General features: G+C 38.3%; 8 protein-coding genes across 19 annotated transcripts; 4 read left to right on the top strand and 4 right to left on the bottom strand.

Annotated features, from left to right (window-relative positions):
- Positions 1–559: 559 nt before the first annotated feature.
- si:dkey-112m2.1 (transmembrane protein 132C) lies at positions 560–182,960 on the bottom strand. Its single transcript, XM_067375380.1, is given in 11 exon segments — positions 560–1,678; positions 3,180–3,371; positions 5,002–5,269; positions 10,633–10,841; positions 21,540–21,683; positions 35,533–35,719; positions 73,094–73,237; positions 120,133–121,039; positions 172,026–172,104; positions 172,107–172,147; positions 182,858–182,960. Coding segments are annotated over 11 exon segments (3,393 nt in total).
- A 13,796-nt stretch (positions 182,961–196,756) lies between these two features.
- Positions 196,757–208,729, top strand: smpd4 (sphingomyelin phosphodiesterase 4). Of its 3 annotated transcripts, none has more exons than XM_067376912.1 (20): positions 196,757–196,857; positions 197,252–197,320; positions 197,463–197,549; positions 198,076–198,212; positions 198,898–198,973; positions 199,163–199,259; positions 199,387–199,439; positions 199,531–199,682; positions 199,765–199,897; positions 200,186–200,257; positions 202,943–203,032; positions 204,934–205,082; positions 205,274–205,364; positions 205,505–205,608; positions 206,110–206,273; positions 206,372–206,577; positions 206,713–206,943; positions 207,632–207,763; positions 207,851–207,979; positions 208,085–208,729. In XM_067376912.1, the coding sequence occupies exons 2-20, from the start codon at positions 197,282–197,284 to the stop codon at positions 208,406–208,408; spliced, it is 2,466 nt and encodes an 821-aa protein (XP_067233013.1). In that variant the 5' UTR covers positions 196,757–196,857; positions 197,252–197,281; the 3' UTR covers positions 208,409–208,729. The 3 variants fall into 3 exon arrangements, with proteins under 3 accessions (XP_067233013.1, XP_067233014.1, XP_067233015.1); XM_067376913.1 differs by having other exon boundaries at positions 196,757–196,798; XM_067376914.1 differs by lacking the exon at positions 202,943–203,032.
- Positions 208,730–208,912: 183 nt separating this feature from the next.
- si:ch211-222n4.2 (uncharacterized protein LOC101885505 homolog) lies at positions 208,913–212,889 on the top strand. 3 transcript variants are annotated; one of them, XM_067376918.1, is made up of 7 exons: positions 208,913–209,219; positions 211,557–211,604; positions 211,700–211,814; positions 211,902–212,121; positions 212,202–212,302; positions 212,593–212,649; positions 212,753–212,889. In XM_067376918.1, the coding sequence occupies exons 1-7, from the start codon at positions 209,105–209,107 to the stop codon at positions 212,886–212,888; spliced, it is 792 nt and encodes a 263-aa protein (XP_067233019.1). In that variant the 5' UTR covers positions 208,913–209,104; the 3' UTR covers position 212,889. The 3 variants fall into 3 exon arrangements, with proteins under 3 accessions (XP_067233019.1, XP_067233016.1, XP_067233018.1); XM_067376915.1 differs by lacking the exon at positions 208,913–209,219 and adding an exon at positions 209,292–209,659; XM_067376917.1 differs by lacking the exon at positions 208,913–209,219 and having other exon boundaries at positions 209,292–211,604; positions 211,905–212,121.
- A 45-nt stretch (positions 212,890–212,934) lies between these two features.
- Positions 212,935–227,387, bottom strand: med15 (mediator complex subunit 15). 8 transcript variants are annotated; one of them, XM_067376905.1, is made up of 18 exons: positions 227,238–227,387; positions 226,189–226,276; positions 226,025–226,076; positions 225,903–225,926; positions 225,643–225,801; positions 225,298–225,536; positions 221,832–222,332; positions 221,520–221,690; positions 216,997–217,098; positions 216,418–216,536; positions 216,198–216,331; positions 215,793–215,927; positions 215,644–215,707; positions 214,318–214,384; positions 214,053–214,213; positions 213,587–213,753; positions 213,412–213,510; positions 212,935–213,259 (listed from the first exon to the last, which is right to left on the bottom strand). In XM_067376905.1, the coding sequence occupies exons 1-18, from the start codon at positions 227,303–227,305 to the stop codon at positions 213,123–213,125; spliced, it is 2,487 nt and encodes an 828-aa protein (XP_067233006.1). In that variant the 5' UTR covers positions 227,306–227,387; the 3' UTR covers positions 212,935–213,122. The 8 variants fall into 8 exon arrangements, with proteins under 8 accessions (XP_067233006.1, XP_067233008.1, XP_067233010.1 ...); XM_067376907.1 differs by having other exon boundaries at positions 212,936–213,259; positions 225,298–225,539; positions 225,912–225,926; XM_067376909.1 differs by having other exon boundaries at positions 212,936–213,259; positions 221,520–221,687; positions 221,841–222,332; positions 225,298–225,539.
- A 4,491-nt stretch (positions 227,388–231,878) lies between these two features.
- Positions 231,879–239,443, top strand: crkl (v-crk avian sarcoma virus CT10 oncogene homolog-like). Its single transcript, XM_067376507.1, has 3 exons — positions 231,879–232,994; positions 234,234–234,705; positions 236,229–239,443. Exons 1-3 carry the CDS (start codon positions 232,684–232,686, stop codon positions 236,361–236,363), a joined length of 918 nt encoding a protein of 305 aa, XP_067232608.1. The 5' UTR covers positions 231,879–232,683; the 3' UTR covers positions 236,364–239,443.
- Positions 239,444–246,936: 7,493 nt separating this feature from the next.
- pgam2 (phosphoglycerate mutase 2 (muscle)) lies at positions 246,937–249,357 on the bottom strand. The gene is made up of 3 exons (XM_067375595.1): positions 248,835–249,357; positions 247,690–247,870; positions 246,937–247,331 (listed from the first exon to the last, which is right to left on the bottom strand). Exons 1-3 carry the CDS (start codon positions 249,249–249,251, stop codon positions 247,162–247,164), a joined length of 768 nt encoding a protein of 255 aa, XP_067231696.1. The 5' UTR covers positions 249,252–249,357; the 3' UTR covers positions 246,937–247,161.
- Positions 249,358–250,275: 918 nt separating this feature from the next.
- nefla (neurofilament light chain a) lies at positions 250,276–253,279 on the top strand. Its single transcript, XM_067375594.1, has 4 exons — positions 250,276–251,752; positions 251,828–251,952; positions 252,036–252,433; positions 252,515–253,279. Exons 1-4 carry the CDS (start codon positions 250,712–250,714, stop codon positions 253,090–253,092), a joined length of 2,142 nt encoding a protein of 713 aa, XP_067231695.1. The 5' UTR covers positions 250,276–250,711; the 3' UTR covers positions 253,093–253,279.
- A 5,075-nt stretch (positions 253,280–258,354) lies between these two features.
- Positions 258,355–262,723, bottom strand: nefma (neurofilament medium chain a). Its single transcript, XM_067376385.1, has 3 exons — positions 261,627–262,723; positions 260,732–260,856; positions 258,355–260,455 (listed from the first exon to the last, which is right to left on the bottom strand). The coding sequence occupies exons 1-3, from the start codon at positions 262,653–262,655 to the stop codon at positions 259,144–259,146; spliced, it is 2,466 nt and encodes an 821-aa protein (XP_067232486.1). The 5' UTR covers positions 262,656–262,723; the 3' UTR covers positions 258,355–259,143.
- Between the last annotated feature and the right edge of the window lie 11,061 nt (positions 262,724–273,784).

The raw sequence follows: 273,784 nt of genomic DNA on the forward strand, positions 1-273,784 counted from the left end.
GTGTTCTCACTCATCATCAGAGCCAGTCAATGTTCAATTTCTCGTGGAAATGCTTCGCTTTCCAGTGTGCCACTGATATGTTTGAATGTCAGCTCTTAGTGTTTTTGAGATATTCACTCACTAAAAGATACCACCACTAACCCGGCTTCAGTGTGATAAAAGAAAAAAAGAAAAGAAAAAAAAACAAATATATATTTATATATATATATTTCAAAATAGAATGGAATATCCTCTTCTTGGAAAAAAAGAAAATATAGACATCTCAATTGAAACATTTCTCATAATCCAATGTTCTCACATTCTCAGCGGTTTCACAACCATCTCTGTTTTCCTTCTTTCCTGATGATGAACCCTCATGACAGTTGCCATGGAAACAAGACCAGATGAATGGCTTGCCTTTTCATGGTGAGATGTGAGTTTGTCTGAGTGCAGTAGAGTCAGGCCAACCTCCCCCCCCACCAACCCACCCACTCGACCACCACCAACCACCACCTTATCCAGAAGGCATATGGGTGAGCTACGCTTTTGTCTGAAAAATACATAAATAAATTCAAGCCCACTATGCAATGTTCTTAGTAGCATTTTCATTTAACCTTTCCATGTAATTTCGGAGCTCTTTGGAGTCCCCGAGCTCGATGTCTGGGCAAACCCATTTGATGTCGTTCTGACCAATGAGAAGAGGGCTTATGGACGGGCAGCCATTGCTGGGCTTGCTATGGCTGAAAGTGGTGAATTTGACTCGTTTCCGTTTGGTAGTGGGTGAGTTTATGGACTCGCTCTTGTGATCTCTCCCAGTGCACCCCGAGTCAGAGGCCGACCTGTGGACCTGGCCTTGCACACTCTTCTGAGAGGAAAGGCCATTGAGGAGCTGGCTACCCTCTTCCAGGCCCAGCCCGGAGTCCATGGTCCCACCTAGCTCCTCTTGATCAAGACACAAACCCGCTTGGCTTTCCAAAAGCTCCGCGTCATGACCCAACCAAACCCAGTCGTGGGCGTGAGCCATGGTCTCCTGGCCCTCCAATGGGAGCTGCTTGTTGCGATACTTAAGGGCATAGGAGACGCAATTGATTAGGAATACCAGGATGGCCAAGCAGAAGACACCTAACAGGGCGTACATGCCTATTTCCAGATCTGTGAGCCCACGGCGAGTCTGCATTAAGTCATCCTCTGTGTTATGTCCAGGTGGAAGGTCTCCTTGAGCTGGGAATTCAGAGAAATCAACCGGAATATCACCAGCTGAGAGCCTGTCACCGCTTGCTTTCCCTGGAATGGATGTTTTGATGGTGGTAGCACCTCTGTTCATGATTCCAGCCTCCATGTCTGAGATTGAACCTCCGTAGTATGGGGCATTGGGCCTGTATCTCCTGTCGCTCGCACTGTTTCCCGTTTCATCGCCACGGCCGAACTTCACATGGACGTTCGCGTTGCCTGCTGCCAGAAGTGTGCGACGCTTGGTTTTTAGGCACGATTCGGGTCCATACATCTCCAGGCGCACTAACATGCCTTGCCCTTCACCCTTAGCCACCACCACTGGCCACCTCCAGGTGGTGCTTTTTCTCACCAATACCACCTTGTCGTCCAGCGAAGTGGCCGTTAGGACGAAATGTGCAGGGTTATAGAGGTCAAGAGGGGTCATGGAGCCATCGCTGAACTGAAGCCACGCACTGACAAGGGACTCCTGAAAGAGAAACACAACATGAACAAATTATGCTAATTTTCTTGTATCAAGTATGCATAATTTTTTACTCCAATGCAGGACAGTTTGAATGCTTTAAAAGTCCCCAGAACTACATTTCAAAGTGAACAGATGCTCTGATCAGTGGGAGATTCAACAAATCTGCCCGTTTTATGTCTATCAATGTGGAGGAAAGAGGAAATCCCTGCCGATGCAAAGGATTCGAGAAATCAGAAAGGGTTTTAAATGTGAGATGACTCAGAATAAGTGGGCAGCCCCGATCAGCATGATCCACTAACAAACCGCAGCCCCTCATCAATATGCGGCCCGTGTCAAACAACTTTGTCCATAATGACAGTGATTATAGTGATTGGACCTGCTCATGGATAAAACAACCCTACATTTCTGAGAAATGGACATGGAAGTATGCAATATTGTGACCTGAAAACCAGAATGCAATTTGCAATTTAACTACATGGTGTTGAAATTTTGTGAAATGAGAATTCACAGAGGGCAGAGTTAACCAGGATTCAGAAATGGAAACCAATCGATCAGCTAAATGAATGAATGAATAAAATATCAAGAAATAATCAATACATTTATTGTTCAATTAATTGATAATAATAACAATGATAATAACTAATAAATAACAATAAAGAATATTATTATTATTAAAGGGTTAGTTCACCCGAAAATAACATTTCTTTCATTAAGTACTCACCCTCGTGTCGTTCCAAACCCGTAAGACCTTCATTTTATCTTCAGAACACAAATTAACATATATTTGATGAAATACAAGAGGTTTTTTTATCCTCAATAGAATTAAATGACCACATTCAGTGTTAAAATAGTCAACGTAACTACAGTGGTTCAACCTTAATGTTATGAAGCGAAGAGAATACTTTTTGTGCGCTAAAAGGAAACAAAAATAACAAATTTATTCAACAAATTCATCTCTCCTCTGTCATTCTCCTGCACTATTTTCGTTGCAGTGCTTGCAGGTTCTAGGTATCAGTATTGGCCAGCTCATGCTTCAGCACGCATGCTCACATGAACAGGCGTCGGCCAAAACTGAGTCAGCGTTCGGACGTAAACAAGGACGCGCTGAACTGCATTCACTGCATCAGTTGCATACGAGTCTGATATGGTAGAGAAGAAATTGTTGAATACAGTCGTTATTTTCATTTTATTTTTGCATATAAAAAGTATTTTCAGGGCTTTATAAAATTACATTTGAACCACAGTAGTCACGTTGACTGTTTTAATGATGTCTTTATTACCTTTCTGGACCTTGAATGACAGTAATTACGTTGCTTTCTATGGGGATAAAAAAACCTTGGATTCAATCATAATTTGTGTTCCGAAGATGAACGAAGGTCTTACGGGTTTGGAACGACACAAGGGTGAGTACTTAATGAAAGAAATTTCATTTTTGGTTGAACTAACCCTTTAAAATATACTTATATATTTTACTTATTGATTGTAAATAGTTTAATTAAACTACCTGATTAGCATTGTGCATGGTCTCCTGTGTGGTAGCCGTGGCAACGATGGCCCTGTTGCTTCCTGGGCTGAGTTGAAGGTTCAAGGAAAGGCCAGAGACCAGCTGCACACCCAGCTCTGTTATACTGACTTTATCATCCAGAACCCGGATCATCCTCTCAGCCAGAACTGAGTCTGACAATGGGGACAACACCTGGTAAAACACAGACAGAAATGCTTCTGATAACATTGTAAAACAACCAACTCTCTCCTAGTTTCTCATACGAACTTAGCCTGTTCATTTTTTCATGTCACTATGTACAATTTCAAAAATCTAAGTGACAGCTGTCCACCCTCGGCCATATGGCAATATCTGACACACAGGCATGGAAATGACTTCGATATGAAACGTGATGAGAAGACTTCTAATCTGGATCAATTAATAGCAAAGCAGCCACCTCCATATTTCCGCATTCATTATGTTATAATGAAGTGTCAGAAGCCATTTACTTCTGATCTGTAAGTGGGACTTCCACTGTCACCAGCGCACACAGCCCGCACTTGCTTCTAACCATCATTTGCACACTGTGTGGAAGTCCACAGGAAAGCATTTTTCACTCTAAAATACAGCCATGTTAAGGTGGAGAAATGATTCTTATTCTGTTTTTATATCCCACTCTTACTCTAATTTGCCATTTGAATTGAGAGATTTATTAATTAGACATAAAATAAGAATAAGCAAGAGGAGCCTCGGGCCTTACCCAATATTGCGTAAGATGCTGCCCCAGTGCTCCACTTTTTATAAATAGATCTATAAAATAAAAGTTAGTGCTTGCTATGCTACTTCAACAAATCTTTTCTTCCAAATAGTCTACTTTAAAACCAATTCTTGCTCTGTTTTTGAAACCTCTTCTAATTGTAAGTAATTAGTCATTCAATTTAATTTTAATGAACTGCAAAAACAAGAGGGCCCATTTTGAAATGTAATTCTTTCTTTGGTCTAATAGCAAGGTGGAAAACTGGTAATTTGGCCGTGGTTAAGTGGTGGGTTTTTGATTTCAGGCATCTCGATCTATAAAGCAGCACTGGTTTTCAGACTCCACGTATTCCATCCCACCATTACTGGGATTCTTATCTGATTTTAATTTTCAGCAAATGGATCAAATCGAAGCACTCTCCACCTATGGCTCTGGCGTATATCTTTTGCTGTCAGACAGCACTCTAATGGCAATTTCAGCTTGACAAGCAGGTGTATTTATGTGTGAAAGTAAATGTGACATCTGTAAGAAGCAATGTGAGGTTTTCACAGACCAACACTTAATTAGTCTGCCATAAGAAAGGAATATATAGTTTGTGATAGGAGCTGTGAGATGTGCAGATAGACAGCACAGAAGCTGTGACAGATGAGAGTGAGAGATGCTGTCTCTTTCTCGTCTGACAGTGTACACGTGTCACATCACAACTTGGACTGATTCACCTCTCTTCCGCATGGAGAGATTGACAAATGACAGCCTGGCTTTCCAATGAAAACAAGGACGTCGTCAGATTTTATTCATGCAGTATAAACACAAGGGAACTGCGGCTTAGTCAACTGTAACTGTCAGTTTTGTTCCTCCGACATGGGCAGATCTGGTCATGGTGTATTGAGGAAATTGCATAATACGTTATAACAAATGAATCATGGATCAAATTTTAATAATGCTGAAAATCCAAAGATTATTGGATTATTGTAGCAATGCATGCAACCACTTTCACGTACATTTTTTTAGAGTAAGATTTGATTTATGGTACATGGTGGTATAGAGGCTAGATAACACATACTGTATTTTCTTCCTGTTTCTTACCTGAACTTTGGTGGTGCCAATGTTCAGACCGATCAGAACCTGTTCCTCTGACAGCTTGGCCACGCGTTCATCCCCCACCCTTAATGAGTCCCTCACCAGCTCTGTCACGTCCACCTGCCAATCACTGCCCAAGAGGAAGTCTGGCTGACCCTGCCACTCCTCTGGCTCGGCCTCAAAGTGTGTGAGGACACGGACGGTGGTGCTCTGGTACTGCGGACCACAGCTCCGGTCCTTCTTGGCTCCTTCATCCCCGTCATCCTCTCCAAACCTGTAGTAAAGAGAGTAACCAATATTAAGTGTTATAATCGCTTTCTCAACTCTAGTCTATTCTAGTACAATAAACCCATTAAAATGAAAACATTTTACGTGAAAAATGTTCGCATATAAAAAATAAACAGCAAAATCAGTGTGAAAAATTATATAGTTGAAAGCAAATAATAAATTAGAAAATATTCAATAAAAAAATCAACCCACTAAAATTAAGAGTTGAACATGCACTTTCAATCTAAAATTAGGTTGACAGTTGACACTCATTTAAAATCAAGTAAAAAAGACAAAAAAATAAATAAAGTTGACATTTTCTATTCTATTCAATTATAAATCAGTGGGAAATGTACATGGGTGAAAGCAAAGATAAGTTTCAAACATATAACATACTTTATTAAATTGTATAAATAAAAATTAACCTACTATTTGTTTTAAACTTTAGTAAAACTTAATTTATTTAGTTGACATTTAAAAACAAGTAGAAAAGCAAAAAAAAAACAAATCAACTGGAAGAATATATATATATATATATATATATATATATATATATATATATTCTTCCAGTTGATTTCATTTTTTTAGTATATATATATATATATATATATATATATATATATATAATATATGCACTGTATTACATATTCATTTTATTTTTACTTAAACTTTTAGAGATGTCTTCATTATTTAATGCATGTTTAAATAGTCTAAATCTGTCATGAAAAGAAGTTACTACAGTTTATTGTCATTTCATTTAATTGTTTAGATTTGACCAGCAATCTGGAGTAGAAACAATTCTGTTATTAAAAGGTTGATATAAAAACTCCCTTATGTGCAATTTAAGTTTTAACTACTCAGTTTTATCTATTTGAGTGCTGATTATTAAATACGTTTGATTAATTAATTGATTGTTAATTTATTATTTATTTTCGGTTTTCAGCCAGGTGCATCCTGAATTTTCGGTTTCAACCCAGAATTTTCATTTTAATGCATGTCTATGGAAAGTCCCCATAAAACATGGAAACCCATAGTGAGTGTGTGCGTGTGTGTTGAGCAGTGATGTTGAACCTCTTGTAATGGGCAAGTTGCTTCAAAAGGCTGTAAACATGAACCCTGTTCACATTCCATTGATGCATTTCCTCTCCTCACACAAACAGTCCAGACCAGGTGAATGGCGGGGCAGCTCTGACTGTTCCATTATTTTTAATGAGTCAAAACCATCCACAATAAAAAAACAACAGCAGTGGCAGGTTAACATGGTGGCCCTGACCGGTGGGGAGGCCATGCTCCTTTAGACATTTATGCAACGACGCCTGACCAATGGCAGAAACAGTATGACATTTACAGAACACAGGTGTATAAACAGGGCAGACGGCACTCAGCTGAGGAATGTCAGGTCACAAGAGGTCTCAGGAGTAATGAGCTCCAGTCTTACAACAAAAACCGCATGTCTACCACTCTCACAGAGGTAATCAAAATGCTACCTGAGACAGACATGACCTCGAACCAAGGGCATTTATGATACAGCCAGGGTGCAAAATTACCAAGTGCCAAATGTGAGTAAATATGGGCTTTTTGATGAATACAACTCACCAGATGGCCCTTAAAGGGACAGCTCACCCATAAATTAAAATTCTTCAAGATCCATAATGTATTCCCTCATGTCGTTCCAAACCTGCATGACTTGCTTTATTCGGTGGAACAGAAAATAACTTATTAAAAAGTCCAAAACAATACTGGATTCCATTGACATTCATTGTAAAAAAAATACAGAATTTCTTTTTCTTTCTTTTTTTTCAAAATATCATCATCTGTGTTCTACAGAAGAAAAAATCCATATAAGTTTGAAGTAGTCTTGCGTAGCCAGACTTCAGACTGACGACAGAAGGTCTGGATATTGTATTGTTTTGTTCCGCATCATATTTATGGGTGTGAAAATGTAAAGTTGATGTCCCTACGATAACAGACCAGCGTGCTTCTAATAAATTATTCATTCAAGAACGTTGTGCAAGTTTACTGCAACAATGGTGCCGCAAACTGCACATATTTTTGAAAATCCAGTGTTTAGTTGATCCTGATAAGCGCTCAGTGTCACAGTTGTAAACATGACGACTTTCTTCTTCCATGAGAGGGTTTGGCATCACAATGACTTTGTTTCTAGCCGGACCATTAAAGAACGTGACACACACATCTCCCGGAAGTCCTGTAGAATTCAACAAATCAGATGACAACTTCAAAACTCTCAGTGTTTCCAATTTGGTGCCTTATGGATCAGCCAATGGCCGTGACGTCTGAGGCTGAGACAAGGTTTGGAGTAACATGAGGGTGAGCATTTTTGGGTGGACTATCCCTTTAAATACTACAACATACATTATTTAAACTGACATACAAACCACCTAATGAAAACATCTGTGAATCTTCCAATATCTTTAACTTCAATCTAGGATGTCTTGAGTTTATATCATAATAAGCCATCAAATTAATATATTAGGAACAAAATAGTATAATAGTATAACAGATAATAGAGACTTGAATGTGATGCTGCGAGTGACACAATGGTTTGTTTGTCCCTAATATCAGGACAAACCACATTGAGAAACTTCTTTCCTCATTCAAACAGATAGGAGCTGTACTTGCATGTCTATTGCATGTCTATTTTTCATGCATAGGAAAGAGCTGCCTGAGGGAGTTATGAAGATGGCCACCGAGTGAACTTGCCTTAGAGGATTTTGCTAATATCTAAGAAAAAAAGGCTAAATAATTCAACTGTCATAAGAACAAAAATATATATTTTTAATAAAAATAATGTATAATACAGTTTCATAGCCAGTAAGGAATTTTTATGAGTGCTAAAAATTTTATTCTTTAAAGAGGAAGCTCAGAGATGCTTAAATCCCTGGTGGACTGGTACAAGAGGAGGTTTGGTCAGAAAATACATTTGTATCTTTGTATTGAGAACATTGAAAATCGATCAGTGTGCAATTTATGTGCAGATTTAATTCTTATCAACCACACATTACTGATGACTTAACTAAACCACACTTTCTTCAAATGACTTGCAATTTTTCTACTGCTTTCTTTTCTGTCTGTCTCCTGTCATCCTCTTCTCAATTATCATGCATGAGTCAATCTGGCAGGATTGTTTCTGGTGGAAGAGTAATTAAAAATTATCTTGTGGATATCCACAGCGTACGGCAACATTAACCTGCACATCGTCTGGTGCTAGTGCGTAAGAGGCAGGTGTGCCTGAAGACGACCCAGCGGTAATTAAAAAGTCAGCGTCCGCATCCTCCCCTCACCTCCATCATGTGTTCCGGAGGGAGCTCCGCTACTCGTCTGGTGTTACCAAGGAACTCCAGAGCATGAGAACAGCCGAGGGGAGGGTTGATAGAGACAGGGCAGGTGAGCTGGAGCATTATAAGTGCTGTTCAGTACTTAGAGAGTTATTACAGTAAGAAACGGTTGAGTTTTCAAAATACAAAAATATAATTTGCTCCATAATTTGCTTCCTTTATTTTTTAAAAGTATAAAGGGGTCACGTAATATATTTTTGTAACCAACTAATTAAACTAACCAACATTTAGTCATAATTTACGCTCTTAAAAATATGCCAGTAAGAATTTTTTTTTGTGTGTGTGTGCATGGAGCCATAATGCCAATAAAGACACATTAATTGTCCTCTTTCTGAATTAAAAGGGACATTTAAAAATACACTTTAGGATAGAAATGCAGAGCTGCAGGTGCTACACACATTAAAGGATTAGTTCACCCAAAAATGAAAATTATCCCATGATTTGCTCACCCTCAAGCCATCCTAGGTGTATATGACTTTCTTCTTTCAGCCAAACACAATCTGAGTTATAATAAAAAATATCCTGGCTCTTCCAAGCTTTATAATGGGATTGAGTGATACCATAGATTTTGAAGTCCAAAAAAGCACATCCATCCATCATAAAAGCTTTATAATGGGAGTGAATGACCTCTGACCCGACACATGACGTACTGATGAATGAGGATAGAGCGAAACAAAATACCGGTCACAAATTAGAAGTCTAAAATGAGAATTTCAATATAAGAGACGGAAAGCTTGAGTTTGTTGCCCAGCCCTATTTGTGTGAACTACGAGAGGCATCTACTCTCACCTAAGCTTACACTACTCCTACATCCATCATCACTCTTCCGGTCACTCTTTCGCCAGAACTCGACTTGCGTATGGCTGTTACCGGAAGCCAGTGATTATAGTTTATAAAGTTATAAAAATTGATTTTTTCTTACAAAACACACTGCTTTGATTCAGAAGGCCTTTATTAACTCTCTGGAGTCGTATGGATTACTTTTATGATAGATAGATCGACTTTTTTCGGCTTCAAAATCTATGGTATCCCATTAAAAAGCTTGGAAGAGCTGGGATTTTTTTAATATAACTCCGACTGTGTTTGGCTGAAAGAAGAAAGTCATATACACCTAGGATGGCTTGAGGGTGAGTAAATTATGGGATAATTTTTGGGTGAACTAACCCTTTAAGGAACAATGCAGGGTTTTAAAGACTTTTCCACATTTTACTGTCAACTTTACGCTATAGTATAGCTTTAGGATTAGCACAGTATTAGAAATATTAGTATCGACTATCACTGATGTGTAAATGTAGGCAGCCAAACAATCATGTGTTCAAATTATTTCAACTGTTCAATCTGAACTTTCTGGAGAGGGTTTTGAATGCTACAAATTGTAAAATGTGATTCCTTGAAACAAAGGCTGCATTTACATTACATGGTAAAAGAGATCCAATATGGCCGTGTAAACAAGAAAAAAGCACATGGATTCTGATATTCTCAGATCGGTTTTAGGCCTCATTCATATGTGGAAATAAAACTGATATGAACTGGATACGTGCATTTGCATCTGCTATGTAAGCGGACCAATCGGATATTCCCCTGCCAATACGAGTCGTACGCCACAGAAAAAGCAATGATGGTGAAAGATGTCAACTCAGGTGGACACCAACCACAATCACATAAATTTTTTCAATGCCCAGGCTGCAACAAGTAGTCTCCCTTTTTTTCTCCACCTTAAGAGACCAATATTTTGCTGACTTTTAAATATGGTGCCGCAGCTTGTATTATTATTAGTCTTTTGCAAATCACACCTGTTTTTACCTTTTTTTCAGCCTAAGCTTTTCCGGGTCAGTACACCTACCTTGGTTAACCAAGTGTATAGCGTAAATGCAGATATCGAATATGGGTCACTTTTAAAAGATGTAAGCAGGTCGTCAAAAAAAAGAAAAGAAAAAAAGAAAGGATATAGTCAACAAATCGGAATTGGGCATCAGGAACTGCAGTGTAAAGGCGGCCAAAACATGTTGCTAACCTCTGGCTGGCAGCATCTGCAGGAACTTTCCAGCCCCTGATCTGGCTGAGCTCTGGATCAGACATCTCGATCTGCAGGGGGAGTCGAGGCATCCACACGCTCACCTCCAGCTGAGCGCTTAGGTAACTGTAGGTAAAGTTCACCATCATCCTCACTCTCCCACGCGTCTCCTTTCCGTTGACGTACACGTAATCGCACCTTTCGGACACCTAAGAAGCAGGAATACAAATCAGACAGCAGACAAAGCATTCAAGCAACACTGTATTCAAAGCAGCACTAAATTAAAGAAAATTGCAGCTCTGGCCAAGGTATCAGCCTACTTTTCGTTCCAATTTCCTGGCGACCATTTCAAATTTTGAAAGCGCAAAAAATTAGGCCTCTTCTTGTGCTAATCAGCGCAATATGTGAAAAACAGTCTGGCCTTTGTGTTTTGTGTGGCGCTGTTATTCGCTTTCATTCTGCGCTTTAATGAGGAAGATGAGAGCTTGGACAGGCTTTGACTGGCCTGTCCAAGTATTTATTTCTGACTACAGTCAGTAGGGGAGTAGTTGTCTTGATAATGAGAGTGTTTGGATGTCTATATTTCTCAGGCTTTGCGGTTGAAAGGAGCTAAGCAGATGGAGAGATGGAAGAAGACAGAAAAAAAGCTGTGGTCAAGTCTTTCTACAGCAGCGAAGTAATTCATTTGCAGAACATCTATACCGCACTTAGCCAATGCTTATGATAGCTGGCAGAGAAAATCTTATCTCATCCAATCAACCTGAGGGCTTCTTTAATAACAACAGATGTGGAAGTGGACCAATGGCATTGCTTGATTTCTGAGCAGCTGCCCATCAGCTCAGAATCTAAGATGATAAGAGTGTCAGTTGTTTGTGAGATTTCCCTAATGTTGTGCCAGTTTCTAGAGCAGAACTTGTTACATCTCAATACTAGACTGCTATTTTGCATCTGCAATCAGTAGCCAAGCCTTCATCAAGTTCTCATGTGACTGCTCAGACTATCTCAGAGTACCTTTTTTTTTCTTTTACATTACCCGTTTGAAAAGACAAACAGAAAATCTGAAAAGAAATAGGACTTCCTAATTAAATCTTAGACTACTTTTCTATTTGTGACATCAAGTCAATGGTGCATTTATTTGAGCTGTGATTAACTTTAGTTTTCACAAACCATTATACAGTGTGCATCGAACCCTGTGAAATGAATAAGTCATGTTGTGATAATGGCTACAACATAATTATACTGTATATGTAAACTCAAAATCACATTGACTTTCACGACAGAATTGCGGAAAGGTGGATTTAAATAACAAATGCCAAATACAAAAAAATACTTAAATGACAAGGTTATTTAGGATGGTTCCAGTTACACCACTAACGTTTTTCTGTTGTTGACCACACAGGTTTCAAAATGCAGATGTAGAATGATGAATGTGTTTCTTGAGCAGCAAATCAGCATATCAGAATAATTTCTGAAGGATCATGTGACACTGAAGACTGGAGTAGTAGCTACTATAAAGTCAGCTTTGCCATCACAAAAAAAAAAAGTTACATTTTAAAATATATTAAAATAGAACCCAGTTATTTTAAATTGTAATACTATTTCAAAATTAGAGTCACATAAGTCAAATAAATGATTAATCTCGAATTTTTGAATGATAGTGTATAATAATTAGGTTGTGCACAATGATCTTTTACTGTACTGCATTCTTTGCATTTAACTTGGTCAGCAGTGGAGAATCATTTTTCATGTCGTCAAAAGCAAAATGTAAAATATTATATTAAAATGAAAAAGAGTGATTTGAGGGGGCAATTATTATTGTGGACCAATTTAAAGTTTCTCAAATGCACTAATATATTTAATTTGTAAACTTAATTCCTACATCTTCCACTGGTGGAATTTGGAGGTAATTAGATAAACATACGGATCAGCAATTAAAAACCAATATATGACTCAATGGTCCAGTTAACAACACCTGTCATTGTTAGATATAAACCTGCTGTGAGCTACTGTATTATATAAAACAATGGGGACAAAATACAGCATGGTAAAAAGTAAATGACACCTAGGCTTGTAATAATGAACAACTGCAATGAACTTAAACAGTGTTATAATTCCCCACAGCAATTATATCTGTTAAATCTGTCTGGATCTTCCCATATAAATGACATAATGGAACAATTTGCAGTTTTACATTGACAATTGTATACTTTACTTCCTCATTTATAAATTGAAATCTCCCACAACAGAGTCAGAGATCCTTAGAGGTGCTCTGGTGGCCCATGAAGGGTATTGCTTTGAGTGCACAGGCTGACTGAGTGTAGAGAACATGGGTCAGTCTAACTTCACTGCAACATGCCCTGTCTGTAAGCATCATAACTAGCAAGTCTGGCAGGGCATTAATCAGGAATATTAAGACTGCTGAAGAGAGGGACACTTACAGAGGACGTTGAGATCCCCGCAGTGAACTGGGTTGGGTACTTAATGACCCATTCATACAGGCACACAGAGAGACTGGACTTTGCTGCCTGACGCAAACACTGTCCCTTTTTGCCTGTCCATCTCTGACTGAGGTAATTAGGAGAGTGCATCTTGAGCATCTCTAGACGTTCACCGCAGGGTGAACACAATGTTTGAGATTAAATAGCAAAACGTAGAGGTACCCTGTTTTGTTGTCACTCACAGTAACACTTTTCACAGTAAATTTACAGCTAAGCAAACAGAAAATAATCAACTGCTTTAAAATCAAGTCTGATTCAAATGAACTGCTGTTCAATTAAACGTGAGAAAATAAAATATATATTACATATAATTAAATGTAATATATAATATGTTATAAATAATATGTCATATATCAAATTAGTATCAAAATAGTCACAGTCATATTGCTTCAATGTAGTTTGCTCATTTATTTTATGTTTTCAGAAGAATAGCTTGACCGTACTTTCCTACAAATGCAAAATTCATTAACGTCAAAAGTTGATGCTTTTTTGGTTGAATCTTAATTGACTTAAAATTTCCACACACTGTTTTCTCTGAATCTGAGCACAGTTGAGTCAAACCCTTTTTGAATAAATGTGTAGTAGTAAAAATGAAATTTCTGTCATCAAGTACTCACACTCATGTCGTCCCAAACCCGTAAGACCTTTGTTCATTTTCAGAACACAAATTAAGATAATTTTGATAAAATGCAAGGGTTTCTTAACCATTTTGAACTGTTTATTACAATTTATTTAACAATTAATGAGTCAGCGTTTCGACATTAGACACTGAAGCCTGCACTGCGTTCACTACGTCAACTGCGTATAACAACAGTTCAAATTGTTAAATAAACTCATTATTTTTGTTTTGTTTTTGTGCACAAAAAGTATTCCTATCGCTTCGTAATGTTAATGTTGAACCGCTGTAGTCACATACTATTTTCGCGATATCGATACCTTTCTGGACCTCAGAAAGTGCAATAATGTTGCTGCCTATCTGTGGTTTAGAAAACCTCAGATAGATTCTCAAACACTGGGTGAAACACACTTCCCTTAATACACACACATTTGCATGAACACACACAAACAATCATACTGATAGTGTGTCATCTAAAAGAATCTGCTCCAGCTCTACAACTTATGTACATTTCCATAACTATCCTGACTTCTGTCTCTGTCTTTTCCTCTCTCATTACTCTCTCAGTCTGTCCATCTATCTGTATGAGAAGAAGATCGCCTCATTTGCTGGACTGTCTAGACAGCTTGAAATTGAAAGAGATCACCAAAGAAATATTGCACATCAAAAACATTAACAGTTAAAAGTGTTTCCGGGGTTTTATAATCTCATCTGACAAATACAATATCAACAGCTGCTAACTGAAATGCCCTTAAGAAAGAAAAAAGCAAATTCAAACATTAAATTGGTCTGGGAACTATAGTAGAAAAATAGCTACAGATTTTCACAGGCTTTTCAATCTTGAAATTGTTAACCTAGAGTTTTTTTTTAATTTTTTTTATCTTGGGTAAATGTGGTTCTGGTACTACTAATGTAAGCGTTCCACATTTCAATTGCATTATTTGTCATGACACAAGAAAACATACTGAATACTGAACATTTTTGGCCAAGTGGTCACACCAAACTTGTACTCATTATTCTCCACCTATAATTCAAAAAATCACTATGTGGCAGCTATATTAGAGGCCAGATGGAAGGAGCTCTCTTCTCCAACCAAGGAGGATATTGTTAAAATGGTTGAATCTGGTCAATTGGTTTTGGATACTGCTCATGTGCAGGATGTGAATGCTCACAATGTCCACATAATTATTTCAAAGCACAGTAAGACCACTGCCATGCAGAATGTAAAGTGCTGTGGCTGGTCAAGGAAGACTAGTGAGCATTTTGACAGAAGGAAGAAAATCACCTGAATGTGGGACCACCTCAAAACAACTTCTAACGACCTCCAACCTCCATTTCATCTTGAACTGTAAGCCAAAAGCTATAAGAGACTGGATTAAAATTTGTTTACCAGTAAAGAAACCATTTATTAGTTTTATCTGCTGAAAAGAACACCTTGCATTTGACAAAGAAAATAAGGACTGGAGTATGGAGGATTGGAGCCGTGATCCGCAGTCCAACAAGTCAAAATTTAACAATCCAGCACTGAATGGTTTCAGGCATGTTTGTAGGAGACGACTGGAGTGTTTTTAATGCCAAATGCATGCATGGTGCCATTAAGCACAGCAGGGGAAACATAATAGTACTAGGGACACATGTCTTCAGCAGGTGTTAGAAGGATCGGCAAAGTCGCTGGCACTTTGAAAACGGACCAGGAATCCTGCTGAACACAATGTAGCCAAGTATGGAAGATCTGTTTGGAGATCAAATGTGTATTTTCTAACATGATGCAACAAAATTAATACAAATATGCGGTTGCCATTTGCCATCTCCATTCAACAATGCCGAGGTTTTTTAGTTTATGATTGCTAACAACTGCATTGTTTTACACTTTTACACTATTGTATACACTGTATGAATTCTTTTTGCATCACTGAATCATTTTCCTATCAGTGTTAAGCTGCTTTGAAACAATCTGTATTGTATAAAGCGCTATATAAATAAAGGTGACTTGACTTGACGTTTGGCACTACAATTCATGGCATACTTATCAGTGAAAAAAACATGTAGATAAAACATACAAAGGCAAAGTGTCTTCAGATGCTCTGAATCGTGTGTGTGTGTGTGTGTGTGTGTGTGTGTGTGTGTGTGTGTGTGTGTGTGTGTGTGTGTGTGTGTGTGTGTGTGTGTGTGTGTGTGTGTGTGTGTGTGTGTGTGTGTGTGTGTGTGTGTGTGTCATCTTTGGTGGGGAAGGAGGGGGATTCCTCTCCAGAGGTCAGTGTTTCAGTGTGGGGTGTTCATCAGATAATTAAACCCGAAGGGAGTAAACACACACACACACACATTGTCATTTTCTCCCTCATAAAATGCTCTCATATTTGTTCCCAAATGGCAGAATGTGGAAGGCACAAGCTTGTTCTGTATAACATCCCTTTGATTTTTCAACTTGACAACTGAAATTTAGAGCGGTGGAATGTATATTGCTTTACATCAAATCTAATACAGTCGCCTTAATACACTATGTGTGCCCTCCAACAGTTCTTTTGCTATCTTGGTTATTATTATAATAATACTCAAGTGTGTCAGCAAGTTCTTTCATTGTGTGTTATTTTAATGAAAACCATCTAAACTACGGAAGTGCATTACAGTAAATCATGCTGCAGACCACATCACAAGATCTCACTAATAACTAATTATATGTACTATATATATATATATATATATATATATATATATATATATATATATATATATATATATATATATATGTGCTGGTCATATAATTAGAATATCGTGAAAAAGCATTTTTTTATTGTAAATTATTTTTAAAAATTAAACTTTCATATATTCTAGATTCCCTACATGTTAAGTAAAACATTTCATAAGTTTTTTTTTATTTATTTATTTTTATTTTGATGATTAAAGCATACAGCTCATGAAAGTCCAAAATCCAGTATCACAAAATATTAGAATATTTCCTAAGATCAATCAAAAAATGGATTTTCAAAACAGAAAAGTTCAAGTTCTTTAAAGTATGTTCATTTGTACACTCAATACTTGGTCGGCAGCACATATTACAGCAAATGACTTGCTCCTAGCACAAATTACAGCATCAAGGAAGTGTGGCATGGAAGTGATCAGCCTATGGCACTGCTGAGGCACTATTGTGCCTTCAGATCATCTGTATTGTTGGATTGACTGTTTCTCATCTTTCTCTTGAAAATATCCCATAGATTCAGGGGTCAGGCATGTTGGCTGGCCAATAAAACACAGTAATATCATGGTCAGCAAATCACTTGGAAGTGGTTTTTGCACTGTGGGCAGGTGCTAAAGTCCTGCTGGAAAAGGAAATCAGCATCTCCATAAAGCTTGTCAGCAGATGGAAGCATAAAGTGCTCCAAAATCTCCTGGAAGATGGCTGCATTGACTTTGCACTTGATAAAACACAATGGACCAACACCAGCAGATGTCACGGCCCCCCAAATCATTACTAACTACAGAAACTTCCCACTAGACTTCAAGCAGCTTGGATTCTGTGCCTCTTCAGTCTTCCTTCAGACTCTGGGGCCATGATTTCAACATGAAATGCAAAATTTACTTTTATCTGAAAAGAGGACTTTTGACCAATGTTCACTGTCCAGTTCTTTTTCTGTACTTTGTTTCTGTTTCAGAAGTGGCTTGGTAGTCCTTTTCCTGAAGATGCCTTAGTGTGGTGACTCTTGATGCACTGACTCCGGCTTCATTTGACTAATTGTGAAGCTCTCCCAAGTGTCTGAATCGGCTTTAGTTGACAGTATTCTCAAGCTTGCGGTCATCCCTGTTGCTTATGCACCTTTGCCTACCCAATTTCTTCTTCTAGTCAACTTTGCATTTAATATGCTTTGATACATCACTCTGTAAACAGCCACCCCATTCAGTAATGACCTTCTGTGACTTACTCTCTTTGTGGAGGGTGTCAATGATTGTCTCCTGGACCATTGCCAAGTCAGCAGTCTTCCCCATTAGTGTGGTTTCAAAGAACAAGAGATAACCAGAATTTATACTGTAGGGATGGTCATTTAATGAAACTCAAATGTAAATATTCTAATACTTTGAAATACTGGACTTTGGACTTCCATTAGCTGTATGCTCTAATCAAAAAAAAAAAAAAAAAAAAAAAAAACTTTTCAAATGTTTTACTTTACATTTAGGGAATAAAATAATTTACAATTAAAAAAACATATATATATTAGGGGTGCAACGGTTCAAATTGCTCACGGTTCGGTTCATATCACGGTTTTAGGGTCACGGTTTCGGTACGGTTTGGTATGTGCTATGTTTAGGGAAAATAGGACTACTGTCAAATAAAAATAAAGAAAATAAAAACAAACAATCAAACTACAAGCAACATCACAAATAAGTACAATAAAGTATTGTATTCAAATAAAATAAACAGAGCTTTTCAGGTTTTTCAGGTATCTTACAGTAGTTTTCAGGTACAGAAAATGGATAAAGTAATCAAATATAAAATAACACTGCATATTATCTTAACTGTATAAAATAAAGCTTAATCATTATTGAAGTTACAAAAACTATTGTCAAGAGCAGTGAGTGATTTCTTTGTTATTTGTTGTTTGATTTAACATTAAAAACAGGCAGCGGGAATAGTTTTTTTTCCCCTTTAAGACATGCACGATCCAGTTACACATGGGCTGTCTTTCTCAACTAATATACGTTCACTTAAGACATAACCGACTATGTTTGCTAGGATACTCGCCAAGACGGGCATGTTGACATATTTTTTTATGAATTTGTCCGCTGAAGCGCAAGACTTGAAAGAGAACTCAGTATTTGCGCGCTGACTGAAATAATCGTGTGCGCGCTTCGGATGAGCGCACACAAATCTTCTCACATGTCCGAAGGGGATATTTGCTTTTTTATGACCTCAATTAAATAATTAAAACAATCAAAATACTGTATGAGGAAAATATTTTATACAGTGCTCAGCGTAAATGAGTACACCACCTGTGAAAAGTAGAATTTTAAACAATATCTCAATGAACACAAAAACAATTTCCAAAATGTTGACAAGACTAAGTTTAATATAACATCTGTTTAATTTATAACATGAAAGGTTAATAATATAACTTAAATTACACATTTTTCCGTTTTACTCAAATTAGGGTGATGCAACAAAAACTACTACATGTAGTACTTTGTATGGCCTCCATGATTTTTAATGCCCGCACCAAATCTTCTAGGCATGGAATGAACAATTTGGCAACATTTTGCAACATCTATCTTTTTCCATTCTTCAAGAATGACCTCTTTTAGAGACTGGATGCTGGATGGAGAGTGATGCTCAACTTGTCTCTTCAGAATTCCTCATAGGTGTTCGATTGGGTTCAGATCAGGATCCAATGAATCACTTTCACCCTGTTCTTCTTCAGAAATACAACAGTGGCCTTAGATGTGTGTTTAGGATCATTGTAATGTTGGAAAAGTGCATGACGACCAAGGGCATGGAGTGATGGTAGCATCTTCTCTTTCAGTATAGAGCAGTACATCTGTGAATTCATGATGCCATCAATGAAATGCAGCACTCATGCAGCCCCACATAAGGACACTGATACCACCATGTTTTTCTTTGTATTCCTCACCTTTGTGACGCCATACAGTTTTGAAGCCATCAATTCCAAAAACATTTATCTTGGTCTCATCACTCCAGAGTATAGAGTCCCAGTAGTTTTCATCTTTGTCAGCATGGGCTCTGGTAAACTCTAGGCGGACTTTTTTGTGCCTGGGCTTTAGGAGAGGCTTCTTTTGTGGACGGCACTCATGCATGCCATTCCTCTGCAGTTGTAACAAAGGCGGGACTCAGGTAGGGATCCATGTGCAAAGCTTTATTCAAAGTGAACGTTGTCATACAGGCAGGGTCAAACGGGAGCAAACGGGAACAACAAGGAACAGGCAGAATCGTAGTCAGGGTGCAGGCAATGGTCAGGACAGGCAGCAACGGGTCAACAAACAGGAGACAGGCAGGAACGGTAACACAGGACAGGCAGACAGGATAACGCTTGGTAATGCAACACTTGGGAAAACAAGACCTAGCAACAAGGTGGTGTGTGTATGAGTGTTTTATAGTCCATGTAATGTGTTGCAGGTGTGACTGATGATGACTGGCAAAGAGGATGATGGGAACTGTAGTCCGGAACTTGACAGGATTCATGACAGAAGTGTACGCATATTGTGTCAAAGAGGAAATAGTCACCCTAGTTTGGCTTTCTTCTTCAGATAACTGCAGAGAACTTGCATGCCGATTTTCTTCAGCCCTTCTCATCAGAAGTCGCTCCTGTTGAGGTGTTAACTTCCGGGGACGACCTGGACATCTGTGAGATGGTTGCAGTTCCATCTTTTTACAAAGCTTTGCTGATCTTCATGTAGCCTTCACCTTTCTGGTGTAAAGAAATTATTTTCTTTCTCAGATCTTGTGACATTTTCTCTTCCATGTGGTGCCATTGTTGACAGCATGTAATGGGAAGGGGTTTTAACACACTTTAATAGTCTGCCGGACTCCTGTGTAATGAATAATTAGACTCACCTGTGGTTGAATTCTTGTTAAATTAGACATTTGATGTCTAAAATTTAGCTTTGCTCCAGAGATTTTCAGTGGGCTGTACTCGTTTTTGCATCACCCTAATTTGAGTAAAACTGAAAATGTTGTTCTCTAAGTTATATTATTAACCTTCTTTCATGTTATAAGTTAATAAGATGTTATATAAAACTTGTCAACATTTTGGAAAATGGATTGTTTTTGTGTTCATTGTGTTATTGTTTAAAATGTTACTTTTCAAAGGGGGTGTACTCATTTACGCTGAGCACTGTACTTTTACAAATATTTTAAATACAAAAAACAAAACACTTGGTTAGGGTATTTATATGTCAAAATTATTTGGCAAAAAGGTTATTTGGTGAAAGGTTTTATTTTACTATGTAAAAAATTTATAAAAAAAAATCACAACAAAAAACTATACATTGACTACAACATAATCAGTTGTTAATATTTCATTGGTTCTCTCTTGTTTTTGCATGTATTCATAATTTCTTTGTATAAGAGCATGGCCAAAAATTATGTCCACACAATTTGGCATGTTTCATCAAAAACAAAACATCTGACTCCAAGCACAGCTTGGTAATATGATTACAAAATCTTTAACACGTTTTTATATTTAAATGAATGTCAATTTTCCTAGGCTGGACATCATTTTTGCTTACTAGTGTATATAGAGTAATTAGTGAGACCTTGAAATGTGGTGTATAAAAAGTTAGTATGTTTACTAAGGAGACAAAAGTGTAAATGAAAAGCATACAGATATTATATATAAGAAATGTGATGAGCAAGGAAATTATTATAAATGTGTTTTTTTTTTTTGTTTTTGTTTTTTTTTAATTGTGCATATTTACATACATCCAAACAAATTATTCATTTCTAACTGGTTCTAGTAATTAATGAGACCCTGTGATGTGATGTGATGTGATGTGAGATGTGCGGCAAGATTTAATGTAAAGCACTTCTATTGTTTAGATGGTTTTTATCAAAAAGATATTTCCACCACAGAATATTATTAAAGCAAATAATTTGAAATGTGTTGGAAATTACACAGTAATAGAAATGTTCATGTTCAAATGTTCATGAACAAATTACATGAACTAAGGTGAGCGTGAAGTTTTTTACAAGTCCACAGGGTCAAAAGTGCTCATACTGTAGCTGAAGAAACAAACATCCACATGTGTGTGGTTTTTCATGTTAGTGACCTGTGCATGTCCCTGCCTACCTTAACCACGTCCTCATCTGTTGAGCGACATTCCACCGACTCGGTCACATCGGTCACAGTACCTTCGGTTCCAACGGTGACCACTTTCACTGGCATGGCAACAGTCTTCCCGGTGAGCACTGCGGTGTTAAGGATCTCTGTCTCCTGCACACAGAGGGCAGATCAATCAGACTGCGTTAACTCAGGATAATTCACCCGTCATTATTCACACTGTCAGCTACAGCTCTTCAGCGCCAACATCGAGTCGCGCTATTAACCCAGTGAGTCATATCATTCAATTAGAGTCATCAGCTCTGGAGAGTCTCGGAGTGAGATGGAGTGGTCTGTTTAGAGCCAAACAACATATCCTGTTTTTATGAAACTGATCCACTCTTAAATAATATTAACATGAAAAACACACCCACGAAAAAAGTCCACTATCGAGCCACTTCAAAAAGAAAGAAAAAAACATATTTTCACAAATATTCAGAAGAAATATTCAGTGCTTTCAAGTGCTTTCAGGATTTTAGGCTGTTTTATCACCAAACAGGCAATAATATAATTTCTTATTAAAATATATTAAAAAACATACATTTATATTTATTACATGTAATATTTATATATTAATTAAAATAAATTGTTATTTTAGCTAAATGTATTTTTTCACATTTTTTTTATTATATACATATTAAATGAAAAATAAAATAAAAAAATAAATGAATTAGAAAAAAAAAATAGCATTAAAAAAGCTAAAATATTAATAATTTAACATAATAGTATTAATCCAGATCCTGTATGGGCGATAGAAATAGTGATGATTGCCTGATGAAGCACCAGTAATAAAGATTCAAATGATTCTTACAGTAAACATCAGTACCCCTGTGGGAAGTTCCGGAAATATACTTTATATAGAGAACAACATCAGGGCAAAACATTGTAGGCACATCTTATTTTCACAGAAATATCCTGTAATTATGGAGAAATGACTGCTACGGTAACCATTTCTGCGAATCCATTCTCTATGTATAATCTTATCTAAAACACTCCATGTGTTCAATCTACAGTTCAAACAAACCAAAGGAAGGGTAATTAGATCACTTAAGTCTGACTTGTGTTTTTTCTGCTGGCTGGGGCTATAGGTGAGGAGACAGCACACAGCTGCCCTCATCATAAACCATGGGCCACTTTGAGATGGATAAACTAAAATAAAGAAGCCCTCTGCTCTGCCATGGTTGTGTTCTTCATCATAGTGTCTTTTCTTCTCTTGAACGTCACAGCTCTCGCCATTCTTCTTTAGAGAAAACAGATAACATTATTTAATCCTTAACTGTGGATAATGAAATTTCAAGCTTGTTAATAAGACTGAGGTCTTCTGTTCCTTTTTTTTTTCTCCAGGCTGATCCCACTTCAGGCTTCACTTGGCAGCTGATTCTTATTTCAATCATTTTCACTTTAATGCATCACAATTGTGAGGATAAACGAGCCACTTCCTTTCTTTCCCTTTATGCGTTTAAGCCGATCATTATTTTCTATCTAACACAGGCTGCGCTGTCTACTTCTGAAGTAGAATTTGAATACGCCATTTCCCTTGATTTCAAAATTATGTAAATGTGCAATAGGAATGTAGTTGGAGCAGTTTGAGCTTGGTATTCAAACCTTACGCTTAGACATTTTGACAGGGAGTTATCGCCTGTGTTTGATTTGCTGTCAAAACATTAATTTATCAAGACCAGGAAAATGACTCTGATAAATATTCCACAGGATGGAATGGGTGAAGTGTTTACAATTTGCTCTCCCCCATTCACTCGCTCCCCGCTCAGAGGCATTCAAAGAACTCAGCGACAGTGTTCGGCAGACAAGGTGCTTTCAAATGTCTTTCAATGTGTCCATTCACCGGCTGTTAAAACTGAACAATGTAATTTTCAGTCAAGCCTGAAGATTACGGAGTGAATTAAAAACAGAATTCCAGAGTAAAACAGGCAAAGCGGTGGAAAGCCTCTCATTGTGATGCCACAGACTCTGATGGGTGGCTTTACTGTAAAAAAAACAAAGTTGAGGTGAGGTGAGTTAAGTTCAGCGAGGGAGGACAGTTTTAAACCACACAGGTCAAATCCATTGACCCTTGAGAAATACACTGTCTGACTCGCAACTATATCAGGCAAGAATGAGACCAAATTCCAACACCCAAACTCCAGAAACTCGTAACCTTGATGACCAGATGTCTTCAAACTGTGTTGAAAGGGAGAGGAGACGCTGCACCATGGTAAACATGCCCCCGTCCCGATTTTGAGACCTGTAGCAGGCATCAAATTTGAAATGAGCTAATTTTGTGTATAAAATTGTAAAATTTCTCAGTTTAAACATTTGCTATGTTATCTATTTTCTATTGTGAATAAAACATTGGCTCATGTGATTTGAAAGTCTTTAGTTTTTATTTTATTCAAATTTAAAAAATGTCCCAACAATTCAAGGTTATATATATATATATATATATATACACACAGGTGCTGGTCATATAATTAGAATATCATCAAAAAGTTGATTTCACTAATTCCATTCAAACAGTGAAACTTGTATATTATATTCATTCATTACACAGACTGATATATTTCAAATGTTTATTTCTTTTAATTTTGATGATTATAACTGACAACTAAGGAAAATCCCAAATTCAGTATCTCAGAAAATTAGAATATTACTTAAGACCAATATAAAGAAAGGATTTTTAGAAATCTTGGCCAACTGAAAAGTATGAACATGAAAAGTATGAGCATGTACAGCACTCAACACTTAGTTGGGGCTCCTTTTGCCTGAATTACTGCAGCAATGCGGCGTGGCATGGAGTCGATCAGTCTGTGTCACTGCTCAGGTGTTATGAGAGCCCAGGTTGCTCTGATAGTGGCCTTCAGCTCTTCTGCATTGTTGGGTCTGGCATATCGCATCTTTCTCTTCACAATACCCCATAGATTTTCCAAAGGAAATGCAAAATTTACTTTCATCAGAGAAGATAACTTTGGACCACTCAGCAGCAGTCCAGTCCTTTATGTCTTTAGCTCAGGTGAGACGCTTCTGATGCTGTCTGTTGTTCAAGAGTGGCTTGACACAAGGAATGCAACAGCTGAAACCCATGTCTTGTATACGTCTGTGCGTAGTGGTTCTTGAAGCACTGACTTGAAGCACTCTTTGTGAATGGGTTTTGTTTCACAATCCTCTCCAGGGTGCGGTTATCCCTATTGCTTATATACTTTTTTCTACCACATCTTATCCTTCCCTTTGCCTCTCTATTAATGTGCTTGGACACAGAGCTCTGTGAACAGCCATCCTCTTTTGCAATGACCTTTTGTGTCTTGCCCTCCTTGTGCAAGGTGTCAATGGTCTTCTTTTGGACAACTGTCAAGTCAGCAGTCTTCCTCATGATTGTGTAGCCTACAGAACTAGACTGAGAGACCATTTAAAGGCCTTTGCATGTGTTTTTTGAGTTAATTAGCTGATTGTGTGGCACCAGGTGTCTTCAATATTTAACCTTTTCACAATATTCTAATTTTCTGAGATACTGAATTTGGGATTTTCCTTAGTTGTCAGTTATAATCATCAAAATTAAAAGAAATAAACATTTGAAATATATCAGTCTGTGTGTAATGAATGAATATAATATACAAGTTTCACTTTTTGAATTGAATTAGTGAAATAAAACTTTTTGATGATATTCTAATTATATGACCATCACCTGTGTATATATAGGTTTTATAAAATATAAAAAAAAAATCAACAATGTACCTAGAAAGAAATATTTTTAAAAATCTAAATCTGCATGAATGGGCATGATACTTTTGTGCATAATGCAAAGTACAGTCTTCTCATGCTTCTGGCATTGGCTTGAAAATTAAGGAAGATTTACTCTGACAGCAGGACTGATGTGGGTGTCATGAGAACCAGCAGAACTAATATGCCACTAGTTCATGTCCACCTACACTCCCAGTCCTCCCCCCAATCATGATGCTCCAGTTGTTGAAACACACACACCATCCTTCTCCTTCCCCCAACCCCATCTCTAGAGCTCCTATGAGCCGCTGTTCCAGAGAGAGGGCGCTGAATCCAAGCACAATGTGTTATTCATGCAGTCTTGTCATCCGCTGCTGCCTGGCATTCAGTAAACATCACTCCCTGGGCCGCTGACTGATTAGTGTTAGCTATGCGTGGATGCTGGGTTTCATGAACAGGCTGGGTTGACGTACGCTCTCCCAGAGAGCGTCTCTATGGGAGGGCAGTGCCTCTACAACACGCAGTTACCCTTAAATGGCTTCACACTATCTTGAGGAAGAGTAAGAGAAATGAGAAGGAGGTAAATCGATAAAAGGCCATTACACTTTTTGGCGGCATTTGTGGGGTCTAAAGAGGTATTGGAGGTCGGGGAATGGAGGGTTAATATCAGCACAGGTGATTGGTTCAGTTTGTGGTGGACCAACGCCTCCTCACACAGGGTCTAACGCTCAAGGACAGGCAGCGCTGAATGCATCGGCACCCCGTGTGGATCCTCCCAGCTGATGCCACAGCTATGCTATTACAGAGCCATCGATCGATGGCTGTATTTCTTTTCAAGACCGCGGGTCCTCCCAGCTCTTCAGCAGCAATGGCTGAAGCTTTTTTGCCTCTGAGAGTCTTGCTGACAGAGCCTCTGATATAATGGTACAACAGTGCAGACAAACAGGGAGCAAAAAGGAAGATGGCTATTGATTTCAGTAATAGTGCAAAGAGATGAAGCGAACGCTTAGCTGCCGTTGAACACATTATAGCCACTGGGTCAGCCAAGCACCTCTCTGCAGCCGCTAGCATGAAGATAATCACAGTTTTGTGTTACAGTTTCCGTATCAACCAATAATCCAATTCTCTCCACCTCACTGCTTGGTTAAATAAGCGCTCTTTCCAGGAATTACGAGCACTATTATGAACAGAGGATGAACCGGACATGTGCATAATCTGGGTAACTCCTCTACCGTTGCTTAAGAAATAAACATTGCTGTAATAAATCGTGACATTGCATACATATGTACATAGAAACTGCATGATTTAGCCAAGTAGAAATTGTTCCTGGATCAACGTTCTTTGTTGGTCCTGGAACAACATTCTTATCAAATAATCATAGGACAAACACATACCCTAGCCCTAGCTACCCTCAAAACTAAGTAGAAATCATTCATATGAATGCTTTTCAAGCACTAACCTTGGCCCCTAAGATCAAATTCTGATGACAAGATGACAGGAAGCTTGTTCCAGGAACATGTCCTCCTTGAATCATGCCAAGCACATAGGAGCAATATTACATTTCATTCACAATATCTTTCCACTGCACCAACTAGACAACCTCTAATTCTTAGTAACCAATATATTACAAAACATATAATTTTTTAATGACCAATAACAATTATTTTTGTGTGTGTGTTTAAACATATGCAAAACTGATTCTTAATTGCTCAATTTTATTGCTTTTAATTGCATAATATAAATAAGTAAACATTAGACTACAACAATGAAACATAACATGCATTATGAATATACTAATAATAATGTTGAATAATATTAAATATTATAATAGTAATAATGCCATTATGTTTATGCAACTGGTGGTGGAGGGCTTAAATGATAGATATATGCTTTCACTCATGCTGATTGGGTAGATATGTTGATTACTGATTGCTGACAGCTGGACGAAAAGACGTGATGATTAGTCAGATTATTTGAACGTTGCTCCTCCCGAATTTTGATGCATTTTGGTAGATCGGATCACAAGTGGACAGTGCTAAATAATGGTGTAAATGGGGTGTAAAACGTTTAAAGTTTTTAGAGCTTGTCTACTTTTGACCACTTCCAGAGGTATTCTAAAACGCATTCGACTGGATTGCTTTTGTAGAGGAAACGCTCATGTGGTTGAATGTGTTCGAACAGCCGCAAAAGACAGCTTACTCTCCAACTACTGACTTAATGCGTAAACATTATGGCAGTGGTTGGCAATAGGTGGCCCACGATAATATCTGACCCGCACCCGCAGCCAGATTATTTTGATAGCAGCTGGTTCTGAAATAAATCTTTGTCTCGTGGTGCCGTCTAATATTATCACCGTGTCGCAACTTTTTTCATGCCGCAACGCACCCCAACAGCTAAAGCCTCGTTTAAGCCTCGTTTACACTGCACGCGTCTACGGCACATTACGGCTGCGACGCGGCTACCAGAGCTGATCTGTGGCCACTCTAGTCAATGCTCATGTTTACACCAGCCGCGCTGCGGTTTGTTTTAAAAACGTCCCAGAAGCGGCTCGCCGCGCTGCTTCGCTAAAGATAGGAGCCTCGCCTATTTTTTCGGACGCTGTGTCCAAGACGCAGCTCAAGTACAAAATAAAGTAAAAATAATCACCCTGTGTAAAACCCCACTCCTATTTCACATCACTAGGAGGCCAGAAACTGACAAGAGATACAAAGTTGAAAAAACTTATATTTTTTTGTTCTTGTTGTCCATAACTGGCTTTAAGCCCCAGGTATACTTCACTTTGCGCCCGGACGCGTCTTGCGCGTGGTCACGTTCGCGCATCTTTCAAAGTATCCTAAACTATGGATGTGCGAGGAGGACCGAGTTCGACACAAATGCACACAAATTTTTTTCTATACTTTTACCAGACATCGCGTCATCAACTAGACATTCGCTGGGCAGAATCGGAGAAGAAAAACAGTGCCTCCACCATTGCAACATAGTTCAGGAGATACACCAAGAGAACAGGAATCAAAAACGATGGAGAAGGCATGCCATCTAGTGCCATCTAGTGGACTCTTCTGTCCTGCTTGTGCATGCGCTGTTGCACACGCACCGTTGAAATTTACGAAAATTATGTCATGCGGATGGTGCACGAACGCGGATGGCCGAAGAATACCCAGGGCTTAAACGAGGCTTGGTGTCTACTCTGAACTCAACAAGCCGACCATTGCAAAGCACTTGGACTATGTCAAAAACAGAACGGGGAATCCGTTCTCTGTCGGAAATGTGTTGTGTCGCGTGACTCGCGTTGCACCGCGTCACATCCAGTGTAGACAATATAACTGTTTAAAATGGGTTCTATTATCTTTTGATGCGTTTTTGAGTTATTTTTGTCCATTCCACATCTCCCATATATGTGTGTTTTTGAAAGTTGGTGAATGAAAATACTTGCCAGGTCACTACTCCGCTTTATTAATTTATCCAGTGTTTAACCTGGACACCGCCACACAAATGGCTTTCACAGAGTAACAGCTCAATACCACTTACAAAAGACACTGTAACAGTCTGCCACAGGCAATTCTAGTTGTATTTTTCATCAATTAATTTAAATTATCCTTTGACTATGTTCTGGCCCACCATCTAGTGGCGAAAATTTTTTTGGGGCTGATGCCAAACTTAATTGCTGACCCCTGCATTATGGGAAGTGCGCAAGACAGACAGTATTTAAAAATTTTGGATGAAGACCCAAGTTTGTTTTAAAGACGAAAAACGTACCAAGCACATGTTTTCTCACCATTCCTGATTTCTAACACACTCACCGTGTTCAGTTTGGTCTCGCGGCTGTCAGAGCAGAAACAAAACCTGCTGCTACCTATACATTTACCTGCCCGTAGACCCTCCCCTCGAAGAAATCAGGACAGAAGTGGTCGAAAGGAGACAAATGAGACTGATAAAACACCAGATGGAAACGGGTATGTCTCGTCAACTTGTAATCCGATTGACAAAAACGCATATTAATACCAGGTGGAAACAGCCGTATAGGAACTTAGATTAACTCCATCATCACTCTTTTCAATTAACACTTGCTAAAACCTCCACCACCTTTTAATAAATGTAAAAAAACAACACAACTTCGATGCAATTGCCATCTAACATTGCCTCTCTCATTTCCTCCATCTCTGGGAAGTGAAATGTGGAAGTAGATTCCATATGCCCTGCGTTGTGTAGGCCTGTAGGTGAGGGATAATGAATACATAGACAGCTTCAGATGAGTGTGATAAGGCAGCAGTGGTCATGTGCACAGTGGCGGTGGAGAGAGAGGGAGGGAGAGAGTGAGACGCTGGTAGTAATGAGGTAGCGTGTGGTGAGGACCATCGATCCCCATGGCTCATTGGCAGGGCACAGGTTTACCGAGGCCAGCCGCCACACACAAAAACACGATTCTGTCTGCATTTTAATCTCTCAGCAGTCACAAATCAACTCACATTTCTTTAAGACAACTGCACAAATTTTTCTATACCTCACCCTTTTTTCTTTTTTCCTTCTGTACTTGCACGTGTGCAACACGGTCCTGTGCTGCAGGGGGTTCTAGAGAAACATTTGCATCAACAGTAAATAAAGCAATAATACAGAGAAAGCTCAAATACTGCGCTACGGGGAACACTCTGTCAAACTGCAGAGTTTAAATGACTTTTCTCAAAGACTTTCTCATAATAAATTGTTTAGTTCACAGTGTTAAAGGATAAATTCCTTGTTTTGTGCTCAGATAAAAGGTCGGTGGTCTCAGATAAAGATCAGAAATGTCAAAATGCATTCTAAAGATCACAATCATGCTGAAATGAATAACTGAGCTAGTTTTGCTGGTTAAAGGGTTAGTTCACCCAAAAATGAAAATTCTTTCATTAATTACTCACCCTGGTGTCAATCCACATCCACATCCACAAATGAAAATTTAATGAAATCCAAGAGGTTTCTGTCCCTGATCTCTTTAGGAACTTTTTGAAGCGTCAAAGTGCTAGTTGCAAAGGCAGTCAATGGAGGGACAGAAATCAGATTTCATTAAAAATATCTTCATTTGTGTTCTGAAGATGAAAAAAGGTCTTACGGATGTGAAACGACACAAGGGTGAGTAATTAATGACAGAATTTTCATTTTTGGGTGAACTAACACTTTAATGCTTACAGCTACTCTTTAATGCTACAGGTTTCTTTCTCTGTTGTCGTATTTTCTTTTGACAATATGGGGCGGGACATTCAGCATCTAATTTGAAGATATTCAATAGTCTTTAGTTTGCATAACAGCGAAGCACATTACAGTTTACAGTTCTATGGACAAAAATAAATACCAGCCGATTATTTTGGAACCAACTGATGGGAAGAAAGTAAATTATATACAAGCAATCGCACAACCAATGATGCGAAGACACATAGTTGTACCATGATTTGCTATTTGCTACTAAAGGACGAGACATCAATATCTTTTGTCAAATTCTCTGGAAGAGAAAAACTGTACAATTGTACACTAGCATACAAATGGCCTCAAAGCTAGCATATATGAGATAAAAGTCTTTTGCACTGATATAAAAATTCAGATCACATATAAATTGATAACTATTTTCAAGTAATGGCCGATAACCAATAAATGGTCAATATTAAAATTAAGATATCCAATTAAAACTATTTTGTTGAAATACAAACACAACGCTAACAACAATCATTTTAAATGCAAAAATTTAATTTAGGCATCACAACATTATAATGTAAAGAATATTAAGGATATTAATTTTGAGATTTGCTAAACATTAATTATTAGTGTTTTTAAAGCTTAACTTTGAGCGTTAGATGACAACAAATGTAATGTAAAAAACAATATTGGGCATCCTAATATTGAGCAACAAAAGAACCACTAGCACACATTTCAGCATGTAAATTTGATGAGTCTTTCAAAAACGGTGCCTGATATGTGGCCTACAGCCTATGGAAAACACAAAGAAAAAGGAATTACCTTGTCCTGTAGGAGGTTTACAGAGGACACTGTTCAAACAGACTTGAAGGAAGACAAACAGCAGGCCAGGGATGCTCAGAGAACAGAGAAACCCATGAGCTCTGAAGTAAAGCCTGACACACACCGAAACTCAAGACTAAGGCCAAGAAGCTACCAAGAACCAAACAAAACAAATCCTGGACGGAAAAAAAGATTAGAAGAAGGGTTTGAAGTGAGATGCCTCGGACTTGGCAATTTGTTTGATTTTTTTTCCTTTTCTCTGAACAAACTCTCAGAGCACTAAGAGAAGACAGGGTGGCAAGAATGAAAGTGCTTTCAATAGTCAACAGAAAACAAGCTCAGCAGGGACTGAAATTTGCCTTCGAGAGGACTGAATGGCCAATTACAAAGAGCTTAAGTAAACTTGATTCAAAAGTTGTGAGGTATAGAATCAGAGAGGGAGGAAGAAAGACAAACACACGCATTATAAAGGAAGAAAGAGAGCGAGAGCAAGCGCACGCGCTGATGCATCCTAATGAGCCAGAACAGATTTCCTGCATTTTGAGGGTATCATGCACTGCCAAATCCTATTAGGGCATCTCCTCATTCAAAAAGTTGAAAGTGATGTGATTACATTGATCCCCTCCTGCTGTGTAACACAACAATCTGCTCTCCCAGCATTCCGAGAGAGCTCGAGACAAATGCGCTCCGTCAGAGGGCCAGACAACACAAGTGATTGGTGGCTGCTGTCTCGCTGTCTGCGGCCGTGATTGTTGTGTGAAATGCACTGGTGGGCCGAGCGGGCTCGAGCCGGGGGTGTCGAGCTCAGGCTGTAAGGGCATCCGGACTCATTTTCACAATGTTATTACATCATTCTCTGCCTTTGCCACTACTGTATGGCTGGGCTATGTTTACCGTAATGGGCTGAGACAGCACAGCTCTCAAATGCAACGGCTGATGGCGCTTATTTGGCCATCGAGTGGGGAACGGGGCCGCGGCGGCTGTCCTCTCTAATGAGGCCGAAGAGACAGCTGGCAGGCCAGAATTAGCCAGTGTCCGCGAAAGGGGAAAAAGCTAATTCTAATGGAGCATAAGCCTCCGATGGGACAGATTGGAGTCTCTTGCCTTTGTTATCGTATGCCATTGTTCCTGTCACGCCGATCTGTGTAGTTCCTCTACATTAGACAGGTAGAGAGAGGGGGAGAGGATCGCCACGCTTGGGGTGATTAAAGCTGACCGCTGACTCTGCTGCTGGCATAACGAAGTCTTGATTAAGTTTAACAAGGTGTGGTGATGGCAATGTCATTGTTATGGACAAGGGGAAAAGCCGCCGTGGGGTGTGTATGAGAACGCTGCACTGTAAGACGCAATTAAAACGGGTTGCAAAAGAAGGCAGGTTGATATAATTCAAGCTGCTATGCAAAAATGAATCAAAGTTAAAGTCAGGAGAAAGAAAGCTGAAATGCTAGCTAACGAGAGGGTGCATTCAGATTTCATCTGTGTGTGTGATAACAGAAAATAGACCAACCTTTTCACATCAAAATGAAATCATCTTCCTCATACAGCCATATTGAAAAGAAGCCGATGAAGAGCAGACGTGCAGCCAATCTCTAATCAAACATTATTTTTCTCCTTGCCTCAGCCTCTCGCTTTATTTAAAAAGATGAAACTGGCACAAATTTTTTTTAATCATTTGTGGTATAAAGACAGGACGCTAAGCACAAACTCCCTAAAATTTCAACAAAAATGCAGCAATGTATAAATAATATATATACTGCATATCATTGCTTGTGCATTTCAATAGTTCAGTGACTGAAAGTGTACATATCACACAGCAGCAGAGGCTTCGAATTCAGTAGGGACGCTAGGGACATCCAATACCCAGCAACTACGGAAACATTCCTAGCAAAAATTGATCAACTGTCACGATTAAATTGAAATGTGAAAAGGAATGAAAAGCGTCTACATTTAGATCTTCTCAGGTTGCATCAAATCTTTCTTTTTACATGTATTTTGTTCGTTTTCTTAGCAGCAATGAGCATTACAACCAATCACAGATGGGTCTGTTGAGTACATGAATGCAATGACCAAAGGTGTTTAAATTAGTCACTGTTGCAGAAGAAATCAGCTGAAAATGCTAGAGATCATCGTGTGCTCACTGAGATTCTGCACTCATGTTCTTGACTGATCTCACTGTAAACAGGTGCAGATATGATGTACTGTAAGAGATTTACTGTGCAGTGTTGTCAGCTTCACTGATTAAAGCGAGAGTTTTTGCAAGACTGACTAAAGTCATTGACAGTTTCAATGATGGGAAACGGTCTTTGCTCGCTTTCTGTACATAATTTATTCCCAATTTGAGTAGCCTTTTGTTTTTCAGGTTAAATAAGCACTGTTTTTTTAGCTTCTGTTCCTTCTGCAGTGCAAAGATTGCTACTTTGATCATTTTATTGGTAACAGCTGTATCTTATTATTCTGTTTTTTTTTTTAATTGATTAAAGTATTTGACATAAAAGATAATACAGAAACATTGAATATGGTAATTACGATAATTGTCCATATTAAAAAAAAATGGTAATCAATGCATAATTGTTTAGACATTCTACCATGAAGTACAGAAAGATAAGTTGTAATGTTGTTGGTTTACATTACATACATACTAGAATTGTGTACTTGTTACCTAAGGAACACACTAGGTGTGTTTGCATGAAGCATTGTAATCAGTTTAATAGTCCAATCTGAATGAAAATGCTCCATATAAACACCTCAATCGGAATACAAATGCCCAAACCGAATGAAATTGTCATAGTTTGTCATGAGATGGGTGGGATAAACCTTTCTATAAACCGAACAAAATTAAAATTCTGCCATGTAAACGTGTTAAACCGATTACTTTGCGTCTACGTCATCACGTCAAGAGGCCAAGGGTTGTCAAATTGCATAATGGTGGCGTAAAATCAAACTAGAGTAAAAGTGAAACAACACATTTATTAAATACACTGAAGGAACTTAGTGTAACATTACTATGGATCTTCATCCACATACTTCTGCTTTTCGGAGGAGGGAGGGGTAGTATTGAGGTGCTCCCTAGAGATGCACAGCCACCAAAAAGGTCAGATTCCTGCGCCCATCTTTTCCTCAGACCTTCCAGCAGTAATATGCTACAAATTCATGCTGTTGCTTGATTAAGAGCAACACTTCACATAAAAATAGCACGCATACGAAATAATGGAACTCCATGTTGACAGGAATAAAAGGTGGCAAACAGGACATACTAAGCTAATGTGTGCATGTCACAAAGTCATTCCGATTGAAAGCGTCGACACTTGTAAACACCATATCGGGTTAGATAACGTCTCATGTAAACAGCCCACCGAATTTTTCAAATTTTTCGGAATGATTTTAATCGGAATGACAAAAAAGTGTACATGTAAACGTGGCTACTGACATAAAAATCTCCCTTTATGAGTGTATTCTACATGTGGCTACTATATCTATAAATAAAGGCTTTAGACTGACTAAAAGGAGACTGAGACTCCCGTTCTACCTTAGAATGCCAACAGTTCATACTGTGTATATATATATATATATATATATATATATATATATATATATATACAGCTATGGAAAAAATTAAGAGACCACTCCAAGTTCAGAAATCAATGTTAAGTGGTCTATTATTTTTTTCCATAGCTGTATATATATATATATATATATATATATATATATATATATATATATATATATATATATATATATATATATATATATATATATATATATATATATATATATATATATATATATATATATATATATATATATATATATATATAAATAAACTTGCCTACAGTGGATAATAAATTCTGTACATAACACATCTACACATCTGTGCTTCCCCGCTCTTGAAAAGCACCAGCTGTGACTGCCCAGGCACTGTATAGCTTGACATAATCCTTATTATCTTCTAGTTAACCTTATTTGTTTGAGGCCACTCACAGTTTCCTCTAATTTTAAATGAAATACTTTTGGTTTTGACCCAATTGCCCATTTAAAAGCAAACTGTATGCTCAATTAACCAAATTAGGGCTAATTAAAGTGCTAATCATACTGTTGCTTCAGAAGACACATTAACATTTCCTGTGCGATGCATCTTATATTATGCCTGAAAGCAGCAATCATTTATATTATATGCAAACAATAACAATAAAAAGAAGACAAAAGAACAGCATTGCATGATTGGAATTGTTTAGAAAGAAAGACACAAGTTGATCAAGATTAAACTCACCATAGCCAATGGCACGATGCCACCAAGGTCATGTGGTGCCAGACGGATGAGGGTTTGGATCTCATCTGAGAGGGTCCGGGAGATGGGGTACTCAATCTGCCATGTCACTGAGCGACTTCCTAGAGGATCCAACAACCCGTTGACCTCCAGATCCACCTGTAAAACCTTCTGGAAACCGGCCTCCACCCTAACACAGAAAACAGAAACGGTGAAGAGTAATATCAAAATGTTTAAATGCAAGCTAAAAGCATATGCATTTAAAACTCATGGTTGTCTTGTGTTTATTTGTTGTTATGTGATTACTGGCCTGTGTATGCTGCCAACGGATGAAGGGGCAGTCAAGCCACCATTTATCGACCCTTTTGTTTTTGTACACCTGGTGTGTGTAGGGTGTAGGATGCAACGTATGTGGGAGTGAGAGTGTGGTGGTTTACTCTCATTATTTTAGTTCAACAAAAACACATCCCAGCAGCAACCGGGGGAAAAAAGACAGCAAAAAAGCAATTTACTTTTGGTCCGGTGCCACAGCATTTTCAGAAAAGATTTCCAAAGCAGAGCATAACATTGTCTCCACTGATTGCAATGCAAACAAAGCTGAAAAACAATGAATAAAACCAAAGCCATTTGATTTGCCCAGGCCTGGGTTTGATCAGCCTGGCTGCTCCGGCCTCACAGTACTTAGTTAAAACAAAAAGGCATATGAAAAATTCCTAATATCAAAATACAAATGTGGAATATGGAACTGCAATTGAATTCGCACCTGGTAGCATGACAGGAACAAAAAAATAAACTATATTCTTTTTCTCAGAATATTTTTTTTTCCCAGAACCAGAACAGTATGATACGATACAAGGTCCCTCTTCAAATAACTCACAAATCCATGTAAAAATTAAGGTCACCGTGCAATTCTCAATGCTGTCATTTCATTATTTTAGGGGAAAAAAATTATAATTTATGCTCTTTGGTTGACATTACACACAAATTTCAGAAAGAAAGACTTTTTCTCTAACACATTGTTCAGAGTTAACAAGGTTGCAGCTTTCCCCATGGAATTGGGCTACCTTTAAACAGTTCCCATGAGAGGTTTTTTGTCCTGGAGTGTGAAGTTTGACATATCGCACACATTAGATTTGAATGCCAGAATTTCTGACCAACCAACAGCCAATCTTCTGCAAATCAAAACAGGTAAGATGAATGCAACTTTTTATAGAAGCAGACAGGCCAACTGTGGTTATGATTTCAATGTAGTAAATGTATAGAATGTGAATCAAAAGTGACAGTAAAAATGTTTATAATGTTGCAAAAGTTACTTCAAATATATGCTGTTCTTTTGGACTTTTATTCATCAAAGAATCCTGAAAAATCACTGTTTGTACAAAAATATTAAGCAGCACAACCATTTTGAACATTGGTTTTATTAAAAAAAAATGTTCCTTGTGCACCAGCATATCAGCATAATAGAGTGATTTCTGAATGATCATGTGACACTGAAGATAGCTTTGCCATCACAGGAATAAATCACATTTCAAAATACTAAACAGATATTTTTAAATTATAATATTTCACAATATCACATTTTTACTGTATGTATTAAATAAATGGTAATCATAGAAGACTTATTTCAAAAACATAATAAACATATTACTTATTAGTTTTGATTGGTCTTTGCAATTCTGACTTGATGTGTCTGAATATGAGAATATCTCTTTTAGAGGTTATCCTTTTTTCATTAACAAAAAAATATCATAAATACAGTCTCCCTCAGCTGAAGCTTCAAGAAAACAAAACATCTTCCTCCTGTTACCAGCAGTTCTAATAAGATTCATTCCAAAAAGCACTGGATTCTCTGATTTCAATGTCATGGAAACAGAGACGGCAGGATATCTTTAATAAGCAAATCTGGATGATCATATCAGTTTTCACACGTTCTAATCTGTGACTTTACATAATAAAAGCGACCGCACACTGCCAGTTTCTACCAGATCACACATGGTGTAAGTTAATTTGATTTCTAGATTCCTTAAAGAGACATCTGTAAGGAGCAGAAAACTGAACTCAAGACTAGAAAAGGCTTTTGTAAAAGACTTAAAAGTCTTGTTATAAATCCTTAAAGGAATCATCAGGACTTTTTTCTTCTGTAGACCACAAAATGAGCTGTCAGAAAGGATTTTCATGTTGTTTTGCTTACAATGACAGTGTAAATGACAAAAATGCCTCCACATAACTTATATATGCACTATATTCAAAATCTTTTGAAGTCAGGCATTAGCTTTGTGTGAGGAACATAGAAAATATTGCTATTACTGTGATAAATAAATGATACCTATATTCATTCTTGGGAGGACTATTTCTTTTACAACTACAGATAAATATTAATGACTGACCCTCAATAAAGGTCTCAACAACTACAGCAAAAACAAAAGGACTTGCAATGCCATAAATGACGCTTACCAGCAGGCACTTGGTTAAGCACTTGTCATGGTCACACAAAAAGGCTACTTAAAGTAAGTGGCATTTTTTTTTTTGTGCTAATGTGGTGCTGGTAAATGAAGACGGGCAGCTAAAAGGCTTTGATGTCAAAGAGGCATTTTGTGAGAAACACAGCTGACAGCTTTGTTGCACTTAAAAATAAATGTATCCCCTTTGCAAACACTGGTTTCCATGACCTCAATGAATGCTCTGAAGAGCCCTGTTAGCTCAAAAACTGTAATGGGTCATTGTCAGTTTTCTCATTCAACGCCAAGTGAATCAAACCAGCACACGATTAACACTGCCATTACGACTCAAATGTAGGGTCAAGATCTGTCCAGTAGAGGGCGAAGTGCAGTATCTCTTCACCAAGGCGGAAACCTTTCCACATCATCAGAAGCTAATGCTGATTGATTAAAATCTTTTTGTTTGCAGATGGAATCTGGGAATTCCTCTGTATTTTTGCAGCTGATTTTGTGGGATAATTTGCTAAGTGGATTTAAAAATGTTGAGATGTGTTAAACCAAGCATACTGGTAGCAGATGTAGCCCAAATGTTCAAGAAAAAACATAAGGGGCGGGGAATTTTATGAATGACAGGCGTTCCTGCGGAAACTGCAGAACTTACGGTGGAATTTTGAGTGTATGACTTAGTTTAGAGTGCATTCTACCCGTTTATAGACTATACTGACTGAGTTTTCTGCTCTCGAAAGCTTACCTCGTCAATCTTACGCTATGCAGTAGAGGTTATAAGGGCAGCAAATATGAAAATCATCTCAGACATAGAGAGCGAAAAATGAAGCCTGAATATATATTTTCAAACCATAAAGAGTACTTTGTGAAAACAGGAATGTAAAGTGGAACACCTCAGTGACAGTTTCTCTGTGAAGTCTCGACAGGTTCTCAATTGCTCATCGCTAGGATGAATGGATTGTTATGTCAAAACATATTAAAATGCAGAGAAAGCTAGAGGAACTCTATTCGTCGAGATAGACTCACACGTAACCATCAGAGGGAGTAAAATTCTGCCAGAATGTATAGGTCTGATGACAAAGGGCTGGGCTACAGGAGGTGGAGAATTAATATTTAAAGTGGAGTAGGTGAAATCCCAATCTTTCAAAACAAGGTTCTTCAACTGAATTTCCTGAAACAGAAGCTCTTCAAAGAGACCGTGAGCCTCCCTCATTTTACACAACCATGTAAAAATAGCGTGAGAAAGAAAAAGAGAAGGAAAAAAGGGTAGAAAATGGAAATGGCTTTCATTGTGGAGACTCTAGGGTGGATATATTCATGCACAGTGGTGATCTGCTTAGCACTGACAACAATGATACATCAAACGAATAGAATCAATTTGACTACAAAGCCGCTGTGGTTGGCACCTCACGGCTCGGGGAAATAAAAGTCAAAGCCGGGGAAGTAATGGCAGTTGGCGCGTCAGCTTTGAGTAAAGCTGTGGTGGAATTTCATTTCACAGGTTGTAGAAGAGGCTGAGTGAAAGAGCCGCGCCGAAGGCGAGCCCTCGCCCTCCTGCTGGAGGATTTGCCAGCCGCCTCTTCCACTCCTTTCCCTCTCAAAGGCAACGCTGGGTACTCAGGACCCCCAACAGACTAAGCATGAAACTCAATCACAGTGCTGGCATGGGGGCGCTGACCTGCATCATGCTCACTAAAGTAGTTTATGGTCTAAAGACAGAGTTCACATGGTCAGAACAAAAGAGAGATGAATGAGAGAGAAAGGAAAGTATCAGCAAAGACTATAGAAAATAGTTAATATGAATCCTATATTTGTGTGCGGAGGGAAACCGTGGTGCATTTATTAAAGCTGCTAAAGCTGCTTTTAAAGGCAGCTACAAAAAAAAAAAGAAAAAAGTGAATCAGTTGCTAAGGCTTACAAGGTTTGTAGCATCAACTCTTATAAAGATATTCAAGAACTCTGCAATTGCAGGTAATTGAGATCTTTCCAAAAGATAGATCTATACAAAAGTAGTTGCAAGTGTAAAGAAGTGGTTACAAGCAAACAGAAGAGAGTAACATCAGTTGATGTGAGTTGCCGGTATGCAAAAATAATCCCTGCTTTTGGTCATAAAAGAATCATTGTTTTTAAACAAAACTCTTCAATGAACAAATCTATAAAGTAAAAAACAAAAAAGTGAACAGGGCTGTTTCCCAAAAGCATTGTAGGACTAGGTACGGTAGATTGTAGAAACCATTGACACAAATGGTCATAACTTAGGCTTGCAGTGCTTCTGGGAAATGCAACTCATATCTTTTAAATGAATGAATCCTTTAAGTAAACAAACCACTTAAAGGGATAGTTCACCCAAAAATGAAAATTTGATGTTTATCTGCTTACCCCCAGTGCATCCAAGATGTAGAGGACTTTTTTTCTTCAGTCGAACGCAAATTATGATTTTTAACTGCAACCGCTGCCGTCTGTCAGTCAAATAATAGCAGTGATTGGGAACTTGAACAATAAGAGTCGAAAAAAATTCCATAGACAAATCCAAATTAAACCCTGCAGCTCGTGACGGCACATTGATGTCCTAAGACACGAAACGATCGGTTTGTGTGAGAAACCGAACAGTATTTATATAATTATTTACCTCTAATACACCAATACACTAATAATGTTCGGTTTCTCGCACAAACCGATCGTTTCATGTCTTAGGACATTAATGTGTCGTCACGAGCTGCAGGGTTTAACTTTGATTTGTCTAAGCAAGTTTTATTTACTGTTATAGTTGAAGTTCCCATCTACTGCTATTATTTGACTGACAGACGGCAGCGGTTGCAGTTAAAAATCATAATTTTGCGTTCGACTGAAGAAAAAAAGTCACCTACATCTTGGATGCACTGGGGGTAAGCAGATAAACATCAAATTTTCATTTTTGGGTGAACTATCCCTTTAAGTAAAAAGATATTTTAATTGAACAGGTCTTTTAAGTGAACAAATCTTCTAAGTGAACAGGGCTGTGTTTCCCGAAAGCATCCAAAGCCTAGGCACAGTATATCATAGGAAAGAACCATTGACACCGTTGTCTTTACAATCAACTTCAAAACTCTTAAATGAACAAATCTATCAAGTAAAAAACAAAAAAGTGAACAGAGCTTTTGAGAGCGTAAAAGCATTGTAGGCCTAGGTACAGTAGAATGTAGAAACCATTGACACAAATGGTCTTAACTTAGGCTTGCAATGCTTCTGGGAAATGCAGCCCATGTCATTTAAATGAATCAATCTGTTAAGAGAATAAATCTTTTAAGCAAATTAATGTTTAAAATGAACAAATCTTCTTTTTCATCTCTTGTTACGATCATGACTGGGCTGATTTTTTTTACCTGCATTTAAAGACTGATTAGAACATGAAGAAATAGTATTTGAGTGCTTTATTGAAAACATCTTGGGTTACGTATGTAATCCTGGCGAAGTAAACGAGATGCTGCACCAGCAACCGATGCAGCGTTGATTTTTGTATAAAAGGGAATGTGTCATTATGCATGTAACCCTGGTTTCCTTAGAAGGGAATGAGATGCTGCGTCAGTTGAGTTCCCTATGGAAGGGAACCATAATTAAGTGAGAGGGACAAAATGACCCATAGCTCGTTGCTGTATAGGTGTACTGATGTGTGTGTGGAAGCAAGAGCATATAAGTGGGTGCACACTGGGTTTGTCAATAATAGATGACAAGTACCATAGCATTGTCTTTAGGACCTTAAGATGTCATCTTATTGTAATTCAGAAAAGCAATTCTCAACAAACATCACAAGAACAACAGAAAACTCCTCAAGTAGACAAGTGCAGACAGTTCACAAACCTCTACTTTATAGTGTTAAACTATTCTGTAGGAAAGTTAGGACATACAAAATTTATATACTTGCACCACAAAAAAGCTAAAAGTGATGGGAATCTAAGTGTGTAAGTTTCTTTTAGAATAAAAAAACAAATTAAACAAGAATATTGTTGGGTAATTTAAATGTGCAGTGTCTGCAAGTTTTCAAAAAACTCCATTCAGCAACCACTGAGGAGGCTGATAAATGATCTAATCGTGGTATAGACCTTAAAAAAAAGTTGCACAGTAAGATACAAAGTGGTTAAGAGATGAATTTTGGTTTGCTTTTTATTGTACAGAAGGTTCCAACTAGTGATGATCCAACAAATGAACAATGCTGAAATTAAATTAACTGCCATATCTGTCATAACATGACATCATAATCTTTTTCATTGATTTACATAAAATATAGTACAAAATTAAAAAGAAAAAACTAAAAGTGAACTTAGGCATCACATTATAACATGAGAAATGAATATTAATTTTGAGATTTGCTAAAGATTATATTTGAAAGTGTTTTTAAATTACTAGTGTTTTAAAGATCTTTAAGTTATCATTAGAAGATGGCAAAGGTAATCTAAATGTAAAAATCGTCAAAATGACCATGCACAATTAAATATCCAATATCAACCAATAGATTCTCAATAAACCACCTAAATCACCAATAACTTTTCATGTATAGGATCCTTGAAATCAGGGCTGCTTTAAATGTATATAATTTGTAAAAAGTTAGTTGACTCTTAATAAACATTGAAATTATTCATCAACTTTTGTATATGAATGATTTCATTTCTTTCACACTGCAGTTGCACATCCATATTGGTTGTCATAGTACCAACACTAACATGCAGTGGTTCAGTGTAATGGACTACTTGCAATGAGCCTCGTGACGCACATCCGGTTTGATATATTATGGCTCAGTTGTTTCCGGTTGTATCTATTTTCAATGTTGTTATCAATGTTATCATATAGCTAACTAAACGCCTCTTAAAATGAGAGTCCTCGAGATGATTTTAACTTCCAGACATATTCAGAGACAGAAGAAGAGATATTCTGATGATTACTGTGTACAGACCTTTCCAAACTCAATGGAACTTTAAGTTTTAATCCAAAATAAGCCGCGATTCTTTCCCCACAGTATCCAGTACTTCATAATTTGATTAATTATAACTATTATATGAAAGGTTACTGCTGTTTAATCGTCAGCTTGGTTTGTTTGTGCATGTCTTGTATGCTCTTCTGCTCATTTAATTTAATTTAAATGTACATTTAACAGGTATGAAATATGTTGACTAAGAGAAAAACAGCTGCTAATGAGAAGACAAGCACTTGAAGGCGGTAGGTTAGTGGGGAAATATATTTATTTATTATTCAGAATGCACATTTGGAAGTGAAATATATTAATAAACATTTCAGCAGGTTGAAGATAATTAATGTTAATGCAGAGAATATGATTAATTGTTTAAAAAACATTTGGCAGCCCTAAAACGTAGTAATAATCTGCGTTTTCATGAGAAGCTCTCTGTATTTAAGTAAGCTGAACGCTGACCGGAAACGCTCGAGCCGTAATAAGTAGAACATGGAAGTACTTGTGCAAGTACTTGTGCAAGTAGTTGTCCATTAGTTAGCAATGAAAGTTTTGCAGATTTTGAGTTCACAGTATTTAAATGTAAACACAAACTGATTTTCCAGTGAACTTTCTAGACCACTTGCTACGTGCTACTAAAAAAAAAACGTATTCGTACATGGTTTAGTAGTATTCTTTTACATACTAAGTACAGTAAATTAAACTTTAAAATTAAACTACAAAAAATATTTTTGCCTTTTCCTTACACAAATATGAATTTAGTAAAACCTTTCCCTTACACAAATATGAATTTAGTAAACCCAGTTTTTTTTTTATTCACTTTGGTACTATTTTCACAAGTCAGTGTTTCGGAGCGCCAAAATCACATGATTTCAGTAAACGAGGCTTTGTTACATCATAATTGTTTTGAAACTTCAATAGTTCATGTAACTTTGGCAGTTTGATTCATGCTTCGAACTACTGATTTGAAACAAATGATTCATTAAGCTTCGAAGCTTCATGAAGCACTGTTTTGAAATCACCCATCACTATATTGTGGAATAAATTTGCTATTTTGTTATTTCTGGCACACAAAAAGTACTCTTGTCACTTTATAATAGTAAAGTTGAACCACTGTAGTCACATGAACTGTTTTAAATATGTTTTTAGTAGCTTTCTGGGCATTGAAAAAGGGAGTGTTATTGCTGGCAATGCAACATTACTGAGCCATCGGATTTGATCAAAAATATCTTAATTTGTGATCTGAAGATGATCTTACTGGTCACTTATGTCTTAGGGGTGCAGAAAGACATCACATGAAGGTGAGTAATTAATGAATTAATTTTCTTTTTTGGGTGAACTAACCCTTTCATAATTTTTTTTTAAGTTTTAAACTTAAATTCTTTACTTAAATTTAAATAAGTTAAATTCAATTTACGGGATATACTACATCTAAGATTAATGCATTTGATTAGGATAATGATATAACTATTTAAAATATTACATAATGTGATAGATGTTGGTAAATTACTGACCTTTAGTTTTTATTTTCACATGTGAATGGAACACTTTCATGTTTTCTGGACAATATACACAAAATATTTCAATATATACTAAATATCTGGATTTATAATTGCTGTCGTCTTATATCTTTATATTCGATCTTTCTTATGCTAATATTCAGCTGTTTAAATGTACTTAGCATATGGTGAAATTTGCTAAAATGCAGTGTCATTATGTTATCGTGTTTGCAGGGGCTTTAACATAACTCCAACTAATGGCGCCCTTGGTAACTGCGTAGTTGGCCTATGCCTTGAATAGGCCCTGCTTGAAATTATGGATGAGCAGCATCTAATGCAAAATACCACAAACAAGTGGCAGAAAAAAACAGACAACCTCGACTGTCTGTGACCCACAATCTCATGAACCTTGAGGGAGTGATGTAATATTCATTGCACTCTGCAAGTTGATTTGCTAGGTGTTGCTTCCGCAGGAACGCAAGGGGTTTAAGAAGAATGTGAAGCTGTTGGACCGGATGGAAGCTGAGGAAAATGGCTGCCCTTGGGTCAGACATCCAGCTGGGAACATCATTTAAATCCATTAGCCAGATATCATCAGACTTACCCACTCACTTAGTAGCTACGTTATCACCGCAGCAGACATGTAGTGGAATAGGAAGCACAGAGTGAAATGGATGCCCAAGACGGCAGTACTTCACACTGAATTACCTGAAATAAGCCTGGGTAGATGGGCGGCTCACAAAGCCTTCTCACCAAGCAGTATCATGTGTGCCAGGCTCAACTTTGAAGTACAAATAATCATATATGTGCTAGATTTAGCTGGGTTTAGGAGAGTTCTGCTCAAAAAATTGAGATTAATGAATGGTGGCTAAACTACCTAAAGAAATCATGAAACTTTTGGAGAATGGAGTCCGTTAGTGTTTATGTACAGGTACATGAACTACTCTCTACTCCCTTATTGATTAATACAAAAACTGAAGCCATTCAACAAACATATGCTGCCTCATAGGCATAGTAGCATATGTGACCCTGGAAAACACAATAACCGAAAACACTGCCAAATGAGGAATCATTTTCATTATGCTACAGTGATGAATCAGAGCAGTCATTATAGCCACTAATTCATGCTCTGCATAAGCCAATATAATTAAGTGTTCAAAAATGCAATCACATGGGATCCGTGTAAGTGCTAAGCACACATGCACAAAGCATGCTAATGTCTACATACTCGTGAGAGTCACGCTAGCACTCTGGTTCCTACGCAGCACTTTGTTTGATTTAACTTGATTAACTTCCTTGCCATATGTTTCCTATTATTTTTCACCATTAAGGTCCATCGCTCTCCTTCCAGTCATGAAACATGAAATCATTCGGTTCTTTCAGAATGTGGGATGAATCCAAATTATCTGAGTTCTGTTTTCTGACTGATGAACTTCCCATCTCTCATACTCTGTGCGGACAAGATGTCAATCCATAATTGGAAGCTCTCAAGCGTAACATACTCAGACTAATTAAAAGAACCAGAGCTAAATGACAAAACACGCCATACTACGCAGTCTCCGAACAGGTTGTCCTTGATACAACTCATTACAAAGGGTCATGCACACATACAAACACTCAGACTCCTGGATCCTTTGCTGCATATGCACACATTGATATTATTACTTTTGTTGGGTGTTTAGGAACCACTGGCCTGGTCAATGTTTGCAGTCTCAAAAAAAAATTGGTGTTTCATTGTTCCCAATTACATCTCTTTTAAAGGCTATGCAAAAGCATCCATTTAGTGACTACAGTATTTCAATCTAAGGGGGTCAAGGTTTGAGCCGGATGGTAGATGCCGCAACTACATTTTGTGATTTTACTATTTAGAATATAATTTAGAATTTAGCCACATACTTTAATTACATTCAGCAAGGTTACATTAAATTGATAAAAAGTGACAGTAAAGACCTTTTAAAATGTAACAAAAGATTTATATTTCAAATAAATGTTCTTTTGAACATTCATTCAAGAACCATTCAAGATTTTTTCAAAAATATCAAATACATTCAGCTCTGGTGAGCATAAAGAACATTTGTTAAAAACATAATTTTACTGACCGCAAACTTTTGAACAGTACTGTATAACTTAAAAATTCATTTTAATATATTGTTTATTAAATACATTGTTGTTCACACAGAAAAAGGTTAAGTTATTAAACTTATAAAAATGAGAGTTTTGCATTCTGTTGTGTTCAACTGCACTACATCCAGCTGTTTTTGAATGCAAGAATGTATCTTGTATAAATACTTTCCTTACTCATTCTACACTGCCTGATGTCTATAAATGTGGTTTGGCATGTTGCCTGTTAGAAGGTGGTACTTCATGCTTGAATTACTCAAATGGAAAATATCTTATGACAGAATTTAAGTACAGGTCAAGAGTCATGCTTAATTGCATCACCTCCCTAAAAAAAATATTTTCTTTTACATTTATAACATTTAGAAAGTTCATATGTTTGAAACATTTTGAATTAAATATTTTTTTTGTATTATATTTAATATTTAAGTGTACAACCACATACCAATTTGCCTTGTATGTTGAACACTTCCCAAGCAGTGGGTGCGACCTTCCTTGATTCATCAGCTGTTGGGGGAAAAAATGTTGTGTTTTGACCTACTGCATGGAGCAACCCCCCCTCCCTCCCCCTATTAAGATTGGGACTGTTTCTCCCCTGATTAATGTGCTCATGCAAAGTCAAATATAATTTGGGGATGTGTCTTTTTACATATGCAGATTTCTGCAGCACAGCCACAGCGCAACACCGTATTCATAAGTTCATTAGGAATGTGTTCTTGGCAGCACGGCTTGTACAATTTAACCCAAATTGATGGATTGTTCTCCGGGTGTGCTAATAGTGGCCAGAGGCATTGTTATGGAACGCAACACCGGTGCTTACGGGGCTGGAGGGTGTGTTCCTTTTTTCTCCCCTGAGAGGAAACAGACAGTCAATAGAAGATCCAGAATGAGCAACAGCACGACCAGCACAGAGAGAAAGACAATTTAATATATTACAGGGTGCATGTTTTATTACAGGAAATTGCAGGCTGGCGATGAGGAACACACAAGGCCATGTTTATTTTAAGAGCTGCGCAGAATAGAACATCAAAAAACTTTCCCATATTTCAGTGCAAACATCATTACTATAATAGCATACAACATCTTTTTCAAGCCACCCTTAAATCAGAATATGCATGTGTGGAGATATTTGCATAAACACACACCCACGACTTTGTCTTTGAGGCATCGTGTCCTCCCTGTTTTAAGGGAAGAGCCCTGCTCTCATTTACACAAATCCACCAACACTGACATTCAATCAATGACAGGGCTTATGGTACAAGGCCACGGGACAGTAAATTAGGCTTAAATCAAACAGTCCAAAGTGCAATTCAGGCCAAGTCACAACTTCTCCACCCTGCAGATGAAGGAATTTTAATCACCAGTTAGAACATCAGTAAAAAATTTAACTGTCAGAGCAATATCCTGACAAGACATGTTTGATTGGAACGCAGCCATAATCTCAGCAATCAAGAGCACACAATCTCAGTATGAGTGCAGTAACAAAATTCAGGCAAAAAGTCACACGAGAACATGGCTGTGATTGGTTGATTACAGGATAATGCCTGTGTTGGAAACCAATCTGTAAATCTGCATTAAACAAGGGCGTTCTATAATACAGAAAGAATCTGAAACGGTCAAAGCAGATGGCCTAATTACAGCGCTAACAACTCAACCACTCAGAAGTAATCACTTTTAGTCACATCCAAATCTGAAATTGAAATGACTGGAAATGATCAGTAATATTCAATAATTAATTAATAATTATTGGTAATGCTTTAGAATACTGTTCTGTCATTCATGAATAACTATACATACAGGAACAAATGAGTAACGGAATTTTAAAGGGTTAGTTCACTCAAAAATGAAATTTCTGTCATTAATTACTCAACCTTATGTTGTTTCAAACATGTGAGACCTTCGTCAAAATACTCAATGTGGCTACAGTGGTTCAAGCTTAATGTTATGAAGCGACGAGAATGCTTTTTGTGTGCAAAAACAAAACAAAAATAATGACTTTATTCAACAATTCCTCTTCCCTGTCAAGTCACTGAACACAGTGCAGAGCTTCCGACTTTACGTATAGACGCCGGTTCGGTATTGTCCCGTGCTGTTCATGTGAGCAGCACGACGCACGCATGTCATGCTGACGCAGGAGTCAGCCAATACTGAGTCTGTTTTCTGGACTGCGTTCACTGCGTTAACTGTGTAGAAGACTAACGGAAGAGGAAAATTGTTGAAAAGTCGTTATTTTTGTTTTGTTTTTGCGCACAAAAAGTATTCTCATCGTTTCATAATATTGAGGTTGAACCACTGTAGTCACATGAACTGTTTTAACAATGTCTTTACTACTTCTCTGGACCTCAAATGTGGTAATTTCGTTGCTTTCTATCGAGATAAAAAACCTCTCGGATTTCATCAAAAATATCTTAATTTGTGTTCCGAAGATTAGCGAAGGTCTTGCGGGTTTGGAAAAACAAGGGTGAGTAATTAATGAAAGAAATTTCATTTTAGGGTGAAATAAACCTTTAACATGCTGTTAACACTAATAATGAGTCATATATTCCTTCAGAAGGAATTCTACTAATACCTACTTATTTGGAGCAGAATTCTGAAGTGAAAAGCAAGATAACTCTCTAGTAATGACTGAAGTCACTGTAAGCTTTTGAGGTTTTTGTAAGGGTTTGGATAGTAATTCCTTCTGGTGGCTTTTGTAACACTCGAGTCATTACTACTGGGTTACTATGATCTTCACTTTAGAGTACTGTCTCAAATAATTAGTAATTCCTTTAGAAGGATGTTGTAACATTTGAGTCATTACTATCCAGAACCTTGATGACTGATCTTTGCTTTAGAATAAATTCTACATTATGCAATATTCACATTAATTATGAACCTGTATATAGCAGTTCTTAGTAGTCCTCTAGGAGGTATGAAAAAATATTATTTATTGATTATATAGCTAATAGTTTACTACAGTACCTAATTCAACTGAGCGCTATTACTTGCTAATTCATTAATCAGTGTTTCTTGTTAATAGTAGTTACTAGAATGTTCATATTGTGTTACACATTTGTTCCTTTGTAGTTATTCATTAATGACAGAACAGTATTCTGAAGTGTAACCTAATTTATATGTTTATTACTGCATTATCATCGGAGCTGTACATTATTCAAAACTAAATTCATAATGTCTTTTTTAATTAATTTCCATAATTTTTAAAATTTGAACTGAGAACAGGATGCAGAATTACAATTAAAATCTGAATGTAAGGAAGCTGAATAAAAATTATTTAATATTCAAAGAAATTAATAAAGCAGATATTTAACAGAACAATAGAATTATAGACAGAACAATATGACAGGACACAACAAACAGATAGTTCTTCAGTTCTGAATTGGAAGAACACTGTTTATTTTAGTTATTTACATTTATGAAGCAATGTCAATAAAGTATTAAAATGATTTGATGTGACCAAGATAACTTCTGATATAAATATTGTAGTATTTGCTGCATCTCATAGTCCCAAGTGTGAGATAAATTATGTTTCTTAAGCCTTTTAACTCACTGAAAATCTGTGAAAGTGTGTAAACACAGAAATTTAGATAGGGAACATTGCATATACATTTTAGAAGTTCAACACACGTCATTTGTCAAGGCTAGCTCTAATTCATCTGTAGGCGACATATTTTTCATCTCTGAACATTCCTACACACAAAAAACTAATTACCAATATAAATTTACACATTAATTCTCTGTAATCTGGCTTCTGCCCTTGCCTTCTGTAATCATCCTTGCGTTATTTATACCCATACCTACACGCACACTAATGCTGAAATGACAAGCACTCATCCTCGATAAAAAGGGGGATTTGTAAAGCATGGCAACACGCACGCAATCATTGGATGGATTTAAAGCATCGATCACGCGTTATTTAATTTGTGTGAGTGGCGTATGAATCTTAAATGCCTTGTGTGGCCTTGAGCAGTTATGTAATCATAAACGAGCCATAACGGTTGCCGGGCACCGTTGGCTTTGGAATAAATTAAAAATGGGGGTAAAATGTATTTACAGGCTCTGTCATCATTAATGAAAAACAGAAAATGGCCCTCCCACCCCTTAATATAATGGAACGGTCTAAATCGCTTACTATGATTTATATTGGCTCCTCTGCCCAGCCCCAACCTCTACAAACCACAAACGCTACGGGGGATAACGCAGATTTCTACGGTATCCTCTCCCTCTCTCCATAGGGATACTGGCCACATCTGAAATCTCCTTTCCATCCTTGTTCCTAAACCAGCTCTCTCACTCCAGAGCGTGTGCCCCTCTCTAGCTTTATCGGGCAAAGAAACACCAGGGTTGGTAGCAGCTCTGCCAGCCGAGAGCCTGGAGACAGTAAAGAGGGTTGTCAGTGAGGCCGGGCTGGACTCATGTGATAAGACGTAGTGTACAAATCCAGGGTGGCAATTTAATCCGAAACCATCCTGCAGCACTTCATATCAGTAACACCAACTACTGTAGAAGTGCCGCGGTCTCTGTATTCTATCATAAACACAGATACACAGCAAGACTCCATTGGGAGAAAAATAAGAGCCGTCTGTTCTTAAAGGGCATTCAACTTTTGACATACTCAGAGGACTTGGGGCTGCAGGAATTCAATGTCAACAGTGATGATCCTTCTTTAATAAAGAACTTTACCATCATAGTGAAACAATAACAACACACAGTGGCAATTTGGGAAATAAAGTATCATACTGAGATAAAGGAGATAAAGGTTTGAATCTTACCAGCATCTAGTCCAAAAACAATTGGTCAAGGTTTGGCTGGTGATGTTGTAACTGCACCATTTGGCTGCTAAAAGCATCTTTATAACGTATTCATGCTTATAACATATAAATAATAATATTTATATGTAATGAATTACTCCCCAATCTTTTGAACGGTAGTGTATAAAATATATTTGTATGGGAGTTTTGAGTTCTGAAATGTACAGTATGTTTTCATAGCAGCTCCATGACTTCTTTAAAGGGGTCCTTGATTATTATTTCACTTTTTTAACTTTAGTTAGTGTGAAATGTTGCTGTTTGAGCATAAACAATATCTGCAAAGTTACGACACTCAAAGTTCAATGCAAAGGATTATTTCCTTTTACAGAAAATGCTTTTTAAGCACTACAACAAAAGGCTGGTATGGAATTACAACAAGCTAAGGAACCCTAAAGTTCAGTAGCCCCGCCCACTGATTCAAGCACGACAAGTAGTAGTAGGTAAATAACAGACATGACACTAACACTGGATCGAGCAACTAAATAATGAACATGCCTTTGAAGAGTACAAAATGATGTGCAGTGCAAGGTTGTGGAAAAACACATTAGCTGCAGTGGATTTGCAGAGCCTGTAATTAAAAACCACGTTGTGACTTCTATATCAGATCTGACAGCAATGGCGCAATATATTGCTTTGTTATAGATCATTTAATATATACGGATTATGTTTACATGTTTAACCAGAATCACCAGTGACCAGTCATTTGTGATATGTGATGATTCATGTACAGTCAAATGTTTGTCTGAAAATCGTTTACCGTCAGTAAATCAAACCAGTAAACTTCACATTGTTTCTCTTAGTAGGATGAAAATAATCTGTTATTTAAACTGTGATTAAATTCTATATAGAAAGCGATCAAAGAACGCTCCCTTTACAATCGCTGGAACTTTCAATCAAACTGCGCGAGTGTACTGGACTCTCACCAAAACTCCCATTAGAATCTACGAGTCTCTTATTTACACTGTGTTTGCACTGTTAATTATGATGAAAGCATTTGTTAGTATGCAGAAATTTACAATGACTTTTCATGATTAGTAAACTTGAGAACTGTAATAGTAAAAACGTGCTAAAAGTTTTTGAGAGAATTCCACATGTAATACTTGGATATTTCCATATGCAAAGATGTTAGCCAATCACAGCAGTGGGCATTTACACTGAAGTCTCACAGCAGACACACCCCCAGGGTATATGCAGGAATCCTGAAGTTAATTTCAATACCTTTTTAAGACTTTTTGAAGACCTTCTCAAAATATTTTAAGACCTCATCGCACTTCAAGTTCTAATCAGCAACATTCTTTAACTATTAAATTGTACTATGTTACGTAAATAATTATTAGAAATTCAACTATTTGTTGTTCAGATTTACGAAAGCATAAGTACAATAAGAACATACCAGACAGTATTTTTCACCGCAGTATTGAGACACCAGATAACCTCCGCGCGCATCGTTGATGTGCCGCCCCTAGCCACCCTGATGTTGGCCGATGATGGGGCAGAGGTCGCTGTCGTAGCTGTATTGACAAGTTCAGCTGTCGTGTTAGGTAGTGGTGTCACTGTTGGAGCACAGAAACTGGCGATGGATAGCTGCGACTGCTCTCTGCGGCCAACGGTGGCCTTGTGGCTAGCACCGTACATGTGGGACTTGACAGCGTTGATGCCCATCGAGGCTATGCTAATCTTCTTTTTACAATATGTACAGTAAGTCTCAAGGTTGTTTTCAACCAGGCTTCAGCCATTGTTTAAACTCATCCTTCTCCAACCAGGAGTCAGCAAATTTACATTTCCCCATTTCAGAGTCTGTTTCGCAACGTGTGGAGGGCGACACATCAGACATCAACTAACCGCGCATTTCGCAAAATACGTGACGTCACCCGTAGACGGCGCGCACGCCCTGAGCCGATCTCACTGACCGAGCATGCCGTTGTTTTTTAATAGTTATTGAAAATAAATATATTCATGAATACTTTTTGGAGTCAAACTCTTTTGACAAAGATTTAACAAAATTTAATACCTCATGAAATCTTTATTAAGACTTTTTAATACCTTTTAAGGGCCTAAATTTTCCCAAAATGGATTGATCAACTTTTAATACTTTTTAAGACCCTGCGGACACCCTGACCCCTTAAAACAGAGCGTTCAAATCAGAAGGCTAAAATCAGGGTAGGAAAAATGTCTTTTTTTCCCTAAATTATGACCATTTTTGATGTAAAAAAAAATCATACTAACATTATAAATGCACCCCAGGAAACATAAAATAATGCAGTTCATGATCCCTTTAACTCAAGAGATCAATAAAATTGTAATTCAACATCATGTGGCCTCTTTAAAATGCCTCATAATAAGTGACACCTAGTACTGTGCTGAGAAATGTTCAGAACTGTCTCTAAGAGCTAGGAGTTTCCCTGAAAGACTACAACTGTCAAGAATCCTGAAAAACACTGTGTCATCGGGGATGTCAAACTGCACAACATAGAAATGCTGTAAACCATACAAAAATAAATAAATAAATAAATAATTAATTATATAAATTCACTAAACATTCTTTGTTCTGTATCAAAGACAAGCATGACATTGTTGGAGTATCGAAATGTAGTACTGGTGATTTTGATTCATTCATGTGAATCAAATCGTTTGATTCCCTTCACTGATTCAGTTTTTTACATTTTCTATAGGTTAGATCTAAACTAAACTGGCTTCTGACTATATAAAGAGTTTTGCTCAAATAGCTTTCTTCAGATATTATAAACCTCTTGGTTTCAAACCGAAGTGCAGAAGAATGATTTGCAGTCTTAAAAGAAATAAAAATAAACATTAGTTTCCCATAAAAACACTGCTACTTCAGAAACACTTTATACTTGTCCTTATTGCCCTTTATGTGACTGGGGTTTCTGACAGCACAATGAGAGAGTTTGTTACAAACAGATACTAACAGAGCTCAATAGTGCACTGACCTGTGGGGTGATGCTTCTGACAAAGAGCTAGCAACCTAAGTGTGTGTGTGTGTGTGTGTGTGCACGCATGAGGAGAGAGGAACTTCACTAGTGTCCTTGGCACATTAATGAGGTAGAAAGACAGAGGGTGAGAGGCGAGGTCACATCAGGGTCAACTCTGGATTAGCAGTCCGATTAAGTGGTCCAGACACACCACTTTAATGAAATCAACCAGAGAAGAGGCCAGCGGCAACCAGAGGAGCTGCTTTAGAAATCACTGCACAGCCTTATATTTATTCAGAAACTGTTTAGTGTGATTGACTTTGTATGAAGAAGCCTGATTCTTTCATTAAAACACCCTTGCCTTGTGAATGGCTGATGGGCGTGTGTTTGTTCCCGCATAAGTTTTTCCTTTCACTGTCCCTCATCATGAATTCACCGGGTTTGAGATTTCTTATCTAAACAGAGGCAGGCGTCTGACAGATAGATGCTGACAAGCATGTTTCGAATTTAAATCCAACACCTCTGGGGAAAGGGTGTAGTTTGCATTCAAGCCAAACTATGTCTGATGTCTTTAAGGTGTTGAACATCTTCTCGGTGAGTGAATTGCATGGGCAATCAATTGCATTTGGCAGATGCAGGGAGGAAAAGCAAGTTGTATAATGACATAGAAGAAGAAATAGAAGACGAAGAAGAAGATGAAGACAAAGATGATGATGACAACAACAAAGAAGTAGAAAGGGATAATAAATATACCCAAGATGTCAAGAAAGCATCTTTATCTTTTTCTCTTTTTTTCTCTTTTTTTTTTTGAGAGTAAGAATATATGAAGTGAGTGTATACAGTGGCATGAAAAAGTATGTGAACCCCTTGCAGAATCTGTGAAAATGAGAATTATTTTAATAAAATAAGAGGGATAATAAAAAATGCATGTTATCTTTTGTTTAGTACTGTCCTGAGTAGGATATTTTACATAAAAGATGTTTGCATTTAGTTCACAAGACAAAACAATAGCTGAATTTATTAAAATAACCCCATTCAAAAGTATGTGAACCATTGATTCTCAATACTGTGTGTGCTTACCTGATGATCCATGACTGTTTTTATGTTTTGTGATGGTTGTTCATGAGTCTCTTGTTTGTCCTGAGCAGTTAAACTGAGCTCTGTTCTTCAGAAAAATCCTCCAGCTCCTGCAGATTCATCAGTTTTCAAGCATTTTTGCATATTTGAACCCTTTCCAGCAGTCACTGTAGGATTTTGAGATTCATCTTTTCACACTGAGGACAGCTGAGGGACTCAAACTCAACTATTAAAAACGTTTCAAACATTCACTGATGCTCCAGAAGGAAACACGATGCATTAAGAGCCGAGGGGTGAAAAATCCATATATACATATATGGATTGAGTGGTTTTTGATTGGCCAATGTGTTCACACGCTCATCAGATATGCTTTCAGATATGTGCTTTCAAACACTCCCGTGCGTTGATCATTGTAGCCAATCACAGATATATCTGATGAACACAAAGGCCAATCAAATGCATTTACGAATCTGCTCAACAGCACTGAAAGCATCACATTTTTTAAATTTCAGTACTAACTTGGTGTTGCGGTTAGTACTTTTGGCAACACTAATTTATATGAATACTATGGTAATATGTGGGTGCGTGTGTATATAAAGCAACACAACTTGACAAATCAGCATATTATATTGATTTCTGAAGGACAATGTGACACTGAAGACTGAAGTAATGCTTCATTTTAAAATAATACACATTTTAAAAGACTGTTATTTTACAATTGGATTAATATTTCAAGATATTACTGGTATTACTGTCATAGAAAGGCAGCCTTGTTTGCATAAGAGACGTTTTACTTTTACTTTTTAACTGTACTGTATATGAATAATATCATATTTGTCTTAATAAATGCATTTACATGCATGTTCTTAACCCGATTATGCTTAAAGAGGGGGTATCACACACAGTTTCTGCCCATCTCATGTTAATCTTGAGTACCTATAGAGCACTAGTGCAACCTACATATCTCCAAAAAGTCTTTAGTTTAATCATATTTATGAAAAGATACATACGCTGTACAGAATATTTCCCGAAAACAGCTGAGGCGTGTCGTTGTGAGCAGAGATAGAGTGACGAGCTATCACGAGTACGCACGGCTTTTATGTAGAGATCGTCTACAAGCTATCAACGGTCAGCTAAACAAACATATTTAAACACACACAATACACCATCGCATTATCTATGGATAACTTTTGAATCCCTATAATGAATATAGTGTATGAATGATGAATAATGAATTTATTTATTCACTACGTTGGTGTTGTTTACATTATATGCACTTAGGCGCCTACTGCCAACAAAACAGACATTTGAAGAAGTTTTACTCACCACCTGCTGTCCCGACTCATGACCGGGATCATTACTGCTGTGACCTTTACATCTTTCAGTTTCAAACGATCTGTAAATCCAGTGTGGAACTGGGCCTTGTTTATGAAACCATAAGCGCCGATCCTGAGGGCTCGAGCAGCCACGGAAAAACCAATAAAAAAGTCATTGTAACTATCAGTTTCTATGGTTATTTTAATGACAAATATCGAGAGTACATCAATGTAATGCGTGAGAACAAAACTCTCAGCTCCACTTAACGCTTGGTTCTTTGGGAGGTTATCTTTCCGTCACAACCAAAATCACACTTCTTTGGTGACATTGTTAATTTCATGCAGTCCTGTGACCTGTGCAGTGCTGCCGACGACTTCCGTAAAACTGAACGCGTGTTGATAGGCGTGCTTTTGCACTCTTGCTCTGGTCGACATGTGCGTGTGTGCCCTTCCGGGAGAAGTGCCCGTACAAGGAATTCCGCCCCCGTTGATATCACTCAGGCCAATGCTCGAGAACAAAATTCCGAAAGCTGTGACAATTTTGAAGAGAATTTTTGGGACAGAAATACTCCGTCATATGTCCAACTCAAGTTTTGAAACTTTGGCCATGTTTAGCATGAGAATCCAACTGTTTAACAGTGTAAATAAGTCAGAATACATGAAATAGCATTATACTCCCCTTTAATAAGCCGGCAATGCACGTGGTTATGTAAATGTGTTAACCCGTTTTCCTTCATCGGTGTAGGGTCATAAATGACTTAAGCATAAACCGACTGTCACAGCTAGATTTTTGCTCCTTACACCGATTTCATTCAGCATATTGAAAACTCACTCTTTCTTGACCCAAAGAATTATAAAATGTTAGGGGTGTGACGAGATCTCATGGCACGAGATCTCGCGAGACTAATATGTGACAAGATTTCTCGTCGAGGCGAAAAGTAGTCTTGTGATGTTGCCATGACAGAGTGGTTAGGATGATTAGGAAAGAATATGCCACCGCTTCGTTTACTTTACACCTCCACTGTCGTTTTGCTTTGTACTCAAATAAAAAACTTTTAATTCCGTTGGATAACGGTTGCCACCGCTCCATGAAGTGAAGTGAAGTGACATGTGGCCAAGTATGGTGACCCATACCTGGAATTTGTGCTCTGCATTTAACCCATCCAAGTGCACACACACAGCAGTGAACACACACACCGTGAACACACACCCGGAGCAGTGGGCAGCCATTGCTGTGGCGCCCAGGGAGCAGTTGGGGGTATGGTGCCTTGCTCAAGGGTCTCACCTCAGTCGTGGTATTGAGGGCGGGGAGAGCGCTGAATATTCACTCCCTTCACCGACAATCCCTGCTGGACCTGAGACTCGAACCCATGACCTTTGGGTTACAAGTCCGACTCTCTATCCATTAGGCCACGACTGCCCCCATATTTACAGAGTTATGCGCCTTTCACACAGGACGCGGTATGCGCTGCGCTCGCCGCTGGGTTTAGCGCAGCCCTTCAGATACAAAACGATTTGCGCTCCGCTGGCCAGATCACAGTAGGCGGAGTTTTCCAAACTTGTACCTGGAGTTCTATACGTAGTCATTTGATTGTTGTTTCACCTTTCGGTCAGCAGATAAGTATATGTCCTGTGCTAAGAAGTGAGCAATAGCAATAGCCCTGCTTGTAAGAAGAAGAAAGAGAGTAGCATGACAGTGTTTGTCATGTCTCCATGACACAGCTTTTCTCCCGATGTCTCTATATGCCCAGCAAACTTGTATTGTATAGCTCTGGATATTCCAACACAGTAAATAGCTGTTCATCCATTTTGCTTTACGATTGTTTGGATGCCCCGTTGCGCAAGCCATTGAAACAAATGGGTTTTTTATAGCGCAGCGCATACCGCATCCTGTGTGGAAGGGCTTTTAAGCGCGATCGTGAAAGTGAAAGTAAATGCGAGCGCGCATTCAAACGCGATTTTAATTTCAACCCCGCATTTTGAAAGCGGCTCCCTGATGAATGCAAATATCTCTCAATATGAAAGCTATTTTATGCTGGGCAGTGTAGTTGTAACCATCTCTTAGTTCTGTATCAAAGAAAAATTTGGTCTTATTTGCACTTGAGAGTGCGATTATGGTTGCACTTATTGTAAAGTGTTACCATAAAAAAATTTATAACTTATCTCTTAATCTTATTTAGCAAAACAGTAAGGTTTCATTTGTTAACATTAATTAATGCACTGTGAACTATCATGAACTAACAATGAATGACTATTTTTATTAACTAACATAAAGAAAGATTAATAAAAACTGTAGCAAATATATTGTTCATTGATAGTTGATGTTGGTTAATACATTAATGTTAATAAATGAGACCTTATTGTAAAGTGTTACCATTTTTATTTATACTGTTTTTATTTATATGATCAGTTTGTGGAAAGGAGTTCAGTTAGGAGGTCAAAAGTTGTAGAAGCTCATAAATCATGTACAGTCAGGCCTGAAGAGACTGAAATCATACAGAAGAGAAGTCAGTCAGTTGAGTTTGTGGCAAAACCTTTCACAGCATTGAGTATTATTGTTTTTTACTGCATATGATAATTCATACTCAGAAAGTAGAACTGAAATGACATTCATTAAAAGATGATTAGTTAAAACATTTTAAATACACCTGCAGAATATTTTTTCTAGTCATGTATTTCGCCATTGAGGATTTCTTAAAAATAGTGTGTAAAAATCTTGTCTCATCTCGTGAACTCAATCTCGAGTCTCGTCTTGTGAGATACCTGTCTCGTCACACCCCTATAAAATGTGTTCTCATCTCGTGAAGCATAAGTAGTAGTACAGTCAAAATGCTGCATCTCTAACTGCATGAGAGGATAATAGCCGTAAGATTCCCGCTGACATGTTGCAATACACTTCTTTGGTTTTTAATGCTTTATTTAACATCACAACCAACATAACAAATGAAATATTCAGAGTCAGATGCGCAAATTATTACATTTTGATGTCATTATCGGGAAATAACCTAATTTATTAATAAAGTCACATAAACGGCGTTTAATTGCGTTGTCGGGTTATGCATGTGAACCGGGACAACAGGTTATTTCTATGAGCTGATTTTTGTGAGTTACTGGCGTACTGGTGTGCATGTAAGCATGCTCAATGTCAGCTGAGCAATTGTCGCCAAGTTTAACGGTAACTATGACGTATTGCCTTCTACAGCCTTTATAACCCCCCCTCCAAAAAGAAAAAAGAAAAAGAACAAAAAAGAGAAACCATTAAAAGTTGTGCAGGAACAGACATTAAAACACGCTTGACCTGTCAAACATGCTCTGATGTGTAATGAATCCGACAAGGAGAGAGAAAGTGTGAGTGCAGGGAGCGTCAGTCTGTTCACCTGAGACTCCACCTCTCCATCGATCTGGCGGCAGGCTGAGAGAAGAAAGGACAAACTCAAAACAAAAGACAAGATGGCTCAATCTAATCCCCGCTGTGGCGTTCCAATGAAAAGAATAAATAAGTTGATGAAAGAGTATCGTGTTCGTTTTTATGCTGGGAATCACCCTGGCTCTCCGTGCCACTGACGGTATGGGGGATTATAGCTTGCCCCATTGAGCAGAGTCCCAACCCCAGGATTAGACGTCTTGCTGTGCCGCTTCAAGCACCTCGATAAGTGGCGTTCCCACTGCTAAATCAATACCAGCACAAAACAGCAAGCAACACCAACAGACACGGTACTCAAGCCCCAATTACAGCCTCTTTACCCATGGAAACATGAGTCAGCAAACTGAACTTCTTGACCAAAAACAAAGTACATTGGGTTAAGAAACAAAATTTGATAACTTCTTCACTAGCGAAGAGAGCCTCTTATAAAGATATTTTGTTGAGTTTTGCCACGTTGTTCTAGTAGGGTGAGTAGAGCTTGTTAGTTTAGGGATGGAGCAGGGCTGTGGATTCCACATAAGGAATTCACTGGAAGCACATCTGCTCCTTCTAGGAGTAACTGATCCTCTCATTTCACACATCGTTTGAGAGGAATATGAAAAAGAAAAATTTCCTCCACAGTCAAGCTGGGTGAGAGAGACAGAAGATGTGCGAGAAAGAGAGAAAGAGAGAGAGAGAGAGAGAGGGGGCACAGTCTAACCCTTATATCCTGTTTGGAGTCTGAATCTGAAGAAAAAACTGTTTAAACCAGATGGTTTGCTTGTCCTAGCTAATTTAAAGGATTAGTACACTTTCAAATGAAAATAACCCCAAGCTTTACTCACACTCAAACCATCCTAGGTGTATATGACTTTCTTCTTTCTGATGCACACAATCTGATATATTAATAAATATCCTGACATATCCGAGATTTATAATGGCAGTGAGTGATACCACCGAGTATGAACTGAAAAAAAAGTGCCTCCATCCACATCCATCCATCATAAATGTGTACTCCACATGGCTCCAGAGGGTTAATAAAGGCCTTCTGAAGTGAAGCGATGCATTTGTGTAAAAAAATAAATTTAAAAAATCCATATTTAACAAGTTATGAAGTAAAATATCTAGCTTCTGCCAGACCGCCTTCTGTATTCAACTTAGGAAGAAAGTGCAACACCTCTCGCAGTTCAAAAAGCTTACACTACATCCTACGCCTTCCCTATTCAAATTATGGAAAAAGCTTAACTGACGCAACACCAGTTCAGTTTTTTTCATAAGTTGAATACAGAAGGCAGTTTGGCAGAAGTTTCATATTTTACTTCATAACTTGTTAAATATGGAATCTTTTTTACACAAACACATCACTTTGCTTCAGAAGGCCTTTATTAACCACCCAGAGCCATGTGGACAGGGACAGATTAAGGTGGTCAGGGGCCCCTAGGCTGCTCTTTGTGTGAGGCCATTATGCTTTACTGGAAAAATGTATTTAGTGCAAATAAGGTTAACTGGAATACACACACACATTGAGACAGCCAATACTAGAGTTTTTCTTCTACATTCCTTCAACTGGTGGACCACCACAGTAAGAAAATTACCACCACATAGGTAAAATGGGAAATCATAATCATATATAATAAACCAATATTTAATACATGGCCTAATCAGCGCTCAAACGCATGCATAAAAATTGCCACAGCGCACTGGCAAATGCAATTATTATGAATATGTAGTGAAAAAACAGCAAGGAGACTTTCTAAACATTTTAATAATTTATTGATAATGTTTTCTGTTTTCGACTGCAAAGATGAAGACTACGATACTGATTCGTCATATCCGCAGTAGTGGACGCGATATGCATGTTTCATACGGATTACGTAATCTGAGAATATGTATTTTCCATTTGAATTGGTGGCTGATTCCCTGATCAGTGCCCTGACTACTGAACTAGCCCAGCAAGCAATTTTATGTCTAAATAAATATATTTAAACATTTTACAACTTTACAAAAAAAAAATGACAAAAAAAAAGTTAAATAAAAAAGGTTAACAATGTTTTTTTGGTTGGTTTTATTTCCATAGCATTCTTTAACTCAAACACTGCTGCCGCTGGAAAGTTAATCTGCCAAATAAGAAAAGTAAAAAAAAAATACATGAGAAAAACATTGTTGACATCAGGGAGTCATTCTCTTTTGTTTGGATGCACACTAGGGCTGGCCAATATAGTTTTTAGGAATATATGGATATATTTTTCAAAGCAATATAGATTGAGACTATATCATTTAATATAGCCCGATGTCACATTAAAAGAATTTATTGAACCAGTTCTTTAAAAAAAAAAGATAAACATTGTGTATCACCATTCAGCCTAAAAACAGAGATAAGTTGACTGGTCAATGTTTGCACGCACACACATACCTCTAATGACCGAAAACAGTTTTCTCAAAAGCCTCCATCCGCAGCAGACCACCCCCCTTCATATTGCATTTTGACATGAAGGAATTTTAAAATGTAATAAAATATAATACAATTTAAGGTGGTTAACAGTTGCAGACAAAGACTAACATTTAAAAAAATCACTGGTAAAGGAAATCTTTTTTTGAATTTCTGATTTGCGTTGTGACCAAATGAAAGTACATTTCTGATCTTTTGCTATGTTATGAACCATCCAGACCTCTCAGGTCATCTGGGGCAGGTCTGCTTTCTATCCCTAGAGTCAAAACTATGGTGAAGCAGCATACAGTCTTTATGTACCATATTTCTGGAACAAACTCCCAGAAATCTGCAGGTCTGTTGCAACTAGGGCAAGGCAAGGCAAGGCAATTTTATTTGTATAGCACATTTCATACACAATGGTAATTCAAAGTGCTTTACATAAAAAAGAATAATAAAAATAGAACATAAGGAATAGAAATAACAGTAAAAACAGAGAATTTTGCTATCTGGATGGAAGAGCTAGGAAGTCTCAGGGAGTTTTTTGTTGTTGTCGTCCATCAGAGTTGGATCTAAACGGATCTATTCATCAGAGCAGATCAGAATGAATCTTCCTCATCCAACAGGACTGCTACCTGTTAAGGCACTTCAAACTGATAAACATAGTTTCAATCTCCCCTTTTGCCAAGACACCTCAAACTGCACCACACAGCCCTAATCCCCCTTCCGGAGACATCTTACCTATGGAACGCAGTTCAAATTTCCCCTTGGGAAATTTCCCCCTTTGGAAAGTGTCCTGACTGTAATCCAGAGATATCTTAACCATGCACCACAGCTTAAATTTCCCCATGGTTTGTCAAATTTACCAAATTTTAACCTAATCAATTTCTTCCTAATTCTCCCAGCTCTTTCAACCAGACAGCAATAATGCATTAGAAGTCAGAATACCAAGACGATACATAAAAGATATAAAATACATTAAAAATGAAATAAAAACAGGAAAAGGAATTAAAAGAATAAAAAGATAATACGTATACAATAAAGTGCAAACAGTTCGGACATAGCACAGTGCTCAATCAGCAAATGCATAGATAAAAAGATGTGTTTTGAGTCTGGATTTGAATGTGGCTACTGTTGGAGCACACCTGATCTCTTCTGGAAGCTGGTTCCAGCTGCGGCTGGCATAACAGCTAAAAGCAGACTCTCCTTGCTTTGAGTGAACCCTGGGTATTTCTAAATGACCTGATCCTGATGATCTGAGTGATCTGTTAGGTTTATATTCTATGAGCATATCTGCAATGTATTGAGGTCCTAGGCCATTGAGTGATTTATAAACAAGTAACAGTACTTTAAAATCAATTCTAAATGCAACTGGAAGCCAGTGCAAGGACCTGAGGACTGGTGTGATGTGTTCATGTTTTCGGGTTCTGCTCAGAATCCTAGCAGCAGCGTTCTATACGAGCTGCAGCTGTCTTATGGTCTTTTTGGGAAGACCAGTGAGGAGCCCATTACAATAATCCACCCGGCTGGTGATGAAAGCATGAACAAGTTTCTCTAAGTCTTGACTGGAGACAAAGCATCTAATTCTTGCAATATTTTTGACATGATAATACGCTGATTTAGTTATTGCCTTTACATGGCTACTGAAACTCAGGTCTGACTCCAAGTTCACACCAAGATTCCTGACTTGATTTTTAGTTGTTTGACCCTTAGAGTGAAGGTACATATTCACTTTGAAAACTTCATCTTTGTTTCCAAACGCAATGACTTCAGTTTTGTCTTTGTTTAACTGAAGGAAGTTTAGACACATCCAATTTTTTATTTCATCAATGCACTGGCACAGGGAGTCAATGGGGCTGTAGTCGTTAGGTGATAGGGCTAGGTAAATCTGGGTGTCATCTGCATAGCTGTGATATGCAATTTGGTTCTTTCTCATTATAGGGCTGTAGTCAAGTCCACCTTTGTTGAGTCCAAGACAAGTCCAAGTACAGGACTAGTCCAAAGAGGTTCGAGTCCAAGTCAAGTCTAAGTCCAAAGAGGTTCGAGTCCAAATGAGACAGTCAAGACAGAGACAGAAAAAAAAAGTATCCTCTTCAAGACCACGTACATAACTATTGATAATTTATGTGCGAGAGACAGCATATCTTCTATTCTAAGATATTTATTTTGCATTATTATTTGTAATGATCAAAAAGCATGTTCAGAGTAGCAACACTGTAGGATCAAATAAGTCCATTTTATTTACTTCAGGTATAGCAATTTCACTAAGTCACATAAAGCTGAAGTGCAACTTCACATTTTCACTCTTTCAGTGTAACAATCGTATTTTGGGCTATATGGAAAATGTAAAAAAATTACATGTTCCCATTCTTGAACTTATTACTTGTCCTAAAGAATCCATAGTAGGCCTACAAAATAACTAAAACAATAAACCAGTGGGGTTTTTTGCAATGATGATGACTTGCGATAAATAAACGAATAATTAAGTGTGCATATTACCTGCCTGCTTGTTTTTAAATTCACTTCAGCTGTGGTTCCCAAACATTTTACAGTCGCATACCCCCTGAGGTATTTAACATTCTTCTGCATACCCCCTCTCTTCCACTTAGACTGCTGCAGTCACACCTTTTCCATTAAGGGACAATATTTTCCCCCTTAAACTGACTTTGCATTAAAGTGTTTTTTATTTACCTTTATATATACCTTTATAAAATAAATAATATAAATAAATAATAATTAAATTATTAAATATATTTAAATAATAATATTTTAAATTAAAAATGTCCAAAAGAGAAATAAGCAATGATGTTATAAAAGAGTGATACTTTTAAATATTAAACTAAAACCACCAGTAGCCGGTGCCGGTAAGTCACTGTCTTAAGAGCGAGAACAGTGGTTTCGCTTTCGGTAACTTACAGCGCCAGAGATATGAGCAGTGCGTCATCTTAAGGTGTTAGATCCAGTCACTGTTCTCCACCGGAGTGGCTCCAGTCAGTTTTGTGTTTCTTTTCCAAATTCAAATGCTGTGTCATGCGCGAGACGTTGCAAAAGACGTAACATGGGTGTGCAATGGTTAAAGACTCCGGCTAGCGAATGTTTACATGTTGCTGTTGGTTAATGAAGTTTGAATGGATAAACTCGCAGTTCAATTGGTCTCTTGTCATGTCAAAAGTGATGAGACTTCTGTCATGAAACTCTAAACCTTCCACCCCCAGCTCCACCTGAATCTGCTACAGGTAATTCATGTACGTTGTTCTTTTAACCTTCTTTTAACCACTATCGTAATTTCTTTCAGACATTTGCCTCAATGCCGTCTAGCAATAGCAGTGACGTAAATTAAAATTATTGACATGATTTGATCAGCAGCTGATTGGACAGATTTGACCCAAATGTCACATCTAACCAATCACCTGCTTATTTTCTTGTGGGCCAATGAGGGTCTTTTTTTTGTTTGCGCTGAAGTAAAGTAGCGTTCACGCAGCCTCGTAATTCCTGTAGTTACGAGATTCTAGCTTGTAAAAAAGTCTTCATAGAGCTCGTAATTACAGCTTGTAAGCTGGGAGTTTTCTGAAAGCTCCCAGCTGTACCACGTGGCCGCTGTAGATTCATAGGCCTTGATTGTGGTGCCATGGAAATGCATAATTCCCAGTCCAAGCACATGAACAGCTCCGAATATAATGTCATGTGTTGTCATCAAGATTCCAGTAAATACGAGGTGGTTTGAACGCAGCATGAATTTAAAATAATTTTAAAAAATAGTCTGGCCAATCCGGGGCCCCTGCACACGTGGGGCCCCTAGGCTGCAGCCTAGGCAAGCCTGTGCGTTAACCCTCTGGAGTGGTTTGGGGCTTGGAGAAGTTTTGACATGCCCTGACATTTGTGCTTTTATCAGTTGTTCATAAACATATAAATGACAAAAGTGTCATTACACTGTATTCAGCACAAACTAAGCTACAATAATATGTGAGGAACATGTATGTACATGTTTGTATTTTTGAAGGAATAATGTTTATGCGTGGTTATTGAAAAAACAAAAAACTTAAGTCACTGAAATAAGGCCAAAAAAAGTATATTAAATCTGTGTTCACAAGACTTCTGGGTATTGGAGGTTGTAGACTAGTTTTTGCTTCAGAATTATGTGAAAATTGCCTACTCCTTCATATAAAACAATATATTGATTTAGTTTTTGTAAGATACTTTTTGTCAAGAAACACAGTATGCGTGGAGGCGTGATCATCATTAATAATGGGTCATTTACACATGAGAAGACAAAAGAATCACATAATAATGACCTGAAATGACTTGCATATTAATGAGGCCTTTCAGTCAGGTAGGCTGTGAAAAAAAACCCTCTGTAATAATGTCTCAGCTCATCATAAACAGCAATACTGTGAAATATTATTACGATTTAAAATAATGGTATTCTATTATATTCTTTAAAATATAATGTATTTCTGTGATGCAAAGTGTCTGAACAATTATGTTATCTCTGTGGCATTTCATATAGGCTTTTAGCTTAAAAGCATGCACATTTGGAGAAATATTGATGGATTCTTATATATTTATGTCAATTTTCTATACTGAGAAGTAATATTTACTGTGTTTTCAATTCATACTTGCAACTGAAGGGCACTCTGTACACTTTTAGGCCACAAATTCATATAAAGAAGAAAAGGAACTAGGAACTAACGGCATGTCTTCTAGAGATCGCTAACCATGGCTTTAACATCCAAATAACCACTTTTCAAGAAAATAAATACACGATTGAGACGATGTATACATGTATTGCCTCTGAATTTGCCTCTGAATAGCGCTGGCTCCGTGGGCGTGGCCGCATTAGCGGGTAATGAGCTGAATCTCGGACTTCTGACATGGCTCTCTTTTCATACAGATTACATAAACACAGAATGTTTGTTTTCGATTTGATTTGCACTATTTAAAACCTGACATTTCAACGTTTCTTTAGACATAAGTGTCATTTTTTTTGTCATTAGTATTCATAAGTTACAGTTCATTTTCTGAGAACTATCAGATTGGACTTCGTTCAGAGGGAGACGAGAGATCACGCACCATGTTAGTTTTCTTTATTTTACAAAAAGCACAACATTGTGTATTTACTCTGAGTGTACACAAATAAAAGAAGACATTCTATAGTTTCAATTGATATATTACTTATGTCTCTATGACAAGAAATGATGGAGTATTTTAAGTCTGTTTTGCTGCAATGTGAAAAAAATTGTGTAAAACGCACCGGCGCGTTTTCGGACCTCAGGTAGTTAATCCGCGCCTGCATGTGGAGTACACGTTTATGATGGATGGATGTGGATGGAAGCACTTTCTTCAGCTGATACTCATTGGTATCGCTCACTGCCATTATAAAGCTTGGATGCGTCAGGATATTTATTAAAATATCTCTGATTGTGTTTATCAGAAAGAACAAAGTCATATACACCTAGGATTATACACCTAGGATGGCTTCAGGGTGAGTAAAGCTTGGGGTAATTTTCATTTGAAAGTGAACTAATCCTTTAAGCTGGTCTACCTCTCCCAGTCTGGCCAATAGCTAAAAAAAAAAAAAAAAACATACCTTAAGTCTGAAGAAAAGTTACATGATTTATGTTTGGGGTTTCAAAAACCTCTTATCATACATGTAATATGATTTTCTTTTTCTTTTCTTTTTTCTTTTTTTGAAGGAATAAGAATGATTTCTGAAGGATCATGGGACCATGAAGACTTGAGTAGTAGCTGCTGAAAATTTAGAATTGCCATCACAAATATGCATTACATATTTAAATATATTACATTTTTTTCTAATTGTAAAGTGTAATAATTTTCAAAATTTTACTGTATTTTTAATGAAATAATGCAGCCTTGGGGAATATAAGGGGCTTTTCTGTAATAAAACAGTCGGTTAAAAGGCAGGGTAGGTGTTATTTTGGTTGAAACTCTCTTCACATCCTGAAAGCAATCAATAATAGAAGTAGTTTAAATATTAAAAACATGTACATCTTATGTCACGTGGAAGTCTCGGGACCAAAAAAATGTTTGTACAATTATTGCATTCATGTCCTACCAGCATGTAAACAGATATATTTCCAGGAGGTACACGTCCAAGCTCTGTAAGTTAAGTTCATTATTATTTTAATGTTATGTGCTTTGAGACATGAGATAAATTATCACAGTCTCTTATGACGCTTTGCAGAACCTGCGCTGACTGTGTGCATTCATGTGTTTTGGAGGAGGCATGGCTTTGGAGTTGCTCTGAAGGGAGGGATCTAATGCTTTTAAAGCTAGTTTACTATTGCTAGCCTTTCCTAAAAATTGCCTACCCTACCTTTAATTATTGAAGTAAATCTTCAATAATAGCTGCCTACCGGTTATAGATTAAGTTTGAAAAATATACTAAAAAAAGTTATTGATTTCAAAATGACTGATATTATTTAAAAAAACATACAGCATAGGGGTCTCCGGCACCCCAAATGTAAAGACCATGCAAATCCTCAACAGGGTTAAAGCAAGACACAGAGTGTAGACATAAAAGCTCAGATCAGTTGTTTGTCTGCTTTGATTTGGCACTGTACACATTCAAACAGTGCAGCGCTGCTTTCCCTTACAGAGACGTCTTGAGGACTTGAGATATTCTCTGAAGAAACTTACATAATTTCTTTCTTCTGCTTCTTCTTAATCATCTCTAGCTTCAGATGACTATCAGCTTCACATATTTATCTGTGCGACGTTCCAGTATAATTGCTCTCATATGAGTCATCAGAGGCTCTGGTAGTTTGTCATGCCATGTACTGTACCGCAAGCGTGTTCAAATGCAAAATGGCTAATTCTACCATTTGTCCTGTCGTGCTTCAATTAAGCAGCCCAAAATACTGGTTTACCACCGCTCCAATTACCGCCTAAACAGTGACTGATTGCAAATTTGTACAAATTGACTAAATCATAACAAGAACTTTAAATTCTAATTAAATTGTAAAACGGTGGTGTAATTATAACTTTAATTCCTAAAAAACTTTTTTGGTGTCAACCAAAACCTCTTGATGTTCCTCAGCGTTCCTCAAGTTGCTTTGAATAAAAGCATCTGCTAAACAAATAAATGTAAATGAAAAACAGATTTAATAAATTCAAACTATAAATTGTCATTGTTACATTTGTTACACGTAGTTACTATAGTAATAACTACAGTATAAATTAAGCATAATTACATTCAACTAACTCTACATCAAACCTAATCCTAACCCAAACCCTATGGTAACTACACACAGTTAATTAATATTACTCGGTACTTAAATGTATAATTATACTGTAACAAGGACACCTTAAAATATAGTGTAACCAAAAAAACTCTACAGAAATTGGCGAAGACAGGCAGTCCATGACAGACAGATCATTAACACATGGTAATTATGTCGGGCAGGAAATCCATATGTTCACCCTATTATTCATCAGCCTCAAACATGGCTTATGATTCGAAACATGCAAGTAGTAACCTAACGTTAGCCACTAACATGGCCGCTCTCTCTGACATTAACTAGATAACCTAGTGAGCTGACAAGACATTTTATAGTCCCTTTAAATTGGCAGTTTCCTGTCTTGTGTTGGCATATTTTAAACAGCTTGATAAGCTCTTGAAATCATCAATATTTATACAGAATATTTTACTCTATATTACCCAAATAGATTTTTATACCCAACATTTGCCTGAACTATATATTTTTTCACATTGTTAGCTTAGCAAAATGTTAACGTAAACAATTCATTTGTAAGTGGTGTTCCTTCTGTGCTTCAAATGAACATTGCAATTTTGTGTTTTACTGAGTTTCTGCCTATTAAGAGGATTTCAAATCAGTCACATATTAGGTTACATTTTAGTTAGAAATTTGTCTTAAAATGTAGCGGCCTATGTACAGTAGGTAGTAGTTAGATGACAAGGTAGCTCACTTGATTTTATAACAGAGTTCCTGTGTTAACAACTTTTTAGAAGGAATATGATTTCAGGCAGACATTATTATGCAGAAAAATTATAAAATCAACCTTTGTCAGAGTGGAAAAAAAGGTACAATATAGACTCATTAGTGATATAGCAGAGAGCTGGAGAAATCAAAGAAGTATTACTCATTACCAATCTGCCCCCTGTGGACTAAAGCAAGCACATGTTCCTGTACCTTTCTCACCATCATTTCCTGACCTCTAAAGTAAAAGAATAGATGAGAAACATCTATTGGAAAAACATCCTCACCTCCCGTACTTTAAGGAAACCTAATTTACAAAGTTTTATGGACAGATTTGAAAGCCAAGTAGCTTAACTTTTCCCTTAATCTCTTAAGGTGAGATGCTGGTTTTGAAGGGATATTCAGACTGTTTTTTCTGCCAAAAGGTGAGTTTTATTTCAATTTTGGTGAGTGTTTTTCCAGATTTCCAGTGGTCAAAATGATTTTGGTAAGTGCTTTTGAAGCAGTTGTAAACTACAGCTCCCTTGTACACAAATAAATCTTTAAAAACCCCTGTAAACCCAAAATGTAATTTTGCCCAGGACAAAAATTACAATTAGGTAAAGCATGTCAGAATAACAAGAATATCTTCTCAAAACACCCACACATTAGGTGGAATAGGAATTTCAATGAGCGAGCATAATCAAATAACAACGTTATTGGAATATGATTTATATAAAATTCTACAGGCGAGGAAAGAAAATTCTGTTAATGTTCATCATTTCTCTCTTTAGGCTGAAAATGAGTGCATGAAAGCTCAGAGCTCTGTCGATACCGCTTACCACCCCACACTGTGTGGCCATTATATGAACTGACACATTTGAAAGTAATGTATTTGCAGACGTAAATCAGACTTATATAACACAGATATTTAATGTCCCCGTCTCATTCAGGCAGCAAAACAGAGTTTGTTTTTTAATCAGTCGTTGGCATGGGGCGTGTTTGTAAGAATAATTTGCATATGCAAATGCCACCGAAGAGAGGTACTAAAAAAAAAAGAGTTGAGGGACCTATAAGGGCTGAGAGCACAGCTGTCAGTCAATGACTTTTTAATCTCTCTGAGTGGAGAAATGCAGAGTGAGTATAATATAATATTTTTCAGCCAGAAAATGCAATCTAATACTATTTTCAAAAAGACAAAAAAAGGTTGAAAATCTGGACCAAGAATCTGAACATAACCCAAGTTTACATAACAGATAATGAAACAATCTAAATTTAAAGGGTTAGTTCACCCAAAAATTAAAATTCTGTCATCTACCCTCATGTCATTCTACACCTGTAAGACCTTAATTAATCTTCGTAACACAAATGATGATATTTTTGATAAAATCCGATGGCTCAGCCATTTACGAATCTTCGAATCAGAGGTTCGGATTGCGTTATCAACCTGCCAAAGTCACGTGAACTATTGAAATTTTGTAACGAAGCCTCATTTACTGAAATCACATGACTTTGGCGCTCTGAACCACTGATTCGAAACAAACAATTCATAAAGCAGTGTTTTGAAATCGGCCATCACTAGATATTGTTGAAAAGTCATTATTTAGTTTTTATGGTCCACAAAAAGTATTCTCGTCGCTTTATATTAAGGTTGAACCACATGTACTGTTTAAAATATGTCTTTAGTACCTTTCTGGGCATCTGAAAGTGTAAATTATCTTGCTGGCAATGGAGGCCTCACTGAGTCATCGGATTTTATCAAAAATAGCTTAATTTGTGTTCTGAAGATGAATGAAGGTCTTACAGGTGTAGAATGACATGAGGGTGAGTAATAAATGACAGAATTTAAATTTTTGGGTGAACTAACTCTTTAATACCAGTCCTGGAGAAGAATAAATATAAAACTATTCGATTACATATTAATTTACTTTTGCATCTCTATTTTCTACCTCAGTGACAGCAGTAAACCATTTACTCACCCTCACCAACCATAAGACTTTTTTTTTTCATCTTCGCAACACAAATGAAGATATTTTAATGAAACCTGAGAGATTTCTGTCCCTCTATTTAAAGTCCATTTCACCAAAACTTGCATAAAACTGAATATGTAAAAAAGGAAAAAAAACAGAAAGAAAAGAAAATCAAGCCCCTACAATGCTTGTTAGGGAAAAAGTTGCACGTTTGAAATCATTTCAAGTACTATAGTGCTTCTGAGAAGTATAGTCAAGTAACTTCTCAGCACGTCATGATATGGTGCAATAATCTGAGAAAAACATGCTGCAAGTACCAGAGGGCCTCTATATGAAAAGAGCAGAATAGTTTAGAAGAAGAGTCATTAGGCAGAGATGCTCATATTTGATAACTAAAGGCCAAAGGGCTGTATAGTGCAGGTCATAGTATATGTGTATGCATTTGAATCTTTCTTGGCCAAAACTTTACAAAGACAGCAAAACTGTGAGCAAGTGAGAGACAAAAAAACTAAACTTTCTGGTTTCCAGTGTTTTTGCCTGCAGCTTCTATCTTAAACTTTGAACTTCTGGGTCATTCAAGTAACCAGCATCCTTCTGATGATAACGTCTTTGATACCATTCGTCTCTAGATCCAGAATTCTCCTCAGTTAATAAAAGCACTAACAGAACAGACAGACTGAATGGTTACTGACCTTTTTCCAAAGTTGGCTTCCTTTCTACGGCAGTGCAGAGTGACCACTCTGTGTCCCTCACTCCTGACGTCTTGACTAACTGTCCACTGAACCGGGTTGCTGGCCCTCGCCCCCAGAAACGCCACACCATCCTTCAACTTGACCCTGTTGGAAACATCAAAAAGGATCGTACAGTATATGTAATGTATTTTTTAAATAAAAAACAAAACAAAAAAAAAAACAAAAAAAAAACGATGATCTATAAACTCTTAAATGTATGTTTCATTGTGCAAAATACTTAATAGATTTACTTAAAATATATAAAATATAACATATATACATATATAACACACCTTTTGGAAACAAAAAGTCTTTCCTGTTCTTGAACAGATTGCAGTTGTTTGCCTTATGCATTATACAGACAGGGAGAGACTAATCAACAGCTCATCTAACACATTGTAAGGTACGGACGTGCTTGTATAACCTCAAAATCAGTTTGAGAGTCACTGTGTTCTGCTTTCTTCACATATAATCATAACTGTGAGTGCTACAAAAGATCTCTATTTGGAATATTTTAAGTCTATTATGTTATATGAAATATATATTAAGTCTATTAAATTGATTAGCAATGCATAACTACTAAATGGGATTGATAAAAGGATAGTTCACAGAAAAAAATAAAGTCATTATTTACTCACTCTCATGGAACACAAAAAGTGAGATTTTCAATAATTTACTTGTCACTCTTTCGCCTGCAATTACAATGGGAGCTGAAAATTTCAAAGTTCAAAAAAGACACAAAAGCATTATATAAGCATCATAATTGCAGTTCATATGAATTCTGAACTATATTCAAAATCTTCTGAAGTCATTTGATAGCTTTGTTTGAGATCACAATTTCACTGATAATCTTCACCTTCAGTGATCTGCTAATGGGAGTCTCTTGAGAAACTGACCAATCTAAAACATGAACGAATCATTGTGAACCAGATCAGGCAAATTACAGAAAAGATCCAAATTAAAAGGACATTTATTCATGAATTAGATACAGCATTACAGCATAAAGGCTCCCCTAGGTCCATTCATAGCCAACGTAATCTCGTGAGAATATGTGTGTATTTTTACGTGAAGTGTTGTATCTACCACACCTACATTAAAATACGTTTTCATACACACTGAAACATACAATACTGATGCATTGACCGCAATAAAGCATAAAATATTTACGTATTGACAGCACTTAGGCCATGTGTCCACCAAAGCGTTTTTTTCCAGCAGCTAGCGTACTTTTTCAATTGTTTTCAATGGAAATGCCGCGTTTTTTAGACAGCAGAAGCGTAACGAGGCGTTGAACGTCTTTTTGACGCTCAAGCGCTGAGAGCTCGGCGTTTTTTACTGGTCGCCTCGAGTTGAAGAAAGTTCAACTTTGAGTAAAACGCTGCGCTCATCACTGTCACTTTTTAGCCAGCCGTCCAATCAGAGTGGAGGAGGGGCGGGACAAATACTACACCGGCCAACCGTCACAACATTCTTGCTGTACAACGACATTAACAAGCAGAGAACGAAATAAAATGGATGAGAAATTAATATTGCTGCTCTCCGAAAATACATAGCAAAGTAATTTCACATTGTGTTTACATTTTAAGTCTGAAACAAATTACCTGCAAAATCAGTTATAAGTAATCATATCATAGCAACAAAGCGTCTCAACGGAAAAAAACGCTGCGCTGCAGAAGCGCTCACAGACGGGCGTTTTAAGCAGAGCGCCTAGCGTTTTCAGCTGGTTAAAAACGCTCTGGTGGACACACGGCCTTAAACATAAATTATTTACGAATCCAAATGTGAATGTGTTCCCATGTATGAAAATTGTGGCATTAATGTTTTGATTCGATTTGTATTTGATTGTCATAGCAATACTTTTTTGGTCGCATTTATTAAAATGAAGGTCAAAATTACAGTTTACAGCGATCCCAGACGAGAAATAAGGGTCTTAACTAGAGAGACCATCAATTCATTTTCAGACCTCATTTTCTACAAAAAATTTTTTAATTATATACGTTTTAACCATAAATGCTCATCTTGATCTAGCTCTCTTCTTCTTCTCTATTTGAATTCCGGCAGTGTAGAAACTGCTAAGTGTATTAAGTGTATTACACCACAGGTTAAAGTTTGAACTAAATTGTCATATACAATATGCTAGTGCAAGTATATAACAATTAGTTAAAACTTTGACCTGTGGAGGGCAGTAATACACTTAGCAGTTTCTACACTGTCGGAATTCAAATAGAGAAGAAGAAGAGAGCTAGATCAAGATGAGCATTTATGGTTAAAACATATATATATATATATATATATATATATATATATATATATATATATATATATATATATATATATATATATATATATATATATATATATATATATATATATATATATATATATATACATACATATATACATATATATATATATATATATATATATATATATATATATATATATATATATATATATATATATATATATATATATATATGGTGTTTTTTTGTCATTTTGAAAGTTAACAACCCCAGTAATCATTCAATTTTATTATATTAAAGAGAGTGGCAAGGATATTCTTCAGAATATCTTCTTTTGAGTTCCTCAAAAGAAAAATGGTCATACAGGTTTGGAACCACAAATGGGTGAGTTTAAAAAAAAATAGTGAAATATCCCTATTGTTTACAGTCTTAATGAAATGGCACATTGTATTCTTACGAATGTCCCATGTTGTTCTAAACATCCAATACCTGCATTCAGCCAATCAAAGACAGGATGCGGAAGACAGGCTGTAGTGCAATTCAAAAGCAGAAAATAATGGAATTGATGTTATCGCCAAGACCCAGACCAAATGCAATTAGAAACAGTCATGGCAATTGTTTTTATCCTTCCAAATCTGTTTGTTTTGCTCCTTTCTTTCTTTCTTTCTTTCTTTCTTTCTTTCTTTCTTTCTTTCTTTCTTTCTTTCTTTCTTTCTTTCTTTCTTTCTTTCTTTCTTTCTTTCTTTCTTTCTTTCTTTCTTTCTTTTTCTTTCTCCCCCCTTTTTGTCAGCATTTGCATGTAAAATAAAATACATAATGGCATATAAAGCAGAGTGTTGTAATAATATACTAACCTGTACACAATTCAGGACCCCATGTACTATAGAAGCTCCACTGGTGGCAACAAAATCACATGCATAGAAGACTGCTATGAACACAATTAAAGAATAGGTTGAACAAACACGAGAAAAAAAAAAAAACTAATTCCCTCTAGAAAAAAAAAAAAAAACAACATCTTGCATTCCTTTTAAAATTCCTTTCAAAGCACACTTTAAAAGCCAGCTTTTATAAGCTGCAATCATTTTTATCAATCAATTCTTTTTATAAAAGTTTTTCTATATACTGTACCAATCAAGGATCTCTGATAAACACATCTAAATGTGATGTCTTTAGCTTGATATTTAAAGGTCACTCTGTGGCTCCACTGGTAGTGACTACTTTTTAGAAATACACCACGTCTGAAACATTTAAAGGTGCCCTAGAATAAAAAATTAAATTTACCTTGGCATAGTTGAATAACAAGAGTTCAGTACATGAAAAAAAGATATACATTGAGTTTCAAACTCCATTGCTTCCTCCTTCTTGTGTAAATCTCATTTGTTTAAAAGACCCCCGGAAAACAGGCGAATCTCAACATAACACCGACTGTTACGTAAAAATGTCAGATGGAGCGATAATAACTGACATGATTCATGATAACATGATATTTTAAGTGATATTTGTAAATTGTCTTTCTAAATGTTTCATTAGCATGTTGCTAATGCACTGTTAAATGTGGTTAAAGTTAACATCATTTATTACTGTATTCCCGGAGACAAGAGCCGTCTCTATTTTCATTTTTAAACACTTGCAGTCTGTATAATGCATAAACACAACTTCATTCTTTATAAATCTCTCCAACAGTGTGTAATGTTAGTTTTAGCCACGGAGCACTATCAAACTCATTCAGAATCAAATGTAAACATCCAGATAAATACTGTACTCACATGATTCGAAGCATGCATGCAACATGATCAGTGCATAGTGCATGATTCCCCAAAATAGGCAGTTAAAAAATTAATAAAAAATAAAATCTAAGGGGTATTTAGAGCTGAAACTTCACAGACACATTCAGGGGACACCTTAGACTTATATTACATCTTGTGAAAGAACATTCTAGGGCACCTTTAATATGTATATCTGTTTGTAATGTTGAACACTGCAAACATAGCTGAATGCAACCTTGAACACTTTACATAGTAGTGCAAGAGACTGAAGCACGTGTACCTTCTATATTCTCAGTTGCTTTTCATGGATTTCCTGCTGCTAACATATAATTTGAAACAGAATATTTTTAAATGCTCTTGTGACCCTGGATCATTCAGACCGCTTGTACTGTGAAGTGGTTTTATCATTGCAGGTATATTCTGAACATTATGTGGTGTTTGTGTCATATCTACTTGCTTAAATACAGAAATACACATATGCATTTATAAAAGCAATGTATAGTTTTTCAAATTAAAAGGCGCATGTCTTGGGTTAAAGAATAAAATCCTGCTTCTCTGGAAAGTCTTTTATTTGTTGGGAATTCATTAAGATTCACTATGAATTGCACATTAGTTAAAACAGCCTTAATCGTTAAAAGATCACAATCTAGATTTAAACACCCACACAATCTCGTTTCTAAATGACAACAATTCACCTGTGTCTGTTAAACCTTTGACAAGTACAATCACAGCAGACATTCAGATCTACGCTGACGAGAAAGCAGTTGTCATGTATAGGTATGAAACACAACTGCAAACATTCATATTAAATACTATAGTAAAACTTACTACAGAAGTATTGAGCAATGAAGATTCTCAATTTATCCAGAATCATGCAGCTGTAATCAGCAGCTTTTATATTCTTGAATTTGCATTAAATGAATTAGCCTTTTTTGCATGATGAGTTAAAGCCTCATGATTTAATATGCCACTAATGTCAGATTTTATTACTGAAATATAACTTAAACATTCAAAAGTTTAGGGTCAATAAATTTTTTATTTAATTTAATTAATACTTTTATTCAGCAATGATGCATTAAATTAATCAAATGTAACAGTAAAGACATTTATAATGTTACCAAACATTTATATTTCATATAAATGCTGTTCTTTTGAACTTATTCATCAATGAATCCTGACAAATTAGCACATTTTCCACAACAATATTAAACAGTTCAACTGTTTTTAACATTGATACTTATTCCTGTGATGGCAAAGCTGTATTTTCATCATTACTCTAGTCTTTAGTGTCACATGATCCTTCAGAAATCATTCTAATATGCTGATTTGCTGCTCACGAAATATTTCATATTTACAGTTTAAAATATATTATAATAGAAAATAGGCAAAATTAAAATAAAACACATGCAGCCTTGATGAGCCTTTCTCTGTATAAGCTGTACTAGCATGACTGAAAATGGACCAGGTTGGCTGCCGAACGACCTTTCAAAAAGTCCCCTTTCCTTCAAAAGTGAATTCGCCCAATGACTTCATTCATACACTCATCCCGCAGCAGTAAACCAGCGCAGATTGTGTCTGGTTAAACTGAACTGCGGGTGGTTAATGAATAAGATGCAGGTGTTTGTTCTGAAATATAACGCAAAAGAGGCTATTTAGTCAGTTCGCCCCTTTGTGTCCTATCTGATCTGTTCATGTAATTCTTGGCATTTACATAACAAAGATGATTTTGTTCTCAGTTTAATTGTTTTTTGATTGATCAAAATGAAAATCCAATATACTCAACACAGAGACACATTCAAAAAGACACAAATCTCTAATAGTTCATCTAAAAACCTACAAAAAGTGCAGTTGCAAGCAGCATGAGAAGGCGTTGAGGGTTAATTAGGGAATGGAAGATTTAAATGAGATTGGTTTGGCTAATATGATTTCTGGAGAGCAATAAAGGCTGCAAAGCAATTTTAAGAGAGATGTTCTTCCCCTCACATCGGCACATGGGTGCCAGCTCATTAATTCTAAAACAACCTGAGTATCAATTAAAGTAGTATTTACCAATGTGATAGAAGTGTCAGCGCTCGCGAGATGGCTGGAGAGGCAGGGAGCGGAGAGCAAAGGGAGATGGATTGTAATATCAGATAGAGGAGATCTGTCGAAATCCTGACAGTCCGTCAACCCTGTGGCAGTTCTCCAAAATAACATGAGTAAATTCCCCAGATTCTCTGACATTATAAAAGTGAGGGATGCACACGCTCGGACGATTCCGGTATTCGTCACAAATCACATTCCATGACAGTTTTCCGAGCTAGCATTGTGTGTTTCTCCTGTGTACAAACTGCATTCAGCTGGCCTGAACTCTCCCTGCAGATGTTCGTGATCTATATTGACCGGGCTGATTAAATCAACATTGAGTAAGAATTGTTTAAGCGTAATTGTTTTATCTTCCATAATGTCCACTGAGATCAGGGATGGAATATCTGATTGTGGAAAGAGAGATCAGTATGTAAGGGAGAAATGTACAGTCTGTCACTACAACAAAATAATAGCACAAAAGTATCTTTATGAGTGAGTTATTTGAATCATTCAACCAATTTGCTCACAAACGCAGATTCATTCATTAATGAAAAACAGTACAGGTGTTTTCAAACTTCTGTCCTCTTTAAAAGATCCAAACTAAGTGACCAACTTTGAGAGTGAGTCATTGAATAATTCATTCAAACGATTTGTTAAAAAAATGCAGATTCATTCAGGAATTAAACAAGTGAATGTCTTCACTGAATAATTCACTTAATTCACTTATTTTTTTTCCAAAAACACTGAATCATTCAACACATGAAATGCAACTACAGCTCTGATGTGGCTAACCATATTTTTTTCAGTTGTTGGAGCAAAAACAGACAAAGAAACCAGCAAGACTGTGTCTAAAATGCAAATGACTCAATATTAACTTTTTTTTAATGGTTGTATAAATGCAATATAAAATAATTGTGCTGCCTCCTTACTCCAAAAATGGTTGCACTTTACTTTACAGTACATGCACTTACATGTACTTACCTAAGAAAGTACTGGGTAATATAAGATAAGTACATGGGTAAGGGTTAGATTTAGGGGTAGGTTCAGGGTTAGTAACTAGTTATTACCCAGTTATTGCAATTACTATAATAAGTACACAGTATGTACATGGGGAACAGAACTGTAAAATAAAGTGCTACCCCAATAACTACAAAGTAGTTCTACATACAAGAGGGTCTTTTGGGAAGCTCTTTGGGTTTTTCCTTCCTTACATACTTGTTCAATGAAGTGTTGTATATATTGATTCTGATTGCTCTGTTATGGCATTATATGGGCAGATATTAAAGAATTATCACAAATTGCACACAGAATGCACCATGACTTACCAATCAAAATCAAGTATTCCAGAAATGCAGTGTAATAATTTTCTCAGTATATTTTTTTTTCTTCAGTATATCAGGATTGGGTTAATCAGTAAATAGTGAGCTTCTTGGCAAAATGCACTATGTAGGGGTGCACGATATTTTTTTGGACAGATAAATTATCAGGCGATATGGGTGAAAATGACGTCATTTATATTGCTCTGGTAAATAAATGAAATCCGATAACTAGATCCGATTAAGTACTTGCTGGTAAATCAATCAATTAGTCTGATTTATCTGAAATTCATTCGCTTTCCGAGTGCAAGTTACTGCAGCTCTAAAACTGTCGCGCTCATTGCGTCATCGCCTTTGAATATGTCTTTGTCGGTCTGGAAGTTTTACTCTGTGGCAGCGGAGGACAATGCCATTGCTATTCGCAAAGCATGTTCAGCAAGGATTCCGAGAGGAGGAAAAAATGTGTCATGTTTTAACACAAATCTTATATCTCACATGAGGGGTCGTCATTGCAGCGAACCTGTATCAAAAGAATATGAAGCAGCCGCGGCAGCAGCTACTAGCGCTAAGCCTAAAACACGGAGCGTTGATGTCCCCATTCAGCAGGCATTTGAAAATTGTAAAAAGTTTTCCAGAGACAGCAAAAAGGCTAAAGCCATAAATGACAAAGTAATGAAATTTATAGTCCTTGATGACCAACCTTTTCCGTGGTAGAGGCTCCGGGTTTTCGCAGGTTAGTATAAAAACAAAAACATGTGACTAATTACCTTCCTCATCCCTCATATTTATGTTAAACTATGTAATTTCAGAGAAATCTGAACCATGCCCTATGCTCTTTTGTTAAGGATGCACTTATTTTTGTTAAGGATGCACTTTTGTTTTTCATTTTTTTTGAGGTTGACAAATGTCAGTGTATTTTATTTATTATGTATTTGGAAAAAGTCTATATCACTTCCTGCACTAAAGGTTGAATATATGCATTTTCTTGTTATGCATGAAATACTTGAAGATACATTTGTTAAGTGCAGATAAACGTCTCGGTTACATAGGTAACCCTCGTTCCCTGAAGGAGGGAACGGAGACGTACGTCGGACAGACCGACGAATAGGAATCTCGCTAGAGAGGCCAATCTACTTCGAGTGTAACTAAACGAGCCAATGCACATTGGCATGCAATCATATGCATCAGCTGCTCGCCTCGCAGCGCGGGTATATAATGAGCAGCAGGTGCGTTGCATCTTCAGGTTTTCGCTGAGGAGCCGAACCCAGCAGGCGGCAGCATCAGCAGGACAACGCCTGTGGCGACGGGACGTACGTCTCCGTTCCCTCCTTCAGGGAACGAGGGTTACCTATGTAACCGAGACGTTCCCATTCAGTCGGTCACGTTCGACGTACGTCGGACAGACCGACGAATAGGAATCCCTACCAAAGCGCCACAGGGGCTGCCCTCTTCCAGCGCTCTGTCGTGAGCCACCTGAACCCCCTTGCCTAAGGACGGTGGGACCAGGCTCACGCAGAGAGGGTCGATCACTGTTGTTCCCAAAACCCACTCAGTGCGACAATTGGATAACGCTGGGAAGCGTAGCCTTACATGCGATAAGGAACGCTGCGGAAGCCATATCCTTCCCCGAAGGAGTTATATGGATAAGTACATATGGACTAACCTTGTAGGTTGTACAACATATGGAAGAACTGGGGTGACTCCACTCGGTGAGAGATGGGTTCTCCCAGAGGGAAAGACACGGGCTTCGTTTAGGAGCAGCCGTGGAAAAAGCCATATGGGATCCCCGTAGGGTCACACATATGGAACCCAGCCTAAATCCGGTTCTCAAGGATACAACGGAGTATAGGCCTGGCGCCAGACGCTCCGCCACGTCAGCTGCCGAAGGGTAACCGGAGGACTCAACAGGGTCTGCCCGTAGGGACTCTCTGGAGAATAGAATGCGCATGTAGCGCAGCAAGCCGACACTAAGCCGGGGCCTCTCCGTGCCTCTGACCTGAGGCGAGAACACGGGAGGAGACCGGCTCGACACGAAGGCTATAGTATCTAGCGAACGTGTTAGGTGTCGCCCAGCCCGCAGCTCTACAAATGTCTGTTAGCGAGGCGCCACGAGCCAGCGCCCAGGAGGATGCCACACCTCTCGTGGAGTGGGCATGCAACCTGAGCGGGCAGGGCACGCCCTGAGCTTGGTAAGCCAGGGCGATGGCATCCACTATCCAGTGGGCCATCCTCTGCTTGGAGACAGCCTTTCCCTTCTGCTGGCCTCCGTAACAGACGAAGAGCTGGTCTGAGGTCCTAAAGCTTCGAGTTCTGTCTATGTACAGTCGCAAGGCGCGAACTGGACAGAGCAAAGCCAGGGCTGGGTCTGCCTCCTCCGAGGGCAGCGCTTGCAGGCTCACCACCTGATCCCTGAAGGGAGTGGTAGGAACCTTGGGCACATAGCCAGGCCGGGGTCTCAGTACCACGTGGCTGTCACCCGGCCCGAACTCTAGGCACGATTCGTCGACCGAAAATGACTGCAGGTCCCCTACCCTCTTGATGGAGGCCAATGCCACCAGCAGCAAAGTTTTCATAGAGAGAATCTTTAAGTCTGCTGACAGCAAAGGCTCAAAGGGAGCAATCTGGAGTGCTCTGAGCACCAGAGTAAGGTCCCAAGAGGGTATGGAGGGGGGACGAGGAGGATTTAACCGTCTCGCCCCCTAAGGAACCTGACGACCAGGTCGTGCTGACCAACAGATTTGCCATCTATGTGGTCGTGGTAAGCGGAGATAGCAGCAGAATGGACTTTGAGGGTGGAGGGGGACAGCCTACGCTCCAACCCTTGCTGCAAGAAGGAAAGCACGACACCGATCGAGCATCTTCGGGGGTCTTCTCGGCGAGAAGAGCACCACTCGACGAACAGGTTCCACTTCGAGGCGTAAGCACGTCTCGTAGACAGTGCACGTGCCGAAGTGATGGTGTTAAGTACCTCGGGGGTAAGTCACCTAGAACCTCCGCGTCCCGTCCAGGGACCAGACATGGAGTTTCCAGAGGTCTGGACGCGGGTGCCAAAGAGTGCCCCGTCTCTGAGAGAGGAGGTCCTTCCTCAGAGGGATGGGCCAGGGAGGGGCTGTCGCGAGGAGTGAGAGTTCTGGGAACCAGGTCCGGTTGGGCCAGTAAGGCGCAACTAACAAGACCTGCTCCTCGTCCTCCCTGACTTTGCACAGGGTCTGTGCAAGTAGGCTCACTGGGGGAAACGCATATTTGCGCAGGCCCCGGGGCCAGCTGTGAGCCAGTGCGTCTGTCCCGAGTGTTCCCTCGGTCAGAGAGTAAAACAACTGGCAGTGGGAGGTTTCTGGTGAGGCAAACAGGTCTACCTGAGCCTCTCCGAACTCTCTCCAGATCAGCTGAACCACCTGGGGGTGGAGTCGCCACTCTCCGGCAGCGCAGCTCGTGATAGCTCGTCGGCCACACGGTTGAGCACACCGGGGACATGAATGGCGCGAAGCGACCTCAGATGCTTCCGACTCCACAGGAGGAGATGGCGGGCGAGTTGCGACATGCGACGGGAGCGTAGACCACCTTGGCGGTTGATGTACGCAACGGTCGCAGTGTTGTCCGTACGGACCAGTACATGCTTGTCGCGAGGCAGGCCTTAGAGGCGGCTCAGCGCAAGGCGTACTGCCAGCAACTCGAGGCAATTGATGTGCCAATGCAGATGGGGTCCCGTCCAAACCCCTGAGACTGCATGCCCGTTGTATGTGGCACCCCAGCCGGTGGCAGAAGCATCTGTGAAAACCACAGCATGCCGGGACACCTGTTCTAGGGGCACTCCTGCCCGGAGAAACAAAGGGTCCGACCACGGACTGAAGGTTCGGCGGCACTCCTGAGTGATTGGCACCCGGAACGTGCCGCGTTGCCACGCCCATCTCAGGACTCGGCCGTGAAGCCAGTGCTGAAGCGGTCTCATATGAAGCAGCCCGAGCGGTGTTACAGCCGCTGCAGCCGCCATATGCCCCAGGAGCCTCTGAAAAAACTTCAGTGGGACCGCTGTCCTGCCATTGAACGTATTCAGGCAGTTCAACACCGACCGAGCACGTTCCTCTGTGAGGCGTGCTACCCGTTCGACCGAATCCAACTCCATACCGAGAAAAGAGATCCTCTGCACTGGGGCGAGTTTGCTCTTCTCCCAGTTGACCTGAAGCCCCAACTGGCTGAGGTGCCTGAGCACTAAGTCCCTGTGTTCGCACAACTGATCCCGAGACTGTGCTAGAATGAGCCAGTCGTCCAGGTAGTTGAGAATGCGAACACCCTGTTCTCTCATGGGAACAAGGGCTCCCTCCACGACTTTCGTGAAGACGCGGGGAGACAGGGCCAGCCCGAAGGGTAAGACTCTGTACTGATATGCTCGACCTTCGAACGCGAATCTCAGGAATGGCCTGTGTCGCGGAAGAATCGAAACATGAAAGTACGCGTCCTTCAGGTCGATCGCTGCAAACCAATCTCGGGGACGGATGCACTCGAAAATGCGTTTCTGCGTAAGCATTTTGAACGGTAGCTTGTGAAGGCTCCGATTCAAAACTCGCAGGTCCAAGATCGGTCGTAACCCGCCGCTTTTCTTGGGTACAATGAAGTAGGGGCTGTAGAACCCTGACCTCAAATCGGCTGGAGGGACCGGCTCTATCGCGTCCTTCGCCAGTAGGACTGCAATCTCCGCACGCAGAACAGGGGCATTGACATCTTTCACTGAAGTGAAGAGGACGCCCCTGAACTTGGGGGGACGCCGGGCGAACTGAATCGCATAGCCGAGCCTGATGGTCCGGAGGAGCCAGCGAGACGGACTGGGGAGCGCTAGCCAGGCTCCCAGAGACCGCACCAGCGGCACCAAGGGGACCACCGGCGTACCCGCCGCGGGGCAGCGAGGTGGAACGCAGGACGCGGCCCGGGAGGCTCTCTGTGTGAGGCGGCCCGAAGCGGGGTCACAGTGTGCTGTGCAACACTTACCTGCCTCCACGGGTGGACAGAGGGAGCAGTCGAGGATTTGCTTACCTGCTGCTCGCTGCTGTCCGCTGGCGACAGAAGAGGTGGATGAGAGTGGTGAGGTTCTAGCCCTCCCACTGCTCTCCGAGCCCTCTTCGGACCCGGAGATAAAGGAAACTGCTCTTTTCTTGAAAATTTGGGTACCGCTGGCCGTTGAGCCAGCGGCGGAACAAAAGGAAACAACAAAAGATTCTCCACCCGGCCCTCCTCCGGGGGAAGGAGTGGTGCATTCACCACCTCCTGAAGAGCAGTCCCCTCCATCTCCGGGTCGCCCGTCCTAGGGCCGCTTGGACTTGGCCTTGCCACCCTTCTTCTTGGGGGGTGGCTGGACGGGCTGGGCGCCCCGCCCGCGACCGGCTCCACGGCGCCGCTTGGATGGAGGCTGCTGCTGCTGGGGCGCGGGAGCGGGGGCGGCTGCAGGGGCGCCCTCGGCGACGGGTAGTCTGAGGTGCCGCCGGCGGTGGAGGTGCAGCAGCTGACCGCCTCGGCAGGATGTGACTGATGGCCTCAGACTGCCTTTGTACAGCCGAGAACTGTTGGGCAAAGTTCTCGACCGCGTCGCCGAAAAGGCCGGTCTGGGACACGGGGGAATTAAGAAACCTGACCTTGTCGGTATCCCTCATGTCCGCAAGACACAGCCAGAGATGGCGTTCCTGGACCACCATAGTGGACATCGCACGACCCACTGACCGCGCCGTAACCTTCGTCGCTCGAAGCGCGAGGTCCGTCGCGGCACGAAGTTCCTGGAGAACTTGTGGATCATGACCGCCCTCGTGCAGGTCCCTCAGTGCCTTGGCCTGATGGACCTGCAACAACGCCATAGCGTGTAAGGCAGAGGCAGCTTCCCCACAGGCCTGATAAGCCTTGCCGGTAAGATCCGACGAGTACTTACAGGCCCGGGAAGGGAGAGACGGCTCCCCCCGCCAGGTGGAGTTAGGGCACAGTTGCATAGCAACGGCCCGTTCCACAGGGGGTATGCGCGTGTAACCCTTCGCTGCCCCGCCATCAAGGGTGGTGAGGGAGGAGGACCCACCGACACGGTTTCGGGCAGTAAAAGGTGCCGTCCACGTGCCCGTGAGCTCTTCATGCACCTCCGGGAAGAAGGGCACTGGGGTGGGGGGCTGAGAACCAGCCCTGGCCACCCCGAGATACCAGTCATCCAACCTCGAGGGTTCGGGACACGGTGGAGGATTCCACACGAGCCCGACCCTGTTGGCGGCCCGGGAAAGCATAGCCATCATTTCCGGGTCCGTGTCGGGCACAGTTGTCACCCCCGAAGGAGGCAACTGCGCCGACTCATCCTCCCCAGAAGTATCAGGCTCACCCTCCGATGCAGCGATCGACATCCGGTCGTCTGGGGGAGCTCCGAAGGAAACGGATGGTACACACCTCTGGGGTGGTCCACCACGTTCCGAGGGCAGCTCTACTGGCTGCGGAGCGCACGAGGGGGAGGGTTCCTAGGGGGTTGGTTCCCCGAAGGAAGCGCGCTCACCGTTATCCTCAAGTCACCAGCCCCGCCGCTCGCAGCAACCCTCTGAGGAGGATTGGAGCGAGGCGTCGGGACCGGGACTCCACCCCTTTGCAGAAAGTGGAGTCTCGACCGCAACTCCGCGATGGTCATCTTCCCACAATGGGTACATGACTCATCCACAAACGCTGCCTCAGCGTGCCTTAAGCCCAAGCACGCGATACAGCGCTGGTGACCATCCCGAGGCGCCAGGTAACGACCGCATCCAGAAACACACAAGTAGAACGACATCTTTAAAAAGACGCGAACTACTCGTGTTAGCTCTTTCAAGGACTGACTCTTTTAGGTGCTGAAGCACGCAGGGGAATAGCCGCTGCAGCACAGACAGGGAATGTGCAGCCTGTCGTGTGCACTCTCCTTGAAGGCGCTCCTCTTACCAGCTGTAACAACAGCTTTTTAGCGCTCTAGGCGCACCGTTTCACCAGCCGTGAGAACGGCCTTCACGCTGATTACAGCTTTGCTCAATCAAATTAAAGGCAAAAACAAAAACAAAAGGAGAATCGGCCCCGCTGCTGCGCTGTCCGCCTGCACCTCGCAACAAAGAGACGTCTTGAAGAGAGACTCGTTCACCACACTCGCTTTCAGTAGCTGTCTTCATAGAAGGTTTGGCTCCGAAGCGAAAAGCTGAAGATGCAACGCACCTGCTGCTCATTATATACCCGCGCTGCGAGGCGAGCAGCTGATGCATATGATTGCATGCCAATGTGCATTGGCTCGTTTAGTTACACTCGAAGTAGATTGGCCTCTCTAGCGAGATTCCTATTCGTCGGTCTGTCCGACGTACGTCGAACGTGACCGACTGAATGGGAACCATAGTTCTGTCATAGTTCTGTTAAACCCTTTCTGTTACTAAGTATTGTGGTGCCTTACACAAAATATAAAAACATTTGAAGAGTCAGGACTGATGCTATTAAAGTTAGGCAAGAGCTACTAAAATATCAGTTACATCAGTGCATCTTAGATTTTCTATTCTCATGGGAGCAGAAACTGCAGATTATATGGAAATTATAATATAAAAATATGAACTTATTGGTTATCGGTATCTGTATCGGAATCAGCCATGAGAAGGACTTAATTATGGGTTATTGGTATTGGTTAAATTTTTCATATCATGCATCCCTAATGAAAAGTACACATTCATTACAGTAGGAATATGGGTGAAAAGAGAGACGATGCCAAACACTGACACAGATTTAATACCTGTGAGTCTTTTCACCCCCTGAGCTGCATATAAACCCCCTGAGCGTGAGAGGAATCATTTATGATACATTATACAGACACAAACATACGCACACACATTTGTTCCAGGCCAGCACAGATAGCCTGGGGTGACGATTACTCCAACACCATCAAATCGGCATTTAATTGCTATAAAGGGCCATATTAGCAAACATTGTGTTAAGTAGCTCACTAAAGACCTGGAGAGAGAGAGGGAAATAAATGGGGGTGAGGGGAGAGGAAGATGGGATAATTAATCAAATTAAATAGAAATGCTCAAGTGTTATTTGGCAGAAGCTTGCATTGAATGGTATATTGCTTTTTACTTTTTAAAAGCAGGCACTGCACTGTCACTAGGGTTGAGAGCCATTCACAATTGAATTCAAAGAATGGCAATTCAATTCCTGATTTTCAATTCAATTAGAATTGAGGTAACAAGGATATAAAATTATAATTATAATTTAAATTTAAAGCGGTAAATGATTAATGAAATTCAAAGAAATACATAAATAAGTCTTAAGTGTTAAGTGTTTTAAGAACACATTTAATTTTACTGTATGAATTACCCATAAACATGTTAGCATACATAATAATGAGGTATTTTCTGAAACATCAGACTGTATAAATAATCACAGTTCGAAATGGCAACTATAGACATTTTTAATTAGAAAAAATATCCCGCACACCATTACACCAAACCAGCAGCCTGAACTGTTTATACAAGGCAGGATGGATCCACATCAAATTCTGACCCTACTGTCTGAATGTCGCAACAGAAATCAAGACCCATCAGACTAGGCAATGTTTTTCCAATTAATTTCTATTTCTATTTCTATTTTCTATTGTCCAATTTTGGTGAGCCTGTGTGAATTGTAGCCTCAGTTTCCTGTTCTGACAGGAAAGGCACCCGGTGTGGTTTTCTGCTGCTGTAGCCCATCTGTTTCAAGGTTCGACATGTTGTGCTTTCAGAGATGCTCTTCAGCATACCTCGGTTGTAACGAGTAGTTATTTGAGTTACTGTTGCCTTTCTATCAGCTTGAACCAGTCTAACCATTCTCCTCTGACCTTTGGCATAACAAGGCATTTTCACCCACAGAACTGCAGCTCACTGGATATTTTCTCTGTTTCGGATCATACTCTGTAAACCCTAGAACAAGAGTGTGACCATATAATGTGACGCTAGCCAAATTATGAAAAAAAAAACAGATGCTGCATTAATTGCTCTAAATATTTTTAACATGTTAAGCTGAAAAAAAATCAAGTGTGTGTGTGTGTGTTTGTAAAGTGAAAACTATGTAATGCAGGATGTCAAAATGTAAATGCATTTTAATTGCTGTTAATTGTTTTGACAGTATCTTAATTTTGAGAAATATATCTAACCAGTTCACAAAAACATGGTAAATGAATAAATAAATGTGTAAATTAAAAAAAAAAAAAAAAAATCAGGGATAGTTGTGTGGCTTTGTTGAATATCTTTCAATTGCAGTTCACCAAGTTTGTTGTCATTCCAATCATTCCAATTCAAATCCCTGCATATGAATTGAATGTGAACAAATTAAGAATTTTACCCAACTACTGGCTACTAACCTGCTGGAAAACAATCAAATTATTCTAAAAGTTCATCTTTAATGGGTGTGTTTTGCTGAGATGTTAATGACAGAATGTGGAGGACTTATATAACGCACGAGTACATTAACGTGGCATGCAACTGAGAAGAAAATTAAAAAGAGGCCTACGTAAAGACCTTTAGCATGATGTTAGACAGCGGGTGAATGGACTGACTGAGAGGAAAGGAGGGGAAAGAGGTCTCATCTCAAGCTCCTGTCTAAGACTGACAGACAGGTTCTTAAGTGCTTGCCAGTACCAGTGGGGACTGGCTGGTGTCCCAGTGTGCCAGACCAGGCACACTGTACCAGGCTCTCCCCCGCAGCTACATATGTAACATCAGTTTGATTACAGAGGTTCCTGCCACTCAGCTTTGAGCCATTACCTGCCAGTGAGCCGAGCGTACTTTACAAGAAAGACCAATACTCATTCCCAACAGGTGCTGCAGCCTTAGATCTTCCCGAGCTATGATGAGACATCCGCACATGTCAAAGGAAGAATGATATCAGAGGAGTAAAATGTCAATCCTTGCATTTGAAAGAGGTTCAGAGTGGTTTAACTGGCTTTTTCCCTATGATGTGTCTGCGGACGGGGTTCATGTCAGTGTTTACAATCCAATAAGAAGACAACAAGCTAAAGACAGTAAGCTTGTGCTAAAACGAGACAGGAAATGTCAATATTTGGACAGAAAGTTACTACTCGTTCAATGTAGATCAGTGCATTTTTGTATCTTTCGACGTTTCAAAGGCACATAACAAAGACAGTATAAGGGGGGTAGAAATTAGGTTTATTAGCTTGAAAAAAAACTGTTCTGGTGTGATTTGAGCTGGAAAAACAACATTCACGATAGCAGACTTTATTGCTAATTTAAAATATGTTATTGAAACAAACAGTTTTGTCATTCAAGTCTACAGGAGATGTGCTTTTTTTGCCTGTTTCTTACATAGAAAACAGTTGCTCGGGAGCATTACCATTTAAAGAGACTTTAAATTTACATTTCCGTATCCCATATTTCCATATCCCTTTCTTTCTAAATGAATGCATGACCTTGGTGCTGCTAGCGCAACAGAAACACTTTTACACTTTAGATTTATCTGCACTTCAAAAGACACCTAGCGAAAATAGTAAAACTAATTTACAATGACAAAATCATGACATATACATGACAGTAACATAAAAAGCAGTGAATAATGGAAATAAAATTAATTGAGAGAGTAAGAAGGGGAAAAAGTGAATGCTCCATTTTTAAAACTCTCATAGCTATTTGATTAAACAAAGGGTGTCAAATCAGCACCTGGACAATGCTGACCTTTAAGAGAGGTATTTGAAAGAGACACCGTCTCACCAGCCTCACTATGATGGAAGCAAGAGCTGGACTATTTCCCTTAAACTAGACAAAGATATAAATTGGTAGCAAGCACACATCATAGATCAGCAAAGATTAACTGGTTGTTCTGTTGATTAGTGAATGTGATGTACAGTAACCTTCAAATATTTGGTCAGCATTTGCGGTAGCAATTGCAGTGCACTTTTAGAAACCCTCCACCTTCCCCAGCTCCATCTGTATAGATCTGCAGCAGATAATTCATGTATGCTATATTGTACATTAACAGCACGTCTTACTTGCTCACAGCAGCATTTTGTATATGTATTGGCAGTGGCAAGACCAAACATATCAGCATTGTCATATCCATTACCATGCCAAACACTCAGCGAGTTGTCATGACAGGAATACATATATATCTCTATCTATCTATCAATCTATCGATCTATCGATCTATCGATCTATCGATCGATAGATAGATAGATCGATAGATAGATAGATCGATAGATAGATAGATATATGCAGGGTTCGATTTGTAGGGGGTGGGGGGATAAAGATAAATTAGTACAGTATCAGTACGTAATTTTCACGTTTTGTGCAGCTACTGTTAGAATGAGTGTTCGTGCAACAATGCAGCTGCGCGAGCACGGTAGCTCGATATATACATCCGATCATCTAATTGCTTCAATGTGGCAAACCGTAAAACACATACAGTATACCTGACAAAGTTTAGAGAAGACGCAAGGCTCACTGCTCGTGCATGCGCTGTCTCTGTGTGTTGACTTGCCGTTCACCTGTGTGTTGACTGGACGGGGCGGAGTCACGTGGCTACACAAGCAGTAGTATGTTTTTAAGGTGGAAGAATTAACAGGATTAAAAAATCTAATTAACCAACATGGGAAAATTACGTCGGTAAGAGGTTCTGAATTTTGATTTTGATTACTTTTCGATTAATCGTCCAGCCCTATGCACACTATAGCAAAATGGAATTACAGATAGAAGAAATTATGCAAGTCCAGGCAAATGGAAATAAAATGAACAATATCTGACATTTGCCTCTTTGAGATCCAGAAAGTTGGAGGCAATCAGAGCTGTGATAAGTGTACTTGAAGAGATGCAAGGATAAGGAAGCTAATTTAATTAATGAGTCTAGTTCCCCTCTTTTCATTACCACCCTCGTTAAACGTATTGGGGCATGACAACATGGCAAATGGGAAATGAGATTAACGCTGTCAGATTCATAGCCCTCACCAGACTAAGCTAATCTCTATGCGGGCATTTAGCATTTCCTTGTCTTACACTTAAACACAATCTTGCAAGGAACAGACAAATGTAGTCCCTTAGACCCCTACCCCCTTTTCCCTCTCTGTGCTGAAGTAATGAGGCTCTGATTAGCTGGGGTCTCTGTTGGGATAGAGATGAGGCTAATACAGTATCTGGACCTGGAGCTCTGCTTCCACACTTCTGTGTGCTCTGATAGAGACACATGCTGGGCTCAAGCCAAGCACATCCACGTTATCAGCACACGGCCCTCCCTGAATTAGAACTAGAAATACTAATTGAGGCTGACAGACATTGTACAGGTCTAAAACAGGACAGAATGAAGAAATGCAATGGGTTCTCATTCACTAATAATTGCATACAAAAGCGGCTACACTAGAGATTACACTACATCACAGAGTGCTGATTTCAATGGACATAATGTTTCAGAAGGATGCATTCCCACTATTTTCAAACTCCTTATGCGTGCAGAAAAGGTTCTTATGCAAATTTCCACAGAAATTCACAACATGTGTGCATGCACATAAATGACTTCTAACCGTCGTTCTAATATTGAATTCAGATTATTTGAAATGAGGAAGCTCATACCTGCAGATAGTAATTAGCCCAAACCAGTGTGGGAAATTAATTTTGGCCTACCAGCCACAGTGAAGTTGTTCTGCTTGGCTTCCTTTCATACCTCATTTGAAAAAACTAAAACGCAATAAAAATTATCCAAAGGTAATGTATGAGAACATAAAACGAAATGTTGCTTTATTAATAAATTTAAAGAAATTATTACAAATTAGAAAATAGTATTTGTATTTATGCTTAAGAAATATACTCTTTCCATTTATTTCACAATGCAGATGTATTACAACAGGAATATATTACTTTCTTATGGATAATAATAAATCATTGTTATTATTGTTATTATTATTATTTTTTATTATTACTGCTATACCATTCTAATTGTTTGGCTTCCTAAAAATCTGCTTAAAAACTCTCTTAGAGTAAAAGCTTCCTAAAAACAACTAAAAAGAGGTTTCACTCCACTTTAAAGTCCAAGTAAAAGTCAATGTGAATGTTTTACTCTGTTCAATTTGCACCAGATGCACCAGATCAATGCATTTAACTTTAAAACTTTAAAATCCTGTGGGATAAAAATTGATGCATCTCTTGATGGAAATAAATGTGATGTTAGTAAGAGGTACATCGCTTTTTGGTCAAGATCTTGTATTGACAATACAAGATGTGAGCACTCTGTAAAGTCTACTCCAGCACATCCCGAAGACTTTAAATTAATTTAAGGTCTAGACTCAGAGGTGCCAATTCATGCGTGAAAATGATTCTTCATGCTCTCTCCCAAACATTCTTTCACAGTTTGAGGCTGGTGAATCTTGACATTGTCATCCTGGAATATGGCCATGATATGTGTTCCTACATGGTTGTTTAAGAAAAGCTACACACTCCATCAATTAGGGTTAAAAGAACCGTTCCTAAACATATAACTTGCTATAAACATAACAATCACTGCAATAATAATCCAATTATAGACTCGTTTTTGGCCATGCAGTGTATATACTGTATACTTCCATACTTGCGTGCATACATACACACACTCTTTATATTGCCTGCAGGCATGCGTGTATGCATGGTTAGTGAATGAGGCAAGCTTCTCCATTAATCCTTAAGAATGAGGAACAAGGTCCTTTTGAGTATTCAAAGGAGGCTCTTAATTACTGAGCTTAAGCGTATCAAGGGTATGGAGCCTTTGAAGCAGCAAGACGGATGAGTGTACACCTGATCATACTCGTGAAGTTCAGTCCTTATCAGGCATCATCCCCTGCTTTTGTCCTAATGCTGTAATGAATGCAGTGCGATACAGCACCCTAATCCACAGGAAATAAGATTTGACCTCATATCGAATCGGTCTTAGGTACCCGGCTACAACAACAGCAGTTTGATAGCTCACATTGCTGGGATTGCCATCCATTATTTCCCTGATAATGTTGATACAGATCTAGGGAATTGTACCGGCGGTTCATTTTTGCGGCATCCTCTGGTCATCGTTTGCTAGAAAAGTGGAGATGTCTATAGAATGGAGTGATTGAACAACTCCCTGGTGTGACTGCTATTAGCAACTTCCCTGAGAGAGAAGTGCTGTCACCCGCCTCACCAAGCGCATCTGTGTTTACCATCAGACTAACTCAACCCTGCCATGCCTGGGGAGCCAAGCTAATGGAGCCCATTAATGAGTCTGATGCAGCAAAGCACGCCGCTTCTTCTAATCAATGAGAGGAAAGTGCACTAGTGTTTCTCAGATTTGTCACAGAGACAGGGAGGATGAGAGTCTCTCTGAGCGCCGCTGAAGACAGATGGCAGAGCGGGAGTCCCAGAAGTGGATGTACTACACCAGCATGAGTCGAGGATAAAGGTAAAAGTGCGTGATGTGCAAGACACCACCAAGAACTGTGGTCTTATCTGATCATCAAGATAATCGTAATGCTGATTGTTGGCTTTTGAAGATATATGCCAAGGACAACTAATCAATAAAATTCAAACTGATCTTGAATATTTATATTGATTTTATTGATATTGAATATTTATATTATTAATAATACTTATATTTGATATTCAACTTTAAATTTAGGTTGAAAATGAAACATATTTTAATGTAATTGTACATTTTTATAAGAATAGTAACCTACCTACCTAGGGTTAGGGGTTTCACTGTATTATCATTAAGAATTAAAGGATTAGTCCACTTTCAAAATAAAATAAAAAGCTTACGCTGTATGTCCTACGCCTTCCCTATTCTACTTACGGAAAAAACAGATCTGGTGCTGCGTTCATTCCGTAAGAATAGGTAAGGCGTAGGACATACAGTGTAAGCTTTTTGAAGAATACGAAAGTGTGGTTTTGGCGGAAGCACATGCAAGGCGATCATTTGTTTATATAAAGCATATACATTTACAAAATGACCGATCGTTTCGCTAGATAAGACACTTATTCCTCGTCTGGTATCGTTTAAAGCCCTTTGAAGCTGCACTGAAACTGTCATTTTGACCTCCAACCGTTTGGAGGCCATTGAAGTCCACTATAAGGAGAATAATCCTGGAATGTTTTCATCAAAAACCTTCATTTCTTTTCGACTGAAGAAAGAAAGACATGAGCATCTTGGATGACATAGGGGTGAGGAAAAATTATCAGAAAATGTTTTTTTGAAAGTGAACTAATTCTGTAAGTGATTTAACCCATCTTGCTGCTTTTAAACTGTTTTATAAAATTTCTGCACACAATGTATAGTACATACTTTTTTATACTGTTCATTCATGGACATACTGGGTTTTGCAATAAAGAGAATAAAATGTCATTTTTATTCACTTTATCAAGAGTATAACTGATCAACAGTTGCAGTCATCTAAAGATTTATGAAACATCTCAACTTGAAGAGACTTTCCAATCATTCTCATGATGTGAAAAATTTTTTTATATATATATATATATATATATATATATATATATATATCAGTAAAGGACAGCAAGCTGGAGCTTCCTTCCACACTTATTACAAATATCAAACGGAATAACTGAATTTTCACTTTAACCTCATATGAATTATTTCACAACCACGTCTAATTTCCTCTTTAAGCGCTAATGTATTATTCCACTGAATCGTTGCTCTGTGACTGTCCGATTGCCTCACACAGCAAAACGAACGCGGATGCAAGGACATGAGCGCAACTTTGAACCTTGTGCTGATTAAAATCTTCTTTGACAATGACAGTTCAAGTATGTTCGGCTCGGGCAGCTTAATGATTCTTCTCTGATCATAACCTTACCCGCATGGCCCTTATGGAGCAGAATCAGATTAACATAACTATATATAAAACTGCACAATTCGTCAGTGCAGTCTTGGCACACCAGCACTACTGGCAGTCCACAGCCGATAATGAGATACTATAAAATGCCTTGTAAATCCTGCGTCTTGTGTTAAAGCCGGTTACTTAGGAGCATGCAAGATCCATCTTTGCACAGATTGTATGCCCTCTTGCTTATCAGAGATGGGATGAGTCAATTATATGAGCTGTCTTTTACTGTCTAGTACAAGCTGCATCAAATTTGACCATCTTTATACTTGTTTTTAACAGGACAGTTAACGAAAAAAATTATTTCTCATTTATTCATATAAAATATGTCATGCTGTAATATTTCTGTGGTACACAAGAGGAGAAGTTTAAGAATTTTTACAATTTCCTTCCCCCACCAGATCCTAGTGACTACACAATATTAGGGGCTTTCACACCGAATAGTTCTAGGAACTCAGTTATAGGAACTAGCCACTAGAATAGTTTCCCGGGAACTAATTTCTCCTCCGGGCCAAGTTCCTGGTTGCATTTGCACTGGGAATAGGAACTGTGAAGCTGCCAACAGTGGCATCTTTAAGCGAAGCATTTACCAACACTAAAAACCAGTGGATGGAAGATGCCGTGATGGGAGCTGTGTTTGATGTGTGTCGTGGGTTTCGAGATAATGGAGATGGAATGTAAATGCATAATTTACGCAACTGAAAGAGCAAAAATTGGGGCTAAGAGACGAACTCTATGACAACTTTCAGTATCGAGGCGGAGAAAAGAACACAACCCTGCAGACAACAGATAAATGCTGTTATCGCTTTTTTCCATGTCTGTGAAGTAAATACATTTACATGGCTTTTTAAAAATGCTGAGAACTAAAATCATTCCTAGTTCCTGCAGTGTGAACACGGCAAAATCCGGGTACTTCAGCCAACAGTTCTAGGAACTATGAAAAGGTTCCTCCGGTGCGAAAGCCCCTATTATCACACTATATATATATATATATATATATATATATATATATATTACATCATATATATGACGAATATTACCATATGATATATATTAATCATATATCATTATTACTCATCCAATACATACATTTATTTATATTTAAATATATTTTGGATTTATTTTTTATTTGTTAATCAATATTGACCTTTCTGATGAGTGGAAACTGAATTCCAAGTGAGAAATTAAAAAGGAAAAACAATCCAATATGACAGGCTAAAGGAAAGAGAAGTTAACAAGCGTTTAATTTCTCTCTTTTTTTTTCCCCTTCTTCCCTTTTGAAGATATGGAAAAAGCTTGGTAAACCCTCTGACAGTCTCAGCACACAAACACAGATTTCAGGGAGAATGGGAAAAAAACAGCACCCTGTCAAGTGAGCAAAAAATGCTGGAGATGTCAAATGAGAGGAGGATATGACCCATCTACATACTGAAATCACAGTGGGCCTGAAACAGACTGCAACTGACTCCAAGACCAGAGAGAAGGAGAGGCGAAGCAGGTGGCACGGCCTTCACAGCTGACTCATTTCCCTCATCCTCTCTTTACAGTTCATTCTGAACCCAGCCAACGGTTTTACAGAGTGTGGCCTCGGAGATGAGTTTCGATTAACCTTTCAATACAAAAGTAATCTCAGCTACCTATTCAGCCTTTTCAATTGCAATTTTTCTGTCTGTAAAATAATCAACAGTTGAGGGGGGTTGGGGGGGTGAAAATACACAAAATCGTGCCTGGCGATGTGATACCATTGCAGAGACACTTGGGCTGAATGTAGAGTGGATGGAGCAGGGTGCACACAGCACTAAAGATGAGGACTACAACGCACCATGCTGTCGGTCACTTATGTTTATGTGTCTGATACAAGCTGCAGTCTTTAACAGGAATATACTGTGTGTGTGTGTGTGTATATATATACACAGTACAGTCCAAAAGTTTGGAACCACTAAGATTTTTAATGTTTTTAAAAGAAGTTTCGTCTGCTCACCAAGGCTACATTTATTTAATTAAAAATACAGTAAAAAACAGTAATATTGTGAAATATTATTACAATTTAAAATAACTGTTTTCTATTTGAATATATTTCACAAAGTAATTTATTCCTGTGTTGGCAAAGCTAAATTTCCAGCATCATTACTCCAGTCTTCAGTGTCACATGATCCTTCAGAAATCATTCTAATATGCTGATCTGCTGCTCAAGAAACATTTAATGTGTACAATTGTACAAAATATTTGTGTACAATATTTTTTTTCAGGATTATTTGATGAATAGAAAGTTCAAAAGAACAGTGTTTATCTGAAATCTAATCTTTTGTAACATTATAAATGTCTTTACTGCCACTACTGATTGATTTAATGCATCCTTGCTGAATTAAAGTATTAATTTCTTTAATTTCTTTTCAAAAAAATAAAAATAAAAATTCTTACTGACCCCAAACTTTTGAACGGTAGTGTATAATGCTACAGAAGCTTTGTATTTCAGATAAATGCTGTTCTTTTGAACTTTCTATTCATCAAGGAATCCTGAAAAAAAAAGTACACAACTGTTTTCAACATTGAAAATAATCATAAATGTTTATTGAGCAGCAAATCATCATATTAGAATGATTTCTGAGGATCATGTGACACTGAAGACACTGAAAATTCAGCTTTGCATCACACGAATAAATTGCTTTGTCAAATATATTTAAATAGTACACAGTTATTATATATATATATATATATATATATATATATATATATATATATATATTAGTGGTGGGCATAGATTAATTTTTTTTAATCTAAATTAATCTCACTGTAATCTTGGAATTAATCTAGATTAATCTAGATTAAAATGGCTCATTTGAATTCTGCCGAAGACAATCAGAATATGTGTTCTACCCAAGTAATGACTAAAAGTAATCTGCCATTTTGTCCAACAAAGCAGTCAGGAGTTAGAAGATAGGCCAATTTCACACTTCTGGGTTTTTGGCTTCTGGGACGATCCACGCAGAGTAAACGTTTTTCCGGGTTACAGCCTCGATCAGAACCAGCTCGGGAATCAAAGTCGTTTTACGAATTAAATATCATGAACATGTTTGAACGTTCTTGGTGAATTATTGGTGAGACTACAGAGCTCTCATTAAGAGTTAAATTTAATAAATAATTTGAAGTGATGGCGGTTAAACTGGTTATATTCTTCGTGTCTGTACATTATCGCTCTCCATGTGCTGTAAAGACGTGCATACTATCCATCCTAAATAGTAGTCTATGCGTAATATTCAGTGCTATTTAGGGTGGATAGTATGCACATTGCGGTGTATAGAGTGTTTTTTAGCGACGTGCTGGGGAAACGATCAGCTAAAAGCTCCTTTATCACGCAAGCCTGATCCTCTGATTCATGAAACAGGACCGCTCGCACCCTGTATTTCTGGATATAAACACTTAAGTCTCTCACTCATTTTATTGTCGTCATCATCTTGAAGTGTGTATTATGCGCAGTATTATTGTGCTGTTGCAACATTAATGCAAAGACTGATAGTTGTACAGTGTGGTGTTGGAAATTAATTATGTCTTATTTTAATCGATCAGGATTAGTTATAACATATGCTTGAATGTGGGATGTGATGCCATATGAGATTACATGCTATATATTTTTTAAAACATATTAAACTCACAACAATATTATGTATCTCACGATTTTATATCCCCCATTAAAAGTATATATTGGGAGTTATTTTTATTTTTTTTAATGAATAAATTATATAAATAATGTTCGTCATACGTAATACGATCAGGGAAATTGCTGAATGAGCTGCATAGCCTTTAATGTATGTCAGCTCGAAATAAATCCACCTGCCGGTAAATTCGAGCAACAGTCAGCTACAAACCAGTAGAAAATAATTTCTTTGTAGATTAAACAAAAGCGACTTGGAAAACAGACAAAATAGAAAAGGTAAGAAGCGATATTTGAGAAAAGAGCATAGTTGCGTCCCAAATGACGCACTATACACTATGCACTTATACACTATACTAGTGCACTATGCACTCATCCATGTATTGCGTGAATTGCATAAGGCTATTTTGTCACTTAACAATGGAGTCCGATCCTCCCTTCCCCTCCACTACGTAATTAAAGCTGCGACAGTTGAGTGCATTCATCACTGTGTGTGGCGTGACAGCGCCACGGCTTGTCGGACAAAGTAACAGTAACTAAGGGGGACGGGTCTTTGCGAAGGGTAAATTCGGCTAGGTATACAGCCGTGCTAAAATATCAAGGTGAAAGTCATCATAGCTTGCGTAGTATAGACCCAGCTCCCAACCCAACTTTGAGAATAGATTAACGGCGATATTTTTTTTATCGCCCGATAAGAGTCTCACGTTAACGCAGCACGTTAACGCTGATAACGGCCCAACACTAATATATATATATATATATATATATATATATATATATATATATATATATATATATATATATATATATATACACATTTCAGTTAGTGTGCTGTCTTAGTATGCAGTAGACAGCATGATACTTCACTAGGTTTTGAAACAGAACATGTATTATCACAAGAACCTAAACCCAACAGCAGATACCCAACACAGACGTCTGGTCTGACATTTCAAAACCGTCTTGTATTGACCCCATCTCATGCTGTTCTGACAGATACCAACTGCAGCTTTGACAAGTGTGCGGATGAGGGATTGAAATATGCATTCCTACAGGCAAACGTGCTGATATTTTTCTATAGAAAGTTTAGCTGAAGTGATTACCAATTCCTTGTGACTGAAACCGTCTGACGGTCTTATTAATGGTGCATTAGAGCAGTCAGTGCTAGAAGCAGAACCATCATCGAACAGACATTGAATGAGTGACGCTTTCTAAAGAGGTCACAGATATTGTCATGGCAACGTCTGTTTGTTCCAGGTCAAGTATCCTCCATTATGGCAACAGATGTGGATGGACATCACATGTTGGTGCAGATTCCTGTTTAAAAGTTGCAATTAAGTATGACAAAACAAAGATTTGGAAGAGATATAACCGTGAAGTCATTGTCACAACAGAAGCCAAAGAGAGAGTGAATAAAGGCCAGGGCAGCATCTGCTCGGGTAAATATGAAATCATGCTATTACCAAAATGGCATGAAATGCGTGGAAAGGTAATAAAATGTCACTACAGAAGAAATAAAAAGATAATTTCACTGCTTTTTTTTTTTTTATTAATAGATTTTTCCATTACTGTGCAAAATGAATAACAGACTTTTGCTAAGAATTACATTTAGGACCTAGAAATGGGCGCTAAGCCAACCTGCCTCATCTTTGTGTCATTTTTTTAACTTTTTTTCCCTCTTCTCTGAGGAATGAAATGACAGGAAATATAAACAGTTTTAAAATAGAAGGTTTTTTCATGGTCATCCTGTAATTAAACTGGAGTAGTGGAAAGAAGAGAGAGGAACAGGGCCAAATTATTCATCGATAGAAAAAATTAAAGTGAAATAAGATGGCGACAAAGCAAGAGATGAAAAATAACAATTGAAAGCCTTTCATGACACAAACTACTGAACCAGTGCACAGAGGACTCAATGCCAAAATAGTGTCAAAAGCCTGTCTAACCTACCTGTAAGACCCCCATGATGCAATAATTTAGATTCTCTGCAACTTTCATACTGCAGAACATCAGATGGGAGTAAAAATTCAAGGATGATTGAAAATATAAGCATGTGGAGCAGAACATTAAAGGGATAGTTCACCCATTTACTCATCCTCAAGTTGTTCCAAACCTGTATGAATTTCTTTCCTCTGCTGTACATAAAAGAAAATATTTTGAGGAATGTCGGCAACCAAACAGTTGATGGGCCCAATTGATTTCCATATTTTATTTTATTTTTTCCCCTCCATACTATGGATGTCAATGGGACCCTGGGGCTGTTTGTTTACCCGTATTCTTCAAAATATCCTCTTTTGTGTTCATTCATAATTCATACAGATTTGGAACAACTTGAGGGTGAGTAAATTATTACAGAATTTTCATTTTTGGATGATCTTTCCCAAAAATAATCTAAAATGTTGGTGGAAGCACATATCCAACTCTAAAGTCGATATGTGTATTAGTTGGTCTTTTTTGTAGGACAAACAAACTAATATGTTTCCTTGCCAGGGGAATAGAAAATATACAGCCTTTCCATGCTCTTACAGGAGTTTTGGGACAGATGCCCAGTAAATCATTTCAGAAATTAGGTCACAACAAGGCAGGAAGTGGTATGAGGTCTACTCTAATCAGTGCCACTTCAGGCCAATCCTTTCTATATTGGCCACCTTTGTTAAGTAAGTCTTTTCTGACCTGGGTTTGATGCCAAGCCGATCAAAAATTACAACTCATGTATGAGATTCTGGGTTAAGGTGGATCATCCCATAAAGATCCAATATTTAGATGGCTTTTGGAGAGTTGAAGGGGATAATCACAAACCGCTACATGCAGAGATTACAGAATGACCAATGAGATGAACAAACCAGCTAAATAGCCTACAGAAGGTGTATTTGTGTGCATAGCCTTCAGTCTAGAGCAACGGAGTACTCATTTTATGAAAAAAAAATAATAATTGTGACTGCTTCTAAGACGTAACTTTGTGAAAGAGGATTAAATATGGTTTAGTTGTAGAGTGTTTCAGCATTTCAGAGTACAAACAGCAAAGCATTGCAGGAGATTATGGCAAATCTGATTACCATTATTTTACTTGTTCTGCTTATGCAAAAATTTCATTTGGAATAAGTCTTTAACCTTGACTTCTGTCAGTGCTTCAGAGAGCAAAGAAATGTAAAAAATGCATTTCAAAGAAGAGACCATTTTCCAGAGCATCAATGCTGAGAAGATGCAAATGACAAATCAACAGACAGAGATATGCAAATGACGATGATCTAAAGTCATTACCACAACAATTAGTCTCTGCAATCATCAAAATATTTCAATAAGGATGGTTACAACTCATTGACTATTCATTATGTTCTCTAATTAGATCATAAATTGTAAAGATATACGAGTATGAGCCTTTGACAGATATTTCTGGTGAGGAAAACAGTACAGCAGAATTCTTTAAGCATGCATTAATAAAAGTCAAAGTGCAAAAACACCTGAAATAAAAGCTGTTTTCTACGCAATATGTACTCTGAAACTCAGTGCTTTTTATTCATTAATACATAGAAGTCACACTCCACCCAAAGTAACCCGGTGACCCGAACGCACACAACACAAATCTAACAATATGTGAAAATATGTGCCTTGAGGGAAAAAAATGAAGCAGCGATAACAGCAGTAATTCTGCAGAAAATTCATAAAATTAGATGAAAAAGTGCTTTCAGACAACCCAATTTAAGCCATTACTGTTTGCTAACGATAAACTGCTTGGTATTTTAAGATCATTTGTTCAACACCTACGCAATCTGCCATGGGTGAAGAGAGACACTGACAGACACAGTTGTTTCAGTGTTGGGTGATTCTCTTACATATCCTGACAATTGAGCAATGCCAAAAACACTTTAGTATGCCCTGAAAATAAATGCCTTCTAAACTTAACTAAATTGCCTGTAGTGTGTTTACTTCTTTTTATCTTTTTCTCATGCGCTTAAATTACAAGTTCAATTTTCTTCTGCTGACGGCTACAACTTTCTTTTCCCCCTATCTTGGCATACCTGTGAAGCTTAATAAAACCCAAAGCACACTTCATCTTTTAAAGCATAATTTGCTAATAATGTTCCTAAAGCTGTATAAAATTAACATCATTTGTACATGGAGAACAACAGGGATTTCTGGATAAATGTTCCTAAATGGTACAAGGCCAAAATGTCCCTTCTCCTTGATCTGATGAAATAAACACAGCGGTTGGTTGTACATCCTGCTTATGACAGTGGGGAATGATTTTTTGTAAATCCCCGGACACATATATTTGTTATATTCTATTTTATTATTTGTTAATGGCTCAGTGGTGCTGGGAGTAAATCAATTTGAGCTGATCTTTAAAAGCCAACGCATCAGTGAGCACATTAGCCTGATTTGCACTTCATTACGTGCACTGATGGGCAGTGCTGAACAATCACATCAGCAGGTGCAAAGCAGAGTGGAGGGAACCCAAGCAGGTAGAACAGAGTGTGTGTGTGTGTGTGTGTATGTGTGTGTGCTGCACAAATAATTGCCTTTCTAAAAGAAGATGCAAAAGGTCTGCAGAGAGCTATAGTAGGTGTTTCATTGTTCTTTTCACCATTAAAGAGTAAAGGAGTGCTTGAAAACAGAAAAATGCATTTTAAAAAATGTTTGCTTTTCTGAAATGTGTCATCCTTTTGGTGTGCTTGCAATTCTTCGAGGATTGCTTAGGGATTTTCTATCTGGAGTTGCTGTGACGCTTTTAGATTTCTTATTGATTTGCCAGGCAAACTTTTATACAGAAAACAAGATAAAAGTGCATCAGTTTCAACATCTCTATTCCTAGATCATTTCCTCATTCCCTTCCAAGATGGGACATTGCATTACGTTATTATTTTTGCACAGCACCTTACAGGAATGAGGTTAAAATTGTATTTAAAAAAAAAAAAAAAAAAACTCTATTGTTGGAAAAACAAACTGAAATTGACTTTTGGTATTTTAACATCAACTGTTGTATCTAAATCTCAGTCCAGTTAAGATTCAAATGCAATCATCTCAAAAAAATACATTCAAATCAACCAAATTTGTTTTCCAAACCACAGATTATGACACAAGGCAAATTATTTGTTTCTGTCAGCACATAAAATTGTCACTGGTTGTCATTTTTTCACCCATTAAAATTCTGTCATTAATTACTCACCCTCATGTTGTTCCAAACCTGTAAAACCTTCATTTATCTTCAGAACACAAATTAAGATATTTTGATGGAATCTGAGAGGTTTTTTTATCCCCCATTGAAAGTAACGAAATTACCACAGTCAAGGTTCAGAAAAGTAGTAAAAACATCATTAAAATAGTCAACGTCAACATCTTTGGAACGCAAATTAAGATATTTTTGATGAAATCCAAGAGGTATATGACTCGTCCATAGACAATAATATAATCACCATTTTCAAGGTCCAGAAAGGTACTAAAGGTATCGTTAAAATCTCAGTCCAGTTAGGATTCGAATGCAATCATCTCAAAAAAATATATATAAATTAACCGAATTTCTTTTCCAAACCAGAGATTATGACACAAGGCAGAGCAAAAAGATTGGGTTAACATACATTATCAGCCAATATTTAATATTGACAATTTGAATCTTGTGGGGAAAATTATATTAATGCACATTAATAGTTCTCGCAAATGAGGCAGATTATACAAAAATCCTTAAAATAATCTCATTTGGTAAAACCCTGAATAGAATTAGCATTTTCACGCAATGGGTTCCCTTGGGAATTTGTTTTTTTTCTATAGTGGTTTTCCGTTTAGTAAAAGGTCTGGTTAACATGACTTGAAGAGCATTTCTATTTTCTTCTACAAAAAAAATTAAAATAAATTAAAAAATTTACATTTTTACCGATGTGCGCCTTATCTTGTAACTAGTCAGCAACTTGCATTTTTAAAACACACAACGGTTTAAAAACTCACATTTAGGGTACGAATGTATGTAATTTTATGTTGTAGAACAAAATGTGAAAGTCTCTTAAACTGATGTCAACCACAGACCTAATTTTACTCAAACTGAAAAAAAACAGCCATTCCAAAAAACCATTAGAAATTCCAGAGGGACCCCATTGCGAATCAGCCTTCCGGGTTGGCCTACAAATTGACGCCATGACTTAACATCTCTATAGCAAAAACTGCTATATTGTACAGAAACTGTTCCATTTATGTCAAACACAAAAGTTATATTCAGGTAAAGAATTCATGTCTGGAGGTCACAATGGATGAAAGCATAAGTATTAGAACCGCTTTCTAAACAACCTTCAGCTTCTGCAGACAACTCATTCCCACAGTGACCACCTATAAAGTCCTATTATCACATTAGACAAGTGTGTGTGTGTTATGGGTCTGGAAGCAACTTTGCGAACGGTATCAGTGTGGATCTACTAGTGAGTGTTGGAGGACGACATCACCTCTCTGGTGGGTCACAGTTGGCTGATCTCTCTCCCCAGGGGCCGACCTCTCTGCTGAGAAAGGCATTAGACGAAGGGCCGTGGGCAGCTGTGGGTTTTAACAAGGTAGCTGGCTTCATTTAAGCATGTGTTGCTTATTCGCAGCTGAAATGCTCTCAGCACAGCTTATGTTTGACATATTTCCCCCTCTGCTACTGCATATTTACAGAGGCCGTTGAAAACTCCTCAAGGGCATGACAGGCAATGTGGGAGAGTATATTTGTAGCCTTCAGCTTTACTGCAATCCTGAGGTCTCTGCCCAACTTCACGCCCTTGGTATCAAAAAACACATGGGTAAAACAGCTCCTTCAATATATCAAAACCGGAATCACTTATGATACTCACACAGCATTAAAATTGCCCATGGATATACTACTACTTTTACTATTTCTTTAGACTCGCTCTGAAGTGCCTTAATATTAAAGTGCTTTTTCATGAAACATCAAACCGGAACTCCTCTTAGATTCTCATAAACTACTGATCGCTGTTGTTTGTGGGAATATTTCAGTGAAACCACATCTGATGGTCCAAAATCATGAGTCTGTTGTGTAGCTCATATAATGAAGATTCATGGAAGAACATTTAAAAAGGTTCTGTGTATCAGAATAATTCCTCATGTCATTGTGTTCATGATCAGACGTGCGGCTGTATCAGTGTCCTTATTTGCACATATATTTCATTTGAAGAAGACATGATTAAATATATGAGCATACATGTTGCTGGTTCATGTTTAGAGCACTAAAGGATGTGAAATATGTCCATAAAACCTTGAAGCACGCTTACTCAAGTCCTTATATGATCTTCGATCTGTGTTGCAAGCGTTGTTAAACTCATTGAGGCATGCGATCTCATGCATAATACAGCGCAGTGATTGGGAAACAAGAGTTCATTCTCATGAATAAGGGTGTATTCACACTAGGCACGGTTGCCTTGAACCTAGCCCAATCTTGATTGTCCCTCCTCCCAACTCCCCGCTGGCCTGCACTCACATTGCCCTTAACGTTCCAAGCTGGAGCACGCTTACGTCATAAACTATGCAACTTTTTGAATTGAAGAAAATGGGAAGAAATGCGCTTTCGCTAAGATACTGCCTAATATATTTATCATTTATGCTGCACATAAATGATATGTGCAACATAAATGCGGCATTATGCCGATTTTCTCTTGCACATATCAGAGCAAAAGGATGAAAAAAAGCTGCAAAGGCAGCTGACGTTAATGGAGGAATTTGCAGCTTTACTCGCAAACTACAATTCCTGTTCATCAATAAGGTGAAAAACAGACCTGTTATAAACCCAAATACACTCGAATTAATTAAATGAATTTATAAGTGTTCTATCAGAGTAGTAATAAAGATGTTTGCCGTCATAATGATGACAATAGTACACACAAAAGTAGCAGCTGTTCTGTGCTCCAGCGCAGTTAGCGCTCATACTGCATGTGAATCGCGCTCGAGCCCAACCAAACCCTGCCCTGGCCCACCTCTTCCAAGAGGGCCAGGGCTGGCTAAACGAACCGCGCCTGGGCACGGATAGGAGCAGTCACATTGTCAAACGAACCTGGCTTTGGGGGTCAAACACGCTCGGGCACGGTTTAGAGTGCCTAGTGTGAGCAATGTTCCATCTAAGCTGCGCGCGTGCTAACAAAACTCTGAGACATTTACAATCACACACCCACCACAGGTGTAGCTTGCAAACTCAAAATACATCAGTGATATACCTCAGTTTAAATAGATTTTTGTGTGTGGTGGTGGTGTGGGTTTCAGGGATGTTTAGATAACTATAAAAGTGTTAACATTCCTTTTCTTAAAAATATTTAGCTGTCAGTTTAAATGCTTCAGATTGTTTTCACAATATATATATATATATATATATATATATATATATATATATATATATACAGCTATGGAAAAAATTAAGAGACCACTCCAAGTTCAGAAATCAATGTTAAGTGGTCTCTTAATTTTTTCCATAGCTGTATATATATAAAATATATTAAAACAAATGGACGCATTTAAACTGATATAATACTGTATATTAGTTTAAATACTTAAATATTATATTATATTTTATTATATTATAATGTAAGCCTAATAAAAAATTGATCTCACAAGGGGATTGTTTAGGGCTCCTTGCCACGAAAAATCTTAACCTCCTGGTATATATAACCTAGGAAATTCATAAGCAATAAACATGTAATTTTGATGGTTTAACACTGTCTGTTGCTAATAATTGACTGTACAAAAACAGTTTATACAGCAATGTGAAAAAATCTCAAGTAACCTAAAATGTGCTTAATTTAGTGACTGAACTGCTTGTTTTCAAACATATTATTTAATAAATCAAGGGTCAAATAAAATAGAAACGGCACATTAAAGTTAAATGTTACAGTTGCATTTTTTTGTGTGTGTGTGTGTGTGTTTACTTTCATTGTACAGGTCTGATATAAAGGATGCTCAGGTGGCCAAAATGAGCGCTCAACAGAAAAGTTTTGCTCAGCGAGAAAAAAAATTAGAGGGAACATTGAGTGTGAGTACACCCTAAATGCAGAGAAGCGCTCAGAACCGGATGACATAGAATCGTGCCTCTCCATCGCCAGCAGCCAATCACACACTCTGGAGTCATGCTTCTACGTCAGATTCTGTGACGTTGCTTCGAATTTCCTTTTCAACCCGGAAGAATGGAATTGCTCAAAATAATGCAAAAATAACCAGTTCTTTATTACATTTATGAGTGCTCTTTTTTAAGTGATATGCAGACTGTAAATATCTGTTAAAAAAATGACTTTTGAGGTTCCATGACCCCTTAATAGCACCTGTGATTCAAACTTCAAGAGCAAAAATGGCGTTAGAGTTGGCAAGTTCGGATCATTTTCATTACAGTTCAAACTGTCCATTAAAATTAAATTATTCAATTTATTTCTTTAAATAATTTTTTTTTAAAGAAATATATAAATTAAAATGATTATATATATATTTTTCCCATCAAAAAGCTGAAAAAAATGTGATTTGTAGTTATATCACTGAGCCCAATTTGACAAAATTAATATTTTTTAATGTTATTATGGAAGTAAGCTTTAGTATCATACCGGCATGAGGGTGAAAAAGCTTCTCGAATAAGTCACGAATACGTCCGTATCACATAATACTCACACAGCATTAAAATTGCCCATGTATTATGGCTTCTTTTAATATTTTTTGGACTTGCTCTGAAGTGCCTTAATATTGAAGTGTTCTTTCATGAAACATCAAACCAGAGCTCCTCTTACTTTTTCATACACTACTACTCACTATTGTCTGTGGGACTGTTACATCTAATGGTCCAAAACAGTTGAGTCTAATGTGTAGCCCGTAGGTAAAAAGGCATGATGAATCGCACTACACACGCAGGATTAATCTTTCTCATTAACGCCGAGCTGTGAACTGGAGCTACGCATGACCACACAGGAAGCATAGAGGGTCTATGTTTAAACATGTACGGACCTTGTTAAGGATTACATCGGCTGCAGCTCATTTTATGGCCAGGAAACCACCTATATCTCCATGAGAAGTCAGTGAGTCAGACTACTGGGATATGAGAATTTTTAGAGCTTATTACAAGTCCTAATTGGAAAAGCATGGCAAAAAGCCATTTTTGCACTACCGTTCTAACTGATACAGCTTCTCTGATTTTAATATCTGAAATATTACGATAAAGAAATGTACCGTACCATAAGTTACCATATACAAAATCTACATTCAGAGGAGATGCAAACAGTTAACAATTAAAAAGCCAAAAGAGAAAAATCACAACAATTGCAACACTTTTACAAGTCTACAAGACTTTTTTCAAAAACATGAAACATCTTACCTTCCTAACCTCAGCAAGGTCTGAATCCATGTCACGCAAATCACATTCAACACAATTTTTTGGTTCCTGCTAGTAAATAAAGCTGACAGAGCAAGAATCCCAGGAGACATTCAGAAAAAAAAAAAAAAAAAAAAAAACAGGGACAGTGAGAAGCAGAAGTATGTGTTTTGTGCATAAAAAAACTTGTTTTGTTCTTGGCTATTCTTCACAGAGAATTATAAGTTCTGGTGGAGCTCAGCGGTCAGACAATTTTGGGTTTCTCAATCTTTTACAAAAGTCTACAGTTGTTTCAAATGAAGAGGGCTCACTGTAATCTGTTATGGCTTTGTATGTAGGCCTTATGAAAAGTCCATTTTTAACACTTTTACAACCACAGAGATTAAACCATCATATGGTCATCAATGCATGTCGTGTTATCTGATGATTCTGGGATTATTGGACCTGACAAGAGACCCCCCCCCCACGAGCTGATCATGGATTAGCCACCCACTACACACTCTTCCAGAAGCTTCTGAGGGCTTTGCTCCAAATCGCCTGCTTAAAGCGAGAGATAAAGGCCAAGCCTCCTAACCAGGCTCAGTGAAGCTGATGGCCAGAATGAGGTTATTCCCAAGCCTTGAAGCATACACCAATACCCATCTAAGGAAACATCTTTCACTATTAAAGGGGACATAACACACAGTTTGTGCCAAGCTCATGTTAATCTTGAGTAACTATAGAGTAGTACTGCATCCTTCATACCTCTGAAGAGACTTTATTTTTTATCAGATTTATAAAAGACAAATACAGCTGTACCGATTCTTTCCAAAAACAGTCAGAGGCGTGCCGTGGGCGGAACTAAAGAGTCACAAGCACGCAATACATCATCACATTATCCCTGGATAACTTATGATTCACTATTCGGTTGTGTTGTTTACATTATATGCACTCATGTGCCGATTGCAATCAAAACAAAGACATTTGATGCAGTTTTACGCCTATGATTCCGATTCATGACCAGCATCTTTTATCCCTTGGAACCGTGCCATCTTTCAGTTTCAAACGATATGCAAATCCACGTCAAAGTGGGCCTTGTTTATAAAACATTCGTCAATGAAATGCCGGGAACAAACAAACACACTTGTACAACTTCGTTGCTGCCCTGGAAAACAAACTGCATTCACTGTTCCCTTAATGCTGGGTTCTTTGGGAAGCTGAACAAGGTAATCTTTCCCTAACATCGAAACTTATACGTACACTGTATTTGGCACAGAAATACTCCGTCATACATCCAACTTGTTTTTTTGAAACTTTGACCATGTTTAGCATGAAAATCCAAATCTTTAACAGAGTAAATAAGTCAGAATGCATGAAATAGCATTAGACCCCCCCTTTAAAGTCTTCCAGTCGTTCAGCCCATCCAGCAGTGATCAGTGAAGAGTATGGGAGGTAATTAATTTTGTTTCTATGTCTGTAACTCAGTGGTTTCTCTTTTTTGGCACAGGCATGCACCTATAGTACTCCCAAATTTATCATCTACAAATTAGTTTAGAAATCTAACACTAGTACTACCATAAATAAACAAATAAATAAAAACTTAATCAATGTCAAATTAAAATACAAAGAGTGTCATCTACTAAATGGGTTGTTGCACTAGTAGAAATTAAGCAAATTTAAAAACAGAGAAAGTAATTTTAGATCTATGGAACGGGCTGAAACAAGTGTTTATAATTAAACATCCAATATCTGCCAATAAATATTCAATATTGACCCATACGGTCGATATAATTAAGTCACGTTATGGCTAATAACCAATAAATGGCCGTTATTAGAAATGTATACCCTACCATTCAAATGTCTGGAGCCAGTAAGTTTATTTATTTATTTATTTATTTAAATTTTACATTTATTTAAATTTTTAAATGACTGCTTTTATTTAGCAAGGATGCATTAAATGTGTCAGTAAAGACATTAATGTTATTTTCTATTTAATGCAATTATTCTGAACATTGAACTTCCACAAAAATATGAAGCAGCACAACATTTTTCACCTTTGGTAATAATAAGAAATGTCTCGAGCACCAAGTCAGTATATTAGAATGATTTCTAAAGGATCATGTGGCACTGAAGACTGGAGTAGAAATGCTGAAAATTCAGCTTGGCCATCACAGGAATAAATTACATTTTTACATATATTAAAATAGAAAACAATTATTTTAAATTTTAATAATATTTCACAATATTACTGTTTTTACTGTATTTTTGATCAAATGAATGCACCCTTGGTGAACAGCCTTGGTATTGTAAGATAATTCTATCAAAAAATGTTAAAATATAATTTTGTTCAAAAAAAAAAAAATACATGAAATGCATTAAACTAAAATATCAACTTTTTTCTAAATAAAATCAATGTTGTGATTAACTGAATTTAAAATTCAGAATAAAATTTGAAATAAAAGTAAACTTTTTTAAAAGTTTCAGGTGACTTTGGTGTGAAAGACAGAATAAAGTTCAAGTTTAGGCTACCACTACTATGGACAACAATTTCTCTTTCTGGGAATAAGTCAGAAAATAAACAGCTTTACTTAACAGTCAGCCTGCTGTGAACTGCAGGGAGGAAAAGCGAGAAGCGTCTGAGCACAGCGCTGACCATCCACAGCACTCAATGTTAGTCATACTGATCAGGGTTTGGTTTAACGAACTACCACACAACGAGCCCATCAGAGAAAGGCAAAAGCACCCATTCCTCCCAAGATGCCCAGGGTCTGTGCAAAACATGTGATGAGGCGAAGTGAATAATAATTAAGGAAAGAATCATCTAGTGCCTTCAGTCAAATAATGACAGCCATCGTGCTGAAAGCAGGTTGAGAGATTCATGGGTGGGGATGCATTAAAAATCATTACCAAGAAATGTGCGCACTAGGATTATTCGCTGCGGGCAGCCGCTGATTGCTTTGTGGAGGGAGCATGTGCGGCAAGCAAATCAAAATGGAGCTTGAGAGCGAATAAGTTTCCCCTGTGCACAAATCACTAATTACTTATTAATGGCCAGATGAAGAGAGTCGGTGCCTTCAAAGTAAACATGTGCCAGCGACCCTGGAGGGGCAGAAGGAAATTGGGAGGAATTGCTCTGTAAACTGTGATGGCAACTAATCAAGTTCAGAGGCTCCAATACATCGGTGAAAAGGCCAATTCATAGCCCTTTCTCTAAGGGCAAACTGAAAATAAATGCATAGAAAAATCTGTGTGTGTGTGTGTGTGTGTGTGTGTGTGTGTGTGTGCTTTTGTTTATATTACATTGTGGGGACCAAATGTCCCCATGATGTAATATAAACCTGAGTTCACCTACATCGTGGGGACCAGCCAGCGGTCCCCACAATGTAAATGGGTTTATAAATCATATAGAATGAGTTTTTGTGAAAAAGTAAAAGTTTGCACAGTTTCCTGTGAGGGTTAGGTTTAGGGGTAGGGGCAGGGTAGGGGGATAGAATGTACAGTTTGTTCAGTGTAAAATGCATTGAAGTCTATGGAAAGTCCCCACAATTCACAAAAACAAACATGTGTGTGTGTGTGTGTGTGTGTGTGTGTGTGTGTGCTTTTGTTTATATTACATTGTGGGGACCAAATGTCCCCATGATGTAATATAAACCTGAGTTCACCTACATCGTGGGGACCAGCCAGCGGTCCCCACAATGTAAATGGGTTTATAAATCATATAGAATGAGTTTTTGTGAAAAAGTAAAAGTTTGCACAGTTTCCTGTGAGGGTTAGGTTTAGGGGTAGGGGCAGGGTAGGGGGATAGAATGTACAGTTTGTTCAGTGTAAAATGCATTGAAGTCTATGGAAAGTCCCCACAATTCACAAAAACAAACATGTGTGTGTGTGTGTGTGTGTGTGTGAGAGAGAGGCGGGGGCAAACAGTGGATGAAAGAAACACCATTTCAGGAACATCATGAAGAAACATATTTTTGCCCATTTGGGTAAACTGTCTCTTAAAGAAAAAAAGTATTATGTCAAAATTTGATTAAAATGTGCATAAATGTGTTCTTCTGTTCTTCACAGTTACCCAAAGTACAGTGATTGGATTATTAAACAGAGGACAATGGATCTACAGTATTGCTGTACTTGAGTACAACAGTGTGAAAAATGCATTATGGACGGCCTTTCAATCAGCTATTTAAACGTAAATCTTCTGCTTATTCAAAACATCAATAAATAATGTGTCCACATGGCTATTAAAGAATGAAATGCAACAATTACATTCACCGTCATTCATTTATTTTACACCTTCAAATTCATGTTTATGAACCAGTCAAATGACAGAGTCAATCAACTTTTGGTCATTTGTACCCATCAGAATGGTGCAATTGTACTAAAATTGGATGAGGAAAAATATCTCTTCTACAGCAAAATAAGAAATGGTCCATGAGGAACGATTATTCATTTGCATGTATTAGCATATATTCCACTGGGACATGCAGAAACGTGTAAGATTGTTTAGTCAAAATTACAATACAGCAGGGGCTATTTATCTTTTGAGAGGTTGTTAATTTGTTCGTGAGGGAAGCGCGTTTCCATTTGCATTATGAATCAGGTATAAATCCCATCTCAACATGTTACTGCTCTCCAAACCGCTAATGAGGCAAAAAAAAAAGTGCAAGGAAGTGCAAGCTCCAAGTACATTGGCCTGAGAATTAAAACCATGAATTTAAAAGCGTGTTCATCACCAATAAACATTACAATCTTACAATCAGGAGTTCTATTCTCAGGGAAAGATTAAAGATATTGGTTGATTAGAATTTTAAGAGCGGCTGTATTATGTAATCTGAAAACTCTTGTTTAAAAATAATATCTTTAAAAATAGTAGTCCACTTCAGAGCAGTGTTTTTTTTTTTCAGAGCATCTGTTTTCTCTTGAAAAAATAGGAAAAACATAAATGAAAAGGCTTTAATTCCTGGGTGAACTGCTACTGCAAAATGTTTAATTCTATTATTATTAGGATAAATATAATTTTTAAATACTTTTTTTTATTTCTATAACGACAATAATAATATTTTATATATTATTGAATAGTTATCTAAATATACTTATTTCATGTATTTTATTTATAGATTTTCATTTACAATTCACCCATGTATGTAAACCATTTCATCCATACATATGCTGCAAAAAACAGGAAGGTACACTTTAAATATCAATCACTACATAATGTATTCATTTGCAGGCTATACTGGAGAAAGTCCGGCAGTCAGATGTGATTCTCAGGAGCTATTCTGTTTTACCCTGATTGTGTTAGGCAGGGAAAAGCTGATCAGGGAGCATTTTTATCCCTAGGCTGATGATAAGATGGGGAGATCTGGCTCCAACAGCACCAGCGACATGACCGGTTTGAACCTTATTCTGCTGCCCATCGTAACCTCCCCCTCCCTCCAGCACCTACACAACACATCAACAGCCAGGGACCCTAGAGAAACAGCCATATCAGCAGCACTCAGCTGGTCACTATTTAAAAAACAGTTTGGTTGGAACTCGGAGTGAAGCCCAAGCCGAGAACAGAGCAGTGCCTATCTCCAGGGGTTGAGGGGAGTTGGAGCCATCACAAAGACATTTAGGCATCAAGTAGAGGAAAGGCAAAAAAAAAGAAAAAAAAAAAAAACTCTTTTATATAGGATCTTATCACCACCCTGTATGAGCACAGGAGGAACTACAGAGGAATCACCATCAGTGAACCGTTTCCCACAGCACAACATCACCCAAGATATCACAAATGTACTTGCTTTTGAAGACTAAACTTCCTCTTTCTGCATTAATTAAAGTTGGCCTGATAACTTTATTAGAAACTGCAGTTTCTAATGTTGGAGCACCCTTGGAGAACATTTCCGAAAACAACACATCTGCCAGGAGCTTCTTTGTTTCTGTCTACATCAAAGGAAATTAATTTCTGAGGTTTTTATTTCTGCATGCTAAGCTTCATTCATTGATCTAGTAAACACCCACTACTCACGAATGAATTAGGTAGCAGTATTGAGACTGAAACACTTAAGATTCGTTATCACGCATGATGCGATAGCGGCTGGCTGTAAGCTAATGCTAAACGAGATTGACAAATTTTCCAAGGCTGTCAGCGTATAACTCAAAGCATGATTTAGATATCAGGCGTGAGAGAATACAAACAGGGATGAACATTAATTTCTCTCACGGTCATTTATTCACTTGCACAGAATGTCTTTAGTCGCTTCATCAAATCTGCTCGTTCTAATTAGAGCTCAACACTCAATGAATCAATAAAGAATTTCCTAACTTTTTCATACTGGGTTGTGAAAATCTATTCTATTGGGTCATTTATTAAATTACATTTGGACCATCTAGGTGTCAATAAATGTCACAAGTTAAACTTTTACATATTTTTCTCCTAGAAGATGCAGTCAGTGACTTTCAATGAGTGGGATGTAGGTCTGTTCTGTTAAAGGATTACTTCACTTTCAAATGAAAATTACCCCAAGCTTTACTTACCCTTAAGCCATCTTAGGTGTTTATGACTTTCTTCTTACTGATGAACACAAACGGAGTTATATTAATAAATATCCGCATCAAAGCTTTACAATGAATGGGACCAACGAGTTTGAAGCTCAAGGAAGTGCATCCATCATCATAAACATACTTCACATGGCTCCGGGAGGTTAATAAAGTTAAATATTAATATTTATTTATTAATATAACTCCGATTGTGTTCATCGGAAAGAAGAAAGTCATGTACACCTAGGATGGCTTGAGGGTGAATAAATCTTGGGGTAATTTTCATTTTAAAGTGAACTAATCCTTTAAATTTGTGGACATCAGGAGAAAAGAACAATGCTAAATGCAAATAATAAAATTCAGCTACATAACTGGTCAAGAATTTTTAAAAACCATCTTATAGAGAACATAGCTACAAAGAGTACTTTCTAGCCTAAGAAGTGCTTTAGAACTAAGAATAACTAGAAAAATGTAGAATTTTATCTATAGTAGATTTTTAGGAAAGTAGATTATAGAAATTTCCTTAACCTTTAAAAACTATTAATTTGTTTCCAGACCGAGAAGTGGCACTTTTGAAATTACCTGATATTTCCAGGACTTTGGGAACAGACGGGATCACATGCAGTGATAATAAACACGGTTTGTGCCAACCACAATGAATTTTGAGAGCATGAAATCAAAATTTAAGAGCCATACTGAAACTAAAATTTACTCATTCTGCCTCAATTGTTTATAAGCCAAGTGGATTTTGAATACAACAAGTTTTGAAAATAAATAAATAAATAATAATAATTTTGATAATTAAATTCCAGAAAGGCTGCACGATATACATTGGGTACGGAAAGTATTCGGACCCCCTTAAATTTTTCACTCTTTGTTTTATTGCAGCCATTTGCTAAAATCATTTAAGTTAATTTTTTCCCCTCATTAATGTACACACAGCACCCCATATTGACAGAAAAACACAGAATTGTTGACATTATTGCAGATTTATTAAAAAAGAAAAACTGAAATATCACATGGTCCTAAGTATTCAGACCCTTTGCTCAGTATTTAGTAGAAGCACCCTTTTGATCTAATACAGCCATGAGTCTTTTTGGGAAAGATGCAACAAGTTTTTCACACCTGGATTTGGGGATCCTCTGCCATTCCTCCTTGCAGATCCTCTTCAGTTCTGTCAGGTTGGATGGTAAACGTTGGTGGACAGCCATTTTTAGGTCTGTCCAGAGATGCTCAATTGGGTTTAAGTCAGGGCTCTGGCTGGGCCATTCAAGAACAGTCATGGAGTTGTTGTGAAGCCACTCCTTCGTTATTTTAGCTGTGTGCTTAGGGTCACTGTCTTGTTGGAAGGTAAACCTTCGGCCCAGTCTGAGCACTCTGGAGAAGGTTTTTGTCCTGGATATCCCTGTACTTGGCCGCATTCATCTTTCCCTCGATTGCAACCAGTCGTCCTGTCCCTGCAGCTGAAAAACACCCCCACAGCATGATGCTGCCACCACCATGTTTCACTGTTGGGACTGTATTGGACAGGTGATGAGCAGTGCCTGGTTTTCTCCACATATACCGCTTAGAATTAAGGCCAAAAAGTTCTATCTTGGTCTCATCAGACCAGAGAATCTTATTTCTCACCATCTTGGCAAACTCCATGCGGGCTTTCATGTGTCTTGCACTGAGGAGAGGCTTCCATTGGGCCACTCTGCCATAAAGCCCGATTGGTGGAGGGCTGCAGTGATGGTTGACTTTCTACAACTTTCTCCCATCTCCCGACTGCATCTCTGGAGCTCAACCACAGTGATCTTTGGGTTCTTCTTTACCTCTCTCACCAAGGCTCTTCTCCCCTGACTGCTCAGTTTGGCCAGACGGCCAGCTCTAGGAAGGGTTCTGGTCGTCCCAAACGTCTTCCATTTAAGGATTATGGAGGCCACTGTGCTCTTAGAAACCTTAAGTGCAGCAGAATTTTTTTGTAACCTTGGCCAGATCTGTGCCTTGCCACAATTCTGTCTCTGAGCTCTTCAGGCAGTTCCTTTGACCTCATGATTCTCATTTGCTCTGACATGCACTGTGAGCTGTAAGGTCTTATATAGACAGGTGTGTGGCTTTCCTAATCAAGTCCAATCAGTATAATCAAACACAGCTTGACTCAAATGAAGGTGTAGAACCATCTCAAGGATGATCAGAAGAAATGGACAGAACCTGAGTTAAATATATGAGTGTCACAGCAAAGGGTCTGAATACTTAGGACCATATGATATTTCAGTTTTTCTTTTTTAATAAATCTGCAAAAATGTCAACAATTCTGTTTTTTTTCTGTCAATATGGGGTGCTGTGTGTACATTAATGAGGAAAAAAATGAACCTAAATGATTTTAGCAAATGGCTGCAATATAACAAAGAGTGAAAAATTTAAGGGGGTCTGAATACTTTCCGTACCCACTGTATCTTTTTAGCATCGATCCACCATAGTCACATCGCAGGATGTGCGATGTCAAGTATAGGGATCGTTAATCCGAACAGACCAGACAACACGGTTCAAAACGCACGTCTTTCTCAGATTAATTGCAAAATTTGACCATCATACAATGAAAGTTTATCATTTGAACGTGTTTTAGGTCCTGTCAGTTTAAACGTTCAAGTGATTTTAAACCGTTTGAGTGCACAAAGACGTGACAAAGAAGTCAATAGGGTGCGCACACAAACACACCGAGCCCCGCATTTGCACGTGAACACCGTATGGTGCTCTATTCTGTATCTATTTGTGCCTGAACGGACGCATACATGAAAACAAATGCTCATAAACCATCGAGTATCCCCGTAAACACAGTTGCTTATGGCTTAGGTGAACTAAACAATTGAGAGTGAAAACCAGATGTGTAACAGTATTTTGGATCCATGCATTCATTCTTAAAGTGACAGCAGCCTAATATCCCGCTGTTTTCTGTGTCATGAATGTTAATCAAACAACAAAAGACAAAGGGAAAAATCACTTTTGTAGCTTTCAGATTAATTATATTTCATTTATACAGTCAAGACTATGCAGTGTTATTTTACATTTGATTATTCAATTTCTGTACCTAAACATTGCAATGTCACTTTTTCTCCAATATTGTGCAGCCTTAAATTCCAGGTAAAATTTTACAGGTAAAAAATGTTGTTGTTGTTTTTGTTTGTTTGGGGGGTTTTTTTGCATTTAAAGAGATATTGTGTAATAGTCAAAATGTCAGATGTGTTTTTTTTTCCCCATAAAATCAATGGCTTTCAAGTGCAGCTATCAAGTTAGTAAATAAATAAATAAATATAGTAAAAGTATTACTAGCGGGGGTCACTGACCTTAAAGTGAAGATCTCTACTGATGAAAGGGTGGAGACAGCGAGGAAGGCTGAAACCGTCTCCCTCTGCCTGATGGGTCTGGAGGGAACCATCACCACAAAATTACTGTCCAAACGCAGCTCAGAGAGTGGCTGGAACAGCCGTACACTGCCGATCCTGCGCATAGGTGTGGGCCCTGAGAAGTAACCAGCCGGACCCAGCTGGCCAGTGCGGATGGAGTTGGTCTTGCGGGAGTCCTCCGAGCTGCATTCCCCAGTGTCAGTGGATTGTAGCATGTAATACAGCTCCACCGGAGTGCCTTCAACCAGCTCGGGAGACCTCTGTCGACCTGGTATGACACTAGGGGGACTGAACCAGCTAGGCAGCGGCTCCAGTTCAGCCACACACAGTCCGAGTTCCCCTTTCAGACGACAGGTGCCTCGTACCTCTTGGGTTTCATGGAAGGCAAACATCCTTACACATGGCAACTTGTCCACGGCACTGTAGTCGTCCCAGTCCCGGCCTACTAAGTAGAAGAGAACCTGAACCTTTGGCCAACTGGGGTGGATTCGCTCACTGATAATGAAAGTCTGCACTTTCCAGTTAAAACTAAAGAGTGGAGAGGAAGTGGATGATGGGGACGTGGATGAAGGGTTGTTGAAGAGTCCCGGGCCCAGAAGCTCCATGGGCACGGGCTGTTCCACATACAGCGGTCCGTAACTGGCGTTGACCGACGGCGTCTTTCTGGCTTGTTGGATAAAGAAAAGTTCTGTACGAACCTGCAGGCTGGAGTTTCTCATGATGTCCTGGTTGGCCTCTTTCAGAAAGAAGGCAGACTCTGCGTTTAACACCTGATATCGGACTGGAAGATACGTTGGGATGGAACCAAATCTCTGCAGTCCTTCCATCAGCATCCGACTGTCGATAACTGCCAAATAATGGAGAAGACAGGAAAGACATCACTCATCCATCTATCAAACAGTAAGAACTCTAAACCCGGCCTAGCTACTTGCAAGCTCTTACATGCTCTAAAGCAAGAGTCATTTGTCTCCACGCCCTATTCTGCAATCCCATCTCCAGGCAACTGGACTCTTATTGAATGCCTTCAACCAGCAGTTCACTGCAGATATTTGGGGTGATGGAAGGACCCAAGAGGCTCCATTGATTTTGCGTCACAGCGCTAGTCTGAGAGAAAGAGATGCTGGAGATTTGTGACAGCTGGTGGCAGACAAATGCTATTGGTGCTTAAGGCAGACACCACAGCACAGCAGAAAGATGCTTATATACCATTGTGCAACAAAGTATCTCTTGGTTTATTTAAAGGGTTTGTCAGTGAATATAGATTGAGTTTGGCGTTATGTTCTACTGCATTTGTATACAGAAAGTTAACTTTGTTTTATTATTCTTTTAATATAATCACCCATAATAAATCAAATCATCTCATGAATATTTAGTTACTATAGTGGAGTCAGTTTGTTTTGTTTCAGGGGAGCCAGATACTGAGAAGAGTAATGCAAAATGTCAGTAAAGAAAGGTGGGAGTAAAAGTTTACTCAAAGACTATTTTCCTGTGGGACTAACATATTATTCTTTTTGGCAGCAATAAAAAGGGAGAAAGAGAGAGAAAGATAAAGAGTAAAGACAGAGAAGAAGAAAAAAAAATCAAAGAAATAAAGCATAAAAGATTCACTGAACGCTATGCTACACCAGACTGATTAATTCAAGTTAAAATCATAAAATTTCTTTTCAAAAGTGCTACCTAAAAAAATAACAAATGCATTCAATTGCAGACACCGTGTCTTTCTCTTGGAAACAAGCAGAATATCACATCTAGCCTTTTGGAAGAATCAGATGGGCATTTTCACAGAAAAATGGCAGTAAACCAGCAATTTTTTTCTTTTGTCTCTCTGTCAAATAAAATGTTTAGCAAAAAAATTACATGCTCCATGAGTACAGAAAATTATAGTGAAACTTCCATTGAACCAAATATTATTCTGTACTGAACAGAATATGAATTGAAGCCATTATTTGATTAAAGCAGATTAAAAAAAGAAACGTGATTTAAAATAAAATAAAGTAGATATTAGCAATGATATTAACATTTTGGCCAACCATGATAACTATTATCACGCTATAAATGATAATAGTTAAATTCTATTTATTATTTATAGATAAAATTGACAAATTTAAACTATTTAAATATTTTGGTCATGGCAGCAATAAAATAATTGAAATTTTGATCATTAGGTTAAAGACTGGTAAATATAGAATAATATTCTGGCATGAAATTAAAATGTTTACAGTATATCAACTCATCAAATATCTAATATATTACAATATATTGTAATTGGCCTAAACTACTGTAAAATAGTCTTTTTTAATAAAATGTTGTTGGTTCTAATGTTATTTTAAGAATTTATAATTTGACAATAAACATCTAAATCTTTTTTAAAACTAAAATAAACCCTTCAGGTTTGCCTATTCAGTTTGAGTTTGTTGTGTAGACATTTTTTCCCAAAATTAGTATTCTTCTGATATTCTTCTGACCAATAAGATCATTCCTCTAAACAGGTGGGGCTTGTTATCAATAAGTTTATAATGCATTCTGCCTGCTATGGGGAACACCATTGAAAAAAAAAAAAAACATTGATAAAATAGCTAGTGTTATTCTCTATGGAAACTAATAATTTATTATCCACACCGTTTTCGAGATTGACTTTTAAAGAAAAGCTGGAGTTTATCGGCAAAGGAAGACCTACACCAGAGCTTAATTTTGTGCAGAAAGCCAAAGCTTTTTAAAGTAACCAAGAAGCTAAAGCTTTTACTGAATTGTTAGGCAAGTTATTTAAAATCTAATAGGTGATCTAATACATGACTTTTATTCTGGCTGCCACTAATTTATATATGTTTAGCTTTATTTGAGAAAACAGTTATTTTGCAGAAGTATGGGTCAGTCTGTAAATTTCCTAACTTAGTGACCATGCACATTTGCTGTAATTTCCCAAATCATAAGTTTAATACAGACTGTTACGTACATTTAATCAGCTACTGTGCCAGTCTAAGATTTATTATCAACATTGCTTGTTTGTGCTGGTGATGGATTCCAAAATGCCATGATCGTTGTTCACTGTCTGTGATGCGGAAGTGTCTGTTGCTAATGTGCTTTGGTCTGAGTGCTGTCATGATGCATTGGCTTACATTAAATTTTGTTGGTTTTGTGGCCAGTTGGCATCACAATATTCCTCTGAAACGCACACACTATTGTGTGATGGAGCAATTATTTGCATTTTATTACTTTTTGTTTAATTTTGGTGATAACCCTCACACTCACTCTGATATTTGCTTTTGGCATTTCGTTCCCTTGGAATTATAAGATTCTATCTGACATTTTTAAAAAATTGAGTTATTCACATATTCATATTCTGTGACAACTTATTTACATTTATGTGATGTTTCTTTTTTAAGTTGTGTACATTTTGGTACTTTTTTTTAGAAAACAAATTTTATTTATGATCTTGTCAATGACAGCAGGCCAAATTCCAGTGAATTACAGTCTTTTTGGGTGTTTTGTGTATCTGATTGCTGAGGAGTTATTTTACTTGTCCCACTTTCTGTGGAATAAAGTCCTGCTCAGATGTATTACAGTAGCTGCTTTCTGTCTAAAAAGGAAACTTAAACTTAAATGGTTCCTGCAATAATGTGTTAAATTACCCACTATATTCCTACCTAAATTTAACATCTGCACTGGACAAAATTATTAAATCTAACTTTCTCATGCATGTCAACACATTGTTACAACACTAATTTTGTGTTTTAAAACAAATTATAAGTAAACTGTTTGTGTTTCTTGAAAATTATTGCTTCATTTAATTTTTTGGCAGATAGAACCCTATAATTAAACCAAGTGAAAAGTGTTTTTTTAGAAATAGAAGGTTCTATCTGCATTTGACCCGTTCCAAAAATCTTGATATTGTACATTTAGAATACATTTAGGGTCCTTGTCATTTTCTTGTTTGAAAGAAACTTGTTGCCCATATAATTTTTGCTATATGGAATGCAAAAACTTTGAAGCTCAATATATCAAAACTGCTCAGAACGCAAATAGAACCTTATAATTCCAAGGGAACGATTTCTGGTCAAAATTAAAATGCAGTATTATAGAAGAGGACACAGTAAACTAGATATATATACAGATATGGTAGCTTGTACATTGAAGAAGGAAAGCTCCACAGGCTGAAACAGTCTGCGCCTAGAAACAGTCTCTGTATCCTAGCGCAGAAGGAAGAGCGCTAACAAGATAGAGACACACGATCATTTCATAAGCAGGCAGTGCCTGAACATACATACCCCCCTAGTCCTAAGAGCCAATTACTAATAAGAACGCAAGCTTGTAGTGACATACAGTATCTAATCATTTTTTACAGCAATATTGCTCAACCCACTCAGTTTACAAGACCCAATCACACACACATGTTTAGATAATACAAGTAGAAACAATTTTGTGTGGGGAAATTAAAATCTCAGCGCTCTAAGCAAAAATAACTCTAAAATCCATTCATGACTGTGTCTGAAAAGAGAGAATGTGTTAAATTGTTTCATTTCTGCTGGATCAGTTCCTCTTATTCTCTAAAATTAGCATATGTTCATCCTAAACTGCATTTAATTAGCAGGTGAGACAAGATAATTTGCTAGAGTTAAAATTGAATATTTTGAGTACAATTTTGATACAGCTCTGACTTTTTATTTAAAACCTTCAGAAGGACGTCAAGACTGTTGTCTCACTGAAAAGCATCTACGTAAAGGTGCCTATACCACATGCATTGCCATATACAGTATAGACTAAAAATCCATTTCAAAATATTGGTTGAGCTGCCAAGTTCACACACACAAAAAAAGACCAAACTGTGATATAGTTTCAGGATATGAAGTGAAATCATGCATTACAAAAAGTGTTAAGACAGGAAAAAAGAGGTGACACTCAAGCTTCTGTTACTATTCTTTATCAAACAACAGTTCCAGACAGCCTTACAATTGTTTCATTCCTATTCAAAGCACATTTTGATTGACTGCAAGATAACTAGTTAAACACTATACTTAAATATTTTGACTAAAAATATGGTGCTTCAATTAGTAATTCATTAGAATACAGACCAGAAAATATATTACAGCATGAAAAAGGTTTATAACTTTCTATCTTCTTAATGATTAATGTGTGGGAGGAGATCATTCTTCATTTGAGTTAGTGTCTAATTTTATAAAAGGCCCAGGGTTTTCTATTATGGTTACATTATTCTTCATAAGCAGACTCTGGTCAGCAGAAGATACAAGAATCAAAGCCTGAGCTCTAAACTCACACTCAAATGTGACCCTGGACCAGTCATAAGTCACACGGGTATATTTGTAGCAATAGCCAACAATACATTGTATGGGTCAAAATTATTGATTTTTCTTTTATGCCAAAAATCATTAGGATATTAATTAAAGATCAAGATATTTTGTACCATAAATATATCAAAAAATTATTTTTGTTAGTGGATATGCATTGCTAAGGACTTCATTTGGACAACTTTAAAGGAGATTTTCTCAATATTTAGATTTTTCAAATAGTTGTATCCCGGCCAAATATTGTCCCATCCTAACAAACCATACATCAATGGAAATTTATTTATTCAGCTTTCAGATGGGGTATAAATCTCAATAAATTAATAATCTTCAAAAAATTGACCCTTCTGGTTTTATGGTCCAAGGTCACAAATATACACCGGAAACCTTTTTTATTATTATTATTGTTATTATTATTTTTTGTGCTTGCTTGATGTCCATTCAGAATGACTCTACACCACTTCCTTGATTTTTCCATATCGATTTATTGAGAGTTAGATGGCTTAGATAAGACTCTGAACAAGTAACTGAAAAACATGCTGACAACGGCACATATGCGCATGGTAAGTGGCAATTCGGGAGCTGTTAACTAATATAGGACATGCTCTAGTATGGAAAACTGTCCCAACTTCAGAATCTGGCCTTCAGGGAAAGTTAACATAGTAAGGTTTTGAGGCATCATAATTGAATTTTCTCAGCTGCCAATAAAAAAAAACTTACTGTAAGTGAAGTAGGAGTTTTTCACAGGATAGTGGCCAACTGCTGAGCTGATAGCATTGATAATGGTAATCATTCAGAGTGCCCACACTGCATACATTAAATGAGTAGGTAGTGTTCAGTCTCTGGGATTAAACACTGTCACTTAAAGCCAAGTAGGACCACTGTACACATCTTTCAATTGTAGCCACCTGATAGAAAGACACTCAATAAGCCAAAGCACATCTTAGTCCACCTGAAGGTGTTATGCCTGGGTCGATATGGATACCCTAATACTATTACAGTCGGGCACTGAAAAAAAAGAAAAAACTGTAACCCTATTTATAACCCTAACCAAAGAGTATGGAACCCAAGAGGCAAAACTCTGATGCTTTTTGGGTAACAGCCACTAGGTGGTGCTTCGGCAGCGCGGCAGCCATTTTGGGGCCAGTTTTCCCGCGGAATTGGGCTACTTTTACACTGTGGCCGCGGGTTGATTTTCATGACTGTGGGTTGAATTGACCCCAAATAATGTGATATTTAGCACCTTGAATGCAAATTTTACCAGAGGAGCCCCACTAAAAATGTGGATTTTACCCCCCGGAATGCAATTTTTACTGTTGGAGCTCCCCTGAAAGGCTAGTTTTGGACTAGTTTTGAGGGGCAATTGGGCAGGTTTTGTTGTGAAAACCTGGCAACCCTGGTGAAAATGCCTACAGGACAATAGAACATTTTTTTTTCAAATTCAGTAAATTTTATGACACCTAGGGTAGATGTATTGCCTTGGCCTATATGTGTTTTATGTTATCAGTTATGGAATCCAACCATTAACATACTCATCTGAGATAACATAGTTAGCCTACTTTATTGAGTATTTCCATTTTTTTGCAACTTTACATATTTACTATTAATAGTAAATTAATAAAATAATAATTAATAAAGTTAAGATCATCATGTTTGTAGCGATCAGGGGATTAAAACGTAAAAAATATTTCAGATCTAGTGTAGTAATAATAGTAAATTACTCCTCTAGGTCTGAAACATACATTTGAATCCGCTGGATCACGCTACAAACATAATGACCTCATAGAACACGATGCATTGCTGTGTGTCTGTTATCCCATAATTTCCACTTTTGGACACAGTGCTGTGTTTTTTGTTTACATAGTCTTGCTTTAATGGATATTAATATAAGACAACACTGCAAAAACAGTTTACTGTCAAGCTATATTCTGTTATATATTTATTGTCCAACATTCACAATTTTTCTGATGCATGTCCTTAATTTAATTAATATGTCCTTAATATGTTGGTATTAATTCAGTTTTTATAATGCTAATACTTGAACTTCAAAGAATTTTAACCCAAACTGACTGGGTTTCTAGAGAGCAAAGGTTTTCGGGACAAAAGAGGAATTGACACAAAGTCAAAATAAACTGTTAAAAGGATTTGATGATCACTAGTGATAGTATTTTATTCTGTGTTGTCATCATTCAGGTTGGATTTTAGCTTTAATGTACTTTTTTTTTAACAAAGCAGCTGATATTGCCATAGAAACTAGTAGACTGCGAGTCGCTTTCACCCCAAAATGGCGGAAGTGTAGGGCTGCTACTGGGCGCTGGTGTTGCAATGGAACATTCTTTTGAGTTCCACTTCTTGTCAGTGTAAGTTCTTTGACATAACTAAGGTCAAGCAATGCCAAGGGTTTGGGAAAGGTATGCAGAAACAACTTAAAATAAGACACAGGGGAAAATACAAATTTAAATTTTGGGCAGATATCAGTAAGTTGAAAATTATTGCATACAGTGGCATGAAAAAGTATGTGAACCCCTTGCAGAATCTGTGAAAATGAGAATTATTTTCATAAAATAAGAGGGATAATAAAAATGCATGTTATTTTTTGTTTAGTACTGTCATAAGTAAGATATTTTACATAAAAGATGTTTGCATTTAGTTCACAAGACAAAACAATAGCTGAATCTATTAAAATAACCCCATTCATAAGTATGTGAACCATTGATTCTCAATACTGTGTGTGGTTACCTGATGATCCATGACTGTTTTTATGTTTTGTGATGGTTGTTCATGAGTCTCTTGTTTGTCCTGAGCAGTTAAACTGAGCTCTGTTCTTCAGATAATTCCTCCAGGTCCTGCAGATCCTTCAGTTTTCAAGCATTTTTGCATATTTGAACCCTTTCCAGCAGTGACTGTATGATTTTGAGATCTGTGTTTTCATACTGAGGACAACTCAAACACAACTATTAAAAAAGGTTCAAACATTCACTGATGCTCCAGAAGGAAACACGACGCATTAAGAGCCGAGGGGTGAAAACTTTTGAATTCAAATATCAAGGTAAATTGTACTTAATTTTTCTGCCGGGAAACATGCAAGTATCTTCTGTTGGTTCCGAATGGCAGTACTAAATGAAAAACAATGATATTTAAACAAAATAAGAAAAATTGTGACATCTTCATCCTGTTCAAAAGTTTTCACCCCACGGCTCTTAATGCATCATGTTTCCTTCTGGAGCATCAGTGAATGTTTGGACCTTTTTTAATAGTTGTGTTTGAGTCCCTCAGTTGTCCTCAGTATGAAAACACAGATCTCAAAATCCTACAGTCACTGCTGGAAAGGGTTCAAATATGCAAAAATGCTTGAAAACTGATGAATCTGCAGGAGCTGGAGGATTTTTCTGAAGAACAGAGCTCAGTTTAACTGCTCAGGACAAACAAGAGACTCATGAACAACCATCACAAACCAAAAAACAGTCATCATCAGGTAACCACACACAGTATTGAGAATCAATGGTTCACATACTTATGAAAGGGGTTATTTTAATAAATTCAGCTATTGTTTTGTCTCGTGAACTAAATGCAAATAATAATAATATGCATTTTTTATTATCCCTCTTATTTTATTAAAATAATTCTCATTTTCACAGATTCTGCAAGGGATTCACATACTTTTTCGTGCCACTGTATAATTGCATATTATTGCATTATGGCATATAAAATATGATGCATTGCTGATGTTAAATTTCTATACTATTTCTCCAACTAGATAAAAAAAAAAACTCAAAAAAAAAAATCAAGTGAAAATTACAAGTGAATTATACATTTTAAATGTACAGTATGACAAGAGAAGAAGCTTGCACACATAATGAAGAAAGATCTAAAATCTCCTACTGCAGACCATTTTATTGCTGGCCTTTTATTTTGGCCTTTGAATAAAAGCATTTTGTAAGAAATTTCCTACAATTATGTGTGTGAGCTTCTCCTCTCGTTGGACTTAATAGTTCTAATTTTTTTTAACTTATCACCAAAGTGTCTTTTTTATTTTCCTAGGTGTTTGGCACAAACTTTTTATGTTTTTTGCCGGTCTTTCACTAATGTACTGAACAGTATAAGAAATGAATATTCATTTTGAGAATATTAACTTGCAGTTATTAATACTGAACATTAGTGTTATATGGCTCATGCGTAAGAACACACCTTACACACCATGGTAAAACCACTGTAATGCAATGCCACTGGTGGATTAATGCTTTAGTCTAAAACATTATTTTAGTTATGCAATTTGTAGTCTCTACCGGATTACATTTCAGAAATAACCCAACACTAAACATAATTACATGCTGAGATAGAACAAGACAGAGACAGGGAGGAAGACAGAAAAAACACCAGCTATCTGGGCATCAAGCACACGTTCTGATTACATCAGTATTGTGGAGCAGGAATCTCAGCATGTAAGCCTTATCGGAGATGATTCTGTTGAGCAAAGGGGAGAAAATTAAGCTGATTTCAAATGTTGGGAGTTGTGAAACAAGCAGAGGGGAAAATGAAAGATTCTGAACCTATAGTGAGGATGCCACTGACAGACATATAAAAAAAAAATCTTCTGTCACATATTTAAATAGAGAATCTTTCCTTGTCATCCTCAAGGTTCAAGAAAAAGTAATTTTTTAAAATGTAGAACTAGGCAAAATTGCAAACACCACTTTAAAGCTGCTTGACATTTTAGATTTTAGTAAATTAACCCTTAATTTTTCTGTTGATATCAGCGCAACTGCTAGTTGTGATCAAACTGCAATCAAGCTATGATCGGCCTCGATTTACCTCCAAAAATAATAGATCTGTTCAGTCATGATGTCGGTTAGTAGGCTTACCTGGAAGGCTGATTCACTGTGGGTCAGCATTCCCATCGGGGAATTTGGTATTTAGAACAGCGTTTTTCAATTTATGAGTAAAACAAGGTCTAACATTACTTGAAGAGACTTTCACATTCTACAAAATAAATTACACAAACTCAGATCCTTGTGGTAATTGTAATCCACAAAACCATTTTATAATTTACAGTTGAAGTAACTGTTAATTCACACTAACTTTGAAAAGGCTGTGGTTGGTGAGATTTTTTGTTTTTGAAAGAAGTCTCTTATGCTCACCAAGGCTGCATTTATTTATGAAATTAAATGTATTTAGATTTAAAATAACTGTTTCCAATTTTAATATGTTTTAAAAAGTAACTATTCGGTGTCACACTTTTCTTCAGAAATCACTCTAATATGCTAATTGGTTGCTCAAGTAACATTTTGTGTTATTGTCAATGTTTAAAACAGCTGTGTGGAAACTGATATATTTTTTCAGGATTCTTTTCTTTCTCTTCGAAGTTTTAGGACTATAAACTGAAGAGCTCTTTTGCTTTCTGGGAGATTCTATAAATCTATCTTCCCCCTTTTCTCCATTCAAACATGATGCATGAAACATTACCATTTTCCATAATGATAATTAAGAAATTTTCAGAGACCCACTAATGGCAGGAAACTCTTGATCTGCATTCGTCATGCCTGGCTGCAGAAATATCTTCCACAATCTGCTCAAAGTCACTTTATCAAAACATAAGCAATTGCGCACCAAGGCTTGCAGGGAACTTGTGCCCCTGATGAGACATCTAAACAAACCTAAGAGGCCAAAAACATAAGCACAAAGCGTAAGACATGTTTGAGTCCAGAGTGGGCTTTTTATGATTACATTACTTCTATCTATTGCTCGTTGAGCTTGAGTGTACTGCAGTGAGAGTTGGAAAAAGTAAATTGACTCTGGAAAGCTGATGGCTCACTGGATTTGGCCAAGGCAGAAGGGAAGAAGGAGAAAAATCTGCTGATTTGAGCACCTCACAGTACCTGTTATACTAACCACAGGCTGCTGTTGCACTCTGGGAGGGCTGGACTTTTTATTTCAAGGTAACAGGCTTTGAGGATTGGTTTGTCTGGTGAGATTTTCATCTATTCCAACTCTCTCCCAATCACATGCGTTTGCAATCTCAGCTCGATTCTGTAGCCCTTGACTAACGGATTCAGTCAGATGCTGAGCCTAGTACCAATGAATTATAGGAGAGGGTGCTTAAAAGGGAAGCAGGCCCCATGTCATGCAGGACGATTTGGAGAACGATGTAATGATATGCAGGTACGCTCTCATTTAGAGTCATACCTCCGGGGATCACATCTCCTAGACAAATGAAAAAATAAGTGAGAACAAAGGCTAGTGGGAGGGAGTCAAATGAAAATATGAGTGATGGCTCAGATTATTAGAATCCAAAGCCTTCAACTATTAAAAAAAAAAAAAAAAGACAACCGCAAACCAGCATGAAAATATATGAGCTTCTTTTATATTTGCATATTTGGCTATCATTCACCCGACTGTGGTGTTTAAGAGCTTTTGCGTTGAATTTTTAGGGAAACTGTTGTCAGGGAAACAAACCCTTGACCAATTTGGCCAAAGGCAACTATGCTGGCTTCACTGATGTTATGGTGGCGTTTTAAGGATTTAATTTGTTTGGCCATTGGCTGGGAGTTTAGGCAGGCTGGAGTCAAGAGCAAACATAATGAACTGAAGCAGTTACACTGAAGGGAGCTGTTAAATGTGATTATTTGATTTAAATACAATGAATAAACAGAGTGCGGAGCTGGTAAACATTACTCAGAATATAGTTCTCAACAAAATACAATTCAGCCCTAGCTATAAAAAAAGCATATTTACTAGAGAAAATGTTACTATTTGTGCCAACTGGGAAAATCTACAGACACTTTGAAATGGTCTGACGTCTGCAATTTTCCTTCCTGATATATTTCTATAAAAGTCTTTAGTTTACAGCTGAGCAAAATCATGATTTGAAACTTGATATCAGTATAGCAGGTGGCAAGAAGATCTAAAATACCTGGAAAGGGTGCTTTGTTAGTTTGCCCATTCATCTCGAAGGCAGAATTCTGTCCCTAAAGAAAATTCTTACAGAGTGCAACAGTTGGGTTCCAGAATTACAAATCACATTAATTTTAAGATAACTAAACAATTAAAGACAGACATCTCTGAGGTTGTTAATCGATGGTAAATGCTTTTGCTGAATCCATCAATAAGCATAATTTTCTTGAATTCCTGGTCAAAAACTGCATCACCCATGATTCTGCGAAGAAATCTCCACCAATCAGAGAAACAAAGCCAAAAGAACTCTTTAGCGCCTGGCCGCTCCCGTGAAACACTGTGAATTATGTAATACAGTCAGACTCCCTACACTGTCAAATTACTTATAAGTAAAATATTTTGTTTCTATATATACAACCAACATCTTAAATAAATAGTTTTACATTTATCTGTAATTTTTAATTTGTCATTCGATATGCGTCAGGAGATTGCATTACGCAGTAGGGCTGTGCGATTAATCATTTTTTTTTTTTCGATTTCGATTTTGGCTTAACAAGGTAACTGAGGTAAAACGATTATTGTACGTCTGCTGCATTCCACCCAGCACACCATCCTTTCCTTCACAGCGGTAGACCACTTTTTTGACTGCACCTTTAATATCGCTAACTGATTAGACTGCTATCTTGCCTCTGCTACAAAAGGATAATTGGAAATTTTGTGTTACCTTGAAAATGATATTTCGATAATGTGATACGTTTTTGAACAGATATGACCTAGGATTCTGCAGGGGTGTAGAAAGATAATTTTATATGCCAAAAAAATCTGTATTTTTATAAATACATTATCATATAGATGGCCTCAAAGCTAATAGTTACAGAGCCCCAATTTAGATTTCATGAGGTTTTCAAAGCTAAAAGCCACTGCACAGAAGTTTGACAACTAATTAATCAGACATGTTGTTCAATTCATATATAAATAAATTAAACACTTGTATAATGAAAGCTCGCCACCGTGTTGGCCAGACTCCAGTTCATGGGGATGAGCATGAGCATGTGGCAGAGACACTGAATCTCTGAAGCGACACTGTTGCAGTTTTAACTGATGACAGGGCTTTGAATGTGATCAGAATGCACTGTGGATATTTAACCACAACTCTAATTCATGCATGGCAAGATGGCATTTAATTGCATTGAACATTTTTTGATCTCGATGAAGAAACAACATAGCTTTTAGAGTGTCCAACTGAAAATGATTTACTCATTATCAGCATGACAGCCAAGTTTCATCCATACTAAATTAATCCAGTGTTGGCAGTAAATAGTACACATATTCACTATTAACTATGATTCCCTTTCGTGGGAACTGTCGACGCTGCGTGGCAACGCATTGGGAACCTTCTGCGTGATGTCGTCACTGAAGCACTCATGTATCTAACCAATCGCGTAGCGAGACGTCAGAGACGGGTGACGTCAAGGACCAGGAAACTATAAAGCATACCCGGATGCAGAGAACGCTAGCTTCTGTGTCTTCAGCAAGCACTCTATGTTATCGTGTGTCTTATTTGGTGTTGTTTGTCTTATTCCATATAAACAAGTCACGATATCTTTGTCTGAGGACAAGAGTATCTCACACCAATCCATATATATATATTTATAAAAAAGACACGTATTATGGCGAGAAACAGCAGTTGAATGGGAGTTGAGTAAGCCCGGGCAGCTCTCTCTCGAGAGCCGTCTGTGTGCACTATAAAAGAAACTCGCTCTCAGAATACTGTGTTCCAGTGTTCCCCGCGGATCGCGGAAAAGAAGCCATTTGTGGGGTTCACAAATGGATCTGACAGAGGGGTTAGAGACGGGCGTTGCCCTTTCTCTGCCCTTACCTGCCAGGTTCAGTGCCGTCTCCCAGGTGGAAGCACGCTCTGCGGTTTCTTCCCCGGGTTGAGGCACCCGTATTTCACATGCCAGCTCTGAGGAGGTGGATATTGTGATATCGATCTGAGGACTCGCCACCTCACACACATCGTGCATGCACGTCAGTTCAAAAACAAAGCAGCTGACGGTTCATTCATAAAAATGTCCCGGAGTGTAAAGAAAGAAATGCACTAGCGGGAGTTTTTATCTCCACTCCTGTTGGCTTTATTCTCGAGGGAATAAAAGTCTAACACGAGGCTTAGATCTCGCGTTTGCCGAGGCAGCGCGTGGATTAAGCCTGCAATAAGGAATATATAGCTCGAATCTCGCGTTTGCCGTGGCCGCGCTTATTTTAAGTTTGCAAAAAAAAAAAAAAAAAAAAAAAATATATATATATATATATATATATATATATATATATATATATATATATACGGCTCGCTCGGATCTTGCGTTTGCCGAGGCTGCGCATAGATTGCGTGCACGTAGTTTATATTGTGTATATAATGTGTTTATATATATATTTGGAGGGAACTGAGCAGACGGGAGTTTCCCTTTCTCTCTTTCCCTATAATACTTGCAAACTATTACGAGCTATAATTCTCTTTGTATTCTAATATATTCAGCCTGTCATTTTTGACTGTTTTGGGCTGCATTTAATTTAAGGATTAAATGAAATATTGAATACATTAAATTCTGAGGAATTTAAAGGTGAAGTCTTTGTGAAGTAAGACAGATCTGCGGACCGTTATTATCACCAAGAAGGCTTCAAAGAGGTCCTGACATCTGTGGGCCAGGATCCATGAGGGCAGACCCTCCGGAGGGGGTCCTGTGTTAGAATATCTGACACCCGTCCCCCTTGGTGCCCTCAGGGGGCCGTTATGCTAACCCTGCCACCCGGTGTGCGTCAGGGCGCAGCGGTCTCCACCGACCCTCCGAGGAGAGCCGGTCATGACTTGATTCGTCTGTTTTCTGCCGGTGCGCTGCTCCAGAACGTCGAATCAAGTGCTCAAAAGAGGCCAGTCTCGAGAGACTGGTTCCCTTAATAGATTTTATGGCAGAATGGAAACTTCTACCGAATATATCAAAATGGGTGCTGCTCATCATAGAAAAGGGTTACAGGGTCTCGCCCGCCCAGATTCAATGAGGTCTTTCCCATAGTGGTGACCCCTGAGCAGTCTCTGTTTATGGAACAAGAGGTTATGACACTCTTGCAAAAAGGAGCTATAGAAAGGGTTCCTCCTCCCAGCAAGCTGTCAGGCTTCTACAGCCGCTACTTCATTGTTCCAAAGAAGGATGTGTCCTATCGTAGATTTACATGTGTTAAATCGCTCAATATGAAAGCTCAAATTCAAGATGCTTACACTTAAACAGATTATCCCACAGATCAGGTCCGAGGACTGGTTTGTGGCGATAGACCTGAAAGAGGCGTACTTTCAGGTGTCCATCCATCCTTCTCACAGGAAGTTCCTCAGGTTTGCTTTCGGGGCAAAGCTTACCAATACAGGGTTCTTCCTTTTGGCCTGTTATTATCACCCCGCACATTCACGAAGTGCGTGGATGCAATGCTGGCTCCACTGAGACTCCAGGGCATCCGCGTACTGAATTACATAGAAAGTGACCAACTATCCACCAACTATCTGGGTGTAGTGTGGGACTCCACCACGATGCGGGCACATTTGTCTCCCGCTCGGGTGAGTGCCATTCTTATGGCTATGAAAGGGGTGAAGTTAGGCCAGTCACTCACTGTAAAACAGTTCCAGAGACTGTTGGGTCTGATGGCAGCTGCGTCCAACGTGATACCTTTTGGCCTTCTGCACATGAGACCCTTACAGTGGTGGCTCAGGACCAGGGGATTCTCCCAGAGGGGAAATCCTTTTCGCATGATCAAAGTCTCACGACGATGCCTTCGTGCTCTGGTCATGTGGAAAGATCCCTGGTTCCTGTCCCAGGGACCCGTGCTGGGGACTTCTGGTCGTCGCGTAATGCTTACGACAGATGCTTCGCCCACGGGCTAGGGGGGCGATCATGAGTGGCCGTCCAGCTCAGGGCTCATGGGAGGTCCATCAGCTCTCCTGGCACATAAATCGGCTGGAGATGATGGCGGTGTTTCTGGCATTAAAACACTTTCTCCCAGACCTGAGAGGCCATCATGTGTTGGTCCGCACGGACAACACTGCTGTGGTCGCCTATATAAATCATCAGGGGGGTCTGCGGTCTTGCCAACTTTACTACTTGGCCCGTCGGATCATCCTATGGTCCCTAGGGAAGCTGCTCTCTCTGAAGGCAGCTTACATCCCGGGATATAAAGGGAGCAGACGCCCTGTCGAGGCAGGGGCCGAGGCCCGGGGAGTGGAGACTCCACCCAGAAGTGGTGGATCTCCTATGGAAAAATTTCGGTCGAGCGGAAGTCGACCTATTTGCTTCGGGAGAGTCAACCCAGTGACCACTCTGGTACTCCCTAACACATCCAGCACCTCTGGGTCTGGATGCCATGGTACAGACGTGGCCGAGGCTACGTCTGTACGCATTTCCCCCGATCGCCTTGCTCCCGGGAGTTCTGGAGAAAATATGCCGGGAAGAGGTCAGCCTAATAATGGTAGCCCCCTTCTGGCCAACCAGAATATGGTTCTCGGACCTAGTGTCCTTACTAGACGGCTCCCCAATGGAGCTTCCCCTTAGACAGGACCACCTGTCGCAAGCGGGTGGCTCAATAATACATCCCGCCCAGAACTGTGGAAGCTATGGGCCTCGCCTCTGAGGGGGCCAGGCTCATAGATGCTGGTCTTCCAACTGAGGTTGTGGAGACCATCCTTAACTCCAGAGCTCCCGCCACGAGGAAGCTTTATTCCTATAAATGGAATTTATTTTCTGCTTGGTGCAGACAGAATAATATGGACCCTGTCCACTCTCCTATCAGCTTTGTGCTAAGATTTCTCCAAGAAAAATTCTCGGAGGGCCTATCGCCTTCAACCTTGAAGGTTTATGTGTGGCTATCTCAGCCTTTCATGCTTCTCTTGAGGGTGGCTTCTCGGTGGGTCGAGACCCCCTCGTTACTTGCTTCCTCCGTGGCACACTGAGATTGAGGCCGGCCTGGGACCTGGCTGTGGTATTACTAGGGTTAGCTGAGGCTCCCTTCGAACCACTCTCACTGTAAAACAGTTTCAGAGACTGTTGGGTCTGTTGGCAGCTGCGTCCAACGTTATTACTATTGGCCTTCTGCACATGAGACCCTTACAGTGGTGGCTCAGGACCAAGGGGTTTTCCCTGAGGGGAAATCCTTTTCGCATGATCAAAGTCACGCGGCGATGCCTTCGTGCTCTGGTCATGTGGAAAAAGCCTTGGTTCCTGTCCCAGGGACCCGTGCTGGGAACTCCTCGTCGTCGCGTAAGGCTTACGACAGATGCTTCCCTCACGGTCTGGGGGGGCCATTGTACTCCAGGCCTTCTATCCTCCTCCCTTTGAGTCTTCGGATCAGGAAAAACTGAATCTGCTCTGCAGACCAATTGTTTGTCTGTTATGGGTCCCCTAAGAAAAGGGGGCCCAGCATCTAAGCAGAAGATGAGCAAGTGGGTGGTTGAGGCCATCTCACTTGCATATGAATCGGCCGGACAGCCCTCTCCATTGGCTGTTCGCGCCCATTTCACTAGAGGTATGGCGGCATCAGAGGTGCTGATGTCTGGAATATCCACTAATGGTATCTGTGATGCAGCTGGATGGTCATGCCAGCACACATTTATCAGGGTTTATACCCTTGATGTTGGCTCCTCTCTGGGGTCTTCTATTTTGTCACTAACATTGGCAAGTATTTGAAGCTACGGCACAGTTGGGATTGCATTCCCAATGCGTTGCCACGCAGCGTCGACAGTTCCCACGAAAGGGAACGTCTCAGGTTACAGATGTAACCCTGGTTCCCTGAGTAGGGAACGAGACGCTGCGTCTCTTGCCGTACCCCCTGCATACTTGCGAGTGCTTGCTTCAGACTTATCCCAGAAGCTAGCGTTCTCTGCATCCGGGTATGCTTTATAGTTTCCTGGTCCGTGACGTCACCCGTCTCTGACGTCTCGCTACGCGATTGGTTAGATACATGAGTGCTTCAGTGACGACATCACGCAGAAGGTTCCCAATGCGTTGCCACGCAGCGTCTCGTTCCCTACTCAGGGAACCAGGGTTACATTTGTAACCTGAGACGTTTTTCCCTCAATAAACTCTTAATTTACTGCTTATTAATAGTTAGTAAGGTAGTGGTTAAAGTATTAGTTCACTTTCAAATTAAAGTTGTATGAGACTTTCTTTTTTTCTGATGAACACAATCGGAGAAATATTAATAAATATCCTGATGCATCCGATAATGGCAGTGTGTGAGGATCAACAAGTATGAGCTGATGAAAGTGTCTCCATCCACATCCATCCATCATAAATGTCCTCTGGCTCTGGGGGGTGAATAAAAGCCTTCTGAAGTGATGCAATGCGTTTGTGTTCTGCCAGACCACCTTCCTTATTCGACTTACGAAAAAAGCATAACTGACGTTGCATCAGTTATGTCCTACGGAAAGCGTAGGACATAGCGCAAGCGTTTTGAACTATGAGAGGCTTGTTAAATATGGCTATTTTTCTTACACAAACACTTCACTTCAGTGAAAAGATCTTTATTAACCCCCCAGAGCCATGTGAAGTATGTTTATGATGTGTTAGGATGGTGCATCATTTCTTGACCTTCAAACTTGTTGCCCCCATTCACTGTCACTATGAAGCGCGGCTGCGTCAGGATATTTATTAATATAACTCCGATTGTGTTCATCAGAAAAAAAGAAAGCCGTATACACCTAGAATGGCAAGAGGGTGAGTAAATCATGTGGTCATTTTAAAGTGAACTAATCCTTTAAGAGATGTAGAATATGGTCATGCAGAATAAGGCATTAATATGCATACATAAACAGCCAATATGCAGGCTAATAACCAACTAGTTAAAAGTGATAATTGTATATTGTAATATATTTATTTATTTTCTGCTAATCTAAAATAGAAAATATATTTTAAATGAAAATGCATTAAAAGCTACAGGCTAAGTGCATCTGCTCAAATCTAGTTGAGAACATCTGAAAACAGCAACAACATCAGCAATACAGCGGTCCTCTTTAACAGGCATGAGATAAAATGCCTCCCATGCTAAATCAAATCAAGAGCACTTTGACTACTATGATATATAACTTCTCCCAAACATTAAAGAGCTGATCATCAAAAATATATATGCATCAGACTGAGAGGAGAAAACAGCACCAAACAACCAGTCACAGTGCCGGTAGTCCTCAGTAGCCCGGAAGAAAAGGGAAGGGGAGATTTGAGACTACAAGGCCGAAATAAGAGGAACTACACGTCTCCAGTGTGCATTGCTCCAAGTTCAGGCACATGCTATCCTTTCAGCCACAGTGAAATGAGGCTCCCTTTGTTCCCAAGTAAAATGTCCCCCCGTCAATTTGACTCAACACAGCGTATAGTGATATCTATCAGCTCTCCTGGCCCCCTAAGAACAGCAAAAAAGTTGAGCCAGATAATTACCTCTCTCTGCCTCCGGTTTTTGCTGAGAAAAAGCTTTCCGCCAAGTTTCCCTTTTTTTATTGCCAGTCATAAAGTATGGGGCTGCCTCATAAAATGACTCTATATCACTGTGGCATTCTTCAAAAACCTGTTTTTCATGGGACATCAGTCCTTGAAATACCGGGGTACTGCGCCGAAGGTCAATGGGTTGATCAGTGGCTGATAAATTTGCCCTAGAGATTAGCCATGATGGATTCCCTCCAGGTCTGTGCCGTTCCTGAATGGCTCATGGAATTGGGGGGAAATACACACACATTTTGACTGACCAAAACAGACTACAGTGGGGTCCAATTTGGTGAGGAGTGAAAAGACTGTTTGTGGTCACTCGTGTATAGAATTGTCAGAATGTGTTGATGCGCACTGCAATTGCAACGGATTATGGGAGGATTTATCTGTTTGGTACAAGGAAGTTTACCTCAGGGAAAGATTAGGAAAACATCATGGTGCACTAACAGTGAGTTTTATTTGTCATACCAAGAGCCTGATGGGCCATTCGTACCAACACGAATTCGACTTAAAATGTGTTTTTCTATTTTAATGAGATGCTTTCACAAAACGTATACACAGTCAAACAAATATCTGTTTAATGAAAGCGGCGGCTTACGAAAGCATCAAATGCAGCCCTTAAAATCCACATGAAAAGGCTTGGGGGTGAAATTTGTTTATTTGACTTACACCCTTAAATGTTCGTTTAAAAACAGGAAAATCTCTTGGCAAATACAGTGTTTTTCATTAACTTGAAGAGATCCAACAAAGAGTCATATGTCAGCAACCCTGCAGGATATGTCAGTGGAAAAAAAACCTTGATCTACTGTTTTATACACATAAGAAATCTAATTTCACCAAAGCTTTAGCTGTAAGAGGCACACATTCAAATAAAAGTCAGCCAGGAATTTAGTGGAAGTGTTTGAGGGCCGGTTAAACTTCACTGTCCACACCACAACAGCCATTAGGTCATGCAGATTTGTGCTGAACAACATCAAAAAACCAGGCCCAACCTATCTGAATGGGCTGTGCAGGTCCTGTTCTTGTCATCTTAAGACTGGGCTTCCACAATGCTCATTTCACTGGCAATGCCTTTCTCCACTGACATTCTGAGAAGGCAGTTGTCTGACTCTGACATGGCGAATGGCAACATGGTTTGTGTAACATTAGCAACACATTATTAGCTGTTTGATAACATAGTCAAGCAAAAGGCTAATCATATGAATTACCGGTATGTGTCCGACGTTGTAAAAAAGCGCTACCATTGTGCTGCGTTTACCTCAGTAAGTTGACAGAGTGGATCTCTGAGCTGGCGTGAGCGAGTGGAGGCGGGGCTAATTTGCATATTCATTGATCTGCTTATATTAAATGAGTCGAGGGTGCAGAATTATATTCAAGCTATTTTGAGGCATGAAGAAATTTTTTCACAGGAAATTTTTTTAAGGGATAAAATTAGTGACTACAGGGGGACTTTAATGTACACAGAGTGAGCAAAACCATCAGATGCATGTTATAAGACTAAATATAATTAGACCTTGTGCATATTCATTAAAAAAATTAAAATAATATAATTGATCTTATTATTAATAAAATCAAATTAAACTTTACTAAAAGTTCACAATGTTCAAAACCGTGTAAAATTTTATTCACCTGCTCAATGAAAATTTCAATCTCTAAACGTAATTTCTTAGTTCTGAGTAAGAAAAATAAATAAATAAATAAAAAAACTAGAAAGATTCTTCTGAGTCAGCTTTTCAGCTCTAACTGACGGTGATAAAGTACTTTTTTTAATCAGTTATAAGGAGCTGTCTTCTGGCGGGAGAGCAGGGAAGTATTGTATGTGACAAGAGAAACCGAGGGAAGGATGAGTGGGAACGCAAGTGGTGCTACAATGGCACTACAAAGAGCGGAAAATGACTTCGAAATGGTTTTAAAATGACAGCCTGTTATCAGGTAATAGCTCAACCCACAATAGGCTGCCTTTATTCCATTTCTGTCAGAAGCAGATAGAAGGAAGACTACATAAGAACTAAAACCCTCCACCTCCACACAGAACTAAAGAGGAGAGCTGTGAACAAATAGAGGGGGAGAGCGCAACAGTTAACATAACCAGTCAAGAGTCAAAAACAGAACTGTCAATTATGGTCAAATGGGCCATGTGGTGTTACAAAGAGTTCTGCCTTGCATTTGACATTCCTGGAAGATGTTTTCTTACCGATGTGACTCAAACTACAGCCGGCCTTGGATTTGTTATTGGATCATAGTGTGAAGTTAATGGGGTCAATGACATGAAGCTATTAAATTATACAAAAAGTACATTAAAAAATGCAATTCATGCATACAATGTTTGAATACACTTCTACGAGAAGCATGTTTTTCATTTCTGTAATAAAACACATTTAGATATATTTAGGGGCATTGAAGTAAATAAAAGTAAATAATTCATGATACTTGTAAAAAAAAATGTGGCATATTTTAAACTAGATTTTTCTTTATCGTGGACACTCTTATATGGTATTGACCCAACTAGATGACTGAATACTGAATTTTCAAATTAAACAGCCAGCTGTATTTTGAATGTACCCGACTGATTTTACGGCACGTGCATGCAGACCAGAGTCTCAAGCCACTCAAGCAATAACTAAAGCCTGAAGATGGGTGGAGTAGGGGTCAAAGAAACAGTCGTATGTTGTGGAGCATGAAGTAGCGACCACAGTGTGATCTGTGAAAATCATATGGGACAACACCCAGGCTTTTCACATGCAGGAAGGTGATGACTGTTTGACCTTCAACCGAAATGGAGGAAGATTAACTGTGGGAGGTCCTGAAAAGGGGGAGGAAGAATTTAGTATTGTCGAGGTTGAGCCTGAGGTGATGAGTAGCCATCAAGTTGAAATGTCAAGTGACAAATAGAGATCGTTTTCGGCAAGAACAGAGCAGGAGACAGGAAGGTGGTATGAGATATAGTGTTGATGGCATGGCAGTGATGAGATAGACCATGTGACTTGATAATGGAAAATTGCAACAGGCCCAGTACTGAGACCTGTGTAGATCAGGTGGTGAAAATCTGGGGGGTACCAACTAGGGCTGAGTTTGAACGATATATCGATATATTTTTTATATACGATATGGAATAAGGCAATACCATTTATATCTATATACAGTAGTTTGATACGAGCGCATCTGAAAAATAACGGAGCAAAATGCATAATACAATTTGTCTCAAACATGAAACATGCTTATTATTTAGAGCTTTAAAATAACTTGTAAGATATAGTTAACATGTATAGTTTAAAGTGGCTTACCCCGTCAGATGCTCTGACAGATACATGTGCTGACAAATACTTGGGCTGTTTAATGCTAATGCGTTTGTGGTGTTTCCCTCAGTGCATAACTTACATTTCACAGGTATATTCTCCATCTGTACATGTTAGAAAGTCATGGAAATATTTGCATTTTGCTGTCAGGAGTGGATGAGCCTTACGCAAGCGATTTAATTTCCGCTTAACTTCACACTTCAGTGAACGAGCACTGCCACGCACATGCGCATCAAACAGACGGAGCGCAACAGAATAGGAGCACCATAATTCTGACTAAAATATACATTTTGCTAAAATATTTGTTGTTGAATAATAAATATGCCAAATGAAGAAATGTTAAACCTATAAATAAGTAAGTGTATTGTTGTGATAGCAGTACTGTAAAGTGAGTATTGTAATGGGGAACTCAAAATAGCCTAATATAATTAGTCTGTGCTTTTGTTTTTATTTATTTTCATTTTTAGTTCAGTGATTTTAACTTCTGATTTAAAAAGCATTATTTTTATTGTTACAATGTTGGAATGTAATGTGATTTGACCCTTTTTTTTTGCACATAATAGCAGACTACATGGTTACATTCAGTATATTTGTTTTCATAGCCTTTAATATTGAACATTGTTTGTAGGACAACATTGGGCAGGATGTGAAATAAGATGTTTTTTTAAATAAATACAGATATATTTTTTTTTAAATCCAAATAGAAAATGTAACAAATACCGATATATAAAATACTGAGATATGTTTTTTTTTTTTTGGCCGTATCGCCCAGCCCTACCAACTCTTTCAATCTGCCTTCAAAAGACTTTAGAAGATATAACAGCTGATCCACAGAACCACAGTCTTATTTCAAAGTGGTGCTATAACCAAGTGGTTAAAGTATCGGTTGGTATCAGAGCTGTGGCACAGATTTATAGAGCTGTTTTTTCCAATATTCTGTTGAAACAATGTAATAATTATTATTAATTTACAATTGATATGCGATCACAATTTTTTGGCCAAGCAAAAGCTCACTGGTCTTCATCCAGCCAAAGATTGCCACAATCACACACCTCTCACTTAACTCGCTACCTGTTGCTGACCACATCTAGCTCTGCCTGGGGATGCAGAACAATTCTTCAGTACCAGGTCGATAAAATAAAATAATGATACCCATGCTTTTAATGCTCTGTGAATTCAGTTAATATGAATAGGTGGAGAAAAAACATCTGATGTGTGTAAAAAATATTAATGTAATTAGACTTTGCATATATTAAATCATAAGATTAATGCTTTTATTAATAAAAAATAATATTCTTAATAAAATAAAATATTAATTCAACAGAAAACCCTTTTTACTTTTCTTTAAAATGGACTGTTTACTTCACTGCTTGTAAAAGTAATGTTTTTTTTTTTTTTTGAACAGCTGAAAACAATTGAACCAAATTAAAAAAAAAGCCAAAGCAAAGCAAAAAATAAAATTAAAAAATCAGTGTTGGGTGATCCACTTAACACTAAGTTGGCTACAGTACAAGCTAATGTAGGTTGCTTTGGATAGTGCATGTTAAGTGACAGTAGTGGTAAATGACTAAACGGTAACAACAATAAAGTATTGAGCCATTTTGATTTTGTTGTCTTCTTCTTTTCAGTGGCTTTCAGTGGACAGTTTGCATTCTTCTCTGGCTCCAACTCATGGGAGTTGGGCTCAACTCATCCTTTAAAAGGTCTGAAGAATTGGATCAATACCTAAGCCTCTTATCATCTCAACCCAAACACAACACGCAATTAATCTCTCTACTCCGATTTAATGAGCGATTCTAAATAACACCTTGCAAAAGCTCTTTGTGTTTATGCTTACATTGATCTGACAACAAGAGGTTTTGCTGCAATAAATCCATTCAAAAGTGTCAAATATTTTATAACCCAGATAATGGTTTTTACAGCATCCTGAACTCCAGAGACACTATTTTATTTGATTTCTTTAAAAGGGTAGGTTAACAAACGTCAACACTTAGCTCATTTTGGTTTGTCGATGCACTGTCTTTTCCCCAAAAGTTTCTGGTACTTTGATGGCGGTTGCATTCCAAACGCAGCAGGACTCCACCAAAGGAGACCCGACACTACCTTTCATACAGCAGACTTCTATTTTCCTTTTCTCCTTTGTTCTCTGCTTGGTGGCCACTCGCACCATTTCACAAGAGGCTCCATCAGTTCATCATGGCCAACTGCTGGGTCCTCTCTTTCCATCCTTCAACAACTGACTTTGCTGTCTCTGCTCTTTTCACCCACCCAGCAGCTCCAGGAGGGATGTAATAGGTTTGAAGGAGACTGTGTTGCTGTGGCTTGTTGTTGCAAACACAGTGTGAGCAGCATGCAAATCTGAGTGTGAACCCTCCCATACTAGTGTGAGCTGTACAACAGAGGATTGGGAGCCGATGCCTCTGCATCAGCCTCCCCGGCACAAGGATGACAGCTCTGACTGATCCCAGTTCTAATGGACAGGACATGTTGGGGGTGTTCTCCCTCAATATAACACAACCAAAGACATGGTGCAGTGCAAGTGTATGCAGTCAGCATGCAGTTTAGGGGAATTAGTAATGACACCACTAACATTTTTCAGAATTATTTTCTCATGTCTTCTCAAAACGTTGCAGCTTTTGTTCCAACGACAAAATTAAGAGATTGTAATTGATACATGATCCATATGGACCAGGCCCACGGTTTGGCACGCATGTGAATTGCGGATTAATTGCAAAGTTGTTTACCATTGTAGAGTGAAAGATTATCATTTGCATGCATTTTGTCTTGCCAATTTTCAATTAAACCCTTCCAGCACAAAAAGAGGCAAATGGTGCTTTTCCACTGCATGGAACGACTCGGCTCAGCTCAGCTCAGCTCAGTTTGGTTCGGCACGGCACGGCTCGGCTCGCTTACTTTCGGTTTGCTTTTCTGCACCTCATCTACTGACCACAATACAGCCATTTCTTTTTTCAAGTTGCGTGCAACAGTCGTTTAAAGCAAGTTGTTTCGCAAACAAATGAAAATGTGGTGGCTCTTACTGTCCATTTAAATCTAGCGGGTCTGATGTTTCGTGTTTCAAATCCAATGATGCTGGTAGCGACGATTCTCTCTGACCAATCAGTAACGGTACGCTTGGATCCTCAACAGAGGTGGTACTATTTAAGCGAGCCGTACCATTCCGTACCGAGCCATCTCATGCAGTGGAAAAATGCCAAAAAGCGAGCCGTACCGTACCGAACCGCACCATGCAGTGGAAAAGTGCCAAAAGAGAACTAAACTTTCACCCCTGCTCTGCTTGCCACAGGTAGACTTGACAATTTCTAATAGCTTCTCCGTGTTTGAATGTGAAACACATAAATTAGTCTTTCAAAATTTAAAGGTACAATCTGTGATATTTTTTTCCGCTAGAGGTCGCTAGAAGCCTATTCAAAACAAAGGCGTAGTTTGATGACGCAAAGTTTTAGAGCGGAAACTTGGGACATGTGGTCTCCATCTCAACGGACGGTGCAAAAGAATAGAGATTGGAGTCTGGAAGAACTCATGTTCGTGGATGCGATTATTAACGTTACTGTAGTATGAAGCAGAGCAGGAGCGAGTGTTGCGGGAGCTGAACGAGAAGCTGGAGCGATTGATCAACACACGCCTCACGAGTAGCGGGACTTTTATTATGACACAGTCGCCGGCGCCGCTTCCGCTTTTCCGGTCATGAGTTTACGGGAGCTGTCCTTGTCGATAGAACCAGCGGCAGATGGTAAACAGTAATTATGTTCCATAAATAATTAACACAATCCACCATAAAACGTGCAAGAAGTAAATAAGGAACTGCTTGAAACAAGCTAACTTAGTGGTTTGCTGGACGCTAGACTCTACTTCCGCATTTGTCCACGGCACTGTTGTCATGTGGTTTCTACGTCAGTAAAGGCGTTAACAAAGGTAACTGCGTCATTGACAGTCGACTGCACTGCCCGTGTAACTGTTTAGAATGGGAATTTCTCATGATTTACAAGTAGTTGAAAACATTAGAGATAATGTTAGTAATCAGCTGGACAAAATATATAACACTAGCCTAGTGGTTTTTGGATATTTTACTGCAAAAATTTTACATATTGTACCTTTAAAAACTACTTTTATTTAGCAAGAATTAATTAAATTGTTCAAAAGTGACAGTAAAGACTTTTATATTGTTACAAAAAGTACTAGCCTATTTCACATAAATGCTACACTTTTTAACTTTAATGAACTTCATTCATTAAAGAATCCTAAAAAAAAAGCATCACGGTTTCCACGAAAAATATTAAACAGCACAACTGTTTTCAACATTGATAAGAAATGTTTCTTGAGCACCAAATCAGCATATTATAATGATTTCTGAAGAATCATGTGACACTGAAAACAGTTATTTTAAATTGTAATAATATTGTGAATTATTACTGTTTTTTACTGTATATTGATCAAATAAATTTTACTTTTTTGATATCAAAAACGTTTTGATCAAATAAGTGAGAACAGACACTTCTTTCACAGAAAAAAATAATTTATTTAATAAAAAATTAAATATCTCAAACTTTTGAACTGTAGTGTACACATATGCAAACACACATATGCTCACATTTGGTCACTTACACAAACCGTACTGTTTTCACAGATGGGGTGGCATAAATAACACAAATATGACCTACTCTGTATCTGTGTGGGTAGCTGCATGTCACAAGCTGGTTTCTTAAATACAGATAAGTACAGAAAGACAGTAAAAACCAAACACCACTGCAGTGATTCACAGCACTATCAAACTGTGTGCTGCAGCAACAGAGCACCGCTGCCACACATCAACCAGAAAAAAGCTCATATCCACTGCACTACCTTTCGTGGCTTCTTATGAAAACACTTGCTTCTCGCTACTATGCCCTAAATACGTACCAACAGAAAAGAAAAATTGCAAATGTGAGCTCAGTAATGAGGTTAAATAGAGCTTAAAAGTGCCGTAGAACTTTTTTTAAAAGATGTAATATAAGTCTAAGGTGTCCCCTGAATGTGTCTGTGAAGTTTCAGCTCAAAATACCCCATAGATTTTTTTAAATTCATTTTTTTAACTGCCTATTTTGGGGCATAATTAGAAATGAGCTGATTCAGGGTGTGTGGCCCTTTAAATCTGGTTCTCCATGCCCCAAGTGCTCACACTTGCCTTAAACAACATAAAAAAAGTTCAAACAGCTAATATAACCCTCAAAATGGATCTTTACAAAGTGTTCGTCATGCAGCATGTCTAATCGCGTAAGTACAGTGTTTATTTTGATGTTTACATTGATTCTGAATGAGTTTGAGGCTATGCTCAGTGGCTACCGGCTAATGCTACACTGTTGGAGAGATTTATAAAGAATGAAGTTGTGTTTATGAATTATACAGACTGCAAGTGTTTAAAAATGAAAATAGCGACGGCTCTTGTCTCCATGAATACAGTAATAAACGATGTTAACTTTAACCACATTTAACAGTACATTAGCAACATCCTAACGAAACATTTAGAAAGACAGTTTACAAATATCACTAAAAATATCATGTTATCATGGATCATATCAGTTATTATTGCTCCATCTGCCATTTTTCACTGTTGTCCTTGCTTGCTTACCTAGTCTGTTGATTCAGCTCTGCACAGATCCAGACATTCTGCCCTTGTCTAATGCCTTTCATAATGTTGGGAACATGGGCTGTTATGTTTTATTTATGCTTTCGGCAAAACAAAACAGAACAGTTCTTATATCTGACCTGAAATTCTTTCACTCTGGCCCTGGGTCAGCAGGTCATCATTACTGTTGAACCTTGCCAAGGAAGTTTAGGAGAAACATCCGATTCAAAGTACTTCAAAGACTCAACTGAGAACTAAGCTATGAAAGAGGAACAGAATCTTCCTCTGGTAATACATCCATGTTTTCTAGATATCAGCTAAACCCTTCACACAAATATACACAAATATACATGAACCAGTCCGCCTAAATCCACAGCCAGTGTCACATTTCCCCAATCACCTCCAGTCATTATTTACAGGATGGCAGAGTAGTGAGCCAGAAGCCAAAGTCAACCATTTGCAACTACCGTCTGCTTGGCTAATTGCATACATCGTCTTTCATTTAGGGGTGATTGAAGTGCAGGAATGGATCCAGCCAGCCCAACTGAGCTTCAGTAACTGAAGTTACTCTGGCAGCATCGAGAGATGCACAAGCCTCTAGAGCCAGCAGCTTTTGATTCATAAGATGTTCTGAAGTTATCTTTCCTCGTGTGCTCATTGGCTGATCTGAGACCATTAAAAATGAAAGGAGCATGCTGCCTTACTGGAGATTCTGGCCTGCACTGTTGGGCTAAATGATTCCTGTGTCAGAGATCCTCAAAACTATCGCTAACAAACGCACACCTAACTCAGATGCAGACAAACACACAGGTTCAGCCAAGAAGACATTATGGAGTGGATTTCTGATGAAGGCTTTTCAGCACGAAGATGGAACCCTTAAAGCTTGTGTGGGAGGTCTGAACAGGCCATAGCTATCACTAACAGTTCGGGTCTCAGTCCCTGACTGTGTATATGTGTACATACGCATTAGGGCTGCACGATATTGGAAAAAAGTGAAATTGCAATATTTTGTTTTTCTGCGATATATATTGCAATATGAAAAAAAAAATCATCAGATGACTTGAATAGCTCTATTCAGAAAGATTTTATCATTCTAGGATGATTGGTGTGATTTTGTAGGTAAGAGAATATGCACAGAACATAATTAACAAATTACAAACACAAAGATAATAGAACAAAGATACAAATTAAATAAATAGCTCTTTATATTTTTCAGGTAAACCTAGCAGTATTCAGGTACAGAAATTTAATAATCAAATTTAAAATAACACTGCTAGTCTTCACTGTATAAATGAAATAGAATTAATCTGAAAACTAGAAAAAATTATTTTTCCTCTTTGTCTTTTGTTGTTTGATTAAGATTCATGACACAGAAAGCAGCAAGAATATTAGGCTGTTGTCACTTTAAGACCGAATGCATGGATTTAAAATACTGTTACACACCCAGTTTTCTTTCTCAATTGTTTAGTTCAAGGGTTAGTTCACCCAAAAATGAAAATTATTTCATTAATGACTCAACCTCATGTCGTTCCAAACCCGTAAGACCTCCGTTCGGACTAAATCTAAAATATCTTAAACTTTGTTCCGAAGATGAACGGAGGTCTTACGGGTTTGGAAGGTCATAAGGGTGAGTCATTAATGACATAATTTTCATTTTTGGGTAAATAACCCTTTCACCTAAGCGACACGCAACTGTGTTTCCAGGATACTCAATGGTTTACGTGCATTTTGACAATTTTTTGCATGTATGTGTCTGTTCAGACAGAAATAGACGTGGAAGAGAATGGCATTGTCTGTAGCTCTATATAAATAAAGATGACTTGAATTTATTAATTAAACCAGCTTATGAATATGCAAATAAATAAAAATCATTATAAACAAACAAACAAACAAACAAACAGAACCTAACTAGTTTTCATATGGAATGTTTTTTTTTTATATATATATAATTAAAAATTTATTTCAGAGTAGGAGAATTACAGGGATAGGTAAGCATATAATGCATTCAAATTGTGCAACATTAAAAAGGTACAAAGGTGATAATTCATAAATTAACCTTTAGTGGGTTCTAACCTGCTGCAACCTTTCAGTTACCATCCAAAGTATTTACCCCCACCTCCCAGATTATATGTAAAATACTTATAAATACAAATACATGCAATACACACATGCTGAATTGTTTTGTATGACAGACCGGTCAGTATCTGACAGATCTCAGAGTGATCTAGCAGATACTAACGGATCTTAAGGACACTTATCTGCATTTAAAAAAAACAAAAACAAATGGTTACATAATAAAATAACTAATGCATAGATCAAAAAGTAAAAACAATGTAAGCAACAGTAGAATACAAATGCTCCCACCAGTACTATTTGAACAGCACAGATCTAACAGTGATTAAATAGTAATTATAAGGGTAGCATGCATTTGCAACCAGAGACATTATAGAAACACGATTATTATAATTGGCCTTCATTACCAAGAAAATAAGCCAAGGCACTTGGGAGTAAAGTTAGGTGGAGGGGAAATATAATGCCTAAGGTAATAAAATTTAATTATTGTTACATCATTTTTTGCTCCTTATGCTATTTTTTAGCTTTTTTTTTCCTAATGGTTAGACAAGACAAGAAACTAGTACACAGACATGAGCACATGGTCAACACACAATCCACTTCAACAGTATTTGAAGTGCCAATAAATTTGTTATTATTAGCGATGCTCCAAAATTTCTACAACCAAAAATATTCGTCTGGAATTGAGAAATTAGTTTCTTTATTTCAGTGCATTTCTAGATATAATTCAGGTTGCTAAAAACTTTAACTAACTTGCTCGGCAAGATTTTCTTCAAACTGATGCTCTGCCATGATAGTATTGAACTGAAATACTGGCAATGCAACATGTACTTGCACCGTCTTATGAATGTATCAAACTTGCTTAGAGTATTTTCCAGGTCAAAAGATTTTCAATTTTAGATGGTACTGAAAGTGAATAAAAAAGAAGTACATCAAAGTAGCAAACAAAACAAAAGTTTTTAAAAGTAAGAAAAGTAAGAGAAAATATATTTTGTCGATGGGATGAGTATGGAAATATCTGGGTTATTCAATCTATTCAAATCTTTCTGACTTCCGTAACATCTACATCTGCAGTTCTAATTCATTCTGTGAACTTGAAAAATAAATATTGCAAGCTTGAAAAACAAACTGGTGTTCACCTGTGCAGGTTGGGTAGGCCCATATCTCGAATGAAAGAATAAAGTGCGATGTGTTCTGCCTGAAAGGAATTTCGGTGTACAGCATTCCTGAAGGGTACACGATGCAGTAAAGGAAAACAGCCCTGTGGTTTCCATCCCTTCAGCTGACAGGAGAAGATAATGTATTTTAGATAGAGCTTATACACTGGACCGTGCCACTGTCCATCAGTCGATCACTGCCTCGAGTCGATATCCCAGAGAGCCTGAGACATGTTTATTAAAGAGGTGGGGGGGTTGAATTTGCTATATGCAGGGGGCTGAAATTGGCACGCTTGAGACCTGGATGGATTCTACGCAGTTAATTAAGATAAAACGATTCAATTCAGCAAAGATTGAGTTGCGATTGAGCCCAAGCTGCTCATGGTGGTTGCTCTGATTAGGAGCCAGAAAATGCATTTGCTGAGATTTTGATGCGAGACAATATTCCCGTTTTCAATTACACACACGAACAAACCCCTAACTACCAAAACTGACTCATTTGCATGATTGAAATATAATTACAGCAAGATGAAAAAATGGCTGTGTTTTGTTTGGCGTTACAATTGTGTTTAATTGTTTCTGCTGTTTGTTTTTGGTTTGTTCTCTTGCTTGTTTTTTTCATTCAGATATCAGCAAAAGCACTCCCAATTGATCTCAGGGTCAATGAATACGGACAAGCTTATTTTTCACATGTAGGATATAAAAGTCTGCTTTCAACAGTACTCGCTGTACTAAAACAAGCAAACAAAAAATGACTAACTAAACTATCAACCCTTAACTATCATATACTGACATGGTTGTTCACAGTGTACAAAAAAACTGTATATAATTCCTGCAGAGGAAAATTGTAAGCCTAATGCAGAATTCTCTGTGGGAAAAATTGATGGCACGAATAACACACACAAGCTGCGCAACAATAAGGAAACTAGATGTTCTCCGTCACCATGTCAGAAACCTCTAAAGGCGTCTCACAGCTGTTCTTTCTCTTGTGTTGACAGCCACTGCGCAGCACCATTAACAACTTACTGACGGGCCTCGATACTCACCAACCCGAGAGCGTGAAAACTGTAATCAATGATAATAATGCTGAATCATTTGCTAAGGCCTTATTAACACCAGTCCCACAATATGGGACTCTGTAATATTGAGCTGTGTTTAGAGTTATGCTCCATGTGTCTGTAATTCACTGCCTGATTCTGACAGCACTCACTCATGGTGCATTTCCTCCCACTCTGAGTCACAGTTTGCTGAGCTGCATCCTTCCAATCCTTCTCTCACTGTGGGGGGCACTGCAATGGGCCCTGGTCCCTCTGGGACTACCTTTCAGTTTTTCTTCCCTCCTCATCCTCCACTCTCAGGCTGTCTGATCCATTTCAGTGCCTTTGGTGGCCTTTTCACTGCTAACAGAGTCAGTGTAGATGTCTTCACAAAACAAAACAGACACATGTTCAGTGTCTGCACAGATTCTAAATGTCAACAGCATGCCACCCATCACCATTCATCATCTAGAGGACGCTGTATGGTATGCTTAATGTTTAGCTCCTATCAATAGCTGTGAATTCATCTGTAGTGTACAATCAACAACTTAGATTACCGATAGACAATCTAAATATTTTCTTTATAAGAAACACTGCAGCATTTTAAATCCATGCCAGTCATGTTCCATTAAGCAAATTCGAAAAATGCATGAGTGCAAAAATAAAAAGTGATTTAAACCTTGGTTAACATGAATGCTGGGAATTATGCAGAGTGCATGGTATGGGAATCATAGCTATGAACAGAAATAAACACTCCGAAAAATAATTAAATAAATAAAAATAAAACAAAAAAGCACATCTTCTGAAGAAATATGTACATTATGTTATACATTTCAGAAGCATCTATAAATCCCCTGTCAAAAAGTAGTTATGACATTACTATATAATAGTTTGAAGTTGAACTATGGCACTTCGAAATATAAGGTTATCAACATAATTAATTTACATGTTCCTCCAAACAACATATGGTTACATTTGGGCCCAGTTTCACAGACAGGGCTTAGACTAAGCCAGGTTTAGGCCTTCAGTAAGGGCATTTATAAATTTACCCTAGAGAAAAACATTACTGGTGTGCCTCTTGAAAATAAAAAATAATGGCACTGACTTATTTTAAGATATAATACTATAGTCATTTATAGTAAATACTTTAGTGTTTTTGAACCATACTTTAGTAAATTGTAGTATACTGTATATATTATAGTAGGGGAGAGTGGGGACGGTTGCAACACTTTTTAACATTTCCTTCAGTTTCTTAGAGGCCGTTTCTATTTGAAAGCCAAATTTTTAATACAGTAAACCCACATCTGTCAGCATATTAAAAGCAGTCTACATTGTGGCCTAGACTATTTACTTAAAAAAGGGAGATATCTGGCTATTGAAAGATGTAATTAGAAGTTAGTAAATAATTACTTTTTAGAGTAACTTACACAATACTGGTTATGACAAGCTTTTACATTAATGTTGTCATTGGGGACAGTTGCAGTTATATCCTGTCATTAACTAAGCATGTGTAGTAAGAGTATCATCACTCTAGCTCATTCCTGATTGAAAGTATATGTTGCAACCGTATTTACAGCACTTTTTACAGCACATACTGTAGAATTAACTACAGTGAATTGATAAACTGTAATAAATACTGTAGTATACCAAAGACTATAGATAGATATAGTCTATAGATATATAGATATAGATATATATCCTTGAAAGAGATTTTGAGTATACTTTAGTTTATACTACAGTAATCTCTAGTGTATTGTAGTATGATGTACCCTATAGTTGTAGAAAAATAGTACAGTATTGGGTAAAGTAATATGTTTATATTACTATAGTTGTTATATTACCACACCAACTATAGAATTACCACAACAAAATAATTTAAGTACTCTACTATAGTATGGTTCAAAAACACTATAGTATTTACTATAAATTACTATATGTTTTTTCATGTGGGGTGCAAGTTGCTTTCAGATAAAACAGCTCATGCATTTTAGTCTAGGACTAGCTTAAAGGGTTAGTTCACCCAAAAATGAAAATAATGCCATTTATTACTCACCCTCATGTCATTCTACACCCGTAAGACCTTCGTTCATCTTCGGAACACAAATTAAGATATTTTTGATTAAATCCGATGGCTCAGTGAGGCCTGCGTTCAAACCAATGACATTTCCTCTCTCAAGATCCATAAAGGTACTAAAAACATATTTAAAACAGTTCATGCGAGTTCAGTAGTTCTACCTTAATATTATAAAGAGACGAGAATACTTTTTGTGTGCCCAAAAAAAAAAAAAAAATAACGACTTTTCAACAAAATAGTGATAGGCGATTTGAAATCAGTGACTCGGAGCCACAAAGTCGCGTGATTTCAGCAGTTTAGCCGTTTGATAGGAGATCCGAGTCACTGATTCGATTCGTAAAGCTCCGAAGCAGTGTTTTGAAATCGCCTATCACTATATTGTTGACATTTTGCAGGTTGTTCTGAGTGGTTGTAGAAATATCCACATAATCCAGTGCTCTTTTTTCTTTCTCTGTTAAAAAGTATCACATTTTTGTTTTACACAATGAGAACCGCACCAAACGATTCAGCGCGACTCGGAACGATCTCGAACCGATTTACACCATTGTGCTAAGACGTTTGACCGAATCGTGGAAATGAACTGACACACAAGTGATTCATTTGCGAATTGAGCATCGCTAGTTTTGATTCTAAACAGACGCGAGAATACGAGACAACACAAGACGTAGTTGCTGAAATATTTTGAGGGAAATTTTATCAGGTCGGTATACTGTATTCGTGCTCGCCAGAAGATTTATCAGTGTAACGTTAGGCCATGAGCTCGTGCCTGGTAAATTGGCGCCACCCAAGAGATGGTATTATGGTTTCAACCAATCCCCATAGCTAAGTTTTGTTTATTTTTGTCTGGCTATTATTCATCCTATTTGGTTTTATATTATCATATATTACAATTTATGAATTCATTATGATGCTGCTTCGATCATTTGTTTATTACAAATTTGTTTATTGTTTATTACATATTTGTCAGTAATATTATTCATTTTGTTGTGTGTAAAACATTTTCAATAAGAAAAAATTACTAAACAGCACCTGAGGTTAGCTTTTTATCATGCCATAAAATTGTAGCTGGTAGTCAAATATCTAATCTACTTTTCCACCTTGAAATTACAGAAACAAATGGCAATGGAGAATACCAAGCAGCAAAGGATAACCACAACTCTTTTTTTTTTTAATTAAAATACATGCTAAAATCATAATTTATAAGTTTATTATTAGATGTTGCCATCACATTCAATAGAGGCAAATTTATTTTAACAAATTTAACTTGAGACAGATTAAACAGATTAGAACAATAAAAGTGAGGGTAATGATTCTTAGACATTTACAGTATATTTCCATTTGGTACAACCTCCTATAACAAAAAAATTTCACTTTTAGCTTTCCCTTTATTTCGAATGGAATTTACTCTGTTTTTATCATTGCAAAGGAAGTAAGTTTGATCGAAGCTCAAATTCAGTTCAGCCTTTTTTTTCTGTGGCATGCTGAATGATCTTCTTGTCGATGCTGAAACAAGTTTGACTATTTTTTTAACTAGCAGAGTTGTTTTGAGACCCTTAAACAAAATGTATCTCATCATTCTTTCAATTGTGATAAATAAGAAACGAGTCATAGTAAATGAGTGAAAGAAACTGTGCAGGAGCCTGAGTTGTGAAAGAATGTTGTAGTTTCACTTTTCCATTCAGATCTAAAGCGTTTGACTTCAACGCAGGAAAAGACTGAAAGGACTGTATAGCAATTAAGCCAAAAAGCCACTTCATACCTCACAATCAAAGACAAGAGGCAATCAAGCAAAGCAGGCTGTCCTCCACATCAGTTAGCCTACATAGAGACACAGCACCTTCTCTCCTTCAGCAACAACAAAAAGACCCACCTTCCTCCTGAGGGGCAAAAGTACTGTGTTTATGGAGATTACATACAGTGGCGGAGAGAGCCCAATTACCTACAGCAAATGTACTGTGTTGAGCCAAAGCCCATGGCAACCCATAGCGAAACAAAGTGATTTTACAACTCAATTTTAATCTGCAGGCTCTGGCCTGGTCTCCGGTTCCCCATGTGGGCCTTTTAAAATCTGATTTATCTTTACACTTTAAAGCAGACCAGTGGCGGCACCAGCCCGATGCTTAGTGATGCTTCTGAGGGTTCTCCAGTGATAGTATTGTAGGGTTTAATGAGGTGGTCTGAATACAGAGATGGTGCTCGATGGAAATACCCATTTTCACAGAGTGGGTGAATTAGACAAACAGGGAGTGTGAAAAATTTGATGTAGCATGTATCAAAAATTCAATGTATTACATTAAAAGGTTCACGTAAGACAGAATTGAAATCTGCCCTTCAGTGCAAGAGCGAGGCTATCACTTTTCAGTAGTGTGACAGTAGTTGTTTTTGAATTAATTTAGCTTGTGCTCTCTTAAGACACTCTTCTGTGTGAAATGCATATATATATATATATATATATAGAGAGAGAGAGAGAGAGAGAGAGACAGCACCTTCTCTCCTTCAGCAACAACAAAAAGAGTTTCGTGTGCTCACCAAGGCTACATTTATTTAATTAAAAATACAGTAAAAACAGTAATATTGTGAAATATTATTACAATTTAAAATAACTGTTTTCTATTTGAATATATTTCACAAAGTAATTTATTCCTGTGATGCAAAGCTAAATTTCCAGCATCATTACTCCAGTCTTCAGTGTCACATGATTGTTCAGAAATCATTCTAATATGCTGATCTGCTGCTCAAGAAACATTTAATGTGTACAATTATACAAAATATTTGTGTACAATATTTTTTTTCAGGATTATTTGATGAATAGAAAGTTCAAAAGAACAGTGTTTATCTGAAATCTAATCTTTTGTAACATTATAAATGTCTTCACTGCCACTTTTGATTGATTTAATGCATCCTTGCTGAATAAAAGAATTCATTTCTTTAATTTCTTTTCAAAAAAATAAAAATAAAAATTCTTACTGACCCCAAACTTTTGAACGGTAGTGTATAATGCTACAGAAGCTTTGTATTTCAGAGAAATGCTGTTCTTTTGAACTTTCTATTCATCAAGGAATCCTGAAAAAAAAAGTACACAACTGTTTTCAACATTGAAAATAATCATAAATGTTTATTGAGCAGCAAATCAGCATATTAGAATGATTTCTGAAGGATCATGTGACACTGAAGACTGGAGTAATGATGCTAAAAATTCAGTTTTACATCACAGGAATAAATTACTTTGTCAAATATATTTAAATAGTACAGTTATTTTAAATTGTAATAATATTGCACAATATTACTGTTATTTACTGTATTTTTAATTAAATAAATGTAGCCTTGGTGAGCAGGCAAAACTTCTTTTAAAAACATTAAAAAAAGACTGTACTGTATATATAATCAGTGCTCAGCGTAAATGAGTACACCCTCTTTGAAAAGTAACATTTTAAACAATATCTCAATGAACACAAAAAAAATATATATAAAAAATGTTGACAAGACTAAGTTTAATATAACATCTGTTTAACTTATAACATGAAAGTAAGGTTAATAATATAACTTAATTACACATTTTTTAATTTTACTCAAATTAGGTTGATGCAAAAATACACAAAAAAAAAACTACTACATCTAGTAGTTTGTATGGCCTCCATGTTTTTTAATGACAGCACCAAGTCTTCTAGGCATTGAATGAACAAGCTGGAAACATTTTGCAACTTTCAGTATAGAGCAGTACATCTGTGAATTCATGATGCCATCAATGAAATGCAGCTCCCCGACACCAGCAGCACTCATGCAGCCCCACATAAGGACACTGCCACCACCATGTTTCACTGTAAGCACCATGCATTTTTCTTTGTATTCCTCACCATTGCGACACCATACAGTTTTGAAGCCATCAGTTCCAAAAACAATTTATCTTGGTCTCATCACTCCAGAGTATAGAGTCCTTGTAGTCTTCATCTTTGCTTCATCATCTTCATGGGCTCTGGCAAACTCTAGGTGGGCTTTTTTTGTGCCTGGGCTTTAGGAAAGGCTTCTTTCGTGGACGGCACCCATGCAAGCCACTCCTCTGCAGTGTAAGCATATTGTGTCAAGGGAAATAGTCATCCCAGTCTGGCCTTCTCCTTTAGATAAGTGCAGTGAACTTGCATGCCGATTTTCTTCAACCCTTCTCATCAGAAGACACTCCTGTCGAGGTGTTAACTTCCGTGGACGACCTGGACATCTGTGAGATGGTTGCAGTTCCATTTTTTTTTTTTTTTGTACCATTTTTGCTACAGTATTCTGACTGATAAGTAAAGCTTTGCTGATCTTGTAGCCTTCACCTTTCTGGTGAAATGAAATGATTTTCTTTCTCAGGTCTTGTGATATTTCTATTCCATGTGGTGCCATTGCTGACAGCATGAAATGGGAAGGGGTTTTTACACCATTTCTAGACTCTAGTTCTAGAATAAATGTGAACATGCATTTACTCATCTCACTTGCAGGAAAACAGTCAGTATTCCTCAAAATGAATAAAAACAGTGAAATGCAGAATCTCAGAATTATACACAAATCTGTAATAACTTTATTAAATTACACAAATATACTTTATGTATTTAATTTCATTTATTAACCATTGTCTTTGCTGCTGACCTTCAATAATCTAATTCAACCATCCTAATTAGCAAAAATTACTAAATTTGATTTAGAAATAAGAGCACTGAACTTCCATCTTCAATATCCTATTCTTCTTTAATCCAGAATGGCAGCACAGCTGAAAGGTTTATTGGAGCTGCGCCCTCTACTGTACAGTCATAACTATGCATTTTTTTCAAACTGAGGCTTATTCATTTCACTTTTGAGCTGCGTCCCAATTCAGGGGCCGCGCACTTCAAAGTGCATGAAGGGGGTGGGGTTTTGGAGTGGAGGGTTGCCAGGTCTGTGCAACAAAACCATCCCAAAAGTAGCATAATCACAGCACAAGTGTAAAAGTATCCAAACCAGACTTGGCAACAATGAGCCGAGTGTTGTTACATGGCTAGCAGCTGTGTGACAGACAGCTGACAGTTGACGTTTGTGTGTGCATTTTAAAGTTTTACGACTTTCTATTGGGTTTTGACATGTTCACTACCGACAACGACAGGACACTGGACCAAAATATGTATGGTTAAACTATGTAATGTTAGTTTTATATCGTTAGCAACTAGTTAACCCTGTTTGTTTTTATGTTAAATGAATTGTTAACTGTGTCAGTTGTTTTAAGTTTGGGATTGGGATACTTTTACACTTGTGCTGTGATTACGCTACTTTTGGGATGATTTTGTTGTGCAGACCTGGCAACCCTCCACTCCAAAACCCCACCCCTTTCATGCACTCCGAAGTGCACTGCCCCTGAATTGGGACACAGCTTAGGTGTGAAAGAGCCTTAACATTTGCCACAAATAGAACATTTTTGTTGTCATTAAACAAACAAGTGCAGTCTAGGTGAGGAAAAAGTAATGCAAAAGTAATGTAACTCATTACTGTACAGTCATAACTATGCATTTCCTTCAAACTGAGGCTTATTCATTTCACTTTTGAGCTGCGTCCCAATTCAAAAGTAATGTAACTCATTACTTTTCATAAAAAATAACTAATACCACAATTAGTTACTTTTTTTAGGGAGTAACGCAATATTGTAATGCATCACTTTTAAAAGTAACTTTCCCCAACATTGTATATATGTCCTAAAGCGGAACTCAGTAAGAATTACGAAGCTCCCCCTACAGGTTCCTTCAGTGAATCACACTGTCGTAAATACTCCAAGCGCAGCTCTGGACTACAACGACTACAATGCTCACCAGCGCAGTAGTTTTGCAAATACAGTACAAGAAAGAGGAGGTGGGTAATTTGCAAATACAGTACATTCGATGGAGGTGGGCAATTTTCAAAATTGTCTTATAAAGTCATAATATATACACATTGTTTTTGAATTACCGTAAAGCATTTTGTCACTCTCGCGTGAACCTGAACATGAGGCGAGATTGTGTCAGGTCGGCGAAGCTCAACTTGCAAGTGCTGTATTCTGGCGTAGACGTGCCAGAGGGGGTTAGTGCTCGACTCAAACACACCACTACAAGTCAATTAACTGTTTAACTTATTTATGAAGGTAAAAAAAAGGTTACTTAGTTCTGCTTTAAGAGAGCAAAAGCTAAGTTAAAGGGGTGGTTCAGTGGTTTTTTTCTAGGCTTGATTGTGTTTTTGGGGCACAGTTTAACATGTCTTAATGCTTCTTTTTTTTTTTTTTGAAAATGCTGTATTTACCTTTATTTTACACCTCTGTTTCTACTGTCATATGAACGGCTCGTTTGACTTCCTGCTTCTATGAAGCCACTCCCTCCAAAATACACAATGTGCTCAGATTGGTTAGCAGGTTGGTAGCTGGTCCAGAGTATCGTGATTTGCTGAAGCGTCCGGAAACACCACGCCCCATACCATAAGGCTTATTTGAGATGAGCAAATTCTGCGCAGAACTGATCACCGGTGATTACCGCAAGATGCATGCCGGTTAGAAATGTGTCCGAGGGCGGGCCGCCTTGCTCTGATGTCATGCCGACGTGTGTCGAAAACCTCTCGTGAGGGCGAGGCAGCCTCATCTGATTCGGCAGTCGAGCGCAGTTGTTCTCCACCAACTGTGCTGACCAAAAGCACGATGGGAAACGGCTTGCTGACGACACAGCTTAAAGCTTATTGGTTTTAACAACCGTGATGTATTTATCTGATTTAAAATGTTTGATTTTAAAACTCTAATACCATGTTTTTTATGTTTTAAAATAATGTGCAAATATTCCCAAACTCCCTGACAGTGAGATCTCTATGGGTTATGTGATTGTTGTCATTTATAAAAAAAAATATATATATAACATATCTGTCTAGCACTCATTGAAGTATATGCACGAGACATCACTACTGTTGTCAGAGCGCGATCAGACCTCATTAACCGAGTGCTGAGCGCAGTTGGACATAGTGGTGTATTAGATGTAAAAAATTATATAAATACTGTTCGGTTTCTCACACAAACCGATTGTTACGTGTCTTAGGACATCAATGTGCCGTCATGAGCAGCAGGGTTTAATTTGGATTTGTCTATGCATATTTTTTGACTCTTATAAATTGTGTTACCATTGACACGCATTATAAGACTGATAGAAGTCAACGGTTGGAGTTAAAAATCATAATTTGTGTTCTACTGAAGAAACAAAGTCACCTACATCTTGGATGCCCTGGGGGTAAGCAGATAAACATCACATTTTCATTTTTGGGTGAACTATCCCTTTAAACTAGTAATATGTATATATTAATGTGTGATATATTCATACACTATACTTTGTGTAGCATGACTGTAGTTTAACTATAAGCAACTTGACAAAACTAAGTTTTTAAAGTAGATTCCCTAAGACTGAAAGAAATTCCTAGTCATACTGGAGCAACACTCAGATCTGGTGGCTATTTCGGAGTAAGGATTGACTTTGAAAAAGGAACCATGGTACACTAACCAGGAGGAACCAGAGGGGAGCAGCTGGGAAAGGTAATTGCCTGTGCCATGTGAGATGAGTATGGAGGGTGTTGCTTTATCTGTGGACTGTAATATAGGAATAGAAGGTGGAGGAAGCACAGAAATAGAGAAGCAATTCGCTTCCATTTAGATTTAGGCTGCCTGAACCCAAGTGAACCCTGCTTACCGCTGTTAATTAAATCTGAAAGGGAGGTGAAGGGCAAAGAGGAGGGTCAGACTAGGATGGTAGACGGGAAGCTAGTATGATCTTATCGAGTAGCGCAGGCCGTGCTTTGGCAAAGAATAATGTAAATGAAGCAGAGGTCAGCAAGTTTTCCCAACGAGTGCAGCCCCCCTGCTGGCACGAATGTTAACTTTACTACGGAAACAGCGGGAGAGAGATGATAATGGTGTAAAGATAATTGCTGGACTGTACTTATCCATGTCGAATCAGAAATTCAGAGCTTGAGCTTCAGTTTCAAAACAAATGAGAAACAAAAGACACACACTTTAGTTGTGTCCCAAATGACACAGTATGCACTTATACACTATATAGGCTACTTATGCACTTTTTTAAGTGCATCATTTGGGTATTTAAAGTGCATTTTTTCTATTTGGAATTTTCACTCGTTCACTCACTACTACTTTCTACTACAAAATGCCATTGAATTGTGCCGAAGTGTGCAAATTGGAATGCAACATTTGATTGAAAATAAATTCAAGGAATGTTGAGTATTTATTCCATGTGGTGAACCTAATTACAGCACATCTGAAAGAAAACTAACTTATGAAAGTGGAACTATATATTCGCACCAAGCTTTGGTTGTATTCTACATGTAACAACCTGCTTGAACTTAATTACTTATTATGATTAATTTTAAGCCGGATTCAATGTGATATGAAATTAATAGTCATTGAATTATATATTCGAATTATCTGTCATTATATTTCACAGGTGTTGAAAAGAGTACCGAGATGACAGATGATCTTAAATTAAAGGTGGGCTGGAAAAAAATCTGAATCAAATAGCTCTGTACCTTGAGCGATTTATACAATTTAAATAGATGTAGAAATTGCATGAGAATTCAGCTGAAAGTGCTTTGAAAAACTCCTGTTGCTATTACCATATGAAATGGACTGCAAAATTATCACCGTCGACAACAACTGATGTCTCTAAAAGGGTCTAAACATTTTGTTCCTGAATTCAGTTTGCAGAAGATTATCCATTTTGGGGGTGAATGACTTATATCTGCGTGATTGTAGAGAGAAAAATCTCAATTCTACAGCTGAAAATAGAGAAGCCTCAGGCACAATTCATTTCCCTGAGGCAGTGTTGCCGAAAATTGGCAAATGGCTTAAAACCCTGAGAAAACTTGGATGGTTTGAATTTTTCAGATTTTTTTTAACATATTGGTTTTACAATTATCTTTGCACTAGTCATATTCAATATTTTTTTGACATCTGAGGCCAGACATATAATTGCTGCAGAACTTTAAAAGCGGTTTCTTCTTTAGAAATGTATCGTCTGATTGGGGAGATTTTTGATAAGCCTCTTACTGAGGATGAAAACTGCCTTTAAAAATATCTTAGCTTAATTCCCAAAAGAAAACTACATGCTTTTGCTTCTTATACCAAAACATTTTAAACTATGACCCATTACTGGATATGTTAATTAATTTTTTTCTTTCTTTCTTTTTCTCTTTCTTTTTCTTTCTTTCTTTCTTTCTTTCTTTCTTTATATGATATAGAAACTTTTAAACTACAATGGTGTTACATTTAGATTTTGTAACACCTCCACTTTTTACGGTGATGGAGGAGAAGTTAATTTTTGATCTGGTTTGGATTTGATGTGTGTTTAATATGCTGTTATGATTGAATAAAGTTTGTTATTAAAATCTAAAATTTCTTACTTTCTTCTATCTATCTATCTATCTATCTGTAAGACTTATATGAAGGCTTTTTTCAAAGCTTTCTAATAAGGCTTTGTAAAGCTTTGTCAACATTTGGCTTTAAAACTTTTGCTTTTCTTGTTAAAATTTGCAGTTATAAGAATTTCAGTATATTCTACTTCTACATTCAGTACAGTGATGATGATAGTGTTTGTTAATATACAGACAATGATAGGTAATATTCAGCCCAGTGTTTTTTGCTGTGATATTTAAGTGACTCAATTATTAATTTATTATTCTGTTTATTCATTTCAGAAACTGTCTTTGCGCACTGATGACAATCATTAAAAGTTAATCATCGCCTGCATGACTCGTAACTTTTCTGTCAGGAACCCTGAAGCACTCAGTGCTTAATTTACTCTCATGCTAAATTCTTTTCAATTATTATTATTATTTTTTTTAAGATGCATAATTTGGGGGCACAATTCATTCCCTTCCAAATGCCTATAGGGGTTCTCTATCTAATCAGTTATGTACCCTTTGATTAGGGCTGCTGAGATGTTTGTCATCCCATCAATAGCACAATGATCACCAAGACTCTCACTGTGAATGCAACAAGAGACTTGGAAAAAGACCAGAGAATCATGCGAGAAGAGAAAGAGAACGAAGCTGTCAGAGGGAAAAAGAGGTGTGAACTGATCCCCCTCACTCCTTCTTGCGGAGTGTGGAGAGAGAGCGAGATGGCAGGCGAGTTGTTTGACTAATGCTCTGTTAGCTAATGTGTCCAGACCACCCACTGAGACCCGTCTGCCTGGCTCTGATATTGTCTTGTAGTAGTGATGTGTGCTCAGTTGCATGAGCCCAGCATTCTCAGACCTATTCTGGGGAGGCGCGTGCAATACTCCCACTGGTAACAGCAAGCTGGTGGGAGTCTGCTCTGGCTTTCATGATAATGTATGCATTTTTCTGCTGCTTTACACAGCCAGATGCAAGCCATCGTTTTTTCGTTCGCATGAGAGTTTGGGGAGAAAGCAAATATTTTTTTGCAAGGTTGCAACAAATGTTCTCCTTAGACAAACTGCACAAATTGGAAGTTAGGACCACAGCTAAGCTCTGATGTAATATGATGCAAACTGTAAATTGTGTTCTGAAGAACACAAACCTCTGTTGTTGTATCTCCAGAGATTCGGATAGAAATGTCTTGATTAGTGTCACAGGAAAAACCAAGCGGCAACATAAAAGGAAAATGGTTCACTATCAAATATTACAGCGCATTGTTCTCTTTTGCAACCCCCACTGGAACCAAGCCTTGCTGCCTACTACTAGATGGCTGCCTTCTAATGCAGCATCCTAACTAAAATGGATACTGATAAGTTCCATACCAATAGTGTTCCTTGTGCGAAACGTACAACAGATTTACTTTACACGTAACAGTTGTATTTAAATCATATCGTCATGTTCTTTGTTTTTAGGGTTCTATTTTCCCGCCTTTTTGTTTTTCAAATCTGCAACCATCAAAGCCACCTTATTACTGATTTCTGGAGCTCTGCAGCCATCCGATTACACAGACTGTATACACACTCTCAACAAGTAAATTTTTTTTTTCTAAAATGTCTATAAACTTTCAACTTTCAAGTTGCTATTGTTTTCTTACCAGTCAAGTCTTTTCTTTTTAGTTTAACAGAACATGTAAGTGTGAGCAGCTCTGTTCAGTTAAAGATACTTCTCTTCTCTACTAAGTAACAGAGATATTGAATTTATGATCCATACTGTAAAAAAAAAAAAAAATTACTTTCATATTCAATTTTTGTGACCCAGTCACAAAAAATAAAGCTATCCCATGACTTCATACCACTTTTTCCTTTTAACATTGTAAATACTGTGCATTTTTGATAATTTTGGCCTTCATAAATATAATTGTTTTTACATAAACAAATAGAAAAGATAGTGCAACTGTAAATATACTGATATTATAATAAATAACACCAGTAAGGTCCTACTGTATATAGCACTTTCAAAGCATGGTGCTTTATGGAACCTTATAAAAAGGGTTCTATTTAGCACCAAAAATGGTTCTGCTATTTTTACAAGCCGAAGAACCCTAATTTGGTAGTCTTTAGAACCATTTTTCTTAAGAGTGTAGTATATATATCAATACGGTGGCTGAGAGAGCTCAATGCACTGCAATTGACAATGCATGCTCCAAATACTCACAATGCAACCAAATACAGAAACACGCTGCAACTAAAGAAAGCCCATGCAAACAGAAAAAGCACCAGCAAATAAAGAAAACATCTTCATCGGTTTGACAACACATGTGCTGCAAAAGTTTACAGTGCAACCAAATACAGAAATGTGTCGAAAATAGCAGAGACCTCAACAGAAATGTTTCAAGGGGACCCAACAAGTAACAAACCTGGCTGGGACATGCTTATTGTTCAATGTCTATTAGAGCAAAGTCCCTTTAAGACAAGTCATTTCACTCGGCGGCCATCTTGGAAACGCCTCTCGGGCATCCTGGGAATCATGCCCTATATCTTTGAATGGGGAAACATCAAATTCTCCAAAACTGTTCGACAACCTTACGATTAAATTTCATATTTGAAATCAACAATGAAATCTAACAACAACCGGCTTATAAATGTATTTTCTAAACGCTCGAATCATGACAAAAAAAAATATTTTTCAGACTGGATCAAGCTAATGCGCATGCGCAGACCTAACTGCGCGTCACTTCGGAGGCACGCGTCTGACTGTTTCTATAAAAACCGCCAATTCTAACGGCCGCTGAAGTGACGCGATGACTTTAGCAGTCGCCGATTGGCTCTTATTTAGAAGGCGGGACTTATTCCGCCATATTGTGCGTTACGCTTTCTCCCATTCAAAACAATACGAGTGACACGTCTTGTGTTATTCTATAGTCTTTGATTAGAGTGTAACAGTTCTCTGCAAAAAATCGAACCGTACCGTTCTCCACATGGTTCAGCAGGCACTTGCACCGCTGTTCACCTCATTTCTGATGACGGATATACATCTACAATATGGTTTATTGAAAATAAATAAAACAGAAAGACAGAGTTAGGCTAATCTATGTTTCTGTCGATGGATACGTATTCTGGCTTCTCCTAAACTTTGTTCAATGTGAGTGCTGTATGCTCAAATATGACTAGTCATTTACCCGTCATCACCCGGGTGTTGATCGAGCGCAGGTGAGACCTGAACAGTGCACGTTGCTATCTGTGTTTAAACTAAACTCATTTAAGCCTTGCCAGTTTTAACATTCAAGCACAACATGCGAAAGTAGGTTAAGTGAACTTAAATACTCAAGAAAGACAAGGCATGAGTACAGAATCAGTGTACTGTATCCATGCATTGTCTTAAAGTGACAGTAACCTAATATTCCTGCTGTCTATATGTGTTTTAAATGATAATCAACGATCCTGCACACTATCAAAAAAAATCCTGCACACTATCAACTTGCAAAGCAATAAAAAAGGTACCTTTTTTTTTTTTTCAAATTTTGACTATACCAGTCTTTTTTCCTACGCATCTATCACCTACAGGTGTGTGGCGCTAATTATTCATTAAATGATAAACAACAAAAGACAAGGAAATCACTCACTGCTCTTGACTGAATAGATTTTTTAAAGTCATAATTAATAATGACTAATTTTTAATTCATACAGTGAATATTAAATCTGATTAGCTACTTTATTCAATTTCTGTACCTAAAAACTACTGTTAGATACCTGAAAAACCCGAAAAGCACTATTTATTTTATTTGTATCTTTTCTCTACTGTATTTATTTGTGCTGTTGCTTGTAGTTCGATTATTTGTTCTTATTTTCTTTATTTTTATTTGACAGTAGTTTTTCCCTGAACATACCGAACCATACCGAAACCGTGACCCTAAAAAATCGTGACAAAAACTGAACCGTGAGTAATTTGAACCATTGCACCCCTAATGTCTACTCGTCAGAGGTGTTTTCAATGACCTGAAAGGTGAGTTTTTTGTTTATTTTAACATCCTGATCTACGGAGCCCCGCACATGACAAGCAAGAAAAAAAATTAAATCGTGCGCACAATTTACTATTTCGTTCCCTCAATTTACTAAATCGTGTGCACGATTTACTATTTCGTTCCCTCGATTTATGTGCATGATTTATAAATCGAGGGAACAAAATAGTAAATCGTGCGTACGATTTAGCCTACTATTTTTTTCCTGCATGTCATGTCCGGGTCTCCGTACTGATAATATGTGTTGTGAATATTTGCAGCATGTTTCTGTATTTGTGACCCTGGACCAGAAAAAACAGTCATAAGCCGCACGGTATATTTGTAGCAATAGCCAACAATATATTGTATGCATTAAAATTATTGATTTTTCTTTTATGCCAAAAATCATTTGGATATTAAGTAAAGATCATGTTCCATGAAGATATTTTGTAAATTAAACAAAAATATTTTTGTAAGTAATATGCATTGCTAAGGACTTCATATGGACAACTCTAAAGGCGATTTTCTCAATATTTAGATTTTTTTGCACCCTCAGATTCCAGATTTTCAAATAGTTGGCCAATTATTGTCCCATCCTAACAAATGATGTATAAATCTCAATTTCCAAAAACTGACCCTAATGACTGGTTTTGTGGTCCAGGTTCACATTTGGTTGGAGCGTGTTTCTGTATTTGGTTGTGTTGTGAGTATTTGCAGCACATTTGTTGTCAAACTGATGAAGATGTTTTCTTAATTTGTTGGTGTTTTTTAAATTTGTATGTGTTTTCTTCAGTTGCAGCGCATTGAGCTCTCTCAGCCACCATACATTAACTTTTTTAAGATTTATTTTGGGCTTTTTTCCTTTATTATGACAAGACAGGAAGCAAAGTTGGAGGGAGAGAGAGAGGAGGGCAGGATTAGGAAAAGTCCACGAGCCGGGACTCGAACTCGGGATACCCAAAGCGCAACTGCATTATATTTCAGCGCGCTGCCCATGAGGCTATTGGCATCGACTACATTAACCATTTTTAATTTTTTTAAAGAAAAGAATGAATAAAGGTGCAGACACATTGCTGAAATTTGTCAGAAAAAGGTCTACTGTCAGTAGTGTAGCGATGCATGAAGCACCGCTCACACAGAAATACATTTCAAACCAAGCAGCTTTATGCTGAACAACTTGAACATTAGCGAAATCTGCGTGTGGAACTTTTTCACACTTACATGAAGCTCTCGATCACGAGGATTCCTATTGAAATTATTGAATTTTGCCCACGAAAATTTTCATAGCTACAGTATATGTGACCACACATTTATATTCATAGTCAACATTTTTTCACTATATATTGTTTGGATACTTCTTTCGCTCCATTTTTGGGTGGATTTTTTCCACAGAGCTCAAAATGCATTATGGGATTGCTTTCTACACAAAGGATACATACATCGTGCCTCATATCTGTTCTTTGCTATCTATTCAATGCATTGTGACAAGCTCAATGAAAAAATAAAATGTTTCCCAAATGGAGGACGAAGAGAAATGTCTTTTTTAAATATACCTTACAGGACTCAACTATAAGGACTGCCCAATGACTCAGGGTGAATGACCCTCGGGACAGTTGACGGAATTCATAGTACCATAAAATATTTTGGAACAGAACCAACGTCTTATTTTGTTTGCAACACATACGGAAGAACAAAATGAGAGGTTGTCAAGACTGTCAAGATTTTTCTCAAACAATATATCAACGTTTACCGCAATGATTATAACACTCCATCTAATCATTTTTGAGGTCTAAATTGCCATCCTCAAGCCGAGGTTGTCAGATTGACACTTATTTATTTGGACCGTGTTCAACAAAACACAGTCGCTGCGTTTATTTTTATTGATGTCGAGCAGGAAGCGGCATACGGTTGCTGGCAGCCACCCTGAATTATGAGGAAGGTGATTACAGCCCCTCTCTCGCTCTCTCCATAGCCAAAGATCAGTGAGACAGAGAAAGACAGCTCTTGTAATCACTCTTAATAGTCTTGTTGTTTGTGTGAGTGTGCGTGGTAATGATGCTGGCACTTCAGCGTGGGCTCACAGGGGACCCACTATTGTTTCATCATCTCACTGCCTTCCACTGGCACCACAACAGGTGCCTCTGTGAGGTTCCTAGCCAGTTAGGGTAATAAATAAAGATTATAGTCTTTTTTTAGCTTTTTCCCCCCTCTGACTATATCATTGCTTAATCCCAGCAATGGATCTAATGACCATGCATTGATCTAAAGTGGACCAATCACTGTAATGTACTTCAACTTTCTCAGGATTCCATGTTTATGGCCTCCATTTCCATGTTATGATCCTCATAAAGTTTCTCATGATAGCTCCGAGTGCTGTTCGCTAAATTAATGATGCGAACCCTCTTGTTCTTTCGGCATCAACGTCTTATTGTTTTATATACTTCTCCGTTTCATTTTGTGACTTGAACAAGACCGAGCATCTAAGCTAAAGTGCATTTGAATGACGTTAGCATAGTCAGTGCCGCGTTTGTCTTAAGCCAGTTCGGCGTGCCAGACAAATCAAACCCAATGCACAGAGTGTAGATGACACGAGAAATACACACTCATGAGAATTAGAGTGATTCATTCCCTGAGAAAAATGACTCACCCTTTTAATTTTGAGAAAAGCAATGATGATGTCCAAGGAAATTCATGTTTCCTCTCACTGAATGCAATAAACTATTTTTATGTGTGATTATATGTGACATTTTCCTGCCCTTTTGACCTGAACCATCTCTTCTAGAAGAGTAATGGAGTACAAAATGATGGGTCAGGAGGAGCTATATAATGGAGCTGCTTACCTCACTATCATGACGATTCTGGAATCTCAAATGCATTTATTTGTGTTCATTTATAACTAACTTCATTATAGTTCTGGCGAGCATGACATGTCTATCTAACTACATTACACTAAAGGAATTTATGATTAACACATGTAACAGTTTCAGGAAGAAACTGGTTAGAACAAACTAGTCTCAATTCCAGAACTCATTTAAAGGGATGGTTCGCACAAAAATTAAAATGGCAATTTATTCACCCTTGTGTCATTCCAAACCTGTATGAGTTTCTTTCATTTGAAGTTCTTTTGAATGTAAAAACAAATGGATAGTTGCCAAAGAGTTTGTGAAGTGTTTCTGCAACATATTCTATATGGTAATTGTATATTCAGCACATTTAACCATGGTCATTTGGAATCCACCTTCAATTGCTTTACAACCGGTCATCAATAACATGTCAAGAGCACCTCTGGCAATCTGTAATCATATTGATTCACACACCATGAAGTAGCACCTTTAAGCTGTATGTGATGAATAACTGAGCTGGTGCACTTATTCTCATTTATATATGGTGATGAAAGAAATTAGCTTGGTAAGTAAAAGACACGGATGCAGCATGCAGGTCTTCACCTGTTACTGCTGATGCGCTCTGACAGACTCACCTCTGCAAAGAATGAACAACATGAGCCCAGCTAGGCTGAGACGCAGCATCTTCAGTTCCTCTGAAGTTGGTTTCGGGGAAGGAGAAGGGAACGGGTCAGTGTTTTCCCACCGATAAATCTTCCTTAATGTCTACAGGACGATACACAGAGCCTTCATCTCTTTATAAGCACGAAACGAAAGAGTATCGGTTAGATGTTTCCCCCTCCAAGCATCTCAACACGAGTCTCTCCTGCGGTGCAGTTACTAAATGTTGTCATCTTGACAGCTTCGTGGGTCTTAAATGTGTTCTGAAGTGTCTGGGAAGCACCTTAAACATTAAAAGTATAGATGTGCCATCCCTTGAAAAGTCCCAAATTTGTAGTGCAGTGCCACAAGTGTCTGTTGTTAAAAGCAGTCTGGTGGATGAATGATCCGTCTAAATAAGCGTCAGGAGGACACACGGCTGTGTGGAGAATCTCACAGGAAAGTTGAACATCGTCTGTGAGGCTCGACAACGCTTCATAACGATGTAAAAACATCCACTGTAAATCCAGGAGGCGCGAGGTGTCCTCGCGTAAACAATGAAGTGACTTTTAAAAGAGAATATTGGTAATTAAGAAAAAATTATAAGGGTTTATATCGCCTAAATAAGACGGAGACGAAGAAGACGGCAATATGTAGCCTACTCCGGACTTCCACAGTTACTAATAGGCTACACTTTAAGAAATGGAACTAGTCCAGCTGTCGGTGCATGCATCGCCCGTCACAATTTTGATGCCGAAAAAGTCAAAAACTTCAACAATGTGAGGAAAGAAATAATAAAAATCACTTGTTCTGTGAAAATGCTCCTTTCTCTCATCCATGAAGTCCACAGTGAATACTCCTCGTGCTTTCGTCTGCTCTTTGGGTTCCGCAGCGACAAGCACAGTGAGTCATGAAACTGATGCTCTCTCTCTCTCTCTCTCTCTCTCAGCAAATGCTGCTAAACTGGGAGGGCTGCACAAGAATTTCAATTTAAACTTCAAAGTAGTTTATTTGCATGATTGTTTACATAAAATATTAAAGCATTACTATACTCGATAGAAGCAGTGGCACAAACATATAAAATAAGGTACCAGCATTGATAATAAAAAATACAATGAAGTAGCTTACAATAAAATAAGATGAAAGAGTCAGCTTCATTCGATGTGTAGCCTACTTGTGGATGCATGCATTGAAACAAGTAGTGCTTTGTAATACACCTGTTGTGAATAGTTAATCAGGAGTAGATTAATCCATCAATAAGGCCTTATGTCTATGGAGAGTATTATAATTTTACAAATGATTATATCCAATTGCAGTTGTTGTGGTTACATTAATAAGAGTGATGATGCAGGTGTTAATGTAGTCATTGAGTGATTTGACCATGGACTATTGTACTCTATTTGCTTCAACAAGCGCGCCAGTGCCCTCTAGTGGTGTAACTCGTGTCCCAAATATTTTCCCATGCCTCCGTGACTCTGGTGGCATTATGCTGATGTTGCAACATAAAGCGTGCTGCAAGCTCTAAGTCTACAAGATTTGGTGTGGAACAACAAGTGTTGATGACCGAGATGTAAATGTTATATTTTGCATTTAAGGTAGGTGAATACTTATTTTGGCCAAATTGGCCAAAAATTACCCCAAGCTTTAGCTACTCACCCTCAAGCCATCCTAGATGTATATGACTCTCTTCTTTCTGATGAAGACAATCGGAGTTAAATTATTAAATATCCTGACGCATCTAAGCTTTATAATGGCAGTGAACGGGTCCAACGAGTATAAAGCTCAAGAAAGTGCATTCATCCAAAACAAAACGTAACGGGGGAGGTGGGGTGTTTAATAAAGGCCTTCTGAAGCGAAGCGATGCATTTGTGCAAGAAAAATATCCATATTTAACAAGATATAAAGTAAAATATCTAGCTTCCGCCAGACCGTCTTCCACATTCAACGTAGGAAGAAAACGTAACAGACGTCGTGTTAGTTAAGCTTTTTTCGTAATGGAAGGTGTAGGACGTAGCGTAAGCGTTTTGGACTGCAATAGGCATTGAGTCAATAGACTTAAAGCTTAAATATATTTTTCTTGCATTGTTTTGACGGAAATGTCGTCATATATATATCTGCTATTGTTTTGAATTTTTTCCCTCAACCATAAAAGGATTGAGACCTCAGACCCTAGTTTGAAAGTTTCTGCGTCTGTGCAAAGCTCATGAATGTTTAATAAGGTAAGCGTTGAGGCAGCCTGTGATTGGTTGTTTTTGCTAAAGAACTCATAACATTCCCTAGCATTAAATGCATTAAAATGACACTGAAACATGTTTAAAATATTTGTTTGCAAATGTGTGTCCAAATATTCCAACATAAAAGTTTAAGAATTGCCACTGACTTTCTCATTATTTTTTGGCACCCTGCGCCCTATAGTTGCTATCTTAAAATTCATCTTTGGTGAAAATGTAAATTGATTATAAATCATACATCAATCAAACATATTTAATATTGGAGTGACAGAATAGTCCATCAAACACAGTTTTCTTCCTACAGGTTGGAAATTTAATGTAACCCCCTGTGGGGGTCTGGCTTTAACCTTGTACTCAGTCACACCATGCTGAATAGAGATATCGACAGAAAGAGTAGCTGATGACTCCCCTACCGCTCAAGTCAGCAATTACTGTCAGTTCACAGAGGGAAGATGTGTGTTGATTTGGGAAGAAAGAGGCATTTAGGAAGACCCACGTGCACAGGCATCCAATTAGCAAACACATGAATTGCTTTGCCAAATTCTGAGCAGGGTATTGAAAGTTTTCCAACTACGCTCACAAAGAGGCATTTGTAATTGGCTGCAGTGAGACACCTGTAATAAACCGTGAAGTAGATAACACACAAAATCGCTAACACTAACATAACATCCATACAGAGTACTATTGCAAAGAAATTAAGTGAATATTGACCTCCTTCACACTCTCTCCATTTGCACTCAGTGCCATATCTTCCCTGTCATTTCAGTGTATTCACCGGGTTGATTGCCGTGACCCGTCTCTTGCTGCTAATGTCAGGTGATTAACATTTATCAGTCTTTGGGCAAGACCTTTCTCCTGAGGAGACGTTTCAACTGGCCTGCTCTTTTAGCGTCCTTTAACAACGTTTCTCTCATTACTGGTTTCAGCACATTCACACAAAGTCTGTGATGCCTGCTGTAATTTACTATTCATATTGCCAGCTGCATGTTTCTTATACGATCTAATAGGAGCTTCACACAACTTCATGCAGTGAGTGTTATGGGAACAACTGCTTTGATGTTGGAGGTGACATGAAAACACATTTGGCACCGTTTACTTTCTTATACATATTCCTGGTCTTGAAAATAAGCAAACATTCAAAGGTTTTGGGGATTTTTTTAATGTATTTGAAATAAGTTATTTTTATATTTGAATCGCTGATTGTAATTCTTAATGTATTTGCACAATCCTTCAGAATACATTTCAATATGCTGATTTGGTTCTCAAGTTACATTTCTTATCATTATCAATGTTGAAAACAATTGTTCTGCCTAATGTGGAAACCATGATACAGGATTCAGTGTTCTTTAATGAATGGAAAGTTTATTTTTCACTTTTGATCAATTAAATTATTTCTTACTGAATAAATGTAGCAATTTCTTTAAAAAAAAAAATTGCTGACCCTTTAAATGCAATACATTTTAGAGAAGTAAAATGCCATTTCACATTGACTTTAAAGTGGTGAACTTTAAACATTTTATCATTATAATTTTATTAATGTTAATATCTCTTTTCATAACATACCATACAATGTTGAATAATTGTGTAAACAAAGTTTTCTGTAACCCAGACAAGCTTTTATTATTAAAATGGCCATTAATCCTGCAATAATTGAAATACCCACCCATGTGATATCATAATTATAACAGTTGTTTTTGTCATCAGTTTTTAGCGGCGACAGTCATCTGTCAAATTTCCCTTGGGTGTCTGTTAATTTCACTGGATTTTGATGGAATGAAGCTCGAAGACTTAATTGAGATTTCTGTGTTGGCTAGGATTTAAATCTGTTTATTGTATTAGTGTCATGTAAAAATAGATAACCTTAATGACAGAAGTTAATTAGTATGGTCATTTATTCAAGTTTTAATACATAGATGACCGCCTAAAGTCCCGTTTTTGTCCCAGAAGTTGTACAAGCCAATTAATGTGATGCCTCTGGGAACAGTTTATGACTCGAATTACAAGACACGTACCATAATAATTAATAGTTCAGGGGAGTTTATGTTCTCTGTTTATTACGCTGTATGTCAACAATGCAGACATACATGCGGGTTAAACATGCAGGTATTTCCTGAGGATCATAAATATGAAAACATGTTCTAAAATAAAATGGGGCAAATGTGTTTGGGTGCAAAAAAGCTTCTCAGGTGCAGTTATTTTTCACATATGTGAGTTCTGTCACTGAACATTGACGTTTCTTTTTTCATTTTAGACCCTGCATGTAAAGTTAGTGATTAAATCACATTTTAATTGACACATCTGACAAATTGGACTAGAAAGGGAAATATGTATGGTCTCCGTTTCTCTTCAACTGCAGAGTTAGCACCAGTTCTTACTTTTTTATTGCAGTGTTAAAAGGTACAGGAGTGGATTACGGCTCTCCTATCTGAACTACTTGCACTGTGAGCCACAAAAGCTTTTCACCCGTGAAGTATACAGTCCTTCTCAAAAGTAACCAAGATGGACACAAATAGATTGCATTGTACCCTGAGTGGCCCTGGCCCACATTTTAAATCTCTACTCTCTAACCTAATCAGTGACACTTAGGGTATACAGCCGACATCTGCGAAACTGTATCAGCTCATGTCAGTCAGGTGCTTAAAAGGGTGGAATTGGAAAGCCAAATGAAAAAAAAAGTTGCCTGTTGCATGATCTGAGGATTTTGTGTATTTTTGCCAACAGGAAGCTTTAAATGGGTAGTTCACCCCAAAATAAATATCAGCATGTCCTCAACTTCATGTCATTCTGAACCTATATGACTTTCTTTCTTCAGTGAAAGGAATTTATTTTGAAGATATATATACTTATATACCATCTATGATGCCTACAGCCTAAGGTCCATCAGTATTATCAGCAGCTTATCGCAGTGCTCTGGAGCTAATTACCCTCCTCCATCCCCAGCTCCTCCTCTCGTCAAGTCAGGACTTAGCCTTCTGATTCCCCTTGAAATCAGAACAACTTTCTCGAATTATGTTATACATTAAATTATTGAACATTAATGATATCTGGAATACATTTATATTGGTTCTGTTCTGTTTACTCTTAAGGCCCTGGTATACTACAAACGAAATCGAAGAAAGAACTGACGTGACGTCATTTCGAACAAAATCAGGCCAAAACGAAGTTCGTTTTGTGTTCTTTTTGGAAGTTCGAAACGGCTTGCCAAAGCGAACTTTCAGGAAAAGTTCGTTCCAGCACCAAAACACCCTCGTACTACCATTGTAATAGGAGGTGTGCGCTGAGGCTCCACCTTCATTCGCGTGGAACGCGTCTCTGGCTCATTTGATCTGTAGAGTTTGTTCAGGTAAGATCTCCGTGGGTGAAAACATGAAACTAGATAGCCGCTTTATAGTACAAAATGAAGTTGTGATTGTAAAAAAATGAGGCACTAACACTGTTTTTCATGTTTGATACTGTAAAGCTGCTTGAATTTAAGCAATCCATTGAATAAAGTGCTATATGAAGACGTGACGTGACTGGAGTGCTACTTTGCAGAGTTCGTGCTAACATTCCCATTCTGTTATGATCAGACGCCTTTCTTATGCTTTCTATAATAAATGCTTACTGTTTTCTCATTTATGTTGTGTTTACTTTGTTACTGAGAAGAAAGTGCATGGCACATATTTACATATTGATCTAAACGTCGATCTTGGCAGTGTGGGCGGTGTCAGATGTTCGTTTACAGTATATCGCTGGTCACACATTTCGAACTTCGTTTTACCCCTAAACGAAGAACGAAAAAGAAGTATACCGGAGCCTTTAGGCTGCATGGATGGGCAGGGAGTTCTTATCCAGAACATATGCCAAACCAAACTGTACACTCAATTTGGGTTTTCTATAGAACAGAACACATTTTGGGTTAATTGCCGGAGATGGCTCGCATTCGGCAGGGGAACTGATAACTTCAGACCACCGCCCTGCGTTTCACTCGTAGCCGATATGACTGACTCTATAACCTGTCCATAAATAATAAGTGTACAAGTCTGAGAAGGACAAAAGAACAAAAAAGAACCTCTCCAGATAGAGTGGAGCTGGTAAAGAGATTTAATAAACCAGCTACCATCAAACAAATGTAGCGTTTTCTGGGACTAATAAATTATTGCAGGGCCTGGATACGAAACGGCGGAAGGATAACTAAAATATTTCTCTGGTAGCTGTGCATTTAAACAGTACCCTTACAGACAAATCTTCCTGGACTAACTCCATCAGAGCTCCATCAAGGGATAACTATACCTATTATGAGATCAATCAATCCTACTACCAAAGGAAATCAATAAAAACAACTTACCTGTGATGAAGAATGACTTCTCTCTTGGGAACATCCCGGACGAGCCCCCATCCTAAGTATTTATATTCTGTATCTTTTTGAATAAAATCATAAAATTTTATGCAAGGCATCAGGCGTTTCCATCATGCAAAAAGACAGATGAGACACTTGTTTAGGTGACTCGCATCATGCCCCTGTATGTTGCTTTGCATAAAATTAAATGATATACAGAACAATAACAAATTTTTAGATAAGATCAAATGTACACAAACTACCCAAACAATGGGTTATTACATCCTACCCAGGAGCTGGGTAACACAAAAACTACCCTAACACTGGAAAAATAACCCAACAAAATTACCCAAAAAGCTCAACTCAGGACTTTGGTAAAAAAAAAAAATCCATAATTTTTTTAAAGTGTATAGTAGCCCTGACAGAAATATGAACTATAAGATAAGCAAACTAGTTAGATTCTGAATAATAAAATGCAGCAGCCTTTTATTTCTTAATTCACTAATGTTGTTTCAGCAGTATATCAGAATGTTGTTTTTCATTGGGAATTTTTTTTTTTTTCAAAGCATGATATCGTACTAATTTCTTCCCCCAAGGATAGCATGTTCTTTTGTTATTTTCTTTCTAAATATTAATGAATCCTTGAAAACCGCAACAAAAAAGCATAATAATCTTCATTAGAACTATGTATCCTAAAAAGGAAGCTTAGTGTAGATGAAGAGTTTACCCATTGGTCCCGGCCAATGTCAGTGTGAAATATGAAAGTGCTTAACCCCTGTGAGCTGAGGGAATGGCAGGGAACCCAACGGGTGTTGAATTGCAGGGTTTGCATGTTTATAATGAGCACAGAAAACTGCTGCAGAGCATAAAGAAGGAAGTCTATTGCACATTAAGCGGCTGAATGTTTTACAGAGGGTAATAAACTCCTGCCTCGCTAATCAAATTCACCAAGAAAATACCATCCTTCAAGTCTTCAAGAGACCAAGTTTTTTACTCCTTTTCTTCAACAGTGTTTATTGAGAGTCATTGCAGCAACACAATTTACCTGATTACAGAATGCATCTTCTTGCTCATTTTCAAAAACAATTTAGCAAAGTTTAATAAATTACTCAAATTGCCCTGGTGTGCCATTCTGGTGATTTAGTTGATATGGGGATCCATCATTCAAGCTTCATGCCCACATGTCCCCTCAGATCAGCAGATATGCAATGCAACTCAATCAATCAATAAATTATATATAATTTGAAAATTAAAGGTATAATTAAAAAATGAACTCATATAGGCTAAAGCCCAGGATACATTGCACGATTTTAGCAATCCTATAAGATCATTACAAATCACACTGTACGACATGGATCTATTAAACTTGGGTACGACATGCATGTAGACTGTAAGATGATGACACCTGTTGACTCGTAGGCTACGAGTTTCTATAGAAGAATAAAACTTCATCAGCATGCACTAGTGGTAAACAAAAAGACCATGTTGAATCACACTTTTTACCTTCAGTTGTACATTTATGTGTGCCGAAAATAAAACGGAAGTGGCAAAAACAGAAGGGAAAAGAGCTTGAGAAGCAGTTTTAAGTTTTAGCGCCGTCGCTTTGATTTCATGTCGCATTTATTTGGCTGGTCAGTAGGCGTAGGTCGTAGCAGCAAACACACTGTGTCATAATCATGCTGAATTTCTGACACTGTCAGAAAACTATAGTAGGCTATCTTTGGTCGCAAGACCGGGAAAACGGCCATCTTTGAACCTCTCTCACTGTACAACATAGGACCACCGATTAAGAGCCACGATCACAGAAATCGCCACGATTGTTACACAATGGCAATCTTTCGTCTGGGACAGCCAAAAATCTTGCAGTGTATCCCGGGCTTAACTCTCTGGCGTTTTTAAGAATTCTGCCTGCTTTTTATAATAAAAGTGAATGGGGGCTGGGGCTCCAAAATCAGTAAAGCACCACATATTGTAAAAGTGGACCATGTGACTTCTTCAGTATAGTTAAGTCTTTTGAAGCAACAGCTTTTAATGAGAAACAGACCAAAAATAAATGTGGCTCCATTTATTAATTTGATTTTTTTTAAAAAAATTCATTTTATAATGATATTTTTTCATCCATATTGAAACGAAATGAAAGCATGTTGGTACGCACTGCACAAACCAAACAACACTTTGGCTACAATATCAGCAATCACAGACATTCACAATCGGAGGGGAAAATATTTCTCAGAGGACCCTTGAGTTTGCCGAAATGCAGTAGATAATTTGTGCTAGAATTTTTACAGATGTTGTGTAGGCGTAATAAAAACACAGACTTTGCAGATTCAGATGGGATTAAACTGTGAAACACATTTCTCTAACGTATTCTGAAAACGAGTTCCGTCCGAATCGAGCTTTAGGCACCATGTTTGATTTGAGAGCTCCAGTGTGGAGCTGCATTATTGGTTCCTTTTTCTTTATTTTTTTCCGACATAAAACTATCATATTACTTTAGAAAACTTGGAACATGAGTCTACAATTTGCACTACTTTATGGTGCTTTTTCCCCCAGTCCCCATTCACATTAATTCTTTAATTATAGTTTAACAAAATCTAATTTATTGTATTATTTTGTATTTCTTTCAGCTCATGCCTGTGTTAATTCATCATGTCCCAAGACATGTCCTCACCAGCGATAATATCTGGCATCATGTTTACAATAATGGCCTTATCGCTATTAGAATGGTTAGGTTATCACTCCTATTGTGCAAATGTCTTCTGATGCCCATTCAATGCATGATTTAGTGCATCATGATTTATTTGCTTCATAATGCATGTAATTAAGGTTTTAATTCCCTTCCCGAAAAGACAAGAAGTCTTAGAGAAAATGGTAATGCACGCTTCAGGATGAAAATAAAATCTGTTTCAGTAACAGTTCCTTTTTACATCAGCCTGCCTATCGGCAGCATGTCCTGCCCTTTAAGGATTTATCAGCCTGTGCTGACAGAATCACCTCTACGAAATTGTTTAAATCACAAAGCCTGATCAATTAGAATCTTGTTTTTAATGAATCTATGGAATGTACAATTAATGAAAACAATCAAAGTATATATGGAATTGAAACTTGCCTGTTCACTAACCATATGAAATGCTCTCTTGCAAAATCCTTTTAGGCTTATATCCAGACTTATCAAACTGAGTTAATGTGAATTAATCCATGCCTGTGGCTCCACTGTGAACTGGTAGTTTCAGCTCATAAATGTTAAACAGATGTCGTCTCTTTATACAGTATATCCTCTTCATCTCACACTCGATTAAGACAAACAAGTTAAGAGTTAAGATGTAATCAGGATCAAATAAATGCTTTGATTGAAGAAATATAAATGTAGCTAACTGAAGTAAAAACCTCTTTTTTCCTCCGAACCGACATGATCTGACAACTTATTTCTTATGTATAATTCTAACTACAATGTGAAATTCATAGGATTGTATTACTTAAGCACTGAATGTCGATATCTTTGTTTTACAGTTCTCAGTGATGTTCACGGACATGTTTTCATGATCATGATGAATTGCTAATATGGAAAATTATGAAATATTAAAAGGAAGTTGGAAATGGTGATTTCTAGCATTTTTATGCAAGCTTATGCCCACAGTTATTTTAGGTATGATGTATTAAGATATAAAACTAGCATCAGACTTTACTGGTGTTTTCATTAAGATGAACATTTGTCTTCAGCTGCCTCATAAATCATGTCAGTATGCTTTCCTCAGTCTGATCATCTGGCAAGAATTTAAGCTGACATTCAGAGACAGAGTGAGCAAGGCAGTTATTTTAGAGGCAGCTCTCCACAATGAATTGCTGACATGATATAAGATAATTTAGCCACATCCCATCATGCTATAATCCTGTCTGTGCCTTTTATAATTGCAGAGCCTTAAAGACACAGTGAGCAGAAATTGGACTCATTTGTGTTTAGAAGAAAAATATCATGGTGTTTCAAACCATTTTAGCACGATAGCCTCTAATTATCTCTTCTTCTGGGTGTTTTTCTTCTTTTGTGTTTCGTAGAAGAAAGAAAGTCATAAGGGTTTGGAATGACAAGATTGTAAGTGTTTTTGGGTGAACTATCCCTTTAAGGAATATAAAGAGTGCATTCTGAGAGCAGACGAAGAGGGTGAAAAAGATGAAGGGAATACACAGTATAGTTTGTGTGTGTGCTATGTAAAACAGAAAATGAACGAGTGAAAATTCAAATGAGTCTAGAGCCTCTGCACATTCATTTTGCAACAGTTACCCATCTTCTCTGTGCTCTCTTGTGCCTGCTCTTTCCCTCTTTCCTTGCTCAGCGCAGGCAGTGAGAGTGGGCTGGAGCCATAAAATCCATCATTCCACTTCATCTGCGGCACTCTCCCTTTCTGATCAATGATAGCGCTAATAATAACTGCCACATAGTTACCTCCAGCTCGCTGTCGGTCCAGCACAGCTCCAGGCCCCCCTCTCCAGATTGCCCGGTCCGATTAAGAGCCCATTACAGGGGCTGTTTACTCATAATGTCCCTCAGGCCTGGCTCTGCTTTGTTTGCCTGTCTAGAGATCCAAAGGTGATGAGATGACCTTCTGTAACTGCAAAAGTTCATTCTCTCTCAGTCATTTTCAGTGGTTTATTATTGACACGGGACTTGTGGGGGATTCTGTCAAATGTAAATAAGAGAATTTTGATAACCTCCCCAAAATATATGCTTGAATACAGTTAATGTCATATGTAATTGTCATAAAAATACTCAAAATTATTATCAAAAAGTCTACTCTAGTTATTATTAGTAGAATTTGTCTTTCAAACAGGTTTCAAAGTAATTATTTTGACAAAGTAATCAGACTTAAATTGTCCCTATTATGCTTTTTCAGATAATAGGCCCCTACATTTCATAATACAGCTGTTTGTGAATGTTAAGGGTCTGCAAAATTTTAAAGATCAAAATGCATGATAAATGGAGTTGTTGTCTCTCAAAAGAAAGAACCGTTTCTAATCTGCCTGAAATGAGTCATCAGTAATTCCAGTCTTTTCCAAAGACATATGGCCTTCATTGGCTGCCCGCAAACAATGTCTACTTTGACCTGCCCTCAAACACTATAGTTGTAGCTGAGGCCTGGAAGAGTTTGGTTCGTGTTGTCGACATGTCAAGAAGGTGCTGTTATCTGCACTACAAAAGCAAATCCACTTTACATCCATTTCCAAAGGATGAGGAATCGGTCTCAAATTGATATGGTAAAACCGACACCATTGTAACTGTTATCACTGTGTATAAGTGCAGAGAAAGCTTTCCAAGCTGAAATTCAGATATGCTAATGGGTGTTTTGTTTCCAACATGCATTGCAGACTGGGCCATCTGACCAATCAGAGCAGAGACTGAATCATTTATCGAACTGTTTAAGACACTGTGGCAATAATTTGTCGATTCTGTGTATCACTAAAGAACACCCTTAGCAACCACTCTTAGCAACGTAAACGTCTCGGGTTACGGATGTAACCCTGGTTCCCTGAGTAAGGGAACGAGACGCTGCGTGAAACGCATTGGGAACCTTCTGTGTGATATCGTCATTGAAGCACTCCTGTATCCAACCAATCGTGTAACGAGACGTCAGAGGCGGGTGACGTCACGGACCAGGAAACTATAAAGCATGCCCGGATGCAGAGAACGCTAGCTTCTGTGGAAAATCTGAAGCAAGCACTCGCAAGCATGCAGGGGTACGGCGAGAGACGCAGCGTCTCGTTCCCTTACTCAGGGAACCAGGGTTACATCCGTAACCCGAGACGTTCCCTTTCGTGGGAACTATCGACGCTGCGTGAAACGCATTGGGAACGCAATCCCAACTGTGCCGTACTTCAAATGCTTGTTATGTTAGCTCGACAGTACGGAGGACCCCGGAGTGGAGCCCACATCAAGGTTATAATATTTGATAAATGTGTGCTGGCTTGACCATCCAGCTGCATCACAAACGTCACTCATAGAGACGCCAGACATCAAAGCTCTTGATGCCGCCATACCCCTTGTGGAATGAGCGCGGACGTTAAAGGGAGAGGACTGTCCGACCACTTTATATGCAAGTGAGATGGCCTCAACCACCCACTTGCTCATCCTCTGCTTGGACGCCGGTCCACCTTTATTAGGAGAACCGTAACAGACGAACAATTGCTCTGTTTTACGCCACAGGGCAGCTCTGTGGACATAAACGTCCAAAGCCCTCACTGGGCAAAGCAGATTTAGTTTTTCCTGATCCGAGGATATAAAAGGAGGAGGATGAAAAGCTTGAAGCACAATGGGACCCGGGACATTGGTGGGGACCTTAGGCACATAGCCAGGTCTAGCATGAAGAAATGCCCTCACCATTCCAGGAGCGAACTCCAGATACGAGGGGGCCACTGAAAGGGCCTGAAGATCTCCAATTCTTTTTAGAGAAGTAATAGCAAGTAAAAATATCGTCTTTAAAGTCAGAAACTTTGCAGACACCTCCTCCAGCGGTTCAAAGGGAGCCTCAGCTAACCCACGTAGAACCACTGATAAGTCCCAGACCGGGGTCCTTGTGCGCACTGGAGGCCTCAGCCTCAGTGTACCACGGAGGAAGCGTGACACGAGGGGGTCTCGACCGACCGAGGAATCCCCCAACATGATAGGCTGATATAGCCGCAACATAAACCTTCAAGGTTGAATAGGATAAGCCCTCCGAGAATTTTTCTTGGAGAAAAGATAGCACAAAGCTGATAGGAGCACGGACAGGGTCCGTTTCATGTTGTCTACACCAGGTAGAGAATAGATTCCACTTATAAGAGTAAAGCTTCCTCGTGGAGGGAGCCCTGGAGCTAAGTATGGTCTCAACAACCTCAGATGAGAGACCAGCTTCTATGAACCTGTCCCCCTCAGAGGCCAGGCCCATAGTTTCCATAGTTCTGGGCGGGGATGTATTATCGCGCCGCCCGCCTGAGATAGAAGATCCTGTCTCAAGGGGAGCTCCATCGGAGCGCCGTCTATCATGGACACCAAGTCCGAGAACCATATGCGGGTCGGCCAGTATGGGGCCACCAGTATCAGGCTGACCCCTTCCTGGCGTACTTTCTCCAGGACTCGTGGGAGCAGAGCGAACGGGGGAAATGCGTACAGACGTAGCCTCGGCCACGTCTGTACCATGGCATCCAGACCCAGGGGTGCTGGATGCGTGAGGGAGTACCAGAGCGGACACTGGGTTGACTCTCCCGAAGCAAACAGGTCTACTTGTGCTTGACCAAAGTTTTTCCAAATGAGATCCACCACTTCTGGATGGAGTCTCCACTCCCCGGGCCTCGGCCCCTGCCTCGACAGGGCGTCCGCCCCCACATTCTGACTCCCGGGGATATAGGCTGCCTTCAACGAAAGCAGCTTCCCCTGAGACCACAGGAGGATCCGACGGGCCAAGTAATTTAGTTGGCGAGACCGTAGACCCCCCTGATGGTTTATATAAGAGACCACTGACATATTGTCTGTGCGGACCAGCACATGATGGTCTCTCAGGTCTGGGAGAAAGTGTTTTAGTGCTAGAAACACCGCCATCATCTCCAGCCGATTTATATGCCAGGAGAGATGATGGTCCTCCCAAAGACCCTGAGCTGAGCGACCGCTCATGATCGCTCCCCAGCCCGTGAGGGAAGCATCTGTCGTAAGCATTGCGCGACGACCAGAGGCTCCAAACACGGGACCCTGGGACAGGAACCAGGGGTCTTTCCACACGGCTAGAGCACGAAGGCATCGCCGTGTGACTTTGATCATTCGAAAAGGGTTCCCCCTCGGGGAAAACCCCCTGGTCCTGAGCCACCACTGTAGGGGTCTCATATGCAGGAGGCCAAAAGGAATTATGTTGGACGCAGCTGCCATTAGACCCAACAGTTTCTGAAACTGTTTCACAGTGAGAGACTGGCCTAACTTCACCCCTTTTACGGCTGACAGAACAGAGCTCACACGGGCAGGAGTCAGACGTGCCCGCATTATTGTGGAATCCCACATAACACCTAGATAATTGGTGGTCTGAGCCGGTATCAGCACACTCTTCTTGGCATTGAGCCTCAGCCCAAGCCTTTTCATGTGAGACAGAACAACATCTCAATGTTGAACTGCTTGTTGCTCTGAGCGAGCTAGAATCAACCAATCGTCGATGTAATTCAGTATGCGAATGCCCTGGAGTCTCAAAGGAGCCAGGGCTGCATCCACGCACTTCGTGAATGTGCGGGGTGATAATGATAGGCCAAACGGAAGAACCTTGTGCTGGTAAGCTTCGCCCCCGAAAGCAAACCTGAGGAACTTCCAATGAGAAGGATGGATGGACACATGAAAGTATGCATCTTTCAAGTCTATCGTCACAAACCAGTCCTCGGACCTGATTTGGGGAATGATCTGTTTGAGTGTAAGCATCTTGAATTTCAGTTTTTGTACAGACTGATTTAACACCCGTAAATCTATGATAGGACGAAGTCCCCCATCCTTCTTTGGAACTATGAAGTAGCGGCTGTAAAAGCCTGACAGCTTGCTGGGAGGAGGAACCCTTTCTATAGCTCCTTTTTGCAAAAGTGTCATAACTTCCTGTTCCATAACCAGAGACTGCTCGGGGGTCACCACTGTGGGAAGGACCCCATTGAATCTGGGCGGGCGAGACCCGAACTGAATTCTGTACCCCTTTTCTATCATGAGCAGCACCCAATTTGATATATTCGGTAGAGTTTTCCATTCTTCTAGAAAATCTACTAAGGGAACCAGTCTCTCGAGACTGGCCTCTGGTGTTTCTTGAGCACTTGGCTCGGCGCTCTGAAACGGCGTGCCGGCAGAAGTCAGCCGAATCAAGTGCAGGCCAACCCTCCTCGGAGGATTGGCGGGGACCCGACGCACACTGGATGGTGAAGATAGCGTGGTCCCCGGAGGGCGCTGGATGGAAGCGGGTGCCAGGTGTTTCAACACCACGCTTCCTCCAGACGGGGGCCGCCTTCCTGGGTCCTGACCCACAGATATCAGGACCGCTTTTTAGAGGCCTTCCGCGCCACAATGACAGCCCGCAGGTCGGTCTTGGGCTGAGAAGGCTTCTGTGCAGCCCGCCCCTGTCCCCAGAATCTACGTGGGGGAGCACGGGCGGCCACACTGATCTTTTGCTGCGCTCTGTGGTGCGCTGAGGAGCTCGTTGCGGGCCGAGACTGCTCCCGCCCAACAGTCTCGGCGGGGATTTTAGACCGGCGGGGGAGGAACCTCTGAAACGCCGCAGATTGTTTCTTGGTCTCCTGGAACCTCTCGACGACAGTTGTAACTGCGTCACCGAAGAGGCCCGCAGGAGACAGCGGTGCGTCCATAAGGGCAGACTTATCTCTGTCCCTTATGTCAGAGAGGTTCAGCCACAAGTGCCTCTCCGTGGCCACCAGGGCTGCCATAGAACGGCCCACTTCCTTAGCCGTCTCCTTGGTGGCACGGAGAGCCAGGTCTGTCGCCATGCGCAGTTCCTGGATGCACTCAAATGTGGCCTCCCCGCTGGCATCTATTTCCCCCAGCACTTCAGCTTGATAAGCTTGCAGCAGCGCCATGGTGTGAAGACACGCTGCTGCCTGCCCTGCTGCCGCATAAGCTTTGCCCACCAAGTTAGATGTAGTCTTAAGGGGCTTGGTGGGCAACGTCGGTGCTTTTAGGGACGACGCCGACTCGGGTGAGAGATAGCCCGCGAGCGTCTCTTCAACCCGGGGCATCGCCGCATAGCCACACTGTTTCAGCCCCACGATATTACTATAGACCGAGGTCTGGGGGCTGAGCACTCTATGCTGAACCGGTCTGTTCCAAGATCTAGACACCTCAGTGTGTAGATCCGGAAAGAACGGCAAGCACCGACGTGGAGGTAGTGACCGCGCGGGGAGAAAGCGCTCATCGAGTTTGCTTTTGGGCTTTACATCTCCCCGCTCTGCTTCTGGCCAGCTAATATTTAATTTGGCAACAGCTCTGGCCACTACCTCCATGAGCTCCTCATGTGCAGCGGAAGAGGATGGCGGTTCCTCATCCGCTGCTTCGACACTCATCACGTCAACATCCTCAGATGAAGACAGATGAAGTGCCGATGTCTCTCCCCGAGGGGAAAAAACCGCTGGGCGTGCTTCCACCACGGCAGGAGAGACAGTGGGTCTGGCAGCTAAAGGGAGAGATAGGGCGGGGCCCGTCTCAACCCCCGCTGCCAGATCCATTTGTGAACCCCACGAATGGAGCCTTCGCTCTGCCTCGGCAGCAGCGGGACCCGATCCGCGGGGGACACCAACCGAGGCACCCTCCGCTTTATCAAAGAGTGCCCGGCGAGATCGCAGCACTCTGAGGGTGAGCCTCTCACAATGCACGCAGACAGCTCCCTCGAGAGCTGCCTGCGCGTGCTCAACCCCCAGGCAAATAACACACATATCGTGTGTATCCCCGTCGGGGATAAAGCGAGTACAGGGATGCACACACTTCCTGAATCGCTTGCTGCTTTCATCCGCCATTTCTTACTTTTATATTTGTGTCTTATGGGTGTGTATGTATGTATGTTTGTACTGCACCTCTTGTCCTCAGACAAAGAGAGAGAGAGAGAATGACAAACAATAAGACGCACAACAGCGATCTTTAGACACACACACACTTGTTGCTGCAACTCTTGTCCTCAGACGAAGAGTGAGACCAGAGAAATATATATATATATGGACAGACAACAATAAATAAGACACACGGGATAACATAGAGCGCTTGCTGAAGATAACAGAAGCTAGCGTTCTCTGCATCCGGGCATGCTTTATAGTTTCCTGGTCCGTGACGTCACCCGCCTCTGACGTCTCGTTACACGATTGGTTGGATACAGGAGTGCTTCAATGACGATATCACGCAGAAGGTTCCCAATGCGTTTCACGCAGCGTCGATAGTTCCCACGAAAGGGAACTGTATGTTCTCAATTGATATTGTTCATTGAAGCTTACTGTATTATGTAGAACTAGAAGAGTATTGTGAGAAAGAGATCGAGTGAGCGAGTTTATTACCTGCATTCAGATTTAGCATTTTCCTTCAGGTCAGTCCTATGTTCATATCTGTTTAAATGTCCAATGTATTATCTTGTCCTTTTAACAGTTAAGGGGTTTTCCTGTGACTGACAGCACTAGTCAGAGCATTTGTCAGTTGCGTCTTGTTCTGTGTTCGCAACAATTCAGACTTTTTAATGTAAAAGTCTTCGCTACTGACTGACACACTCATAAAGACAGTCTTTGCCGTCATCTAATGCCGTAAAAATGTAACTTCTGTTGCTGTTCACGGCTCAGGGACTATTTTTTTCCGGCGGAAGGAAGGCTTTTAGTGAAAATTTACTTCATGAAAATTGCATTGATACATATTTTTGGCTTTCAAATGAGAAAAGAGGTGATGTTGCAATGTAAATTAGGAAGGGAATATATATATATATATATATATATATATATATATATATATATATATATATATATATATATATGTATGTATGTGTGTGTGTGTGTGTGTGTGTAAGGAATAATTGACTCCGTGCCATTGAATTTAAAAAAAATAATGCACACCCAAAGTGGTAATGTGGCCACGACATGAAGCAGAGTTTATTCCCTTCACAATAAAATGTGTTTTGTGGCAATAATTTGCCGTAGTGTATATATACTGTATATATTCTGTATTCTATTCTATTCTGTATATGTTCACATATGTTTATTTATGTTACAAAAATAAATAAATAAGTTAATTTTACCTGAGGTAGTGATGTCCACTTGTCAACACTCTTGATTTTACCGTCATAGGACATTCAGCTAAAGTTTGTTTTCATTGAACGTACAGTCCTGCCATCACCCAGCAAAGGGCCAGCGACTCTAAATCAAACTCACTGTGACATCCGACCCCATTACAGCATTCAGCTAAAGTCATCTTTAGAAAGAGAAGATGGACTGCCCGCTCTGTTCTAGACCTCTTCTGTTCCAATAGATCCACATTACCAGTCCTACACCCATACAGATGAGAAACAAAGAACTAATTTATCCTTTAACGTTAAATGATCTATTCATTTGGCCGTGGATCTATGTATTTATTTTCCTTGGGAAGTGAAATATATGTGCTTTCAATTTGATTTGATTTGTTTGTTGGATTGTGTAAAATCCTTCCCATTCCTTTTCATAACTATTTGAATATTGTGCACAGACAGTTATCTCAGCTAGACGTTGTAAAACATGCATTTCATTGACTCGCTGTCATGGCTGTTGAGAACAGATTGTTGTGTCATCGCATTTTGATGCGATTATTGCAGTGAACCGTGATTGGGTAGATAAATACGGCTGACTGCTCTTTCATCAAATTAAGCATTTCATGCATTATTGATATTTTCAGATGTGCAAGAGAATTCATGGGACTAAGCAAGATACATTTTAAAGGTACCAGTACAATGAACAAATCAAAAACTACACTGTAAGAAAAAAATCTGTACAAAAACAGAAAAGGTACTCGTAATTTTCTGCCAGGACATTTTCCAATAGGTTTACTGACATCCCTTTAACCTTGAAACACAACACAATGCAATATGTAATTCAAAAATACCTGTGAAAAATCGATACAATTTAGTTATATTAAAACAGTTCATTGGGCCTATTTTTGGTGTACACTATGTATGCTAAACTACAGTATACTATATCTTTAAATTCAATACATAATCCAAAATGTACATTTGGTTTATTTTGCAATACTAACCCACCAAAAATATTAAAAAATAAAGACAATTGTAACAATAACCATATTATCACAGTATTATAAAACGTTAATTTCTGTCCTTGATTCTGATTGGTCAATAGCTGTGTTTTATTCACGATAAAACACGGCTATGACCGCTTCACCCAACGATTCTGTGTACACGCAACCACTCTTAGCAACTTAAACTGTATGTTCTCAATTGATATTGTTCATTGAAGCTTACTGTATTATGTAGAACTAGAAGAGTATTGTGAGAAAGAGATCGATTGAGCGAGTTTATTACCTGCATTCAGATTTAGCATTTTCCTTCAGGTCAGTCCTATGTTCATAATAAAAAATCTGTTTAAATGTCCGATGTATTATCTTGTCCTTTTAACAGTTAAGGGGTTTTCCCGTGACTGACAGCGCTAGTCAGAGCATTTGTCAGTTGCGTTTTGTTCTGTGTTCGCAACAGTTCAGACTTTTTAATGTAAAAGTCTTCGTACTGACACAGTCATAAAGACAGTCTTTGCCGCCATCTAATGCCGTAAAAATGTAACTTCTGTTGCTGTTCACGGCTCAGGGACTATTTTTTTCCGGCGGAAGGACGGATTTTAGTGAAAGTTTACTTCATGAAAGTTGCATTGATACATATTTTTGGCTTTAATATTTGTATTGTGTGGTAATTGTTTTATAAAAGCAGTACTCGAGGCTATTGCTGTATCGTGAATAAGTCATAGATGAAGGGGTTGCAGGCACTCTGCTTCACAACGCCCTTCAGCTGTGACTTATTCACAATGCAGGACAGCCTCTCATACCTTATTGCTTACATATGTGATCTGAAGTCATCTAAGATAATTTTATCATACACTACATATGTGATAAGAAAGACGTTTGTATGCAAGAGTGCTACGAGCGACATTGAAATAGTGAATAGTTTCAGGTCGACAATCTGCGTGCTGATTGCTGAATTCCACGATCAAAATCATGTTTTTCAAACAGTCATGCAATAAAAAACTTTATATGCACACAAGATTTTAACTTTTTCTAGGTGTTGATAGGAATCTAAAATTATTTTTTCACATTTTGCCACTTTTTTAAATACAATGGGAGAACCTAGGGCCATTTTTCAAGCTCTCTCCAGATTATTTTAACAGCACCACACTAGCTCTGATAAGAGAATGACAAAATAGATATATTTTGGTCTACGCTCTCATTTAAGAGCCCTCTTTCTGAGTCACTGTTAACTCTCTGCAGGCATTCACTGCCACTCAAAATCTGGCTCATATATTTTATGCCAGCTGCATTTAGACTGAACAGGGGAAAGGTCCTCTTCCTCTCCTGAGGGACTGATAACGCCACATACTGAGTGGAGGAAATAGCTACAGCTCCACAGAATTGCCCTTTTGTATTTGTTTGGTCATTTTGAAGCCCTCTTTCCTCCATGATCAACCACTTTATTTGCAAATAAATTACAATGTTGGCTTGGATTTGTATCATAATAACATTTATTTGTCATGAATCAGAGAGTATTACATAAGCTAAAGTGGACTTCTTTTTCAAGCCATCTGCTTGTTGTTTTGTTTCGGGGGGTTTTAGATCAAGTAAAGTATTGTGACTAAACGCTTATCTTATGCAGACTGAATTTTTCTGATTATTTTCACTTATTGAGTTCAATTACTTGTTGAGTTCTTTGGAAATTGTTGTGAGAAGGAATTCAAACATAAATGGTTATTCTCTCTTTGCAAAGGTTGACCTTGGGTGTTCGCTTTGATTTATGAGTTCTCAACACCATGGTTTCAGGGTGTTATTTATCATGACATGATCAATGGCATTTCATCAATCCTGATCAAAAATCTATTTTTATGGTGAAAATGATTTTCCAGTTGCGTTATTTGTATACGTTTAAATATATGATGGTGTCAAATCCATGTCCATCAGAAGAGAAAATCAAAGGTATGAATCAAAACTCAACAATTAAACTATAGGAACCAGTTTGCTTAAAACAGAAGCCTTCACTTTCCCAGACCGATTTGAACAGGCTATTTCCTGCTCTTCGTCCTCAATGACTTTTTTTTTTTATCTATTTGCATTGACCCGCTGAAGATGAAGTTGAAAGAGATAGAGAATGGCCCTGATTACCAGCCCCTGATGTGACTTCACACCAGGTGATCTTGGTCATCCAAGGGTCAAGGGGGGTCACATCCATCAGCCCAGCAACGAAAAAGGTCCTCGTGCCAGGGTTCTTCCTCTTTTTCCAGCTAGAGAGTGATGACGGCCTTGTTCCAGATAAGGGACTGATCCATTGGCCTGATTTGTGGCCAGCAGAGCAATTTCAATACCCGTCTTTGCACTGATAGATGAGGCCTGCCTTTGATAAAGGGCCAATTTACCTTAGGGGCAATGGAGATGAAACTGCAGCAGTTGCCTTTATTTGTCTAGACCACAATTCAAAGTGAAGAAAAAAAGTGGCAAAAGAGAGAAAAAAAAAATACTGTAAAGATTCAGTATGAAAGAAAAGTTACAGTATTTTGATTGGTATCTATGACAAAGATTTCAAATGTCTTACTGGCTGAGAATATTTCACACACAATGCTTTTGTGGCTCAACACAATGGCTCCTGAGCTGTTGATTCTAAATGATGCTTGCAGAAAGTCAAATCCAAGACAGAGAGAAGAAACAGAATGAAGTAATTATCTAAGAAATCACCATTACCTTGATATTTCAACATAAGAGGTCATTAAAGAGATAGTTCACCCAAAAATGAAAATTATCCCATGATTTACTCATCCTCAAGCCATACTAGGTGTATATGACTATCTTCTTTCAGACTAACACAATCGGAGACATATTTAAAAATATCCTGGCTCTTCCAAGCTTTATAATGGTAGTGAACGGGGGGCGTGTTTTGAAGCTCCAAAACATGCATCCACACGTCATAAATAATATTTCGGCTCCAGGGGGTTAGCTAGCTTCCGGCAGAAGGTAGTACGCATCGATTTGCGGCTGAAGAGTATAATCCCTGACCTGACGTCTAAAATGAGAAATTAAAGAGAAATGTCGTAGGATTTCGAAATATGAGAAGATGAGCTTGAGTTTGTTGCCCAGCCATATTTGTTTAAACCGCAAGAGGTGTCTAAGCTTAAGCTACTCCTACATCCTGCGTCCTACATCACGTCAGGAGTTACTCATTTAGCTCAAGACGACTTGCGCAGTATGCGTACAGCCGTCTGGCGGAAATTAGTTATTTTACTTTACGAAGTTTTAAATATGAATATTTTTCTCATAAAAACCAGTCACTTCACTTCAGAAGGCCTTTATTAACCCACTGGACCTGTATGGGTTATATTTATGATGGATGGATGCATTTATTTTGGACTTCAAAACATGCCCCCCATTCACTACCATTATAAAGCTTGGAAGAGCCAGGATATTTTTAAATATATCTCCTATTGTGTTCATCTGAAATATTGTGACTATCTTCTTGGCTTGAGGGTGTAGCGAATCAGCTCAAAGGGGAAATATTAATAATTATTATATATTATTACATAATATAATAACTAAATAATATATAGCTATAATTATAAATAAAGATGATTGATTATCATGCTGTTGCTGTCAAACATAAACAGGAGAAGGAACACATGTATTGTTGAGAAGGAACCTTATTTAACAGGTAGAGGATTGACTGTGTAGCAGACAAGCAGGTAAGTGAGTAATTCGTCACACAAAGTCACACTTAGTTTTGCAGGGTGTGAAGGAGGTGGATTGATGAACTTGGGTCCAGGGAAGTGTGTAGCAAGAAGAAAGTGAGCATGCAGGTAAGTAGGAGTCAGGCATGAGCATTCTCACGTGGAGATCAACAAGACCAGACAACAGGAGAGTGTGGCTGGTGAGCATTTGTCAGGTAAGATAACACCTTTCTTCATCTTCGGAACAAATATTAAGATATTTTTGATGAAATGCGAGACGAATATGAACCACACATAGGCAGCAATTTAACCACCACTATAAAGGTCCAGTAAAGTACTAAAGACATTGTTAAAACAGTCAACGTGACTGCAGTGTTTCAACCTTAATGTTATGAAGTGACAAGAATACTTTTTGTGCACAAAAACAAATTTAATTTTTTCACTTTAATGATGATGTTTTTTGATGTAAAACTTCCTAACATTATAAGTGGACCTTAGAACATTATAAAAATTTTCAAAAATGCAGTTCATGATCCCTTTAAGGGAAAGAAAAGGCATCACTATATCCATTCATCATAACATTCAGAGTTTTCGTGGATTTTCTTAGATGGAGATGGAAATGACAGCTGAGACTTTTCCCATGTTGCACTTGATATTTTCTCTGTAATGCTAAATGTGTTGATTGAGCATGATGAGAAATTATAAGAGACTCCTTGTAAGAATGGTGTAAGAAAGAAGAAAGATTAGTAACTGGTTCTGTATTATTTTAATACACATTTTGAATACTTTTACAACTCAAAAAGCAATCTCCTTCAAAATGCAAGTTCCCTTGGAATGATTAATAAATTCATCTCAAGACTCAAACAATAATAAATGAAAACCGAGTGAGATGCTTCTCACATTTTCTTCACATCAGTGACATTATTGCAATACACACCTCATTATTTTGTTGTATTTCAAATGCAAGATGAGCCTTATATAAAAGCAATTATTAACCACATTCACTTGGAACAGACATGGCTGCTTTCTGAATTAAAGATGAGCTCTTCATTATGTCTGAGTTTTTTCTGGGGTGAGGTTAACATTTATTTCAAACACTGAGCAAATTTGAGAGCTTATATAATGCAATTTTTACAGATAAAAAAAAAAAAATGATTATTGTTTTCGTAATATTGCTGTTACATATCCATATTGCCAATATTTAGTGTCTGCTAAGTGGTAAAATTCTTACTTAAACTGAATAAATGGATATGTTCGACTGAGAAGTGTAGAAATATCTACACAACTCTTAAGGCTGTTGGACGTGACACATTTTTTATTGCATTAGGCTGCTGTTTTGTTTGCGCTATCGGTGTTACTCTGCCTCTGGTTCTTTTTGAAGTCTATCTACTTTGACAAATGTTTTCCATAGTCTTGCCTTTATTACTCTCTGAGTTTTATATAATCACAAAGATTAGATATTAAGCTTTCACAAATTCATAGTTTATGCGAGATGCATAGCTAATAAAATAATAGTATATTCAACACAAATGTGTATTTATAAAAAAAATAAACCCTAATTACTGGGATTTGTTTTAAATAAGCCTATTTCTTCTCATTTAAGTTCATTTTTAATATTAGCATATAATAAAAGATCCATTGTCAGACCAAAGCTGTTTGAATATAGGGCATCTATTTATAATTACTCTAGAAAGATCATTTCTATTCGTTACGTCATTCTCAGCTCTCAGCCTATAGATGGCGCTGTTACAGTGCTAGTAGGCGGACATGACATCATAGTTATCGTATTTGACTCTTCTTGGATGTAAGCGCGGTCTATTGGAATTTACTAGAAATATTATTTTTCTCTCTCTTGTGTGTGAGGTAATTTACTCAAAACTAATTTGTCACGTTTAATATCTGTTTCAAGTGAACGTGAACCCGAGAACTGAGCGTTTAGCTGTTTGATAGCGCAAACTCACTAACGTTAGTGTGCATGCTACACAGTTAGCTGATAGTGGAGCTAGCTGGCTAACCTCTTAGCGGCAATATTAGATAGAAATATATTTAGACAAATTCAAATGTTATGTTTAAAGATAGTCTGACAGTGGTTAGTTAATAAGCAGCATGCAATACGCTGTTTTTCACTGATAACATTCACTGATAACATTCACTGGCACTTTAGGGAGTGCTAGAAGTACTAACGTTACCTCACTAAAAATGCTGAATGTTTTGAAATGTAATTGTAACGTTACTACATTACTGGCATTTATTTCAGGTTTGGTGTTGATCTGTGGTCTGAGTTTCCATGGCCGCACCAGCCCTGCAACAGCCCAGTTATCTTCTGGTTAGTACTAGATGTGTGTGTGTAATATTTCTATATCTATCTATCTATCTATATATATATATATATATATATATATATATATATATATATATATATATATATATTTCTTTTTTTTCTAACCTTTGTGTCTTGATGTCTTCAGGCCAATTTAAAGCTAGACTGGACCAATAAACCTCTTCATCAAAGATGTCATGAGTTGGGCAAAATTCTAGATGATTACCCTGCAAAGGTACAGTTTTCTGATTTAATACATGTGGCAATGTTGAACCCCTTATTATTTGTACATTTATTATTAATGTTATTTACAGTGTTGTAATTACGATGCACTTTTATAGTTTAACATGGAGGAACCGTTGCATTTTTTACCAAACATAGGAGTTTTTTTTTTCTCTCTCGATTCATCAGAGAAATGCGCCGTTGCTCATGTATTAGAGATTAAATGCAGTGTCATCTGCTTGGCACATGGCACTGGACCAGCTGCTGTCCTGCTGGCACCGCTTTATCCTCACCCTGACTCAACTCTGTGTTGTCTGAATGAATGATGTTTGTTTAGTGCTGAACTCTGTGACTGCCTTTCTCAGATTAATATGAGCGTTTATGGGCCGTACATGCCTGTACTCTCGCTTCATTTCTTGGCTCTTCTGAGGCTTATGTTTATTTGGATTATTTAAAATTTGGCATGCATGCTTCCCTGCTCTTTGTATCAAGAAAGTCATAAAAAGTCTTGTTTGTGTTTATATGACATGTTTGATTAGGAGCTGCATGCCATCTTTCCCTGGTTGGTAGAGAGTGTGTTCGGTAGCCTGGATGGAGTCCTTACTGGCTGGAATCTTCGGTTTCTGCAGGCTCGATCAGCAGAGTACAACATCGCCATGGACTTCCTGGACCCAAGGTTCTTTTTATTTTGTACTAAATCTGATATATATATATACTATTGTTTAAATTTGTTTTTTGGGGGGAAAAAAATAATTATTCAGCAAGGATGCATTAAATTGCATTAAATTGATCAAAAGTGAGAGTAAAAATGTTTTTAATGTACAAAAAATTTCTGTTTCAAATAAATGGTGTTCTTTGGAATTTTTTATTTATCAAAGAATCCCGATAAAAGGGTTTCACTGTTTACAAAAACAATATTAGGCAGCTCAACATTAATAATGTAACATGATGATAATAATAATAAGATCTTACTTGAGCACACATTCAGCATATTAGAATGATTTCTGAAGGATCATGTGACACTTAAAGAGTAATGGCTACTGAAAATTCAGCTTTGCCATCACAGGAATAAATAGTGTTATATTTTAAATATATATAATATATATATATATATAAATATATTATACACACACACACACAACAGTGTATATATGATTTTATATAATATATATTTTTATATAATATATATTTTTATATTTTTACTGTATTTTTTATCAAATAAATGTAGCCCTGGTGTGTATAACAATTCTAAACGCATTAAAAAAAATCATACCCACTGCAAACTGTAGTGTAAATATAAAAATTTAGCCCTGATGTAATCAAATTTTCAAATGTAATGTAATCAAATATTCATTCAACAGTGGTCCCATGATGAAATTGGTTTACAAACTACAAGCTGAGGAATACAAGTATGAGTTTCCAGTCAGTTATCTGCCGGTAAGTGTGCTCTACACTCAAATTAACTGAAGTTTGTTTTAAAGAATTATGTCCATTAATTATGTTTATGTTCAGAGGTATTCATTTAGGTTCTGGTGCATTATCCCTGATTAATTTCAAAGTATAACTGATGTTATTTTCACAGCGTTAGTAACCATGTCTGTATTTATTTGTGTTCTGTTTGCACAGGGTCCTATAAAGTCATCCATTCAGGCAGGGGTTCTGCCGGATTGCCCTCTGTTTCACAATAAAATTCAGTTCCCCATGTCAGGCCTTCTATCCCTCAGTACGTCTTTTCACCCTCACTTTTGTGTTTTACAATAAATTGTGTTATATAACTTTCTGTAACTGTTACAAGGCTGTTTCATCACTCTATCTTTCTCTCATAAATATCTATTCTTAATGTTTTGCAGATCCTTTTGAATATTATATGTTCAACTTTGCCTCCAGTCTAATTGCACCAAAGGTAAAAGCTGCAGTCATTTTTCAAGAATAAATATAAGCATTACAGGATTTTATTGGCTGTATGTTGAAATGTTGTTTAATAATCTTTCCAGAACTACCCTCCAGGGCAGCATGGGAGTTGCTCAGACAGCGCGTACTTTGTGCTTGTCGACACCTACCTCAAGTACTTTCTTCCTACAGAAGGCAATGTGCCTCCATCACCTTTCTCAGACACCAGGGGCACCGTGGCCTCTCCTGCTTCGAGGTATCATGAACTCATTTTAAAAATCCTTTTCTCAGTAAATAAACTCCAATTTTTTAAAACTTTTATATGCCTTCTCTCCCAGGTCTCCCAGTGTGCCTTATGTTGGATACGGTGGTTATAGCACCAGCCTGTTGAAGCGTCATATTACCCATCAACCCTCAGTCAACGCTGACCCTGCCGCTCAAGAGATCTGGAGGTCAGAGACTCTTCTGCAGGTACGAAAACACGTTCTTAAGGGATAGTTCACCCTAAAATGAAAATTAAAATTGTGTCATCATTTACTCGCCCTCAAGTTGTTCTATAGATCTGCTTGGTTACAAACATTCTTCCAAATATCTTCCTTTGTGTATAGCTGAACAATGAAATTTATACAGGTTTAGAACAGCTTGAAGGTGAGTAAATGATGACAGAATTTTCATTTTTGGGTGAACTATCCCTTTGAAACTCATGCAAGAGTTTACTTTACATTTTGGCATGCACTTCATGGTTGTGTGTTTCTAAAGGTGTTTGTGGAAATGTGGCTCCATCACTATTCTCTGGAGATGTACCAGAAGCTGCAGTCTCCTCAGGTGAAGGTAAGAACAAAATACAGGCCCTTAAAGCTACACACTCCCTTTCTCCGCTGCGCACGGCTGGCTGGCTGAACACCACCACCCTCCAACCCCTTCCCACTGCACTGCATAGGAACTGCTGCACGACACCCACCCTGATTTATGCACTTCCTCTCCCTCTGTGAATGACACACATGTGCTCTGTTTACAGATATATCCTAGATTTTTGTAAGCAATTTTAAGGGGGGAAAATGTTCCTGTTCATCATCAAAGTCATTCTGACTGATCTAATGTCATGTATATCCATGCTACGTGCTTTTTTACTTTTAAGAGTATACTAGCATATAGATAACCTCAATGTATGGCTAATGGATATGAGCTACAAAAACACAGAACTAATTTTTGTGGTTTTGTCTTTAAAGCTAAATGTGTTATTGCTAGTGCTATTATACATTTTAAAATTCACATTTTAAGCTATTTTTGCTTAAATCAACATTAAATAACTATTTCTGAGTCATTTGTAGTAATTTCTAAATTGATTTTGTATATAAAATATTTTATTTTATTCAAGTCAGAGTTTGTCATTGCAGTTGACCTAGCTTATTCTATTCTTTAAAACATGTCTTTTGTAATTTTCTTGTGTAATACAAGGGTATGAAGGGTATGTATTACATGATGTACTACAAACAGATTGGTTGGAGTACAATATGCAATATATGCACTTCTGTCTCCCGTCCAAAAAAAAAAATAATGAAAAAAAAAAAATCAATAATTTCCTTTGTTTTTTTGAGGTAATCCATTTAATTGACAATCATATGGGAGTTTTCTAAATAATCCACTTATTGGCCTTATTTCAGATCAAGCTGTTGATTTTAAATGTTAGCTGAACAATTATGTCTTTTATAGCTGGCTGTGGGTGCTTCATCATCCTCTCAATCCAGTCCGAATGTGTTTAAAGCATATTGCTGATGTTTTTCATGTGATTTTTTTGTTTTTTTTTGTTTTTGGTCATCTTGAATAGCTCTTTGGAAGTTGACTGAGGCCCCCTAGTGGTTTCTGGCCTCTGTAGATGAGAACTAATTGTGTAGAACATGAATCTTCCTTGAACTGTTTTATTTCCTGTGTTCAAGGACTTATGTTAAAATCAACCCAAAGTCATATGACTGCTGAAAATAGAAGGGGATAAAAAAGAAATACAGCTTTTTAATTCATGTTTACTCTGTTCTTTGTTGTTTGATGATTTGGGCAGAATAAGCACAGGGACAGTAAACAATTGGCATGTGATTGAAGTAGTAGAGTTATTGCTTCATGTTTGATTCTGCATGATGCAGCCCGCTGGCTCCTTGATATGTCTTCCGTCTTTGTTCTTTGGCTGTGGGATGTATGTAAGCTTTTGGTGTCTCTGGTTTCCGAGTCTATTTCCCTGTCCGTGCGTTATTTACAGTCAGTATATCAGTGCAAGTCTCCCTCCAGTCAGCCCAGAGCATATTAAGTGTGGCATCTTTTATTTAACATGTGCTAGATAAAATAAACTGGAAGTCACCAATTTACTGAAAAAGAAAGGAACGGTTCACCCAAAAATAAAAATTCAATCATTATTTAATCATCATGTTGTTCCAAACCTGTATGCTGTTATATTTTTTCTATGTAACACAACCAAAAGATTTAGTTTTCCTGTAATATAACAATTTTCATATGCTACTGTTTAAAAGTGTTGAGTTGGTAAGATTTTTTTTAAAGAAGTTTATTCTAACCAAGGCTGAATTTATTTTATCAAAAGTACAAAAACTGTAAAATTGTGAAATATTATTACAATTTAAAATAATTTTCTATTTTAATGTATTTTATTCCTGTGATGGCAAAGCTGGATATTCAGCATTCATTACTATAGTTCTCCTTGGAAAAAAAAATAAATAATAATAATAATAATAATAGTATATGGATTTGGAATGAAATAAGTAAACTGACAGAATTTCCATTAATTGGGGGTGAACTGTTAAGCTCTAGTGATGGAAAAAGTCTACACAGTAAATATGTAATTCTGTTTGCATGGCCTGAATTTATTTAGAATTAATTACTTTGTCTAAAAAAAAAAAAAAAGAAAAAAGAAAGAAAAAAGTGTAAATTTGTGACTTTTATTGGTATATTTCATGGTGAATCTTTAAAGATGCAGTGTCTCCTTTTCTGCTCACATAAGCTCCATTCGGTTTTATTTGGATTTATAGAGGTGCCGGCTTCCTGAGGCAAACGATTGTACAATTAAGTTTATACCATAGTTTATACTCTAGTTAGCATCATTCCTAAGCTTGTTTTGCCTTTTTGGAAAATGTAAGTCACAGAAAAGCATTTTCAGTATAAATTTCTTGAGTATATCCTCTGGCCATATAGTTAGAAAATCAAAGTCACTATTTTAAATGCCACTCAGCCTTACACTAGAGGTTTGCCTTGGTACGAAAAGGACAACTGCATCATCTTCATGTTCATTGCATTTGTGTCTTTTGTGGTCAATATCGATTTGTCTCTTTCTTTTGTACACCCCCATTTCGGTCCTGACTATGTCCAACTATTTTTCTTGGATTGCACTCTGTCCTTTTTCCTTTCTATTCTCATGTTCACTGCCCTGCTCCTCTCCCCCTTTTCTTCTTTTCCTCCCCCTACTTTGTTCCTCTCTTCCCCTTCCCTTCCACCCGTTTGTGATGAGTCCTTCAGCTGGCGTTGTTGCAGTACCGCCTCAGTATGTCCAGCATGCTGTGCCAACCCCCCGCCCCACCAGGCTCTGGGACCCTCCACACATACCAAGTACTTTTACCTTTTCATTCAGTTCCACGGGCTTCCTGGAGGTAACCTAAGATCAGTTAGGAGTTAGACTAGGGGTTGGTTTTAACACTAATGTTTAAGGCCAGTCTTTAGGTTGGGAGATTTGGTCTGATTATAATGTGTGATTGAATTAACGTGACTAATAACTTGTCTTGTGATCTAAATAATTACGAGATATTGTGACGCTGAGAGCTTATAAATGTGAGAAACTGTGTTCGTAAAAGCATGTCTATTTACATGGTGATTTTAACCCATTTTATGTGATCTGCTCTTTTTATTTGGTGTAATTTTCTCTTATTTGGAGTGGTTGTTCTTATGCTTTCAACTGTGCAAACACTACTACACTACACAGAATATCCAGACCAAATTGCCCAGACATCTTTTGTTTTCTAAAATGCCAACTTGTTTCAACTGTATGTGTGAAGCCTCAGGTATGTTGGTTTTGAGAAAGTATTCCACTGTGGATGAAACAATACATGTTTATTTTACACATGGTGTTGACATCAGTCTCAGATATTCTGATCACAAGTGGACAAATGAGACTGATCAGATTTACACCTAGTAGTAACAAACATTTTGATTTTGTTTCTGCACGTTTGTTAACGCATTTAGCTCAAAGGGTTAGTTCACCCAAAAATAATTTACTCTCCCTCAAGCCATCCTAGGCGTATATGACTTATATTAAATTAGTTGTATTAAAACAATATTCTGGCTCTTTCAAGCTTTATAATAGCTTACTCTATAATAGAAGAGTTTACTTTATAATAGTTTTTCTTTCTCTCTCTCTCTCTCTTTCTCTCTCTCTCTCTCTCTCTTTCTCTTTCTCTTTCTCTCTCTCTCTCTCTCTCTCTCTCTCTCTTTCTCTTTCTCTTTCTCTCTCTCTCTCTCTCTTTCTCTCTCTCTCTCTATCAATCAATCAATCAATCAATCAATCATATATATATATATATGTGTATATGTGTGTATATATATATATATATATATATATATATATATATATATATAATATAATATTTCTTACAAGAATGCATCGCTTCACTTCAGAAGGCCTTTATTAACCCCCTGAAATCGTATGGATTATTTTTATGATGGATAGATGCGCTTGTTTGGGCTTCAAAATATGGGTTTACTCCCATTATAAATTTTGGAAGACTAATAATAATTTTTTTTAATATAACTCTGAAAGAATAAAGTCATATACACCTAGGATGTTTTGAGGGTAAGTAAATTATAGGATAATTTTCATTTTTGGGTGAACTATCCCTTTAAGAGTACATTCAATTTTTTATTTTCATTTTATTTCAAATTTTCATTTAATTTTATTTAAATAAAAATATTTCTTTGTTTATTTTGAGCAGAAATCTCATTGTTGTTGTAACCCTTATAATGCATAAAACTGCAGATTATTTTCAGATTTCCATATCAGTTTTGACCTGGTCAAATGCGAGCATATAAAAATCATAACTTTTTTCAGTCATCATTTAAAAAAACATATTTTGTATCTGATTAATAACTTAATGATAATAACTTATTAATGACTTAAATGTGCAAACATTTAAGATTTTTGCATGTTACCATGTTATTACTACACTTAAAACTTTTGAGAAATGCTTTAGTTTCAAATTATACATGAACTATAGCAAAAGCAGTGTGATGCAAGGAAAAATATACATCAGTATTTATGAGAATACATTATGAAACTTTATAAGAAAAAAATTAATGAATTTAATTGAGCTTCTCAAATGAACTTCAGATGTGTCGTTCAAATAATCTGTCACTGCATGTAAATGTCAGTCAAACTAGTTATTACCAGGTATAAATGGGTTCTCAAAGATGTTTTTAGTAATTTTAAAAGTCTGACTTGTGTTTGGATCATGTCTTAGGAGCCCTTCACACCTACAGAGGAGCACGTCCTTGTTGTGCGTCTCCTAGTCAAGCATCTGCATGCTTTCTCCAGCAGCCTGAAACCGGAGACAATCTCGTCCTCGCCCTCTGCCCACTCCCACAGCAGTCCTCTGGAGGAGCTCAAGCGGTGGGTTTTTACAGCTTGCTAGCATTTGTCAGCTTGTCCTGAGGATCAGGCTATAGAACTAAAACATGCGTAAATCTAAGGTGGCATGTCGTAAAGAGGAGCTATTCACCCGATCAGGTGCCGTGGACTTGATTGAACTGTCTTCTGTTTTACTGCTCTGTCAATAAGCCTCCACTCTCTGTCTCCCACAGTGTAGTGGTGCAGAGGTTTGTCCAGCAAAAGCTGTATGTCTTTCTACAACACTGCTTTGGACATTGGCCTTTGGATGCCTCATTCAGAGCGGTAAATGTCCTTGAGTGCTCACTGACATTTGGAGCCTACTTTTATACAAAGACATTATGTGTTGTTCAAAACATAGTGAGGGATATGATGCTAAAGAAATGCATTAAATTGAAAGCATTGTGTTTATTTTGTTGTTTTAGGTACTAGAGACATGGCTTAGTTACATCCAGCCTTGGAGATACACTGGAGAAAAAAACAACACTCAAGCAGATGGCGGCCAGAACAGAACTGTTCCCGATAAATGGTATTTTATAAGTTGGGTGCTTATTAAAGGATTTCATACACCACCGTTCAAACGGTATATATACAGTATAATTTCTTTAAGAGATTTAATACTTTTATTTATTAAAGACAGATTTAATTGATCAAAAGTGGCAGTAAAGACACTTATGATGTTACAAAATGTTTCTATTTCAAATAAATGCTGTTCTTTTGAACTTTACATTCATCAAAGAATCCTGAAAAATGTATCATGGTTTTCACAAACATATTAACTGTCATAGTTAAAATCAGCATATCAGAATGATTTCTGAAGGATCATGTAACACTGAAGACTGAACATTTTAAATTGTTACTGTTTTACTGTATTTTGATCAAATAAATGCAGCCTTGGTGAGTATAAAAGACATTTCAAAAACTCCTACCCCAAACTTTTTAATGGTAGAGAGCACTTGATGTAATTTGACAGTTTGTGATTTTCAGATCATTGTGTACCAAAAGGGTTTTTGGTCTTTGTCATTTACAGGGCCTCATTTGTCCAGGAGAATCTGCTCATGTACACAAAGCTTTTCCAGGTCTTCTTGAATCGAGCCATGCGCACAGACTTGGTCAATGCCAAAAACGCTCTGATGGTCTTTAGGGTTGCCAAAGTCTTTGTTCAACCAAACCTGTCAGAGATGATCCAGAAAGGTATTTTAGAATGGATTTTTGAGAAGTGTTTTTGTAGAACACCCCATGGATTTTTATTATATGATATTGTTTTTTTATGAGCAAGTTTATGTCTCCAGCTGAGCAGCTGTTCTTGGAGCCGGAGCATGCCATTCTCCAAAGACAGAACCGTGTCTTCCTGACACCTTCGCATGGTGGCAGCTTCCTTTCTTCCCGCCAGCCAATGGGGACGGACAGCGTCTTCAAGGTCAAAAGTCATGTTTACAGCCTGGAAGGGCAGGACTGCCAGTACAGCCTGATGTTTGGTCCTGATCTACGGAAAATTGTAAGCTGAAAATGAATGCTGATAGATGTGCTAAAAAATCAGTGTTGAATGCATACGATAAGCGTGTTTTCATGAATACTTGAAATGTTACCACAGAAAGGAATATAACAGACTGATTCCTTCTGTCAATTCCAGGTGTTAAAACTCATCCAGATTATTGCCCAAGCCCGACAGACTGCTAAACGGATATCGGATCATTCTACGGAAATGGCTGCAAACAGCTCTTTTCTCTCATGGTTTTCCGTCGGCTCGTTGGATCATAACAACACGTTTACTGGTGGAGAGATGGACGATTTGGGAGAGGGTGTGAAGAAAACTCATGAGTTCCTCGACAAAGCTCTGGACTATCTCTGCCAAATATTTCGGGTCAGTCTAGAACTGCTTTTACTTAGGATGTACATCAAAAGTTTGGGGTCTGTAATTTTTTTTAATGTTTTTGAAAGAAGAGCTTACAAAGACTATATTTATTTGCTTAATACAGTAAAAACAGTAATACTTTGAAACATTAGTGTTGTCAAAAGTACAGACTTTGATACTAAGTACGTACTGAATTTTAAAAAATGTGATGCTTTTAGCGCTGTTCAGTGGATTCATAAACACCTGATTGGCCATTGTGTTCACACGCTCAACATATATGTCCGTGATTGGCTACAATGATCAACGCACGGGAATGTTTGAAAGAGCTTGAAAGCAGGCTCAAAGCTTCACATTTTTAAACTTCGTAACCAACTTGGTACCAAAGTCGGTACTTGTTGAAAACCGATATAATATAAATATTTTATAAAAAAAAATCAAGATTCTTTGAACAGTACAGAAGTTTGAACAGAAGTTTAAAAGAACTGCATTTTTTGAAAAAAGGAATCTTTTTTTTTTTTTTACATTATAAATGTCTTTACTGTCACTTTAATAATATATTGTGTCCTTGCTGAATAAAAGTATTTCTTTGGGGAACAAAATCTTACAGACCACGAACTTTTGAACGCCTATGCATATATTTACATAATTACTTAAAATGAAAGGTGAACAACTTAATTTTGGTTCTTATATTGTACAGTTAAATGCAGGGCAGCTGTCTCAGCTGCTGGTCAATGTGGCGTCTGTAGACGATGAAGGAGCATCTAAACAACTCCCTGACTGCATACCGAGTGAGAATGGCCTTGTGTTAACAGACCTGGGCAGGTTGCAGGTGAGTTTTAGAATGCCGATCTTCTTCAACATATTCATTTTGCAAATCTTAATGATTTTCTACATGCATAATTTTCTTTTTTTACAGATCATCAATGGTCTTCGCCGATTTGAAATCGAATATCAAGGAGACCCAGAGCTTCAGCCTATCAGGAGCTACGAAAATGCTTTTTTGGTTCGACTGCTGTTTCGGATCTCAACCTTTATTAATGCAAGAGTAAGAATATTGCTTTTGCCTGCAGTGTAATCCAAAATTTTACCTTTATTATGGTCTTTGCATTTAATTTCAGTCAAATGTGACCATGTTGTTTGTGTTCTGTAGTTGGGAGACCACATGGAAGCGTTATGTTCTCGACAGGACCTCCTAGGCCGACTAGGACGACACTACCTGAGCAGTTCCTCGGTTGTGGCGGAGCAACGACGGAAGAGTCCAGTGACGCGGCAGATGAGGGAACGTCCTCAGCGAGTCCGTCTCAGCCTGCGGTTTCTGGCCAGCTATCGCACCCTCCTCGTTCTCCTCCTGCTCTACATGATGTTTACACTACTATCGTTCGGTGTTTTCTCCAGCACTGGACTCATTCTCATCATCAGCTTTCTGTATGAGCTCCTCTTTAATTTCCTTAATGAAAAACTAAAGACTCAGTAGATGGAGATTCATTATGCTTTTTTTTTATTTTATTTTTTTTATTATTCTTTTTATGTCAATACAAAACTTCAAGCAAAGGTGCATGAAGATTTTTATATACAGTATTTGCACTGAAAGTGTATTGGTACATTTAATGACTAAAATTGAACCGGGAATGTTGTATCCAATGCACTCCCCCCCCCCCCCCCCTTTAAACTATGAAATGTGGTTAATCCAGCTTATCAGTCATTAATTTCATTTATAATGGTGTTTTGCCAATGTGACTGTCAGAACAATCCAAAGTTTTGCACTTAACTGGCTGCATTTCATTAAACATAAGTGTCTCGTTTGTACTTTCATGACTGGATTTTCATTCCTGTAGAAACATGGATATTGAATCAGATCTCTATCATTTCACACTGAAAGAAGTAATACAATGACTTTGTTAAATCTGTTATTTCCCAGCTGCATTGGAGGAAGTAGTGCTGTTACCATAGCAGCCACCTCGATATTAAACGTCCCAGTGCGAGAGGAGTGTACAGTTTATGAAAACAAAACGGCCCTCTGCACGAATTCCATCTGTGTGACAGCATGCATCACCAAGTTTATTGGGCAAAACATGATTTATGACGCAACGTGGCAGCGAAACGTCACCCGCTTGAGTAGACGCACGTGACGTAGAGATCCCTGCGGGAATCAAACTTGTTTCACAGCGAAATGGATACGCGAGTCGACTCGCTGCGGAGGAATATTGACTTCTTACAAAAGCAGCACAGAGAAACTCTGGAGAAATTACATGGTGAAATAGATACTTTAAAGCGGCAAAATAAAGGTACATGTATGTTAAATTGCCTTCTATGTATTACAGTAATAGTATGGCCTTTTTCATGAACAATACATTGATGTGTGATATGGATAATACTGTCCGTACACTTACAACAAAAGGTATCATTCTTATTTTATTTGACGTAATTTACTGAAAATGTGACGAGAACATGTTTAGGTAGGCTACCATTAAAATGATGCCTGTGTTGCTGCTGTAATAATCTTTCTGCTTGCCTACGAGTTTAATGGATAGTTCACCCAATTCTGTCATCATTTACTCAAGTAAAACTTGTATGATTTTCTTGTGAAATGCAAAGATTTTAGGCGGAATGACTGAATCGGTCATTCACTTCCACTGTAAGGAAAGTTGCAATGAAAGTGAGTGGAGACTGAGGCTGTAATCTTTTTCTGTGGAAGAAAGTCATGCAGGTTTAGGAGAACATGAGGGTGAGTAAATGCTCAGAATGTTCATTTTCAGGTGAAGTGTGTGTTTAATGAGGATGGGCTCCTGCTGTCATGGTATCAGAGGTGATACTTTAGTACGGGTTGCCTGGTGACGTCGAGCTGCTGAATGAAGAAAATGAAAGAATAGCGTTTGTAACCGCTGTGGGTGGCAAAGTATCAGTTTACACAGACAAACGTTTTGGTGTTTTGTTTCTGACTGTCAAAACGAGGTTTGTTTGACCAAATGTATAGGTATTTTGCTTACATCAAACGGGTGAAAGAAATACACGAGAAATAATTTTTTTGCTGATGGTAAAGTTGTCACAGATGCGATATTTGAGTCAAATATTGTAGAAATGCAAGTTTGTTTTACTCTTGAGTTAACAATAAAACAAACTATGGGGTATTTTTTATAAATGTCAGGTTGGGGCAAGTTATTACGTGTTTTATCAGTTGTAATTTCTTTTAGAAATGAAAGTTCACCTGTTGACTTAATGTGATATAACTCAACTTGAAGATAACCTTTGTTTCAACTTACAAATAGTCAAGACAATGCATTACTTTAAGTTTAATTTTTAACTTAAAGGTGCTACAGAGGATGTTTTGTTTTATACATTTTTGCATTATTACTTGAAACTGTCTTTACTAACTGATAAAAGACTATCAGGTGCACTGAAAGGAATAATATTAATATCATCTGTGCACGAGGTAGGGCCTTAAAAACATCAGCCAATCGTTTACACGATCATCGCGTAAACGATTGGCCCTCTGGCTTGTCAATCACTGCCATGGCTTTCCTTGTGCGAGACGTGCGTGGCTGCGCGCTCCAGTAACTTTCCACACTCCATAGGCACCACATGCAATGTTTTTGTCAGGAGACAGGAGTAACAACTGCAGATTATGAGTTACCCGCGGTGAGTCCGACATAATGAATCCACTAACACGACACAGCGAATGCCGGTGGTAAACAAACACTCGTGTTCCAATACTCGTGCACGAGTTTTGGGAGGCGTTCCCTCGAAATGAGCTGTGAAGGAGGGGGGTTGTTCTTACGCATGCGCTCATTTCAAAAACTCACTAACAGTCTTTGGTTTCTCAGTCGACGAAAAGATCCTCTTTAGCACCTTTAAAGTAATGCTTTGTCTTGACTATTTTTGAGTTGAAACATGTTATCTTCAAGTAGAATTAACCCAATTTTAAGGTAGCAGGTGAACTTTCATTTCTAAGTTTAACCAGCATACTGTTCAATATTGTTCTATGTTGGGTAAAAACAGTATTTAGAAATTTGAAATTTTCCATTTTATAAATTTTGTTTTTCATAATTGTTTTACTGTTTATTTTTTTCTGAAAGGCCATTAATTACATCACACACACATACTGTCTGGTTCACTATTCGGTGTAATGGTTTTTATACTGTACAAACTGTATATTCTATCCCTTACACTAACCCTACTGCTAAACCTACCCATCACAGACAACTTTTTCAAAAAACATAATTTAGTATGTTTATTAATCCATTTCCCCCATGGGAACTGCTGGCTGGTCCCCATAATGTAGGTGATTTCAGGTTTTACTATCCTTGTGGGTTCCCACAATGTAATATAAACCTGTACAGACACACACAAACACACACACACACACACACTTTTATATGTTATAAATAATAAGTATTCTCATTCAGCATCAAGTAAAAACTTATCCTGTATAATGGGCCATGTTGTCACAAAAGGGACTGTGTGTTAATAGCATTGTGCCTTTTTCCTGGTTTTCCTATTCTGAGGAATTAAAAAGTGACATCTAGGCCTGGTTTTGCTACATGAATCATGCATACATTAAATTGGACGTATTCGTTAAATGTCATTCTCCATTCTGTATTTTTAGTCTAATTATGTGGTTACAGAGTTGCAGTATAAGCTGATAATGGAGCCTGCAAAGTCGAGCAGTAAAGGTTAAGTGACACTTCTGTTCTCTATCACATTTTCTCTATCAAAACCATATGACAAATACAAGTTTACTGTAGCTTGCACCAAAATTCCATGACAGGATCTAGCCGTATCCTGAGGCATCATATAGAAAGCAACAAATTCCAGAAAGACAGAACGAACTACCTGGAGCAAACTCTGGAGGACACCTGCTCATCACAAAGCAAAGAGACCAGGTGCTTACAAAAATATTTTAATATAATAATTCTAAAGATGTAAATAAGGGAATATATGCATCAGTAACATTCTTCTAATACCTACAGCAGTTTTTTAAAATATAGAGAATGTAGATCAAATTCTTCAGGGACCCTCAAAGCAGACCAAATAGAAGGTCCTTCAGAAGCCAAAGCAGGGTTCATCACTTCTCTACAGCCTCTAATGATCCAGTGTAGTCCATCTCAGGCCCCTCGACCTCCCACCCTACAGGAATGTGAGGTTATCATACGCCAACTGTACAACGCCAATAGCCTGCAGTCCCAGGAGGTGAGATCATATACTTCTCATATATCTCTCACAATATACAAGAATACTTATATAATGCATTTTAATTTGTCTCCTCTCAGATCCTACGTGTGAAAGCTGTTCTCAAAGACATTGTTTTCAACAAGAAAATCACTGCAGAGAATTACATTTTGACCAAGGCTTATCTTGCTGATGGTAAAAGGTAATTTCTTAAATCACTAAATTTCATTTCCATATCCCAGAAATCCTGTCATGTCCCAGTCATATTTCACACCAAAAATCAAAGGAAAATGAGAAAATTATATATATATATATATATATATATATATATATATAAATTAAAAAAAAAAAATCACAAAAATAGCATAATGATGTAAATATTTTTCAATGTATATCTTAAGGTTACGAGAATGACTTTTCATATACATTTTGGAGCAAAATTGTGTCTTTTCCTCCATTTAACTTTTAGTTTACTTTCTTTTTTTTTGGCAGAGCTGAAGATTCAGAAACATTTCCTCAGCTTTCTCTCCAAACACTGCCTAGAGGACTGTAAGTCAATACTTGTAAATTCCTGATATATATTTTATTTCTAACCTGCCTGCCAAGAACAAGTCAGTTTGGGAGATGTCACCCTTTGTTACTATCTGAACAGACCCGTGTCTCAGGCTAGTAAAGCGGAGAAAGTGATCCTCCCTGCCCTCAAACAGACCCTCAACAACAACATAGCAGACAGACAGAGGAGAACTCAAGCTGTGCAGAGACGTCGTCTACAGAGGACTATGCGCTGAAGGACCAATCGTGTGTATTTGAGTCTTTGCCACACATTTCAGATTGAAACAGCAGTTTAAATGACTTTATTGATCGAGCAATGCACAAACAGTTAAGGCTTTAGTGTACTGAAATAAAGAAAACAGATGATTATTCATGTAAATAAAAAAAGACAAAGAAAGTATTAATATATTGCCATCATTCCATAGACGTGCAAGGATTATACTGGGCTGCTAGTGCGGATGGGAAAACAACTAAGCAGCTGAAAGGCAAGCCTGTCTCACGCTTTGAGCCCAGGTGTTCAGCAGAGCCGTCACAGAGTGCTTGTCAGGGAGCTGAAGGAGTTTAGAGGTCATGTTCTTATGCACATTCTGCAAGAAGGGGTTGGCCTCTGAAAACAGAGAGAGGAAGGTGAGGAAGTGTTCATATGTTTCACAGCCTATGGATTTTCATTTAAAATGGATGCTTAAGGGGGGTTGCATTTTAAAAGGCAGTCTAAGATAGGACACTGACAGTTAATGCACAAATCAGGCTTAGACGCACCATACTGCTGACCGTCATCTTCCCAGTGGGGGCTCTGATCGGGGTAGTCAGCAGGAATGCTCAATTGAAGAGGGGGAACACTGGGAAGATTTTTATCATCTAGACAGAGACAGTACCATGGTTAATTTGTACACATGTACAGGATGCATATAGTGGGCATAAGTTCTGAACTGACCTAGTTTACATATGAGATGCACCGTTCCATTGTTGCTGCAAAAGGACGGGTCCAGATTGACCAGGAATTTGGAATTAAGCCGAGCCACCTCCCCTTGAAGTATGTTAGGGATGGTCTGGCGCTCGTCATCCTCAAGCTTCCGCTTACGGGAAGGAATTGAGGGGCCCCTGTAATGAAAGAATATATTTTGTAATATGTAAATTTGTGAGTTAAGACAGTATGTTTTTTTTTTTTTTTAAGTAATATTAAATAATAAAATATTTATTGAGCATCAAATGAGCATATTAGAATGATTTCTGAAGGATCATGTGACACTGAAGACTGGAGTTATGATGCTGAAAATTCAGCTTTGCCAACACAGGAATAAATGACATTTTAAAATATGCTCACAGTATTGCCGTTTGCTGTATTTTTGATTAAATAAATGCAGCCCTGGTAACTGGCCTTAAAATTAAGTTGATCTTACGTGATTGGGGGTCCATGAATTGCGGTCATCGCAGGAGCAAATGTGCGGTAAAGTGAATGGTTGAAAACCGGGGAGCGGATGTTGGCCAAGACAGCATCCAGCAGGGGCTGGCACAGGTATTGTTTTTTGGTACAGGGCACTGGGGGAGGGGGAGGAGTCGGCTGAAAACAAAAGTCAAGACGTCACTGTAAAAAAATTGGTTACTGCTTTTAAATTAACAACAACTTAACTTTGACTTCCGATCTTGAAATAAAAAGTTACTCACCACTGCCATGTCATTCTTTAGTTTTTCCAATGCTATTTCACACTTCTGTAGTGTTTTAAGTGGACACCTAGTGGAAGACAACAATAATGCAACCTTAAAAGGGATAGTTCACCCAAAAATGAAAACATTTACTCACCCTCAAGTTGTTCCAAACCTGTATAAACTTCTTTGTTCTGCTGTCCACAATGTAAGATGTTTGGAAGAATGCCTGTAACCAGGGCTTGTCAAATGCGGGTAGATTTCAGCTGTGGCGGGTAAGACAGCCACTCCCACTGGCCACTTCGGCAGGTTGAATTTCAGCCTCTACAGCCTAATCAAAAGGTAGCCAAGCTTGTTGTAGCACAAAATTACAATCCGATCACGATTCTTTATCGATTAACTTAGTGAAGGCGGGATAGGCAGAATCACGCTGAATGACACACAGAAGCGCGCACTCTCTCTCTGTCGCGTGCGCACTCATTTCTCCTTGCGCCTGAATAGTCAAATACACGCACACATAGATGTCAAAATGTCCATCGTGTGGAGTATCTCACGTGAATACAGTCGGTTATGGCTTAAGTGTATGTAAACAGGTGGGTAAAAACTGGATACGTGTCAGTATATTAAATACATGCATTCAGCAGCTCAATTAAATACCTGTCTCATTAATGTTAATCAACAAAAGATCTTAAATAAATGTTAAATAAACCTACTGTATCTAAAAGAGTTTAGGCTATTTAACTTACTATTGTATTTGTAATTTGCTTTGTTCTTTTTATATAGTCTAACAAAATAAATTATAAAATTTACCATATTATGGTCATATTACCCACCCCTTGCCCACCCGTACCAGCTGATATATCATGTATAGTCTGCATTTGAAAGTTTGAAAGGGTTTTAAATCTAGCTAATCAAGTAAAATGACTCAAAATCAAGTAATTTTAGCATGTCAAAGTCAACTTTAATCATATAAAATGTAATTTCCCAACAGCAAAATTGTGGCCAGTGAAAATGCTGAGTGGCTAGTAACTTTGAAAAACCACTAGCCACAGTGGTTGGTGAGCAAAAAAGTTAATGTCAAGCCCTATCTGTAACCAAGCAGATCTCGCCCCCCATTGACTACCATAGTAGGAAAAATAAATACTATGGCAGTCAATGGGGGACTCTGCTTGGTTACAAACTTTCTTTCAAATATCTTTCTTTGTGTTCAGCAGAACAAAGAAATTCATACAGGTTTAGAACAACTTGAGGGTAAGTAAATGATGACAGTATTTTAATGTTTGGGTGAGCTATCCCTTTCATTATAAGCCCAAAATCAACACTAGAGATAGTGTCTAGCTTTCTTACCTTGTGTTGGGGTCAGTCAAAATGTTAAGCAAACTTTTCATTTTGCTTAAATCCTTCTTCCTATCTGTAAAGACCAAACATAAAGCATAAGCACTAAAATCAAGGGCAAATTAAATAAATCAGCACCAAAGAGAAAAAGTCTCCAGTACCTTCATTTTTGTCTATTTTGTTAATCATCCTGCGCAGCGGCTCAATATACTTTGACAGCTGCTTCAGTTTATCCATGTAAAGCTGGTCCTCAGACTGTGAAGCCCCTGCTGGACTCATCACAGAGTTTGGATTGCCTATAATCCAAATGGGAAAAAAAAAAAAAAAGTTTAATTAAATTCTGGCTGCCACTAAGAAGCAATCTTATAGCCGATAGCCAATAACTGGCTGAAAACTGTCTAATTAAACAAAATAAAACAAAAGGTCCATCAATCATTTGATTTATTGTTACAAATAAGTCATCCAAGAATATAAATGTACTAAAAGTGCTAAACACAAACATACACACAGATATTATATATATATATATATATATTATATATAAAAACAAGAAATCTGCACTGTACCTGGTGTATTCAGGGGTCCAGGTGAAGGTACCTGTAGGGGGTAACTCTGTGGGGTGCGTGAAGAGGCAGGACTCTGGGATGGCTGGGGAGAGGGACTGGGTTGGAAACCTCCTGGAGATGGGGTCGGACCAGAGCTAGAGGCAAAAAAGGGTTGAATTAAACTTCTGCAGTTAATACTGGTAAATGCATATTGGAGAAAAACTAAACTATTTTACTATACCTGACAGAGTTGGGCTGAGAGGAAGGAGGCTGGGGGGATGGCTGAGGCTGTGGGGGAGGTGGCATCGACTGGGGCGTCTGCACCTGAACTGGGGAGGGTGATGACATCATTTGCTGACCCTTTGAAAAAGTCAGGAGAAAGGGAAAATGAAAAGGGGTTCAAAGTGAATAGATGAGTGGAGGAGAGCGTGCACACCACTGGTGAAGCCAGTTACCTAGAGATAACAGACATAGAGTCAAGATCAGCTTGCTTCGACTGTAGAGCACCAGTAGACGGCGCTGTTTAACCAGTAGATGGTTGCTTCTTATTTAGCTTCCTCACTAATGTCACTTTATAACAAAATCCAGTCCACTTACCTGTGCCACACACTTTTCAATTTCACTGGCCTAAATGCTCCTGTGTAATTTCCGACTAAATGTTTCTGATTGTGAAACTGGTTGGGGGTGGGAGTGGGGGGTAAAGGGAGGCAGATGAGTGTGGATTATGGACAGCCTTCACTCGAGTGTAAAGGCACAGACGTACGCACCCACCCATTGGGTTGCAGCGCTGAGACCCTGCACTCAGCCCTGCGGTAAATACCTGTGGCATTTGCTGTCCTCCCATGGCAGCGGGGTTTTGAGGAATGGCAGAGTTCGGGGTGGCGCGGGGCAACCGAGGTGGAATTTGCATCCGGGGCATCATCTTTGAGGAGGACAGAGGGGACAACAGACATGTCACAAGCAAAACAATAAATGCAGTGCATCAGCGGACATGAGGAAGCCCATGCAAGAATGCAAACAGAAATAGATTCGACAGGCCTGCAAGCACAGATGCACATACAGTCACATTCAATTATGCAAAACAAGGCTATCCAAAAAATAAAAAGATGTGCGGGAACGGCAATCTAGTGAGCTTCCTGTCATTCCAAGAACTCATAAAGGAATATCCCGGGTTTAATACAAGTAAAGTTTAAACGACAACACTAAGTTGTGACAATGTTGATTGCTACTAAAAAACGACTTGGGTTACACTTTTTTTTACAGTGATGTAGTTACATTGTACTATTAACTAACTACATGTACTTACTAAACATTTAAAAATAGGGTTAGGTTTAAAGGGTTGGTTCACCCAAAAATGAAATTTCTGTCATTAATTACTCACCCTCATGTCGTTCCACACCTGTAAGACCTTCGGAAAACAAATTAAGATATTTTTGATAAAATCCGATGGCTCAGTGAGGCCTCCATTGCCAGCAAGACAATTAACACATTCAGATGCCCAGAAAGCTACTAAAGATATTTAATTTTATAAAGTGATAGAATACTTTTTGTGCACCAAAAAAAACAAATATCGACTTTATTCAACAATATCTAGTGATGGGCGTTTTCAAAACACTGCTTCATGAAGCGTCGAACCACTGATTCGAAACAAAAGATTTTGTTTCGAATCAGTGGTTTGGAGCGTTTATCATACTGCCAAAGTCACGTGATTTCAGTAAATGAGGCTTCATTACATCATAAGTGTACATCATCATTTCAATGGTTCACCACTGGGGGGCGTGAATTTGGCAGTTTGATACACACTCTGAACCACTGATTCGAAACAAAAGATTTGTAAAGCTTCAAAGCTTCATGAAGCAGTGTTTTGAAATCGCCATCACTGGATATTGTTGAATAAAGTCGATATTTGGGGTTTTTTTGGTGCACAAAAAGTATTCTCGTCACTTCATAACATTAAGGTTGAACCATTGTAGTCACATGAACTGTTTTAAATAATTATCTTGCTGTCAATGGAGGCCTCACTGAACCATCGTATTTTATCAAAAATATCTTAATTTGTGTTCCAAAGATGAACGAAGGTCTTATGGGTCTAGAACGACATGAGGGTGAGTAATTAATGACAGAAATTTCATTTTTGGGTGAACTGACCCTTTAAGGTTAGTTACTTGTCCTTCTGTTACTAATCCTTCTGACAACATAACATTGTAAAGAAAATATTAAAAAAAATACAGCTCAAATAATACAAGTTTTAATGGAAGAAATAATATAAATACTTTTACAAAATTACTGTCATTTCTGTTTTTAAATCATCCAAAATTGGCCCCATTTACTTTTGCTGTAAACGGCTCACAGAGTGTGGTAATCAAAATGATGCCGTTTGTTCTTAAATTGTACTGAACCCAGAATATTCCTTTAACGTCACTGTCTGTCAAGACAAGGCAAGCCACAGGCCGATGGATTTCATGCTCTCTTTTCATGTACCAGAATCATGCAAGGAACGATGCAGTGGGTACTTCTGCATCTCCAACAAGCCTTTCCACTCTAAATTAAAGCTGTGGTGGAGCTTGCCATCCACTAATGGCTTTTAAAGGGAAGCTCTGATCAAAAGATGGGCAGATGCAATGCAACGCAACCATCAATACCTCCCTTGAAACACATTAGGGAAATCATTTAAAAGCTCAAAGTAAAATATCACTGTTTATTATTAACAATCATAGCAAACTGTAATTTATACAGCTTTGTGCAGGCTAACCTAAAAATGGAATGCATTTCTTGTCAGGTGCATGCAGAAAGGGCTTGTGGGTTCAAAATAGCAAGCAAGCAGTCAGGCAGTTAGCTGCACAAACACGCATAATGCAAATGAGATTAAAAACTAACGCTACTCAAATGTAAACTGACTGCTCTGCTAGATTTCACACTCTGCAAAAGAATAGAGATTTCCATCTCTGGCTTTAGTATAAACTAGGGCCACACAGATGGGAAAAGCTGAATAAAAGCAACATGAAGCAAAATGTTATCCACCGAACACTCGCAGATGGGAGGGCCACCCTTGAGGGAGAGATTTGACTAAATGTATTTTAAAAAGTAAAATGGGCATCTAGTTGAGCTTATCTTTATCATATATAACTAAAGACAGGATGCACTACCTGCTGATGGCAAGTGCTGACAAATAAAGAAGAAATAGCCTCCAGAATGCATTTTTAGGAAGCAGTGTTGGGCATTTATAAACTAAAACTAGCTACACTACAGAACTAACATCAGAATGCTGGCTCAGTATTGGCTGACGGTGTTTACGTGAGAAGCACGACACGTGCGTTATGCTGATGCAGGAGCCGGCCAATAATGAGTCTGCGTTCTGACATAGAACACTGAAGCCTGCACTGCCTATACAACGTAAACAGCATAGGAGACTGACAGGGGAGAGACAAAATTGTTGAATAAAGTCATTATTTTTGTTTTGTTTTTGAACACAAAAATTATTCTCATCATTCCATAACATTAAGGTTGAACCACTGTAGTCACATTGACTATTTTAATGATGTCTTTACTACTTTTCTGGACCTTGAATGTAGTAATTATGTTGCTTTCAATGGGGGATTCAAAAAAAAACTCTCGAATTTCATCAAAAATATCTTAAAGGTGCCCTAGAACCAGTTTTTACAAGATGTAATATAAGTCTAAGGTGTCCCCTGAATGTGTTTGTGAAGTTTCAGCTCAAAATACCCCATAGATTTTTTTTATTAATTTTTTTAACTGCCTATTTTGGGGCATCATTAACTATGCACTGATTCGGGCTGTGGCCCCTTTAAATCGCTCGACTATAATACAGTGTATTTACAAATTCACACAGCTAATATAACCCTCAAATGGATCTTTACAAGCTGTTCGTCATGCATACTGCATGCATGCGTCGGATCATGTGAGTATAGTATTTATTTGGATGTTTACATTTGATTCTGAATGAGTTTTAGGCTATATGCTCCGTGACTAACGGCTAATGCTACACTGTTGGAGAGATTTATAAAGAATGAAGATGTATTTATGAATTATACAGACTGCAAGTGTTCAAAAATGAAAATAACAACGGCTCTTGTCTCCATGAATACAGTAAGAAACGGTAAGATGGTAACTTCAACCACATTTAACAATACATTAGCAACATGCTAACGAAACATTTAGAAGGACAATTCACAAATATCACTAAAAATATCATGTAATCATGGATCCATCTGCCATTTTTCGCTATTGTCCTTGCTTGTTTACCTAGTCTGATGATTCAGCTGTGCACAGATCCAGACGTTAATGCTGCCTGCCCTTGTCTGATGCCTTGAACATGGGCTGGCATATGCAAATATTGGGGTCATAACTATCAATGATCCCAACTGTTACGTAACAGTCGGTGTGATGTTGAGATTCACCTGTTCTTTGGAGGTCTTTTAAACAAATGAGATTTACATAAGGAGGAGGAAACAATGGAGTTTGAGACTCACTGTATGGCATTTCCATGTACTGAACTCTCGTTATTCGACTATGCCAAGGTAAATTCAATTTTTGATTCTAGGGCACCTTTAATTTGTGTTCCAAAGACGAACAAAAAAGTCTTACAGGTTTGGAACAACATGAGAGCAAGTACTTAGTGACCCTTTAATCAGATTTTCCCGTAACAAGTAGTGCATTAAAATATTATACATTTCAAAATTAAACTTACTTAAACTTCTACTGACTTAGTTCAGTTAACTAATTTAAAATAAACTTTTTATTTTGTCATATTTTATTTTAAAATATACATTATATAGAATTATTCAGCTGTTTGCCTGCATATTGTCGAAATGCGGCTTGTTTTCCCTTTTTTCAATGTACCCTAAGTATTAATGGATCAAGTCTAAAGTATCATTTATGTAAACAGAACAAACAATGAGTTATTGGTGGTAAAGATTAATGCTTAAAATTAGGGGTTTGGAAAAACCCTGAAACCCAAGTATGAGTAATAGTAAGAGTGGTCCTTGCTAGTTATGAGTAACTTGTAGTTTGTCAAGCTACTTGCAAAGTAGCTTTGCTAACACTGGTGAAGACATGAGTAGCTTATTTGTTCAGAAACATTCAGCTGTGATTGGAGCCAACCGCTCTGGCCCACAACTAAATCTCTATGGACAAGAAAAATATTGATGTATAATACTTCTGTTGTTATTTAGACAATGTGCATTACACTACAACCCACCACCAGGCAAAGAATAAACAGATCTGATGTTCAAAAGAAATACAAGTATTGATTTTGGTGGCATGCAATCACTCCACGCTCCAGTCTCTTATCTCAATCCTCACCACGCTTTGCACTAGGTTTACCTGGCCAGAGACTGCTGTGAGCTGGGCCCCCTGCTGGACTTGTTGAACCTGCTGCTGCTGCTGTTGCTGCTGTTGTTGCTGCTGTTGTTGTTGTTGTTGTTGTTGTTGCTGTTGTTGTTGTTGCTGTTGTTGTTGCTGCTGCTGTTGTTGTTGCTGCAAAACTCTCGCCTGCTTGTATGAACAGAAGCAAACAGAAGACACTGAGACTAGCCGGTGTAATATGCTTCTCCGGACCACTTGTGACAGATATTTAAAGTAGTTATAATGCATTTTGCATTATTATTGCATTCTTTTAGGGCAGCTGATCTTTACCTGCATTACCTGCTGGAGCTTCAGATGTTGCTGCTGCTGTTGGCTGAGTGAGCTGATTTGTTGATGCTGTCCTGGAGCCATTTGTGGTAATGACTGGGGCACCAAGACTTGCTGCTGCGAGTGAGGGGGCATCTGACCTGCCACTCCCTGAGCCTGTACCTGGCCTTGACCTTGAGCTTGGACCTGAGCCTGAACCTGGGCTTGAAGCTGCTGCATTTGCTGGATACTCTGGGCTTGGGCCTGTGCTTGAGCTTGAGCTTGAGCTTGAGCTTGAGCTTGAGCCTGAGCCTGAGCTTGAGCCTGGGCCTGGGCCTGTGCTTGAGCTTGGGCCTGTGCTTGAGCTTGAGCCTGTGCTTGAGCTTGAGCCTGTGCATGAGCCAGTTGTTGTTGTTGTTGGTGTTGTTGTTGTTGTTGGTGTTGTTGTTGTTGTTGTTGTTGGTGCTGTTGTTGTTGTTGGTGCTGTTGCAGTTGCTGCAGTTGCTGCATTCTGGTTTGGTGCAACTGGAATTAAAGCCATCAAAAGAATAAATAGACAATAAATTAATTGTAAATAAATACAAATAGGTAAATTAACCTTTTAATTCAAATACTGTCATGTAGTATCTTCATTTGGACATGATTTCACCAATCATCACCACTATTTAAAGGTGGGGTAAGTGATATTTCAAAAACACTGTTGGACATGGTTGATATTTGAAATCATACACCCCCTCTCTTCATTGCTCCGCAGTAGCAATCACAGCTGATGCGCAACAAAATAGTTTGTTGTTAGCCGTCAACAACACAGCAGCTCCAGACAATCAATGACACTCAAACCCAGTGTTGCTCACATGTGGAGTGGAATCAAAGCAGCCTCTGCGTCTGTTTTCAGGCCTTCCCGCTTAGCTCTCTCCAGCACCAGAAAGCCTTTCTAATATTAACGCGGGTCCTAAAGCGTTTGCCCAGTCATAAACCTTTATTCCAGTGGTATTCTTCTGAGCTTTTCTCTTTTGTATTGTGTCTCATGTCTCTTTCTGCTAATCTCCCTCTTGCTCATTCTGTCTCCTTGACCATCATACGCCACCTAATGCTGATTGGCTACACGTTTTTTGTTGTTTGTTGGTGTGTCGGTCTGACTAACTTCCAAACAGCGTTTTTTAAAGCTGCAGTCCGCGATTTTTCCTCTTTGTCGCCATCTCTGTTTGAAACCTGCAATTGCAGTCATATGCGGAACAGTTATCTGTATGTGCGTTGTGCATCAGCACAGCTCGTCAGTGCGGATGAATCTAATGTTTGCTGTCAGTCACTGCACCGGTGTGGATACTGAACTTCAGAATCACAGATTCTACGTCTTGAAAGTATGACCAATATAAGAATTTTCACTGGAAAATATCATCTGAACAAGTAAGTAACATTTATGCCACTTTTGTTCTGACCAACTGAGGAAAAAAAGCATTAGGCCTACAATAAATCACGCTGCCAATGATGATTTAATCTAACGATCGCTTAGCTCGGATCATGCCAAACAGTGCAAATTATCATTACTGTTATATTGTTCTCAAATTTTAATGTTAACAACATCAGCATTGCATGACCGTGTATTTAGTGTATATTAGCGTTACCTGTAGATTTCAATTTCTGTAGCCACTCCACAGTCCAAAGTCTTTTGCTTTTGACTACGGGTGAATCTTCAATAAATTGTCACTGATGATTGTCATTTGGACCTTTCTGGATTACAATCCACCATCAAAATGATAAGTTTAATTATTTCAGCTGCTGTGAGAACAGGCTATAAATGATCCGCTACCAGCAGCATCTCACTAGGGATCGACCGATATGCATTTTTCAGGGCCGATGCCGATTATTACAGATCAAGGAGACCGATAACCGATATTTTGAACCGATAAAATATAAAAATGAAAATTTATGTCAAAATTAAGAATAAAAAGGCCTCTGACAAAGACTCTCTTTAAATTATTTTAACACATCTTTAATTCTGAGAACTGTTCATAATAACAACATTAATATTAATAATAACAACAAACATAAAAAGTGCTAGGAGCATCCATCAGCAGCATTCTGTAAACTAAGTAAAACTTGCATCCATCAGCAGCATTCTATAAACAAAGTAAACCTTAAAGCAAATTTAAACAGCAACAAATGAACAAATAATGGAAAATAAATGTAATCTCTCTGAAGTTTTATAAAGTAAATTAAAATGGGTAACAATTAGTAGTATACAGGACAGCGTCATCCAGAAACGTGCAATGTGAGATTATTGACAATTTACGTTATTAGCATAGGGTTATTAGTCAAATGAGAGAGCGCGGCCGCGGAGATAACTAAATCAGGAATAGGGAGCTTGCGTCGTGTCAGAGCTCACGCTTGATGCCCTTTCAGCTCTTCAAAATTGCATAATGGTAATTCTGAATCTGTATGATAAATTATTTTGCAATCATGTTAGAATAAAGCAATATTTCTCCAAATATGCGCAATTTTTTTGACTAAGAGCCCTAACGGAACGGACGCTGTTCAGTGAAGCTATGTGAACAACACACAAAAAAAAAAAACGCTGCAGACGTGAGTGAATTCATTCGTGTTGATAATCTATTCACAATATAACGTTAAGTTGGCTGAATGGTGAGAGAAGTAGGTTTTAGTTTCACTATCTCAGCACTGATGTGATGATCCGTTAAAGCATATCACTGCAATGACGGACATTGACCGGGAATTCACAGTATAATAACTGAACGGGGCTCGTCATCATAAATCAATTATATTTAGGTGTTTTGCAACTTCAGTGTAGTGATTAATTGCAACTTCAGGAACGTTTACTGCATTCTTACCTTCGAGAGATAACTTATTGATGTGTGATGGTGATCACTGAAGCAGCTCCTGTGCTTTCGGTGTGAGAGCGGAACATTTTCCAGCCACGCCAGCCGTATTGATTGGCCAGGCTCGTGACTCCCAACAAATCAGACGGACGATGGGTGGGGCTTAGTCTAGGCCACAGAGTGGTGCGCTCTGACTGAGGTGGCTGGATCAGTGCCAGATCGCGCATTTCAAAATAAAATGGTTTTATCGGCAAATCGGTTTTGAAAATGGCCGATGCCGATAACAATAAAAATGCTTAATATCGGCGCCGATAATCGGTCGACCCCTTCATCTCACTTCACGTGATAAAACCGACTAGCCTGGACTCCTTCCTTTCCGTTTACGGACGTGACGTAATAAGACACAGACGAACTGCAGCATGCTCGAATTTCCTGCAGAAATCCACCATGTCGCTCTTATTATGAAACATTATTACAAGCTTACCGTTGTGAATCGAGCTAAGATAATGAGATAGTTTTGAACACTGGCTGGTTATGTACTTGCTCAAATTGATTTTGGACAATTTTTAACCAAAAAAAGTTACGGACTGCAGCTTTAAATATCGCATACCCCACCTTTAAGTAGAAACATTAATCTTTCCATTCTTCATTACCTGGTTCTGTTGTTGCTGCTGAGTCTGGGCTTGCTGCTGTTGCTGATTCTGATGCTGCATTTGTTGATTCTGATGGTGCTGCTGCTGTTGTTGTTGAAGTTGGAGGTGCCTTATCTGTTGGATCTGCTGCTGCATGGCATTCTGCTGCTGAGGCTGCATGACACCCTGCTGCTGCAGCTGGAACTGCATGGACTGCTGCTGTTGCGGCTGCTGTATCATCTGCATCTGCCCGGCAGCCACTGCTGGAGTAAATATCGCATCATGTCATCTCATGGACATGTAGAATTAAAATAAGATTATTAAGCCACACAGTCTCTCTAATCAGCTGACAGCTATTGAATTTACCAGCCTGCTGGCCTCCCTGCATGGTATGTTGACCCATCTGCATTTGCCCCATTGGCCCCATACCACCCATTGGTGCACCAGGGGGGCGTGGTCCAATGCCAATAACTCCAGGACCACCTCCACCCACTCCTGGCAAATTCTGCAGGGCATTCATGGGGTCTAAAAACAAACAATATTACCTTGAAATTCAGCAGAAAATATATTCTAACAGTTAAATGGTAGACTTAAAAAGATCTTAAATAGCTAGCTCTTTAATTTACCAGGCCCACCTTGAGACTTCTTATCTGCAATGAAAAACAATCTGTTCAGTACACAGTCCACATCTAAAAATCACAGCAATAAGACACAAAACAGCATAGTAAACAGTGAATTGGCTACTTACGAATGTCTCTAAAATGAATTATCAGCCTCGCAACCAGAGATAAATACTCCTCCTGTTTCCCCCCAAAAATATGAAATGTTATTCACTGCCCTTTTAACAATCTCACACTAACAAAACAGTTCTGTTAAAGTGTAACATGTAAACTTAAAAGTAGTACTACTTACTCTGGTCTTTGCTTTGATAAAAACATGGCTCTCCATGTCAGTACTGGACTTTGTGTGAGCAGTTCCTGCTTTTCTCATGGCTTCATCTCTGCAAAATAATAAAGCAGAAGTCTGAATATTTTATCACAACTGATGCACGACAAATAAGAAATGTTACCTATCATTTACTACCACTAAGAGATATCTCAGAACATGAGCACTATTAGCAGGGCTTTTTAATTGTAACAAAGAATAAAACAATTACAAGCAAAGAGATAATAAACTATATAACATATTCTAAGAGGGTTACAAACATAATATGCAATTCTGAAATGAGCTAAAGTGTATTATCTTATAAGTATTACAGCAAATAAGAGTCTTATAAGCAAATTAATTCATAACTCTTTAAAAGAACTCAAATATACATCTTTAAAATTATGTTTTAAATTTACATTTATGAATGTAAAATTTTACAAGGAATTAATAGTAAAATAATTTAATAATATGTATCTATTTTCAAAGAAAATGTTTAACTATTACAAAAGTTTGGGGATAAATTCCTTTTATTAATATTAGAAAAGTCCATTCAAAACACTATATAAACAATTCCAAAATAAGTGGTGAAAAATCAAAGTGATGAAAAAGGAGCAATTGGGCAGCTATTAGAAGAGCTTATAATGAGCCTAAAGTGGTCACAAAAGGGATTAAATATCTTTAAGGTTAATTCTCTTTTTCCCACAACGTTATACAGCATTTATATATATTTAATACATGTTTCGCTTGTACATACTTGACTATTATTTAATGAGGCTTACTTTCTATTAGCTAGCTAACCGCAAAGCTAAACTCTAAACAGAAAATGCAATCTCGCTTAATGAACACAATAACGTGATCAGATAATTAATACCATAAATTCACGTACAGCCTATTTTTGAACATTTCGGCTGTTTAACGTGAGCTGATAACAAGCCTGAGCATCCGCTAGTTAGCAGCTAACTAGCTAGCCGACTCCGAGACTTCCAGAATGTGCTAATATAAGGACATAACCCAAAAAAATATTGTATGCTCACATTTGTGCCACTACTTTCTGTCGAAAGGCTGGACTCCTCCAATCACTATCAGGACCTGGGACCTCCATAACTGTTATTACTGAACAACGTTGAACAAGCTGCTTCCAGTTAGCGATGTCCGCTTCGTAAATGAATCATTCCAGTGAATCGGATCTTTTCAAGGAATCGGTTGAACCCGCTCACAGAACTGGTCTGAAACATTCGTTCAAGAATCTGAATAAATTATCTGTTCTCGAATCGAAGAAATAGCCTAATACAAATAAATCTTACTTGAAATATAAGTTTAATCCTTAATTGATTGCCAGATTTATTACACACGCAACAGTGGTCGTCTTTTAAGCTTTTTAAGTAGAGATATAATAGTGTTTTTTAAGTAAATGCACAAATAGGTTTAAAATACTTTATCTTTCTTAGCTCAAACATATATGCAAAAAACTGAACTATTGCATAGTAAATGTCAATAAACACAATTGAAAAAAAGAATAAAAAAGTAAAATAATCACTTAAATGGTTAACTGAAATTAAAGAAATGCAACAAAAGAACCGATTCGCAGAAATGAGTCGGACTTCCTTAAACCAGGCTAGGCTAAAAACGGATTTTCTCAAAGTCTTTTCTAGCCAAAGTCCCTTTAAGACTGTGTTATTCTATAGTCTTTGGTTCTAGCGAATCTGGAATAAAATTTGATTCACATGTGTATGTGACGAATAAAACTTTGAATGATGATTAGCTATGCTAGGCCTACATATGGTTTAGATCAGGGGCGATTCTAGGGTCAGAGCTTTAGGGGTGCTGAGCACCCAATGAGCCCCACTGCCACCACCCACCCTCTTTTCACATAAAAACAAAAAATATGTCTATTGAAAAATAACTTTATCATTTTAACATTGATTCAACTAACTCCAAAATCCAGATTGTTTTCTTTTTTCTTTTTTTCTTTTTTTTTTAGCCTAGTTATTAATTGAATAACGAGACAAAATTAAATCGTATTTGGTCCCATTTATTTTTGATCACAGTGCATACCTACACACAAACTTTTAGTCCAAAAGTGGGCACATTTGTAAAAAAACACGTTTACCTCAGATAGAATAAGCCGGGGCGCACGCCGGGTTTTAATTACCGAGGTCAGAAAATGTAAATTTAGATTTCCCTGGTGTACATATGTACATAAGACGTTTTAAGGCCAACAAATTGGATAACAATAGCTTTAAAACCATGTCACCAAAAACATGCATGCACAGTTTTGAGGCAGCTTTAATCGCATGTTTGGTAATTTCATGACTTAACTTACAACAGAACAACGACGGTCATTGCTCGCAGTTTCTTTTGCGCTTTATTTAAGCTATAATAAAGTAATTATGAAGCACGCGCCGGCGCATTTGCGCATGCAATTCTTGAGTGCGCGCCACGAGCACATAACGGCTGATTGGACAGTCGTGTTCATTTTTCTGAGTCTTACCGACATAGCCTGACAACATCTCATCTGACTGCAGTTCACTGTTGTTCAACTGAAGCTCCCTCGTTGTCACCTGTAGCCTACCTTTTCCACGCTCGTTTGACTTGAGCCTGGCGCTGAGGCGAAGTCGGAACGCGCATCTGAAAAGTGTCCCGTTTGTTGTGGCCGTAGAGACAGTTCTATATAAACGCAGCGTTTTACTTTGTTTAAAAAAAGATTTATATTTTTGGTATTTTATATACTCTGTTGGTGGTTTGAGTAGCAGCATCACCCAGGGGGGATATTTTTTTATACTGACTCCAGTAGGCTACTCACCGATATGGTTTCGGAATCGGAACAACTCTAGGTAAAAGAAAAGAAGTGTGAGACACAGCTTTGGAGCAACTTAGTTGATTCACAACTCTCACTCTGCGTGTGTTTCGCGCTGGATGACGGTCGTGCTGAGCGGTGCAGAATACAGAGGAGAAGTAGAAGAAGAGAAGAGGATGACACCATTTGCTAAGGGGGATGTTTTCATTTTCATCCTTAACACATACATTTTAAGTTTGTGGTTTAAAATCATTTTAAACCACAAACTACGGAGTATGTTTTGGACATTATTTAACCTTGTAAAAGACGAACAAAAATTTTAGAATGACATTTCTTACTCCAAGTTTTAGGGGTGCTAGCCTCGCCCATGGTTTAGATTAGGCCTACATCATTTGCATCATAGATTTGAGTTGGTTGTCACTAACCTGTACGTGGTATAGCCTATGTCAATTATATATCTATCATTAAAGCATGCTTAAAGTTGATTTCTTTATTGATGTGTGCATGAATCATTGAGATACTAGTTTTTATTATTGACTGTTTTCAATTGGTTTTTATTTTTATATTTTTCAATTTTTATTTGAATTTTGGTTACATTTTTTAGTAATTTTGTTGTGTTTTTGTCTTTTTTATTCATTTTTTTTTCTTTTTTTAAATACAGTTTTTATTATTATTTATTATTATTATTATTATTTAGTTATTTTAGGACATCAAGTTAAGAAAGAAGAAAAATGAGAAATGTTATATCACAAGTTTTGTATTTTAGTTTATCTCAGTAAATGTTTATTTTATTTCAAGTGCCAAAAATGTATTTATGGTTTTAGTTTTGACGAATTATAATAACACTAACATGAATTCAAAAGTAGTAACATAGTTTATCATTACTTTACTTTTATTTTCATTTTCAGATATGTGTAGGCTCTGGGTGTGGTTATTGAGCTGATATGCCATGGGTGACATGTCAAATGACAAACTTCCTTCCGCATTTTTCACACATTGGTTAAATGTTGGCTTCCTGCCCAAACATTATCGTTCACTGTATTTTTACCTATGGTACTAATTATCCCTTTTTTTCTTTTTTTTATTCTTTTTCTTTTTTATGAAAAAAATGCTGAATGTTGATGGCAGGCAATTTAAGGCCTTGACAAAACTTAAGCAGCATGTCTCATATAATTTAGCTCATATTGCATCAGGGCCTTGTAACAGCTGTTGACATTGTGTACTTTAAGACTAAACAGTTGTATGACAAATAGACTATATTGTTATGATCATATTCTTGACAAACTGCTGCTACTTTGAGTGGCTGCCAAGGGAAGGTCAGAACGGAGTCTGCGATATCAATAACTAAATTTTTTTTTTTTTTGCACTGACGTTTGTCCTTGCCTGAACAATGAGTACATCTTTGTAAAGGATGTGATGTAATAAAATAGTTTAACAGTGTCAGTGTGACTAGTGATGATTCAGTATCCTCTGGTTTGAAAGGAATTTGAACTCCATGCACTGCGCTCCAGAGTGTGTGTATCATTCACGAGTTTGATTGTATTAATTGATGCAAAAACTATAGCCTCTATATGTTTAAATGGTCTTAAGTTCACAAGTTTTAAGGCATTTTTGACTTTGTTTGATCTTAGACACATCTGGCAAGCAACAGTTCATAAAAGCTTTTTGACGAGGGCCATCTGACCTACTTTTTGCACCCTTGGGGTGTGTGCGTGCATAGCGAAAAGACTCTCTGTGTCCACACAGATTAATTCCCACCTTGCAGGAGTGTTAGGAAGTTTCTTTTATGATAGACCAATTTGTTGTACCACCGATCCAAGGAAAGATTTAGAAAACTGCAAGACATTATGAAAAAAATGTGAATCTATTAACATTCAAGACTTGAGGTGAGAATGTTGCCAAGTATTGCGTCAAGTGCGGCTTCATCTGGCATTGTAAAGAGCTCTTCTTTATTACAGGAAGAAAAGAGAAAAGTCCTTGAAAATCGCAGCCTTGTAAGATGATTTCAGTAGAATTGCTGTTTTTTTTTTTTGTATCTAAGGTTCTGGGTGATAAAGTACCTGCATTTGTGCACTGAATATAATCTTGTCCTCTTTTGTGCTGTCTTTAACATCGCACCCATCCATACAGACTGGGATTAACACCGGAAGTGCAAAATATTAATCTGTTTGCCTATATCCAGGGTAAAGAACTTGACTAAAGGCCTGTCAACAGCAATAAAGATAACTATAATAATGATAATACTGTCCACCAACACACAATATAGGCCTATTCTTTTTATGTGAGTGCTGTTATGTACTGCTTTAGTTCTTTAAAGTTGCGTGCTGATCTTTCTAAAAGTGATTCTAATGACAGTTCCTCTGTGTCATTAGTTGTGATGTGGACTTCCCTATTCTTTTTATTAGAATGATTATCATTTTAGTTTATCATTGTAGTTTATATAAAACTTTATCATAATTATCATATTATGTATTTAGAAATTATCATTCACTTAGTTTCTGTTGAAATGAAATACCTTCTGTAACTTGAGTAGGCCACTCACACATTTTAAATACAAAAATTAAATTGGCTCATTTAATTTAGACCCTCTAACTTTTAAATACTTAATTACAATTAAATGTAGAGAGATTTTGGCTAGATACTACTTAAAATATTTACACAATTTCCCTTAAGTAAAGTAGTGAAGTAGCGAGTTCTCAATTCTTGTCAAAAACAGATCTCCAGATGAGATGTGAGCCAACTTTGACATTAATAGACCACTCGCTCTAGGCTACACGATCTCATAAGCAGTGTCTTATGTGCCTCATTATTGTGGTTCAAAGCATTTGAAATGCCGCGCCTCTGCACGCCACTCTCCTCGCTCGAGGCGCTCGTGACGGATGATCAGGCAGACCGGGAGCGCGCGCAGATCCGCCCTCCAGACGCCATTTCTCGGACGGTGTGGGGAGCTGAAGCAGCTTTTACACCAATCCCGGGAAGGAAGAGAAAACACAACAAACAGAAAAAATTAAAAATCTTTTCGATCGTCTTGTCGCGTGGCAAAGCGGTGCGTCTTCCAAAGGAGCAAGGCGGGGAAACTTTCTGTTGCGAGATTATTCTGAATTCGTTGTGTGGTGAAGACGTGTTGCGGGCCGCCATTTTTGTTACAGCCTTCGAAGTCTGTTGTGAGTCTAAATAGGAGACAAAACTCTTCCGTACTTCGGTGTAATACACGGAGAAGAACTCGCTGTTGGACGTAACTGACATATGTCGCCTCGAATCGTCATGCAGGGCGATTTATTATCATATTATGCCTTATCTTGAGCGGACGGTGGATGAAGACGGCTAGCTGGCTAACGCGTTATATTGTCTCATAAGCTGCAGCTACTTTCACGGAAGAGAGAGCGGAAAGGGGAACTTTGATACTAAATACGCGTTTTTGGGCTCTTTACGAACTTTTGGGGTTGTTTAAACCTGTTCTACGCCCGTCGTGATTCGTGTGTTGGTGGAAAATTTAGCAATGCATCAAAGTTGGTTGACGCCAGTCGCAGCCTGTCTGGTCAAACGTCAGGTTGCGGTTCAGTAGGACTGTCGGCTCCAAAAGCGTTTGGTCGCTTGTAAGAATAGGCATTTGTTGTTTTAATTTATTGCTAGTTTCTGTTTTCTTTTCGAGTGCTTCAGTTACAAGTGTATTTCGAACAAACATGTCGTCTGCACGGTTCGACTCCACGGACCGAGCTAGCTGGTATTTCGGGCCGGTTTCTAGACAAGAGGCGCAGAATAGGCTTCAGGGACAGAGACACGGGATGTTTTTGGTGCGAGATTCGTCCACCTGTCCTGGTGATTATGTACTGTCAGTGTCTGAAAACTCCAAAGTTTCTCATTATATCATCAACTCTTTGCCAAGCAAGAGATTCAAGATAGGTGACCAAGAGTTTGATAATCTACCTGGCCTTTTGGAGTTCTATAAAATACATTATCTGGATACTACCACCCTGATAGAGCCAGCACCAAGGTAAGAGCTTCATTTAGTTTTGACATCGTTACATCATCCACCCCTCTTCTCACTAATGTGCATTTCCCTCCTCATCGTTGCTATGGCAAGCTGTTTCAACATTCATTCATTTCAACTAACTAGGGTCAGTTTTTATGCTGCTAGTTATTTACTAGCAGGCAATCAAATACATTATTAGTATCTTTAAGTTTCATTAGATACCAGTACTGATTCAGTCAATATCGACTAGTACAGTAGTGTCCGCTGTGACGAGTAACAAATTACAAATATTTTTATTTGATTTCTGAAATAAACTTCTCTCCACTCCAAATTTTTCTGGTACTTGTTCATGTTTTACTATTCGTCAGATGCTGATAATTATATTTTAGTGACTTATTTGGTGCTAGTTTGAGATTCACCACTGATGGTTAACTTTTCAATTCATCACATATGACAAGTAAATGTCAGTTTAGACTAGTGAGAAGAATAACAATTTGTTACTAACAAATACTATTTGTTTAGTGATTGGCAGCATATGAATAATTACTAGTGTCTAATTGAAAATATACTAGTCATTATTGTGTACTAGGATATGCAATTCATGTTTATTTGTACAGCACTTTTCATATTATGTATTATTTAAAAGTGGAAAAATGCTTGTTTTTATGTCATCCTGTTATCAGTCAGAGGTGACTTTCGAAGTATAGTCCATATGACAATAATAAACAGTTCTGAAATAATACAAGTCATGTGTTCAGTTAAACAAAATGAGTGATTGTAATTATTACAACATGAAGGTTTGGCCGTTTTGTATGTCCAAAATTGCCATCATCCGAGTCTTCACAAGTGTTTGTGTCATCTGAAATCTACAAGATAATAGTAAAATGAAAAGGTACTGATCAATATTGGTGTACATATTGGCTAGTTTTAAGGAATAACTGTTAAAACCACTTGCCATAGCTTTGCTGAGATAAATATTGTCAAGGTGAGAGTGGTCAGTTAAACATATCTGTAATTCCCCTTAGTTTCCTTCCTGTATGTTCTCACTGAGCCATGCAGTAAAGAGAAATTAAGTCATTTGCATTCATGGTACCAGGAAGTTAACTGTACATGTGAAAGTGCACATTCAGTAGTGGTATGGATATTACAAAAGACACTTCCAAGAAGTGGATTTAAGCATTTCCTCTTAGATATGCTGTTAAAAATCCTCCTTTTGTTGTTGATTGACTAATCTTAAAAACTCTGATCATTGTCTTACAGGTACCCCAGTACCCCTCTGCCCAGTGGTCCTATTCAGCCATCCGGGGGACTCGGAGATGAGAACCAGGAGTATGTGCGAACTCTTTATGACTTCACTGGTAGTGATGCTGAAGACCTTCCTTTCAAGAAGGGTGAAATCCTAATTATTCTGGACAAGCCTGAGGAGCAGTGGTGGAGTGCCAAGAATAAAGAAGGCCGAGTAGGCATGATTCCTGTTCCCTATGTAGAAAAGCTGGTGAGACCTTCGCATCATCCCGGTCAGCCTGGCCACGGTTCTCGAAATTCCAATAGCTACGGCATACCTGAGCCAGCGCACGCTTATGCTCAGCCTCAGACTCCATCGCCCATTCCTCCCGCCACACCCGGCGCTGTTATCAACCCGCTGCCGTCCGTGCAGAACGGGCCAGTAATGGCGAAGGCGATCCAGAAACGAGTGCCATGTGCATATGACAAGACTGCCTTAGCACTGGAGGTAGGTAGCTAAATGATGGATTCCCATAAACCAGAATTTGCATTTGTCACCAGCGTGGGTCAGTCTGCTCGTTTCCATTGTTTTATTGATGAGGGATAATATTGGGGCAGGCTTATGCACATTAAAATATATTTGTGTCCTTCAGTTTACTAATTACTAAAGGCTATTCAGTCAGGATAGATTTTTGTTGGATGATGTATAGGAATACAGGATATAGTGCTAGTTGCCATAGACACTTAATTAAGCTATTTCTCTTTAGATTATAAGATTTAACTGGTGCAGTGATTACACATTTAAAGGGATTTTCACCCTTACATTTGGTCAGATGGTGCTGATAGCTGGAAATGTGAAATGACAAATATTTTCTTTTGATGACACACTTGTCAGTTCAGTTTTATGTTTCTGAGGGACTTTCCTTAAACAGACCTATCAACATATTTGTAAAAAGATGCCTTGGATTGAATGCTAGAGAAAATATTTTTAGATATCTGTAGTTTTTATGATTTGTATTTTAGAATAGTTTTTATGCATTATACCAGTTTTTATTTACTTTTGCTTTTCCTGGTTAGCTGTTTGCATGGGTTGCACATCTCTTTTAAGAATTGTTTCAGGAGAGACAAATAAGCAAAAAGACCCCTACTTTAAGTTTTTTTTTTTTTTTTGTGTGTGTGTGTGTGTTTTGACTAAATCAGTGTTGAATTCATTGGTTTGTATAGGGTTTGTATAGGGGCTAGAATGAAATTCCATACTTAGTCATCCCACATGGCAAGTTCCAGCACCCCTTTACCCGTTTCTACATGCAAGGCCTTGTCAGTTTGTAGAAAACATTACATAACCTATGTCTTAGTCAGCCTGAGAATGTGTCAGTTGTTTCAGGTAGGTGCAAGAAAAAGGTGAAGAAACTCATTGATGGGGGCAAATGCAGATTTACTTTGTCATTTAGCCCCATTTTGTGTGTTTTTTTTCCATCCGCCTGCTGTGTTTTGCATATGAGTGCAGCTTGTGTATGGAAACAAGGATTATGACGCACAGTTTGTTATGGCCTAAAGCAAAAGGGTCTGATTTAGAACAGCTATTTTAGGCATTTTGAGAAGATGGTGCATGTCAGTCAATGCAGATGATTTTATCCTGTAAGGATGATTTTAAGTTTTATAATACTTTTAGATAAGAGTAGTATTTTTATAAGTATTTTAATGGGTCCAAACCTGTAACTTGCAGCTTTATTTATTTATTTTTTATTTTTTAAAATATTTTGTTCCTTGGATCTAATTTCTGGTGGGCAGGCCATTATCTTTTCCCTAGGCTTTCCCTGAATTTTCTAGGTTATGATTTTTTGAAATATCAAAGCTTTCACTGTGCTTTTTAAGTCAATAATATTTTTGTCATATTAAACATCAAAGTTGAATGTCATGCTCTAAATTTTTTTTCTGTATCCTACATAAAACCTGTAGGCTTTAAAAGACGTGTAGATTATTTGTTTTCTGCCCTTTTTTATTTATTTCATCCTGTTTCTTTCCTCATAGGTGGGTGACATTGTGAAAGTGACTAGGATGAACATCAGCGGTCAGTGGGAAGGGGAGGTAAATGGCCGGAGAGGTTTATTCCCTTTTACCCATGTGAAAATATTGGACCCCCAAAACCCAGATGAGAGCGAATGATCTGGACCATGCTCTGTCAGCACCCCGTCAGCTCGCCGGACGCCCCATCAAGTCACCGCCGGTATTACGCTTGCCTGCCTTGGGGCTCAGCCGTGGCGCATTTCTCAAGCAAACCATTTGCGTGGCTTCTGACTGTTTACAGCTCTGAAATCAAACGGTTCTTAATTCCCCCCTCACCTGGTTTAAGGCGAATCAGTTTTTTTTTTTTTTTTTTTTTTTTTTTTTTTTGTGTCTGCCCTTAATGTTCTGTTATTTCCACACATCTGCAATCTGTACCTGTGACAGGGTGAAATGAGGCCTCCACCATTGACCTAAGCCTTCTTGCCACTCTCCTGCAGTTTTCTGTCTGTAGCTTTGACTTTTGCTAGCTAAAATATATTGTGTTAAGAAAGGGAAATGAGGATAATTATACCCTCTGGTTTGATTGCCAACAGTTTACCTGTTTGGTCCGAAATTGACTTTTTATTTTGTCTTTTGTTACATTTAAAGAGAATCCTAGTGATACTGATCTGACCCTTGGTAACAGCCATGACTTGAAGGTAAGGGTATGATATTGCAGGGTCTTAGAATAGCGACAACTGCACCACTTCTGATTGACCTTAGAAACAGACTCACCAACTAGTATGTGGGACTAGTCTACTGTAGCCTTTTTATTTGTGCCATAATAACTTATCTGTAAATTGCAGTAGTAGTGTAGCTAGATGGTTGTGGCTAGACTCTCGGGGGTCTTTTGAATGGTGAAGGGTTTGCCTGTGAAGATGCGAGATTGGGTCCGGGGAGAGTAAAAATGCACCTCATCTATTCCATTGGACAAGCTGGAAATGTCACCTGTGCAATTATGAGCTCATCTCTTCCCCTCATCCTCTTCTACTCTGGTAGCAGTAAAGTCTGGATGTTGCTCTTTTTCATGACTGTTACAGCACATCACAAGTTCTCTGCTATAACTTTGATGGTTTCTGCCCAGTTTTGATTCAGTAACCTGACATACACAACTTTTCGGTTTTGTCCATCTGTAATCCATTTCTTTTTTTTAGCCAGGTGTTGAATCAAGCATTTACTGTGTGTTGAAATAAATTGGCATTTTCTAAAAAGGGATTTAAAAAGCCTGCTGGTGGCCTCTGTGCATGACCTTCTGGCCAAGAGGGTTTTCCCTCTTAGGTTAAATGCTGCTTCATGTTATGTTTTATTTGTCTGTTGATTTTCTTCTTCTCTTCTTTTTGAAATTAACTCCTTTTTTTGTTTGGTTTACATCCCTAGCAACAGGTTAAGGCTAAACATTCATATTAAGCAATAGACCAGCCCATATCTTTTAGAAGTACTCAAATAATTTAAGGTTTCAAATGCATATGGTTTCCTTTTTTTGGCTAAGGCTTTAACAGTATTGTTTCAAATTACAAAATATCCATGTGGTCTCGTTTGTTTAAAATGAAAATTTGTGCCTTTTATTTTCTTACACCATTTACATGTTAATAATATTTCCCATGGTTAACACCCGTGCTGGTATTACCCATTATGTACAGAACGAGTAAATAAAATTTATGTCTACTTGTCTGTGTGCGTATGACCAACTTCCCGTGTATAACAACTCTGAATGCAAGATTGCCACGGTCATGGAAAACCTGGAAATATTAGTTAAAATTTGTGATTTCCAGATCTCGAAAAGTCATAGGATTTAATAAAATTTTAAAATGCTATGGAAATTTACATAGCGAATACTAATTTTTCCAGTTTTACTCTGCTCTTACTTGTATAATTGTTTACATCTTGATGTACAAATGAAAATCCACCCCAGCAATTTCTGCTATAGTGATTCCTAAAATAAAACTTTAGAAATCACAAATGGCTGCTCTTCAAATGAACTCTGATGGGAACCCTGTAAAGAGAAGATCAAATGTCATTCTGGAGACTTCTGACTTCTAAAGTGGGTCACTTCATACCCCATGTTTCAGCAGACATTTTGTTCAACAAAACGATGATGTAACAGCCTGTTTAGAGACGGTGTTCAGTATCTGGAACAAGAGGTTGGTTACTCCATCTCACTTGAATTTTTTTATTAGCAGCAGTTGTGATTGTGACTGTGCCCTGGAGAGAAGACATAATTAAAGAATTTTAATGAAGTGTCCAAAAAAAGAAACCCTGTGTGATGATGACCTAGAGAAAGTTATGAAGGTCAAGCTTTGCATTTCTTTTATTCAGTAAAAAGGATTCCATCATTTCGGTTATTTAGCTCTGACCTTGATTATCCCGTCCGTTCAAACAGAATGATTGTGTGATTAGGTGCAAGAATGGTTCCTTGTGTCACAGGTTCTTTTCATTTGTATTTGCAAGTCTAAATGGGAGAATGTGTGAATCAAGGCTGTTTCTGTGTTGGCATGGATTCATCTGCCTCAGTTGCTTGAGAGTATTGTGTAGCAATTGATGACAAAGAAATATTTGGGGGAAAGTCTGTAAACGATCACTGGGACACCAGATAACAATTATTTAAAGGTAAAGTGTAATTTATGTGCCACTATAGCAGCAACAAATACAGAACTGCAGTCTTTCTGAGCAGCTCATTTTCCTGCGGTTCCAGTGTGATGAGTCATTTACAGTTGAATAGATTTCAATTCTTGTATTTCACATACTAAATGGGTGGTTTCTAGTCTGAATAAGCTGCAAACTGGACTAGACTAGTTCATGTCGATGGCCAAAAGAGTGACTACACAAGACTAAGCCAGACATAACATTGACTCAACCAATGGATGATGGGAGGAATTAAATTGTTATGGTGGTGCAGAAATTACTTTACCTTTTGAAATGGGCAAAATTGGCTCCATTTAAACTATGTAATTAGTCCTTACATTATTATGAGTTTTTAGAGATTTTTTTTCCAAATGCAAATATATTAAACACTGGGTTTTGTAAGTGAGAAATACAGTCACACTTCAAAACCTGCTAAGTATGTCTTTTGCAATGGCTTTTAGATGATTGGTCTAATGATTCTTGCAAACAGGTGCAGATAAGCTTGACAGCATCAAACCATTACCCCAGGACTGTGTGCGCATTTTGGAAACCTGACAGACACTGCAATGGATGAGCTAAAAATAAAGCAAATTGTGCAATTGTTGCTGGGCTTTGATATTTATTCATATCTATTTTAGGGAGCTCACTTTGATATCCTTTGGATATTGTGTCATTTGATAACTAGATTCAAATGTTAGTTTAATTTACAAGATTACAGCAGCAATGCATAAAATTCAATGATGATATCCTCACTTTTTATTTGTTGTATGGGCAGAATTGCAGTTTAGACACCAGATTTATTATATATAATTTACTTTTAGTTGTTTTTAAGTCAGAACAGGAAAGATGATTATATTTAGAAAAGCTGAAAAATTCTCAACACTGTTTGTTGATTTGGCACTACTGCTTGTCTAATGAATAACATGGAAATTTCAAATATGAAATCAACAGTACAGCATGTGTCCCTTAAGAACTGCAATCTATTCCACTTGAGCATGCAATGCTTTTGACTTGCAGGCAGCATAGATAATATTTGGTAGAAAACATGTTTGTGGTTATTTTAACTCACCATACCAACTCTCTCATACAGTGCTTCAGAAAGCCTCTTCTAAAAACTTGATACAGTTCAACCACAACACTTACTTGAGGTTTCCTCTTCATCTACAAGTTTCTGCAAAGTTTAATTTGCATAAGTAAATGTGATGTCAGGATTGACAGAAATTGATTCTTTTTGAGAACAATCACTGGGTTTCTGAAACAGAGGTCAATGCAGGCCCATTTTAGCCCATTACCAACTTGTCCCAAGGCTAATTCTATATAGATTGAACCTTACCATATGAGTGGCTGGCGCACTATCAGCTTAAAATGGCACATTTAAAATATGTAAAGACTAAACATGAAGATGTGTTCTAATCACCATCCTTCCTCATAATTTGTTTTCTATTATAGATGCTGTAAAGTAAACCTCATCTCACAGACAATCTGCAAACACAATCTGTGTGTGCACTGTGCAGTAAGGCAGAAGCACTGATGTGCCTATATTTAGTCATTTGATGCGATGAACCTTTGCCACATCTGTGCAAGGTAATTATTAAGAGCATTTTAATTGGAAGAGCCAAAAAAGTAGCCTATATGCATCCTAGTAGGCTATTATCTTATTTTAACTACTGAAATGAAGCTTTAAAATGTCTATTTAAATGGAAAAATATGCATTTATTATTATTTAGATTAATTTTTAAAAATGACACACTTCAACTTTAATTTGCCAAACCAACACAATTAACTTCTTCGGCTATACTCTGACACGTGACACATCTGAACAGTGTGTTGAATCATCAACCTGCTTCTGTAGCAGAGTAAATGTTAGCAGAACGTTGTCTTTGTGTTGTCTAAATCAATCTTGCGCCCTTCCAGAATCTTCACACTCCATTTGGGAATACTGACGATTAAACATTTACAGAACATACGCCGCTGCCTTCTGCTGTGGAAACGAGGCCATGTTATCGTGACTCCCCACTGGCTCTCTGTGGGATCTGGGTCAGATAGAGTCAGAATTCTTCTCTCTATACCCTGTGCCCTCACCTATTAAGAAACTAAAATGAGGATAATGTTTTACAATGAGTACGTTTAAAGAACTATTATTATAATGCACAATCTATCAGATTATCTACTATTCAATACATTACAGCAGTTACCTTAAACGTCGTTGCTGTATATTCAACAGGATCACTGGTATCATCAGTTATGGTAGAATAGCTGACAACATATTTAGACTAGATAACTATCGAATGAAAATAATTCTTAACCTAAACATAACATTTAAACACTTAACCTTGGTAATTAAGTATCACAAATATTAGTGTAAATCAAGCAGTAACCTCTTCATATTTTTGTACTCTAATTTTTAAACCAACAGAGTTACTTCTGTGCCATGGTGCGACTAATGTTTTAGCTAGGGGTCAAAGCTTGGCTGGTTAACTTAAGGGTTCCAGCAGAATGTTTTCCAGCTCACAGATAAAACAGACAAATCGAGCTCTTTTCATGCAGTCTAATTTGCAAAAGCAAAGTCTCGTTTTGTTATTCTCCACTGCATGACTAATCTTTTAGAAATGTCGCCATCTACTGGTAAATTAACATGTTCCATTCAGGATTACTACTCAAAACAACTTCTAAGATCACATCTGTTATGCAGGAAAATTTGCATAATAAAATTGGGTTGGATCTATAAATTCTGTTATATATCAGTTAGGCTGTATTAAGCATCGAGCGTCCAGCATCTCTCAGCTTCTCTCTCTCTCCTCTCCTGCACCAGACTAGGGTTGCCAGGTCAGTGTAACAAAACAAGCCAATCAAAAATAGCCAAAAAGTAGCCCAATGACCATATCCCAAATATCAAAAATATGCCATATTTATTCCTAAAATACATATTTTACAGTCACTGTTATGCAAAATAAAAACCACTATTTCGTAGTGATCACAAAACTTAACATCTAGCACAGTTTTATTACTGGCAGAATTTAAAATATTTCAATAGCCTACAAGAATTTCAGTCAAATATAATTTGAATGAAATATAAAGCAATATATATATAAAAACACACGCTGCAATAATTTAAAAATAGCCAAATTCCACGGGGAAACAGCGGACTTGGCAACCCTGACCCAGACACAAATAATCATTCAAAGCCTGCCCCATAAATGACCCACAGGCATAATCAACCGATTACTGTGCCAGGGCCTAAAATGAAAATATACTTTCTCCGTTATAGTCCATTGGCCAAGCCAGAATTTGGTACCACATAAGGTGGCAAAATCTCTTTGGTTCCAGTTTGTTTATAGAGTCCATATAAGTACATGATAACCATTTCAAATGAGTAGCTATACTAATCTACTGGGACAATCTTTTTTTTTTTTTGCCATTATCATCCTACAGTATCTGCACAGCAGGTTTGTATGAAGTCTATGGTAAGAGGTAGCCATATGTAGATTTTTCAGGACAGCCAGGGCTATCCAGATCTGCCATAATTTGACATGATATTTGTTATATATGTTTTATTTTAGCCTTCACATTAAAAAAAACTATTTTTTGCATCTATTAAATTGTTATATTTGTATATCTATCTCAGAAGATATTGATGCTATGGGGGTTATCTTTTCAGATATGGATAGACAAGACTGTCTGTAATCTGTTGATATCAGAACCATGATAGTGGGACAATCCATGACCTAGCAATTTGAAAAAAATATGCATGTATTTTATATGAAATAGTATATTATGGAACAACAATGACTGGTGCTAGTTTCAAAACCAGAATACTCCACCATACACTATATTGCCAGAAGTTTTGGGACACCTGCCTTTACGTGCACATGAACTTTAATGACATCCCATTCTTAATCTGTAGGGTTTAATATAGGGTTGGCCCAACCTTTGCAGCTATAACAGCCTCAACTCTTCTGGGAAGGCTTTCCACAAGGTTTAGGAGTGTGTTTATGGGAATATTTGACCATTCTTCTAGAAGCACATTTGTGAGTTTCGGCACTGATGTTGGACGAGAAGGCCTGGCTCACAGTCTCCGCTCTAATTCATCCCAAAGGTGTTCTATCGGGTTGAGGTCAGGACTCTGTGCAGGCCAGTCAAGTTCCTCCACACCAAACTCACTCATCCATGTCTTTATGGACCTTATACTTTGTGCACTGGTGCGCAGTCATGTTGGAACAGGAAGGGGCCACCCCCAAACTGTTCCCACAAATTTGGGAGCATGAAATTGTCCAAAATGTCTTGGTATGCTGAAGCATTAAAGGTGCTCTAAGCGATGTCACGCGTTTTAGGCCACAACATTTTTTGTCACATACAGCAAACATCTCCTTACTATCCGCTAGCTGCCTGTCCCCTGAACACACTGTAAAAAAACGCGGTATCTGTAGTCGCCACAAGCTCCGAAAACGGCAATAAAAACAAACTGGTGCAGCCTGGACCACGAATCATAATAAACATGCTCCAGCCAATAACCGACAAGAATGATTTTAAATGCGCGTTCATGACTGTTTCAGGAAGCACGGAGGGGAGGAGGAGGAGAGAGGTTCTAGCTAGTCTCTGTTTTGTTTGACAACACTTCGAACGTCAACAGAAAGTTACTCCACCCAGGATCACTTAGAGCACCTTTAAGAGTTCCTTTCACTGGAACTAAGGGGCCAAGCCCAACCCCTGAAAAACAACCCCACACCATAATCCCCCCTCTGCCAAACTTTACACTTGGCACAATGAAATCAGACAAGCACCGTTCTCCTGGAAATCGCCAAACCCAGACTCGTCCATTGGATTGCTGGACAGAGAAGCGTGATTCGTCACTCCAGAGAAAACGTCTCCACTGCTCTAGAGTCCAGAGACGGTGTGCTTTACACCACTACATCCGACGCTTTGCATTGCACTTGGTGATGTAAGGCTTGGATGCAGCTGCTCGGCCATGGAAACCCATTCCATGAAGCTCTCGACGCATTGTTTTTGAGCTAATCTGAAGGCCACATGAAGTTTGGAGGTCTGTAGCTATTGACTCTGCAGAAAGTTGGCGACTCCTGCACACTGTGCACCTCAACATGCGCTGACCTGCTCTGTGATTTTATGTGGCCTACCACTTTGTGGCTGAGTTGCTGTTGTTCCCAATTGCTTCCACTTTGTTATGATACCACTAACAGTTGACCGTGGAATATTTGCACTGCATTTGGACTTATTGCACTGGTGGCAACCTATCACGGACCATGCTTGAATTCACTGAGCTCCTGAGAGCGACCCATTCTTTCACAAATGTTTGTAGAAGCAGTCTAGGTGCTTGATTTTATATACGGAAGTGATTGGAACACCTGAATTCAATCATCTGTAAGGGTGTCCCAATACATTTGGCAATATAGTGTACTTTGTTGTACAGATAAGCCACTAGCATCATCTGAAAAGGCGAGTCCTGCTGTTTTTTCGATATGTGTTACCCAGGCTACAAGCACTTCGCGAATTATTCAGCTATGACTCAGCTGTGTGAAAATGAGTGAAGAAATGACCGATGATTGCAACTTTAATTTGATGCATTTTCAAATCAAGATTACTCTGACCATCTCTGTTCTACACGCAAGGTACTAGTGTCACTGTGAAGCAGAAGGTCCACTCTTTCATTTGATACCTTTTTTCTACAATAACAACTTTTTGAGTAATTAAAAAAAGATTGTGTGCGTGGAGATGCAGAGATGGTTTAAGACGGCTGAAATTTCATGTGAAATATGATATGATGAATAAACAGAAACAGTTTGCAATGACCAAATAAGTTCATGAACAAGGTAGAATTATTTTGTTTTTCTTTGTATGACATTTTCTGTTCAAATAAAGTTACAAGATTTGTTCATTCTTTTGCTCAACGGTTCATTCTTTGGCTCAACGGTTTGTGTCAAACTAGGATTTGCCACCTTGGGTGGTACCAATTAGTGAAAATTGTGGCCTGGGCCCATGGACTATTATTAGAATAGCCTGAATAGGTTTGGTCCTCTGTTTTTACTAGTGGCTACAAAGATGATCTATATAAAACATCCAGTTAGCGGTGATATAGCCTTCTGTATTTCCATTTCTATTTCTACACCTTCTCTTTTATCATGTAAGCAACAGGATACTGATTTTTTAGTTTATTCAAAAGATTTGTCTGACTAGAATAGTGCTTATCTAAACTATCAGAGGGGTGCAAGAAAATTCACTCTATTAATTTTTATAGATTTTCGCTATTTTAATTCATATTGGAATTTACAATTTTTCTATTAGAACAGGATACAGTGTATCTGTATTTCAGGTGGTGGTCTTGTTTTCATAATTTGTATTTTGCTCTTAAATGAAGTGGAATAAACATGACAGAATGCTGTCTTCATATCAGAATAATTAAGCGGTATAGTGCTGGAATAATGCTAATTTTCCAAATGAAACAAATGTTTTTATATGAAACACATAGTTTTAATACACACTATTTGTGTCTTTAAAAATATAAGTATTGGTTGTGAATATGATACCAGGGCCATAACCACCACAGACATTGAGGAGTACACGTCCACCCAGTATTTAGAGATTTTAACAGTTTTGCTAGTCCCCGACATTGACACCCATCCCATGTATATTTATAATGTTTGGTCTTAGCGAAAGGGTTCAAAGAATCAGCTCACCAGTGGAGCATGTAGAAACATCTCATGAAGTCAGCCAGACACACAGACAGAGCTGGAAAACTCTCTGTGCCTGAACATGAATGACTCCACCTATCAAGAACGGTAAGATATTTTGGCCAGAACTAACTGGAATTAGGAACTTACTTAGAGGAAGTAAGAACTGTTGTGGTTTTCTATGCAAACAATGACCTACGAAAACGTCCTCACATTGTTGGATTATCCTACTTAACAAATATAAAACATTATTTGCCCAAACAAATCTAGTTTCATAAGACTCAAACCTATAAACAGGAATACGAGGTTTATTTTTAAAGACGATGACATCAGTTCAGTAGACATTGTTTTGGATAGATGCCACTTGCTGTTGCTTGCCAATTAACCGCCATTTGCCAGTATTTGTTTTGGCTCTCTAGTATGACTGACCCCTCCATAAACCAAGTCTTCACAAATAGATTAGGAATAAAACGTTTCAAATAAACATGAAATGAATTTACTTCCTGTACTTTGTCTGTAGTTTCTACGGCAGACCAGAATATTGTGCAATGCTGTATGTTAAACATTAGATGGTAGTATTGGGTTGATTTAGTAAAGCAGTTCCCCATACTCAAACTGTGTCATTGCACCGTCACTGTTCAACAGTGTTTTTACCATTATTTGCTCTTTATACTTTGCCCTTTATGTGCTTAATATGCATTTAAATGTTTGATTTTTCACTGATAGCTCTTATCTCATATCCTAGTTTGTGTTTAGAATACTGAAAACCCTTCAAAACCTCTTAGTTGGGCAGACAACAACTATAAATATCAAAGCCAGGTAAAATAAATACAAATACAGTACACACACACATGATACTAATCATTCAATATTACTTTGTATTTTTTAAGTAATATATTAGTAGTAATATAACTTTTTAGTTTTGAATAAATGCTTAAATAATAGATTAAAATAATAGGTTATTCTATGCTGAAGGCTCAGCCTAAAATTAGTCTTCCTACATAATGAATTAGTCCCTGAGCAATTTTGGGGAACTGTGACTGTCTAGTTCCGGCTTCATCCTTTTCCAATCACAGACTATCACACACGCACGTCCATACACACCCCTGTCCTTTTGTCACCAGATAACCTGAGCTGCTGCTAATTGTGTTGCTGGCAGGACGATGTAGCCATAATGGGCCGTCTGTGCAGCAGGCTCTCATTGAGAACTATGGCTAGATGAGCCGCCACTGCACCACAGTGTGGGACGGCTGCCAAAATGAACTCGGCAACCTCTTTGGTGTGCCCTTTGGGTCAGCTTACACAGCAGCGCACCGTTCTGCTGAAATCCCTGAATTAATGCAGAGAGGGAAGAAGAGGGGGAGGAATGACTCAAGCGAAAAAGGTAGTACACAAAATGGTGCTCACTTTTATTTGCTGTGTCAGAGTGGGGCAGTCCAACACAAGGGGGTTTACAAAGCGTGGTGTAAAGTGAGAATGTTTGGGGGGAGGGGTGACAATCATGTCCATGTCACGTGTTCACTTTTATTCAGTTGGTGGTCTTCAAACAGGCTTGGATCCAGTTGTGTGCCCCTTTCCTTTTTTGTTTCAGTCTCTGGTTTTGTGTCAGCTCTTCACTTTTTGACCTTGCCCTGCGCAGCCACAGCCTCCATGGCTTTGCGCACTGTTTCCTCATCTCCAAGGAACTGCATGGGTTTGATGGGCTTCAGGTCCTTATCCAGCTCATAGACGATGGGAATGCCAGTGGGAAGGTTGAGCTCCATGATGGCTGCATCTGACATGCCTGTAAACACAGGTGAACATCTTGTCACATACAGTCCTTGACCTTTTCTTGACCTTTGTGACCTTTACTTTCTAAAGTGCATCTCTCTCTAGCTCTCTAAGGAGAATGCGGAACCTTTCTGCTGAAAGGTTGTGCCCGTAACAGGAACCTAACACCCTTCTCATCTCTTCTGTGTATGAATGAGGGCTATAAATAGTCTCTGTGTCATTGGGGATCTGGTGGTCAGACACGTTCTATGTCTGAATGCTATATGTGCTTGTTCCTTGACATGATTAGCTAACTTGCAGTTGTATTATATAATGCATCACTTGCCCGCTTGATAGTCTTTTAACTAAATGTTTGGTGGGATGACACTCACTCTCTAAGTGCTTGACGATACCACGCAGGCTGTTGCCGTGGGCTGCGATTATGACATTTTTGCCGGCCTTGATCTCAGGTACAATAACCTCATTCCAGAAAGGCAGAGCACGAGCAATGGTGTCCTTCAAGCTCTCGCAGATGGGAAGCTCACCCTCTTTCAGACCCTTGTAGCGCCTTGACTGGTAAAAAAAGAGAAATGGAACATCATCAAACCTGCAACCATCCCCACATCAGCATTTACATGAGTGAAGTAAAAGCAAAGTGTCACGTGCATTAAAGGATTAGTTCACTTTCAAATAAATTTTCTTGATAATTTACTCACCCCCATGTCATCCAAAATGTTTATGTCTTTCTTTCTTCAGTCGAAAAGAAATGAAGGTTTTTTGATGGAAACATTCCATGATTATTCTCCATATAGTGGACTTCAATGGCCTCCACGGGGTTGAAGGTCAAAATTACAGTTTCAATGCAGCTTCAAAAGGCTTTAAATGGCACCAGACGAGGAACAGACGATCAGTCATTTTCGAAAAAAATGTAAATTTATATGCTTTATAAACACAAATTAACACCTTGCACGTGCTTCCGCCAAAAGCGCACTTTCGTATTCTCCAAAAGCTTATGCTGTATGTCCCACGCCTTCTCTATTCTACTAATGGAAAAAATGGAAGTGATGCTGCGTTCGTTCCGTCAGTAGAATAGGGAATGCGTAGGACATACAGTGTAAGCGTTTTGAAGAATACGAAAGTGCGCTTTTGGCGGAAGCACATTTTTTTAGAAAATGGCCAATTGTTTTGCTAGATAAGACCCTTGTTCCTCGTCTGGTATCATTTAAAGCCTTTGAAGCTGCACTGAAACTGTAATTTTGACCTTCAACTGGTTGGAGGCCATAGAAGTCCACTATAAGGAGAATAATCCTGGAATGTTTTCATCACAAACCTTAATTTCTTTTCGACTGAAGAAAGAAAGACATGAACATCTTGGATGACATGGGGGTGAGTAAATTATCAGGAAAATTTTATTTAAAAGTGAACTAATCCTTTAATGAATTATGACAGAGTTAAAGAGACCTATGTCATATATACATGTATATACATTTCATATATATATATATATATATATAAACATCTGATCTCTTTGTCTTACCTCACTGATGATCTTGTGGTATGGATGGTCCTTATCCATAGTAGGAGGTGGAATATCGAATGATCTGCGCCAGATTTTGACCTGCTCCTCTCCATGCTTGGCTGCTGTCTCTGCCTTGTTGAGACCAGTCAGACCACCATAGTGACGTTCATTCAGACGCCAGGTGCGCACTACGGGCAGCCACATCTGGTCTGTGATCTCCATGATGGTCCAAAGAGTCTTGATAGCACGCTTCAAAACGGAGGTGTAGCACACATCAAACTTCATGCCTGCATCTTTGATGGCCTGAGCACCACGCTTTGCTTCCTCCAGACCCTTTTCACTGAGGTCTGCATCAAACCAACCACAGAAACGGTTCTCCTGGTTCCAGGAGCTCTCGCCATGGCGTACAATCACTAGACGATGAGCAGCAGCCATTTTAAAAGAATTTGGGTTTTACTGTAGTGTTTTCCAGACTAAGCCCACCAAACACAGCCCTCCTTGCTGTTGTGCACACACTCTGTGACAGACAGTGAGCCCTGCGTGCCTGTGCTATGCTCTTTTTATAGCATTCTGGTATGTGGCCTGTCATGAATGTCATATCTCTACTGCTTTGAACCAATCACAATGTTTCACTTTCAGAATGACAGTTGAAGTTACCTATTGACTCTTATTTGTAAAGGGGAGGACCGGATATCTATCTACTGCTCGAAGGGCAGAGGTCATGAAAGGATTCAAAATAGCAACTTGACTTTTAAACTGAGAGGTGTGGAATAAAAGTGCAAAGATCACAGTCAGCCTTAGATCTCAGAGGCTAGTAAGAGGCCATCAGTAAACAGTACACTGTAGCTCAAATGTAGAGAGAGTGAATGTAGAGGCCCAATAACATACAGTACAGTTTTATGGCCTAAAATATTTAATACCCCCTGAAGATTTAAGTAATGTTAACTAGTTATAATGAACTTAATACAAATATATGTGTGTGTGTGTGTATATATATATATATATACATATATATATATATATATATATATATATATTATTTGTGATATTATCATTATTATATAAGCACTGCATAAACATACACAATTCTATATTTTTTTAGATTATGCATTATGCTTTTTAAATGTTTGTAATTCAGCTTTGATATGCTGCAAATACATATTCATTTCTTATTATGTATATTATATTGTAATTATAGAAATGATTGCATGTTCATGCAATGTTTATATAAGTGTGTGTGTTTATAATGTTAAAAACATTCCATGATCTTGTCATAAGTAAAACATTCACTTCTTTGCATTGTATGTAATACCTCTCATATCCAGCAGAGGCGGTGGTGTGTTTCCACAGGTAAAGCACTGAAAATAGAGCTGTAATCATTCCTCACTTCTTTTCCAGCACCCCCCCTCCCCTCCCTTTTTCTCTCTTCCTCCAGTTTTCTGTATCTGCAGTGGAAACTATGTGCGTTATGTATATATTATAACCGTTATGTTTCATAATTAAATTACATGTTAAAGTAATGTGATGAAGCATAATGCATATCCTCATTTGCTTAATTTTAGCATCTAATGCATAGAATGACCTTGGTGGCAGTCACAGAGTATGTACATAATATGATAAACATTTATGATACTTTCAGAGCAAAAAACTCAGAATTTATTAACAAAATTGTGCTATACTCTGACTTGCATATGCATCTGCACATAGCTCTCTCTCCGTCCCTCTCTCTCTCTGCTATTGATACTGCATTGTCAGAGTTTAGAAAATCACTTGCGTCAGAGCTCCTTTCTGGCTATATAAGCTGCACTGACTGCAGTAGGAGCAGCAGATCAGTGTTTGAAAGCTGATCGAGCTGACTGTGGTTCCGAGACAAAGAGCAGCTTGTCCTTGGAGCCATGAGTGCCGTCGGGTTTGACCCCTACTTCTCGTCTTCTTACAAGCGCTGGTATGTGGAGAGCAGCCCCCGGGTCTCTCAGCGTGGTCGTTCTCGCACCACTTTCTCCGCCCATCCCCCTTCTCTCTCCTCTCGCCTCCACTATGCCTCCCCCGGCCGGAGCTCCGCCGGTCTCCTGCTGAGCAGCCATGCTCGCTCCGTGGACATGGACATCAGCCACGCCGCCCAGGTAAGCTCTGAATTCCGGGCAGTGCGAACTCAGGAGAAGGCCCAGATGCAAGAGCTCAATGACCGCTTCGCCGGTTACATTGAGCGCGTCCATGAACTAGAGCAGCAGAACCGTGCCCTGGAAGCCGAGCTGCTAATGCTGAGGCAGAGGCATGTGGAGCCTTCCCGCCTGAGGGGCCTGTACGAGCAGGAGGTCCGCACTCTGAGAGCCGCCGTCGAGGAGGCCCGCATGGAGAGGCAGGCCGCGCTGAGCCAGCGGGAGAGCATGGAAGATGCCTTGCGGAGCCTGCAGGCCAGCTACGAGGAAGAGGTGGTTGCCCGTGAGGACAGCGAAGGCAGACTTCTGGATGCCCGCAAGGAGGCCGATGACAGCACTCTAGCCCAGGTAGAGCTGGAGAAAAAGGTTGATACATTGCTAAATGAGCTGGCATTCCTGAAGAAGGTCCATGAGGGTGAGATCTCAGAGCTGCAGGCCCAGATTCAGTACGGAGCTCAGATCGCCGTTGAGGCGGAGACCGCCAAGCCCGATTTGTCCAGCGCCCTACGTGACATCAGAGCCCAGTACGAGAAGCTGGCAGCCAAGAACATCCATTCAGCTGAAGAATGGTTCCGCGGGAAGATGGGCCACCTGACGGAGAGCGTGGCGCACCACGGTGACGCAATAAGGAACTCCAAGGATGAAGCAGGAGAGTATCGCCGTCAGCTTCAGGCATGTGTCCTTGAGATTGATGCCTGCAAGGGCCTGAACGAGTCTCTGGAGAGGCAGCTCAGGGAGATGGAGGACAAGCAGAGCTCAGAGGTTTCTGCCATGCAGGTTAGTACTTGTAACCACTATTTTAGTTATTTTATGCCTTCAAACAATAATTTTAACACCCATCCTTTCCTGTAGGATACAATCGGTGAGCTTGAGGATGAACTTCGAGCCACTAAGGGTGAAATGGCGAGATACCTTAAAGAGTACCAGGATCTTCTTAATGTCAAGATGGCCCTTGATATTGAGATCGCTGCTTACAGGTAGGATCACTAATATAATGTCAGACATTTTGATTCATGTTAATGCTTCTGATGTGTCACAAAATCTTTTCCGGGTTTTGCAGGAAGCTGCTTGAGGGGGAGGAGTCTCGCTTTAATGTGGGTGTGGGAGGTTTGGTCGGTGGTTACTCTGTTGGTCCCGTCTACTCCCGGCCCATGTACTCACTGTCCAGCCTGAGCTCTGGCGCCCCCTACCTGCTTAGTTCTCGCCTGGTCAGTGCATCCCTCTCAGCTGATGAGGCCATCACATCCAGTCAAGCTCAAGAAGCTGCAGCCAGTCCAACCCAGGAAGAAGAAGAAGAAGAGGAGAAAGAGGAAGAAGAACAGGAGGAAGTAAAGGAAGAGGAAGTGGAAGAGAAGGAGGAAGAGGAAGAAGAAACAAAGGAGGAAGCCGAGGAAGTAAAGGAAGAGGAAGCGGAAGAGAAGGAGGAAGAGGAAGAAGAAACAAAGGAGGAAGCGGAAGGTAAGATTCATATGCAAGATAAGAAATACAATTATTTTATTATTCTAACTAAATGCGCAACTAAATTACTGTTTTAAACAGGTGTTGAACAGGAAGAGGAAGCTGGAGCAGAAGATGAAGAAAAAGGAGACGAGGAGGAGACTAAAGAAGAGGAAGATGTTAAAGGAGAAGATGAGGAAGGAGATGAAAAAGAGGGAGACGGGGAAGAGGGTGAGCAGAAAGAGGAAGAGAAAGCTGAGGAGGAGGAAGTGGCTGCAGAGGAGGATACTGAGACAGAGAAAAGTGAGGAGAAAGCTGACACAAGTGCTGATAAGGCCACAGAGGACACTGAGACAGATAAGGAAGACACTAAGACAGAAAAAGACAAGGTAGAGAAGGAAACCGAGAAGGAAAAAGTTGAGCCTAAGGCTGAAAAAGCCAAAGAGGAAGTAGAACCCGAACCAGCCAAAGAAAAACCCAAAGAGAAAACTGAACCTGCACCTGAACCTGAACCTGAGTCAAAGGATAAAGGCAAGGAAGAGCCAGAGAAACCAAAAGCAAAGGAGTCAGAAAAGCCTAAGGTAAAAGATGAAGGTGAGAAAGGCAAGAGTGAGAAAAAGGAAAGTGTGAAGCAAGAAAAGGGAAAAGAGGAGACTGAGAAACCCAAGGGGAAGAAGTAATAAGTCGTATCTATAACAGCACAAATACCAGTAGCCTGACCTGCTTCTCTAGTCTCCCTTCAATCTGTTACTATCAATATGCCTTGATCAGTGGTGCTCAGAGCAAATTGCAATACAGTGTTTGAAACTACAGTCAACTTTATCAGCTTTTAAAACAGACGATGATAGTCTGATGTTACTGATATGATCTACATACCTGAGTGAATGTATGCTTGTGAAGTAAATTATATTTTTGAATGAAGTCTTGCAATAGACTGTAATAAGTGAATCTTTGCTGCCAGCGCAATAAAAACTTGCTTCTTGATGATCAAAAGGTTTCGCTGATTTTTTCATTGACATTGTTTGAGGGTGTAGTCATTTTGAATAGTTTGCTTATTCAGAAGTTTAGTTTACTGAATGCCTTTAGATAATTAAACTAAATTGGAAACTTTCAAATATAAAAGGTATGAATTTGCAACATTTGGAAATGTTATGCAAAAAAGGTTGTATATTTAATTGAATAAAAGTTGGTGCAGAGTGCCTAATGTGGGAAAACCTCATAAACAGAAAATATCAATCAGACTTTTGTTAAGATCTTTTAATGTGTGTTTACTTCAATGAATGGCTTTAATTTAAATTAGATGCAGAATGCCTAATGTGGGAACATTTCATAAATTGAGTGTGACATTTATTAACAGCTTTATTATCCTGTGTTCTTTAATTAAACTCTTCATATACACCTTGTAAAAGGTTTCAGAAGTACCTCTAAAAAAGTAAAAACAGGGTTTTACAGAAAACGTTTATAATGTAATGTATATAAACATGCACATATCAGGAGATAAAACTGACTGTAAGAATAAAATAAGAGTACGAAACGTGTCAGATGGGAACCTGGCTTCTGTTCTGAAGGCAGAGGTTCAATCTTTTTCGCACACTTATTCATATCTGTTAAATTTAGCATTTTTCCTTAAATTTAGAATTTTACTATTAACAGTACATTAGATACAGTACAAAAACTACTGCAGTGCTGAAAATGATAACAAATCACTTTAAATAATCATATGTTCATCCTTATTTCATAACTTGTACTGCACAAATAGTTCACAAAACCTAAGGTGCACATTTTAATGAGTCCTTCAGCAGTATCAGGGAAATAAAATCTGAGCTGTTTTTATAAATAATTCTGACATTTTTTAGAATAGACAGAACAGACAAAAGCACCTTAAAGCAGTAATCAATTAAAGCAGTATTGTCAGTTTTTATTTAGAATTCATAACATTTTGTCCCATTTTATATTACTAATGCCTTAAAGCTGCAGTCTGTAACTTAACAGTCTGTAAAAAATCAAATTGATTTGATTTTGAGCAAGTACATAATCAGCCAGTGTTCAAAACTATATCCTTACCTTAGCCTGATTCACAACGGTAAGCTTGTAATAATGATTTCTAATTCGAGTGGTACTGGTAGGTTTCCGCGGGTAATTTGAGCATGCCGCCATTCATCTTTGCATCATTACGTCATGTCTGTTTACATAAAGAATGAATCCCAGCTAGTAGACAATATGGATATGAGGATGCTGCTAGTGACAGATCATTTATACCTTTTCTCACAGCAGATGGAATAATTAAACTTATCATATGTAGTTACGCAATGCTGATGTTTTTAAAGTCCCCCTGTGGTGAAAATCAAATTTTTAATATTGTTCAAGTCAACACCATTGCTGAGTATTTTCTCTTTAAGACCGCAGCGATCTAAAGACAGTCCCCGAGGGTAACCAATCACGTCAACATGCTGGCGGGCTTTAGCATATCATTAACTGACTGCGTAAGAGTCTCAAAAGAAGGTTATCCTGATATATTTTTCTGTTGATATGAAAAATCTGGTAGATTTAGCAATATGGCAGGTGTATGATGCATATTACGATGTTATGATGAACTATATGCTTTTCTCCACTGATGTTCAGAGTTGTTCAAAGCGTTTCTAAGGATATTAATTTTTAGAAGGCAGCTGTCAGACTCGTGAATGTGAACATGGTTTGTGTAACATTATTAGCAACACATTTTTATCTGTTCGATAATGTAGTCAAGCAAAACGCTAATCATATTAATTACCGTTATGTGTCCAACGTTGTAAAAAGCAATACCATTGTGCAGCTTTTACCTCCGAGTGTGCGATTGAGTGGAGGCGGGGCTAATTAGCATATTCATAGATCCGTGTATATTAAATGAGGCAAGGGTGTAGAGTTACATTCAAGCTATTTTAAGGCATTAAAGGATTAGTTCACTTTTAAATAAACTTTTCCTGATAATTTACTCAACTTTCAGGATTTTTTTCCTTATAGTGGACTTCAATGGGCACCAAACTGTTGAAGGTCAAAATTAGTTTCACTGCAGCTTCAAATTGTTCTACATGATCCCAGACGAGAAATAAGGGTCTTATCTAGAGAAACCATTGCTCATTTTCTGAAAAAAATTGAAAATTATATAAGCACTGCTATATTCCAGCAGTGTAGACACTGCTAAGTGTATTACTGCCCTCCACAGGTCAATGTTTTGAACTAAATTTTATATGCAATATGCTAGTTCAATAGTATATAACAATTAGTTCAAACTTTGACCTGTGGAGGGCAGTAATACACTTAGCAGTGTCTACAATGCTGGAATTCTAATAGAGGAGAAGAAGAGAGCTATTTCAAGATGAGCATTTCTGGTTAAAACTAATATAATTTTCCATTTTTTTTTTTCAAAAAATAAGCGATGGTTTCACTAGATAAGACCCTTATTTCTCGTCTGGGATCATGTAGAACAATTTGAAGCTGCAGTGAAACTAATTTTGACCTTCAACTGTTTGGTGCCCATTCAAGTCCACTATAAGGAAAAAAATCCTGAAATGTTTTCATCAAAAACTTTAATTTGTTTTCGACTGAAGAAAGAAAGACATGAACATCTTGGATGACATGGGGGTGAGTAAATTATCAGGAAAAGTTTATTTAAAAGTGGACTAATCCTTTAAGAATTTCTTTCACCGGAAAAAATGTTCAAATATATGATTTTGGTGATTAAAGATGAGTTTTAAGGGATACAGTTTTTGACTACAGGTGGACTTTAACATTAACAATTTGAGAACAAAGTATAACAATAATAATAATTTGCATGGTTTGATGTGATATGAGCTAAGCAATCGTTAGATTTAATCACCATTGGTAGCGTGATTTATTGTAATGCTTTTTTCTTAGTTGGTCAGAACAAAAGTGCCAGATTTGTTATTTGTTCAGATGACATTTCCAGTGAAAATTCTTATTTTGGTCATACTTCCAAGACATAGAATCTGTGATTCTGAAGTACAGTATCCACACCAATATGGTGACTGACAGCAAACATTACGCCTGTTTCACACATAATCCGTCTGCAGTGCGTGTGCGGTCCGTATGCAGTGCGTATGTGTTGCTGAAGCAGGAAGCGGCCATTGTGCTTTCACACAGCACACGTTTGCAGTGCGTAATGTTATATTCATTACGCTTATATATTTACAGTTGCTGGAGTAGTTTAGTACACGTAAACATGACACAAAGATTTGAAAACTTACTGTCGACACAAACAGCCGACGAAACTGCTTCCCATGCCTTTTCCTTCGCATTCAAATCTTTGTACAATACATTCTGCGGGTCATACAGAATTTTATGTTTTTCCACCTCAACGATAAGACGAGTGTCATCCATGTCACCTTGTTTTTGAATAGGTCCGCCTGTCACGTCATTGCCTGCTGGGATGCGAGTTTCCCTCCAACGGGGAAAAACATATCTGATCGCATTATGCAAGTAAACACTGTTCATTTTTTTTTTTAAATAAAATAATTGTTTTGAAATGATACAACTGAACTGTGAAATTGAAATGTTTCCTTTTGGCATGAATATAACTTGTTGCTGGCATGGCGTTAAATCATAAAAAAAAAAAAAATTCTTTATGTAATGTACTAAATGTACAAAATAGTTTAAATGTGCATAATTTCTTTTTTTCTCTTTTTTTTTTTACAATTTCAGGTCAATCCATGCTCATTTTGCCCACACACAATCTGCTGTGCTGCACTTGCAGCACAGCAAAAATAGACTCGGTACGTAAACGATTGCTGCACTGCTGCAGACGCACCGCTCCTGGAACGCAATGACGGACCGCAACCGCGTGCAGTGTGAACGCTCTAATCCGTTAACATGGGTGCGTAAAAAAATACGCAACGCATACGCACTGCAGACGGATTATGTGTGAAACAGGCGTTAGATTCATCCGCACTGAGGTGCTGATGCAGAACCCTCGTAAAGGTGATAATTCCACAAATAACTGCAGGTTTCAACAGGAAGCAAAACTTACAGACTGCAGCTTTAAGCAGTCCATTATGAATGTTGCATTGAAATCACCTATATTTGTGAGTAATTTGCATCATATATCTCTGATGGTGCACTCTGTCTGCAATGCAGCAACATTAAATGCAATATGGAGCATTTTCTCAATAAAGACTTGCACACACAGCTAGTATTGCCAACGGCTTTCATGTAATTGTACTCTGTTGCAGATACTTACACTGATGATTCAATAAAGCAATCAATAAAAATGACATAAAAAGTACATATAGATATAAGTAATTTTAAGGAGATCTTTGAGTTGCTGATCTTGACTACAACTAAAAATCTGATGAATCTCAATAATCAATTTGTTTTTCCATTAAAATTTTAACAACAGAGACAAACAATATACATTACCTGTTTAGTGAAAAGTCAGCATTAGTGTCAGTAACATTTTAATCACCTGACCATTTAGATAGAGGGAGCGTCTTGTGGTGTGCCATATATATATATATATATATATATATATATATATATATATATATATATATATATATATATATATATATATATGTGTGTGTGTGTGTGTGTGTGTGTGTGTGTGTGTGTGTATATATATATATATATATATATATATATATATATATATATTCATCAATTACTTTTATGATGATTTTAAGGATAATTCTTACATTTATAATATCTTTATGTTCTTTTTCACTTTTGCATTTCCTTACTGACATTTTTAAAACTTAAAGACCTTATTTTTTTCCAAAGGCAATGACTCAGAACTTGCAGTGAATGTTGACAGTAATGTTTTCTTATCTCTTACAAAGAGTATGTAAACCACACTCTCAAGTAATGTGCATTAAATATACCAATGAATACCAAATGCATACCATATGAGGAAAAAAGACAACACAAAGATATATATGTAGTGTATTTTATTAGGATGTTTATTGAGCAAATGCTGCTGAGAAATTCATTCAGATGAACATGGGACTGCAAACGGTAGCACCTCATTAACGGTAAGTAGTTGAATTCAAGTCAATCCTATGCATACAAGAATGTATGTGCACATTGACAGGTTAATTTTCAAATGCACTCATCAGGTAAACATAACTGACAACGGTAAAAAGCATGTTTAAGGCTAAGTGTTTCTTAGTTGCTGTATGTACTGAGTGTATATGACCATGGGCTATTTTCACCATCGTCTTCGTCCTTTTTTTTTAAACATTTTTGGCTCAGTTCGAGTACTCGCGATAATATTTATAAGGCTACTTTGTCAGAAGAACGTATCTTTACAACCCTTGTTGTTCTAACTTCAAGCAAATGTCATTCCCCACCACTCTGCGAGTATTTTATATTACTGTCATACATAGGGTGTTTTTAATTCTATCTCAAAGAACGAGGAGCGCTCTCCCCCTGAGCTGGCATGCAGATGCCACATTCAAGTGACCGCCCCCCTCCCCCAGATATAGCAGTGAAATTGAGTCCCCGGCGTCCCGGACCGCAAACGCAGCAGAACCCATTTAAAGCTGTCACTCAACATGCATTTTTTAGCTTGCCGCATCGTATGGCTTCTCTCTATGCGTGTTTTTGTTTTAGTGTGGTTAATGTAATTAAGTACATCTGTTGAGCTTTATGATTTCTTCGTTATGTTTCGTTTTGTGTTGATTGCTTGATATGCTTCCTCCCTAGTTCCTCTTCGGTGGGCTATAGCTGGACGCTCGGGTCTAATCTGCTTCGCTGGCCTTCACGGCCTTCTCCACAGTTTTGGAGACGGTTTCCCCACCCTCATCTCCTTTCTCAGTGACGGTAACAGTTTTTGTAACTTGTGTGACTCCGCCTTCATCAGTTGTGATGGTCTCCACCGTCTTGGTGATGACCACCCTCTGGCTCGATTCATCTTTGGTTGGGCTCTCATCCACTCCATTGGAGATCACCTCCTTCTTATCGGAGTCTTTCTTTTCATCTTTCTTGCCCATGTCTCCGTTCACGGTTGCCTCTTTCTTTTTATCTTCAGGCTTTTTCTCTGGTTCACTCTTTTTCTCATCTGCTGGCTTTGAGGAATCTTCTTTAGTTTCGGATTTCACTGGTTCTGACTTTGGGGCGTCTTTCTTGGTTGGCTCTGCCTTAGGCTCCTCTTTCTTAGGACTCTCACTTTTGGGGGATTCCTTTTTTGGAGCTTCTGTCTTAGGTGTCTCCTTCGGGCTTTCGCTCTTTGGACTCTCACTCTTTGGAGATTCTGCTTTAGGCGTCTCCGTCTTGGTTTCTGCCACAGTTGCCTTTTCCTTTTCAGATTTGGGCTCTTCCTTCTCCTCTTTTCCCTTCTTGTCTTCCTTTGCTGTTTCTGTTTCTACTTTTTTAGGCTGCTCCTTTGCTTCGGCTTCTTTTTCATCTGTTGATCCTTTGTCACTACCTGCATCATCTTTCTCATCACCCTCTTCTTCTTCTCCTCCGCTGGCCTGCTTCTCTTCTGCTTTCTCAGTCTCAGGAGAGGCCTTTGCTTTGGGTGATTTAGTTTCTTCTGCTTCGTCCTCTGCATCGCCCTCTTTCTTGTCCTCCTCACCCTCTTCTCCTTTCTCTTCCTCCTCATCACCCTTTCCAGCTTCTTCTTCTTGTTTTTCATCACCTTCTTCTTTCTCTCCCTCCTCTTCATCCTCAGCAGCGGCTCCGGAGGTTACTTTGGCTTGGGTTGAGGCGAGCACCTCCTCCTCCTCCTCCTCCTCTCCCTTTTCTTCCTCCTCACCTTCACCTTCCTCTTCTTTCTCTCCTTCATCATCACCACCTTCTTCAACCTCAGCCTCTCCCTCTTCCTCTCCTTCATCTTCTCCTTTGGCAGCTGACATCTCCTCTGCCATCTCAGCCAAAGCCTCATCCATCTCAGACTTCTCATCCTCCACCCTCGTCTCCTCGATGATCTCCTCCACAAACTTGTGTTGCACTTTAAGTTTAGGAGGCTCACTTTTGACCTTGGGGCCTTTGGTGACCGTCTGGCGATATGGGAAAGTGCTAAAGTGGCTCTCCTCTCCTTCAAGAAGTTTTCTACATAAAAGCGAAAGGCGTAAAAGAAGGAGATACAATTATGATTTAGGCTATTATCAAAACTATATGTAAAGATTTCTCTGAAAAAAAAAAAAAATCTGTAAAAATACAAATAATTGTGTTAAAGAAATGCAGCTTCTTTGGATAAAATAATATATTCTCATAACAATACGTATTTATGCACATAAATATCATAATTAATAATAATAATGAATTATAACTAAAAATAAAAGGTATTTACACCATATTCATATGCAAATTTGATCCCAGTCTTACCTGTATGCTGCAATCTCTATATCTAGTGCCATTTTGACATTCAGGAGGTCCTGGTATTCACGAAGATGCCGTGCCATCTCCCATTTCGTGCTCTTGAGTTCATTTTCCAGCTGGTGGATGGTTTCCTAGAGAGTCAGACAAAATATTGTGACAGCTTAGTCAAATAAATCTGTTGCTGAAGACAAAAAGAAAGAAAGAAAAGTCATATTCTCATTTGTTTATACATATTCCTCATCTGCTACAAAGAACTTTGATGATGCTAATGCTTCTCACAGCACCAATTAAATTTTAATATCACTGTATGGCTTCAAGGACAATCAATAGGTGCATTCAGTTTATGTGCATGAGGTGATTCCAGGACACAGCCAATGAGCGAACCCTGCCTCTGCTCTGACTCAGCAAAGAGTGGGGAGAGACTGCATTGTGGGTGTCTGCCTCTCCTTAACCCTTTCTAACACCATTCCACTGCACCTATGATGTAATGAAGCATCATACGCAAGTCATCCAGTGAATGTCCAGTCTGTTTCTCTGTTTTCTGTACTCTACAATAATAAGCTCAGAATAAATAGCATTGAACAAACTTAACTGCGACTTGGTTTTATTATTGAGGAGAGGTGCAACATATTTAAAGTCAAAGTGAGTTATGAGGGACTACAGTACAACTGCAGCAAAGGCTGCAACCATTGTTCACCACAGTATTCAGAGAAGTGGTCTAACAATAGTTTTTCAATGGCATAAAAGCATTTTTGATATATTTTTTCAACATTCAGTGCACTTTAAAGCACTTATAAACCTAAACCAACACATACACATTTCCTTTTAAACTTCCTTTTTGTTTAAAATGCCAAGTTTGACTAGAAATGCTTAATAATGTGTAAAGCATATGATTATGTACCTGGAGGCTGGCAATGTCATTGTTGTGTCGGTCCTCTATGTCGTTCAGCTGCCTCTCCAGAGACTCTTTGGTTCCTCGGACAGACTCCAGCTCGATGGTTTTGGACTGTAGCTGGCGGCGATAGTCTGCGATCTCGTCCCGTGCGGATTTGATGGCGGTTTTATTTTGCTCTGCGGCCTCCGTGAGTTTCGAGTAGCGGCACATGAACCAGTCTTCCACCTGCTGGAGGTTTTGCGTTGAGTGGCCCTCCAGCTGCGAGCGAATCTCGCGCAGCGCTTCGGTGATATCCGCCTTCTGGTAGTCCCTCTTCTCCACGGTGATCTGCGACGCCTGCACCTGCGCTAACAGATCGCTGAGCTCCTCTTGGTGGTTGTTGCGGATAAACGCGATCTCGTCCTGCAGGGACTGCACTTTCTTCTCCAACTCTGCTTTGACGAGTGCTGAGTCACCCATGTCCTTCTTCAGGGCACGGACGATCGCTTCCGTCTCTTCCCTGATGCGGGCTTCCTCGTCGAAGCGGTCCCTCAGGCGCTGGATGTCAACTTCAATGTGGTCGGTGTCCATTTGGATCTGCGCCTTCTCATGGTGGATCTGCTCCAGCATGGAGCGCAACTCCTGCAGCTCTTGATCGTAAAGTTCGCCCAGCTGAGACTGCGACACCTGCTTCTGCCGCAGTGCCTGGATCTCCGCCTCGATCTGCTTGTTCTGCTGCTCCAGAAAGTGCACCTTGTCGATGTAGCCCGCGAAGCGGTCGTTGAGTCCCTGGAGTTGTTCCTTCTCATTGGCGCGCTTGTAGTCTCCATTGTGGATGGAGGTCTGAGCGAAATCAAGGCTGTCGGTGGAGCTCAGAACTGTTGAGCCGTAAGCTCGCGCCACCGGGACGTTGAAGGTCCTCTTGTACGAAGAAGAACTAGGGCTTGCCCTCGACCAGGTCTGGGAGCGGAACCCGCTGGAGGGGCTCGAATAGCTCGTCCTGGTGTCCATCACCCTCCGGTAGGGGCTTCCTATAGTGTCTATCGAATAACTCATCCCGACGGACGGGGTGTGAACGTGCAGATGAACAGAAGTGTGAGGTAAAGTAGTGTATAGGTGTAGCGTGTGTGGCTCTCTCAGCGCTGGATAGCAGCTCTGTCTGCCTTTATATACTCGAGGCGCTGTTGCGAAAAAGCCCAGGCTTGTTTTGACTGGACCATTGATCCGACGATGTGGGAGGGTCCTGATGGCTACACTTATCTTTATCGGTATTCCAACTTCCTGGTCAAACATAGCGAGTGCTTGGGTGGCTAATGATGGCTAAATTTTCTTTAAAAGACAGGATAGTAAATGTTTATGATGTAGCCTAGTCTATTTGTGGCGTATAAAGCTAGGTACATAACAAAGTGATCAATGTTTTGTTAGCTAGCTATATAGAAATGTGATAACCGACATATGTCGGTTATTCACATGCTTAAAAACTCTCTATATATACTGTTTTTATGTAAAAAGAATACATAGCTTAACTTTAACACGCTCCCAGCCATCATTCTCTCTTAATACACCTCCATAATTCGCATAATTGTGTGGCTGTCAAACATTTAAAAGAACAATTTCTTACAAAAATATGATGCTGGTTTGGATTGAATTACGATATGCTATATCACGTCTTATTTATTATAGGAGGTGATAGTGCTACAGTTACACTCGACGTGACATCATTGGTACTTGGACAGAGTCTGGTCACGCAGCCCAATCACTGACTGAGCGTCTACAGTCAGCACCAAGGACAGCGGCCCGTATCTCAGACACATTCAAGGGCGTTTAGCTGTAGTGTGCTAACTAAACTATGAAATTACACTATTTTCGGTAGCACTTTCTTTTAACGTGACATAGTTTGGCGTACACATGTTGCATGTATTTAGTATATTAACCGTAAATTATGCATAATTTCAAGAAACTAACCACACCCTAACCATAACCTTATAGTACATATTACTTATTTGTGTAAATACACAGCGTCACCTTAAAATATAGTATAACCCTATTTTCTGATGAGTTTATTGATTTATTACAAGAGAAACATTGCAGGCATTTGTTTTTCAATGTGTTTTGCACTGTTGACTTAAAAAAATTAAGGCAATAGTTCTCAATTTATTTCTTTACTTATTTAAAATAAATGATCTATTTAACAATAGATCAATACCTATTTAGATTAACTATAATGAGACAAAACCGTGTTGCATATAATAGAAAACTCGCTTTAAAATAGCCTACTTGCTTAGAACTTAAATAGTAAGTATAAAAAACTACAAAATCAAACAAGAAAAAAATACAATAATTAAATGCTATTTAAATGAGCAATTGCTTGATTAAGCATTTTTTTTTTTTATTATTATTTATTTTCAGTAACTTTTAACATCAACTTGAGTAATGTAATCAGATTACTTAAAAAAAACTAGTAAAGTAACGCTTTACTTTTTCAATTTACAACAAAATATCTAAGTTGCTTTTTCAAATAAGTAACGCAAGTTACTTTTTCACATTCATTGACGGACAGCTCTCCTGTCCCCATGTTGAGAGAAATAAAGTGCAAAGGTGTTGTGAGCGCTGTAGTTCTAGACTAAATGTGAACATGCATTTACTCATCTCACTTGCAAATAAACATTCAATATTCCTCAAAATGAATAAAAACAATGAAATGCACACTCGTTTTTAATCCAGAATGGCAGCACAGCTGAAAGGTTTGTTTGAGCTGCGCCCTCTACTGCTCAGGTGTAAATATGCATTTCCTTCAGCCTGAGGCTTATTCATTTCACTTCTGGTGTAAAAGGGCCTTAACATTTGCCAAAAATAGAACTTTTTTTGTTGTTATTAAAAAACAAACAAGCAAGCCCAGCCCAGGTGAGAAAAAGTAATGCAAAAGTAATGTCTCTCATTACTTTTTTTTAATGAAAAGTAACTAAGTAACACAATTAGTTACTTTTTTAGGGAGTAACGCAATATTGTAATGCATTACTTTTAAAAGTAACTTCCCCCAACGCTGCTCAACAGTGAGAACAAAGTATGTTGTATTAATTTTAAATAAATTCATGTCATTGGCATACAATGGACAATTGCATTCATATGTGATTAAATGTCGGCATATTCTTTTATTGTATCATCCTTAAAGTTAGGAAGCACACTGTACTCTGCTGCAAAACATTATTCTAACTTTGGCTTTTTGTGCTGGTTGATGAATGACTTCTTTTCTATTAACCAGAATCCTGCTTTTTCAGAATAGATGAAGTATGCAAGTCATGTATTGGACTGGGATGTGTGTCAGAACACCTGCTAGACTGTAAAAAATCAAAAATTGAGAAAACTTAAAAGTTTAATGCAAAAAACTTAAACAAGATTTTTGAGTTTTCTCAACTTGTTTTTGTAGGGGATTTTTGTGTTTTCTCAACTTTTTGTGCATAAATCGAATACAACAAGTTGAGAAAACTTCAACTCATCTGTTGAAGTTTGTTGCCTTAAACTTTTAAGTTTTCTCAACTTTTGATTTTTTACAGTGTATGCTTAGAAACCTCTCCTTACCTTATTTGCTTCACATGGCAAGGATTTAAATTTATAGAGTAACCAGATGAACATACGACACATCTGCTTATCTAATCTCCCTCTTTCTAATGAAACTTGAGAAAAATGAGCAGAAGGGCTTTCAGCAGGCCCATAATATGCCAAGGACACACATTGTTTTTTAACATTTTAGAGTTACTATTATCTGTTTGAGCATACATTTTAAAGTTGCTTCAGTTAAGCAAACAGATGGTAATTGATTGATCCAGAGCTGCAGTTGCTGCAGATAATTCAAACAAAATGCTTCAGTTGGAGTTATGCAGTGCTGAAAGTCACTCTGACCTTACACAGACATCTAGCATTAGCAACTGCTAATTTCCAATATTTCCCATCACTCAGCAGTTTAATCGTATCACCAGAAATTCAAAATGATCCATTGTAATGTTCCAAGCCATTACTATTGAACCATGAGAGGACGATGAATTTGTCCCTCGGAGAGGACTAAAATTAGATATTTCCAATCAATTATAGGCCTTATTCTATTTGCTTTGTCATTGGATTCACTGTGTCTGTGCACTGAAGCCAGATTTAGCCTCCGCGCAATCATGCAGAGCATCAGGAGAAGAGCTCCTGAACTCAGTGACCTTATATCTCTACTGTTCACTCTGCATGTCCAGCCCAGAGTGAAGACCATCCCTTTTAAATGTGCAAATCATCCCTGAGGAGCAGGGCGGTTGTCGCTCAAGGTGCTTTTGTGGCCATGCAGAGCAGTGCGGTTTAAAATTCAATGCAGGCCACCAGTAATGCTGCAGAGCACGCCCTTACAGTATCAGCCTACTGTGAGGCATTATTGGAGATCCAGCTATAATATGACGATATTACGGGCAGTGAACTCAGAATCAGCATGACAGTGATGAGGCACGTACGCAGGGAGAGAAGTCTGTGATTTATTAATAAAGTATTCTTGGGGGAGGTATCCGGCGCATTAGGCTTTCATAAGAAAACGTCTGCCAAGAGCAGAAATGTAAACATAATGAATCAAATAAAACTTGTCATGTGATTATGTTTGGCAAAAAAAAAAAAAAAAAAAAAATGCATACAAATTGGGTTGCAAAAAATGTGGGGTGCAAGATAAGCTCTGGTACAAAATAATGCAGAGTAGTGGTGCATGAAGACTTGATGCTGATTTAAATCTCTGGAGGATACTGTTGTTAAATCAGCCCTGAAGGGATTCTTTTGCTCAGTTCCCTCTTCTGATGAGACGGGATGACTCAGCAGTAATCTGGAGGCAATGTGAGAAGTGCTTTATATCTGAAAGCATTTGGAAATACATTGATCTGCCTAATTCATGACTCATTCAAGGTCCCACCTGACTTCAACTAAACATTTTCCATTCCTTGCCCTCTCAATGTGTTTTTCTGCCAGCCATGTTTTATTCATGACTGAGGGGAGGGTTAGAGAAGGGGTTAATGCATGTTGGCAGTGAATGTGTCTGTTAGAGAGAGAGACCCCTGCTGGTCTCTTTTTTAGCTGTGATTTATGGCTGTATTCTCATCATCCCCCCCAAGGTGGTTAGCAGAACGAAGATGTTGGGAGTCAGCATATCGATGTGGAAGCAGAGCACCATCATATGAGCAGAGAGCCTTAACGATCCATGTCATGGACAAAATCCAACCCTCGTTAGACACTCCTATAACATGTGTATGTACTCATGCAATCAATGCACTTGAGAGTTGGAGAAGTGCTTTAACATCATATCTTCATATACTCCGCAAAAGTAAAACTGCAGTAGATATATAAGGATCATGATATGCTGTAAATATATGAGCCTGATAATAACGTATTATTATATGCATTACTGTTCAAAAGTTTGGGGCCAGTAAGATTTATTTGAATGTAAAATCTAATACTTTTATTCAGCATTAAAGGATGCATTAAACTGATACAAAAGTATACAGTAAAGACTAGAGTTGGGGATTGAAAACCAATTCCAGTTCTGGAATTGGATACTTAAACGGATAGTTCGCCCAAAAAAAAAATTATCCCATAATTTACTCACCCACAAGCCATCCTAGGTGTATATGACTTTCTTCTTTCAGCCAAACACAATTGGAGTTGTATTAAAAAAAAAATCCTGGCTCTTCCAAGCTTTATAATGGGAGTGAGTGGTACCTTAGGTCTTGAAGCCAAAAAAAAAAAAAAAAAGGCACATCCATCCATCTAGCCATCATAAAAGTAATCCATACAACTCCACGGGGTTAATAAAGGCCTTCTGAAGTGCGTTTTTGCAAGAAAAATATCCATATTTATAACTTTATAAACTATAATCACTGGCTTCAGGTAACAGCTGTATGCAAGCCAAGTGACCTCTGACCTGATGTATTTTTTTTCTAGTACTGTACTGTTATAGTACTGTATTTATTTATTTTCTCAATTATTTACTTATCTGTTTTTAATCTAATTTTTATTTATTCATTAAATTATTAATTTTTTACTCTTTTTCTTTAACTATTTCCACAGACCCCTTAGCACTCCTTTGCAGGGTTAATAAAGGCCTTCTGAAGCGAATCGATGCACTTGTGTAAGAAAAATATCAATTTTTAACATGTTATAAAGTAAAATATGTAGCTTCCACCAGACCGCCTTCCATATTCATCTTACGAAGAAAGTGTAACTTCTCTCGCAGTTCAAAACGCTTATGCTACTTCTTCGGAAACTAGATATTTTACTTTATAACTTGTTAAATATGGATATTTTTCTTACACAAATGCATCGCTTCACTTCAGAAGGCCTTTATTAACTCTCCTGAGCTGTGTGGAGTATGTTTATGATGGATGGATGCACTTTCTTGAGCTTCAACTAACTAATCCTTTAAAACTCAATGGGCTCAGAGGAGGCAAGAGAGACACTTTAACTTTACCTGCTGGTGTTACTTTAGTAAAAAAAAAAAAAAAACTAGTGATTTATACACTTTTAATGCCACATTTTGTAATATTTGCATTTTTTTGTTATTTTCTCATCCAATTTTTTTGAGGAGGCACTGCCTCCGTTGCCTCCTCTGAGGAAATGGTTTTCAGGTGAGCTGTTACTTTAAACTAAGCAGAGGTGGCAAGGTTCTGACAGCCATTATTATCACCCTATCCTAGAACATCAGCTCGATTTTCTTTCTCTCACTCTCTCACTCACTCTATCTTGCACTTAGGTGTCACAAAGCCAAACAGATTTGTTAGATCTGAATGCTTGCTCAAACTTCCCAGGAGGTGGCTTTTTATCGGGCTAAAATGATGACAGGAGAAACTGTGTTCATTTAACTCTGAGGAGCATGAATGACTAGTTGCAGTTTTCCTCACACTTATTGAACGCACACCCTGACCTCATGCCTCCAATGGATGAGTGGCTTAAATCCACTATCTCTGCATTTCAAAGGGTAAATATAAAAAATAATAGATTGCTTTAGTCTTGCTTTTCAAAATCTCAATGAGTCGACTGTCATCTTTGCTTTTACAGCATATGTGTGTGAATAGGAAAGGGAGGGGTTAAAATTAACTTTTCAAATTTCATTTTTATTTTTTTTTTTAAGTTTCTTATGCCCACTAAGGCTGCATTTATATGATCAAAAATACAGTAAAAACAGTAAAATTGTGAAATAGTATTATATTTTTATATGTATTAAAATGTCATTTATTCTTGTGAGGGGAAAGCTGAATTTTCAGCACCCATTAATCCACTCTTCAGGGTAACATAATCTGTCATCTTTACTTTCTCATATTCACAACTTTTTTACTTTTACAGTAAATGATAGATTTGAGAGATTGGATTGTGGCATTTTATATAGGTGGACAAAGGCATTAGTCTGAAGCCTGAGTCACATCTCCCTCACAGGACATCATCAGGTTGGAGGATGTGATGTGATGACGTTATAGAAGAAAGCTTGGGGTGCGTGTATGGATAGGAAAGGGAGGGGTTGCCCATGCAGGATACGCAGTTTATCTGCAATGCATCAGCAGCTTCCCCTCGCATTTTCCTTCTCCCCTTCCTCTCTCTCTGATTATCATACCTGAACTATTGATAATGCAACAAATAACAATATTACAATAAGATTCCTAGAAATTCAGCCTATTTTCATTCATTTTTATTCAGCAATTTTTTTTAGCATTTTGTTTGTGTCAAAAAGTTAGCCTGCTTTGTGGGTGGATCCCTCCATCATGTGATCTAACTAACCAATCAAAACTTGAGTCCTTCATCAGGTGAGAGCGTTCGAGGAGTGTCATCGCATCACCGATGTCTGTGTCGACAAATTGTCTCTCTCAGGGGACAGAAAAGGAGACTGCTTACCCTTCATAGATTAGATTAGCCAATAAAAGATGACTTTCAGCAGAAAAGGACCAGGATACATGCATGCACACACACTTGCATGGACCTGCAAGCTCTCGCTAACAAATCTTATCCCTGTGATGTTTATGCAACCATCTAAACGATACTGCAGCTATGTTGTTTATTATCATCACCTCTCTAAATAGTTGTCCCCATATGACTGCAGTTTATGTAGCTAAACATATACTCTGATCAGTCATCATGTCAGAAGACTGCTCGCTTTACTTTTTTACAAAATGATTTTACCCAGCAGACTAAAACAAATAATAGCAATAAACACTGATAAATGAGAAAGAAAGTCTACAACATAAAAGTTCTCTGTGCTTTGAGACATCTAGCCTCAAAATTACATTCTGCCATACATGCTGCTGTGTTGCCTATAGCTGTGGTTGTGTGCTTGTAGTTATTCCCATTGGGACTATGAGGCAATTCTTTTGGGTGTTTTATTATGCAGAACTAGTTCTTAATTCTCTGTACTATAAATATCTGAAAGATGGATTTGTTGAATCATTTGCTTTGCATTCTTTTCATTTGCCTTCCTCTCTTTCAAATTCATTTTCATTACTATTTTAACATTAACTTTAAATGTAAATTTTTTGCTATGTATTTTTTGTGTATTTATTACAAAAGTCTATATAGGGTTTGTAAGATTTTTAAATGTTTTTGAAAGAATTCTCTTATGCTCACCAAGGCTGCATTTATTTGTCAAAAATACAGTAAAAACGGTAGTATTGTGAAATATTATTAACATTCTCCAGTCTTCAGTGTCACATGATCCTTCAGAAATCATTCTAAGAAGATGATTTGGTGCTTAAAAGGTTAGTTCATCCAAATCATTAAGTATTCACCTTCATTCACCTTCATGTAGACCTTTGTTCATCTTCGGAACACAAATTAAGATATTTTTGATGAAATACAAGAGCTCTCTGACTCCTCCATAGACAGCAATTTAATTACCACTTTCAAGGCCCAGAAAGGAAAAGACCATTACGTAGCAAGTACGGGACTTGCTACTGCCATACATACACAACACGCTGCTGTGAGCAAGTAAGACTTGCTGCTACTGTACAATATACATTAATTACCCTTAGCAGATCTATACAGGTGGAGCTGGGGAAGGTGGAGGGTTTCAGAAAGTGCACTGCAACTGCTACAGCAAATTTATTAGCCAAGTATTTGAAGTAGGGCTGTCAAACGATTAATCGCGAACAAAATAAAAGTTTGATTTTGTATAATATATGTGTGAGTATTGTGTATAATTAATATGTATATAAAAATACACACAAATTAATGTATATATTTAAGAGAAATATGTTATTTGTGTACAAAACATTTTTATTCATATATATAATATAAATTATATAAAAATATAAATAAATACATACTTGTAAATATTTCTCAAATATATACATGAATGTGTTTGTATTTATACGTAATAATTATACACAGTACACACACATATATTAGGCAAACTCAAACTTTTATTTTGTATGCGATTAATCGCGATTAATTGTTTGAGAGCCCTAATTTGAAAACTCAGCAGTGAACTTATTGGCTGCTGATACAGCAGGAACCAATCAGCTGTGCCCTGTAGAGAATGATGTGACTGCAAGCAGATTGAGTAAAGGACCAGCCTGCGCCATCTAGAGTTTCATGACAGAACTTTGTATTTCTTATTATTATCAATGTTGAAAACAGTTGTGCTGCTTAATATTTTTGTGGAAAATAAAGTTAAAAAAAACTAAATTTATTTGAAATAGATTTGTTTTTTAATAATATAAAAGTCTTCACTATCACTTTTGATCAATTAGATGCATCCTAGCTTAATAAAAATATACATTTATTAAAAAAAAATCGTACTATAAACCCTAAACTTTCAAATGTTAGTGTGTTTTGATGTCCATTTTAGTAATAATAGTTTTAAAAAATCAGTTGAGCAATAACTAAGTCCCTTTAAGACAAGTCATTTCACTCGGCGGCCATCTTTGAAACGCCTCTCGGGCATCCTGGGCATCATGCAGCTCCTATCTCTTTGAATGGGGAAACATCAGATTCTCCAAAACTGTTCGTCAACCTTACGATTAAATTTGATATTTGAAATCACCAATGAAATCTAACAACAACTGGCTTATAAATTTAGTTTCTAAACTCTCGAATCATGACAAAAAAACTATATTTTTTTCAGGCTGGATCAAGCTAATGCGCATGCGCAGACCTAAATGCGCGTCTCTTAGGAGGCGCGCGTCTGACTGTTTCTATAGAAACCGGTGATTCTAACCATAGACATATATATGTATTCTAACGGCCGCTGAAGTGACGCGATGACTTTACCAGTCAGCGATTGGCTCTTGGCTTTAGAAGGCGGGACTTATTCCGCCATATTGCGCGTTACACTTTCTCCCATTCAAAACAATAGGAGTGACACGTCTTGTGTTATTCTATAGTCTTTGGCAATAAACAGGAGTTGTTTACATATGAAATAAGCAAAACTTTCACACTGCAATAAAAGCTGCATCTGGCATTACATTTGGATGGTTAATATGGTAATAAGGCTCAGTAAGCCTCTGCTGGTAGATGCTTGTAAGTACACCATTATGCGACAAAAAAACATCTTTCTTCATTGATGGCCATGCGAAAGCAACCTTGCAGATTTGAGCATTCAACAGCCCCATAGTATAAGCCAATAATAAAATGCTGAAAAAGAGCATTGTTCGTTTTTCATTTTCAGTGCAGGGCTACTATTCACTAACTGTAATATGAGGCCATGTTTTTATTTATTTTGCCTCAAATAACTCATGAAATAGTGCAATTAGAGAAGGTCCACAGATAGCAAGTACTTCAACTGCTTGTCAGAGCTACTATCCTTACCAGGATCAAGTTCAATACACTTGTCCTAGCAGACAGTTAACAACAAGTTCCCTCCAATGCGACTCATCCACTCCGACTGACCATGACTTATCATTCTTGTCATGGGCCAGGCCCTCACTCACCTCCCGGATACCAAATTGTTTGTACAATAAATAGATTCATAATTAATAATACTGAGAAAATGGATAAGGTATTGATTATATAATATAGTCAGTTTGTTTAACTCATTAGTAAACCACAAAGGAGGGCATAATAAAATGATTAGGGTGGAAACAAATGCCTCCACAGACTGCAAGCAGACTTAAATATATATGTGAAGCTAAAGCATGTAATCATCCAAACAATAAAACATAAGACAGGCCAAATCGATCCTAGCCTTACCAAATGCATATAAATTATTCTTTATACCACAACCATTTATGTCAGTAGTTAGAGGGTGTGTGATCCATATTCAAAACTTCCACAGCTGACAAAATATGTTCTTATAATAAGGGACCCACTGTGCTGCCCTGCTTATGTTTGTATTCATTCAAGTGATAAAAATAGATACAATGTAAGCAATTCATTTCTTACAGCCACAGGTGTGGATTTCAAATTAACAGATTTTTTAAGTATATTTTTTTACACTATAAAAGTTTCTAAGTGCATTAAGTATTTGAATTACAAAAATAACAGATAAGACTTCAATATTCACATTTTACTGTAGTAGTACACTAAACTATATAAGAGTCAAAAACCCCAAGGTTAAACAAGGGACACAAACTCAAACATACAACTAGAGCGCACACAGGTGAAATCTAATAAGATATGTGGAAAACAACACAATAGAAAAAGAAAACACCAAAAAAATTGTGTTCTGTGTTCAAACGAGTTTCAAACACTAGCTGTCATTTTACAAAATGTGATGCTTCAGGCTGAAGAGAGACCTTAGAGAGCAACTCTTGTCTACAGAGAGTGCCTGTGCAGTCTTGGAATTTAGCCTAAATCGATACTCTGATTTGTTCACTAATTCAGTTATAAAATAATCAATTCACAGTATACGCCTGACACACGTCCAATATTTTACATTCTGAATCTGTAGCATGCACACTGTTACTGTAATAAGCAGAAAAGGTAGCAAATGTGTTTGACGAGCGAACTAACTTCAACTTTATTAGGATTTCAATGATAAAACAATAGATATTATGATTCAAAATATGATTCCAATTCCAAGTCGATTAGACAAATTTATTTTCTTGGTTTTTGAGAAAAAGGGAAGTGATGTATAAGATCTTTTAATTAAAGTGCTGCAGTGATTTAGGCTCTGTCCAAAATCGCATAGTTCCCTACTATATAGTAAGCGAAAAACAGTATGTGACAAAAAAGTATGTCAGAATTCACAGTAT

The sequence above is a fragment of the Chanodichthys erythropterus genome, chromosome 22, assembly GCF_024489055.1.
Source record: "Chanodichthys erythropterus isolate Z2021 chromosome 22, ASM2448905v1, whole genome shotgun sequence".
NCBI lineage: Eukaryota > Metazoa > Chordata > Actinopteri > Cypriniformes > Xenocyprididae > Chanodichthys > Chanodichthys erythropterus.

What these genes read in the sequence shown, in the direction of transcription:
- nefla (XM_067375594.1), top strand. Translation starts at nt 250,712, where the DNA reads ATGAGTGCCGTCGGGTTTGACCCCTACTTCTCGTCTTCTTACAAGCGC. An exon ending in CAGAGGTTTCTGCCATGCAG is followed by an intron (nt 251,753 to 251,827) that starts GTTAGTACTTGT and finishes CCTTTCCTGTAG; the next exon opens with GATACAATCGGTGAGCTTGA. An exon ending in AACAAAGGAGGAAGCGGAAG is followed by an intron (nt 252,434 to 252,514) that starts GTAAGATTCATA and finishes TGTTTTAAACAG; the next exon opens with GTGTTGAACAGGAAGAGGAA.
- nefma (XM_067376385.1), bottom strand. Translation starts at nt 262,655, where the DNA reads ATGAGTTATTCGATAGACACTATAGGAAGCCCCTACCGGAGGGTGATG. An exon ending in ATGACATTGCCAGCCTCCAG is followed by an intron (nt 260,857 to 261,626) that starts GTACATAATCAT and finishes CTGACTCTCTAG; the next exon opens with GAAACCATCCACCAGCTGGA. An exon ending in ATAGAGATTGCAGCATACAG is followed by an intron (nt 260,456 to 260,731) that starts GTAAGACTGGGA and finishes GCTTTTATGTAG; the next exon opens with AAAACTTCTTGAAGGAGAGG.
- si:ch211-222n4.2 (XM_067376918.1), top strand. Translation starts at nt 209,105, where the DNA reads ATGGATACGCGAGTCGACTCGCTGCGGAGGAATATTGACTTCTTACAA. An exon ending in TTTAAAGCGGCAAAATAAAG is followed by an intron (nt 209,220 to 211,556) that starts GTACATGTATGT and finishes ATGTGGTTACAG; the next exon opens with AGTTGCAGTATAAGCTGATA. An exon ending in CAAACACTGCCTAGAGGACT is followed by an intron (nt 212,650 to 212,752) that starts GTAAGTCAATAC and finishes CTATCTGAACAG; the next exon opens with ACCCGTGTCTCAGGCTAGTA.
- crkl (XM_067376507.1), top strand. Translation starts at nt 232,684, where the DNA reads ATGTCGTCTGCACGGTTCGACTCCACGGACCGAGCTAGCTGGTATTTC. An exon ending in CTGATAGAGCCAGCACCAAG is followed by an intron (nt 232,995 to 234,233) that starts GTAAGAGCTTCA and finishes ATTGTCTTACAG; the next exon opens with GTACCCCAGTACCCCTCTGC. An exon ending in AGACTGCCTTAGCACTGGAG is followed by an intron (nt 234,706 to 236,228) that starts GTAGGTAGCTAA and finishes CTTTCCTCATAG; the next exon opens with GTGGGTGACATTGTGAAAGT.
- med15 (XM_067376903.1), bottom strand. Translation starts at nt 227,305, where the DNA reads ATGGAGGTCCCAGGTCCTGATAGTGATTGGAGGAGTCCAGCCTTTCGA. An exon ending in GCAGGGAGGCCAGCAGGCTG is followed by an intron (nt 225,540 to 225,642) that starts GTAAATTCAATA and finishes TATTTACTCCAG; the next exon opens with CAGTGGCTGCCGGGCAGATG. An exon ending in GCATCTCATATGTAAACTAG is followed by an intron (nt 213,511 to 213,586) that starts GTCAGTTCAGAA and finishes GTCTCTGTCTAG; the next exon opens with ATGATAAAAATCTTCCCAGT.
- smpd4 (XM_067376912.1), top strand. Translation starts at nt 197,282, where the DNA reads ATGGCCGCACCAGCCCTGCAACAGCCCAGTTATCTTCTG. An exon ending in TGCAGTCTCCTCAGGTGAAG is followed by an intron (nt 200,258 to 202,942) that starts GTAAGAACAAAA and finishes TGAGTCCTTCAG; the next exon opens with CTGGCGTTGTTGCAGTACCG. An exon ending in CAACCTTTATTAATGCAAGA is followed by an intron (nt 207,980 to 208,084) that starts GTAAGAATATTG and finishes TGTGTTCTGTAG; the next exon opens with TTGGGAGACCACATGGAAGC.
- pgam2 (XM_067375595.1), bottom strand. Translation starts at nt 249,251, where the DNA reads ATGGCTGCTGCTCATCGTCTAGTGATTGTACGCCATGGCGAGAGCTCC. An exon ending in ACCACAAGATCATCAGTGAG is followed by an intron (nt 247,871 to 248,834) that starts GTAAGACAAAGA and finishes TTTTTTTACCAG; the next exon opens with TCAAGGCGCTACAAGGGTCT. An exon ending in TATCGTCAAGCACTTAGAGA is followed by an intron (nt 247,332 to 247,689) that starts GTGAGTGTCATC and finishes CTGTGTTTACAG; the next exon opens with GCATGTCAGATGCAGCCATC.